The 243,997-nt window shown below is 39.9% G+C and overlaps 8 protein-coding genes, 2 long non-coding RNA genes and 4 other non-coding genes across 20 annotated transcripts in view; 7 read left to right on the plus strand and 7 right to left on the minus strand.

Moving 5' to 3' along the window:
- The window catches only part of hoxd4a (homeobox D4a), an 11,405-nt gene extending 8,985 nt beyond the window's left edge, over positions 1–2,420 (plus strand). The window contains exons 3-4 of the transcript XR_007885227.1: positions 636–695; positions 2,392–2,420. The gene's annotated coding sequence lies outside the window, so the exon portion shown is untranslated. The remainder of the gene's footprint in view (positions 1–635; positions 696–2,391) is intronic.
- A 73-nt stretch (positions 2,421–2,493) lies between these two features.
- On the plus strand, positions 2,494–4,787 carry hoxd3a (homeobox D3a). 2 transcript variants are annotated; one of them, XM_051403712.1, is made up of 2 exons: positions 2,494–2,956; positions 3,104–4,787. In XM_051403712.1, exons 1-2 carry the CDS (start codon positions 2,494–2,496, stop codon positions 3,847–3,849), a joined length of 1,209 nt encoding a protein of 402 aa, XP_051259672.1. In that variant the 3' UTR covers positions 3,850–4,787. The 2 variants fall into 2 exon arrangements, with proteins under 2 accessions (XP_051259672.1, XP_051259673.1); XM_051403713.1 differs by having other exon boundaries at positions 2,494–2,938.
- Positions 4,788–49,121: 44,334 nt separating this feature from the next.
- On the plus strand, positions 49,122–54,131 carry LOC127365688 (uncharacterized). 2 transcript variants are annotated; one of them, XR_007885245.1, is made up of 4 exons: positions 49,122–49,357; positions 49,961–50,033; positions 50,626–50,720; positions 53,523–54,131. It is a non-coding gene; the product is annotated as an uncharacterized LOC127365688 (long non-coding RNA). The 2 variants fall into 2 exon arrangements; XR_007885246.1 differs by lacking the exon at positions 50,626–50,720.
- A 53,601-nt stretch (positions 54,132–107,732) lies between these two features.
- Positions 107,733–114,760, plus strand: hnrnpa3 (heterogeneous nuclear ribonucleoprotein A3). Of its 3 annotated transcripts, none has more exons than XM_051403131.1 (11): positions 107,733–107,898; positions 108,837–108,959; positions 109,090–109,236; positions 109,320–109,530; positions 109,623–109,712; positions 109,827–109,898; positions 110,737–110,784; positions 110,969–111,106; positions 111,231–111,347; positions 111,446–111,513; positions 112,960–114,760. In XM_051403131.1, exons 1-10 carry the CDS (start codon positions 107,839–107,841, stop codon positions 111,496–111,498), a joined length of 1,059 nt encoding a protein of 352 aa, XP_051259091.1. In that variant the 5' UTR covers positions 107,733–107,838; the 3' UTR covers positions 111,499–111,513; positions 112,960–114,760. The 3 variants fall into 3 exon arrangements, with proteins under 3 accessions (XP_051259091.1, XP_051259090.1, XP_051259092.1); XM_051403130.1 differs by lacking the exon at positions 112,960–114,760 and adding an exon at positions 111,615–112,277; XM_051403132.1 differs by lacking the exons at positions 107,733–107,898; positions 112,960–114,760 and adding exons at positions 107,969–108,357; positions 111,615–112,277.
- A 699-nt stretch (positions 114,761–115,459) lies between these two features.
- On the minus strand, positions 115,460–122,235 carry nfe2l2a (nfe2 like bZIP transcription factor 2a). Its single transcript, XM_051403129.1, has 5 exons — positions 122,044–122,235; positions 118,889–119,155; positions 118,515–118,607; positions 118,237–118,416; positions 115,460–117,103 (listed from the first exon to the last, which is right to left on the minus strand). The coding sequence occupies exons 1-5, from the start codon at positions 122,080–122,082 to the stop codon at positions 115,853–115,855; spliced, it is 1,830 nt and encodes a 609-aa protein (XP_051259089.1). The 5' UTR covers positions 122,083–122,235; the 3' UTR covers positions 115,460–115,852.
- A 2,645-nt stretch (positions 122,236–124,880) lies between these two features.
- Positions 124,881–126,212, plus strand: LOC127365694 (uncharacterized). Its single transcript, XR_007885248.1, has 2 exons — positions 124,881–125,122; positions 125,937–126,212. It is a non-coding gene; the product is annotated as an uncharacterized LOC127365694 (long non-coding RNA).
- A 1,540-nt stretch (positions 126,213–127,752) lies between these two features.
- agps (alkylglycerone phosphate synthase) lies at positions 127,753–155,496 on the plus strand. Its single transcript, XM_051404061.1, has 20 exons — positions 127,753–127,998; positions 130,957–131,046; positions 132,298–132,388; positions 132,481–132,601; positions 132,728–132,802; positions 133,848–133,919; positions 134,891–134,970; positions 136,551–136,631; positions 137,733–137,858; positions 138,155–138,263; positions 142,461–142,588; positions 143,140–143,191; positions 144,676–144,752; positions 144,841–144,953; positions 146,221–146,290; positions 147,455–147,516; positions 148,407–148,496; positions 149,839–149,938; positions 150,078–150,135; positions 153,649–155,496. Exons 1-20 carry the CDS (start codon positions 127,811–127,813, stop codon positions 153,768–153,770), a joined length of 1,905 nt encoding a protein of 634 aa, XP_051260021.1. The 5' UTR covers positions 127,753–127,810; the 3' UTR covers positions 153,771–155,496.
- A 1,028-nt stretch (positions 155,497–156,524) lies between these two features.
- Positions 156,525–196,161, minus strand: pde11a (phosphodiesterase 11a). Its single transcript, XM_051404749.1, has 20 exons — positions 195,010–196,161; positions 194,204–194,362; positions 184,908–184,997; positions 184,123–184,263; positions 183,903–183,967; positions 182,118–182,250; positions 180,425–180,500; positions 176,177–176,241; positions 175,992–176,084; positions 174,918–174,968; positions 171,625–171,771; positions 171,427–171,534; positions 169,716–169,825; positions 168,242–168,332; positions 165,270–165,370; positions 164,977–165,054; positions 164,783–164,846; positions 164,418–164,492; positions 163,362–163,445; positions 156,525–158,712 (listed from the first exon to the last, which is right to left on the minus strand). The coding sequence occupies exons 1-20, from the start codon at positions 195,796–195,798 to the stop codon at positions 158,479–158,481; spliced, it is 2,754 nt and encodes a 917-aa protein (XP_051260709.1). The 5' UTR covers positions 195,799–196,161; the 3' UTR covers positions 156,525–158,478.
- Positions 196,162–197,717: 1,556 nt separating this feature from the next.
- On the minus strand, positions 197,718–199,305 carry LOC127365196 (cytochrome c-b). The gene is made up of 3 exons (XM_051403056.1): positions 199,164–199,305; positions 198,396–198,574; positions 197,718–198,291 (listed from the first exon to the last, which is right to left on the minus strand). Exons 2-3 carry the CDS (start codon positions 198,565–198,567, stop codon positions 198,146–198,148), a joined length of 318 nt encoding a protein of 105 aa, XP_051259016.1. The 5' UTR covers positions 198,568–198,574; positions 199,164–199,305; the 3' UTR covers positions 197,718–198,145.
- Positions 199,306–201,316: 2,011 nt separating this feature from the next.
- Positions 201,317–243,529, plus strand: osbpl6 (oxysterol binding protein-like 6). 3 transcript variants are annotated; one of them, XM_051403050.1, is made up of 23 exons: positions 201,317–201,612; positions 210,130–210,375; positions 219,558–219,680; positions 220,125–220,178; positions 223,478–223,591; positions 223,691–223,861; positions 225,886–226,030; positions 226,212–226,315; positions 226,812–226,904; positions 227,997–228,165; positions 228,565–228,695; positions 230,715–230,822; positions 231,212–231,343; positions 232,224–232,311; positions 233,977–234,230; positions 234,651–234,788; positions 236,744–236,807; positions 236,989–237,067; positions 238,182–238,326; positions 238,426–238,570; positions 238,782–238,908; positions 239,114–239,236; positions 240,468–243,529. In XM_051403050.1, the coding sequence occupies exons 2-23, from the start codon at positions 210,229–210,231 to the stop codon at positions 240,577–240,579; spliced, it is 2,766 nt and encodes a 921-aa protein (XP_051259010.1). In that variant the 5' UTR covers positions 201,317–201,612; positions 210,130–210,228; the 3' UTR covers positions 240,580–243,529. The 3 variants fall into 3 exon arrangements, with proteins under 3 accessions (XP_051259010.1, XP_051259012.1, XP_051259011.1); XM_051403052.1 differs by lacking the exon at positions 230,715–230,822; XM_051403051.1 differs by lacking the exon at positions 226,812–226,904.
- trnak-cuu (transfer RNA lysine (anticodon CUU)) lies at positions 221,457–221,529 on the minus strand. The gene has a single exon. It is a non-coding gene; the product is annotated as a tRNA-Lys (tRNA).
- trnak-cuu (transfer RNA lysine (anticodon CUU)) lies at positions 221,824–221,896 on the minus strand. Its single transcript has one exon. It is a non-coding gene; the product is annotated as a tRNA-Lys (tRNA).
- Positions 222,095–222,205, minus strand: trnal-caa (transfer RNA leucine (anticodon CAA)). The gene is made up of 2 exons: positions 222,168–222,205; positions 222,095–222,140 (listed from the first exon to the last, which is right to left on the minus strand). It is a non-coding gene; the product is annotated as a tRNA-Leu (tRNA).
- Positions 223,165–223,275, minus strand: trnal-caa (transfer RNA leucine (anticodon CAA)). Its single transcript has 2 exons — positions 223,238–223,275; positions 223,165–223,210 (listed from the first exon to the last, which is right to left on the minus strand). It is a non-coding gene; the product is annotated as a tRNA-Leu (tRNA).
- Positions 243,530–243,997: the final 468 nt, after the last annotated feature.

Genomic DNA, 243,997 nt, shown 5'->3' on the forward strand with positions numbered 1-243,997 from the left:
TGAAAATAAAACAATTCACTGAAATGTTCTGAGGGGTTTTAATTTCCACTTTTCTTTCCGTCGGTCGAGCATCTTCTCCTGTGTTTCAGTCCCCGCTGAAAAAGCTGCTCTGAGTTTATCTGAGAACTTGTGTCTACTTGAAGCCAAACTGCTCGTTGTTCATTAAACTTTGACTTAACGCTGAATGACCCAAAGGTCACCTAAAAAAAGCTTATGACTGCTAAATTATTTGGGCTGGCTCTTTGTGTAAAAGTGCACATGTAAGACATTTTCTCTCTCGAGCTGTGCAAGCAGAGACTTTTTTTTTTTTTTTTTTTTTAAGTGTCATATGTGGTCAGTGACAAGTTCTTTTTAATTTATATATATTTATATGGAGGATATGAGGGGGGTAATTGCTCAGGAATCATTTGAATTCAAATAAATTTTTTAACTTGAGCTTTTATATTAAATTATTATGATTTTAAATTATATTATTTTAAATGATGGAGAAGACTGGGCCTGATTTTTTATATATTTTCCCTATAAAATATGTGTGTGCATCGAATTTCAGGCCCCATATTGGACTGTGATTTAAAAGGAACAAAAAAAATAACCCAAAACTAATGTGTAAAAACATTTATTTTATTTTTCTGCAGGTCGAGGTGGGAGCAGTGATGAATGCGTGAGGAATATAAAACGGATTTGTGCAGATTTCGGTGAGTAACATTTCTTTAATGAAGGGAGTGGACAGCACAGCCAACTGCTAACAAGGTGAAAGGGTGATTTGTTATTAGGCTACATATTAACGCTCTCAGTGTTTCACAGGAGGCTTAAATCACTAAAACAGACGTGAGGGATGACTTCAACTTAGCCTGTACGTGTAATTATTTGCGCAGGCCGGAGTCCCACTCCTATATGTCCAGTTTTCAACAGCGCCGCACGGGTGAAGCCAAATGAACAAGAGCACAATTAATACTCCTTTTCCACAAGAAAAGCAAACAGAAAAATGCATTAATCATCTTCACATTCTTCTTAGACATTAATGAAAAACATACAAACTATAACACCAGGAAGAATTTCCCCCACTTCATCCCACGAGTTCCACATTTTTAAGCGGGTTACAAGATGCGCCATCGCCAGTATGCCCTGTCTCTTCCTAACCAGCAACATATCTCCAGTCTTTCACCCTCGCTGTTTGGCTGCAGACTTGCGCGCAGCCAGAATGGAGGCATCATTTATAAACCGAGCCTCTGTATGGGAGAAGTCGCCGAGTATGAAATTCTTTCCCTTGCCTTCCTCCTACGCTTAGTTTTACACTTCTGAGGGCTGCGAGTCTTGAGGAGTGTTTTGCTTTTCATTCCACTCTGAGGCCGTTTACAACCATAACATTTGCGGTCATAAATTTTGCCGCGGTCCACACTGACAGGTGCAATTGTTATGCACGGCGCAGACTGCACCTCCTCAAGCCACCAACATACAGTGCAGGGCCCTTTGATATTTCTGTTTCAACTTAGTAAAAATGCTGGTTGCGTCTCTCTCTTATATTCTTAAAAACAAATGTAGCTGCTTATATAAGAAAATATCCACCAGATTATTTGAGCAATGTTGTATTTATTTATTTTATTGTTTAGAATTAAAGGTACATTTTGCATGAATGGGTCTGAGGCAGAAAAACAACCAATCAGCCACAAATATATGGGTTGGGGCATGTGTAAAGGCTAATGAAATATCATATTTAACTCCCACCCCCACCCAACAAAACTCTCTCTCTCTCTCTCTCTCTCTCTCTCTCTCTCTCTCTCTCTCTCTCTCTCTCTCTCTCTCTCCCACACACACTCACACACACTCTCACACCGCTTTCCTTCACATTTTTGATATTAACAATGATAACAAACAGTGGAGGAGATTAATATGTAGCCTATTGTGTGCGTAAACATGTGATCCAAACGCATGTGTGCGCGGCCTTGGTGGGCTATATTTCTGCTGCAGGGAACAAAGCATGACGGGCTTTGTCAGGCCTTGTGATTAGTGAAAAGGGTATTGTGTGTATGTGTGTGTCAAATGCTGATTCAGCTTATTTCTGAGGGACTCCTAAAGCCTCCCCGAGGGTCCTTTTAGCGCAAGTTAAACTTTAACTGTTTTGTGCCAGAAATGAGTCGGATGGCTCGGGACTGGGAGATGTGTCACTGTTACAGACACTGTAGTGTAGAGATAGTTGGCAATGTCTAATCCAATAGCTGCTGTAACATATAGCAGCATGAGTCTTGAGACCAAGCACAGTGATTCCACTGGTTTATCTGAAACCTTGAATCTCAACCAGTCATTGGACTAATGTTAGGGAAGTTGCAGCTATAATGAGTATAGGCCTTATTCGTGTGGGCCCACATGAGTCTGATATATTTCTGTTTATAGGTTACAGACTGGAGCAACGGTGGGAAACACCAATCACGTGAATAAACAACATCCATGCCATTGGATAGAGTTTCACTGGCTTATTGGCGTTGAATCCACAAAATGCAGAAAGCAACATATTACGATAACGCTGGACTTTTTGGAGGCTACACCTACCCAAAACCAGACTCTTACAACTACGGCCTGGCTCATCAGTCCTACCCTACTTCTAACATCGACAGTGACTACCAGGGGTCAGTCTGTCCCATCCAGACCTCCGCTGTCCGGCCACCGACCCTCAAAGACAGTGACCTGAACGGAGACTGCATGCGGCAAAGCAGCAGTCAAAGCAACAGCAGCAGCCAAGCCACGAGTATTGGGGAGCAGCAGGCACCTCCACTGTCCGCATCCTCTCCAAGCTCCAACAGCTCTGCATCCCAGAAGAAGAAATCTCCATCCACCAGCGCTTCCAACAGTGCCACACCAGCCCTCACCAAGCAGATATTCCCCTGGATGAAAGAGACCCGGCAGAACGCAAAGCAGAAGGGCAACAACTGCACCACTGCAGGTAGAGATCAGGATGGAGGTGTGTGTGCATGACTGTGTGTGTGGGGGGGGAGTAGGGGTGGGGGGTGGGGTGTGAACTGGGCCTTGTTGTGCTTACAGTTTATGATTGCATTTGTAATAAAAATGACTCAAAAGACGCTAAGATGATGCTGTGGTTCCTTTACAGGAGGCGAGGTGAGTGATGAGAAGAGCCCACCGGGACCGGCCTCCAAACGGGTCAGAACTGCTTACACCAGCGCACAACTTGTGGAGCTGGAGAAGGAGTTTCACTTTAACCGCTACCTTTGTCGCCCTCGGAGAGTGGAAATGGCAAATCTGTTGAATCTCACCGAGCGCCAAATAAAGATCTGGTTTCAAAACAGGAGGATGAAATACAAAAAGGACCAGAAGTCTAAAGGGCTCGCACACTCTCCCCTGGGACACTCCCCGGACAGAAGCCCGCCGCTGAGTGGCCCAAATCACATTGGATACTCTGGCCAGCTCCAGAACGGCCTCAGCTATGATGCGCCCTCGCCCCCGTCATTCGCCAAACCCCAGCAAAACATGTACGGTTTGGCCGCGTACACGGCGCCCTTGGGTGGCTGCATCCCACAACAGAAGAGGTACCCGGGCTCCGAGTACGAACACCACGGCATGCAGAGCAACGGCAGCTTTGCCAACGCCAATTTGCAAGGCAGCCCCGTTTATGTGGGTGGGAATTTTGTTGATTCCATGCCAGCCTCGGGCCCCATGTTCAACCTCGGCCATCTTCCCCACCCCTCATCCACCAGTGTGGACTACAGCTGTGCCGCTCAGATCCCAGGAAACCACCATCATGGACCCTGTGATCCCCATCCCACATACACAGACCTCACCTCTCACCAAGCGTCTCAGGGAAGGATTCAGGAAGCGCCTAAACTCACGCATTTGTAATATGTGGTTCCTGTGTGTGTGCGTGTGTGCGCGTGCGTGTGTGTATGTGTGCCAAAATTATGTTGCGCTCTTTTTATTACCTCACTAGTCTAATAACTACACTCCAAGTGAGTCGTGTGTATTATTACAGTATTATTGATATTACTATTAATGCTATTGTGTAATTATTTTCTAAATAATACAGCTTTGTCCATTTCTCTTGAATATTTGGGGATGCGCAGAGGCAGACTAGCCTGGTTGTCAGTTGTTCCTTTTTCTTTATTTGGTTTTGTTTTTTCTTAAGTGCAATGCGCAATTTTTGACTGAATATTTCATGCCGTTACTTGAAGGTAAGTCTTGTAGATCACGAAAGTAGAAGCTCATCTTTAGAGAGAAGGACTTTTAGGGAAATTTGCGTCTGTTTGTCAGGATCTCATTCTCCTCACGGGCATCCTATTTATTTATTTTGTATTATTTTGCATAATCTTTCGTACTAGCATATAGCATATTTATTATTTAATAACTTTTGTATTGCACATTATTTATCGTTTATATGCGAGTATTTATAAGTGTGGCGTTTTTTGTAAGATTGGACAGATCAGTGCACTTGGAAGTGTTGGTAAAACAGGGTTTGGAAAATGCTATGACTCGCAGTGTATTGTTGGAAAAAAAGCATTTCTAATTGTAAATCTGGGATAAATGGGGCATTTTATAGTGTATAAACACCACTATATGTCCATGGTTAATCTTGTGTCAAACCTTAAGCAAAACGTAGACTATCGAAGTATGAAATATTATACACACCAGCATGTCATTTCGTGTAGTCCATTGCTATTTTTTATTTGTCTTCCATTGTTATTCCGTTCAGTTGGATATCCATAAATTTACGAAACCCTAATGATATTGAAATGTTATATTTTATTGTGTTTAACATTTTGTAAATAAAGTGCTCAAACTTGTATATATATTTTTTTTTATTTCAGTTTGTTGATTTTGTAAAAAGAAGAAAAGAAGAAACAACCCCTGCAGCACTGCTCATCCACTGTTTATGATTATTTTACTTCTTTATTCAGTGGCTGCTGCCGGTGAAACTGTCAGGTAACAGAACTGAGGAGGCTTATTGACTTCACAGCTCTACTGTACAGTCCAAACAGGGAGAGCCAATCAATAATTAGACACCAGGATATCTAAAACTCATCAGACGGCTCTATGCTTCCAATGCAAAGTGCATTTCAGCGGTATAAAAGGCTCTGGAGAATATTGATGTTTTATTGGTATGAGGGAAGTGAGTCTATGGGCCTATTGCATCTTCCACATGTCACTTTTTTAGACTCGGCCACATGATTACCTTCTCATCTGCTGGGACAAGAGAATAAGCTCCATTTTCCTATAGACCAAAGCCTAATCACTGGCTGTCTAATTGATTGGTACACACTGAGACTCATCTTCAAAATCATTTTTCATAAATTGGCGGAGTGGAAGTATAGAAATGTGTCCATTCACTTGTGCGTAAAACTGAGCAGAGTGGTGGCACTAAAACCAAAAAGTATTGAAACAAAAAACATGCTTTGACATTGGAAATGATGCAACGATGGATGTGCGTGTATATATGTGAGTGAGTGAGTGAGTGTGTGTGTGTGTGTGTGTGAGAGAGAGAGAGAGAGAGAGAGAGAGAGAGAGAGAGGGAGGGAGAGAGAGAGAGAGAGCAGTTCATCCTTTATTGCTCCTGGAGAGCCATTTCAAAGCTCATTAATCAAAAACTCGTCGCTTTCAGACTCCTCGCTGATCCCTCCTCCTCATGAACAAAGCATTTGCATTCCAAATCCAAGTAACACATTTCAAACTGAGCAGCCCAATCTTTGATGGTGGGGGAGAGTTAAAAAAAAAAAAATCATACTGTGTTCACATTTTCTAAGATTATGCATCCTCGGATTTAAGAGCGCATCAGGGCAAAATGAAGCTCTTGTCGCAGAAATCATCAGTGACTTTAAATCCGTGCAGGTTCCACAGACACAGAGGTCCCAAAAAGTTTCAGCCAATTAAGGGAATGTGACTCAGCACGCAAGTATTATCCTAAATCCTTGAATATCGTAGCTTTTAAGTTGATTTCATTCTATTTCATTCATAGATTTTGGCTGTGAGCTACTACAATAGGCTACAAATCACCTCAGTATTCAGTGGATGGCGGCCATTTTAACCCTGGGTGAGCTCCTTCTTTCATCTCCCACACTGCAGCTTTCTGCACGCACAAGTCATTTATTGAGATCTAAAATAGTTTTCATAAAATGACATTTGGAACATTTTAACGTAAAAGGCCTTTTCCCCTAAAACAAGCTGAAAATTAATAAAATAATTTTATGTAATCAAACATTCTTTTCTGTGATGTGCTTCATTTTGCATAAAAATGAACTGATTCAGTGAAAGTGCATTGGAAACAAGTTGAATTATTTCATTTAGAATTAAACATCTTTCTGGTATGAGAAGATAGGTTAAAATTTGAAGGATTAAAACAAAGCATTTGTGAAATTGGATACATTTTTTTCAATTGTAGACTCTTAAACCTGAAAGAAAAGCTATCGTGGACAAATGCACCAAACTATGACATGAAAAAAAGGTGAATCAAAGTTAAAATGCAGCACCAAATGGGGCAAATGGAGTTTCAGATTTTATCCTTGCCATCAAGCCCCTGGCTCTGTAATTGGACGTGGGTGTAACTCAGATCAAATTCAACAATCTGGCATGCAAACAGGAAGTTTCACCCCAATTGGAAATAGCAGCAGCATAGTTCCTTTGGTTCGAGCTGCTCTGCAAAAAATATACTTTATAAAATGGGATCAGGTTAGAAAACTATAAAAACATGTTAGTTTACTTTTAGCATTTTGTTGCTTTTAATGAGTTTCAACCTTTTTTGTATGTAAACAGAATAAGACATTATGCTTTAGGTTGGGCTTAAATTTAGATTTGCATTAATAACAAGTAAATCATAGCCATGAATAAGTAACTCAACCAAGAGGAGCTTTGTTGGAGCAGACAGGGCAGCTGGAAGCTCATTTTGTTTCCCTGATTGGATAAAAGAAGAGAAGACCACGCCTGCTCAGTGGAGGGTAATATTTACATATGGGGAAGTAGCCCTACTGTAGGCTAACTGTTAATGACAACAAGAGAATGCTAACAGCCATCTCTACTCAGGACATCCTACCTAGAGAAAACCGGCTTTTGAATTAAAACACCTTGATGCATTTTTTAAAATATATTTTTTAAATCTATATTATTGTCTAAGATGATGGACAGAGAGCTTGTAGCAGTGGAGATTTGTATGGACCACCGGGAGAGAGCCAGCCTTCCATTCAAAGTGTTTGAAGTAGAATAAAAGAGTCACAGAGCTGCTTCATGTATTCATTAATAGGGCGCAGGCAGTAAAACATCCATCTCCACTGCACCAACACAATTCTGCCATCAGCCTCCAGAAGAAAGAAAGAAAGTTGGCGTGCACGTCGGCGTTGGCAGAACGTATCGCGATGATTCCTGCGCGCAAGTGAGCGGCGATCATCTCCATCCCAAGAGGGCTTTTATTTTCTTACGCGCGCTGGCTCGAGAGACAAGAGGTTGGGAGTTGTAAAAAAAAAAAAAAACGCTGCAGAAGAAATTAAGATGAGTTAGAAAATGTGTGTTTGTTTTTTTTAACCTGCTTTGACTTTTATTAAACGCGTCTCGTCCTGCTTTACTGGCACCGAACCAAGTGGAATATCTTCGGATCAAAACTGAATTTCACAACAAAGCAGCAAACGGAAGTGAACAGAAAAGAGAGAAGGGATTTTAATCTCAACCACAACCTGAACAGAAACTAGAGGAGGAATTGTCCCGCAGTTTGAACTGGTTTCAGAGCTGAAGACTGGCGTGGAGCAGAAGATGTGAAAGAAAAAAGGGGGGGCCTGGAGGTCTGCTTTGTTTTTTTTTTTATCACAGCAACCCCTTAAATTTATTTATTACCTGTGATGGAGCAATAGTTTGTGTCTGTGACTTTTACACTGCTATCTCTCTGATGAAACGCTCTGTAATGAGGAGACTTCCTCCAAAGTGCAGGGTTTATTGTTGTTTTTGACTAACTAGCTGTTCCTCAACAAATAGCCTCATATTGCTTTAAATTGCAGGGTTTCAGTTTAAGGGAAATTTGCTTTAAATTTAATTTGTTTACTGAGTGTCCTGTGAGTCAGTGGGAAAGTTACTAGATTGCATTGTTGTGGATCTGTGTAAGTTTATTTACTTGTTTATTTACATAAATTGATGTCTCTTTCAGTCTGAACAACAAAACAATTTAATTATGAACTCAGTGACTGATTTTATGCTTTCCCTTTGTAAATGTATAACATAACAGAATAATATGGATAAAAGTGACTATCTACTGTTATTATGCCATTATGTGATGTAAAAGTTGCTACATCAAATGTCCTTATTGACTTATTGATATTGAAAAAGAGTGTATTAATGTATGAAGGATTTTTAAAATAAATGACTTCATTGGACCTGAAATAGTGTGTTTTTTTCATCTCATCCACATTCACTCACCAGTTTTTCTTATCTATCAATACAACTATTAATACAAAATACAGGCGAGCAAATTTGTAAAGTAGGAGCCATCTTTTTCCTCACAGTAGTCCACACACCAACACAGTGCACATTTTATAGAAAAGTTTAACGGTTTCATATTCTAATTTTACTTTCAGTTCATCAAACTGACCAACAGAATCTCATTTCTCTCCTCATTTGTGTTGATATTCAGTAATTCTTTGGTAATAGAGAGGAGGATGGAGGAAAACTGATCTATCACACACTCTGACCATCTGTAAATACTGACAGAGGATGTGAATGTTAGAGGACACCATTGTCAGAAATCCTTCCTGCTCTCTGGCCTCTGCTGTCATTAAGGATTCCCCACACAGTGTGTGTGTGAATGAGCAGAGGAGGCAGACACTCTGTTCATGCGTGGGGGTATCTGTGTGTTGTTTGCCAACTCATAAAGTCTACACTGCATTTTTCTTTCTGAAAGGAAACAGACTAAACAACCACTGCAGGGTTACATCACATCCATGTGAATTCTCATTATTTGTTTATAAGTTGCAGAGGTCTACATCTGTCCCTCCGCTGGTATTTAATTAAAGAGGGCATATTGCATGGGAAAAATGTCCACACACAAACACAAGAATTATCATGAAATGGACAAATAAATAGTTTGTTAAAGGGCCTGAAATATGATTTCAGCACTGGAAACCATCCACTGAGGAACAACTGGCTGATGCAGGGTTGCAAGCACCTTCTTTACCCTGTCAGCTCCTGCTCTCCTGCTACTGACCCCTGCAGCAAATGGATTTCCAGTGAAGTGTAGGTGGTCCTTTGTTTTGCACACACTGTGAAATAACAGCAGGGTTATGGGTTAGGGTTTTCATTAATAACATGCACAATTTTAAGAGGAACCATGAATAAAGATGATAATTGATTAGGTACTGAAAATCTATACATTTAATACACTGAGTTTCTTTTTTGAGTGTGTGTTTCTTGCTGATTCATTAAACACTTTCACTGTGAGAAACCTGGAAAGAAACTGCTAAGAGAATAGCCGAGGAACCACCCTACATTGATCATGCATGTTGTCGCAGAAACTGATGTGCGTGGATTTATGGCAGCTCTTATGTGTTAGTGATATTGATATAATTGTAACTATAATAAATGACTCACTCCTCTGGGTATGATTTAGAGGGCTTGGCCAAAAGGCTCTTCTCCTCCTTCCTCATGTGAAAGATATAGCTCACTGATGTGAGGAAACCTGAAGTAACTCATACATTACCCAAGCCTTGACTACAATGCTCTGGTAGTCTATATCAAAAAGTATTAGAGCCTCTACCCTTTTCTGATGCTCATATGGATTTCTTTCACAGCATTTTCTGTATGAAATTATGAGTGAATAAATTGCATCTTCATTTATCTTCGAAAAACCCTTCTGTGCTGACTGCGATACTCAGCTCTCAGCGCTTTACATAATTATATTAGTCTTCTGCTACACCACAAAATTGATTGCCCAGGAAAATGAACCTGGCTTTGCTATAAATTACACCTATGGATCATAAGAAATGTGTTATTTTGTTTAAAATAGTACCTAATATAATTAGAGTTCTAATTCATGGCAAGCTACAAGTGTGCCTATTACAGTAACAGGGTTTGGAATTTAATCTGTCTGCTGGATAAAGAATGATCCTGTGTGGTTTTCATTTGTAATCCCAGACACATTATTTCAGTAAAATAGTCTGTGACTTTTAGATATGAGAGATGGATTGCTGAATGAATAACTATATTCATAAGTTTCAGTATTAAAGTTAACAATTCATCCATGGAATGAAGTTTCAACATCATCCTACAGTCTGTCCTATATAACTTTTCCTTCACAGCCGACAGCAGAGCAGAAAAAAACTTGATCCTGCTTCGTTGGAGGTCTTGGCTGTGCAGAGGATGTAAGGTAGATCTCTATCAGTCTGACACACGGGGTCTTTACAGGATGGTTTACTGTGGATGGAGAGAACATCTTACTAATGGAAAATTCACCGTAGAGAAATGGTATCTGTGAAATTAAGACTGACTTGGAGTGTGTGGCATTAAAATCAATAGAAATACACATTTAAAGGATAAGGCTGGAGAATCTATTTTTCTTCTTGTTAACAAATCTCATGTTAGTCCCTCTCTCCCCATCACAAATATGCTATTTCATTTTTAGGCCAAATAATTTCCTAAAACAGCAGGGCACTGTGGTTCTTCACAAATGTGATTGAAACAGGAGCACATTTGGTGCACTGGTGAGTCTTTACAGCAGCAGGATGGTGTGTGTGTGATTGACAAAAAAAAAAAAAAAAACATATACAAAGGTTTATGACATGAGCTATACCCGGCACAGACAGTACTTGTTCATACATTGAATAAGTTGTGGTTTTAGTGTTTTCATGGAATTTGATAACACTGTTTTGGGTTACTTAAACATGACAAATATTCTGTCTAATACAGTGCACTGTTGAGTGTGATACAGTATGTAGGCCTATCTCAGTCTTCAAAGTTAATTTTGTACCACAATTCATGTTTGACTTGAACTTTTTCAGCTGGCTGATGTAACATCTACATTACAACTTGATACTAATGTGAGGGCAGTATCCATATTTCCTCCTCAAACCATTCAGTCTTCTTAAGACAGCTCTTCTGAACATTTCAAGCAGTTAACAGTTGAGTAAGGTATAAAGAACATAGAGGTTATTTCTTTATATCTTGGTCGGAAATGACTATTTAGCCACAAAAACTATATATTTCAGATCAAAGGCGCCTTTGATCTGAAATCCCTTAATATATAGTTTTTGTCAGTCAACACTCCAGTTCACCCAGGCTGATGTGACTTAAAAGAGGACACTTTTCTGATCTAAAATGAGATGAATGCTTCCATTACGTAAGAATAACATACAGGAACAGTTTACTCTTGGTGCTGTACCCTAACCAAAGGAGGTTGGTGTTAAATCTCAGCGTGCTAAGCCACAATGTGAATCTTATATTTTAAAATTACCCAAATGCAAAGACACATTTCCTACATCTATTGTTCTCCTTACCTACAGGCCCCTGCATTACAATCTAAAATCCAAGAGCACAGTGGCAGCGTGCAGGGTTAAGTAATTCTGCACCACTGAGAAAGACATTTGATTTCATTTGTAGTGTGTCTTGCAGCGGGCGGAGGTGAGCCCACCTTTGGCTGCGGGAGGAGTGAAGCGGCACACATATCTACTGTTGGGAGACACAAAATTGACAATGCATTTATCTTTGAATAATGTAAATGTCCTGAGAATACGGTGGCAGTGGTCCTGGTGTGTCCGCTGAGGGCGCAGGGCTGTCAGACACTGAGTTCTCTGGCCCTGCTGCAGCATAATGTGGCCTCCGTCTCCCCTGGAGCATCCCGCTGCTCTGCTCTGCCTCAGGCCCTCATTCCTGCTTCGGCACACTGCACTAGCTCCCCTCTTAATTCACACTCTGGTAGGAGAGGGAGTTAATGCAGAGAAGCCTGCCAAGAAGAATCTTATCTGCTCTAGCTCCTTAAAGGTGAGGTAGTTTAAAGCACAATCGAATAGAGGTGTGGAAGGTGATGCTATTTTTCCAGCACATCCTGTCTGCCCATTTGATCTATGTAATATTTGTTTATCTAACTTCATTAGGCATAAAATGGAATCTGTGTAATGAGAGTACACACTTCCAGTGTTTGAATCGCTTCTATTATTTTAAGTAGTTGGCTTAACTTGAATGGTTTTCTACGGATACTGTGAGTTATTGTGTCCAAGAAATGTGCAGCATGGTGACTAAAACATGTATTGTTTAAAATGGATGGTTCCTGGCAGGCTGACAGTGCTGTTCAGTGAGGCAAAGTGCCAGTAAATTGTTTGTCTTCTGCAGTGCTGCCCTATAATTCTTCTGGGAATAAATGGCATTGTGTTTGCCAAAGAGAATAATGATAGATGGGATAAAATCAAACTAGAGGATTTTGGGATGCACTCTGACCACTAGGCATAATCTGAATACATTTGTGTCCCCAGGAACGACGCTGGCAATTGTTTGTGCTTGTGTCTCCCCTGTCTGTCTGTCCCAGATAGAATAACTGATTCTATAAAGATAAACTTGAGATGATTAATATCATCACATTTCTTACACAACCATTTCAATTTTGATTTGTTTAATGTCTCGATTGAATTAGCCAATCTGTACATTCATGCACTGGCAGCTCTGTGTATCTGCTGTGACTGCCCTAGACTATATGCTCGATGTAACGATGCATGTATAAAGCAATGGCTCGTAATGTCTCCAGTTCTGAGGCGTAAATGTAAATGTGCAATCTGCCTGTTCGAGTGTCCTGTTGGCCCAACAACAGGAGCACGTCCCCATCTGTTCTCTCTCTGGAGTGCCCAGACAATACATTTCCCCCGCCAGACCTTCCCATTTGCTGGAGCAGAGGTTTCCCGGCCATTTCTAAGGTTACAGGCAGGGTAAATGCCTCCTCCATGTGCTCACAGTTCTATGATCGGAACTAGTTGGTCCTTATTTGCAGATAGACTTGGGCTAGATTTTTGATGCTGAGTAATATTTAAAGTCGCTGTCCTTGGCTTCCAGTCCCTTTTGTTGCTGTTGCTGCAGTTCCACAGGATGCGAGCAGCGAAAGACGAGCGTGGCTGTCAGTGGAGTGTGATTTGTTGCAAGCCCAGCCTTGCCAACTGTGAGGCGCTGAGGTGTGACCATAGAGATGCCTAACATCTCCAGTTGCCTCAGGGCCAGCCAGTCAATTACACAATACTGTCTACCCTGAACAATGACATGTGCTCAATAATGGACCAAAGGCAAAGAGGAAACACCAATGGTTACACCATTATTAGAATATTCTTGGTCAGATATTATTATTATGTCATATAGTGCTGTGATCAGTTATGAAAATGAATGAATGTGTCTGTGTTTGCAGGAGTAATCCTGTTCTAGAAATTACATTTATGTACAACCAAATGCTGACTGGATTAAGTAATAATAATATAGTGAATAATGAAGACATTTGGCAGGTCGCAAAAATGTTGATACTGAATGAATCAGTAAAATGTTCAGTGCCACCACATTTAATTTGTACCACATTCACTTTTTTATGGTCATGTTTAGGCTCTAGTAGCACTTTTAGGAAAATATCCTGATCTTGGTTTACACAGAAAAGAGACACAACATGATTATTAACATTTAAGTGCTTTTGTTGCCTATAAAGTTAGGGGACTATAATCAAGGTTCCAAGAGTCATGAAGTTACACTGGCACAATAACCTAGGTGATGGATGCTCCTAATACATTTAAACCAAGATAAAAGTAAAATATATAGGACTTAATTAAGATGAAGATGAATACCAACTAACTCCCATTTTCAAAGGAGTAATGTTTAGGAAAAGGGTCTAGGGCTTGGTTAGGATGAGGTCAGGGACTACCAATTACTTCCCAGGCTTAGGGTTTAGGGTTAGATGTAATTCTAACCCGAGAATGGTTAAAGGTCCAGTGTTTAAGGAGGATGTGTTGGCTGGAATGAAATATAATATTCATAGGTATGTTTTCATTAGTGTATAATTACTGAAAACATAATTACTTTAGAATGAGCCGTTTTCATCTACAGACGCAGACTCTATTTGAACTACCATGTTTCTACAGTAGCCCAGAAAGGACGAACCAAAAACTGATTCGAGATAGGGCTGTTTGCGTTTTTCGCACATTTCAAGGCCACCGTAGTTTCTCCCTCACGCTTAGAAAGAAAGGGTGAAGCAAGTGAATTACAATCCCTAACTAAACCACTATACCACTAATTCCTACACCTCGAAACAGGTTAGGGTTAGGCGACAGATACGAGGACAGCACTGTAGGTAGAGTAATTAATGTAATACGAGAGTGACATGAAATGAGAGGCAGACATCCACAATGGATTAGTGATTAGGATTTGGGTTAGTCTTGCAAAATTCAAAATTGATTAATCTAGGCAAGTAATCTAGTAATATATATATATATATATATATATAAGCATACTTTCTAGAGTTTGCAGAAGAGTACAATTTGATATCAGCGTTGTAATACCCAGATAACATCATTATTTTAAAGTTGTAGTTTCATGTATTTTCAACAGCCTACCTAAGTAACATTTTGGTTACTTCTGGACCTCAACTGTTTATGAGGACCATGTGTGGGAATCTACAAGAGGGTCCTCGTTCAAAGAAACCTGCCTCTCTTTTGTGAAACACTTTATCGTGTGGATGCAGATGTGCTTTTTGTTGGAACCTTGCACCTCATCCATTACCCTCAGCCTGCCAGAGAGATAGTGGAGAGTGAATCCATTCAAAAGGATCACGGCAGAGTCTGCTGCTCAACTGAACTTTCCATGAACTAGGCTCACCGGCAGGATCCATGCATCAAAAAAATAAGTAATTTCTCCTCACTGCTCTGGCCTGTGTTTCATACAGATTGCTACTATCAACACGTCCAGCATCCTCATGTATCAATCTGTCAATCTGATATTCGTTTGAGCACTGTATCTGTCTCCAAAAGATTCCATCAAGTAGACACTAAGAATGAGCTGGGAATTCTGCGGCTATCTTGTCTTCTTGAATCAAGATTTTACTGCACAGTCTGGAAAGATACATCCAAAACATGTGCATACAATGGTTCACAGTGATGTCGATAAGATTGTTAAAAAAAGAAGCTGTGCATTAGTTTTAAATTTAAAAACTGAAATTAAACTTCTTTACATACTCAAACAGGATCATGATTTTCCATTCATTCAGAGTCAATTCTTCTGAAGAAGTTTTTGCTCTTGAGAAGATTATTTGTTGTACGGGATCATACTGAAAATGAACTGAACAGTGTTATCTTGTATTACTAAAGAAATTGTTTTTCAGTGGTTAATTAGAAAACTGATTGCTGCATATAACTGTAGTTGGTAGTGCAACTACAATCGGGTTTGACAGCACATTATTTTCAGCTGTCTCACGCTTCAATTTTAAAGGAATAGTTTGACATTTTGAGAAATACATTTATTTGCTAAATAAGCAGAAACAGCTAAGTAACTAGCACATCTGAAGCCCAGTGATCATTGAATTTTGTAAGGGTAAACAAATGACATATAACTAGTTGTGGCCAAGCTAGCCATTTCTTGTCTTTCTGCTAAGCTAAGCTAACCGGCTGCTGGCTGTAAATTTAGATTTACTAGAGTGATATAATCTTCTTATGTAATTGTCAGCACGATAAAGGCAAATGAAAGAAAACTTCTTTCTTCTTTGCCTATTTCACTTACTTCTTTTAATGATTATAAACCTGGTTGATCTGGTGACACCTGTGGTAACTGCAAGTACATTTTACTATTACAGGTCCCAGAGCTCAGTTCAATAAGACACGTTACTGTTGGGGGGACAGAAGACCATCAACAATGTTGTCTAACATAGTAATACTGAGTTATCTTCCCCATTGCATGAAATGCACATGTGCATCCATTTTGTCTTCAAAAACAAGATTAGCATTTGTTTAGTTCATTTTAGGTTAGTAGCAAGTTAGCTAGCTTATATATCTAGATCTTGCTGCTACTAACATGTTATTTTATTGCTATTGACTTAAATTTACATGACGGTGACGTATGCTGATAATAACATATATAAACAAAAGAAAAAAATACAGAACACATACAGAAACAGCTTTATTATTATATACTCTATAGTGCTAATATAAAGGTTATTATGTTGATTGTTCTTAAGTGATGTTCCACAGTAGAAACTGTGATGTTTTTGCTTTATTAAAAACTGCTCATGTGAGAGAGAGATAAAAGAAACTGAAAGGTTGACATTTGGAGCACAAACAAAAACGCTTCTTGCCTGCTCAGTAATGGTACTGAAACTCTGGCACTATTGACATAGACCTTGGGTTGTTATATGAAAAGTCCGTGGACACAATTTAATTTCTGTCAGCAGTCAGGCTCCACAGCCACAATGGATTTCTTTTATGCCCTAGCCTCTGACTCTCACCGAGCATCTGTGTGAGCTGGAAACGGCGTCTGCCCAAGCCCTTCCCCTCCTCCACCCACTGCCTCTGCCCTTAAGGTGCATTTCATCCACATAGAAAATGAAGTTATATCTGAACTTCGACCAATACTCTCGCTAGCCCAAGGGAAAACACAGTAAGGAGCTCGCCTTAGTATGACCAGGCAGCACAGACTGCACAGGGCTGCACAAATCCATCAATCTCCTTCTGTTCTACAGCGCCTCTAATGACTGCATACATAACATAATCATCTCTTTCTTTAAAAAATAAAATTTGGCACGCCATGGTTGCTCCGCTGGTAGAGCTGGCGCTCCACTTACCAAGGTTAAGTCCTTGCTGCAGCATCCATGGGTTTGACTCCCTTTACTGCGTGTCATCCCATATCTCTGCCCCCTGTTCCTGCCACTCTTCAGCTGTCACTATCTAATAAAGGCAATAAAAACCCAAACCCACACTTCATTCTTTCTAATGTGATTTTGTACTATGTTGCTTTACTTATTTCTGTAAATGCTTAAAACGCTTTATTCTGCGATATCTTGTACAAAGCATAAGGATCCCACATGGCGCTACAGACCTCTTGTCCTAAAGCGGCATGTCGAGGGCTGGATTATGTCCAAAAGGCTGTGAGGAAAGCTCCCTCATGAAAAATGTTTTGCTGACAAGCTGGGTGCAGTAACTCTTGAAAATGTGACTGTTTCCGATCCTAATGGTATGTAGCGGAGGAGTGTGTTCATGGCTCTTTTGCTTATGGTGAGTGACAGCACTCTAGTCAGGTCTGACTGACAGGAAAATAAATGACGCGATTTTCTTCTTGTGAAGTGCTGACATTAGACTTCTTTAGTCAAGGGTTGGAGGAATGTGATTTTCTACTAATGTGACTCACGTTCAGAGTTGTTTCTTCATAGTGAATCTGTGCACAGAGCAATGCCACGTAATATTGTGTCTCATTGAGCATAACTATATCACGCCCCATGTATTCAGAATCTCTGACCTGCCTTAAAATCCCAGAGAGGCCAATAGAGTGTGTTTCTGATTTCTTATATATGAAATAAATGAAAAAGCCCAAACAGCAAAAACTGATTCAAAATACATTATCAACTTTATTATGGAATTTTACTTAAAGCTATAATTAATATTTTAATCCAAACAATGGATCAAATGACTACATGATGTGAAAAGGGTCGCTGTTCGTGATGAACCCACAGAGCTCTACGGAGCTTTTGAACGTCTTTCAGCTCATAGTTTTGGTTTGACTCAAGGTTTTTATCAGTCATAGCTGTGTTCAGCTCTGATAACTTTGTCCTACCCTCCCAGCACCAAACAGCAGACCGGCAAAGTTAGCAATTAGCTGCTCAACGTAGAGGAACATTTAACAGCTGAAAGAGCCAGAAATTTCTCTCAGGAGTTGGTGGAGACCAAAACAGAGTTAAAAGGAGAATGAATACATACAATAGATCAGGTGGACAGAAACTCCACGAGTCTGCTGGGTAAATTAATTAAATTAACTGTTTGCCAACAATTTCACCATATTGTTACAGCACACATACTACTGGTAAAATGTTTTGTTGTTCGGTCTAAGGGATTTAATTACTACTTTGTCTTTCACCTGTATACTAACACACACTGAGTGCCATGTTTGGCAAAAAGAGTGCAAAAGTCCCAATACCATTTTTTCCTCCCAAATACCAATCTGATATCTGAACCTTGCGTAACGGCTGATATGGAATACTGATCCCATAAGTGGCTAGCTTCACACTACAGGAAATTAACTCTTCTTTGTTGCTCTAAAACTGTATTTGTCAGTTTCCAGTGGCAACACAGTGAACACAACCCGCCCCACACTGACTCTGGTTTGGGTTGGGGGGAATATCAGGCTAAACTAATCAGAGCCAGAGTAGACCGGTGAGACCAGTCTGAGCACAGACATGGATACGATATTTTATACAGCATTTGTGGCAGTATCAGATGCTTTTCCAAGATTGGCGTCAGCTCTACAGAGAAGGATGTAGGCCTTAGTTACAGTCACTCACTCTACCCCAGCAGTGTCTCTTACTCACCATGCACTGAACTCAGCATTGGTTTCATTTCTTTTAGCTAAACAAATAGACAGAATGAGACTGAACCAAAATACTTCATGGATGAGGGTTATCACTCATATATCCATATTCAAATCTCTAAGCTCCCATTAGATAAGACTCGCCCTGTTGAAGCTTGGCAAATCACAAACGACAACCTGTAACTGTGCCAGTATAAACGTACTATGTGATAATATGTCAGTGCTTAGTTCCAGTGAATAAAAAATCTGTTTAATAATTGCACCTCCGTGTACATACATGTCATCACAACAGTCACAGGTATCATTGAAGCCGCTGGTGATCAATATAAAGATATGAGTATCCACAGAACAGAAACATAGGATGCCATTTACTGTAGCGCTGTGAAATCTCATTAATGATATGTTGCTAACCTTTTTCTCATGACAGTCATCCCATCATAAATCACCTTCCTCACACAAAACTATTACAACCACCCCTGGTTTTGCAGTTCGAGGTGTGTATATGTGTAACTCATAACAAATTTTTTATCATCCATTAGCTGTTCGGCATCATTTCCTCCTTCTCTCAGTGTCTCCTCTCTCTGTCCCCAGCCGTCATGTCCAGCTGGTTGTCACATGATGTGGGAGAGCCACCTAAGAGATGGTGTTCCCTCTCAGATCATTTGTCTTAATTAAAATTTAATGAAATGTGGCTCTCTTTACTATTCTTGCAGCTCATAAATGAAACATTGTACTATGTAGCATTACTCACAAAGTGCTCCATACATTGTTTATTTAAACCTGCTGCAACAAATAGTAATGCCAGTACAATAGTACTTCTGAAAATACTGCCTGGTGGATTTAATGAAGTTTTTGAATTTAAGGGATGTTTGTTGTTGCATTGTGGATGAAATTAATGATGTATTTAGAAAAATACTGTATGTGACCATTTGTGCTGCTTCAAATGTGCAGCTGAGGTATTGTAAAATATAATTTATGTAGAAAGTAGCCTTCATTAATTCAATAGTGAGCCTGACCTCACCTCCAGGTGAACCACTGTTCCAATGTCTGTGAAAAATCCCAGTGAGAATCTCTTTTATCTGTGTAAAAAAAAAAAAAAAAAAAAAAAACCTCTTCTCCAAAAACGGTTAGTTCGTTAGCATATAAAAGAAATAAATATTACCAGCGTGGCAGTTTGATATCCACCAACACATTAGTCTAATGTTATCTTTCCAATCTTAGCTGTCTGCAAAAGACACCTACGCCATTTGGCATCGTTGCTGTTTTTACAGACATGTCAGAACTAGTGGACTTCCTCGTGAACTCACCTCTCTCTGTGAAGTTGTTGATGTTTGATCTACAGTGGTCGAGGGCCTATAAAACAATATTCCCAAGAGATAGTAAGAAACAATGACATTAGATTGTTTTTCAGAAACTTTGCCATCCTTATCTGGACGTATGGAGAAACCCACATGACTGCTGTTAGTAGTATATGTTAACCAATTTGATGTACTACAATTAAAGTGTTTTTGAATGCAGTCACAGTTTATTTGTCCCAAAGAACCCATGTATCAACTGTACACACATTAGCGGAAGCTAGCTAGGAACGTTGTGAGTATGTAGAAAATAGTTGTGTGTGTGTGTGTGTGTGTGTGTGTGTGCCAAAGAGCCTCAGGATAAATGTAAATGTTATTCCCCTAATTATAGCAACTTCTGCAGACTCATTGTCACCTCAATTTGCACCATATAAAGTAAATTTCTACTCGTGCACCTACTTGCTTATTACTTGGTAAGCAATCGTGCCGTCTCTTAAATTCACTTCATGTTTATCTGACTGCACCTTAAACATTAGCTAAAGGCTAAGGGACCAGAATGTAGCATGTAGTGTTGCTATGGATACCAGCAGTTAGATAGATTTTAGATTATCATTATCATGAGAAGTTATTTTGGTGCTGCATTAATCACGTAAAGTAATGTGTGGAACATGTTCAATACCCTCAGAAGGAATGCTTAGCTCACTTTAGTTAGCTCAGTACTCTGCAGGTATCAGGTTTTGAAGACAAATATCTGGTATATTTGGTGATGAACAGCAGGATTCTCATGGATGCTAATGTTACTTTTAATACTAACGTTACACTTAAGTTAGCCAGAGCCAAAAGATCTTTTAAATACAAAGTCACCCCTAAAAAGTTGTCCATATATTAGCTATCATGACATTGTGGCAAGGTGTTTCTCATCCTCAATTGTTGCTTGAACCCTCTTGGCCAGTGGTAAGGCGAACTGCAGCTCCGGAGCCACATACAGCTCTTTAACACCTTTCCAGTGGCTTCATTGTTGAAGGCCTAAAGTGGTTCTTATGTTCTTACTATAAGCAAGACACCAGAGACGTTGGATGCATGTTAGCCAAACTTTACTGTGGAACTGACCACCAACCAATCAGCATGGTACATCTGGCGGAGTAATCTCATTATTCTGATTGCACAACAATTAAAAAAATGCTTTAACATTTAGTCAGCTAAAATTGGCACCTAACCTCAATACCTACTGGCTACTAGTCTGGAGTCTGGGCTAGCTTTGGATTCCAAATCCAGAAAAAGAAAAGTCTCGGATGGAAATAGAGAATTTAATAGAGTGGACCGATCTGTTTGCTTTCGGCACCAACGCTGCTGGCTTACTATGCTTGAACTGCAGAAAGAAATAATGTTCAAATACTGGATGATCAGTGGCTTTTATGGCCAAAAATGTCCCTTTCATAGTAAAGGTTGCTGACCCCTGGTCTAAGATTATATGCTTACTGATTTAGAGCAGTGGTTTTAATGTTGAGTGGACCTGTCATATACCGCCACACAATATATAACATTTAAATGTTTTCACAGAACCCATTGAGCTATTTTACATGTCTAATTACATTATTGGTCTACATGTTATAGACCAATGCTCTCTCATTCTTACTGTTTTTAAATTCATCGATGTAACCCCAGATGATGAATTCTGAGATGGAAGAACTTTTATGAGGTGCAAATTACAGGTGAGGGTCATTAGAGATGATTAAGGGTGATCTAATGACTTTAATCCCCACCTTTGTCTAATATTGGGCTATTACCTTCATCCCAACTAGCTTTTTAATGGTCTTGCCTTACAGCCTTTAACACAAATTAGCTAAACTTACCCTGACCTCAATATCTCTGTGTGCTTGCTTTAATTTGCAGGGGACAGACATTCAATGAATATCTGTTCATGTTAGCTGGTTCACAGCACCTTTCTGTGCTCGTAACATGTATGCATTATGTCTACCCTTTGTTAACTTTATAGATCATCAATAGAGCAGTTAAACTTTTAGCAAGATTTAATATTATTCAGACTTCTTTTCATTATAGCCTTTATTGTCTAAAAATCAGACCTTCTAAAGTTTTGTTTGTCGAGGTTCAAATGGTTCCCTGTGGTGTGAAAGAGGTGTTTGTGAACCCACTGTAAGTTCTGGTTTAAAGGTAAAGCAAATTATCATTACTGAAAACTATAGACCCTATTCACAGCAGCCATTTTGACATGAAATATTATCGATGATACTAATTGGTATCATTGGTAACACCTCTGTTTACCCTACAATTTCATGCTGTGAAAAAGGTTTGATAAGGTAAAGAGTCTCTGTGACTGACCTGTACTTCTGTATTATCATTTCCAACTTACATTTGTATTAATGGAATGGAAATTTTAGCATTTACAATTAAAAAATCTATATTATATATCATGTGAAAGCTGGTCTTTCTCACCTTTCTCCTTTCTCACATTTTAGCCCGGGAACTAGGCAAATATGTTTTATTTGCTCTGGCAGATGTGTCTGGCCAGCCGACCACCAGTCTTGGATCTGGTTGCGTCTGGTTTTGTAGGGAACAAGATGGCTCTGATGTGGGACTGTTTTTGTTGAATCTGGACTGCGTTCCGTGGAAATCGGAAATGAACTGAGTAGTTGCCCGGCTAAATTTTTTGGGCTAATTATAATAAATGCATACAGTATAAATTCTGTATCTTCTAAGAAAGGTGAAAGAGGTTTATATATATGAAAAGAAGAAATAAGTAAATAAAAAATCAGACCTCTACTGTGTTTTTCTGACCTCTGACAACAAACAAGCATTTTTTTTTTTACCATTAATTAAAGTTTATGAAGTGCAGTAATCTTCACATATGTAGACAAGAAGCATCACAAGAGTCACTGTGGCTGTTGAGGAGTCTGTGTTGGGAATGCAGTTAAGGTAGAATTGCGAGTGTGTTAGCTTGCAAGACTACGTGCAGCTTTCTTTAATGGGTGTGTCAGTTTATTGTATAAAGGCCTTAATAAAAGTGATGTCCATTATTTAAGTTGCTTGTGAGAACAACTGTAAGTTATAACCAATAATGTATAGCACACTAATATGTTCTGCTGTCATGCAGTTGAGGGGAGTTACCAGGGAACTTGCCCTTTGCAGAAGGTAAGTTTTCAGCTTTACCAGAGTTTTTTAGTTAGGCTAAAACCGCTGTTATTGCCACCATATCTTTTGGACAATGACACAAAGAAGGTGGAACCAAAAGCCACGTCTTTCCTGTTTCCTGGCACATGATGAGCTGGGAGGAGATTCTCCACTTTGAAGTGCATAAGTTGTGTCTGAGCACTTTGTTATGCACAGCGGCTACAGGGGGGACCTCAGGAGCAGACCCCTGGTTCCTTCATTTCATTTACTTTCAGGAAGGGTGAAGGGTAAAGCCACTGGAATGATGAAACACGGTTACCCAACTCTCATTGTTTTTAAGGGGCGCCTGTATGTGTTCACGTTTCTCTTTAACTCTGAGCGCAGGGGAAATTATAATTAATCTGTTAATGACAGTCGGGGCTGTCATAAGCTCGGGGAGTGTATAATAAATTGCTGTAATAAAAATTAAGATTGCATGCATCATTGAGGCCTTCAGAGGGTTTGTTTAATGTAGTTACAAAAATGGTAGCAGCTGATGTGGCGTCCACTGCTCTACCAGGAGAACGCTAATTTCTGAGTGACACTTAACCTGCTGTAGCTCAACCACAGCTGAGGGAGGTGAGGGGAAACCTAATGAGTTTTTCCTGCGTCCCATTTTGAGAACCACTGAACTGGATGGCCTGGTTTGTATCCGAAAGGCAAAAAAAAAAAAAAACTTGCATTGTTCATGGGAAATTAATTAGACCCTCTGAAAATCTGCTAAATTCAAAATTCAAGTAAAATAATTCATTATGGTGAGTGAATGATTGGTCATTGCTTCCGAGGGCTCAAACTTTAGACAAATCACCCCATGCTTTAAAAAGTCATGTAAGGGGTTAAAGGTTGGGTTGTTCACTTGTTCCTTTTCCCCTTAACTGGAACATGAAAGATGTTGCATCGTCTATAGCATGCACTCTTGAGGGCCACGGCGTGGTTACAGCAGCGGAGGACTTCCTCTTCTTTGATGAGAGACAAAGCTTCCTCTGTGGTGCAGGGTCCCATTAGAGGAGAACCCTCCACTTCTGCCCTGAAGGAACAAAAGAACAAATCTGAAGCAACGTCGCACATTAGACGATTATCATTTTAGATTATGTACTCCTACTGTTAGAACTGGCTAAAAAGGACACTCCTGTTCATGCATGCTCTCCAGTTCAACCGTGATCTGCTGACATACCAAACAGAGGTCGGCTGACCAGTTTCCTGTCTAGTCACCGTGGCTGTGTCACCTCTTCTGGCCCTTTCAACCAGAAATATTTGTCAAGGAGGAGGCTTGGAACCTTATCTTTGGTTGTGTTGTTTGGGACACAAGGGGCCTCGTTTGGGGTTTAGCCTGCGGGCAAGCTGGTATATTGCACTTGTAGCCTGACACCAGTTGACACAGCATAGTTGCCCAGGTCACCCTACAAAAACATGTCTCTCTCTCTGGATGAAGCCACCGAACAATGGAGATATTTTTGTTAAGAGACAGCCCATGGTGCTCTAATTGAGACTAAGCTCACTTGTCTCACAGAGTAAGATTTTGTAGTGGACTTTAAAGCAATAACATCCTTCCTGTCCTGCTGTTCAACTTGGCCAGAGACTTGTTCCTTTAGAGGATGTGTCAGGCCACATTGTCTCATGCCTGGGGCTCAATTATTCTATATTCTATTATTTAAAAAAAACAACAAAAGTAAATTCTTTTACAGGAAAGGCATCAACAGAATCTACAACTTTCAAAAGCAGGGATTTGTTTTAAAATATCTGTTTCAGTTGACGCAGGGGCTTTCAAAGCTGTAATCAGAAGTCTGTGGCTGAAACATAAAGCTTGTGAGCCGAGTCTAATAGGGCCTCGGTGGAAGGTAGACTGCAGCAGCAGATCCTCCACTGTGATTCATCTCTATTGTTTTGCTGGTTTGTTACCTTTCTCTCAAAGAGCCTATTGCTCCCGTGGCTCCCACAACAATTATCACCTGCTTGTCTCTCAGCTCGCTCTGATGAAACTGTGTTGTTGTTCTGGCTTCTTTTCTCATATTAGTTGTTAGTTAGTTAGCTGTATTAGTGACTGTATATATAAACCTGTTATGCATCACCCGCTGGCCATTAAAGATAATTATTGACCAATAGGAGCAATGGGCTTAATTTCCCAAATTAAGTGAAATTTAATAATTCTTGCCTAAATCCTGGCAGTGATTAATAGCTGTGATGGGTCTCTGCAAAAATGTTATATACATACAGGTCAACTGTTTTTATAGGTAGATAAACAAATCATGGTTTTTCTGAGCAATATTAGATATGAAAACAAACATTAACCAACATTACATGGAAGAAAACTATAATAAGGAAATTAAATGATAAAGATATACATTATTATGTGTGTGGTCACTTAAAAGTTTCCGTCAAAGAATATATTAGAAACAAATAGGCAGTGTACACTATATATAAGACAAAAACAGCCAGCACCACCCCAATGGACCATCCACTTTTTCATACATTTAGGGAAAATATAATCATTCTTTTTAATTACTGCACCTAGGCACTCTATTAAAATTCTAATTCACCTCATCCACCTCGATTGATCTGTTCACAGTGGGTGGCTGTGGTGAAATGCACTGTATAATATTCATGCTGGTACGCCTTGGTTGTGCTGTGTGTCAGAAGCCATCTTGCAGCGAATCCCTCACCCACCTTGGAGCGCAGCCTGTGGAACTGATGAGGTGAAGAGCATTGCTCTGCAGCTCCATGCTAGTAATCACGGGACTGAAGAAACACATACATCATCTGCCACACAGGTTGGCATGGCGAGTGAAAAGCCTTCACATCACGTAAGATGTTGGACAAATGATGGCCATACGTGTGTTTGTCTCCTCACAGATGGCTGTGCATCTTCAGTCAGGAAAAAGCTGAGCCTGGCACTTATTCCCCTCCCCCAATCCACTCCTCTTGCTCCCTCTTCCTCTCTCCCTCCATCAGTCTTTTGTAGCACGTCCCTTTTTTTGCCTCTCCTCTGCAGGAGGTTTGATATTGGCAACACAGTTAGTGCCCTCCACGGAAATAACAGTGGAAAAGATGACATAAATTATTTGCCAATTGTTTGACACATGCAGGGCATTGTCCTTGCTATAATCATCAGCACTCTGTCACCTGAAGGTATGAACGGTGCCACTGCTGCTTTGTGTCTCTCTGCTAAACCTCTTGGGCGGCTCAGGGCTCCTGCTCTCTTCAGTAAAAAGTATACGATGCACCTTTCCACCAAGCAGCAAAGAGGAATGAATCACAATCATGCTTTTAAATTATAGAGTTTCTGCATTAGCATTTGCAGACGTGCAAAAAAGAACAACACAAGGCCGTCCAGTAATTAGACAATAATTGTAATATTGCAGTGACACCTTATTGGCTGACTGTCACACATTTGGCTCATTAAGTTACACTGCTTTAAAGAACACTTATGAAATGCCATCATCTCACTGTTGTTGAAGCACTGGTAAATATTTAATACCATGAACTCATGAGAAGCAGCAGGGACAGATAGCCACCAGCCCTCAGGTGATATTAAAATAACCCTGTTTTAATGGCACCGTGGAGGACAAGGACTCTCCTTTTCCACCACAGTGCTTTAAGTTCAGTACAATAATAAAACACTATTTTAAACCCTCTGAAGTTCATTTTGGTTCATTTTTGCCAACTTTCATTACATTCATTTTTGTCTTTGTTTAGCACCTTTTCAATCTGTGCACAAACTCAGTTATAAGTCAAACATAATTTTATTAAGCTGCCAAGAATCCCAAATACATGGGAAATGACACGGACACCAATAAAAAGTGACAACTGTTTGGTTATAAGAAATATTGTTTCATCATTTATACATACAGCACTATAATACAGTCTATTTACATGTAAAGTGATTTATCCTATCTACTTTTCAATGTCAATGAATTCCTCTAAATTAAATTAATCATTTTTAAAGATTTTCTAAAAATTGGTCAGGTGACCAACTGGTTTTCTGTAGCTTGTCTGTATGTGATATATACATAAAGTTAAGGTACTATGAATAAAACATGCTCAGTGTATTCACACATGAATAAATGGACTCCAGAGTGTTTGAAATACATACTGTATGTTATGATCAACTAACTGTGAGAAGGAACGTAGCAGCTGGTTGTAACTGTCTCAGATTTGGTATATTTAAATTTCTGTGCAATTATCAATCCAAAAATCAGACAGATAATAAACAAAACACATTGTACACCATCAAACAAAAGCTAAGACCTCAACTGACACTGCTGAATCTGTCCAGGCCTGCTCAGCAGTTCAAACATATGAACATAGTTTTTCCAGTCTTATTTCCTCAGGCAAGGAAATTATATTCAGCAGTCAATGCAGTTCCATTAACAGCGGTGGCTGCATGCATGTGAGAAAGAGAGCGTAAGAGACTCTGCGAGGAAAACAATGTTAGTTTTCGTGCATGAGTGTTTGGTTTATTTTCAAACAGCTTGCCAACATCAGTATGAAATACATTTTAGTTAGCCCATGTAAAGACAATTGTTATTAATCTGTGGATGGTGATACATTGTTGTTCTTATGTTGCATCCACAGTAAACAAGAAAATCTCCTAGTAGCTTGATTTCAGGAAGGCTCAGGCGCATTGCATGCACAGTACACAGCACATTATAGTGCATGGATATGAGATATAGTGCTGGATCAATACATGATTTAGCTAGATGAAGAATGATGTGCAGCTCAGTACAGGAAAATACAACAAGAGACAAAACGGTCCCTCCTCATGAAAAATGCTCATTATCAATGGGGGAGGTGTTTTGTCTAGATGTAATGAGATACTGTCATGCTGTGGTACAGTGCAGAACAAGCAGAGCCACCCCTATGCAGCCTGTACCATTCTATAATGTCCTTGCCCTTGATCAGTTCCCCCTGCCTTCAATTGCACTGAAACCCATTATAAATTAATCACCTCGTCTTGCAATTTGCATAAAACACACACAGCACCATTTCCATTCACCTCTATCTATGAACTGGATTAGGAGAAACTGCATTAAATGGCACATTAAAGAAGAGAAAGCCGATCTGTAGCGAAAGGCGGTAATTCGGTGACAATGGCAGCGGAGCAATTCCTGTAAGCAGTATAATTAATGTATGCCTTGCAACCATACACGGAGAACAGCTCTATAGCATTTGGGAACAAAAAGAGAGAATTTTCTCTCATGAGTCCTCCAGTTCCCTCTTGCTCTCTATAAATTTCTTCAGCATAATATAATCTGATTTTTGCTGCCATGGTTTTTGTGTTTTGACAAATCTCTGTATACAGGAACATAATGAAATTCCAAAGAATTTACAGGTTTTATCTTTGGTGTTTATTTTGGCTGCACCAGACAGCGGGATGTGTACCTGCTTACTCAAATTATAACAGATTTGCCCCGGTGTGATGAGGTAATCAGCTATTCAAAAACTGCCTAGCTATTACTCAGACAACGAGGAGCCAGTCACGACAATAAACTTAACTGAAAGACTGAAGATTGATCACAGAGTTCTTATTTAGACAAACTCGACTTTGAGAAAAAGGCAATTCATCTGATCTGTCCTGGTGTATTTTCCCTATGAATCAGCAAAAACAGAGAGCCCATCCTTGACTTAGATTAAAAAAAAGAGCATAAATCATGTAATTATGTTGTCAAAACAACATCTGATCTTTGCGCGCTCACTTTTGTTTACCTATAAAAAAGTACTTTCATCTCTACACTCTTCTTAGATGTTCCTAATGAATAGTTTTCACACTCACACCACTCGCTCCTTGAATTATAAGCAGAATATGAACTGTTCATCCAAAACAAATAATCTGTTGCATTCACAGGTGTTACAGACAGTATTTGATGGGATGTGGAAGTACATTTTAATATCCAATATGTAATCTAACATCCAGTATCTTTTTTCTGTTTTACTGGGGTTACCAATACACATATAGTGCATTGGCTTACAGTGCTTCAATCTGTAATTCCTCTGTCATAAAAGTATTAAAACATTTGAGGGCAGTAGGCGGAAAAAAAGAGAAAAGTGCATGCAGTGTAATTATGAAATGATCCGGCTGTGTAATGGACATCAGGCTTGTAAAGCCGCCTGCCCAACAATCTAGTTTGGCAGTGAGGAGCCCATATTAACAACACAACAGTAGTTATTCTCCCAGTGCTTTCCTAAATGTCACAGTTTGCATTTGTCAGATTGCAATGTATCACTTAGAGGGGGGTGATGGGAAACCCTCCAAGAGTAACCTTGAATGGCAGCCAATCGGCACGGGACCAATGGCCTCCCATTCCTCTGCTTCACTGCACTGCACTGGTGCTGCACTCTACAGTATATTTAAACACATGCCGACACCCAAGAGGAGGAGAAATAGCACCTGACCCCTTGAAACTGATATCCTCGCAAGCAAGGGAGAGGGGAAATTGTTTAATGAAGATGGATCACGGTGATGGCTTTACATTTCATTTCTTAACAGCGGGCATACGGCTTTATTACAGCCAGTCCTCACCTTTGTCCTCTCCCTCTCAGACGAGGCACTCAGGAGGCTCTGTGTACTCACTTTAGTTTTGGTTTTAGTGGTTTTTTTGGGAGGTGTGTGTGTGGTGTCTGTTGCCTCCTGAATGTAAAAATCTGCCTGCATTGTAGAACTTGCTTAGCTGGCTAGTCAACGGGGAAATGTTGACAATTCAGCCCAGTTCCATCTGGCCACATTCCTCCTGGTCTAGCTTTTCTGTGAGGTCTCCTGTGAAATGATGTCCTCTATCAGCAGTGAATGTCACAAGCTCTACACCATTATTGCAGAATAGGATCCCCACAGACTCTACGGAAAGAAAGGGATCCCTTTTGTATTTTATTTGACTGGTTCCCTCCCCCACATACTAGAGGTAGGGAGCAGAATTTCAATACCACAAGATTCACCTACAGTTGTGTCTTGAATGAACATAAGGTGATGATGCTACTAATGAGTGAAACACTGGTTCGGAAAATGTGTCTGTTTTATTGTCTGATTGCATCTGAAGACAAAAGTGTTTGTAGTTCTTCTAAAGGACCAAACTTTAACGGGAGGTGAAAAGACTGTTGTCATAGCGATGGGAGAGGTGCGATAATCGTTAAATATGGGAATAATGGTGCACACTTTCAGGCAGTCTCTCCAGGATGGTGTTCATAGTTTTGTACTTGGTTACACATGAAAAATAACAGGAGTTGTTGTAAATTCAGAAATTCAAATGTTGCTTTCACTGTCTCACCTCCACACAACTGTGACCAATGGCCCAAGTGGGCGTCATTACATTTTGCATCCCCCATTTGGATTTCAATGTCAGAATGGTGCCGACACCTTTAGATTCCATGACATTTTAAAGAAAAACTTGCTTTTCATTATGCAAATTCAGTCAGTAGCCTATAGACCTTTTTCACAGCTGGAAGGCTAGCTTGCACTGTATTATGGTTGTTCCCGTTTTCTGCTTTAAAGATTAAATTATGATGAAATTTCCATCCAGTGAAAGCATTTGTTTACTAGAGAGATTATGAATTGGAAACTGCAAGATTAGCTACAGTTTTCACTCGAGACAAGAATGTTGTTTTGTTATGTTTTGTACTTGTGAAGTGTTGTATGTGTACACACTGTGCTTGTGCACGGTAGTATATTGTTCTTTATTGTTAAATGTATTATTTCAACCCTGCTAATAATCCATATGTTTACTAAATCTAACTGTAATCTTTTTCCAATCTAACTGTAATGCATTATAGTTACCTTTTTTTTGGTATCCTGATTACATAACTCATGTACTCCATTACTCCTCAAGCCTGATTAAATACAAACAGCATACATACAGTTTCTGTAGCATGTACAGTAACTGCTACATGCTACAACAGAGGAAACCATATTCATAACTCATGCAGATAAGGTAAAAACAATACATTTAAAAACAAACACGTTGACTAAGAGTACTATTTTCCAGCATGATTACAGACACATAGCTTCATTACAGTCAGTTTCACATTCAGTGTTTGACCTACATAGATCCTAAAACACACTGAGTGGGAGCATTACATCAGATTCTGATGTAACATTACACCTGGCTTTCAGAGGACCTTTTCTCCGATTTAACAAATTGACAGACTCAGGAATGAAGGATTTGTGTAATCTGTTCAGTCTTGCCTGTGGGACTCTAAATCTAACTGTTTATCAAGAAAAAATTATAAAATTTCAACTTGGAAGTCGTCTTGTGTGAGAGCCTGACTCGAGTTGTGTACGCAGACATAGGTTGAAGTAAGAATCATCACAGACCTTGGTAGCTTCTGTGTCATCAAGTTCAACCAGTCTAAAAAAAGGTCATGTAAAAAGAACCAGCTGTATTATGCTATAAATAACAGCAGCTTTGCAGTGCCTGCTGTGTGTTTGGGACTGGCTAAGGCTCATTCCAACCACATACTGAATGAGTTTACTCCACAGTGGGGTTACAGTGCTACAGTTGGGCCATTTTTATAATAGATTATAAGCTTGCCTATTCTAATTATTATGTTAATAAGGCTAATATGGCAGACAGTTAACTCATGTGATCAGCTCATTTGTATACAGAGCAATGCTATGGATGTCTGACATGGAGCAGAGTCTGCACCTCTGAACCCTGGACCAAAGGCCAGGGGTTCAAATGGACAAAAGGGCCTTCAGGCAGAAAATCTGAACCCTTCTCACCTTAGATGACAAGCCTAAAGTGCATCAGCAGTGCCGCATTTCCCTGAAACTGAGCAACCCACTAGTTGTATTGAATATTTTTACATCATGGAGAGATTTTAATCCACTTATGGCACCAAACATTCCGAGGATTTGAGGCTGTGCTGCAACAAATTCAATTTAGCACCACGGGTAATTCATTTTCGTCTGGTATATCGAGATATAGATGGACATGGAGGTATGGTAGTTCCTCATACAGTAGCAAGTGAATTTTAAATGAAAGTTATTGGAAGTTTCAGTCATCAAAAACTCTGATCTTGCTCTGGTCGTGAACCAAAGGGAGCATTTGTCTGGTATAACAAAGATATATGAGTCTTGCAGTACACAGCTCGCTAGTCTTAATTAGGTAGCCACCATCAAATGGGAATTGTATCATCACATTGGTAAGTGTACCACAACATGCTCGCCCCTAACCTTATACATTTATGAATTTCAATATTAACGGGGGCATAGAATACTTAGAGGAATAATTAATGCTGGACTAAATTGAGTTTGAAAAGCCTGTGGTTTACCGTGTCATTGGTGAACACTGTCAGCCAATTGCAGAGGCTGAGGGATTGGGAGGGTCAATGTGTAATGTCCATGCGATGAGTAGTGCTGCTTTACGACTTCCATTTGCTCTACTGCGGGCAGCCTTCCCACTGGTCCTCACTAATGACGCCTCTCTAATGCTGCATGGAAGAGCAGAGGAGGGTAATGTAAGTGGAGATAGGGGAGCCACTTGGGTAAAAATTAAAACACGATAATTGATAATATTTCAATGTAGCTTAACGGAATTGCTCCATATCATGTTCAAGAGGATTATCAATGAATAATTAATAAAACATACACATATTTCATAATTGAAAGATATGAGCATTGGCTGTTGGTCTACAGAGTGTGGAAGTGATGGATAAAGTACTGGATAAAAGAAATGCTGACCATGAAAGTAATACTGAAATTATGAGCAGTTTAAGTGCATGCTGTACTCACATTTTATTCTCCTGCAATGGCAGATTGTGTTTGTTTAATTTGCTGCTTTTATGAATCAAATGTACCGGTGTTGAGAATTAGTTCTGATGTAGAAAGCTGCCCACAAACCTCTTTTCTTTGTCTCTTTGTCTACATTTTCCTCATTATTACCATAATGGCTTGTGATTCGAAGACTCTTGTTAACATGTTCAGCCACAGTTAAGTGCTCACAGTAGCACAAATCATAAATACATAATGTCCTACTATATGTCTTTTATGGTGTCTAAAACTCTGATATGCTCTATTTAACCTCTATACTATTAGTAGCATAGTTGGTTTTGCATAGGTATGTTGTTTAGCAGGAAATGTATTCATATCCTTTACTTAAATAAAGTCCACCGTGTTGAACCACCATGTTTCTACAGTAGCCCAGAACAGATAAAACAAACACTCGATCTAGATATGGCTTTTTGCAAGTTTTGTAAGAGCATCACAAGTTTTGCGGCCACCGTAGTTTCTCCTACATGCATTGAAAAGGAGGGTGAGGCGAGGGGGTTGTTCACTGTTAGATGCCACTAAATCCTACACACTGGACCAGAAAGATCCTGTGACTGTTATACTATTATATATTATATAATTAGTTTATTATTACTCGTGCGTGAATGTTAATTGGGATTTTACTTTTGTAGTTTGTTGAGGTGGAGCTCATTTTCAACTTTTTATTGGACTGCAACTAATGATTATTTTCATTATGGATTAATCTGCTGATTATGTTCCTCAATTAATAAATTAGTACAAATAAATAATAAATACAAAATACATTTAAATAATTAAAAGAAAAAGCAGCAAATCCTCACATTTGAGAAGGTGGAACCATTAAATATTTTAGCATTAAAAATGACAGTTATCAATATACTCAAATTCAATAATCTAATTTTTTGTGCTGCACTTGTACTGTTGGGTATTTAAATTTCTAACAAAATGTCTCTTCATATGTTTTGTGTGCAAAGATCTTAATTTGCAATGTATCTAGTAACTAAAGCAGCTAAATGTGATATAAAAAGTCTTCTTCTGAAGAGAAGCAGAAAGTACATTATGAAAAGAGAAAACTTAAAGTACAGGAGCAGTACTTGAATAAATGTACTTAGTTACATTCCACCACTGCACTAGAGTGAAGGTAATGGGTTAATAGTCGTCCAGGCTCAGTTGTAGGTGAACTGGAGGAGTCATTAGAGTGAACCCCACAGTGTCATGGTGCTTTCGGCTCCGGCGGTGTTGTGCTTCGGAAGTAAAATAATTGCAGGAAGCGAGTGACCCGGCTAAATCATGCCAGTCTGGGGGAGAGAGGGCAGCAGACAGGAGCTGGACTGTGATGCCTATAAGTGCATTTCCTCCGCCGTGCCCCTGCTGATCCAGCTGTCCCTTATACCAAGGATGCTCTGTTTATGTTTGGAAATCAATTGATATTGTGCATGATGGATGAGCTGTTGGCAGACCTGCCCTCTCTTTGGAGTGGAGTCAGAGGTGGCCCGATTTAATGGATAGCTTGTCGGCTTCAAAACTAAATGTGCAACTACACTGAAGCATAAAGTATACAGCTGGTTGAAGGTGGTGTTAGCTCCCTGATGCGTCATGATATCTACAGCGAACGTGAATATGACGAGTGGTGTGACATCGCCCCTTCTTCTATTGAAATTACCCCCAGATGGGATATATTTCATCTCACGTCCTGGAACGCGTTAAAATCGGCAGATATTGAATTTAAATATGATAACAGAGCGGCACATATTTTTCTGAAGACACAATGTGACTTGTAGCACCGAGAAGCATCATTTTCCACACATTATATCCCAAACATGATGCTTCACAAACATTGCCTATTCAGACAGTTCAGTTAAAGGTACGTAATAGGTTGATTATTAGGTGCTGGAGTGTTTTTTAATGGACCCGCAAGTGCTTCTGCTTTCACATGGTCTGGGAAGTATATGACAGATAGGTGGTATAGATTAGATAAAGCTGTGTGTGTGTCTTCCCAGTCTTATACAAATAGGGGGAGCCCAGCAATAGCCATCGTCTGAACGTGCACTTTCATCCTGGTGCTTTTTCTTGCCTCCAGCGATGGGAGTGGATGACCTTTTACTGTCAACTTCTAACATGACAAATTACAGAGGCTGGATGACCGTGTTTTTTAGGAATGCAAGAGTTCACTGCCTGGTCAGGCCGCTAGCAGGGCAGCGGACCCCTACAATGGAGACAGATGTATTAATTGATAGATAATAGTCATAGATATATTGACTGCGGGCTCCGTATTTTGAGGCCAGAAATGTGATAGCCAAGGAAGCCTTTAAAGGGTTTTCGCTATTCCCTCCCCACAGGGGCTGCCTGAGCAGTGCAGACCTGCACAGAAACTAGATCATGTACCCAACATCAGAGCAGAGGACCCCTGGGATGAACCTCCACCCTGCTTCCAGTGGCTTTGTCTGAATATAAAGACAAAATTAGGTGCAACCACTTCGTCTGTACTGCTTGTGTGTGTTTTTTTTCCTTCATGGACTTGTGGTGAAAGCTAAGAGGGTGTGTGTGACATGTCTTGGCTGGTGATCCAGAGGTGGCTCACATGGTCTGCTCTGTTGTGTTATGTCAATGCCCTGTTTAATTGGAGATCAGCTGGGCCAAATGCAGCGAGAGCGTTGCTTTCTGACCTCATCGGGCTGATCTGTGCCATCCATTCAGCCCACTCTTTTGCAACCACATCAGTCACCAGCCTGTCAGTTTGCACAAACTAGCTAGTAAGTATTTATTGTACTGATTACGTGTGCTGCACGAACTTGCCAAGCTCCAGCTTTTTAAGATGCACAACCTGATGCTTACCTTATATACAGCACTTCCTGCCAATAGATGAAGTGAGGTCATCGATACATATAGGGCTGACCAGACTGACAACTGTATGGTCAGGGTCATTCACGAGGCACAGTGAGGGCTTTTGTGCCTCTCGTCAGATGTGCAGCCATGTGGAAATCATTACATATTTACTTGCAGTGTTCATTTTGTCCCACACAGATTGGATCATTACATATTCCTCATTTGTTCAACGACAACACTGTATTATGCAAATGCTTATTGTAATGGATTTAGTCCCATAGACCAAATATTACTGGTGTAGTTATCACGTATTGCAGTGTAGCCAACAGTTAGTGAGCTGAGAAAATGAAACAGAAATTGCCCATCCACGTTTATGGAAGTGAGCATTCTGCATTGTGGTGAAAATGATTATTTTATCCCCAGGGTTTTGAAACACTCATAAACAATCACACAGCTTTCCATGCAAGCAGAAATTCATGTTGGCTATGATATTAACTCAGGTTCTGTTGGGCTTCAGTACAGTTATTCCATAAGAATTAATTACGCCCAGTTCATACAGCGAGTGTTTGCTGTGTTAACCATAACTGCACATTTTATTTTACTCATTTCTTCATCATAAACAGCTCTGCAGCTAAAGTAGAGGTCTATATTTTGTTGTCATAGCGGTAAAATGTTGCATTTTTCTGTAAATAAAACATCATAAAGAACAGGATTCCGGCAAACACACTGATATGTAGAAAAGGGTAATGACTGAACACACATCTGTTTGCTATTTTCACCATTGAACTGGAAAGACATAGTCCTCGGTGCGTGGAGTATGGAGAAACAAATGTTTGGCTAATAAAATCTCTCATGCAGACTGAGGGGCTCAACCACACTGTGGCAATATCACTGAAGGCTACCTAGATTCATGACTAGTCCTCCAATAAAATAAACAGCCAATAAAACATCATGCCGGGACTCCCCTGACAGCACTTTAACATCATTACACTTTCAACAGGCTTTCATTGAAAACTTGAATATATATTTGACTGTTCCCTATTACTTGTAGTCGACCACATGGGCCCAGACAAGGTTTTATGGCGGTCTACTTAATATCACATATCTCAATGCTCTTTGTAAAGTGCTGCGAGCTCAGTGAGTGTGAGCATCTTGTGGGGAGATCTGGGGCCGATTTGCGCTCACCATTGCTTACATAAACTCCACTTCCACCTAATCACTCTGCCTTGACATCAGTAGCCAGAAAGCATATGGAGCATATACATTTTCCATCCACAGAGGAATTCACAGGGACTTTAAGCATCGCACAGGGAGTTATATTTCTGGGATTTAAAAATAATACTCGTAATAATATGATTACTCAATGATAGCAGATTATAGGAGAAAAACGAGCCCATTAAACAAAAAAAGAAACATTAAAATGTAATTATGCAAATTATGGCTAAATAAACTGTATCACTGTTTGCATTGTGTTTTGTTTTCATGTTTATTCACTTCTTTTTCCATTAAAAGTAAAAACAAACGTTGGAATATTACCATTTTATATAAAAGAAATTCATCTTTGCATGATATGTATATGCAAAACATGGAGCAACAACATTGTATAATAACATTGATTGTTATGAATCTATACTTTTTTTTTTAATACAATCAATTTAAGAATCGTGGTTGAACTAGCTGTATTTCTTTTCTTTTTGGAAACACAATCAGATCACTTTCTGCAAGGTTAATCTGTTTGACCCTTGCTGTTGCTACAGTATTTAACCTGGTGTATATACAAAGGATTTCCAAGAGGATTACGGGGTCCTTAATGGGGGATTAGCCAAATCCTCATGTTGTCTGTCCCAAATTCTATTACACCCAGGGATTATCAACAATGGCTGAAGGCAGCTGGCTCAAGAGGTTGGTGTTAAAGACACATTGCTCTCCTTGTTCTAATTGGACTTAAATGACTTGTAAACTACACAATAGAGTGTAAAATTGAAGGGTAGTGTGCCACTTTCCACTGAAAGCAGTGAGCACTGGGGAGGTGTGAAAGACGTCACACCAGCAGAAACTGAAGAACTGTTACTTGCTTCTTTTTTTTAACTGTGAAGGTTGGATTTTACTGGTTAAAGTCTGTAATTACAAGATGATGACAGGATTGCACATTCCACCAGTGTGTGGTCCATTATGTGTGTGTGTGTGTGTGTCCTCCTGACACACAGAGGTGATGCCAGACTCCCCCTATAGGTCTCCACCGGTACTTCAACACTTCAGTGAGGGGTGGAAACTACCCTCCTTATTGATGAAGCGTATATCAACTGGGAGAAATTCCTGAATATGCTGTTTTTTATTTATTTATTGGTTATTACATTTTGTCTTATTCAGTTATAGCTTTTTTTTGGCATATTAAAGAAATATTACACGTTGGTTTGGTGCAGTATAGTTTACATTATCCAGCAGTTAGTTCTGCCTCTACTCTCCCTTCTTCAGATTAGTTAGTTTTTGCAACATATACTGTATCATGGGACACTCTGGGGCCAGTTTATTAGAAACACAACTGTATGACCATTTAGGAGGCTGCACTATAGTTTGTGATCCTGTCGAATTGTATCCCATTATATTGAGAGGATTTTCTAATATTTTGTCCACCTCATTCATATTGATGAAAGTATAGATATAAGAGAGGTATTTATAATATTCTGACTACCTACTGATACAAATGTGTTATATTAACAGCATCATAAACCACAGCATCTAAAATGAGTTAATTTAACACCTTTCTCAAATAGCTGAATGTACAATACGTCATTTCTGGCGCAGGGGGTCTCTCACATCAAAACAATAACAAAAGACGGAGTTTGATGATGTTGTGAAGTATCGTGGGATCATAGTTGCTGTCTTCACCTTCATTGCCGTCATTGCAACCAGCCTCTCCCAGTTAGGATTTCTTCGTTCTGGAGGTTTCTACTGGGGGCCAGATTATCCTCAGAGGGCTCATACATTCCAAAACAAAGGACCCAGTGATTTAAATAAAGCAGTTTCACCTTAAAGAAGTGTTCAGAAGACAAAGGAAGACCCAGAGGGGCTGACATTACCTCAGCTTGTTTCACTGATAACATCTGATGACTAAAATCTAAAAAGTTCTGATCTTTATGACAACAACAACACTGACACATTCACAAAGGGGATATGACACCACTGACATCAGTGAATAAAATTATTTCTGTGGGTTTGAACATTGTTGAAAACATTTGTGATGATGTAAGTACACAATTATATTACATAGGGTATAGGGTTATAGACATTTTAAATGTTACATATTGTATCTTTTAAACAAAAACTGAAAATTGTAAGTTTCAAGGGGGTAGAATTTGCTGCAGGATTGTATAAGACTGTATTAGGTAGGTGTACTAAATAAATTGTATACCCCATGTAAACAATATTAAACTAAAGCAACATGATATAGCTATTGTAACTGAAAAATAAATAAATAAATGAATAGAAATTAGCACATTAGTGTAAGTAATGTATAAGTTTTCTTGATCTCAGAGGATGTTATTAGATTGCATTCATTTTAGATCAGTGTTCCTAAAAACTGGTAACTCCATGTCCATGGTTGGATGACATTGACATCTATGCAGAGTCAGTTATCATCACACTGACGAACTGTCCCAGCACCATCACCTCGTACTTGTCCTCAATAAGACACTGAGAGGCCACTTTACTTTACACTGTCAGGCTGTACTGTTTGTTGTGTTGTGTGTTTGCTACTAGGCCAAAGGTGCAACCAAAGGCCAGCACACTCCGCTCTCCAGATCGTGTTCTTCATTGTTTCCTCCTCAAGAAACACAAATAACTCAATTTGTTTGCAGCTTACATTTTAAGGCATCCCGCTTGTCAACTGATATTCATGGAATTTCGTCGAGGGCTTCACAGTGAGCCTGAGCAGAGACGCAGGGAGGCTGACAGCGCTAATGGCTATAAAGATAAGTGGAAGAATGTTGACGCTTGAGAAAGCCACAGGCAATGGAAGAGGATGAAAGAGAGAGTTCACCACTTAGACTGCTCCCTCACAATGGGGGGACACAACCAGTATTTATCAGCGCTCACACTTGAAATTACTCCCTTTAAATGCCGCTCACAACAGTGAATAAATAAAGCTGACTCATACAATCCCACAAACCAACACTGTGTTGGATGCCATTATATCTATCATATTATGTCTGTGAATGTTTTTGGCCACTTGCCTGTAGTTTGAATGTGGTTTTTTCAGCAACATTAAGGCATAAATAAGCACAGAGAAGACAGCGATTGTTGCCTGTTGAGAAATGAGATGTTGCGATTATTGCTGTCTGCCTCTTCCACTGTCTTTTATCCGTCTTTTTCTGCCCTCATCTCTCTCTCGCGCGCGCGCGCGCTTCTCTCTGAGGTGCGGCCAAAGTAAACACCATGTTCAGCGCTCTCAATCACAGGATCTCTCAGAGGAAGAGGGGGGCAGTGCCCTGGCACAGTGCTGGTGGCCAGGCCTGGGGAGACCGGGAGAGGAAGTAGGCCACTGCCTCAGAAACGTTCTATCATTCCAGCGCCAACAGGGAATTCACATCTATCAGAGCATGTGCTCGCATACTCAAGTGCTCCTACTTGACATAAATATTTGCATGACATGGGCTGACATGGGAGATCCTATCATAAGTCATACAAACTCATCATAGCCCATTACAAGCAGCACTCATGGTGACCACCAAGACAGACAGTGGCTAAGTAGAGAATAATAGCTGACTCCTGGCCAGGCAGCAGCTACAGTTACAGAGACATGGGATCATTCTGTCATCACGTTTTTAAACAAAATGTCATCCCTGCTATTAGATTGTCATTTTTAGCTGCTCCGTCACAGCCCTGCAAAAAGTCCAGTGACTGATAGTTCTCCTGCTGAATGCCTCTCGGCGGTTATGTGCCTGTGCTTTTTCCCACGTACTTCAACCTTTGCCTGACTGCAGCACACATCACTCTCAATTGTGCTTTGTGTAGCAGCACGAGGAAGAGCCTCTCTGTTATTTTTGGTGTATGAATGTGTCCGTGAGGTGTTGTCTGTTTGAGACAGAGCCTATTCATTTTACTTTTGTCCATCATCACCTACTGTATTTGAGAGGAAGCCAGGGCTCTCATGCCACACAGGGGCGCAGTTTGTGTTCATGTGAGCATTTCCTTCATTTAGTACAAAAAAATATACGCTTTGTGACACTATCACTGGCTTGTTTTCCCGCTCGGCCTGCTGCTCTGATTCAAAGTGCGTGTTACAGATAGCTTTGGCTGGGAACCAGCACAGTTTGCCAAGCAGGTTATCCCGCTGTGCTCTTAAACATAAATCTACTGTTAAATAGTAACTCCTCGACATGCAGACGAGTTGGTCTAAGTAGCTTGAATAAAAAAAACACTTATGCGATGTTGGATTGGTGTTAGGTTAACCACAAGGGACTAAATAGATGAGCAGAACAGGGCAAAAATGTTTCTAACATGCATGTAAATCTGAAATGTGTCTTAAACTCAGTGTGAGCCTCTTTATTGTTCCTGTCACATGTAGTGAAGGATTATTTTACCGTCTAGATTCACATGTAAAGCCTGCAGGTTCTTAAATCTTAGATACGGATTTACAGGACTATTAGACCTCATAAAATAATAGATGTCAGTGTGGTCAGTTCACATGACTGTGATCAAGATTATTTGCATGAATTCATGCTGTGCCTACGTAGAGAATGATCACTGTCATCCCGAAACAATGGAGCTGATTTATGAAATATGACAATACTGAGACATTCATGATTATTGATTGGTATTGTTAGCAGCTTTAAAAGAGCCATATGTCTTCATCTTCAGCAATGACACACGTATAACAAATAAGTTTACCACACTGTGTGAGCCGAAAACCCAAAGGGGACATTTTAGGGTTCTGATACACATCACAGGGTTACTTCATTACATCTCGTGTCATTATAGTGAGATTCTCGCATGAATTAGCAAAATAAATGAATATAAACCTTTGTCTTGACAAGCACATCCATAAAAAAACAGGAGGGAAAAGTTTGTTATTGAAATACAAATGAGTGTCTTATTAGACAGGTGTGCGCTTATTGTACTGTGATAAATACAGTATCATAATATACTTATAACTTTTACAGCGCAGCTTGGTAAGAGAAACACAGTATGTGGTTCCGGGGCCCATGCATCTTAGTCAAGTGTGATTTCTCTTGGAAATGTGTTTATGAAAATAATCTATTCTCTATTTGTTTTGGATTGTCACAGACAGGAGAATGTTGCTTCCTCTCAAGGTTAGCGAAGTTGCTCAGATGAATGGTTGTTTGGGACTGCGCTCGTATGTCAATGTTTACCCCATTAGTGACAGCTCCGAGGCAGTAGGCCACTTAATATTGTCTGTGTGGCCCCGACTGTCCCCATACAGCGGTTCAAAAGTTCAGCCACTTCCTCCAGGGTCTCATCACATTCTCGCCACATCTTGATTTTCAAAGCTACACGGAGAGACTTGGCCTGTCAGGAAAGATATCACAAAAAAAAACCATGATGGAACACAGGTTTGGAGCCAGGGCCCGTCAGGCCAACAAAGCTGCCTCCTGGCTCTCTGGTTAGGAGGCCTGGACGATGGAGCTCATATTAAAGCCTGTGTAGTGGTCCAGGGCACGGCTGCCTGCATCCAGCTAGAGGAGGAATTGATTGTTCTGGAAACTGATGAAGCTCGGGCACAATTAGATTGCAAGGCAGTGCTGTGAGGTGAGAGAGCAGCCTGCCTGCCTCGCTGTTGATTGATGGTAAAATAATAACCGCTGCGTATTAACTATAGAGTTCACCACCAGGTTAAGGTGGGCCAAAAATTGCTGCTCCTATTAGATTCCGATACGACTTGCGATGTAAAAAGATTATTTTCATTGTGGCAGTGGACAGTCATTTTGCATTCAGCGAGGTGGTTTCCTACAGTATGTTGCTGTCAAACGTCTACATGAGAGTTTTGAGTCAGGAGGCCACTGGGTCAGGAGTCACACCAGGACATCAGCGAATGTTATTCTGACATTCCAGCCCACAAAAGCCGATGTGAAGCTTATTCAAATACAATCACTCACACTGAAGGTCACATAGGGTCCCTGTATGTTCCGCTGTTTCCTCATATCTCCTCCACTGCATCAATGTCCGCTCAAAAATTTAGCTCCTAAAAAGCTTGGGGAGCATCGGTTCATCATAGTACTGGACTTCAAGATGAATATCCTCCTTCATATACACATGTCATGGAGCCAGACCAGTGAGTGCACAACCTTATTATAATGTATGAGTAAAGAAATGTGCTGCTCATGGACAGGGGGTAGTTTCACTGAGCAATCTATCCACAGTTTAGATAAGGATTAGGGAGGCCAAACAGTCAAACAGCAGATGTATTTTTCTTGAAAAGTGTTTCCTCAATGTGTGGTTACAAAACAATTTTCCCTCCTGCTCAAAGTGTGTAATCCTGCTGGTCATTTGTTAGCTGGTGCATCTCCCATGTGGAGGCAAGGCCGCTGGCAGAGTGTTGGGGTATACAGGAGGTGAAAGCTTATAGTAGCATATCAGAGCTCTGAGATTCACGCTCATTTATCTCCATTTCTCGCTCACGGTGTCTAGTAATAAAGGCTCAAGTGAAAATGGTGTTTATCATTGGAATGACAACATCTCCCAGATGCTGCAGAAGAAATCTAGAGAATAGATAACGCATTACAATAACAAGTCCTTACTCTGCGGAGAATCCAATTAGGAGAGCCTTACATCATGATAATCTAGTGGAGGTGGACTGGTTCATTTAGACCGGTGGATAACAGAGCTGAGGGAGGTCTGGTCCGGGGGATCAGGGTTAGTTGCAGTTAGACCTGCTGCATACATCAGCAGCCATCTAGTGTGGGGAGCTTTACCCCCTAGTGGTTTAGGAAAGGAATACACGCCTGAGCCGCTTTTAATACACATTATGGAAAATTAGTTTAAATGCTGATTACTGCAATTGAGTGAAAAAAACTCTGGATGTCTGAATAACTGGAAGCATCTTGGTGGGTTTCAGTTTCTTTTTGAGAGTTAATTTTTAAACAATATAAATTGTGAGATTTGTACTGCAGCAACCAACCGGGAAGTTCTCCAATGTGCTTGTATGTGCAGATGTTCATATGTGCATATGTCAGGGACGGCGATGGTGGGATATGTTGTTGTGTTGTTGTGGAGTGGGTGCACCGCTGGGCCTGTCTGTTCTGGTGTGCTGGTTTCCTGCTGCTCAGCATTTCGCAGGGCCTCGGGGGGACACAGGGGGGACATATGACTGGGCCATGCAAAGCTGAGCTAGTCACTCCTATCGTTCCGCAACAGACATATCCCTTTGGCGTCCTTCTGTCTATTCATTGTCAGCCCACTCCTCAGCACGGCAGCAGACATGGCAACGAGCCGGATGTTCCTCTCTCTATTAGTTAGAGGCTTCAGATCCCTCACATTTCAGAGCTGGTGACTGCAGAGCAGGTGCACATGTTGCTACAAGGGCAAAATGGACATTTCTGCACTCCTTTCTCAGCAAAGCTCTGTGCTGACATAACAATTTACCACCCACCAGCACATACTATGTTTGGATCTTTAACATTTACATGACCATGCCGTGATTTATTGGCGCTATGATAATTCTTTAGGGATGCAAGGTATGCTCTAACATGTAAAAGATGGAGACACTTATGCTGACATCTTAGCTTTTCTGATTGTTTGGAGAATTAGAAATAAATGCATATTTTACAATCATGTATGTGCACACAAACAACAAACATCATCATCATAACATTTTTTACATATAAATAGATGCATCAATAGATAAAATGTGAGCTGGTTTAACTGAATAATGCAAAGGCTTCTTAGTAGTTGTAGTAGTACATGTTAAAATGCAATAAACAGGTAAGATTTTAGTGATACAGAATTCAAAATGGTATAAATACAGTAAAATAAACATTCAAATGACATTCAAAAGCTAAAGATATTACATACAGCACAATATCTTAGATCATATACAAATAATAGCTGAATTAATTTGTACTGTATGCTTTTGTATTACTTTGTTTATTTTGCACATATCACATTTACATATATATTTAAAGAAAATGTAATCAAATATATATGACTTGTACATTGTGCAAACAGCTGTCCCAACTTCTTCATGAAGCATACTGAATAAACTGTAAATGAGCTCCTTTTTTGCAAAAATTGAGGGAGAAATCTGGGAACGCTCAAAGATAAAAAAAAAAAAGAGAGAAATATAAGCGCGTTTTGCGTAATTACATTCTGGCTCATATGACCAGCCTGTGGTGACTGTCTTCCCTCTGTGCTGTGGGCAAAGCAGTGCATTGTTTGTGACGAGCATGAATGCTGACCTTTGGCCTCTCCGGTGGCCTCTGCAACTCCCCTGAAAGTTCACAGGAGGGTCAGTGAGTCCTTGTGCCTCCATAGACACTGTGTTGATGGAAACTCCAACCCCCCTCTCATCCAACCCCCTCGGTAAGTCTGTCTGTCTGTCTCAGTCAGACTCAGAAACACACGCAAACCAAACAAACAAAACCTGGTCACGATGTGAGCATGAGGTTCAGAAAATATTTCAGGTCTGACAGTGTTTGAGAGCACAAAATATTGGGTTAACATATGAAAAACACACACTGAGCATGAACTCCAACAGCTAATATTAATTAAAAGATATTATCAGATTAAATGATTTATATTACATATTGTCGAATGAATAAAATCTGAATTAATCTACATACATTTTTAAAAATGAGGGCCATTGTGTTTTTATACAGTGATCAATGATGTCTGCTTATAGTGAGTGTCATGGTGTGGCTTTCAAGACCTCAGCTGCTGGGGCCGATTCATGCATTTTCCTATGCTCTGTGGCTTCAGGCACAACCACTGGCAAATGGGGTTGATGCTCATCACATGAGATATCACATGCTGCTAGGCAGAACATCTACCATGTCCTGTACATGAGATATGCGGCTGTAACATGGAGATCATTTTCGTTCAGGGGAAGCCATTAATACTGAAGATCTCACAGTCCCACTGATTTCACTATGTAAATTATTTTGTGTGAGCCCAGAGCATGGCAGAGTGCTCTGGGTTTTGCTGTGATAGGTTGTTTAGGGATCAGATTAGGCTCCATGTCATTTCATGCTAGAGATGATAATAATGGCCGCCACTGCCGAGATGACTGTTGACATCATTACTCATGTGTTCTGCCACACGCATCAATCTTCACATGCTGTACAGACGCTCCTGAGGTGAATGAATTTTTCACTTTGGAGTTCAGAGCGGGGTCACACAGGCACATACCCTCACATATGAGAGGAGCACAGCAGGTAAAACCAAAAGACTTACACAACTCATTTTTCTTTCCTTCTATTTTTTCTCTCTCCATGGTATCAGATTACTTTGTTTAACTCTTCTTCTCAGCAGACTTATATCTTACTGTACATGATCTGGAGGGATGCTTTGTGATCCAGATACAGATGTATGTTGCTATCATGTTGCAATGGCATGCTGGGCAGCAGATGTAGCATGTTTTAATGTAATATGCATAAAAATTGTCAGCTGGTTTGAAATTTTGGTACCGTTCAACACAACATTTTATACAAAGCCCTTCATGATTGCACGAGTGCATCCTTTATAAGATCATAGATACATTTCTTTAGCCATGGGTGGTACAGTGGTAATACAATCTGTAGCCCTGCAGTGTTAATGCCATGCTCTACCCACTGGGCTTTACAGGATAAGCAGAGCTAATCCCCACTGAAAGATCAGGCCTCCATATAGCTGCAGATCAGTTTGTAAGATCTTTATTTTTGCCTCTGTGGGATCTCTGAAATCTAGGAGGACAATTACAGATGTAGATGTGATGGTGTATCATGTTTTAACCGAGGTGTTCTCCGCTGACAGGTGGAGTGAAGGTGTAAGAAAGGCAGGATTTACCCTCCTAAACTGTGTGCTGTCATCTTTACAAAGTATGTTCAGGCGGTGTGAAAGGGATCATTAGTTGTGTGGCAGCGGAAGCAGCCGTGTTGTCAGCTACCTGCTATTTACTTCCCCTCATTACTGTACGCTGGCTGGCGCTGGTGGGAGTGTCAACATCATTAACATGACTGTCATTAGTCCTGTCCCACACTGCATGGAGAAGTTAGTCCTGGGGAGAAAAATGAAGCATCTTTCACCACCAACCTCTCTGCTGCTGCAGCTACTGCGCCTCTGTTCAGTTGGACTTGATGGCAAATAGGCTGCCTGAGAAGAAGAAACAGGAGCTCTGCGTGGTGAATTGAAATAACTCCTTGTGAGATGCATCTGACATATTTACAATTTAGAATGACATAAAAACGTAGAATATTACAGTACAATAGAGCTTAACTGGAGAGAAGCATCAGCTGAAATCACAGCACCAATAATTTCTGCATATTCCCAGTTGCTGCATATGTGTAACAGTGCAAAACAAAAAAAACAAGTCCTCCAGAATAAAAGTAAATGTTCCTGGTCTAGATGAAACCGTTTATGAGACCATTAACTCATTCCCAAACTATTGATACACAAACTAATATGATAAAACCACTGTTATGTTGCATCACTAACTTTATCAAAATACACTCTGGATTGCACCTCTATTGTTGTATTTACCCCCAGCGTCTCACTTTTGAATTGGCACCTACAGCAGGATTAAAACAAACAAGCTCCCTCACACCTTGTCATCTGCCTGACTTGGCTGGATGTTATTGTAGCCAACTTCAAGGCCTCAGCAGCAGCTGCAATCACTTATGGCAGTCTGCCTCAGTGCGCAGCCCCTCCGTGCCCCCAACTAGTTTCCCATCAGCCTTGAGGGGGTAGATCTCCTCGCACTCAGTTTCAACCCTCCTGCTCTCTGTCTTGCCTCGCTGAGACCTCCTCGACCTCTGCAGAGGTGACTGGAGAAGTAGAGCAACCGAGAGCATAGCAGTGCAGAACATGTCCCTGTGCAAACTGATTGTGAGTGGATCCACATACTATGTTTCCACATGCCTTTTGTATTGGGCTCGAGTTCACAGTGGGCTGGACTTTCAGAGGCACAGTGTCGTCCAATGGCAGTGCCGGGATTGCTGTGTGGCTTGTCTGATTTACGGTACATCATTAAGTCAGCGCATTCCTTCTCCCTGTGGCCCAGGTGGCTGTGGGGCCTGAGGCCCAGACTCACAGGAGCAGAGCGGGGCTCTCTGTGAAGCACAGCACAGCCAAGGGGAGCAGCTGCAGACCAGTGGATCCAGCTCCATACCATAGCCATGGAACATCCCTCCATGACAGGAAGCACTTAATACAATACATCTCAGCACCTTCTGTGTCTATGAAGGATATATGTTGTCTTATTTATAGGTCCACAATCCTGTTTTCATTCAACTTCAATTTTTCTAAGACTGCAACAAAGATTAAGAACTAAAAAGCAAGAGGGTGCACTGACCTTTGACCTATGCAACAGCAGGATGGGTCACAAACAGGCAGTCATATATCATTTTAGATGAAAAGAGATTATTCCTCCCCAAAAATGAACCATCAGGCTATGTAAAGGTCTCATTGAGGAAAATGCATTGGCTTGTTGCTGTAACAAACATTCATTTTCTTGAGGATTAATGTGTTATATATTACATGTTGTAATTAGTAATTTACACCCCAGTGAATGAACGATCTGCCAAACATAGTCCTTTTTTTCATTGCCAATATCTGAGCATTCAAAAACAACTGAGGGAGGCTTGAGTCTTGAGAGATTTTTGGAGCTGCTTTGCCCTCTAGTGGTAACTGACTGTGTCAGAGTCCACACAGACATGAACCCCCACCTCCCCTAACACTCCGCTAGGCAGCCAGTGCATGAACCACAGATTACAGTTTACCATGTAATAAGAGGACTTGTCAATCTGCACAGGATTTCACATCAACAGCTTTGTAATTTTTTGCAGACTGACAGTAAAAGAAATTAGCTGTTAGAGATTTCAGCACTTTATGAAACTTTACAAGCAGACTTTAATATTTACAAGGCTACTAAAAACCCTGGCAGGCCTTTCAGCTTTGACCTGCACATTAGTGACATACTGTGGTTTATGTTGGGGAAAGAGGCAGCTTACAGAAACTGGCCGTACAGCTCTTTGATTTATCAGTTTTATGGTTTGTTATATAACTTGAATATACATGTGTAAGTGAAGAAGAAACTTCACAGCAGACTTGACTCCATGGTGTCTGACATCAGCTAAATCAAAATCAAACAACCCCTATTTTGTGGTGTAATGTTTTTATACGGCGATCATTTTGTTTCTGTGTGTGTGACAAAGAGAGACAGGGAGAGAGATATTTTATTTACTATCAAAGATGAGTTCATTCAAGAAGGTAAAACCTTGTGGTCGTTCCAGCTCTTGGCAGCACCACTGGGAAATAGAAACAGTGTGGTGATGAGGTACTTCCTGCATGCTGTTCCTTCTTGTGTGTATGTATGTGTGTGTGTGTGTGTGTGTGTGTGTGTGTGTGTGTGTGTGTGTGTGTGTGTGTGTGTGTGTGTGTGTGTGTGTGTGTGTCGTGGCACCCTGCAGAAATTGGCGTTGGTGTTGGTGAAAAGCTCCTCAGCCCCCTCACTGACAGTGGTAACGCGAGACAGACAGTGTGCCATTTGCTGTGTGTCTGACTCAGATGTCTTGACCTGGCCAACTGGACCGGCCTGGCTTCCAGCTCTGGCTTATCTCTCTGGCACAGCATTGGTCACTTCACACCCAGCCGCTTGATCAGCCACATTTGTATGGGATCGCTGAGACAGAAGCAGGTCAGTGTGCAGCATTTTGTGATGATATGGGTGTTAAAGTGGAACATAAATTTTAAGTGGCTTCTGATCTTCATTTCCTATCAGTAGCTTTAAAGCCAATTTCTGCAAAAAGCTAACTCATGTATACAAATATCCTTGCTTTTCATTTGTGTATGTTTATATTCATATATTTTAACACACATACACTTGTTGCTGACTTGTTATGTGTATGTGATGTACAACTGTGAGTCCTGTATGTCTAGTTTGTTTAGTGCTGTTCTGTCACTGTGTGTATGTTTTTATTGTGACCTGCCAAGAGCCTTGCTTTAAGCTAACTCTGGTTCAATATATCCAATAGTAATATTTATGTTTAATACTGTACACAGTCCCTTACAAATCTTTACAACAAATACATATGGTAATATATACACATTCATTTGTTTTTGCAGCACTACACTGAATAGTTCATGAATAAACTCAAAATGGTTGATTACCAACATATATAATATAACATTAATCCTTAAATGCATACAGACTTCTTACTTATTTAATAAAGATTAAACTATACATTAATAAACCCCTCCAAAATAATGTTTATGCCATTTACTTAATTTTCTTTTATAGATGCCAAAATGACTGAAATGATGGCTGTCATATACCAAACAAAAGATGAAGACCTTTGTTTAAGTTTTTCACAGTAAGTTATTAAGAAAATTGAGATTTGATGCAAGCAACTGATCATGAGGATTATATTACCAGTGATCAGTTAGATATTTCAGAAGTAATATAGGAGAGTATTAGTGTGACAATGCTTGCTCAGAGGTCATAGTTCAGAGGCTCATCAGTGACTCAAAATGAGGTTAAACAAGAAAATCTGCTAAATACATACATTGAAAAAATACGATTCAATTCATTCAATTGAACTGAATAAAATGAATGAATTATGAATTATACAGGGCGTAATAAGAGCCCACATCTCTGATAACCCAAGATATGTGTGTCTTTTATATATGGACACATGATAACGCTCAAACCACTTCACAAGTCTGCGCAAAACAGCCATTAAAACTTCCAGCAAGACAAATACCTTGAAATACAGGTAACACCTACACACAAAGCCCAATCCTGTTTGCTGACACAGTAAGCCTACACCCGTCACACAAAATAAATGTTCTGCCCAATAGGAAAGCAATTTTGCAATGCATCACTTTAAGTGAGTGGACCTCTGTGCCACAACCAGTGTCTCTTAACCTTTCCTTAATTTGTCTTGTCTTGTTATGAGCTCTCAGGAACAACTATGTCCTTTCACTACCAACTTGTGAGTGCTTCGCCTGCACAGAACTGGACCACATCAGGGCTCTGTTCAATGTGAGAGTGAAAATGAGTGAGTCGAAGGCATTGGTGAAGTATATGGCTCCCTGCTAGAGTTGATGCAGCTGTTTCCTCTTTCATTTGGTCTTTGAAGACACTCAGAAATACTGCATCACAACATGAATCCGACTTTCTGGCCTGTGTGCTGCTTCCTGTTGTCAGAGCTCCATCATTAGTGTGTTCAAATGAGAGGTTAATACAGACTAAGTTACTGCAACTTTCCCTGCACCGCTTGATTTACTGCCACCACCTTTCTACAGCACACAAACATCAAACACTTCATTTCAACAGAGAGCTGATAAGGAAATGTTATCTCAGTGTGAAGGAGGCAGTGACCTCCCCCCGGGCTTATAAGAGGTTGAGTGAAAATATTTGCAGCATTATCCAGTATTACAATCCTCTGGGAGCCAAGCATAACAATTAATAGCCCGTTTACTACAGCTACAGTGTGTGGGATGAAAATACGCACGTGGAGAGCACTGTGTGGTTTTAGTGTAACCAGTGGTGAGAGCAGAATGATTTGGTTTCATCTCGGTATTATAAAAAGAGGTGTTCTCTCTCCGGAGTGCAGCTTTTCCACTTGTCCAGGACATCATCACTCTTGTTCAACAACCTGACACATATTTTGGGAGGATTGTCGCCACAAGAAGGAAGTTGTAAACCAGAGAGGCTCCCAGTGCAGGAAGCCTCCTTTCATTGTGGATAAAGTCACCTTGAAAACATGGTGGTCCTCAGTAGACCCTACACAGAGCTCACACTAAGACTGGAAACAATACCTAGCAGGATACTCTGTAGGCAAGAAAATAACATGTAATTGATTGTTAATAATGGTATAAAGTGATCTCAAAATATCCCAATATATCTAGTCTGGAACGGTTTCAAGCAACATGTTTTAGATTGGCATGTTTAATTTTTAGGACTTGTTTATGTCGTGTTTATTCCCTCTCATTCCCTGGACACTTTGGTAACTCCAACCCTTCATTAAGCCTTATTACACACACCACTCAGTCCACATCTGGCTTGGGGCTCCCAGAATGGCTCATTTGCCGTGCTTTTTATTGCAGTCATATAGTTGGAGTTGTAAATGACTGTGTGGCTGTGTATTGTTTTCTGTTGTGGGGAGCACACAGTATTCTCACCAGCGAGGTGGAGTGTTAATGTGCACGAGTCACGGTTGCACGTGCAATCCTCTCAACAAGGTTTTTGGGTAGCAATGCTTTTTAAACCAACCAGCAGTGTCATTTTTGAATTATAGCTTTATTAGAAAAAAAATGCCATTTGCAGCCACAGTATTTAGACTTTAGTGGAAGTGGGTTGTTCAATTTAGCCCCTGGCCTGTGATTGGACGAGTGTCAGTTGAGTAAGTGGCACGTAGTGGAGGGATTGGCAGCTCTATAACTCCCTCAGACAGGTTTGTCATCTGTGTCAATGACCCACCAGGGAGCCGGCCCTAATATCAAACCCAATGCTGATGGATGACCACAGTTCCAGCTGTTAAGGCACTGTCACAAACAGGTTCTTCCATAGCCTGTCACTGTGTGTGTGTGTGTGTGTGTGTGTGTGTGTGTGTGTGTGTGTGTGTGTGTGTGTGTGTGTGTGTGTAAAGCTTTGGTCAACCTTGATTTTCTCAGTCTGTGACCACAAAAGCTGTTGATGTCATCATTAACTTACAGGACCAAATCTGTAACAATGATGTTTTTGTCGGGCAGTTTTCTGTGGCTATGAAAAGAACATTCACATCAAATGTGTGTTTTTATAAACATTAATGCTGCATTTTTCAATATTTTTTCATTCTGTCAACAACTTTTTAAGAATTATTCACACAATAACACTTTCATAACAACCAAGGTGGAGAGGATTACTTTAAAATGTGATCTGATACAATTACTGATTACCTGTTAAAAGAAAGTTGTCAGTGATCTAATCAGAGTATTGCAATATTAATGTAAGGCAACTTAATTACTTTCTGTTACTTTTGGATTAACTCAACCCCAAATATCTAAATAAAAGAGAAAAGAAATATCAGTGAGATGACTTTTACTTGAGTGTATTCTATAAGACAACAAAACAATGAAAATGGGGAAACCAACATTTAGTATTAAAAATGTGTCCAGTAACCTATGGATCATTTTCACAGCTGGAAGGCAGAACTTGCATTGCATTATGATGTTGTTCCCCTTTTCTGCTTTAAAGACAAAGTAATGGTGACATTTATTTACTTTAAAATTGTAATCCTGCTAATAATCCCACTTTTTTTGTATCCTGATTACATAACCCCATTACATGTAATCTGTTACTCCCTAAACCTGATAACAACCTCCCATTATTTTCAGGCCTGTTTTCATGCTTTTTTGACAAAACTACAAATCCTAGCATGAGATGTCGTATCAAATCAAATCTGTATTGCTCATTTGCTTTATTTAGCCCATTCTAGATATATCTATGTTTACATTTAGGACTGAACCAGAGCATGTGGCATAAGACTTTTTTATTGTTTTATTCTCAGTCTGGTTTAGTTATGTTCTGTTAGTTAGTGACAAATTTAACCACTATTTAAATCACATTTTATAGTTGGAGTAAGTCATTTTTATTTAATTCCAAAGTCCAAAATCAGTGTATCTGTCTAAATAAATGTCATTGCATGAATACCTCACACAGAGGGATATACGGTTTGAATTAAGGCTGAAGGTGAGAGAGATTAATACTGAAAAACATCATGAAGGTGTTACAAACCACATCTCAAGTGCTTTACGCTGGCACCTCTCCCTACAGTACGCAGTCTCATTGTTTCATTGTTCTGCTTCGCTTCTTTCAGCAAATGTGGTTCATAGTGGCTCAAGTGTAAACTACAGTACATCGCAGGAAGGAAGAGGGACCTGGTGGTGGGGGTTGGGAGCAGGATCCCAGACCATAAAACCTGGCAGCCGCCCTCCTGCATTGTTCACCACCACCATTCCAGCCCAGTTTCACTGTTTTCTCCTTGTGCTCTGTGTATCCTGTCCTTTTAGAGGCAATAAATGTTGTTGTTGTTCATCAGACACACATGAATCCCGACCAGGCTGCTCATGTGCCTTTGTTCTTACCATGAAGACTCTTGTAGGCAGGAAGAAGGTTGTGTGCTAAAGAGCAAATAAATAGCCTTGTTATAAAGTTTCACAAAGGCATCATATGGGTCCAATCAGACACATATCAGGTTGCATGCAGCATGTATTACACTGTATATAGAGCACAATAAATACATAAAGACAATTCTAGCCTTTCAACTGGACGTTAACACAGCCAAATCTCCTCTTATAGCACCACCTTGTGGCTGGACTGAGCTGGTTTCTCTACATCTTAGAAATCACTGACTGCTGCAGTGTCATATATGACCAGAAAAAAACATGTATTTCTCTTTATTGTGCTAATATTAATAATACTAGTAATAGGGTACATTTTAATTGACATAATACTGATGCAAATGTAACTTAATAAAAATAATGGAAAGTGTAATCACATAATGAACTTCCTGCATTTTCTTCTGCAAATTCACAATCACAACCTATTTTTTAAATAATACTGCCACAAACTGTGTCCGTTAAACTGCGTAAAAGCTGTTCACTTCACTTTCACACAAGTGATTTCCCTTCTTGCATGCGTGCCGTGAAACATTCAACATGACCGCAGCAGGAGTGTACAACTTTTGTGGAATGCAGATGCTTCTTTCTCAGTCTATTTATTTGATTTAAGGCTGTCAAAGAAGCCAAGCAGCAGGGCCCAGACAAGAGGCTGGACATGACAATGAAGCTGAAGTCATGCAGAAACTGCTCCCCCTGCTGGCTGGGCACAGAGGCCTCTGAGAACCCTGCAAGACAACTAGAACAGGGAATGTAATCACTGAAAAACTCCATTTAGTTTGTGTGTTTCTATCCTGTAACCATGTTAATATGGTATCACCTAAATGTTATAAGTCAAGTCTGATTTGGGGATAAAAAGGAAGACAGGAAATGAATGTAAAATACTGGACATAAAGCGTTGTCTGTGAAGTGTTTTACTTCAACGTTTCTTCTTTTTTTTTTTGCAATTCTGGGTCAGATGTCAAATTTTTTCTCGAACAAATCAATTATGAGCACAAAAGTGACACATTAACCTTGGTGTGTTCGCATATGAAGTCCTCAGCTTTCCCACAAACACACATGTTTATTCCCAGTTCATCTGATAACCACTACCACCAATCAATCCTTCTGCTCGTCTGTCTCTCTGGTGAGACCAGAACTGTAAACTCTGGGCAGAAAACGCCTCTGTGATCCCAGCTGCAAATAGAAAGCTGGAGACACAGGAACATTTTTTTTAAACCACTGTACAGCCCACACTAAATGCAGCCTTTCTCTGAGATCAGAAGGACTGATGAAGCCTGTCATAATCATTTCTATGCTACATTAACAGAGGCGACACTGTAGTTTGCCTTGGCGCTGGCAAGTGTTGCTGCAAGGCCTCAAGCATTTATAAACTCCAACCTCCACTCCCGCTGAAATGAAGGGTCGATGTCTGACTGAGTTTAAGAAGTTTCACATCAGGAGCACTTGGAGGCACTTTTTAACTCCCTCTGTGTTTTTGTTCTGTAGAAAAAGCAAACATTCATACAGTGCTGTAATGTGAGTCCATTTATATTTTTCCTGTCAAATTCAGTGTTTATGCAAAAATTATAAATGCTTGCAAGCCTATCAAACTCTGCGGATATCTATGTTTCGTATCCAAGATGTTTTGTTATTTGGGATAACTACATTTTGTAGATCAAATCAGAGAGCTCCTGGGAAACACCCCACAGTTTCCAGGCACAGGTCTGTATTTTCAAAATCAATTTCTGTCTCACAGTTGGTTGCAGTGCGACTGAAGTCATCAGGGTCATACACCTCCCTCCATAGTCGTTTGCCAGCCGCTTGCAGCTGAAAAATTGAGCTTTCTGGACTAGAGGGGTATATGAACAGAGATAGCTTGACACAACCATTTGTTTGGCTCAGGTGAATACAGCCAGACAGCAACACAGTCCCTGCTCTGCAGCAGGGCTTGCACTATGGCCAGATCCTACTGGACACTCATTCCTCAAAGATGCTCCGGAAGCTCAGCTCAGATACACTGTTACTGTACTGTACTATGTGTAATAAGACACAGCTGGTATTTTCCATTCACTGTATAGATTTTTACATTAATTGTTTGTTGAGTGTTTGGTAAGGAGGGAGGGTAAATTTAAAGAGCTTTTCATGCACTGGAATCAAAAGTATACTGTACATACAGCAACTGACTGTTTCAGTGACACAGGAGATTAAGGTATTATATTATATTTCCCACATCCACTAATACAAATATGTAAATTAATATTGACTCAATAAATAAGGTTTGTTGGGTCTTTATGTGGTACTGAGAAAGTAAGAAGTCTTCAGATTCATAACACGACGTAAAAATACTCACAAGTGGAGTGCAGCTCATTATGAAGCCGGATGGTCCCTATCATTGTTATATTATCACTTATAGTATTAATGAATTATTTGCATGAACATGTAAGAAACATTTTAATGTTGCAGTTGGGTGAGGTGGAGCTATATTTATATATTATTGGGCAGTTTAATCTCTAACAATGCTTCATAAATTGGTCATTTTGTTTTGTTTCTTAATCTTAATCTGCAAATTAAATACTGTGGTGGAGTAAAAAATACAATATTTATCTCTGAAATGTGAAAAAGTAGCTTCAGATGGAAAGTACCTCACAATTCTCTTTAAGTACAGTACTCGAGTAAATGCACTTAAATCTGTCAATCTGCAACCCATAGAACGCGGTGCTGCACGTAAACACACAGAGTGAGTCTTCAGTGACACTTGCCTCAATAGCATCTCTTACTGCACTCTTACTCACACAGGCTTCTTTGTGTTTTTTTAAAAGCCTTGTCCATCTTTATTATTCAACTGACCTCAGTATAAAAGGTTCTCCTGTTACAGTAAAAAATAATTTCAGGGACAAAAACATCATGGTAATAATTATAATCAGTTGTAAATAATAACACTAAAGTCGGACTCTGTTGACAGTAATGTTTATCGACTGTGCCCTGCGCCTTCATATGAAGAGTTTTGCTGTAACTCTTGTGTCCACTGTCACACCTTCACAGGCTGCTGTAATATTCATGGATGCATACGGATACGAACAGAAACAGCCCGGCACCTTGAGTGTAATGAATTTGAATCTGTGGCTGATTCAGTATTAGTCTGGGTTACTGCTCAGCCCTGCAGGAAATGAATTGCCCTTTATTTAACATTACAAATTACAGGTGACCCACAGTGAGGAGAGCTGTGAGTTTGAAAGGTGCGACAAATAGATTTAGAGGGGCAATGATTCCCTCCTAGATTCCTGTTGTGCAAATGCAAGAGATTAAATGACAGAGGATATTAGGAAATAATTTGTGAATCCCACTGTGATAAACGTAATGTGGTTAGCAGGCAATGAATATGTCTGTTTTCGTCACAATTAAATCAAATTACGTATTAGATTACATTACATTGATTTGTTGTATTGCAAATTGTCATGTTGACGGTGCTAGCAGAAGGCAAATGAGGATATAAGGTTAGCATTGCTGCGGGGGTGGATTTGTTGGTAGGTTACAATGTGCTGGTGTAAGTGCTTCAGGTCTGAACTCCTTCATTAGACATCCTGGACCCCGTGGTAAGGATTAAATCCTCACTTTTCAGTCAGTATAGTTATAGTTAGCTAAAATACTCTACAGTGAAATCCTGCATTCAACATGGTGGCTGAGTCATGCAGTGTCCACTTTTAACTTTGTTCTCTGAGAGATCATTCAGCCAGAGTTAACCACATCAGTCGCATGTTAAGATCATATTACCTCAGAGATAAATCCATCAGTCCCCTGGCGGACATATCGAGGCGAATGTGTTCAAACCACGCTTTACACCATTTTGGGCTCCCTCTCCAGCCAGTGACTTGGCCTGTTGAGTAATGAAGTGTTGGAGTTCAGTAATGAGACTGTTTACAGGGCGTGCTTGTTTCACATGAATCAAGCCCAGTGTGTGGTTAGATAAATACCAGCTTGGCCCTGCACGAAGCCAGTCAAACCTTCTCCTCTGCTCAGGAAATGGCAGCCAAATTCCTGTGGAATGAATGAAGAGGAAATCTGCGAGTGGCAGCCCTACCATGAGATCGCTCTGAAAGGGAGAGGGTGGAAAAGCCGTGGCCCTTCCTCTGGTGTGGACTTGGGCCAGGGCTCACTAGGTGAGACTGATGGAATAATAATACACATCCTGAGTGTTCTTTTCATTAGCAGCACGGTTTCATGTTTTTCATCATCCTGCTGAGAGAAATGGAGAGACCCTTATTTCTGAGCTGGACAAATTACCCTTTCCCCTCTGGGAGATGCAGCTGCATTCAATATTGTGTATGTGTGTGTGTGTGTGTGTGTTTCTGTGTCAGTGTGTTTTAGGTGGGGGTCGCGGCTGGATGCAGGGATTTCCTGTGGAAATAATAATTAACCACAACATGCACACAGGGCCGGCGATAAACGCTTGGCCCTCTCACTAAATATTGTCTTTTACAAGCAACCAGGTAACTGGATTCATCTAATTTCCTACATGAGATTTAGATGTGAAGCAAACTTCCATTAGGATATAAGGAGTATTAGTTTTAAAGCCATGACCTCAATCTGTGAGTTGTGTAAACCTATCAGTCCAGGCCGTTTGAACTGAAGTGACAGCATGGCTGTCCGTATTTAGAACACATTATTGGTGATTCATATTAGCCCTTAACCAAAGCAATCCCTCCATTAACTCCACCTGCAAACACCTCATATCCCAGGTGACCTATTTTCCCAATTACCAATGCCATTACTCTGCACTTCCCTTCCACATCAGCCATCACCAGACATCCAGATTTCATAGAAACTCCTCTGACTGCTGCATTAGTGTACATTTTTCTGCACTCTTATTACAGAGCACAGAGACGAAGAGTTACAGCGCCTCTCAAATGAAACAGGCTTGAGTGATAAATCTCTTGCACTAATGCACACACGTAAGAGTTTTTGACTGTAAATAAAGTCATGAGAGACATGCTGTACTTACATGGGGAAAGCCTTGAGGAAATGGCTTCCCCCTTAAAAGAACATATGGGTGTGTATGTCAGCAGCCAATCAGGGTGCAAGTAAAACATTTTTTTCCCTTGGATCCCCTCACTAAAGGCCTTTTTTAAAACTATTGTGTGTGGGGTAATGTAACCCAATATTTCGCAAATGATGATCTAACCATACTTATTACTCGTATTGATAGAAATAAACACCTGCTTCACTTGTTGTTTACTTCAACTTCACCCTTAAAAGCCTTTCAACAATGAAAGAGGCAGAGCAAGCAGCTGTGTGAATATTTGTCAGATAACTGGGATGACAGTTCATTCTGGGTCAATATATTGCTTTTCATCGTGATCATCAAAGCGTCATCCATCTCTCTGTGCAAACACTGGTGACACCTTAATTGCCTTTGATAATACATTCATCCTGTCAAAACGAAGTGATAATCAAGTCGTTTCCACAGCAGCCATCGATGTCTGCGCTAAATCAGTGTTCATCCACGGTTAAAAAAAGATGTTACAGTAAGACCTGTGGGGATAATAAGGGCACAGTTTACCTCTTTTCTTATTTGGACAATATGTTCACTGATTCACAAGATCTTACACAAGTCATAAGCAGCACATTTGATCACAGAAAAGGAGCCAGAGAAATATTACCTGCCCCTTCTAAAAATAAGCACAGTGCAGTAAATGGTCTACATCTGTTCTACCGATACTTTTGATGAGAAATGTGCACTGTAGGCTGAGGATATAGCATGTAGTGGTAAGATAGTATTTTTCACCATGAACACACAACATAAACAATCTGGATTTTTAAAAATTGTAACCGGGATATGTACTGAGTAGGGCAACTTATCAGTGCTTTCTGTTAGACAAAATAGTGTTAATATATCTGTACTATATCTGTAAGTTGATATCGGCCAATATATCCGTCTAGCCCTGTGCACACATCAAAACACACACACATATAAAACCAAGTAGACTAAACACAATCACAATCCAGAAATATATTGAGACATATGTACAAATAGTCTGCTGAGAGCAATAATGTGTGTCTGATGTGGGTTTTGTGGGCAAAAAAAGCACACCTTCATGTCCACTGGTAGCTTCAAGTTTCTACACACTTGTAGAAGTTGCATACTGGACCAAGATTGACTTCCAAACTACTTGTGCACTTTCCACTTTCAGCAAATTAATGTGAAAACATCCTGCTAGTGTCAAACTAGGTTTGCGTGCTGTAATAATTCCTCCTGTTCATACTGGTCATTAAAGATTCCCTCCTGAGATGTTTCCTCTGTCAGAGATGTGGAACAAAATCTACGATCTGCATTCTGTGCAAAACTATATTCTTAGTTTATGAAGTTAAGCTTCAGCGCTTATTTGACAAATCAGAGTGACAGTTTTTTTCGTACAAAATTCCCTCTTTGTGTTATTATCCCTGTACTGCAGAAAATGCTGTCGAACTAAAAGAAGGGGCTGTTACTTTGTAATATATAAACTTGATTTGAATGACTGCTGAAGCTTAATATTAGCTTCAGATACATTTTTGATTTTGCACAAAACAAGGACTAAGGATTTTGTCTCTTATCACTTAAGGGCCCTTTTCAAACTTGGGACTTGAGATCCTTGTGCCATATTGCATCTTATCAATACAATATAATAGGTGTAATTTGCTTTTGTTAATTATTTATCTATAAAGTTTACAGGATAAACAACTCAAATACAACATGTTTAACACATGCTGCTGCTGTTGGAAGAGTTTCACATTGAATTTCCTGGCACTTAAACTCAAAGATCTGCAGACTAGCGATCTATTGACTATTTAGATTAGCTTTCACTGGAGTGGAAACCACCGTCACGCAGACCATCAAGTGCTAATTGGTTTGGAATTAAGCAAAGGTATCAAGAAACAGATTCCAGATGACACACCAGTGATGGAAACATCTTTTAAGTAAATGTAGCAGTCGGCTCCAAGCGTACTGCACCATGCTTCATCTGCTCGGGACATCTGATTACGCAAGCAGTGACTGCCAGCTGAAGCACACAGGGTTCCTCTGTAGTGTACTCTTTGCTTTAATGAAGTGCACTGCTGCAGTTGCAGTTCTGCTCTTGGTCTGTGTGAAAGTTATCTGCCCGGCTTGTATGTGGGAAAGTATCTGAGGCGGCGACGTCCCGATGGGATACAGTACAGATGGAGCAATTAAAGGCGAGCCACAACAATTGTCTTTTTTGAGCCAGACATATTGGAGAGTGAGTAGGAACAATGCATCCCGTTTAGAATATTTTACTGAAGTTCACAGAAAACAATATAACTAGCCACAGGAGGATGGAAAATGTGAGGCTGCAACTAAAATAGCCAGCAAGTCTGTTTTGTTCAGGGATTTCTGTATTTTGCTGCTAAGTGCATCATGAAAGTGAAACTGTGTTTATATGCAGTGTGTCTACCCACTGTTAGTTTTATTTCAGACCTGTTCTCCATGTAAGAACAAGTCATAACAACATTCATACTTATACACGGGCAGGAATTTAACTTTTTACACCTCAGTGGTTCCTACTTCTACAAAAGCCAAAATGTGTTTGTGCCCTAATGAGAGGATGTATGAACTGCATGATGCAAAATAAGACATCCGTGCTCCCTATCTGTCTATCAGAGATCATTTTGAAGAGCAGACCGGCCTGTGGTGGCACGTTGCCCTCTAATAGGTCTCCTCGGCTCAGTGGGAGGTGGACAACAGCAGGAGGGAGTTGTTGGGGATTGTATTTTCTCTCTCATCATGGGGTCTTCTCCCAGCTCGCTGAGCTCTGGAGGTGTCAGGACACTGTGCTGAGGTTGATGATATCAGGTTATAATTAATATAGAAATCAAATTCCACCCACTCTCTGATTTGATAAGTTGTGTGTTGATTAACATCATATAGCACCATCTTCTCCATATGAAATACTTTAAACTGTTTACTGTCTATACTTCAACCACTAAAAATAAATAATTTGATGGTTTTGGTTGTTTGTTTGCTTAAGGATACAATCCTTTCAAAATCAGCTTAATCTAATATTCGCAAAGCCCATTTTTCTCAAATGTTACTTTCAAATACTTATTTATAACTCTGTTTTTGTTCTCTCAGTCTGTACAACAGTGTCAGTTACCTTCCTGAAGTTTTGTACTGGAGGCGTGTTGTTGCAGCAGGAACACAGATGGCTCACACACCAGACACTCAGCACATCATTCCATTATGGCAATTAAAAGAAGAAGACCTGGTGTGCAGAAATGGGAAGTAACCTGCTTGATTGTATAGTATGGCTCAGGGCCATTTGGTCAGCAAGTCCTAGTCAAGGACTCCAAGTTGTAACTGAACCAGCCCTGTGATGGGACTATTATTTTAAAAAGCAGCCAAACTCCTTCAGCCTCATTTGTGACTTCAGTACTACATATGTGATTCTGTCACAGTCTGTCAAGTGTTTTCTAATTAAACCTTAAGGGGAAACTGAAAATGTTTGTTGTGGTTTTTTACCTTTTAATAATGAGTCTCTTCGAAGGTATTTTCATGATCCCACAGATATATTCTGTCTGTTTGGAAATATAGAATATTTCCACAGACCAGACTGGGGATATTTTTTAGTTTTAACTTAATATAAATAAATATAAATACAACATGCATAACTATGTTTTCATTAGTGTATAATCACCTGAAAATAAGAATCATTGTGTTTTTATTACCTTAAAATGAAACATGGTAGCCTCAATATGAAGCTTCAATTAGCAGCCAGTTAGCTTAGCTTAGCTTAAAGACTGGAAAGAGGGGGAAACAGTTAGCCCAACTCTGTCTAAAGATGGACAAACTCTACCAACCAGCAGAGCTAATGCTCACTAATTACCACATTATATATAACATAAAACAAAGTACTAACACGTGGTTTAACAAGGGGAGGGTGTGTGCTAAGCTAACTGCTGGCATGGAAGGGAATAGGCATGTTTTCAAACTCTTCCTTTAACCTCCCAGCAAAGAAGAAGTGCAGAACAGAGCCGTGCAGTCTGTGGAATTATTGGAGTTTAATGCTGGTTTCACTCCAGACAGACATATCAGCATTCTGGGCCCAAAGTAAAAACTGACCTGTGAGATCACAAAAAAGTAAAACTTTTGACTTTTCCCCTTAGGTTTGCATATGGAAAGCTATGACCCAATCCTGTATAACTTATAAAATGTTGAGGTTACAGATGAGGTTACTAAACTTTTCACACATATATAGTGAAGTAATCTGTATGCTCATAACGAATGCTTTATACCGGCCAATGCTGCATACAGTTCCTGATTAAGAATATTGACAGTTTCGTCCTATGCAAACCATGAGAGTATTATATTAAACACTTGTTTGTGTACATGACCAAGCTCTTTCATTAAAACACACCATCCATATCTCTTTTTACCGGTGTTAATTAATAACCTAATAAGTATTGATTGGTGCACTGTAATAATCAATCAGCATAATAATAATATGAGAAAAGAGAAGTAACTTGTTGATTTTCAGCTCTGGTTCAAACTGTAATGAGTGCAGCAGCAGATAAAGACTTCAGTTAATGAACAGAATTGTGTTTTTGGAAAGATGCAGACAAAGAGCGTAATCTAAAAAGTTCTGAGACAACGAGTCCGAGTCCTGTGTTGAAGATATAGATCACAGTGTGACAAATGATTATGATGATTTTGATATTTCCCACAGACAATTCTACTTTTTCATTTCCTGGTAAATTGTCTCAGCTCCAGTCCTGTCCTGGTGGGCTTCCCTCCCGGTCCCGTCTTCGCTCTGTGGTTTTATTAAAGCTAACATTTGTCAGCAGGAAGATGGTTGATATGCAAAATGTGGAGCAGCTCACACCTCACGCTTTAGTTATTCTGGCTGTTTGAGAAATGAGATATGAGGAATGCCCTGCTACGACACAACAGATAAGAGACATGAGTAATGTTCAGAAGATTTTGGTGTTATTACTCTTTATTATATATTTTTTATTTGTACCTGAGTGCATTTTGAAGAATGATGTCACTTGAGAGAAAACATTGCACTCTGATGTTGAAAGCATTTCATTAACAATTTAAGAGCGATTCTTACGCTTAAACAAGGATCTTATGAGAACAATATTAGATCAAACCTTTTTTCTTATGGAATATGCATTGAGAAGTCCTTAATGTACTTGACAACATATTTACTGTCACAGAAATCTAATAATGTAAAAGGAAAAAAGATTTGAAAAAGATAATGTTTACTACATTGCTCAGTGGAGTGTGAATTCATTTGCAGCATTCAGCCACACTGTTAATTAACAATTATTTATCACAAATCTGCACCATTCATACTTTTGCTGTCTGCCACACAATGTAATCGCAGCCCAAATGTCAATATATTCTAGGTGTCACGTGATCCCACGGAAATTAAATTAATCTAACGCCTTCATGCACAGGATGAGATGAATTCCACAGGACTCATTGTTTCTGGATTTCAAAAGCTATTACTTTCCAATTTTATGTTAACTTGTTTAATAGAATAATTAAAACATTCAGGCTATTGCAAATGTGATGTTGATGAGATTGGAGCGTATTTTAGGCCAATGAATTCAAACAAAACTTCCTGGATACATGAAGTCTCAGACATACAGCCCATAATGTTAGTCTACAGTACCAGTTTGCCCAGTCAATTATTATTTATCATAGAATTGATCAACTCAAAGGGACAGATCTTTTTGTCTCCCCTGATTTTGTTGTCAAACTAGATCTGTGATACAATAAGGTACAAAACCGAATAGTTTGAAAGCGAGGCAATTTCTCTGAATATAATTTCTGCTGGCAAGATGAAGCGAAAGGACCATGCTGTGTGAGGAAATTGTTCTGCTAAGTGACTCTTCCCCTCACATTGCCAAGCAGCATCTCTCTATATAAATGGCCGTCCAGGCTATTTGTCAGGAACACACATCAATCTTGGTGCGTATCGCCACAGAGCCAGAAGGCGAGTCGGTGTAGGCTGCTGTTACCAGTCAGAAATGTGTTGAGCTTGTCTCCTCAGGCCATTCTCGCTCTGTACAGTATAGAGGAACAAAACTGCAGCCACTGTTCTGAAGACTGGTCACTTTCATTATAGAGAAGTCATTAAAGGAATTACAGGAGCCGAGCCATAGATTTTTCTTGGATTATTGTACTTGGATTTGGCTCAATTCATCAGGCATATAACCCGAAATGCTGCAGTGATCATTGCAAAAATGTTTGACTGTGTGTGAAAAAAGAGAAAGAGAAAAATCTATTCTTCTAATATGTGTGTATGTTGTACCACTCCTCTTTGCATCTGTGGCTTGCTGATTTCCTTGAGGCCGCCCTAATTACACCAAAAAACAAATCTGAGTCCAGAATACAAATTCAGCAGGAGAAGAATAACTAAACAGAATTTTCTGTTTAGCACTCGGATGCTTTTTTGCCTTCAAAAAAGACTAAATTCTTAAAAGAAAACATTTAACAAAGTCCTGAATACCTTTTTCAGGGATCTTAGTTTGTACTGACTCATTCAACATCATCTCGAAAGTGCAGTCTAGGGTTAAGATATCACAGATTTACAGAAAATTGGGGTTTACTAAAGTCGTGACATGTTCCCGATCAAATCTACATCTGGCAATATTCTATATTATTCTTTTTGTCAACAAATCATGAAAACATCAAAACAATGACTTAATCCTACTAACAATTATTGTCTGTGTAGTCAAAGCCCGATATTCCTCTGTGCCACAGACCTCTATTGTTTTCCAAAAACTATTAAAAACACATCAGTGAGCCACAACGTTTATTTGAGTCAGTCTCATGCCATTTTGCTGCTGTAAATAATCAGCAGCACACCACATTTGTATTAATCCACGTCTGAAACTAGTCCCCAACAAATGCAGCCCCGCAGTTTTCAATTCTTCCGAGCACTTTACAGAGTTGGACGGATTCAGGCAACATAATTATTTCACAATCCATTTTGGAAGAGATTGTTCTTTACTCTTTGTTTTGTTCATTTAAAAGAAAACATAAGAGAATGAGCTCACTGTGATGAGAATGAGCCATCAGTAACGTAATTTATAGGCAAATCTTTATCTTCATGAGATGAAAAATGTAAAATGAGAGTGAAATGTCTCTGTAAGGCCAAACATGTTCTTACTGGGGGGAATGAAACTGAGACATCTCATCATATCTAGTCTATGAAGTACAATATTCCTAAAAACAATCACATATCTTTGAGAAATAATTCTTAATCATTGGACTGATAATTAGAAAAACACCAAAAAGCTTTTGAATTGAAAGCCTACACATTACTCAAACCCCCCCATTTTGACTCAATACTTGAAATCAAGAAACATCTTTCTTTAGCTTAGTTGTTTTCTCAGTTTTAGTTGTCGGATAATAATCATTATCATAAAAGTGGCATATCTATATGTGGATTTTCACCAATTTCCCCCTCCACTCATTTTTCATGCTTATATTGTCATGACCTAGAAGGGTGTGTATTCAGGGGGATGTTTCTGATCTTGTGTCCTGAGCTGTGGAATAATGTAAGAGCACTGGTGTGTTGCTGCTGCAGCTGGGGGAGCGTGTTGCCATAAAATATTAACGACTTGGAAGCCCAGCCACATGACAAGATGAATGTAATTGGCCCTCGCAGCTCTATCTGTGCATGTTAATGAGATGGGATGGTATTTAAATCAGTCGCGCCCCAGACACTGTGGCTGCAGTCTAGAAAACCACAAACAAAGACGCAGTGAGAGAGCACGGATGCAGTGAGATAGATACAGAAAATGTCACTTATTATTCAGCTTTGGGGACCTACTGCTAGCATCTCTTTGTATTATTATTGTTTTTTGTTTGTTTAAGCAGAACAATATTTGTAGCTCAGCCTTTGAATGACTTTTGATCAAAAACAGTGAAAACTAATGCAGAGATAACTTTACTTTTCAGAAAATTTGGAGTTCCAAGCTAACAGCAAGGAGATGCTGGGGGTTTCAGAGAAGCAGTGGACAAAAGCCAGATGTAAAGCTGAGGTAAAGGTGTGCACCTGCACAGCACCTGTCCTGCCAAGACGCCGGGGTCAAGCCCCGCCTGTCAGCGGTAGTCTGGAACAAGGCTGTTGTCTCTAAAACAAAATGTGACCACCTCAGGAGAAAACACAGGGCTGTGGTAACAGCAAACAACAGCTTGAGTCAGCTCTCCCAGGGGGCAGGACTTGGGAAATTGTAGCAGGTAGCAATAATATAACCTAAATCTTAAAGGGAAAGAAGGCCAGCTTGTGTTCAGCAGAGAAGACCAGTCTAAGCGCGCGTGTGTGGGTGAAGCCTCTCAGATTTCTGGAAAATGAATGAATGAATGAAAGAAAATCAGCAGATGGGACACTGGGTCACTTTACTTTCATTATTCCGACAACTTTTACCTTTCATGTGACAGCGCTGTGGTCATCCTCACTAGCACCTCATAAAACCCCACTCATGTCCTCTGCTGCAGTCATGTGATGCTGGCTGGACGAAGGTGTGATGTATCAAAGCCCTGGTGTCTCAGACAAAAATCTTGGCATGCTGTGTTTGTATCTGTGTGTGTGTGTGTGTGTGTGTGTGTGTGTGTGTGTGTGTGTGTGTGTGTGTGTGTGTGTGTGTGTGTGTGTGTGTGTGTGCCTGGGAGAGACCTGACGCCAAAGGGTGGGGGAAGTGCAGGCAGGAGGACAGATGGTCTCCCTCATGGTGGCTGAAATAAAAGAGGGAATTAGAGGACTCCAAGGTGTACACTCTGACGGCAATTACAGCAAATAGATTGGAAGTGGACCTCCAGGCACCCAGGGAGGCAGCTCCGTGGGGGAGAGCTCCACCTCACCGCATCTGGTTCGTACACCCCCCAAACAAGTCAAGATAAAAACCACACACCCTGTCGCTCCTTTAGCTGAGGCAGACCCTGCTGACCATTAGCATACTACTGTATATCAGAATAAGTGTCTGAACATAAAAAACTGAAAATAAACTTCATCTGCACTATAGAGTTTGAAATGGATTTCTATATTACCATTTTTCTTGGTTTGGATATGTGGCTGAAGGATTTGCAAAACCAATTTCAGACATCCCTGGGAGCTGTTTTGGTTAGTTATTCTGCTGCCTGCAGGAGTTTGAAAACAGTCAATTATTTTTGTCTTGCTTGCTTCCGCCCATTGATTCTCAAACGATTTTCACTGCCCCTCCAAGTAAGGATATGCAGCAATTGAATTAAATAAGACCGCCCAATCAATATAAAATACGTAACACATCCACGCTTCTCTTTCATAGCCCGTGGAAACTAAGAATTCATTGCAGATGAAAACACAAACAAACTAAAAGATACTTTTATAGATCTATGAAAGCTGTTATGAAGTTTATGGATAACCATCAAATATTTTGAATATAAAATATTTAATGTATTACTTCTGGCAATATTTGTGCGCAGAATTTTCAAAAGAATTTGGGCTGCTGTCTTTCTTTTCTGAAGCCATTTAGAGCAGTAGGGATCAGTAGATTCCATTAGCCCTGCCCTGTGGCTGAATGACTGAAATGCCATTTAGAGAATGTGTCTCTAACCCCAAAACCTTGTGTTCCCATCAATGCATAAATGATAAAGACACAGTCTAATGAAACAAAAGGCTCCCTGCCAAAGTCGGCCATAAAAATAACATTTGGGTGAGAGAGATCTTAAGCTTATCCATTAACCTCCGCAAAGTCTCTTTACTGTTACTCCCACACTGCCAACGCCACTGAGAGACAACAGTAATAAAAAACTTAAGTGATTCAACTGCATCACTTTATACTTCAGTGAGTAATTTTGCAATTCATGTTGAAGATCCAGTGGTCAAACTGGAACCATGATAATTATGAATTTAATTGGCATTTGATCCTCACTATAATAAATATGCATATGATCACAAATGCATTATAGATCACAGAAAAATAGATAATAATAAATGTAGAGGTTTCTTGTTTGCTGGTACAGGGTGAAGTTGTGCACTATTATCATGTATTTCCAAGAAGATTTACACACCAGGCTTAAAGCAAAATGAGAAATCAGGTTTGCATTGTATACAATGTAAATAAGGCCGACTTTTGGCCTATGAGTTATGGCCTCCAGAACTGGCTGCTTTCCCTTGTTGCATAAATTCATGAACAGTAAATCACTGGCTTCTGAAAAAACAAAGACAAAAAAGGAAAAAGAAACCAATGCATAAAAGATAATTAGGCAGTGAACATATGTAACCAATCAAAAAGTTTGCATGAGTTTAGTTATTTTTACCCACATTATAAGAAGATGCAGAGGGGAAAACTCACAACAACAAATGAAAACATGTTTCAAATCTTAAAAAGTCCTTTCTTGTTTTATTGATGCTTAAGTGAACAGAACCACCACCAGAACAGTTGAAAGATGCAAGAACTGCTCTAATCATGCAGATGTGGAAAATGTTCAGTGTTCTCCTGAATGGAGGAGGACCCTTGAAATTAGAGTAGCAGAAGAAAAGGCGAGAGATTATGTGAGCTCCCTGGAAATGGGCAGAGTAACATCTTACAGACTCAAGACTAAAAGAAAGCTTATCATTAAATATGTACGGTTCATTTATTGTAGAATAAGGGATCATAATATGGAAGAAAGCAGAGCAAGAATAACAAAAACTCACATAAATAAAAGATGAAATATCAGGTTTGTCTTGTAGTCATTTAGTGACACAGGTCCTCTAGTCTAGGATTGACTTTTAACTCTGTGCCTAAGAGTCATGAGTCAGTGCTCTAGGAAATGTTTAGCAAGTTAAAATCCCTCCTGTTGATGGTGCTCTTGTGTTCAGTGACGCTGGTCCTCATATGATTTAGGACAGGGACACTGAATCACAAATGTTGAGGGATTTTAATGTTTACCATTGTACTTGATTGAAGGTTGGTGGAAGCTTGAGAGTGAAAAGGCAGAATCATTGTCCACAAGGCTGGAGTATCAGGTCAAGAGCGCTTTGCATGTAAATGTGGCATGTGGCTGGTAGTCTTCACTTTATATTGTCTCTGTTTTTTTCCTACCACGAAGGCCCCCCTCTCACCCCCGGTGCAACCTGAGGAAGAGACTGAGCTTAATGTACTGCAGATCTACATGTTGAGCGCGTATACGCAATTTTAGCCCTTTGTATGTTTTCTAATGCTCTTCATGTGCTTCCTAAGCAAGGAACCAGTCTATTTCTACTTTGTATAACTCTTCCACTCAGTATACGCAATGTGTTTTTGAAATTTGAGTATTTGCAGCAGCTTACCATGCAGAGAATGAAAACATCTGACCTTGACTGTGCATGACTGATGTGTTTGTGTTGGATTGGAAAGTCTGAGAATTGAGTCTGTTGAACTCATATGTGGTCATAAATAATGGATGTTAAAAAATAGTAAAAGTAAATAATAGTTCTCCAAATGAGCAAATATGTAGATATGAAATGTTTTAAAATAAGAACATACAAAACATTGCAAAACCTTTGACTTATTTCAATACTACATGGTAATTTGTTTTTCTTCTTTTTTTTGTCCACAGTGTTGAAATATGCTGATAAATTAATCAATATGTCTGCATTTTTTAATAAGAGTAGTGCTGTTGATGCCATGATGACATGCTGAATATAACCCTAAATTAAAAACACCAGTTGAAACAAAAACAATAGTGTAAAACTGCAGAAACAATGATTTATTACAATTAAAGGAAGAATATTACACATACGCTCATCAGTCAATGCAATGATTTCAGTGAGTTTTATCTGCACACTTCACCTTTTCCTCTCGGAGAGATTTGTTTGTCTGGAGTCTCTGCGGGTCAACTTGGATCCCACTGCTGCTGTGGACAAACAGCAGCTGCAGGAAACTCACCGCCTGACAGAGCAAACATGTTCTGGTAGTTAGGATACTGAAACAAAAACATATTTTAGAAATGACCCAACAAACCTCATCTATTTCATTTTCATTGTATTTCATGAATGAAATCATGAACTTTTCCCAGCTAGCATCAACTCAAACAGGTTGAGCTGAATGTTACAGTTTTAATTTGAGTTGCATTAAGCTCAGGCAGCAAAGCGAATTATTTTTTGTCCAATTAAATCATATCTGATCTCACACAGTTTTCATCCAAACATCTGTAAATGAGTACAACACACAGTGACGACAGAATATCTCAGTGAACTGATGTTCTTTTCTGTATGAATACCATGTGCACCCAGAGAGAGATTTATGTTTTCCTACAAAAAAACACACAACACTAATAACTAAACGCAGCTGCAATAAGCATAAGTTTGTGCTTTTGTCTTGGACGTAATCATCATAACATTTAATCAAATGAAAATGAATCTTATCAGATATTTGAAGTCTTTAAAGAACTATTCAATATCCTCCGTGAGTGATATTAATAGAGTGAGTCATATTTCAGGTGGCCTGCTTTTCAGATTGTATCACTGCTCAACATTTGTCACCTGTCAAATTATTTTCCCCCCGCATGTCATGTTCATTTGTCAAAACAGCGTTGTTCAAAGTTGCCTACTGCTTCACGTCCAACTAAATCAGATTTGGGGGGTGGAGGATTTTTATTTGGATGTCATATTTATGGTAATGTTAGAATAATAAAATTGTGCAGAATTCTAAATGTCATTTATCTAAGTCTTAGTGCATTTAAGCAAATATCAGGACTAATGAGTGGACCATAAAGTGAGAATGAGCAGTTGAATTTTTCAGGGAGAACATATTTAATCAGCCCTCAGAATACGTACAGTAATTCAGCAGAAACAGCTGCTGCAGATATCGGCTAAATCTGAGTCGCTTGCCAAAAAAAGAAACAATTGCAGTCCTGTTCGATGTGAAGGCAAAAAAAATAAAACCATTAATTATATTTAAAACTATGTTACCTGAATTTGAAGAGAATTTAACCTCTTCACATTAATATGAACTGGACTTGGACTGAGTCCAGACCACCAGAGGCCATGACTGTTCCCAGGGTGGAGACTTACTGCTGCCTCTTACCAGAGTTTTAACACGTTAATATTTCTGCAGTGTCTGATCAATGCCAGAGAAAACCATTTCTTATCATTCTTCCAGCTACTTAGAGCCACATCTGAATTACGGTTGGTGTATCCGATGCACATTTATTCTTCCCTCCTGACAGTTTTATGGAACTCATTATCCGCTTTGTGGCCATGGCTGTGAATGGAGAACCTATGGGGGTTTTATGTGTAGCCAGTAGCTCCTCCACTGACCACATTTAATGTCCTCTCAGAAACAAAAAAACAGGCGGGTCGAGGGGGGTCCACCCAAGCCCCTTTTGACAACAGCAGCAAGCTCTGCTCACACACAGAGTGCCAGTGTTGGATCTGTTGATGTGAGGGTGAGGGAGCAGACCAAGAGCCAGACCAGAGTTTTATTTACCTCAGGTGCAACGGCTCATTATAATGGTGTTAATGAGGAGCAGATGTAGTTGGGTGAAGGAGGAGGAGGAGCAGGGCGGCTGGAGGAGCGAGGTGTGGCCTGTCCAGGGCGAGTCTACGTGGAGGTCCTGTCCAGGGATTCCCAAAATCCCCCCTCTCACTACAACCAATACACCCGCTCCTCACGTGTTAATATCTACTCAGCAAGTGCTATTAGCAAACACTGAAAACTGCCTACCGCAGTGATTTAGTGAGCCCCTCTGAGCGTTGGCTATGTCAAAAGGTTACTGGGATATTACTGTAGTCATGAATGATTTAGACCTGTGAGGAACCTTCTTGTTTAAGTTATTTGAATGAATTAAGCACTAAAACCGACAATTAATTTATCATAATAACATCTTGTTTTCAAAGCCTGATACAGCTTGTTCCTCTGTGTCATAGACCTCAGTTGTTGTCCAAAAACTATTGAAACACATCAGTGAGCCACAGCGTTGTACTGTTACAGTATACTGAGTCAATCTAACATATACTGTCCTTCTGCCATTAATACTCACTGGAACACCGAATGTGTATTAATGCGCAGCTGAAAATAGTCCCAAATAAATGCACTATTTACCTTTATTTGAGTAGTGTAAAATTACCCAGCTGTTTTTTATTGTTTTGTAAAAATAAAATTATATATTTGTGACCTGTTTTAGATCTTCAATAGGAACCAGTGGGCTTGGGACTGAGAGCCAAAGACAAGATGGGGAAACCAAAAAGTATTGTGAGAAGGAGTAACACCTTGTTGGTTTTGATCTCTTAACTGTATTCGTACATCAAAAATATAGAATAATGCCCGCCTTATCCTTAAAAAAGTCTTAACATTATTTATGTTTTAATTAAAAGCCTATATGGCAAAGACATTAATCAGGACAATGTTAATGTAGTGAAAAATCACAAACTCAAAGTAAATTTTCAGGACTAATATTCACTTTTGAAATGTAATTCATATAACTATTTAGCAGTCCCTTAAGGCAGGGGTTCTGAAACGTTGTCGTGTCAACGACCCCGATAATAGAAGACTACGGACCCCCAGTTGGAGAGTATTTTTGTCCCCAGTGATCAAACTGTGATCACAATAAATTACAATCAATGGCCAACCATTTCTTAAAAAAGTATGTGATAAAAGTTAAAATATTCTATTCCTCCTTTTGTTGGTGACCCCCAACAAGTCAAGGACTGGCTTGAGAGATAAAGCTGGAAATATTCTATATTTTTGTTTCTTATTGTTGACAAATACCAAAATCAACAATGATTTTTTCCTCCTAACAAGTGTTGTCTGTGTATTCAAAGCCTGATGTATCTTAGAATGTGATAATCTGTATGGATAACTTAGGGGTCAATCACACAGAGATGCACCTCTATTAGTGCAGCCATTTCAAAATGCCTTGGCAAAGAGAGTTGGGGAAAAAACAGCTGGTGCACCTGGGGAGCGGAGCTGTATGCGCAACCGGGCAATCGTATATTATAACGTAAAAAAAGTGGATTCAAGCAGATCTATTTACCAGCATAGTAAACGGCATCAAAACAGGAAGAAAGTGGTAAAGTACTAAAGCCTGCCTCTTGCTTGAACTGATTGGCCGTCTGGGCCAACAGTGACATTGCATAGCAGTGTGACTACACGCCTTGCACTGAAAAGTTTAATGTATTTTAACTTTTATGTGGGTCTAAAAACCACTAGAAAACAGTGACGAATCGCACAAGAGAGGAGCGCATGCCAGACGTGCCATACCATAGGAAAACAAGGTTTTGCGTTACTAGTGGTGTGTGTGACTGACCCCTTAAAGGTGTCGAATCACTTCACCATTTTTGTGTTCAAGTGTGAGTGTGGAAAAAAGAGATGCAAAGTCCAGGTCTGAGTTTTAGGCTGTTTATCTGTCTCAAAGGGAGGTACACAAAAAAGGTGAAGCTGATGACAAAATGAAGGTGTAAAAATGCAAAAGTTCATTAAAGAGGAGTTGTTTGTATGTGGTTCTTTAACAGTAGAACGGTACAGGATGATTAGTAATGGAGAATCTAGACAGGCCTAAGTTAGACATAGGCATCTACACAGATAACAGCTAGCATGCAGAGCTAAAGGCTAGTAATGGTGGTGCAATAAGCTAGCAATTAGCAATTAGCAAACACAGAATAAGCATTGAAACTGCACAATGAAATCTGCTGTATAGAGCATGAGCAGGCACAGGAGATCTGAGGGGAAACATGCACAAAGGCATTGGCCATTTTACACCATTGCATTGAGTCACATGTTCCTCAGAACAATAAACATGGGTACTGTAGTTTATTTTCAATCTCAAATACACATAGGCCTACTTTCCTGCTGATAAAAGCATCAAATGCATATTAATCCACAGCTGAAAACAGTCCCCTATATATTTAAAACTGTTTGAGTAACTTCTGTTAGAAACTACAATGACCAGCAGTTTTGGGAAATTACAATAATTTTTTTTTATTTTTTTTTAAGATTTACATAGATAACTTCAGTACAAATAAAAGGGCTTTGTGCAGAGTGCAGTGTTTTTGTCTTTTAATGAGATGTGCTGATAATAGCAAAAATATAGCTTGAACCTAATCTTTTACACAAATCTTTTACATATTTCTTGGCCTTTGCTTTACATAATAATTATATAGTCATAGTCACGTAGTAATAATAATAATGGATATAAGACTAGGACTTCAATCTACCTTCCTCAGAGAATTAGGAGTCAAACCTTTTCTGCAACAGATGACAGAACAATGTTAATAAAGTAAAAATTCCTAAACTCAAGTCATTTTTCTGCACCAGGAAAGCATATTTTTTATAAATCTGTGATATTGCTGTTTATCTGTCCCTTAATGCCTCCCCTGAATCTGTCAGCAAAGAGAAATGCAACCCTCTGTTAGTGACGAGCAGCTTTTTGCTGCTGACAATTGAATGGCTTCAGCTTTGAGTTTGCCATTGTGACTTCTTCACTGACTGAGCCCTGGCAGTAATGATCTCTGTGAGCCCTCTGTGCATGCCAATGGTGGGCCATAACCATCTTTATTCACCATGAAACCTCCACTGGGAGCATCTCATGGTCCCCAGGACAACAATGCTGGCAGCCAAGCCCACAGTCGGCCGGCTCGTCTTTTACGTTTTTATGGGCTTGGCCTTCCCCCTGCTATTGAGGCAAATGTAGGCCATCAAACAAAACAATTTATGACCCAGTCTAAATTTGACCTTGGGCCTCCTGAAATGCCATTGCCCTCAGAAAATGTAGAAACCCTATGAATGAAAAGATGTGTATATATGAAGACATAAACTGGTTTCTTTATTTTTCACTATGATTGGCCTTACATGAGAACATTTCACTCAGAAAATGCAGCATGGGAGTTTTTTTCCAAGTTGCTGCACATGACTGATCCTGCTCAGCATGTTCATATGTAATGGGGAATTTTAGGTTCAAAGCCTCCATTTTAGAGATAATAGTGTTGTCCTTCATGCCTGGAGCAGAGAGTAGAGGCTGTATTTTTACTGCCTGACCTGAAATATTTTTCTACTATTAGTTTTTTCTTTTTGTTACTAACACAAGACATTGACCTGGTCGGTTTTTGCCTTCTGGTTTGTGAGCCGAGCCGCAGGGAATTCCTTATTTACTGCAGGGGTGTGCCTTGCCTTGTCTTCATTCACCAGCACATGTTAGATTTTTGTCTCTCGCCCCGCTGCAAAGCTTCAGTTGTTTATAGCTTCAGTTGTTTATGGCTCATCCTTTCTAGGAAGTGGAAAACCTCAAGCTGCTGATGGTGCCGCTCCAGGTTTTTCAGATTTGCCTATTCCATGACCAGCTCCCAATGGTTTGGTTTGGTTTTATTTGTCATAAAACAGCATACACAGAAAACTATTATCCAATATTCAAAAAAAAAATCTAAATTCAATCCAACATGAAAAATTAACATGCAGAAACACAAAATACAAAATGAAATAAAACTATAAACACAAAAATATCAGTTTTGTGCCACAAAATTAAAGCAAGATGCATACAAACACTAAAAATACCCTACTTCCCCAAATCATGATAACAACAAAGACTGCTGTGCCTCTATTGCATTATAGACTTGTATAAACACTGTGACATGCAGATTTAATAGTATTATTAAATATATTAAGTATTACTCTATAGACCACATTATTTGGATAGACAACTTTTTAAAGGAACATACATGATTGTAAATGCATGTTTTAAATGCAAGAAAACATCCTGCTTCCTCTGAATATGTGTACACATGTTTGCTGGGTTCTTTGCATTTGCTGTAGAGAGTGACCAAGAAGCATGAATGATACAAGATGAAAGAAGGGCTCTCCATCTCTGTATGTTATATGGATTCTTCTCACGCATTTCCCTCTGAGACAAGGGGTTCAGTAATCTGTATCCTTTAGTGAGAGAACCCCATGGAGATGCATTAAAGAGATAAATTGGTATCATCCCCAGTGTGACAGACTCCTCATCTGTCTCTGCTCGCCTCCATTGATCACAATTTATTTTATTTGTGTTGTTTCATTATTAGGCGGAAGAAAAGCATTACATTAATAAAGCCCTGATTATAAAGTTAAACAGAAATGCTATACTGTTACACAGGAAGCTGGGGTTAAAGCACGAGGCTCCAGCATGCCTGCCCTTGTATCTTCTTACACAATAAACTGAGATCACAGGCGGCACTGATCAGTCACTGTAGATCTAATTCATTTCTTAACGATTATCAGGCTCTCCTGAACTGGACACAATTCTCTAAATAGATCACTAAAATCTTGCATTTCCCAGTAGTCTCGCCGTATCTGGGACAAAGCTCTGAGAAGAACTCCACACTTACCGGTAATTTCACTGATGCACCTTCACAAGAAGGACTTGGTCAGATTATTTGTTGTTTGTCTGGTTGTATTAATCACTGCAAGGTGATGTTTGTTACATCATTTCACATTTTACATAGTGATGGTAGCTCAGCTAAGCCTACTCGGTAACAATAATTCCTGTATATGAATTACTGTGGTTATAGGTTAGATGTATTTTTTCATCAAATGAGATACTGATGAGCCCCAAAAAGCTCTTTTAAATAAACAAGATGTCAATAATTATAATTCTTAGAAACTTTGTAATCTTGTGACCAGTCTCGCAATAACAGATCACAGTGCCTGCCAATCATCTGGGGATTTCTAAATGCAAAGTAGTTCTTGAACTGCACGAGAACGGCCGCTAATAGACACATCACATCAAACAATGTTCTCCCTCCATTCTCCTCTGTAGTGAAACAAACTGGATATATCTTTTTTAAACACTGAAAATGGATATCCCAAGCAAATTATATGGTACAACAGTGTTTACAGACACTTCTGCATGTCACCACCCCACAGACTTTGGATTGGTTCTGCAATGCAATAAACTCTCTTACTGTTTCCACCCAGTTTTACCAACAAAAGCTGGGAGAAAGTCGTCATTCTCTATTGAGCGAGGCATTTACATACTGGCATGTGAGTCTTTCTTGTGACTGACTGATACAGATCTGCCCCAGATGATTTTTAGCAGAAAGATATGCTAAAAAAGTGGATGTATTTGATTAAATAGTATATAAATTATCTTTAAAATCTATTTGTAACTAATAACTATTTGTTAAATCTATGATTATAGAACTAGACAGACTACTTGATTGTAATGAAACATTAACACAAATATGTTTCATTTCATAAGTGGGAGAAGTATTAAGATCCTACACTTAAGTAAAAGGAGCAACACCACAGTGATGGTAAAATACTTATTACAAGTAAAAAAGAACTGTATTCAAAACTGTAGCTAAGAAAAAGCACAAAAATATTCAAATGTAAGTATCAAAAGTAAAAGTAGCCTTGTTAGTAAGAAAGACAACTTTCAGACTATTACATTTTTTAAATTATAATTACTGATGAAGCAGCATGTTACTTTTTAACATCTTAAAAACCAATCTCCATCTGCAAAGTAAGTAACTGTCAGATAAATGTAGTTGAGTGAAAAGTTCAATATTTCCCTCTGAAATGTAGCAGATTCTAAGTTTGAAGAAATACTCAACTCAGAATTGTTCTCAAGTCAGTGCACTTTCTTTCCACCCCTAGGTTCATTTAATCTAAAAACACAAGATGTGAAGATCACAGTTTAAAGATCATGTCAGTATAACTTGTGCGATTCCAGATAGTGATATTCAGAGAAAATCATACTCCCATGGAAGAGATTGTTCTAAAAAAACTAAAAAAGCAATAACAAAAACAATAGAAAAGGTTCCATATTTTACTTACCAATCCACAGTAATCCAACTGTTGTTAAAGTAAGTGCAGCTATGTTTGAATCACTGCTGTTACTGGAGAACTGTAAAGCAAAGGAAATCAAACACAATATGTAATGACATATTTCTCTCCTGACTCATAAAAACAGAGGCTGCAGCTTTTGAGCAAGCTCAAGTTGCACCAAGAAAATCAAGTGAAATCTAAGAGTTCCTACAAACAATTGCCTGAGGTGGTGGCTGCACTCTTTTTGCCGCTTTGATAAATAGATTGATGTTATATATTAACAATAACAAGGAATTTATTTATTAGCAATCTTGCAAAATGACCGCAGTGAAAATAATTGCAAGGTTGGACCCTTGGATGTCTTCTGTTAATTCCTGGCTCGGGTCGCTGTGAGGAGGCAGCCAGCAGCAACACTGTGGTAAAGGGCTGGGCCTTGTGCTGTGTGCCTCAACTGTATGTCATGAGGTGATGTGGTAATGTGCTGACAGCACAATATTTCAACACCATTTTAGAGTGACCTGACTTAATATTTTTCCTTATGAGCCCATGCGATTCACCATAAACACACTCAAACACACAGCGACCTGGATTTGCACTTCTTTCTGCTCGGTTTAAGTGCTGATCGGGGACCAGTGACCAGGTAAGTCAAGTCAAACGAGCAAGTGCTTTATTTGAAATAGCAGTAACGGTTCTGAGGATTAAATGACTATAAAAAACTAAATTAAAGAGATTAAAGATCCAATCCCAAACCCGCATTGAGATAAGATTGCTCAGACCATATTCAGAGGTGGTTGAGAACTGCCGTACTTAGAGCTGTCCACTTGTGATTGGATCAACCAAGACGCATTAATGCCAAGTTTAAACAAGGTCTACAGGCCAGGACACACAAACCCGACAGCCGACCGTTGGCAGAAAAGCAGTCGGACTGATCAGTCGGCTCCCGTCTCCCCAAGTCGGTCAAAAAAGTGCCTCCGAACACACCAAACTGACACCGACTGGAGCGTACGTTCTGCACGTGCGCAAGGCGTAATACTTCCCCATAACAGCAGGCGGCATTAATCTGTGTTGTCGCCCAAAAAACATGAAAACCGGAAATGACGGATCACTCTAGACCTAGTAAACACAGAGCACGCTGTCGTCAGTCATTGTTTTCATCAGAGTGTTGATAGTAGTCAAGAAGGATCGTTATTGTCATTACTCAGTGAACGGAAAATACGATGGCTAATAATAACAAGATACTGGCGTTGGCGTAGTATGTTTACCATCGTCACTTCCGGTTTTCTCGTGCACTCACTGATTCGCTAGTCAAGGGCTAGCACTCCACCAATCAGATTGGTCATTGAGGCCGACGGCCACTGGCCGATTCCACATATCGAATTGGCAAAAATGAACGCCGACGCCAACTCTGACGACAGCACGGGACACACCGAACTGACTCGAGTCACCGACCTCGCCCGATAATCAGGTTGTTGTGTCCGGGCCTTTAGATGGGGAAGACCTGACAGTAAGTAGTGAGGAGTAAATAGTTTACTCCTAAATGTTATACATTGGACCTTTAAGAATAAATAAAAGAATCACAAAAATCTGAGAGTCAAGATGTAAAGACAGAAAAGCATATACAATGGTTTCTAGATCTCCAAGAAAGAGAAAAGGCTTTTATATTTGCTGTTGACATAATGTGGAAAAAGCTACTATTGGCATTTAAAGCAAAGAATGAAAAATGACATCCAGGTTTCTGTATAACATTTAAAGGTCCAGAGTGTTACATTTAGGAGCAATGTTATATAATGTTCATAGGTGTGTTTTCATTAGTGAATAATTATCTGAAAATAAGAATCATTGTGTTTTTGTTACCTTAGAATGAGCTGTTTTTAGAGGGAGCGAGTCCTCTTCTACAGAGTCCGTCATGTCGAACTCCGGTGTTTCTACAGCAGCCCAAAACAAACAAACCAAACGCTGGCTGTAAATTGGAACTAGTTTCTCCTGCATGCTTGGAACAGGAGTGTGAGGTGAGGCTTTGTAATCTGCAACTACACCACTAGATGCCACATTGGTCCTTTAAATCAGAACCAGACTTTATTCACAGAGCACTGGATACAAGGAATTTGTTTTGGTGCATGTGTCAGAACAGCAAAATGTTGTAATGTAACAACATTTTGTTATTTTAATGTAAATGTAAATAAGATTACATAATGAAACTAAACAAATGTGAATACATCATACGATAATACACAATAACTATACACAACTGAGTTTACATGTGCAGTTTAAGTTTGGTTTGATGGGACACAAAGACATGTACATATAGTGTGCAAAGATACTACTGATGTTGCCAGATAAGTCCAGTGCAGTCAGAAAAATACAAATTGCAGAAACATTGTGTTTTTAAAGACGATTTCTTTGGCACTGTTGCCTGTATTGGATAGTGAAGAAAGTGGAGAAGGCATATGACATTTATAAAAGGTCCCCAGGATTGTGGGTCTTAACCATGAGACTAGTACCGACACACCCATTACAAAACACTATTTTGTAATGTAGAAATTATTTTAAATATAACCACAATCATGTTAGCAACAGAAATATTATTAGATGTCCTAGAATCCATATGCTCTCTTTATTTATATAACAAATTATATGGAAAATGTTCAGGGTGAAAGGACATTTATGCCGTGCTGCACAGGTATTGGCTCTCACTATGAAAATAACTCACAGGTTGCTAAAAGCCCCTTTTCACATTCTCAAATCTCAAGAAACAAGCCAATAGGAGTCATTTGAACCAAATAAAATAAGTTGTGAGATGTGAAATAATGGTAACATGCCCTGTGAGATTTAGTTGTGAATGTGTGGCAGCCTCAGTGTGACAGAACTAGAATGGGGCGCTCTGGATGCCCACGTGTCATGTGCTACACACCCTCATACAGCAGGAGCTCCTGTTAAGGTTATTTTTACTCCGGCACCTGGAGGTGTTACAGACTTGCTCTGGCCTGCACATTCTTTTCCCTCAGCACAATCAGGTGTGAGAGCAAGTGATCTTCATTCCCTGCAATTAAGATTCTGCCTTCATCTTCTCCTGGTACACAATTACTGCTCTGCTGCTGTTTGCTCTAATTGCTCTTTCTGCAGGGATTGGTGGGAAGCCAGTGATTGTGATGGGTAGGGGATTATCTCCTTTCCTTTACTCTGGCCCCTTAAAAAAATCATTTGTAAACTCCCCGGTGTAATTACTGAGCCTCATGATTAATTGTCTATTGAAATTAGCGCGGGCCTAGCTTTCATTTTTACTGCAACGAATATTAATTAATGTTAACTCTCCCCTTTTCTTTTTTTACCCTTTTCTAAAGCACATCTTTTGAATATTCATTGTGGTCTTGAAAAATGGGCACAAGCCAGTACCTCGAGTCAGAGAACTGACACTTGGCTATCACAAAAAATACATATCTGGAATTAAAAGATGTGTTTTAGGCCATAAATAATATTTACAGGAGGTCGACAGGTGAAGAAAGCAAGCTCTTATTTAAATCACGTCTCATCTGTTAGTCGAGAGGTGTCAGGGAATATGCAAAGCAGCGTCTCAGCTTTTGTTTTCCTTTGGAGAGGGAAGAATAGTCACATTTAATTCAGTTTGTATTTATTTAACCCTTGTGGACAATGACAAGTTGAATAAGTGCCATATAATCACATTCAGCATATTGTCATACAATAATGTATAGAACGCAATGTCACCTTGAATAAAGCATCCACCAGAAGAATACATTTGGGTAATAATATGGAAATGTACACTAAGGTCTGAATCAGATTAACATTAGAATATCTCCATATTCTATCAAAAGGAAAACGCTCTCATTGGCCTCAACCCCAAACTGGAGCTCAACATCCACAACTCCCAGTTCTTCAATTGGAATAAACACACTACGGTCAAATTCAGAGTAGAATTATGGGATGTTTGATCACATATTTGTGGAGGTGATTTCAATGTCTCACAACTGAAAGAACAAATGAACTCTCCCAAATAAAAAACATACATAATAGTCACATGGCAGGTGGCCATCAATAAAAAGTATGCTGTCATATGTTCAATGTATTGTTAATATTCTCAAGTTTAACAGTTGATACGTGTTAATATCTTACCTGTACCTGTAAATTATTTATTCTTATTGTTGAAATTCAATTTAAAGCATATAGATATCATCACATCTACGCGTATACTGTATATATTGTCATATCCACCTATCTCATGTATATAAAAATAACCTGCTACACTACACAAAAATATTTATTTATTTCCAGTTTTCATTCCAGCTTTACACTCTGCACCATTGCACTATTGTCTTGTCTTGTCTTCTGTGTATGCTCATTGAGAGCCACGTAAAACCAGGGTCAGATTCCTTGTATGTGTACACATAGCCGGCCAATAAAAGTGATTCTTATATTGATTCTGATTAATCCATGGTTGATAATAGTCCAAAACAAATGCACTATTTACTTATTTTGGAGTGACATTTGCTTAAGTCCAGCTATTTAAGGAGTTTAGTTTGCCTTTTTTTAATAAAACAATATATTTGTTACTTGCTTTTAAAGATTTACATCTACAGTATGGAGGTATAGGCATGGATGATAATGGGGCTGAGTACAGAAAGGATATGGTAGGGTAGGATCTGTTCATGATTTAATAAAAACATGTGGGCTGATTGGGCTAAATAAAGGTCTAAGAGAACTTCATTATGTAAAACATAACATTAAACATTGTGTCTTTGTCTCCATTCACTCACTCTGTCCAATTACAGTCTCTATGCCCTCTTTTTCTCTGTGTGTGGACAAAGAAATCCAGTCGACCTTCATCCTGCCTTACTCAATCCAAATTCAGATAAAGGGATCATACCCGGCAGATCAAACTAATGTCTTCACCCCTCAGCATCTCTGAACGGCCACTGAATAAAATAGCAGATGCTGTGAAATGGCTGTGACATAACTTGATCCACGCAGTGACGGCGCACACCACCGCTTGCACCCTGTAATATATCAGTGCCAGGAAACAGTGGACGTGGAGACACACTGATTGAATCAGGGGCCATGGAGCCTCTGGGGAGAGTTCATCTATACCAAACCAGCAGCAAACACACAAGAATCTCTTTCTCTGCTGTAACACTGTTTCAGGACTTAGCGGTCATTCGTTCAACTTCTTCCTGACTAAGCACACAAAACACAAAATGTTTTAAAGTCATCAAATGTTGCAAACTTGTGGTGACTTTATAGCGACTTGTCTTTTGTGTAAATCATTGTGAAACTACAAAACTACCAATTAAGTTTACAGCATTTACCTTGTACCGTAAATTTGTGTGCATAATTTTAATTGATGTGCATAACTTTAAGTGAAGCACATAAAAGTTGTTTTGTTAATCATGGCCTTGGCTTGACGCAGTACAAACATTACTGCTCACCTTATTGTTTTAAAATGCACATTTGATTTACAGCTGAGGAGCCTACAATTTATTTTCTGTGAGCATAAACAATTAAGTATTTATGGCCATCACTCTGTGCTTTCTTCTTTATGTCTTTATGAGTCGCCAACTGTTATACATTGCACTGTACTAAGATATATAATTGTTCCTCCAGGATGAATGACCAATAACTTTGACAAATGACAGTAGAATTACATTTAAGAGAGATAATAGAAATCAGATTTTGAGATTTGACGGGTTATGTTATGAGGTTTGGCATTCCTAATATGAAGATTACATTAATATCCAATAAAAATGTGTTGTTGTAAGTTTGACCAAGGTATTAAGCTTCAGATTTAGCTGCCTTGGGAGTAATAAAACTATTTTAAGGCTTGGCTTTGTCATTAAAATACAATAATTATTGGGGCGTCCTGGTTGCTCACCTGGTAGAGCTGCTGGAGTCCTCATTGCAGCGGCCATAGGCTTGAATCCGACTAGTAGCCCCTTGCTGCTCGTCATCCCCTCTCTCTCTGCCCCTTTCCTGTCCATCTCTCAAGCTGTCCTTTCTAATAAAGGGATATATATATATATATGTAGTTAATAGTGCTCATGACAGGACAGAGGATGTGTGATCAACGTATGTCCTTTTTGCTAGTAAACACAATAAATGCCAATGAATGATTCATCTTTTTATATGTTTTTTTTATGGTTCAGTTAATGTGGCTGCAGAGACCTGAATGGACGTTGAGGTTTCGAATAGGTAATTCAAACCTCTTGTCATTCTAGACTGAACACTGTTTGCATGTTTGTGCAGTGAGACAAATGACTAGAAATGTAATTGTAGTTCTAGTTGAGGATACATAAGTGAGTGAAATATGTTTGTGATAATAATAATGGTATAATAATATGTAATAATAATCATCTTTTCTAAGATTGTTAATTGATGTTTTTACTCAGCATGGACTCCTAGGCTTAGACAAATTGAATGTTTGGGATGAGCTGAAGTGATGTGGTTCAACAATAGTTTTACTGGATTGATCACTTCTTGTATCTTTGAAGAGTGATTAATGAACAGACAGAAGAGAGTGAGTTAGGAAGGTGTTTGTATGGAGAATTATCCTGACAGCTACTTAAAGAAATGAAAGATGCCATCCTATTGGATGGCGCATACCACTTCTGATATCATTTGCAGCCAATCAAAAACATGCAGTAATTACAGCTGTGCTTCATTCATTTGACTTTGAACCATTATTATTTTAATTAAGATTTCCCACTCAGTCTAAAAACACTGTGATTTGTAGAGCTGCTCTCTGAGAGACAGCATATTGATGTAATATCAGACATTGTCATTTTCTTAGTTTGATTTTGAGTGATGCAAACCACTTAAATTAGCTGTAGAATTTGTTTTATTGTCTAACTGGACACTACATGCTATGTGCACTAATGCATCTCTCTGAAAATATGATTAGTAATTAAACTGTTCCCTAATATGCTAATTTGTTAAATTAAACTGTCTCTGGCTCAGCAGGAATAATAAAGCAAACTGATTTAAAAGAAGTCCTCTCATTTGCGATATTACAGCTGATAGTGACTGTACATCAGTCATGTTTCTTCCGGTGTCTTCTGGCTGGGAACAAGGACAGGTGACTAATTTTCTTTACTGGTGTTTCGAGCTAACTCCTCCTAAAAAGAAAGAGGACTCCATACCATCTCCTGCACCGCTGTGACCCTGATCCTCTCCGGAGGTGCACTGCTCCAAAGTAGCCTCTGTTGCCATAGTTACCTCCTCCTGGCTACTTTGTAAGGTCACCTGCTCTGGTGAGCTCTTCCCTCAGAGAACAGGCATAACTAATGTCCTGCAGGTTCAGGCTTGATGTAAATAGTCTCAGTTGACAGCCTACTGTACAAATACTCAATTACGTTTGCTTAAAGGAAATGATTTGTTGCAACAGCGAGCACTCAACTTGTGTGACATCAGCGTTGCCTGGGCAACGGTGGCTGATTGCACAGGCTGGAATTAGGTATTGATCAGAGGAGGGGGCCTGGCGCCAGTGAGGGACTGGAAGCGATCCGCCACTACGATTTACAGAGCATGGGGGTGGGGGTGAACCTGCACACTTCGCCCCAGCTCAGAGAGCTGAAAACCCCTCAGGAACCAATTTACACACCGCTACAGTGCAATATCTGCAGTAGTCAATAATGGAAATCTGATGCCCCCTCTGCCATCAATGTGACCGCTCCTCTCCCTCTCGTTAGAGCACCTTGAAAGTTCTAGGCCAATCCATAGACACAATAGATTTCCAATGGTGTAGGGATATTTTGACTTTGGTATTCTCCGTGTAATTACACTTCTAAGTGAGGCTGCAGCCCTAAACAGGATCTGTCCTTTGTAGTCCTTTTATAATGAATCCATCTTTAATTTAATCATCATTGCATCACATTCATACTCCGCTTACATTATTTCAAACTGTTTACCCTTTTCGACTGTTTACTAGTCAGTAGGCAGTGCTTATCGCTCAGCTCCTGCTGACACATGCGTGATTTAAAATGCTACTCAAATAGTGTCTTCACTAAGTGAATTAAGAGCCTCTAGTGTGTGTCAGTATGGGTCTTACATCACTGCATACTTTGTACACTGTGCGTTTATGTCCATGCTTGCATTGGGTGGGTTTTGCAACAAACGTTGATAGGCTTTGCTTCAACTTGCAGGAACTGCTTTGAATTAATGACAAAGCGTAGTTGTTAAGTAATGCAGCATTTTAAACTAGTGGGAATGTTATAGTCAAGATTTGAATTGAGATGTACATTTTAAATGATTGTTTTTGGAAGTACTGGCTTCAAGGTAAGTCAGATTAAATTTAAAATATTTGATGTGACAGTGAAATTACAATAGTCCTTGTTATGAAATGTTAGATTATATTACTATGTTAGATGTTCTGCAGTCGGTGGTACCCAGTGCCATCTTCTTTGTTGTTGTGTGTTGGGGCAGCAGGCTGAGGGCAGCAGACGCCAAGAAGATCAGCAGGATCGCCAGGAAGGCTGGCTCCGTCCTGGGGGTCCAATTGGACTCATGGTGGTGGTGTCTGAGAGGAGGATGCTGTGTAAACTACACAGTATCCCGGACAACAACGCTCACCCTCTCCACCAGGTGCTAACCTCGAGCAGAAGCACCTTCAGCAACAGACTCATTCCCCCCCGGTGTAACACAGAACGCCAGAGGAAGTCTTTTCTTCCTGTGGCCATCAGACTATATAACTCATCTACCTCCGGTTTTACCCAATTTTCACTTCATCACTTTATTTAGTTGTACTGTGCCATAGTTCATTTATGCTGATAACAAATGCTGCTACATTTTTTATCACTTTTACCACTGATACCACATTATCCAATCGCTCCTTATCACTTATTTAGTTTGTACTTATTTTATTTCAATTTATGCTGCTAAACTGCACGGTGCGTATTGTTGTATATCGTATATACTGTACTTACGTTGAACTGCAATTTTTGTTGCACTTTGTCACATTTAGTTACTTGTTTTCTTCTTTTCTACTTATGTCACCTGTAAGTGCTTGCATTTTGTTGCATTTAGTTAATTGTTTTGATTTATTTTATGTTTATTTTAATCTTATTTAATTTTATTTAATTTTATTTAATTTTATTTAATTTTATTTAATTTTGTTTTATTTTATTTTATGTTAGCTTATTTTTACTCTAACCCTGTAGTACTTTACTTCACCACCTTTGGATTGAAACTGTTGCACAGTAATTTCCCTTGGGATAAATAAAGCTTGAATCTTGAATCTTGAATCTTGAATTAGAGGGATAAGAGGTGGCTCTGTGGTTAGCACTGGCTTTGAATGTTGACCACAGTCCCTTCTACTGTATGGGTTGAGTTTGCATGTTCCTCTCATGTTCATGTGGGTTTTCTCTGAGGTTTCCACTCACAGAAAAAGACATGCATGTTAGGTATCAGGAGATCAGGCACTGACCTCAAAACAGACAAGCACTGCACGGAGGTACCTTTGTTACTATTTAACAGATGATCTGTGAAACTAACTTTTGTATAAGACATCAAACATGAAACTTCCCATAGGAGAGAAATTTGTAACAACAAAAATCTGTCACACCCACAGTACTGAGTACCTGAGTGTGGTTTAACAAAATGTTTCTTTTGGCTGAAGTTGAGACCAGCTGTTGAACCTTGGACGTTGAAGCCTGTTTCTGCTGCAGATGCAAACAGTGTCTGAATCTTTTGCTGGAAAGAAATGAAGTCACTGAAAGGTAATACTCTGCTGCCTTAATGGAGCCAATCACATGCTTGACAAGAAGAAAACTCCCTCTCCTGGCAGTGCTCTGTAGTGCAATCCACAGTCAGAAGTAACGCCTTGTGACATCTGAGGATGTTTAACCCTGCAGGGCTCATTCTAGCCACATTTCTTCCATCTTCATAGAGACGTCTGTGCTACAAAAGATAGAGCTGTCTCTTTTACATTACACAGACCTGGGAGATGTCAGCCACGTCTCATCGCAGGAATCGATTATAGAATACATTTGCCTTAATGTGTGATATATGCATATTAAAGTAAAGCCTCAAAGGCAACAGAGGCTGCCTCTTTAATAGAATCCAGCTATCATCAAGAGTAAATTCCAAGACCTCGATGTAATGGAAAAACTGACTGTCTGATCTTCCCAAAGCTCTTGTGTGGAATCTGAAAGGCTGCTTGCTGCTGTTGCCAGGCTGTGAACTGGGCTGCGGTCACAGGGGTGTTATGGGTAGTCAGCCACAACATCCTCCCTCTCTGTGGGAGGAGAGGCAGGTTGATGTCACCAAGTACACACATTGCTGCAAAGTTATGGCACCATCATCAGCAAAGCAATGACAGCTTCATAAAGTTTGATTTAATCAGACAGGAGAAATTGAACCATTATATGACATAATCTACAACTCTGTGATGATATATCTCGAATGTGATGTGCAACGGCGCTGATTAGAATTCATCCCTTTGCGTGCAATCCCTGAGAATCTAATCTAGAAAGCAGCTTGAAACAAAAAATCTTTATAACATAACCACCTGCGTATGTATGTGTGTGTTCATGTGAGTCTGCCTGCCTGCCGAGGTATCTATTAATTTTCTTCTGTTTTGTGTAGTATTATTACACATTGGCTGGCGCTGCAGGTTTAATATGTTGTACATCTTTTTTGTCTCATTCCTTATAGTAGGTTCAATGTCATCTCTTTGTTGTCTCAAAATGCAATCAATGGAGGTCTTCCTACCCCATCCACTGAAAGTCAAACCCAACCTATCTAGGGCCACTCTGAGCTGTTCTGTCAAATCTAAGAATCAAGCCCATATTTCTTGGAGTCATGTTGTGCTAGTCCTCACTCCGGTTTGTGTGTGCCCTCGCACCTAATATACAAAAGATCTATTGAAATATGCATGAGACCCATGATGCCTGCACTAAAAATACACTCAAATAGGGAATACATTGACAGCTCTGTTATTGAGCTCTCCTTGAGCTTCCTCTGTCACAACAGCCACGGATCGCTCTCAAGACTCATGTATTATCAAAAGCACGCAACTCCGCTCCCTCACACACACACAATCTGTCTCCTCTCACACCCACTACCTCTCTGTCTCTCTCTCTCATTTTTTGCTCTATCACTCTCTTTCTCTCTTTGTATGGCAGCCACATGCAAATCCACACTAAAAAAAATTATATTGTGTAAATGTATATTTAAATTCCCCTCAAAGACACTTTTGTCCTCAAAATAGTCGAAATTTTGCACGAGCTGTTCTTAAGCTAAAGCTTAAGCCTAGTTATAACATAAGGTTTACACATCGTGAAATCAAAACAGTTTGCATGCACACTGTCAATGGTTGCACCACACAAACTAGTTAATACGTAGCGATTAGTTGTTACTAAATATTTAACTGCCCCTGTTGAATAGCTAACTGGACCAACTGGCAAAGCTAATGTTGTCTTATTTATACAACATCAGTTTAGACTGAAGAGTAAAGTGTGGAATATGATGTTAAATAATGACGTACACTATTGTGAAATTACATTTGACATAAATAACACAATTAGCCTAAATGACCAAATAACATTGATTACGTTAGCTTAATCAGATTTCCCCCTTAATACATGAATGCCACAAACACAAATTTTTCAGCCTATATAAACAAAACTGATTCATACCTGAATTCACAAAAGATTGTCTGGTTTAATATGTACAGCTCTTGGCCCCGCTAGAGCTTTATTTTGTACAGCTTGCGATGCTACAGAATCTCCCTCTTTACACTGTCAATTGATATTGAATGGATTACAATTAAGATGTCTTCTAGCAGCTGATTTAGACTTTACATACATACTCTATAACTATATATATTTTATTACTAATAAGTAATTTTCATTTCACAAATCTTGAGAAATAAGGTAAATGTATACAGGACTAATATATGTTTATATGCCACTAATGACAAGTTATATTTATTAAATAAAGTATTCTGTAAGTTGTACACAAGAATACAATAGTACAAAAAAATAAATACTGAATGAATATATATGGAGCAGATGATTGCGTACAGTAGATGCATGTAGGCTATAAGTCTATACAGCATGCAGGATTTATATTAACAGTGACAGTGTATGCACGCATTATAAGGTCTTTACTAGCTAGGCATTTTTAAGTGTTAATGGTTCCTATTTCACTAGTTTGAAACTAGTGTAGTCACTAAGAATTTATGAAAGGATTACACACACAAACTAAGCGATGGATTTAGTTATAGTGCAACCCAATCCTGGGGCTTACACACTCTTTGAAACCCACCCCAAGGCACATGTGCATAAATGTAAAGAGCAGTTAAACCAACCACCTTCAAAGTAATTTTAACAATTATTCCTATAATACAGCCAAGGCCTCTTTTTATTACCATAGATGATCTAGAGGGCAGAGTTTTATGCCACATTAGCCGCTGCTCTACCATAAAGAACGACGAAGGGATAGAAATTGGCCACCAACATACATGTGTAGACCCTTTTTATTTGACATAATATGACATAAAAGCAGGGCTCATATCCTGCAAACCCCTTTATGTTATTGGTTCTGTTAAAACACTTTTTTCCAATATATTCGCAGTAAACTGCGCTGTTGTCCTGTCTGTTTTGACAAAAGTGGTGGTGCTTTACAGTTAGGACTTAGGGGCCAAATTGGTAGGCATCAGTACCAGCTACACCTCTGTAATTGGGCAGATTTTAGAGAGGTGCTATGAAATACACCCCTGCAACTTTAATAAGTTCCAGAGTTCTGGGCTCCAGGTTGCTGCTCCCAAGGTGCTGGTCTGAGTTAGCTAACATTTATCACATAAACATCTAACACCACTCCTGCTAAAGCAGACAAATGCCTTCCTGCTCTGCAATCCCTTCCGTAGCCATCAGAATCAGGGCAACAAATCCAGCTTTAATAGTTATCTATGGAGTCTCTCGCATGCAATGAACACCCACATTTATTTCGCTGCTTTCTCCCGATGAGGGTAAGTGGATCAATTAGTGAAGACTACAAGTTCAGCATCTTTACACATAGTATCAATTGTTAAGTTGAGCAACAGCAGGTCCCCAGATTATCTCAGATCTGTACCTCCCCTCGCTCCCATCCCTCCTTCTCTCCCTCCACCAGATCCAAAGCTAGCCTCATTACAAATGATCCTCTGATACACACAACCTTGGCACACACCTTCGCGCTAATGGCCCACAGATTGATTTTTAATTAGTAACACTTTTGGATGGTGGCCAACTCAAATGGACTTTTATGAAAAACTAATCACCTTTTAGCTTTACGTGTTAAAAGGTGTAAGTGGATGGTTTTAAGCTTTAACAGTGTTTGGATAGTCACAATAAATGGAAACTACTGAAACCTAATTATTCACAAACTTGCATTTGTATGACTTATACGTGGTAGCGCAACATCTTCAAGGAAAAACTACATTTATCACCACACAGAACACAAAGATGACCTTAGAGTTCTTAAAGTTCTGTGCTGAGAGGACGTTGGTGGAGTAGATGAAAAGTGGGTCAGGTCAGATATCGTCTCTGGGTTGCAGAAAATTTTGGGCCAGTGAAATGTCAGTCCACATTAAACAAGCAGGTCAGATGAGACCAAAACTGTGTACCCAGTGAGTTCATCTGGCATGAGTTCATTACCAACGTGCACCCAGCTTTGATAAACTGGGCCAGTATTTATGACGGGAAAAACAGAGACATCTGCAACATTTTAGGCCCAGATGTGCACACTGTGATTTGCTGCAGAGGAATACGTATGCCATGCTTTTTACATAATATTTTTCTTTATCACTATCATTAGTTTATTGTAATTATTACTTCTGTAAATCCCACTGCATCTTTTGTTGTAAATTCTCTTTTTTACAAGGACTTTTGGCATCCTGAGTGCCCTATTTTTAGAAATTAGATTATTAATAGACAGTTTGGTCAAAGTCTTCTCTGATCCATTTTCTTTATGGATGATAGTACTTATTTTTACTAATATTGTAATTCTGTTTTTCCTTTTTGTAATTTTACTGTTGTTATTTCTGTCTATACATTTGTTCATCGCCCTGGAAGAAGGATCCCTCCTCTGTTTCTCTTCCAGAGGTTTCTCTCTTTTTTATCTATGAAAGAGTGTTTTTGTTGAGTTTTTCCATATCTGAACTGAGGGTGTTCTATAATGTACAGGCAAAGTTATAATTTTGTGGCAAAGATAAATAAAAATGACTTGTCAGTATATAACATTTTACAATTTGTCAGCATAAATACTGTGAAAGAGTATGCCGTTATTAAATAAAAGGCACCATAGATATATTTAATATTTAAGTTTTTGAACCTTTTGCTGTTTTTGGCAAGAAATGGCAAATATTATGGGGAAAGTTTAAAAGAAAATGTGGAGAAAATGTGGAGATGGAAAGTATCGCCCTGGCATAAAAGCACAAATGTCTGAAGCATGTACTTCATGTTCTTTACTTAAATAATAAGCACCTTGGGGACATGCATGGGCACTCACCGTGCAACATATTAAAAACCTACAAATAAAATTCATGGTGACTTTAGGATGGGGTTTTTTACTGTCAGCAGAAAAGAGGAATGACTGCTGTGTAAAATCCACAGTCTACACTGCATATTGCATGGCATGCATACACATATGTTTGCATTTGTGCTCTTTATTTGCCTGTTTACCTTGCTCGGGGGGGTGTTCATACTTTCCTGGGTGTTCAGGGCTATCACACATTCGCCGCAGCTCACACACACACTAACGCATCTGACCTAACAATCCACTCAACAGTAATTTATCGGTGTGATCCATCATTATCATGTTTTATTATGGCCACCGTTGGAGATATAATTCACAAATAGGCACATGCTGTAGAGATGACAGTGAGGGAGAGGGATGTCCTTTACCTTCGTCCTCTGCCAGGAGCCTTCAGGAGTCTCTGCGGCCCCGTATGCAAGAGACCAGACCCTGAATGGGCAGGGAAGCTTGGGATCTGGGGAGCAAGAGCCTGCCCTGTTAGCCCGCTGCATTGTGGGCCAGCAGGACTCCCATTAAGTGCCAGAGAGAGAGAGAAAGAGAGAGAGAGAACACAGCAACAGCAGAGCGGTGTCGGTGCCATGTCACATGACCACGTTTGTATTCGGTAGCCATAACTCACTGCCTGTGCGTGGGGATTGATCCCAGGCTGGACACTCCCTGGAGGAGCCCTGGCACTCAGCGGAGTTTGATCCCTCAGATTAATGCAATAGGGATTCCTGGTCCAGGCCTTTGTCTCTAGCCAAACACTTAATGTCCCACGAATTTGTATCCAGCAAAGGTTGAGTCCCATGTTTATTTGGGTAATGAATTGCTGTAATTAATGCACCTATTGATTCCCCCTCAGTGTCTCCTACAAAGGCCAGTCCGATTTCTAATTTAAAGGGAGTGGGAGTGTTAGCAAGAGGATGAGGAAAGGGGAGGAGAACCCAGTATAGGCAAAACAATTGCACTATGTGCTCGCAGAATGAGAGCGTAATTGTTCAATGAATCACATTTGAATACATTCAATTAAATCTTTCAAGTTGAGGGCGTTTGCTCTGTGCGTGTGATGTTATATCACTTTGGTTTCCCTCTCGCATTGTAATAAAAATGTAAATCCTTGGAGGGCATCTGAGAGCCGATGAGGACGTTTGCCAAGTGGCATCTCAGGGCTCTGGTGTCACACTAATAACCACAATGCAATTTTCTCACACAAACAGGCAAGAGTACATTAGCATATAATCCTCTGGAATTATGACTATTCTGATCTTCATCACTGTGCCCTCCCAGAGGAATTCTGCATGTGCACTTGCAAACACTGTTACTGCATGTAGAGGAATCTTCAGAGCACTTCAAGGACAGGAGGTTCCCAGTTACCACACTGTGATGAAAATGTAATATTCGTTTCAGTCCGAATCATGTGTGTGTGGCTTTTGTGTCTTCTCTTTGATCTGAGACCTTTTCAGGGCTCCTTTAAATGCTGTTTATGTCCTTCCCCTTGCCGTGAGGCTGTGTGGCTGTGCCCTGTGTAAACACCTGGTCACCGCTGCTGTGGAACGTCTGACCACAGAACAATGAACAGCCAGCTGGTCCATCTATTATTGTTTACTGAGGTTCACCTTAAGAATTACATTTGCCCCCTTGTGAGTAATTACAAGAAAATGAGCCTTTGACCTTTGATGTATATTGGAAAAAAAACTTTAAGAGTAATATTGTCAATATGTGTGTATTGATCCCAACTGTAATTACCACTAAATACCTCGACGGTCCGTAGGTGGGTGGTTTTACAGTTTGAAAGATGTCCGCTGCAATGTAATAAATTACAAGCAGAAAACAGATAACATTACTCTAATCATGAAGAAGTCCATTAAATTTGTTCTTCCTTACCATTAAGTGTGATATTTAAATTGGCTTGATATTCAAGGAGTGCACTGATTGTGTGAGTAGCAACAATATAACAGGGCTAGTTATTCAACTCATTAATAATACACTTTAACTAAATCATAGCCAGCAGTTCAGTCTATTGCTCAGTTTTCACCATTCTAACAACAATGATGATGAATAATGATTCGTTCTAACCTCCTAGATTTTCTAAGAACCTATGGCATGCCTTATTAAAGACAAAATAGGTAGAAGACTAATTAAGCAGACCAAATAGGAATGACGGCATGCCCAACTGCCAGAGCCAAGTAAGGGCTTGAAAAATGGCTCCTCTGCTATTTCAATTAATCAGTTGTATTTTGCTTAATTTTGTTTGACGTTGGCAGAGGAAACGTCCTCTGGGAGTATCTGTCCTTTGACCACTAATGCTTTAGTAATTCTTCCATCAGTAGGACCCATGATTGAAATAATCAAGTGTGTGTGTGAGAGAGAGAAAGAGAGAGAGAGAGTGTGTGGTGTGTGTGTGTGTGTGTGTGTGTGTGTGTGTGTGTGTGTGTGTGTGTGTGTGTGCACATTCAATTGGGCCAGTGTTTGTGAGCAGGTCCCTACACGTATGATTGTATTTTAGTCTACATACAGTGAATATATGCACCTGTACATACTTGAACAGCAGCGCAATGTGCGTCAGTCCCTCATTCATTCATTTCTTGTGCTTTCTTCATTTTTTTCCCCCTTCTGTAGACGAGTATGGAGGTTGATTGCAAAGCCCACACAACTGAGAGAGGAACCTGATTAACCTTACAGTGACTCCCAAAGCATGTGACCACTGCTGCTTCCCCTCCTCTGCAACCCATAGCCCAGAAAGGAGATGCTGAACTTAACCTCTGCTACCGTGATGAATTAACAATAGAACAATTCAATGCCCCAGTAATTACCAAACACTTTGGACACGGCAACATTTTTCAGCTCTGCCACACAGGTTTGTCGGTATTGGTGGCTTTCACCTGGAATCTTGGGGCTCTTTGCTCTTCCTAACTTTGTTTTCTCTGACACAGATTAGATCTGCCACCCCATTACAGATTCATTTTCCTAATTTTTCATGTCTGCGCCGCGCCCCATCTGCACAGGGCTGATAATTGTGGGGACCAGCCCTGGTGATTAACATCAGCAGAATTAATTACGCCCGCCATTAAGGCTCCAGGTTGCACACAATGATCAAGAGAAATTAACTTTCTCCCAGGCCCCTAAATCATCTCACCTTCAAGTGGAGTGATGGCAAAGAGACAGGCCCGGAGTCCTGGACCCCGCTCTGCACCTTCTTAACCAAACATGAGGTGCGCATCCCGCACCCGGCACTGCTTCCCACCAAGGAGATTATAGCTGTGGCTGATGGGTATCAATTACGCTACCTTATGTGGTGGGATGAGCGAGGGGTGTCCAGGGTCTGGTGACTAATGGACCTGGGTTAAAGCCACCCTGCAGCTGGAGACCAGGGAGCTGACTGTTTCTATGGCCAGGGAGCACCAGCCAGATGCTGAGGGGCTCAGTTCACCGGCCTGACACACACCGGTATATATCTGCACACCACATTTGACTGTGCACTCTGGAGTAGCGTGGCCATGTGATTGTAGGTTAGCCAGAAACTGATGAGGAAAAAGACTTTGTCGCCTTAGTCATGCAGTTAGTTTGTTTTCCTGTCAGGTATAAAACTTTATCTTAAAAAGAAGCCTGATTAGATGACATTGATTTAAAAGAATGCCTTGTTTCATACATTTTAAGATGTTATATTGTGGTTGTCTTGTAGCATGTACAGTAGGTGAGCATCTATAGATGAGTGTGGCTCCTCAGAGAGACAGAGTGATGTGTTTGTAAGCTATGCTAATGGAGCAGGCCCCATGCCCCCGCAGCAGGGAGAACAGTGGTAATGTCAGGAGGAGATAAGCAAATTGCGTCTGTATCATATTGACTTGTCAAGGTTAAGCAGTGTGAGCAGGGGGAGGAGTAAGAGGCAAAAACTCTCCATCCTTCTCACTCCCTCTTTCATTGACTACTGAAAAAGATGCATGAGAGGCAGGAAGAGAGGGCAAAGAAGTGAACAAGAAGAAGGTAGAGAGGTGGCTTTGCTTTGAAGCTCCAACCTCCAAGTCCTGTTGAGATAGCAATCACACAGAGCAGACAACAGACACGCGTTTGTATGGGGAGGGTTTGGCTCTCTGCTCTCGTTTAGACTGATTTGATTTAGCTCCACAGGATCTAATTAAGCTCAGACCCAAACCTCTTTGGAGTTTCAGCATCCATATTGTGAATGTCAGGCTTTTGAGAAATGGCCATGAGCGATCAAACCTGTGTATGTGTGTGTTTTTATGAACACACATCAAAGTGATAGAATAATGGCTGTCAATGGATATATGGTAATAAAATCTGACGATTGCTATGCATAAGGGGACATATAAATTTTAATGACAGCAAATGCAACGTGTAGTAAACATAATAACCAAAACAGTAACAATAATGGCTCTGCCAAGTTAACTTGCAGAAAAAAAAGTGAGAAATGCCGTGAAAAAAAAAGATCTACCAGCACTGCCCGAGGTTCATCCCATGGTGATTGTCACAGTGCTTCCCTTTCCTTCTAATTAGCTGTAGCAGTTTTGCTTGAATTCAGTGTATAATCCCCTGGATGAAGTGCAGTCAGCATCTTTCCTTTTCCTAAAAGCACGAGAGGTGCAGTATCATCAACTCCATCTTCGCTCCAACACTGCCTCTGGATGATTTAATAAGGTTAAAAGACTAGTCAGCAATTACCCCCCGCTCAGTGGAGGAAAACTCTGAAACACAATTGCATTACAGCTGTAGACAATTGCCAAACACTACATCCACAAAGAAAAACGGCTATCTCTGCCATTTATAAATCAAGCATTAAAGAGCTTTTTTAGTCACAAATATACCGATGGGTTTTGTTAACAGCTTCTTTTACTTATTTTTCTTTTCAGGGTGTGTTTGTGTATCTATCCCAGAGGCTTCTAATGGTCAGTGTGAGATAGTCCAGAAGGTGTCATTGAGTGACATTTACTGCCTCGGCTGTGGGGAAACAGGTAAGCAGAGCACACCATCTACAAAGTAGTCCCCTTTGACACCAGCACTCTACAAATCAGGGCTGAAGGGCACGCCAGAACAGGGGCACTGACACAGAGGTCCTTTAGAGTTCCAGCGTGGCCGAGGAATGTGGCAGTGTGAAGGCAGCTGGGGCAGAACAACCAGACGTCTGGGATTTGTCTAGCACCATGTTTGATTTTACTAACCTCAACATGAGACAACTCATAGGGGGATAGAAGTGTCTGGTCACTGCCTGTCCCACTAAACTAACTCCATACTTGCTTTCCAGTGATAAAAGTTTCCAACTGGGTTATCTTCTCCACCGCAAGACGCTTGAAAACAGCTCGTGGGGGGTATCGGGTCTATTGAAATTAGTCCTCCTAGTTGCACTTATTAGATAATACTTCCTGTATTAGTGGGGCAGCAGTGATAGCAGGCAGATTTACAGCTCTCTGCGGCAGGCAGCTCACTTTAACATGGGCCGTGTTAACTCTGCTCATTAAACAGAGGATGTCATCACTCCACGCCACCGCTGCATGTTACATGTCACAAATATCCTCCATAGGCCAGCCTCTGTCCACCTTCGTCCACAACATCCTCTAAATCTGTCATTGCCACCTGGACCAGGGTCCCACGTTTGACCACATTGCCCCGCTGCAGCTTTGTGCGTGCACATGTGGAGGGAGACACACAGGTGTTTGTGTGTGTGTGTGTGTGTGTGTGTGTGTGTGTGTGTGTGTGTGTGTGTGCGTGCATGTGTGTGTGGGTGTGTGTGAGCATTACACAACCCTTCCTCCACTCACTGTATGTGTGGACGGATGTGTGGGACAGCAGTCGGTCCATCCACATGGGGAGAGGTGTAGGCGTGACGCTCATTACAGACCCAACTCTGTACACAGGCCAGATAAGCAGAACAGGACAAGATAAGGAAGCACGGCTGGCTACAGCAAAGTGCAGCCAGATATTCTGATGCCACCACCAGATGAAACGGCATCCAGTCTCTGTTGTTCACCCATGAAAGCACTACTTTAATAAACTATTTGCTGCTGCATTTTAAACAAAGCAAGGAAACGCAACTTGAATGTTTGGTGAATAATGATGCTTTGCTCAATATATTTTTTTTTATACTGGAAGAAAAACCAATTCAAAAAAGATACAGGAAAATCCACACCAAATCAACACTTAAAACACAGAATTAGAAAAATACAGGTAATTCAATCAAAGTAATATTGAGATGGAGCACTAGAAGTTGTTGGGTCTTTGTAGTATAAATATTTGCTTAAGAAGAGAGAAAGGTGCTCATACCAATGGGCTTTCAGATTTGATTCAACCTCATGCTTAAGGCTCCCTCCAAAGTTCTGTCTAAGCATTGCATGTATTTTATTTTTCAAAGCTTCCTCGTACTTTTACATGAATCACAATTAGCATCAAAACCAGAACATATTATGCAATTAAATCTGTAAAAAACAAAGTAAGCCATCATCTATTTAAATGTATACTTGATTTTAAAAAGCAAATAAAAGTTTTATTATATTATTTGCTGAAAGTGAATACAAAGGTAGCACTTCACCAAGAGAACATTTGGGAATGTTTTATTTGTTTGTTTTTATCAGACTGTTCATTTTAATATTTTGCATCCACTCAGCAGCTGTTTGAGAGGTTTCCTGGAACACTTAGAGCCCTTTTTTCCCCCCATCTGTATACAATGATAGAAATGTTTTGTCCGAGACATGTTTATTGTGTATGCATTGTATGATGAAAATAGATCTCTATAAATTCTGAAAATGTGTTGAAATGCGCTGATAGTAATCATTTCTCTAACTGGATAAAAGGCCATTGAGGATTTGCCTGGGTCGACTTGCAAAATGACCCATGCCAGCACTGGCTATTATACTACATTAGTCATCGACTCCTGGGACCACGCAGGCCTTATGGTTATTTTTCTTTAAATGGAGCGTCATCCAATTCTAAACATTACACAAATGTGTTTATACGGCTGCCTGTGCACATAGCAATGTTTCTGTATGTGTGTGTGTATAAATATTTTCAGCTTTTGTGTGAGTGTGTACATGTATGCGTTCATGTAGGTGTGTTTATAAGTTGCATGTGCATGTCTGTGTCTGTAAACCAATATTGGATCACCAGGTGCGAAGGTCATAATTCAGCTGCTTCCTAGTGATGCAGATCGTGTTTACTGTAACCAAGTGGTGCCATTAGACATCATGTCTGCAGAAATTTAGCCGTTGCCTCTCATCCAATAGATTGCTCCTCTCATCATCAGCAGTGCAATCATTCTCAGTGAGAGTAAAGCACAGGGGAGGGAAGAGGAGCTGGCCCTCCAAGATGGATGTGTGTTATTGTTTGTGGGATGACAGTGTGTTTCAATCAGGTCCTCTGTGCTCTAATCCCAGGTAGAGCTCTTGAAGTGCTGAGTCAGTTACTGCCTCATCGATCCATCACAGTGGGTTAGTAGTGGGCAGGTGTACTCCCCGGCTCCCAGGAGACAGAGGAAACACCTGCCCTGCACTGCTCGGGACTTCATCATCCCGCCATTCCTTTGTCTGGTTCTGCCGGGAGCTCAACGTCGGGCCACAGAAAACTGTGAAAGCAGCACTTTTGTGGTCGTTTGTTGCCGGTACACAAAAATTAGAGGAAGGGAGAGATGGTTTTCCCTTGCCTCCCACACCTGCCCCCTCCCTTATTTCTCACCCAGGAAGAAGGGACATGCACTGAATGGACCGCACACAACTGCCTTGGAGCTGCACAGATCACAGCAGGCTCACGCCATTTAAACAGAGAGCAGGCATGCAAGGGAAAATGCAGTCCCCAAATCTTCATTTTATTAGACAATCCCTGAGTTATCAAAATGAATACTCTTTTACAATAGCTGTAGAGAAGGATGACTTTGGAAGTAGATTGAGAGAAAGCATAGTGGTTATTATTACATCTGAGAGCAGTGCACCAGCGAGGGGTGAGAGTCTATGTTTCTCCTGCTGCAGGCAGTCAATTAGTGCCAGAGGGAAACACAGCACTCCTCTGTTACTCTCCGCTGAGGAGCTGTAAATAAAGGTTTTTATTACACCACACTATCTGCGTCTCTTCTCTGGACATCAATAGGCCAATGCATTGGACTGTTTCCTAGCATAATCACTCCTCCTCTTTCTCACTAAAAGCAAGAGGGAAGGTCACAATTACTGGCTTAAAAGATACAGAAATGCTCACATTCTTGGACTGATTGCTATTTTTATACTGACTTTAGCAACCAAGTTTGACACAAACACCTTGGATCTTATCAATGCATTATTCATTTGGAAAAGGATTGACAAACCAAACAACCTAACACACTTTATTGCTCCCACAGAGCATTTGGAGGAAACCTGCAATTATCTGTCCGTATACAGGAGAAGGAGAAAACCACTCCAAGCCCATCCTGACCTGTAGCTCGTTTAAAAAGGATTTGTCCTGGCCTGTCTGACAGTATCAATACACAGTGTGATGGCCACCATGTATCAGACTAAAAGAATCAGTCAATACTAAAAAGCAGACGAAGTGCAAAGATGCTCAAAGATATATGAAAACAGTGCATCCGACTCCCTAAGCGGCTCAAGCAAAACACATAAGACTGAATATGGATAGAAAAAGTTATTTTTGCTACCTTATACGAATTATAGAGACACTACATTGAAAGACATGCAATGATCTTTATAATACTAAACATTATAAAACACTAGATATACTTACAGCTCATTGGGTATTTTTTTTTAATTTTAAAGATGCAGTTCAATGTTAATACACATAATACATTCTTTGACACTAGACAGACAGTAAAGAAACACACACACACACACACACACACACACACACACACACACACACACACACACACACACACACACACATTCACACACATTTTACTGAATGCTTTACTCACTAAATATAATGTGCTTATATGTTAATACCTACAAGAATTTAATTATTTATTTAGTCCAAGACCATGCTTAGACATTTTTGTCAATTTTCATCACTCATCATGCCAAAATTTAGAAGCATTATTACCACAAATTTGGTTTAACTGTATTTAAAATATGTTTGTATTCACTGGGCTCATCAATCTGTAAACAGCAGACATGTATTTAGGATACCACTGATTGAGATTTATTTTTTTTAATTTACCTGATAGATGCCACATATACTATGATCTTGGACAATAATTATGCTGTAGTCAGATAAGAATACGTGTATACTTCTATAGAAAATACAGAATTATCCCAATAAAAATAGGGGTTTTGTAATATCTATATACATCATATTTTATATATATATATTGTGCTGCAAAACTCCTGGTTCCTGGGTAAGGTAGAAAACATATAATTATTGTTTTGGTATGTTTTTGTTTAAAAAGCACATGAAAGCCAACGCTTACTGTACATACACATTTCAGTGACAGGGAGAAGCAAGGCCACTGTAACCAACTCTAGCTCCTGTAAATTGAATGCAGTTTCTATTTATATTTGGTGTGATTTACACCCAATTTCCTCCATGCAAGTGAACAGGAAACAGATGCTAGGAATTGTTCTTTCCCTAAATTCCTCTGAGAGAGATTCTAGTCAACACCGACGTGTGAGATTGGCTTTGTACTTGCATGCGAAAAGGTAGTAGACAGTGACTAAATTGACTCCCTGGTTTCCCTGTTCTGAATCTCCATTTCCTCAGAGTTTCCACTTGCGTATGTCCGTCTGCAAAAATCCAAGTTATGGCAGGCAGGCAGGTTTCCCTAATGGAGTCATGGAGCCATGTCTACGCTTTCTCAGGACAAGGTCAACCTTAACACCCCAGGCACAACAGGCAGTGAGGGTTGGGGTTTGTGAGGGACATTAAGATCATAAAAATATTTCAGTGACAAATGATGAAGACAAGGTAAACACAAATGACTTGTGATGCTAAAAAAGGAAATCAAACTAGTTGCAATAAATATTATTATCTCCTGCAAATAATCTAAAAATTACAAATGAAGGCTTTAAATAAATCAATAATTTTTCAGCAGCCTCCCTAACAAAGTATATTTTAACAGCTAATAGGCCAGTAATAAAAATGTGTTCCCCATAATTACATTAATTAAGGAAACAAATAGAAACAAATATAATTAAGGTATTGAGATGATTGCAGATAATCAAGCAGCCAGACATGTGACACAAGGGGAAAATAATAATTTAATATCGAGGAATATTGTTTGACATTTACAAGGTGATGTGATTTGAAAATAAAAGGCCCATCTTTTCATGGACCATAGTGCCATCTAGAGGATGCAGAAAATGGAAGGCGAATCAGCCACAATATGGCCATTATTTGAGGGCATACCTTGTTAGTGTAGTTATTTGCTTTGTGCAAATTGCAAGGCTTGTGTTTGGTTATATGTTAGTTCAGTGAACCCAGGAAAAGATAATTTTTGTGTTAGTCAGGGTGGATTAGATGGATTTAGTGGAGAGGAAACCCTGCAGGCTTAGCAGTTATTTTATGTCTGATCCTTTCACTATTGCAGCATTATGATATGGTGCCACCTACTGTTGGATCACCTCCTCTTTGTGCTGAAGAACACCCATCAGAGCAGCAATTCTATTTATACAATTAAATTAAAGAGATACAAAGGTCAAAAGACTATGCAATGTGATAAGTGTGTGTGTTTATATGTGCTTGTGTGTGTTTCTGTACTCTGTATTTTCACCCTTGCCACCTGATAAGAATAAAAGGGGGAAAGGTTATATTCATGTCATCCCTCACCTCACAGATGATTTGCAGCCACTGGCTCTTCCCTCACAAAGATTTACTGTACATGAAATTTTTGCTGACATGGTACTCTTCGGCCGCTGCGTCTCAGATATATGGCAAACCATAATTTGGAGGTGTAAAATGGGTATAAAACCTGTATTAATTATTTAATCGTGGTTCTAAGTGCTGCCTTTTAGTCCACACCAGGATGTCATCCCCCTCTATTTCAGGGGGTCGTTATATCACTCATTTGTCACCGAAAAAATTACAATCAAGACTGAGATTGTATGAATAGTTGTATGGTAAATCAGAGCAAACCAAGACTTTTTTATGGGTGTCATTAACTGTTACTTTTATTAATTTTTTACCCCATTTCATGTAAATGAACTGCTAATTTCATTTAAATATGAGTTCTATAGCGCTGGACCTAATTGAAGGCCTACTGGCATACGTAGCAGTGATAAATACCCCAAACCACAGTGATAAAACAGAAGCTGATACATCAGAAATAAAAACGTGTTTCACTGGTTTCCAGAAATGCCATATGGAAGGACAAAGCAGCCAGTGCACAGAATAGAAACGTCCGTGGCAGGTAGCAGTGTGTGGGACCTGTGATATATCTTTGTGTCAGGGGGCAGTTAGCTACAAAGACTGAGGGGTGTGATCAACAACCAAACAAACATGTTGTCCTGAGGTTGGGGCGAGGAGGTGTACACAGAGCATCCATCAAACCACATCTGTGAGGGGCTGATACTGTACTGCTTGCTCTCACTACACTCAGCTCAGCTCCTCCTGGCAAATCTCAGATGTAGACTTTCGGTTATGAGATTTTTTATCAGGCCTGTAGCGATGGTGATTTCTGGACATTTGTTTACTGTGGTCTGTTTGGAATATGATGATGAGCTGACATGTAACACAAAATAAGGTACAACTTCCCCTGCTGGTAAGTTACATATAGGTTACATACTTCATTGTAGTGTTTATTGACATTAATGAATACCATGAGCCAAATACACGTGTTAATGATAAGTTATTCTCAATGTTACAAGTGTATGCAGTTTGTTGTTTTTTGTTATGGTTCTTAAACATAAACAGTGGTGGACATATTCAGTAAAGGTGGAATCAGAAAATTAGACACATACACTACGCTCTTCCTAAAGATGGACAGGACTTACAACTCACAGTGGTAGAAGAAGTATTCTGGACCAGTAGCCATATCACAATTTGGAAATACTTAGTGAAAGTCCTTCATTCAAAATGTTATAAATACATCAGCAAAATATACTTAAAGTATCAGAAGTAAAAGTATTCATAATGCAGACAGAATGGCTCCTGCAGTGTGATTTATTACACTATTATTGCGATTTATGACATTATCTGATTATTATTACTGAATGCATTAATGTCTATTCAGCATTTTTATGCTGCATTTTGTCAAGATAGAGTTAATTCTAGGTAGTTTGTTACGTAGCAAGACATTCTATAAGCATATGAAATGCAAAGCATCCTATGGTTTGCATGTAATATATTAATGTATTTATTATTCAGTATACAGCAGCTATACATAGCTTTATAGCTGTTACATAACTATTGTGTAGTAAAATATATTGTTAAAATTAGTGTTTTCAGTCCAGGGGAACAGCAGGAAGTTGTCGAAGGTGCAACATTATGATAATACAGGAGGGAAATATCAGCTACCAAAGCTGCAGTATCATGCCCATTAGAGAAAAGAGTGTTCTTTGCATGACTACACTATGCACTCTAATGCTTGAAAAAAAGCATCAAACTACCATGAAATTTGGACAATACCTCAACCATCTGCTCTACTTCACCCACAGTGGCTTACACAGGCTTTAGAAGTGTAACATTGCTGAACAGGCATCCACTGCAGATATACAGATAATATACAGCCCTTCATTGTCAGCAATGCCATCACTGTCCTCAAAAATGGGATCAGTTTTTTAGAGAGGAAGGTTATTCACACATGGCAGGACATTAGAAAGATCAATTAAATAATACAAAATAGGATATTACTGCTTACAATAATGTCCCCTAACTAAGTCTACTGCGTATGCACTGAAGTATAAATAATGTTACCAATTCCTCACTCTCATTAGAGGTTTAATTAAGGAAGAAACGTCCTGTAAAAAGTGTAAATTGGGTGTCGGGGAAATTTAGGAAATAAGAGGAACAGATCAAATACAGTAACTGCAGTAGAATGAAAGGATCCAAACATAGACTGTCTCTTGAATTTGAACTATGGTCTGATCATAAATACTCATCATTAATAGTGTCAGAAAAAGATTACCCTTTTTATTGGGGCTGTATTTTCTTCACACACTACAATAAAGTTAATGACAGACATTGTCTAAACCATAAAACAGTCATATATTTGGAGATGCTGGTCAGCTTCAACAAGGCTCAGTAGCATCTGGCTCATAGATCATACTTGCCCAATCAAGTATTCTTTGTCAGAGAGATCTAACTTGAACTGAAAACACAGATGTACTGTGTGTCATGTATCCACAATTACAGCTGAATACAATTTGAATATCAGCCTTAAATTATGTCAATATACTGTACAGAATGAACTTGTTAATGAATGTTAACAATGAATGCTATGGTCGTTTTATGCAGTTTTCCTGTCTGAGGTACATTTTATTATGATTTTGAGTCTTCTGTGTCTATCTACCCTCTTATTTCTGTAAGCTGCATTACCTTGAACACTCCCAAATACTAATAATGATTGCTTTATTAAAACCTCCTGTCAGCCGTGTCAGTTACATTGAGTGATTATGTTATGTGGCAAGGAGTTTAATTACAAAAATCACACTGGCATATGTCAAACTCTTGAAGAATTGCATTAAGAAACAGAACCATTATGGCTCAATTTATGCTTGATGTGGTTACTGCAGCACCCATAGTAACATGGTAACACAGTGCATGATGATGGTGTGCAGCTGCTACAGTATACACATTGTGGTCCCTTTGCACTGCAGGTCAGCTGGGTTTGGAAATTAGATTAATTGCAGATTTGTGAGAGAATTTACAACAATAAAATGCAAAAGGACCATGTCTTAAGAGCTTTAGTGTTTACATGTCAATACATACGTGCATATTTCTACAGGCTGGATTATTGAATCACATCACCACAAATTAGGTGTTGCGCAGGAATGCTGGTTGCACTAAACTTTATGGGGACTTTGAGGCCCCACTGTACATACACACAGCAAATGTTTTGCTCTAATGCTCCTAAACAGGTTAACTAAGCCATATAGCAAGATCACTTGTTTTAGTCAGGCTAGCAAGACATGCTGTTTTTTAGTAACACACGACAGCTGTACATGTCCCATACTAACTGATACATCCAAATAAATCTGTTTAAATGCTAAATAAGACCTTACTTTTAGGCTTTAGCCAATTTTTGCTCTCCTGCTATGGCACATTTGATATCCTATACTTTATCAATATTCACGTTTATATTTTTATTTTAGCTTGACAATAAACCTCACAAAGATCATTCAGATTGAATTTTTATTGTATTTATGCACCTTAATTAGAAAACATCCAGTTACAGCTGCTGTTCTTCAATTACAATTACCTAAAATGTATACTAACACAGGAAAAAATCACAGGGCCATGTATTTGAATCCTCACCCAACAGTCTCAACTATTAAACATTGAGCTTCACCAAATTGTAGGTTAGGCTACTTCAGATCTATAGTAGGGCTATTACTACACTATTGGTATGGCTACTGATTGTATTCACGTCTACCCAAACAATTCAGGGAGTTGAATGAGGATTGTTCTACTATGTCGTGTTCCCTCTTTAACCAGTAGATGGCGCAAATTATCTTTATCTTTTTCTTTGCATTAAACCAGACGGCAAAAAAAAAAAAAAAAAAAGGGACACCGTGTACTAAAATAACTTATACTCTCAGAAGACACATAGACATAGACATATAAGTATGTATGATCATTAATAAACGTGTGTTACAATCTAATATATGCTGTCAATGGTTGTAATGGACTGACAACCAGACCATGTCCTCGTCACGTGATCCACTCAGCTCTGCTGCTCCCGCGGACATCTGCAAAATGGAGGTGAGGTGCCCGCAAATGTTGCAATTTAAACACGGCGATTTGTAAACATGCATCAAATGTGCGGTTCCTCTTTAACGCCGGTGTAACAGTGGCGTTGTGTTGTAGCTGTGTGGCTCCTCTGTAGCTTTCACTTGGCTCCTGACTCCGCTGTTCACGGCGTCGTTAGCCAGCGACGCTTCTCTGCTAATGGTGGTCAACATCACCACAAGCTGGATGGTGTTAGCGCCGTAGAGCTCGGCGTTTTTTTGGGTCGACGTTTCATTTGAGTGTTACTGTAACATTGTTTGACTTCATTAACTAACTTCAGTCGTTGTAGCGGATGAGTTAATTGAGGCTTTTGGGAGTAACGCAATGCTCAGCCTGCGGCATTCCTGAAGTGAGCTAACGCTAGCTGTCAAAAGCTAGCAGGCTAACACCGCTTGTTGAATCCTGTATTAAGGAATGTGGGCCTCATTTGAGGTAATAGATATTGTTATATATATATATATATGTGTGTGTGTGTGTGTGTGTGTGTGTGTGTGTGTGTGTGTGTGTGTGTGTATATATATATATGATTGAACGAAGATACTGTTTGTGTGTGCGTTGGGTTTATTTGACACACTTCTTGTACATGATCATGTAGTCTGTTGACACAACAGGGGTAACAAACACTGTCAGTGTGGGGTAGTTGTCACATATTATACTAATGAATACATTCAAATAAATTAGTTTAAATGCATGAACAGTTTTTATTGTCAAAAGTTACATCTTACTTTTTGCTGTACAGTTATAGCATAACACACATGATTTATATCCTATACTTTCTTATTATTTACCTTTTTATGTTTTTTTTTTGTAAAGGCTTATTCAACCATGCTGTAAGTTTCCACAATTAACAGTTCAGTTTAACTTTATCCACGGCTGCGATGGTATTTATTTTGTTCTAATGTCTTTTACAGGACCACGACGCTAAAGAACCAGAGCAGCTCAGAAAGCTGTTTATTGGAGGTCTGAGCTTTGAAACTACGGAGGAGAGTTTACGGGCTCATTTTGAACAATGGGGAACTCTCACGGACTGTGTGGTACGTAGTTTTATTGTAACCTGTGGCAAGATGGCTTCATGTAATAATAATGAACATTAACTTGTAAACACGGGCTAGCAGGCCAGTTGAACCGTTCTCTCTGCCATTGATATCGTTTTGTTGTTTCTAGGTGATGAGGGACCCCAACAGCAAGCGATCAAGGGGGTTCGGATTTGTAACGTACTCCTGTGTAAGCGAAGTCGACGAAGCTATGAAAGCAAGGCCTCATAAAGTAGATGGCCGAGTTGTTGAACCCAAGAGGGCTGTGTCCAGAGAGGTAAACAAATCCCAGACCAGCAGGCGGAGTCTACAGCGGTGTTATTGTTTGGTCTGTGCTTATTGAGATACACTATGTTTCAGGACTCCAATAAACCTGGTGCCCATCTGACAGTGAAGAAGATCTTTGTTGGCGGTATCAAGGAGGACACTGAGGAGTACCATATCCGCGAGTATTTTGAGAAGTATGGAAAAATTGAATGCATCGACATCATGGAGGAACGCTCCACTGGGAAAAAGAGAGGATTCTGCTTTGTGTCCTTTGATGACCATGACACTGTTGACAAAATTGTTGGTATGTGGTCGTTTAAGACGTGAGAGTTAACCAGGCTGTTAGTAAACATCAGGCGGTGGTATGAAAGTGTGGTGTTCTTGTTTTACTTACAGCCCAGAAATTCCACACAATCAACTTCCACAATTGTGAGGTCAGGAAAGCGCTGTCAAAACAGGAAATGAGTGCTATGTCCACCAACAGGGGTAAGCTGGAGAATAAAGTTATTATTAACTCAGTGACCAATATTGTTTATACGTAGGTGACAGATCACTGACATTACAAACATCTCTAAAATCACACTTTTTCTTTCACATCAGGCAGGAGTGGAGGATCGGGAAATTTCATGGGGAGAGGTGGTAATTATGGAGGTGGTGGCAACTTTGGCCGAGGTGAGTAGTATTTGCATACCAGTTGAAACTTTCTCTGGCGTTAACCACTCTAATGCAAGTGCATTTGATAGTGATGTTTACTGGTCTCCTTTCTTTCCAAGGTTTATTTATTAAATGTCAGGTGTGGAACAGTATACAATACACACCTGGCATAGGTTACATATATCCTGTTAACTTAATCCGAAGGCATCCATTTGTGTGATATTTACATGTCATAAGAAGTTTCCGGATCAAAGTTTTGCATCACAACTAAATGGAGCATGGCCAAGAGCATTTGGTAAAACCGGCTACTCAGCTTTGTGTCTGCTCTGTTGCCTCCAACTCTCTGTGAGCACTTACTCTGTGTTTGAGCTCTTCTAAACTTACTATTCAGGCAATCTGTTGTCAGATAATGGGAGTGTAAAACTGTATTGATTAAGGTTCATCTTGTTAGTTGATAACGAAGCCTAGCAGCGGTAACTCCTGGGTTTATATTTTTATTTTCATGTTTTTCTCAGACAAGAGACAAATTAATGTCTCTGTGATAAGGTGGGGTGATAAGAAAGTCAGAGATGATGCAATGCAGAATTATGTTGTCATGTGGGGAGACGTTAATAGTCGCATGTCAGCATCCTCAAGGTTCTCTGTCGTCCCATCGAACCTTCTGGGCAAGACTGTAATTTTTCAAATTCATCGTCTTTGCAGTGCATTTTGAAAGTGCTGCCATAGTTTGGACAGCAGGCCAGAGCAGAGAGAGAGTGGCATTAGTGTGGACATGGTCTCCTCTGTGATAAAGCTACAGGAATAAATAAATTGTTCACAGTTTTAATGTATAATGTATTTTACCCTTGTTTTACAGGTGGCTATGGTGGAGGACGAGGTGGTTATGGTGATGATTTTGATAATGGTGAGTTGTTGTAAAATGGAATTAAAAGTGTGAAATGTAAACCTTAACTATTTTAAGTCATATGGATTACTACTATGTAGTGTACTCCTATGACACAATAATTGTGTTGTGTCTTTAGTCACTTTACCAACAGGGTTATGTTAATAATAAGGTTATGTTGCAATTTTGTTTTTCTCTATTATAGGTCCAGGAGGAAATTATGGTGGAGGACCGGGTTATGGAGGAGGCCGGGGGGGCTATGGAGGTGGGGGTCCGGGATATGGTAACCAGGGTGGTGGATTTGGGGGCAGCTGTGACGGAGGTTACGGAGGTAATGACGGAGGTAAGGTTATTGACTCCAGAAGTTTGACTGTTAAATTAAATCGCTAGATGTAATCCATAGAAAAGTTGCAGTACTAGACAGCTAAAATCTAGATTTAGCTTAAAATTGACACTTACTTCTTCAGGATATGGAGGGGGTGGAAATTACAACGACTTTGGAAATTATGGTGGACAGCAGTCCAACTACGGGCCCATGAAGGGAAACAACTTTGGTGGCAGAAACTCGGGTGGACCGTACGGCGGTGAGTTTTCCCCTCCACTCCATATTCAGTGACATACAATCATAATTTCTCCTGAAGAGTATTTAATATATTTTGCGGTGGCCAATCCCTAACTGCAGGTGGCTATGGCTCTGGCGGCGGCGGAGGAGGCTATGGCTCACGGCGATATTAATTATTTCATGTTTTGGTAAGTTGCATTCAGTTTCGCACCACCCTCGTAGCACAGTACAGAGTGAGCCCATGAAAGTGCAGAATAACTATTTGTTCTATCCTGTATCCATTCAACAGGCTTCAGTTCTTAGCAGGAGAGGCGAGGAGGTGAGCAAAGGAATTGTCAGGAAAGCTGCAGGTTACTTTGAGGCAGTCATCTGAAAGCATTAGAGGAACACACAAGTCAGACAGTACTGCAGCTAAATCGGAGAAGTTTATGGAAGAAGGACTGTATACACAAGACATGAGTGCAGACGATACCCTTCCCTAATTGTGATAGATGTTTCCCTACTCAGCAATTTTTCCTTTTGTGCGTCTGAAGTGTGTGTATTGTGCCTATGGTATCAGGGGTAAAGAGTAAATTGTTCTTTTTTATCTGAAGTGAGTTATAATATCTTTATTTTCCTTTTTTTATATGGGTTAGTTTTCTGCTGGCCAATTAATCTTTTGTCTTTTAACTTGGTTTTTGTCAAATAGCATAGTTATATCAGGCCCACAGCTGAGCTAGAATCACTCAATTTTTTCTTTCTGAAGTTATTATGAAGTGTCAAGTGTAATTTTATTTTGTATGTGAAGCACAGTATGTAAATCCTTCGTAGTACCAGTGTCAACAAATATAAGCAGTCTGGATTAGAATTAAGGGAATCCCTCACTCTTCTTGTTCCCAGAAAACCGGATTCTAGATTGTTGGAATATTTTGATTAGTAGAAAAAGACCGAATAAAATTGTGTAGTAAAGTAACATGAAGTTCAGTGCGTCATTGGTTCAGAAAAAGATTGAATGAGTTATTGATTTATCTGTTGCCTGCTTATTGTGACTGTGAAGTTTAGCAAATCAGCCTGTCCAGAACTTTTTCCTCCTTTTTTGTGAGTATTATTTAAGATATCTGGGGGTGAAAATAGTGTATATATACTGTATTTACTTGTACCAGAGTCGATGACAAGGGAGTTTTGGGTAGTCCTAGGGCAAGGGCCCATACACCACCTATGCCAGTGTTGAGTGTGTAGGATTATAACAGCCACAAGCACCTGCAGTTGGGCCCTCAGCATCGCTAGTGTGGAAGATTGCAGATGACTGTCAGACAGGACGTCTTCAGCCCCAGCACAGTGGACCAGTCAGCATTTTGAGAGAGAAGGGAGAAGGCAGCATCGAGCACAACGCCCATGGAGGAAGCTTGCAGTGTCGTTCCTGGTAGTGAGCATCTATCTCTCTTTCAAGGCTAGCTAAACCCTCCAGCAGCTGGTGCTAGCGAAGAAAGACTAGTTCCTGGACACATTGGAGATCCCGTTGAGTCAGAGATACTGCAGTTTTACCCACAAATTCTAGATTTCAGACATTTAACAAGAAAAGGGAGTGAGTATTTCACAAAATCTGACTTAAGAAGATGGAGCAGGTAAGAGTAACCACTTTGCTTGATTTGCAGATGTGGAAAGAGGCATTCTCTTCTTGCTGAAAATCTGTAAAGACCTGATAACATGGAAGGTTCTGGATGGGTAAGACTTTTTCAAAATATTATCAAAGGCTGCTCATATTGTAATCTAACTGCACATGGTGATTATACAAGGTGCAAGGGTTCTCTTAAGGTAAACCGAGGAGACATTCAGTATTGCTCCACCAGAATCAGCCTGTGACCTTCACCACACTGCTCGAACTGCAAAATACGTTGTTTACATCTATTACCTTTTACTATCAGTCAGATGGAGTCTGATAAAGTTCATAGTGATGAAAATGGGGGCAGCAACTCACCACACTCTTCCTAAGAAAAAACAGTATTTACATGTATCTATTACAATTCATTACACCAGTTCTGTCATAAATTCTACCTTTTTATGAAGTTTATAATCTTCAGTTTCTGTTGACATTGTCAGAAATGGGTAAATTCAATTATACGTTTATTACTGAGTGCATAGTTAAAGATGGTGGTGTACTGGATCATAGTATACTATATAGGTGTTTTTGTGTCCTCCCTATTTGTAAGTGGGCAAAATATTAGAAGCACCTCTGAATATAAAGCAGCCCACCACCTCTAACTGTGACCTCAGTGCTGAAATATATAATTAACTTCTCTATGACTGTCATAAAACTTAATATTATACATCATAAAAGTAGAACAGTTGTATTAGATTGTGCTGGTGTGTATATACTAATCTATATACCAAGCTATCACTTACATCATGCAGGGTTTAAGTATATAGAAATGCATGGAAATCAGAGGATCCTTGCCCTCACCAGTCTAAATAAACAGAACAGTGTAAACATAATAGAAAAGGACTGCTAACTCTCAAGGAACTTGATTGCCAAAGGAGGTCATGGTAGTAGAAATAGAAATAGTAATAGTGAAATAGTATTTAATTTATTTAAAGGGATAGAAATCAGCACTTTGTTGAGCCAGTTTTGAAGCAAGGAGGTAAATACAAAAAAAAAATGTATTTGACAGGCAGTCACATGAAATGGGCGAAATGTGTCAACAGAAAGGAACTGTGGTCACAAGTTGAAACTAACACACAGCGGTAAAACAAACTATACAGAGTATAGTCTCAAATTCTAGTAATTGGCATACTTTACAGGAAGTGTAAACGGTTCATATTTACTTCAAAGGCCAAAAGCTTTTCATAAAGTGTTTTTTTTTGTTTACCTCGTGAGTTAAAAATAAGTTAAGATGTCTGGTGGGAATTTTGTAAGGTTTCCCAGAAAACGGGAACTACAGAGATTCAGCTTCTGCACTTAAAGCTTGTAATTACTGCACTTGATGATGCTGCAGTTAAATCACTTACTATATATATAACATGGGGAGTTTAAACATCTGCTTTCATTTACTGATATTAATTTTGAAAAATTACATTTTGGATAATTTAATTTCTTAAGCTTTATACATATCAAATATTTTTTAAATGTATTGATGTGGGAATGTCAAACATGTCAGACTATGAATATGACCCACATGATTACCTACAACACATTTAGGTTTTATGCATTTTAACTGTTTGAAAGAATTACACATGCATTTTTAGGATTCCATGCGGGTCAGGTCTGCCCGCTAATATGTCTCTCAGTTGAAGGATAGTGTTTCTACAGAGGAATGCAGAATGACCAACTCCATGACACAGAATAAAGCTGTGCTTGGCAAAAGCACGCCGTTGTCAATGAACTGTGTTGGCTTAAACAGTAAGATTTTTAGATGTAAAAGTGTGACTTGTGCTCTTAAATAAAAATGTTTTCCATGACTTGAGTGCTTTATTTCAGAAAAGAGCATAAAAGCAATATGTCAAGCCACAAATGTTTGTCTTTATTGTACAATGCAACTTTTCTCAATGTCTTGATTCACAGACGTCCTTGAGTGTGTTACCCTGCTCACCAGTTTAGTTTGCCACACACCCTCGGAAGTTTGCCATGAGAGCAGAAAATGGGCTTGGTGATCAAAGGTAGTGTTTGTGTGTGAAAGTGCATGTGGCGCACATAACTGATTGCGTAGGGCTTTACCTTTGAATATGCTCGCCCAGTGGACCATTGTGAAGTTGTCATGCATGATTTACACTGAGCATACACTACTGTAGCTAGTACTATTGTACTCTTTGTTGTGTAACGTAATGAATGCAGTGGGTGTGATTTCTTTTCGACATGAGTTTCACAGCTTTAAAAGATTTAGGTTACCGTACAAACAAGTTTGGTGTAAAATGAAAAAAAGGCAAGCAGATTGGAAAAGGGGTTTAAGCTAATAACTCTTTTGTTTCAGTACAATATTACTCGGTTTTTTGCTGCTTTGTAAGCCCTTTGGTTGAGCCTTCCAAGTCAAGAACTGACTTGAACATGTGGTAAGTTATGTAATCATTCCTTAGACTATATATCCATCTGGCATCAATCTGTTGCAGGCTGTGGTCATAGAACACCACACAATGTTCTGTTTTCAGAAAATAGGAGACGTATAGCTATATGAATAGTTTATTGAAAAGCACAGAAGATTTTATAAAAGAACCTGGGCAGCAAATCATAAAGGGACAGTTATAAAATATGAGTAACAATGATTGAAACAACCATTAGCATACAGAAATATATTTACAATATATATATATACATACAGTAACGTTTTTATCAATCTCAAAAGCAAGTAATGTTTATATTTACAATGTTGGTTAAAGAATCTGTGAAGGGTATCAGAGTACAAAAGAAGTAAAATATCAAAAATATTACAACATTCAAGAGAAGTGAGCATAAACTATACAATAGTTCTGCTGAGCTACTAATGCTTTAAAGCTGAGCGACTACAAAGTTATTGCATAGTATTACTATGATAATGCAGTACCGTATTACACAGGAGACTAGTGGTTGTCTTCGCTCTTGATGAAAGTCTTTTTAACGCGAGGGACGAGGAAGATGCTGCCGTTAGTTGACTGCTGGAGGGAGTAATCAGATGGGGAGTAGGAATTCCCCTTCTCATCTCTCAACATGCTGAAGACCTCCAGGTACAAGCTGTTGAGTTGCTGCTTCATTTCTTTCAGGTTTGCTGTGTTCTGGCTCTTTTCACTCAGCAGACGCTCCTTCTCCTCCTTCAGTGAGTCCAGCTCGCCCTCCAGACCCATTATGTTCTCCATCTTGCGTTTGCGGCAGTTCTGGGCAGCTACCTTGTTCTTGCCGCGGCGGCGTATGTCTCGGACCAGGGCCAGCTGGGCCTCATTCAGTTGGTGCTTTGACATCAGCTCGTTGAAGTCGTCAACAGGCAGATTGGTAATCATGGCTACAGTGAAAGGGATTTTGAGGGCCTTAGCCCTCTGCTCGTCTCTGGAGAGACGCACGTCAGAGCGTTTCTTCTGCTTGTCTTTGGTGAAGGGGGCATTGTTGTGGCCACTCTCCTCTGCTGGATCCGTCTTATGTTGTTTGGGTTTCTTTTCCTGCTGCTCTTGTAGCTGGCCTGTAAGCGAAGTTAAAGAAAGTGCTCCCTGAAAATCATCAGGTTGGAAATTTATTGAGAACATCTCCGAGTAGTCAGATTCTGCACTTCCAGGGTTGTGGTCCATCTCCTCCATATCTGAATCGCTGTAAAGAAAGGACCCATCTCCATATACGGACTTCCCAGGTGAACTAGCATTCGGACTTGTGTTTGAAGAGATTCCTGAATCTGAGTCTGGTAATTCTGCAGTCAGACTTTGTTTGCCTCGGTCAAACGCATCTCCAGGTGAGAGGCTGTACGGGTCCACTGGTGTGAGGGGAGGCTTAGTTGGAATATCCGACATGCTGTCATTTTCATGTCCTTCAAGGCCTTGTTGACCACCACTCTCTTCCAGAATGGCATTGGGGTAAAATATGTCACAGAAACTTTCTGCAGTGAAGTCAGTATTTAACTGTGGAGCTTTCGCCTTCATCTGGCTAAGATTGTCTGGTGGGGCCATGCTGGGAACAGAGCCATCAAATGTATTCATAAACTCTGCAGGACAAACATTTACATTGTTTGTTTCCCCTTCTGTGAGATTGGTCATGGGGTAAAAGCTGTAGTTTGGATTCTGCACTTCTGGGCTGTTTGGAAGAGGATATGTTGTGGACTGTGTGTCCTCCATTTGCATGCTCAGGCATTGCTAGAAGAAAAAGACAAAGAAACATTAAAATATATACAACCAACACATAACAGGATCCTAACTCTGCTCTGTCTTATCTGACATGCAAGGGGTTTTACAAGTTTAAAGGTGAGCAAGAAAATTACAACTTTTATTGTATGTGTTGTTGTGGAAGCATGCACAGTATGTCCTCAACCTACATTATCCTTCAAAACATGATCTGCAGCACATTGTGATGAAGTTTTCCAATAATCTCTTTAACGTGGAATCCACTTGGCACACTTTCAAAGTGACATTATCCTCCTACAAAACCTAAACATTAAAATCTGGGATAAGTATGGCAAAATGAGTTTGCAGCAATCTATTTCAAACACAAGAAGATGCATGACTAATCTGTTGAATTCCCTCCGTTGGGGCATTTGCCCATGCAGTTAGTCCAACTGACTGACTGGTATTTCAATGCTGGTAGAGGTTGGTGTAACACAAGGTAGCCTTCTGTAATTTCCTAACTAGATATCCAGTTGGTAAAATACCTCAGAAATCCCCAATACCAGTCTCCCAGCTTGCTCTTGCCAAGAACTTTGCCGATAACGTTATCTTCACAAAGCAGAGCTGAAACAAAATTACTTAGTCTTATCAGCGGCTTGCCAGAGCAACTAATGCACTGCTGCTCAATGGTAAGCTGTATGGTAAGCATTGTAGTCCAGTCCACTCTAGTAAGAGGTCAAGTTAACAAATGGCACATCGCTCCACCCATCTGCTAATGCAAATATGAGCTGCCTTAAAACAAAAATGATAAGGCAGCAACTGAAAAACTACTGCGCACACATGTTCATGTTGCTGCCATTAAATGGAGTTTTTAAGACCAAGCCCTCTCCAAACAAGATGTCTTCTTGTCCTGCAAACTGCATAACATCTTGAACACCCACCTCCCTAATTCCCTACAAAGCCTCAACAATGAAACCTAATCACAGTGGAATGAGCTGGGTGCACCTGTCTCACACATATGAGACCCCATTCTCATACAGCAAACAAAAAAGTATTTGTCCTCTACTGCCGGGCTCCTGCCGTTGATGCATTCTTTGGGTGTTTGTTCCAACAAATACCAATGCAAACCACCGTGCCATTGAGGCGGTAGAATCCATGTATTATACCTGCAGCTCAGGGAGGGACAAAAGCTCCATCCAGGCCTGCTCCAAATCTGGGGACATCCTCTGTGGTGGTGGTGGTGTCGGCAGTGGACCTGGGGAGAGGGTGGCCGGCGGCAGAGCTGGTTGCTCCGGTGACATCATGGGTGGTGATACAGTGGTTGTGTCCAGGCAAACGGAGGTGTCCTGTCAGACAAACACAAGAATATGACACGTTAGAGGCTACAGGTTATGATGCTGCAGGTTATGATGCCACATGTGTGGTAAGAATGTAATGTTCTTACCTCAGTTTCCTCTACAGGAAATGTCTCTGCCAGTAGCTGCAAACATTCATCAAATGACATGGCATCCCCATTCTCCTCTGTGAAGCTGACATTCTGTAAGAAAGGTTAAAATACATACTTTTAAATATACCACCTAGCTTCCTTTGTGGCACACTATCTTTTAAAAACAGCACACGTTTTTATATTAATAGAGCATAGGTCTCTGCAGAGAGGTTTCTAGAACAGAGTACACCAATGCAAAGCTGCAGACCCACCTGTGTTTTTGTAATTACACAGAATGAGGTGGTTACCTAGCTACGACATAGCCACAGCCTATCAAATGAGGTGGGAGTGGTCCACCTCTGACATGAGTGATGACAGCCATGTCCATGTACCTGTGTAACCTCAAGAGGTGTGACAGCCGACTGCAGTGGGGCACTGGGCAACGGGCGGGGTATGTACTCTCCCGTTTCCTCATCGAGCTGTAGCTGCGCCAGCAGGGCCTTCTCCTGCTCCCGGAGCAGATGCAGCCTCTTCTCTTCTTCCAGCTCCAGCTGCCTCTGCAGCTCATGTTCTTTCTGACGGTGGTTGTAGTCAAACACCTCGCGCCTCGCACCGAGATCAATATCCTGCTTCCACAGTATGTCAATCAGGTTCATGTCCTGGAAAAGAAAATGGCATGTCAGTTTAGAGGGTTGCGAGCTGTAGCCATGCTGCCCTGCAGTGAGAATGTGAGCAGCATCGGAGCAAGGAAGAGCGTCCCTGCTGTGAAGCGTGGCTGCTGCACCCGCCACACCCTGTCCCTCAGTATCTGCTCACTGACAAAAGCACTGGCACTAATGTCAAGGGGGAGAAGCCACATGAATAATACATGCACTTCTCTCTTTCCCCTGACGCTACCACACACCAGCAGAAGACATGTATCCTCACCTGATACATAGGATCATTACCCATCCAATTACATTGGAGGTGTGAATTCATTTGTCACATTCAAACCCAACAAATAGGAAGTCATGTCATGTTACAGTTTAGGTCTCTAAATGAAGTGAGGTGAAATCCCAAACACCCGTATCATATTTTACAGCATTTATAAAATCAGGAAGATAAAAGTATGTTGAGGTACCACGGTGCTTAGACAAGTTATTCTTTCTTTATTAAACTTCATAACAGTAATGTTCCAAAAAGGGTGGTAATATAACCAAATAACATTAGGAATATAAGGCTGTAGATTTGTTGCTGGGTGGAATTACACATTTTGTTTCCTTGCTATGGAAGTAAATAACTACAACTAACCATGGCCTAGTCTGTCTCAACGCTGCACAAATAATTTACATTTAGTATTTACACATCCAGTTGAGTGCTGCTGACAATATAGCATGTTAGACACAGCTTACTAACAACTGTAAGGTTAATTTAATACCACTTCCTGTATATTTGCCCTCACGGGCAGCATGTTATTTGCCTTTTTAAACAAGAATGCCTGAAGATAAACTGCTGCTCTCTTCCTCTGGTCTTTCACCAGAACTTATTTACAGAAGGAAACAATTTCACAAGGCTCAGGGTTGTTGCATAAGCCGAAGATACTGTCTGAGCATGTGACTTGTTTGTTCCTCAGATTTGGGTATAAACACAACTTATGGGCTAGGCTTCATAATGCTTGCAGACGGTCATATGGCCAGAACAGACGTAGCCAGGAGGAAACCAAGAGGGAGCTAAAGGGAAATAAAGCACAAAGCAGAACAATACACAATAAAGAGGATGTGAACCAAAGAAAATAATGTTTTCTCCTTTGATTTTTTGTGTGTGCTTTATTATTCAGAGAAAATGAGTGTGGTAGACCTTCATAAACTGATAATAATAGCAAACAAGCACTTATCCATATTTTAAGATATTGTTGACAGTTTTTCTGACTACAACTCTGGCCCCAGCAAAATAAGAACCCACTAACCCTCTTTGCCTCAGTGTTGCATCATAAGCATGACCACTGAAGGATTACACATTACTGAGGCTGCCTACTATAAGTCACGCTCACAGACTGAGAGGTGAGCACACAACCAGGCATTATCCTGTGCAGGAACGAGGAAGTGCCCCAAAATATGTCTGAACGCACTTCTTGAGGTCATCCGTGTTTTCCAAACTGAAAAACCACTTTTCTTTTCTGTTGGTCACACCTTATAAGCTAATCAGACTGGTCATACTGGTCCCTGAAAAAACAAACCAATCCTCGGACTTAAAAAAGACCAGTCGCCTATAAAGACAAAGTTCAATCAGACATTTCACTGTCACTGATTAATTGTGCTGTTATATATTCTATCACAGAACCAAAGTACCTTTACTAATCATAGTTCATGTTCTGAATTAATGCCAAATAGATTGTGTTCATGTGGGCGCGGGTAAGATCAGGTTATCTGTATGGTGTCAGTAACATGGCTGTCACAAGACCTGGATTGGCACCAGAACAAGGAAACTAGCTCATAAAATTACTCAGATTTCCCAGACGTCTCTGCCATGCAATACAAAGCTGCCTTCAGTTTAAAATAGGGACAAAATATGCTCACACAACTCCCAATTACCAGAAAACCAACCCATAGAGACATGTTTTGAAAACAAGCCAAACTAATAGCTATCAAACTGGGTGATAGAGGAGTGATACACGGTGTGTGTGCTTTTAGTATGGGTTGTTAATTTACCTGTCTTCGGCTACAACCGAGGGCCTCAAAGGGGAGCTCACTCCAGTGGTTTATTATGCCTTCTTCTTTCACCGTATTTCAGTGGACACCCACCCACCCTTGACCAGACCAAAGATGATGAAACACAGCCGCACATGTTCCAACACATCCCTTTAGGCCCTCATCAGTCAACTGTGTACTTCACTGACCCTGACTTATGACAGGTTTAATTTAATTCATTCAATGTACATGTCAAAACACACTGACACACACACAGCAAACACAAGGGCAACGGTATAGGCTTTAAGGAAATCATTCCCAGTGGTTGCAAGCTTGTCTATATCAGATATGGTATCACATGCTCGGAGGAGGAGGAGGAGGAGGAGGGGGGAGGAAGGAGGGAGGACAGTTACGAGAAAGCACTCATGAGAGTTTTTTAGTTTTCTGTTTACCAGACATGTCAGGGCGAGAAAAATAATGACATTTACTTCGGAGGAAAAGCACAAACACTAAGATATCAGCCTGGAAATAAAATAAGACTCATTGTATGGCCTCGTCGAGGAAAAACGTCACAAGTGAATGACTTGCAGAACTGAAAGCGGTTCAGAGGTCAGCCTTCTTATCTCTAACTAAAGAAAGCCAGGCTGTATTTTTGTATGGTCTTCCTCACCTTGGACTTCTATATTATAACATTTTATAACAACGCCACAACCACGTCTGCTACCGCGTATTTACCTATTGTTTAATTTGCTATGGCAAACGTTCAAAAAAAAAAAAAAAAAGTTTACCTGAACTATAATAACTATAAAAGGAAGTTAGCAGTCAATGTCAGCCGGTTTATCTCGTCTGGTGATCACTTTTAAGAAAATACTCTTATTTACCTGTTGACTGGAATGCATCACCTCCATTTCCATCATCATGGAGCTCTGTGTCGCGGTAAAGAAACGCCTTATAATGGATAAATGTGTTTGTTATTCCTCAGAATGGCAGATTAAAATGGCGAGCGGTCCGGTGCCGATAGACTCCGTCAGAGCAGCTGAGCTGCGGGAAACATTGCTTCCTTTTAATCTATGAACATTACGGAAATGATGGCCCTGCCTACCGAGCTGCTGCGCCGGGATCGTCCCCCTCGCGCCGGCCTATGAGGCGATAAGGGCTGTGTGTGCATGCGTGAGGAGCACACACACTGCTTATCAAATAATAATAATAATAATAAAAAAACGTTACATAACGTTACACAACATATTTATGTGTGTTTGAAAGTTGTAATGACCCTTAAAGACGATCGCACATTTGATAATAAATAAATCAAATTGTTAAAACAAACAATAACTGGTATGAGGACAGTCTGAAAAAACGTAAAAACCACTGAAATGGTAGAAATAAATCTTATCTGAGGATGAATTTGACATGTCCAGCTGCTTATGGGCTAAGTGATATGTAATTATAAAACTAAAATACATGGTACCGTTTCTATTTTAACTCCGTCATCAGCAGAGTTTTGATTGGTGCATAGCGCCCCCTGCCGGTTACCGTGCCAGGTGTGGAGCTGGAGGCCCTGGGGCCCTAATGTCCCGTGGAAACACTGAAGACACCCACTGAACATACTGGGGAGATCGTCAGATAGCTTTGTGGTCACAAATGGGCTGTAGTCAGTGGACGAAGAAACATTTTAGATCATAGGAGCAATATTACATGTTAAAGCATCCTGCATTCAAAATGTCACTTTAGCAAAAGCAGGGAGGTATTGGCAACAACATCAAGCCTTTTAAGGTATTTATAGTAAAAAAAAAAAAAATCATTGTGCAGAGTGGTTCTTGTCAGTGTACTGTATATAGGTATATTGTGTATATTGTGGATCATTATTATTGATGCACTGACATGTAAGCAATAGCACTTTGGAGCTCATTTGAATGGTTTTTGGTTGTTTTCATCTATAACAATACATCATGTTTCATTTGTTGGTCACATGTTTTAGATGTAAAATCTTAATCTGAAAGGTAACTAATAACCTTTCAACTCCTGTTACAATAAAAAAAAACATACAATGTTTGCTTTGGAAATGAAGTTTAGGCGTATAAAGTAGAACAAAAGGGAAGTACTCAAGACTATATGACTATACTGCACAACTGCACTATAATACAGTATTTGAGTAAATGTAATATCTTTCCACCGCTGGCTTTGGTACATGCTTTAATTGACTTATATTGATATAAAGAACTGTTATAATGCTATTTTTAAAGAACAAGCCTAGAGATGTTACCAAATAAACTACAATATTGCACAGATTACATAATAAAGTGATTATAAACTTACTGCAGAGTGTCACCTACAACATGACGGAAAGAAGCTTTTTGCAATTACATTTTGTTATTTACGCAAGTACAATTATTAACATATGTACTTTACTTGAGTATTTCCATTTGATGTTATATTATACTTCTATTTCATTTCAGATGGAAATATTCTACCTTTCCCCCACTAGCCTACATATGTTTCTGTTGATGTGACACTTTTCACAGTGGCAAAACATGTGACCAGTGTGTAAAATATGATGCAATGCGACACAGTAGTAGAATGTAACATTTACTGTAAGCACAATTTTGAGGTCCTTGTCCTTTACTTAAGTATTTTCATTTTCTGCTACTTTATGCATATACCTCACTACATTTCAGAGGGCAATGTTGTACCTTTTACTCTACTACATTACAACAGCTGTAGTTACTGTACATGTGATTCATTTATATAAAACTACTCAATATATAAAGTGGTCAAAATTAACTCCACCATGACCATATAAAAAGATGCTTATACATTAATGCATCAGTAATAATACTCCAATAACATTTTCTATAATAAAACAATTCTTAAAGGGACCATTCTGGTGTATAATAAACACTAATACTTTTCATACTTTAAGTTGATGATACAACTTTTGTATAGATTTACATAAGTAAACAAGACTTTTACTTGTAATGGAGTATTATGAAACATGTAGTATTACTTCTCCTACTCAAGTACTGGGTCTGAATACTTTGTCCACCATTGGTGCTGTAGATTAAACAACAGTTTGGCTCCACACTGAGGAGATACAGCATCACATTCTACTTAAACATTAATGGATCAATAATGATACTATACAGGCTACTATAACAATAATAGCCTGTAGTCTGAAAGCAGTACTTTCACTTTTTAGGATTTCAGTATATTGAATATACTCTTGTACTTTTACTGAAGCAAAATTTAATGCAGGACTTGTAATCGAGTATTTTTACATTGTTGCATTGCTACCTTTACTTAAGTAAAAGATCTAAATACTTCATCACTGGTGGACAGACATGCATGTATTTCATCTTAACTGCTCATTTTGTAACTTAAAACGACCTCGCTAGACTCAATCCGAGATGGGTGCTATTAAAGAAAGTTAAGGCTTATAAAATCCTCAAAGTTAATTAAATTTGAACCATTCTGACACCTCAGCGTAAGAAAGAAGTCCGATCGGGATGTAATTTAAGTGGCTTTTGAAATATGTCAAGGTAATAAGACAGACTAAGTCCTGCCTCTAGCACCTATCTGTGAAGAACCTCACACTAAAGTGCAGCTCACTGTGCCACTGCGTGAAATTACACTAAAAAAGCCTATTTTTTTTTTTCCCCTCATGCGCGCTCATGAGAACGCGTTCACGTTTGGCAGCTCCACGTCGACATTCTTCCAGCTGCATATAGTGAACTGCACAGGACTGGGGGAAGAAAAGGTAAAAGCGGCGGCAGCCACCTTTCCGATTAGAGCGCTGCAAATCCGCAGACGGACACCAACCGCAGTGAAAACAGGCGTTTGCACTGTGAATCCATCCGTGGCCTGCGATGTCCTCAGATCGCTTTCTGCTTTTTGCATTTTATGATCAAGACTACTTGCCCTCGTGTTGAATTGCAGCTGGTCCCTTGCGTCTACCTATATCAGGTACAGTATGACTTGCAGAACTTAAATTTGCCTTCATCAGATTACTTGTTGTGTAATTAACTGTCAGCACAATGATTGTGACATGGCTCTGTTTGTTTTGTTGCATTATTTTGCACTTCTAAAGTTGATGTCACTTGATGTGGCAAGTGCCCCAACTACCTTCAAACTGACAGAGCTCAATACCCCTGGAGCTTTCTGCATTTTCCTCATTGCTATCATGTCTATCTACATTGTTTAGTGAATAGGTCACCCTCCAGGGCCTGTTCAGTTGAGAAAGTTGTTGAAGCTCAACAGGTAGATTCAAAGACTCACCGGCACAGGGTTGAAATAATGCCAGTGAAGTTAAAGATACCACCAAAATTGGAAACGTCAAACATGTCAGCTCATATAGAGACCGGTTCATATGTTAACTTTGCAGCCAGATGGTCAAGCTTAAAAAAGGTAAGTAAATGAATTTTAGGATAATTTTTGGTGGGATGTACTACAGGATCCACTACTGCACATGCCCAAATGATATTTAGCCATTTAATCTTTTCTGTACAGAGCTGACAAGGTGTAAAAAGACTCCATCTGGTCTGCTTTACCTGTGTGACTCTAGGGAGGACCCACCACACAGCAAACAGCAAGCCTTTCTGTAGGCCCAGTCCTTAAAGCATTCAAGTCTTCTACTACTTCTACTACTTCTATAGCCACAAATGACACCAGCAATTTTCTCTCTTGTAGTTATATGTTTTGCATTGAAGTCAACATAATGAAAAAAGACATAATCAGAGTGGATGTCCTGTTTTTCCTTGCTTTGTGTGCCTTACTACAGGTTAAAGGAGCACCCAGTCATGAGGAGGATAAGGTCCTGCACAAGGACAAACCTATGAGGTGGCACTATGGCTTTCCAAATAAAGTTCTGTGATACACTCAGACTCTAATTGCTCGCAGTCAGTGCATTACAGAACTTTGTTTTGGGAGCTAATACTTTAACCTGTGGGAAATAAATTCTCAAACATCTGGACATTTAAGTTTACAGCATGATGTAATGGTCCTGTTGACAAATGAACTGTTTTCTCTCAAATAAAGTTTCCCTTTGTTTTAAGCATTTTTCACAGCCTCTGTCTTTTTTTGAGAATTTAACCACAGTTAATTTGTATTCTGAAATACTGTGTCTTGTCGTTTATGTACTGTAACGTTGTGTTCAATCATTACTTAAAGAGCACTGCTGTGTGCCATATGGAAACAGTAGTCACGCTGGTCAGATGACTGAGTGGAGGTGAGGCAGAGAGGTAAACAGTGAAGTCACACTTCAGGTTACCCTTAGTTTTTAAAACCATACTGGAATACTGACACTATACTACAATAATAAGTGCAAATAGTCAAAGCCAGATAAATTACGTGTTGTTTTTTTAAATGTGGCAGACAAACAATTAAAAATGATTGGTCTCAAACAACAGATCAGGTTTAAGTTGCCAGTTTAACTTAAATATACAATAGTATAGGGATAGATCTATTGAAAAAATTAAACTTAGCTCACAGGTTTGATAACTGTAGCTTATTTCTCCACTTTTGGTCCATTGTGTCACTTTCTTGCATTATTCTGAGCTAAGTCAAGCTAGTGTTAAATTCCCACTGTCTAATTTTGCTCTCTCATTATTTTTGACTTTATAAACTGTTGATAAAGGCATTATTTGTAACCTCCAGTTCACTTGTTCACTGTAGGTTTAGTAACTATCAAAATATATATTTTAAAACTTCCTCTTGAATATTTCAAGCATGGCAATTATTTTGTAATTATAGAAAAGCTATGACAACTATGCAAATTGACTGCAAATTCCAGTCTGAACAGTCAATGGAGCATACGCAACCAATTGTATATCACAAGGCATGCTGGGAAATACGTATAATGGTGCATTCAGGTGCTCCCCTTTAGCTCCTATTTCTCAATGAAGACAACATGTCAGTTGTGTAACTTTTTTGTGTAAGTTTTCCGGTTTAAAGGTTGAATAAAGAGATAATAATAAGAATAAAAACAATACAATACAAACATTTTTGTATGATGAACCTACCATAATTAAAGACATAAGTGAAATTGTGTATAAGCGATTTGCCTTGACCTAAATACATGCACACTAAATTTATAGCTAAATTTAACCATATCTAAACCAGAGCTGCAAGGATACTCTCTTTTATTATTAATTATTGATTATTTTCTTTGGTGTTAAGGTTTCGATGTTCTCATTGTTTTGTCCAACCTACTGTTCAAAAACCAAACACATGCCGTTTATTAAAATGTAAGACAAAGAAAAGCAACAGATTCTCACATTCAAGAAGCTGGAACCAAAAAAATAAATAAAAAAAATCTGCAGATTCATTTCCTGATCATTTGATCCCTAATTTGAACCAATGCCTAATAACCATTCAACCTACTTTGTATCACATGGTGTTATCATATAATCGTTGTTTTAGTGTCGCATATGCCCTCTTTCTTTTTCTCTGCCTCTCTCTCTCCGACTCCTAAACGTGGCAGGAAAAGAAAAACCCCAAATTCCCAATTGCCAGGCATTTAGTTACCACTCTTCGGGTCACTCGTGTGGACAACGGTATTTTCCGACGGGCCGTGAACGCAGCGCACTTTCCCTGCGCTGACCTCTGACAGCCGCTCATGGATCCGCTCCCTCCCTTCACAAACACGGAAGCAGCATGGCGTCCAACAGCAGCGGCGGCGGCAGCTCCGACAGGCAAGGGATTGCACAGCAGAGACTGAGGATAATTGCCGGGCATTTACGGGGACCGGTGGACGGTGACTCGACCATCCTAGCCGCGGAGTGCAAAGCCCAGGGCAGCAACACAGATGTCTCCAGTGAGGGGAAAACGGTGCCGAGGAGGAGGTACAAGGCTGTGATGGAGCGGTGGACTTAGAGTCCAGCCTCTGTGGCTTTTAGCTAGTTATTAAGTCAGAAAACAGTGGACTAACATCTAAACAAGAAGCAGTGGGGTGACATGCGCCGACAGACTGGGTTCCCCTCTTTTCTTCCATGTATTATAACGCAGGGGGACCCGGCTAAAGCGGTGTTTTAATTAGCCTGCTAGCTAACGTCACTTGGCTACAGAGTAGACATTCATTCGCTCCGGAGTGGGTGCGGCTGGGTTTACTTACAGGACTTAAACGTCCGTACGGTCGACTTTCTCAAAGTTAGTCCAGCGTAGCTTTTGCTGTGGGTTATAATGTATCGTCTTGATTTGTTATGTGGATATATTTGAGTGTCAGTGGTTGTAAAAGAAGAGAAAGTGTTATGGCTAACAAAATCTTCTGGCATTTTCTGCCGCTTCACAAAACAAACTCGTTCAATAGAATTAGCCGTTACTGTAGCCGTTACTGTAGCCGTTACTGTGGCCGTTACTGTTACGTACGGACGTTACGTACAGTTTGATTTATCCTTTTTGTCATTCAATGAACTGTTTATTAAGTTGAGGGTTAAGTGGTTTATTTAACATATACAGTTACTCTTTATTTGATTTATCATGCTATCATGTTGGTAAGGGAATCATTGAGATCAGTTCCTTGATGTTGTTTGGTTTTTTTTATCTTTCTTAACTGGATTTGTAGATATGGAGCACCATAATGTAATTTGTAATAACATGCAGAGGAGACAGTAGAAACTTCTCTGTTTCTTCTGTTGATCTGATTGGCCAGGACAAGTAGTGGTCTGACTTTCAACCTATTGGCAGCTCTGTTCCTTTTCTGAGGAAACACCACCACACTGTGCTGACATCTAGTGTCAAGTCTGGGATAACAGCTGAAGACACAATCAGCACTCAGAGGTATCAGCGTTTTGGCCTTGAGAAATCCATCATGTCCTGTTCTGGTCAATGTGACACAGGGGCGATCAAATATTATGTCTTGCAAGGTGCAACAGAAATGCAAATAGATAAAACAGAGTGTGTCTTTGGCCCCGCCTTTTGTTTAAATGAGCACAACTGCATACCATCCTGTGATGATAACAATTAGTCATTGTTTGGAGAAATACCATGGGACTTCCTCAGTTCAGCCCGTCTACAAATTACACTGAATGCAGTCTTTCCTGTATGGTTAGCTAAGTGGTCCACAGCTCAAGTGTTTCAGTTGAAAGCATTTGCCTTGAAGGGATATCCATTCCTTTCAGATTAATATAAACTCACATAGTTTATTAGATAGACCTAACTAAAATTAATGCAGTTAAAAAAAAACAGCCCTGCAATAAATCCTATCTTCATGAAGGTTAAAATGTTTAAAATGAAGGTTTCTAGATGTTCATTTTGGTCATTTTTAAGGCTGTAGTTTTAGTATTGCACTGCACTGAGAGGTATTTCTAATGTTTGTCCCGTACAGTTGTAACATATGCATATTTAATGATGATGAAGAAGCATCATTATACCGTAGAAACATTTATTTTATGCACAATGTCACGTAATTTTAGCACACTATACACTAAATTATACATTTTAATTAATACATTATTTTGATATTGATAGAAGGAACTTCAGTTGAGCTTGTCAAGCATCATGCACATACATTTCTTTATTTGGAAAGTTTCTGCAATCTATGTTGTTCCCTTTCCTTTTTGTTATATCCAATATACTGTAGGTCTAGTTAAGTCATATCAGAGCAGTTTTATTTATGGCAAATTCATCAAGACCTACCGTTGTGCCCTTAAATGACCTGAAGTTATCTGTTTGTACCAGTAGTGTGTACTCACTGACCTAGTTACTGACTGCTTACCCCATTTATTGATACATTTTTGTTCAGTATGTTCAGCAGCTATGATAGCATATCAATGGTGGCAAGGATTCATTAAAGGATGTGTCACTCTCATTTCTACTCTTACTCTTAATTTATAGGGAACTCCATTCTGGCAGGTATTAATCTTAATTATGGCTTTTACTCCACTGTGGTAGCATCCCTTCCCAAGTGACCAATGAGTTATGGTGAGCTGTCTCTCTGTAGAGTGTACGTACAGCACACAAGCTCTGCACAGTATATAGCATCATCTTTGGTTGTGAAGCTGGTGATCATAATAGAATATCCCTCAACAATTTAGCATTGTAGTATTTGTTTCTTCATGGCTGTGCTCCAGTATGGTTGGTAATTCCACAACAAAGACAAGAGAGAAAGTATGGCTGGGGCTTGTGGGCTATTTAAGTGGATATGTGTGCTAAGTAGTTTGCTGAAGCTTAGATTAGATCAGTGTACATGTTCACACCTAATCATAAAAACTGAGCAGTATCAAAACTAGCTGTGGACAAGAGTGCTTACCAGTTGCCATAAATGCCAAATATTTTAATGTGTTGGATGGGAAATGGCTGACAGGACAGGGAGTGTGTCCTAGCTTCCTGTGTTGATGAATGTGTTGTCTACATGTGCCGCTTCTGCTTGTCAACAAGCTGTATGCAGAGCGTTGTGCAGCGTAGTCACCAAGGGAAATATTGTAGGTGTGCCTGTCGGCACCCACCCATATCATAAATTTGCCAAATGATAGCCGGTCCCACCTTGGATGAATGCAAAGACTGTGAATAAAATAAGGATACTGAAACTTCCCTCGGTGAAATGCTATATGTCTGTGTGTTAAACTGTCAGCATGAGGTATCATATTACCAGACTTTCCTTTATCCTCTTGTCTTGCTGAAATTATCCATGCCAAAACTAGTGTCAGCCCAGAGGAACTGTGGTGGCAAATTAAGAATATACCAGGTCACTAACTCCAGGAATCACCTTCACACTTGCTGTGATGGTATTTAATGTCAGGTCTTAACTTCAGTGTAAGGTGTATGAGTTGACTTAACCTCTGCCAATATTTGTTTTTCCACAGGCAGGAGATTATGAAATGGAACGGCTGGGGATACAGCGATTCAAGATTCCTCTTCAATAAGAAAGGCCAAGCAGAATTTACTGGCAAAAGGTACTGTATGATATCACCTCACTGCTCTTAGATATACTGTTTATGCTTATCTGTTGACGATTTAGGTAAATCAGCGAGGACTACGCCTCATTCACAGCTTCTGATCTTGTTTTAGGACAGATGTTGTGTCTAGCTTCAACATTCAGACGTTTTGGTGGCTTGTGGCTGGAGTTGTGCATTGATCATTTTCACAGCCCATACTGTGAACCCAGCTTTTGAAATCTGTTGTTGTCTCCTTCCTACGCTCACAGCAATGTGGTGCTACTGCCACCCAGTGGCTGGCATTTGAACTGTTCATTGTCATTCGAGAAGGTCACTGGTTGTGATTTTCAGCTTTCCCAAACTCTTTGCTCGTAAACAGGAACCACTTTCCCATCTGTTAAAAAAAAAGTTATGTTATGTAATTGTTGATGTGTCTCTGGGGAGTTGTGGGTAAACACAGTTATTCACTGATTGTTGGAGAAAAAAGATTTAGTTTGAATATCAGAGAGTGTTCAGAAACAAAGCCAAGTTGTCCTCCGTCTTACTGACTATGGCTACAGGTTACAATAGAAAGAATGGTTCTCCCATGACAAGAGCAGAGGCATAGATGAGCCTTGTTTTTCATGACATATGACTTAGAAACAACCCTGCTTGTCCAATTTTAGAGAGAACGAGCAGGTTATGTATGAGGATGTGTTTTGAGTAATGAGTGGAGCTGAACAGGATGTTGCACAGCAAATGGTTTCCTCCTGTGTAAGCAGTTGCCTCAAACCAGTCTGTACCCTCCCGACTGAAAAGCTACCTGGGCGGCGTACAGTAACAGTAGGGCTTGAGTGCAGTTGAATGAATGTCAAAGACAGTGTTCTCCTCCTCTGTGCCCACTGTGACAGAGGCTTTTTCATTATAGAGTGTGTTTCATGGTCTCTTGGACAAAGGCACACCACAGTCCTCCTGATGGGCCGGCCCAGGCTGTGCCAGCAGCTCAATTATGCAAGGGATGGCGAGGGCGATCACACGGACAGCACTGTCACTGCTGCTCTGCTTGCCTAATAACCTCATTGGACTCAAACCTCACACTCTATTCTTATTATACACAGGCCTGGTTTTCCAAATGAATAAACCCAGTCAAGCATTTACATGTTTTGAATTGAGGGCTTTGACTTCTACTACTGGAAATCACTAATTCATGAGGCTCAGTTGATTTTTTATTTTATTTCATTTTATTTTAATTGGTTGTTCACACAATCTGTCTTTATATACACAATGCAGATATAGACTAAGTGGTATGATCATCCCCGGTCTGAAAGATTGGTTTGAAGGCACATTTGGAGCCAATCTGCAGCATAAAACGCCACCAACAGTGAGTACAATTCATTTTTATTTGTTGTGTCTTCAATGAATGACAAAGAATAGTCACAGTTACCAAAACCACAATGGCTTGTTTTGTTTCAGCCCTTACTGACCAACACTGCTGTACCGCCTGCCACACTTAACGAGGCCTTCGTGGAGGAAGTGAAATCCACAGGTATTCCCTTCTCTCATGACGCGGAGGATCGGGTGTTTCGCGCCCATGGTAAGGCATGCTGAGAGGAGACTTTGGACATTGTGCTCACCCACTTTGTCTAATTGTTTAGCATTGTTTTAAATCCAGCCACATTATTTTTATTTTGTGTCATCTCCTTCCTGTATTTTCTTCCAGGCCATTGCTTACACGAGATCTTTGCTCTGCGGGAAGGGAAAATCGGTCGTGTTCCAGACATGGTGGTTTGGCCAAGTGAGTTCAGAAGCTGTGTCATCCCTGCGTTTTTATCGGCCTGTTTTTCTCTACCCACGTAGCATCACTGATCCCCCTACTGGCTTACGTGATTTAAAGGGTTAATCTCTGCAGAGGCAGAGATATTAATATGTATGAGTGGAGGCTTAATAAGAAGCGTCAGGGGGAGGACGGTTGACACCCAATACTCCACGGTCTGGGCCTGCACAGTACACCCATGAATTATGATTCCGAGATTGGTTTTCTGTTGTTATGGCTGGCATCATTTTATCATGCAAATGAGTGTTGACTGATGGTTGAAACTTGATTAGCAGCTTCCCAAATGGGCAGCAAATCACCAAGCAACTGTAGGTATCGTTTCATCCACACCAGAACCAAATTTTAATTTTACCGACCCTGCAAATGCACTCTCATTTACTGTGTATCTAATAGATATTTTGACGTGTAATTTGCATTCCTCAGTAGTCCCTCCAAGTCAAGCTGTGTTTTTTAAGTGGAGGTTTAGTTTGTTGAACTGTAATCCGCAGGCACAAGCTGTGTGTTTAATTGGATGGCAAAATTTACTAGAATGCAGGCATTTCTCACCGCCTCTAAAAGCACTTGAGGCCAGTCAAGCACATCCATGTAGGAAGGTATTGCTACTCTTCCCACTCGCTTACCACTCCAGTGTGAATGGATGTGGGCTCTGGGATTGGCTAAAGCAAGTTTGTATTGATCCAGCACATCCCACCCCAGAGAGTGTAGCTTCATGCAGTCTGACTCTGCCTGAGGAAAGCCCCAGGCAAATCACAACTATCAGGCAAATCAAAAACGCACCCTGCCTCTCTGTTGCTCCCGCAGCTCTAATGGCTCAGGCCATATACATTTATTTATTGTCTTCGCTATACACATAGTGTTATGTGCCATGTTTTATTTCCTCTGCAATGTGTCTGCTACTGGTTATTATGTTAACACTTAATTTATGAATGCAATAGATGGCAGTAAATGAAAACATTTCCTTTATGATGGCCACTAATTTCTAAAACAATATTCTGTGTCTTTGCAGGCTGCCACAATGATGTTGTGAAAATTGTGCAACTGGCGTGCAAACATAATGTTTGTTTGATGCCATATGGAGGTGAGTAATGAAATCAGTGGCTGTAATCAGCATAATTAGCCGTCACATACTGTATAAATAGGCCACTAGATGTGTATTTACATTTAATGTACTTTAATATATTATCTATTCCCATTGCATTTGTTTTTTATTAATGAAGCCACATATTCTATCAATGAACCTGGTAAGTAAAGTAACTGCTGACAGTGCAGTAGATAGATACTATGCAGAATTTTATGTCTTGCTGGGTGTGTTTTGTACTGGAGCAACAGAAACAAATATTAGCAGGCATCATGCAGGGGCACTTCTCTAAGCATATGATGTCTGCAGTACCCTTCCAGTCTGGGGATTTCTATCATATGTAATACCTTTCTCCCTGTCACTCACTACTGTTTACTATATCATGATGACAAAATGCCTGAAATTAAACGTAGAAAGTAACAGCAGTTTGTCAACAGGTTAATGATGTAGTTGTCAGTCACACTTTTTATAATTAAATCCTGTAGTCTCCAGTCATTTTAGAAGAACAAGGATGTTTGCACTGTGTAAACGTTTCCTTTTAAACTGTATCTTGTATAACTGTCACTGAAATGAAGTCAGTCTCATGAAGAGCTGAGTGTCATTTGAAATGTCTCCATACTAGTGTCAATATGATACTTGAGTTTGCTACAAATACCAAAACAATTTTTTTTGATACCTTTCTGAAAAATCCCACTTTGAGAAATATAAAAACATTTTAACATTTTTTTTATTGAAACCAAACTTCTCAAACACAGATTGTGCTGCAATGAAATAGACTAAGTTGTGACAAGTTAAAGTGGAAAATATCTGATCACAGTAAAATGTAAACAACAACTAACGACTAACTTTCACTACCAGTTTTCACTACCTAATGCTAAAGACACATTTTAGACAATAAGTACTACAGTTTGATACCAAGCCCTATACTTCTCTACTGTAACTCACTGTAACTGTTGCTTTTCCTCTGTCAGGAGGGACTAGTGTCTCTAGTGCCCTAGAGTGCCCCCCGGAGGAAACTCGCTCCATCGTTTCTCTGGATACCTCACAGATGGTACGTAAACAACTGTCTGTATGTGACAAAAGAATTAATCTGGACTAATGACAAGAAAAACTTAAACCAACTCAAATGCAGAAAGTGCAAAAGTTTCTGAGACACAGTCTCAGAAACTTTTGTACTGGCTTTGATTTTTAAGAGTTCTTTATTTATGTATGTTTGTAAATGGTGATTGACAAAATATGAAAGATATGTTCTGATATTTTCTAAAAAACGTAAGAGATTGAGTGGAAATATGGTTAATTGTTTTTGGGTAGCTTTTGGTATCCTTTCTTAATGTTTCTTCTTAACTGATTAAAGAAAAAAATATGCCAAGTCAGATTTAACTGTTAACATAACAAAATGACAGTATTTAGTTACATTATTGGCATTCAGTAATAAACTTCCTTTTTTGACAGGCAGAGCACAGAACTAGGGAACTAACCCTAACTTAATTGACAGTGGTGGTCACTCAGCAATCTCAACCTTTATTTATCAACACCACACTGAAAAATGTAGTGTCCATGTTTTCATTTTTTCCCCCTGTGTATTTTAAAATGATTTATGAGGCAAAAACATTTCTGGCTCTCCCTTTTCAAATGTGAGGATTTGCCAAATTTGGGGATTTTTATCTGGATTATATAAAGATATAGTAATAGATGTTTGATAAAATATATATTTTTTTCATCTTGGGCTCAGGGAAACTGTGATGGGCATTCTTCTGTATTTTTTACTTATGTGAACCAATGAAAATAAGTATTAATTGCAGCCATAGTTAGAATTAGGATATTTGTTTTGTGTAAATAGGACACAACTCAATTCTTGTTGTTGAGATGAGAAATGTGTTACTTGGGCATCAGCGATTTATTGTAATTATCTCACCGTGAACATGGTGATGTCCCATCGGATATGATATAAAATGGTGAATATCGTCAACAGTACAGTACAACCCTTTGATCCAGGCTCACATAGACGTGATATATAAGCTGTCTGGATCCTGCTAGCCTACCAGTCATTGAGTTTGGTGCCACAGACACCAGTGACCAGTGTTCTGTGTCAGGGGTCAGGGGTGAGGTGGCTCCAATGGAAGCACATGAAAGGAGCAGTGTGGTTGGAACATAAAGTTTATTACCTCTGGAGGATAATTGATGGCAGGTGTGAAATGACCTCCTGCAGGTAGGGGTGGGCCACGTGCCCAGCGGCCCAAATAAAAGGCATATATTTGGAATTAGATGTTAAATTGAGTTTAACCTTGAGGACACTGTCTCCGTCCCGAAGCCCCTCTGCACACATTTATCCTCAGACATGTCAGCATCAGTTTAGAAGGACAAAACTTCCAGTATTGTAAGCAAACTGTCAAGGGACTGTTTCCATAGACTGCTGTTGAGTGCATTGTTAATGTCAGATGACAGACATGGTGATGCATAACATTTCTTATTGAGATTTTGTAACCGGCATCAAATAAATTTTGTGTTTTCATGTTAGACAAATGAAACAAACTGCATTATAGAGTATTTCTTTTATTTTGTATGGCATAACGCATGTATACATAATGTTTTATGACCTCCTCCCTCATGTTGTTTGTTTTTCCTTCACAGAACCGCATTCTGTGGATTGATGAGAAAAATTTAACTGCCCATGTGGAAGCTGGCATTGTCGGTCAGGATTTGGAGAGATTGGTAAGTACTACTCACCCATCCATCTTCATCCTCGGAAAGAGCTTACATTAAAATGTTGGGCTGACAATCAAGCTGTGTGACCATTCACATGCAGGTTGCCCGATGCTCAGTCACCTTGGTACTCTTTGCTCAGTAGATCTAACAGGGTTTAAGAAGGAGTTTGAGACAGGAGCAGAGTGCTGAAGGGGAGAGATTAGAGAGTGAGGCGGCGGTCATGAGCAGATGGCACCATCAAGCTAATTCAGAAAAATGGAGAAGGAGCGGGCATTTGATGTAGAGGAATGCGTGAGCTGCATCTAAAGCAGACTCCACCTCTGCATTTAGACTGGGCCATTTTGATGGAGCAGATGGGTCTGCATTATAAACTGCCTTCCAGGGGAGTGCTGTGATAAAACCAGGCCCGACTTAACCCCCGTCTTGTGCTTCTGGTGGGGGTTGTTGTTGTACTTTAAGGTCCTTATTATTATTGCTATTAAATGTTCTGCCCAAAGATGCAATCTTTTAGGTGTTGGGCTGCCTTAAGGAGAATGTGGGGGTTCCTTATGACCTACACATTCTCCTCCAAGCTGTAGGGATGGTGCATCTAATGAAAATTGCTGGGTTCCTCAAATGCTTTTATTTATTTTGTCACACTTTAAAATGACCCCAAAGTGCATTGTCACATTGTTCTGGCCATGTGGCAAGTAGGCAATAGGTCACTTGCAGTATTTTGTGGATTGGGTGGGGCTATGGAAACTGAATGTGTAGCAGTCTGCCATCCAGACTGTCTGTATAACACAAGTTTACCTAAACATGTATAAATGACAGTAATTGTAATTTTACTAGTATTGATGGAAAAAAAGCCTAAACATCTCATCTGGCACTGCCCAAATAATGCACTAATCTCTTTTTAGTCTTTTTGTTGGTTTGTTCCACTTGGTTTTTTTTAGGGCGTTGTAAAAATGTATGATTCCATAAAAACTGAGTTTTAGCATTGCAGCAAATTCAGCAGCAGAGCTGCAATTATTTTTTTTCCCCTTCGCATGCTCATTCTTTTTGCTTGTTATTAAAACATTCTTGTGGGTTTACAACGTCATTGTTTTCTCTTTCATTTTTTCACAGCTTAATGAGAGTGGCTACTGTACGGGGCATGAGCCTGACTCCATGGAGTTCAGCTCCCTGGGGGGCTGGGTGGCAACCAGAGCATCAGGCATGAAGAAGAACATCTATGGGAACATTGAGGACCTGGTGAGTTTCACGCCCTCCCCTTTACCTTCCTGCTCTTGTTTGTTCCAAATACAGGATGGCAGTCAGGACATTGCAGTTACTGCACAGTAATTAGAAAGGAAATTATTAGCAAGTTTTGTGGACTTTACCCTCCCTACAAAATGCAGTGGTCAGTGTGTCAGTTATGAAATGTGTTCATGCATGTGGCACACGTGATATCCACATTTTAATATTTTCCCAATATTTGTAAATCTGTGAAAGATAAGTCTACTATTGTTTTTGTCTCTAAAAAGTGTTGCTGTTTTCTGCCCTAATAGGTCGTCCACATAAAGATGGTGACCCCACAAGGGGTGATTGAAAAGAGCTGTCAGGGGCCACGCATGTCCACGGGGCCTGACATTCACCACTTCATCATGGGATCAGAAGGTTTGCTCCCTTTCTCATGTGATCGCTGTACACCAGAGCATGTGGGCACGTGTGTGAGTTTGTGTGTTGCTGTGGGTTTGTGTGCATGTCTGCAAGTCTTTGTGATAAAACAGTAACATCAGGACGTTTCTCATGCTTTGGGCTTTTTACACATTAACCAGCTTTGGTGGAAAAGTGATCTGGAGGGGTGTTAGTTAGGAACCAGCAAGTGTCCTCCCCACCCCATCTGCAGTGCCCTGTCCTTGTGAATGCCCACAGAGAATACTGCCATATGCCAGGTTCCCCCTACATAATGAGGAGGTTCAGAGACTCTTGGCATCGCTATGTTAAACAGCTGTGGATGCAAACTTTATATTCGCCCTACAAAGCTCAGCAATCTGCTCCATGACTGGGCCGGGATCACTGCAGAAATCTCCATTTGTACTCATTAGAAGTGATTTCAATACCAAGACAACCACCAGTATATAAAATCAACATCAAATGTGTTCCAAAATACAGTCACTAGTGCATAATGTAGACTAAAATTTAAAATGTTTTAACATGAAAGTATTGAAAGTATTATTAGTAATTAACAATTCCCGACAGCTTTTTAAAAAGAGTTTTTATTTTTAAATTACACGTAATGCATTATTGCAGGTTAACTTGCAGTATAAGCCTCAATGTGATAGTTAAGCCAAACTTTTATGAACTCACAATTAGTCTTCATGTTTTGGCAAAACTTAGTCATGTTTGTAATATTTTATCTTGTATGACTCAGTCAGTAAACATTTAATGATCTTAAGACAGAATATCATTATGCCCAAAATAGTTTTCCCGTAAGCTTGTGAGTTCATGGGGTTATATTGACTTGAGTATTTTCCCTTAACCTTACTTCAAAACTGAAAAGCAGTGATGGAAATAAAAATTACTTACATCAGGGCTCCTGAATTTAATAAATATCTATCTTTCCTGTGCATACTCGCTTTATTTTGAAACAAATTTATTTTGTGATTCCTTAATATTTGTACAGATCTGCTGTTCTCCTGACAAAAGGATATATATAAAAATATTAACAGCATCTCTCATAAAAACCTGATTAAACCTAAAAATCTGAAAATATATAAACAGTAGATTTTTGTAGCATGTACCATATCTCCAAAAACTGAGCTTTGAGGACAAAATACGACAACTATTAGTGAAACTGTAGTCCATGACAGCAGGTTGAATGTTTGAAAAGGCCCACTTTATATATTATGGCTAATAATAATAGTCCTAATGCTTTGTAATGCACACATAAGAGTAGGTTGTGTAAAGAATGCAAGCTTGCTACTGAGGCTTGGTGCTGTAACAGAGATGGGACAGGACCACACATCACTGGGAGTACATGTACTTCTGGGAGGCCTAACGCTGGACCTAAGAGGTCACACCACCGCACGGTCTCATTAAAATTATCTACATCCTCACCCCAGAAACAGCATCCTGCAGCCTGACAGCAAGCCACAACAACAACAACAACAACAACAAAGCACCACACTAAAACCCTTAACTCTGCTCTGCATGTTAAGTGGAACGCATCCATTTTATCAGAAATTACTGTGAAACCTCAAGCTTCTCATTCACTGCACAACAACCGGGTCTCTCTATCTCTCTGACCTTGAAGTATCCTGAATGCAAAGTATTTTCTTCTCTCTTGCTTCAGCCAGTGTAAAGAATGATTGGAATAATCAATGATAATCCCTTTTCTCTTTTGAAACTCCTCAACCGTGAAGGTTTGTAATGTAGGTGCGTGAAGCCAACCAGTGAGTCAATTCTAAAGTGGTGGCTTCACTGTTCAGAAATATTTGATGCTAGAAGCAGAGGGACATTGCAAATAGTCCCTCTCCCCAAACACTGTGAGTGGAGGTTGGTTTAATAGAGACAGTCACAGTAGAAACGGCTTAAGCTTCACTCCAGCATTTCATTATATTGCGTTCATCCCCAAGAGAGTGTTTGTCTGACCTTTCTGTCCTTATTGCCTCACTTTATTCCCCGCTCGCTCACCCACCCTTACTCCCTTCCACTTTAGCTCCTCCCTATCTCTCTCTCTCTTTCTCTCCTTCTCTGACTCCTCCTCACTCGCAGCCTCAGTGGCTCCTCCCGTCTGCTGTCAGGAAGGAGGGGGTCTTTTTTTTTTTTTTCCATCTGAGGCCTAATGGAGTCACATGTTTTCCACTGAGCCACTAGGGAGCAGCGTGTGGCATGTAGTGTCACTGTTAGAGGGCTCATTAACAGCCATAACAGGCCAAGGAAGCCTCCTAATGGAACAGACTATATTCAGGAGAGATTCGTCTCTAAATGGACATCGTCTATACCGTACTGTCAATGATTCTAACACAGAACATGCAGGCTGTGGGAGGCAGTAATAGGTTTGGTCTGCGCTGCTAAAATTCACTAGCATGGCATTAGGTGTGCAACTAACAATTATTTTCATTGTTGGTGATTTCTTTGATAAATTATGAAACCAATTAAAGGTCAGAAAATCATTATTAATGCCCATTACAAGTTAGGGATAGACATCGTGATTTGTTCGACCAACAGTCTAACAACCAAACATATTTCATTTATAACAATGGACACATTATAAGATGTAATCTCGGATCAGTTTTTACCTTCAAAATCACTGTAGATACACTGCTGTGCAAAAAGCTAAACACACTTCGAGTAACGGATGAAGACAGGAGTTGGCCATCAGAAGTTTTTACTGAATTGTGAGAATGTAAAAATATTTTTGATTTGATTAAAAATCAATACACTTATTGGTAGTGAAAAGAAAAATATGAGATACCATTATCTAGAATAAGACAAGAGATATTATAAAATCACTTGTTTCAGTGTCTTCAGCTGCAGCAGGCAGCTATTTTCAGTGAAAAAGCTCTAACAACCCAGTGTACACTACCTGCTCAGCAGACACAGTTAGAGACTAGCTGTGAACACAGTGGAGCATTTAGCAGCTAACGATCCAGACATTTCCCACAGGAGTTGAAAGAGGACAAAAATGAAGCTAAAAGAGAATATTGGACTTACACTTACCATGTGGACTCCAAATGAATTATATTGTTGCTCTGTAACTGCTGGTTGTGTAAATAAGCAAATGTTTGCCACATCAACTGCAAACTTGATGATATGTCAACGTTACATTCACAACTTGTTTCTACTGCCATTAAGTGGCCAAAAAACAATGCATATGATAATATACATTTAGTTTACAAGAGTAGAGGTAAAATGAGTAAAATACATACCAAACGTTAGCCCGTTTTGAAATAGATACAGGATGTTCTGTTAGAAATAAGCCTCAAACACATAGAAGTGGTGGTTATAGTTTGGTGGATGTTAAGATACATTTTCTTTATTTAGTGTTGTCTCATTTAGATGAAAGCGGGACTAGAATTCCTTCTGCTGGGATTTATTGTGGCACAAACTATGGTTGTTGTTTTTTTACCATGTACTTTGTGTGTCCGTCAAACTTTTCCCAAATGAAAGAAAGAAAAAGAATGAAAAGAAAGTCAAAGCCTGCATCTTCTCCAGTACATTACTAACATTATTACAAACTAATTTGTGGTGGTGTTTTGTTGGACTTCATGTTTTGTTCACTTCATGCACAAAACAAAAAACATCTTAAAACATATTCTAAAAATAAAAATAAATATGTTTATGTATAAATTTTTTTATAATAAATAATACTAATGTTACATATTTCATGGATATCAAACAGCACTCTCAGTTTACCATATTTGGATGAAAGCGGTTATTTTGTATTTTATTGTTCCCAGGCATATTTGCTTTGTAAGAGAAAGTAGACGCTGGTTTTTAAACCTGCAATGTGACTCCTTCAGCAGCAGCTATAATGGTTGACAGTTTTCAGGGTCATAAGGTCAGCCAGAGGTTTTGATGTACCTGTATATGTGTTGCCGCGGTTTTGCCTTTGATAGAGCCCTGCTTTATTTCCTCATGCTCTAATGATAAATCTTAGTCGTCCCCCAGTGTGTGGTAGAAAACCAGATATACTAGGTGAAATGTGAGACAAAGGTCACCCAAAGGCCCCTTGGGACATGTACCAGAGCCCTGTAAAATGGTCTTAAGTTCCGCTCTAAGACAGGGTTAGGTCATATAAATTGTGGGAACTGATGTGCTTTTTGTTTTTTTGTTCTACTCAAAATCTGTCACTGTGATTTTCCACAGGAACCCTGGGTGTGGTTACTGAGGTAACGATGAAGATTCGTCCCATGCCGGAGTATCAGAAATACGGCTCGGTGGTATTCCCTAATTTTGAGCAGGGAGTTGCCTGTCTTCGAGAAGTTGCTAAACAGGTAACACGTTGATCTATCCTTAAACATACGTGGCTTTGTCACTGCCTTTTCTCCCTGTCTCAACATGAGGCTAAGGCCAGAAACTTTCTGAGTGTGTTGGAGGTTTGCCCAAACTGCACTAAGCACTTTCAGGTCTTCATTTCAACCTCTTCACTTGTTTAAAATTGACCTGCCAACAAAAAGCAGCGAAAGGATCTAAATGTATTTTTAGACCTACTTGTACACTCTGTTGAAACCTTACCAGTCTAAGCTAAGCTATCCCCTGTAATGTAATGACAATGCCAGTACAAAGCAAATCAAACTTCACAGTGCCAACTGGAACTTTTTGTCAGATGCATCAAGCTAAAGGGAATAAAGTATATGTCTATAAACATCAAACAAGAGGCCTAAAGCTTTAAAGCCAAAGCTCCAGCAGTTGCATTGAATGTTGAAAATAATACATATTGGTTGAATTTGGTCTGATATCATTTGCAAGCTTTATTTTTGGCATTTTGTTTTTGTAGGAATTTGTTATTCAAACAAACTAATATAGACCAACTTTTATTTTTCAGAGGTGTGCCCCGGCATCTATACGACTCATGGATAATGAACAGTTTAAATTTGGTAAGCTTTGTTTGATCGTTTACAGTACAGGCCAGCCTAGACTTAAAGCATTGTCCTCTTAGTGCTTTATGGTAACCCTTCGCTGTACAAGTAGGACTTGATTTGACCTGGTTCTCATTTTCCTTTTAGACCCCAGTTTAACCTCTGGTCTCTCGCATCATAGAGCTTTACAACACGAGGCAGACTTTTAACCAGCAGTATGATGATAATCATATTTATTTTGAGTTGAAATGTGTTTCTCTTACTGTATTTTCTTCGTCAATATGTGGGTTGGTGTTTCATTGATGTACTGTATACCTCTGAGAGAAGAACAATGAATGGCAATGGCACAACATGCAACGATTTTTACCTTCTACAGCACAGAATTATTAAATTGATTATCATTTCTGCAGCAGAATAGCTGCACACACGCAGACAAAGAATTGAAGCAAGATGAAAAATGACCCTGGCCAAAATTAAGTAGTTGTTACATTGAAATTTTATGATGTTGTTTCTTAAGGTCTAGTGGAATGCATCTGGCATTGCCAGAGATCTCTGTAAAGTTCCCCAGTCTCCAGGGATCTCATTATCTCCCCTATATTTCCACTTTTCACAGAGTAGGCAGTTCTTAGCATTAAGTAGGGAAGATGAAGCGACCAGGTTTTTCACTAATAACTAAAGCTCATGGCTCTATGATACCTTCTTGGGCTTATTAGTGGCTTGTCCTCACTTTTAATCATGTTGGCTGTTGAGTAAGGAGAGTTGATGTATTCACAGGTCTTTTTCAGATTGGGACTACAAGTACAATTTAGCACTGCCTGTCTTGATGCACAAGATGAAAAATGAGAATGTTGTAGTAAGTAGTGTTGCAAAAAAACCCAACCAAACCACGGAGGGGAGAGTTAAAAGTAAAATTATAATCAGTGTAGGTGTAATTTTCTCTCTCTGGATGTTGAGTATTTAATTAACGAATATGATGGCTGTGAGAGACCTAAAGACCTGCAATCAAATTTTGGAATGGAAACAATTAGGACACTAAGTGATGAAGAGACTTGAGCATGGGGGGAAATAAATGAACTGTTAAGTCTCGGCGACATCACCCGTGACTTCCCCGCTGTGATTGATAACCATCCCATTGGCCCCAGCCCCTCATTTTCGCTTGTCCACAGGCGCTTTTGTGCGTCCGATCAGGAATAAATCAAAAAGTGTGGGTGAGGAAGACGGATATCGCTGTGTCAACCCCACTTCCCTTCGGAAACCATCTGATTTATAGTCGCTGTCGCTGGCAGCCACTGGCCAGTTGTAAAGTTATTCAAATGTTACCATTTATATTTCCTCCTTTTGTTTGAAACCCCAAATAAATCTGACTCGCTTGCCCTCTCAGAACGCTGGCGGATGCAAGCAGAAGCAGGCTAAGACTAATGTGTGTGAAAAATAATAATCAGTTTTTCAGGCGCACTTCTTTGTGAATAGATGGAGCTGACTCTTATCTGATATCTTCACAGGTCATGCCCTGAAGCCTCAAGTATCTTCAATTTTCACATCCTTTTTGGACGGGTTGAAGAAATTCTACATCACCAAGGTAAAAAAAATTGTTAGACCTGAGCGTCACGAGTTGCTTGCCCCAAGTGTTTTTCATGAAAAATGAATCCTCCTCTTTTAATCACCAGTTCAAAGGGTTCGACCCCAACCACTTGTGTGTGGCCACCCTACTGTTTGAGGGAAACCGTGAGAAGGTCCTGCAGCACGAGAAGCAAGTTTATGACATCGCTGCAAAATTTGGGTGAGCAGTTATTTTTTTCTCTCCTCCTCCTGCCTACAACGATGCACGTCCCAAAGATCAGTTTTTCCCGGCCGTGTAAAGTGCGGAAATGACAAAGCACCATTTGGTGTGACTTTGAACATGATGAGCTGCCTGAGGCGCTGATGTCACTTTATTTAACCAGCCATTATGTAGTAGCAGCAAAAAGGATGGAAAAGCACAGTTACACACTTCAGACTCTGCCTTCCACTCAGTAGTTTGTCTCTGTGTGGATTGATGGATCACCTGTGGATGTCCTCCTGTCAGGCCAGCTTTTATGTTAAAGTAGGTGTGGTGTGGGCAGTGATAGTAGGCCGCAGCTCCCCTCAGGACAGCACCGGGCAAGAGGACACAATCTGGGAGTGTTTCGTTGTTGTGATTGATCATTTAACGGATCAATGAGGCCTTTTGGTGGAAATCAGTTTCCTGTCAACCTGAGAGGGATGCTCTCTCTATCCTGCCTGTTTTAAACCCCCAACAATAGTTCTGTAGATGAGTTTATCCTAACATTAATTAACCTTTGTGCCTTCCGTTTGGTTGTTGTGATCAAGAATTATTGTTTATTGGTGATGTTTCAACACATTCTCTTACTGAAACATACCCAAAAAAATGCTCTATTCTTCCATCTCTCTATTACTGATATATTTCAACCATCATTTGAAAGTAATACCAACTAATCAGAAACAAACAGCTCATTACAACACAAGTTTAAATATGGGACAATATGGGATCCTCAGTGCTCCTCACTGGGCTGCTTATTGATCATATATTACTGTTAGTGTTACACACAGTTTGGCCCAGATTCGCAGGTAGCTAGAGCTCTGCTCTAGTAAGAGCCAGCAATTAAATAATAAGAAACTTGTCAGTTACATGCAGCAGCCTCTGCTTTATTGCATTATTTCACATAATCAAGATCACCCATCAGATCAAGTGCCAGTGATGGATTGGTGCGGCTCTGTGAGGAATATTCTTCTTGTGGTGTTGGCCAAACAGGAAGAAGGGTGATGATCAATATAGTGATTTTGTAATGAGCTTGGCCTGATTAGTTTGGGTGGTAGATGAAAATTTGATTACCCACTGCAGGTGATGGATGTGTGGCTGACCTGTGGTGATGCACGGAGCATAGCTTCATTGATCTGTACATTGTTGGATTGACAGGCTCCCAGGCAGCTGTTGTGAGGGGAGCGGACTGAGCAACAAAGCTAAAAGAAAAGAGCTGTTAAATATTAACCCTGTTATCTGCTTCCAGGGGCCTGGCAGCTGGAGAGGACAATGGGCAGAGGGGCTACATGTTGACCTTCGTCATCGCTTACCTTCGGGTGGGTCACTACTCTGGCTTTTTTTTTTTTTTTGCCTGAGCTGATGGGCAAGTGGGGCGGGCGAGGAGGACGCAGTCTGACAGCAGATAGGATAGTGAACAACACAGAAAGGTTGCAGAATGTGACCTCGGGAGGTCTTTGATTTGATCTGGTCACAGTTGTTGTCAGGGGGTCTAACACTGAGGTATCTACATTATGAGGAGAGCACAGTGGTTGCAGTCAAAATGACAATAGAGAGCTGTCTTAGGTCAGTCCTGTTAGAGGACCTTTTGGAGAAACAGAACAGAAACATATAAATAAGCAAGGAGGGTTTACATTCATTTAAATAACTATGTAGTAATAAGCTTACTTAAACATTGTGTGTGAAAAACGTATTTCCCCAGCTAGATTTCTCCTGGAGAAAGCTTATTTCTAGACATGTATATGGGTAATTGGGTTTATAATTTTTTTACATGTGGATGACAAAGACTTCAGACATGGAAAATGTGATATCAGAGCAGCAGACTGAAAGGAAAAATCATTACACGTAGTAATGCGTCATCCAGCGAAAACTGAAACAGACACAAAGTGGCCTCTAGAAATCTAAATAAGCCAGTTTCCACAGGCACTCAATCAGCTTCAGCTCCCTTCAACCTTTTTTCTTCTACAACTGTCACTTTCCACACAGACTTGTAAAATGTAACCATCTATGCAACCAAACTTACTCATTTGAGGTATAAATCTAGCTAAATAAACTTAGAATTGTCTGAAATTGCTTTATTTAACACATTTTTGACATTGCACACATATTTCACTGCATTGAATTCAGACTATTTTAGAATTTCAACTCACTCTAAGGGAAACCTATGCTCTCACTATGGAGCCTGTCCACCCGTTGTGTTGTCGATACAAATGTGCCAATAAAACAAAAACAAATGATGCACCGTCTTCTATCACAGCTGAAATCAGCCATAGTTCCAACTCAAGGCTGGTTGTAGTGGAGAAATCTGACTGCTGATCAGTTCATGTGGAGTTTACAGGATTTTCAACAGCCAGTTTTGTACAGTTCATGTGAACCTGTGTAACCGGATTCCCTCCACTATCTTGGTTTCTTTTGTGCATGTGAATTTACTGAATGATCATTAATCTATCAACCTGCTAATGCTAATATTGTTTTCTGAGCAGGACTTAGGAATGGACTACTATGTGATCGGGGAGTCCTTTGAAACATCTGTGCCTTGGGACAGGTAAATACACTGATATGAGCTGTAGGATTCTTTCCATTTGATTTAAATAGTTGTTAACATTCTTCTTTACTCATCTTCCACACAGTCAGTCCTAAGAGAGTCCTCTGTCTTCCTGCTGCTCCTGTTTCCCCTCCTTTCTTTTATTTCTGTTTGCCTCTGTCTTTGACATTCACCTTCATGCCTGCCCCGCCGCCGCCACACACACATTAACTGGCTCTGCGTTGGCGGAAGCTTTGCCTCCTCAACCTACGAACCTGCCATTATTGACACACACACACACACACACTCGCTATAGGAGAGACCTATCTGTGTGATAAAATGCAATGTGAGACACACATTCATCTCACATCCACATCTCGTGTGTTGTGCATTTTCTACATGGTTTCATCATCATTCTCTTACACACACACACACACACACACACACACACACACACATTCACAAACACAAACAACAACAACTAGGAGCGCACACAGCTTCGTGTTGTGTAACATGCCTGACGGGAGAGACCAAGAGATCAGGCACTGAGGCGAGCATATGTGCCTGGCTCATTACCCATCCTCCTCCCCATCCTCCACACTACACACACGGCTGCACATGCTTAGGACTGGCGGCCATTTCCACACCAGTGGGAACCTCTCCCACAATGGTCGTAATGTTTTTAGTCTCTCCTCCTCCTTCTCTTTTCTGGCCTTGTGTCTTTTTCTGGATTTAATAATTCTGCATTGCTAATTAACTCAGTTTAATGAAAGTTCCCTATGCAGTATTACGTTTTAAATACACAAATGTCACAGTTTAGACCACTGTTGTGAAACTCATTTTATTATTCTGCTTTATCTCTTTTTTAATAAAAATATTCCAATAAAATCCTGCCATTTACTTTGTTTCAGGGTGTTGGACATTTGCCGGAATGTAAAGGCACGCATCATTCGAGAGTGTAAAGATAAAGGAGTGCAGTTTCCACCGTTATCCACATGCAGGTAATGTTTGAAAATAACAGTTTTAATGCAAATTGAGGCTGATTGTAGAGAACTCTCCCACAATCTATTTAGAGAGAAGTGCAAGTACATTACATAATTTATGCACCAATATCATAACAACACTTTTGCCCATCAATCCTTGTCATCCAACAAAAAAAGCCAAAGTTCTCAAATGTTAAAGGAGAAGTCTGCTGTTATTCTATATTTTGCTTATTGTCTAAAAATCCCATGAAAAGACCAAAACCAACAATGTGTTGCAAAGTTTTTAATCGTCTGTGGATAATAATGGAGCTCTGTGGCACAGAGGAATAACATACATCAGGCTTTGGATCCACAGGCAAAATATGTTAGAAGGAGAAAGAAAAATATAGACATCCTTTAAATATTGTTCAAACACGAAGAGCCGAGAAGAACTTTGCTGAAATGAAATGAGTAAAATTGTCTGAATTTTGATATAACTCAGGAACTTTGTGATAAAAAATTAAGCACAGAAAATTATGACTCTGATCAGATATTCACTGTCAACTCTTGGTACTTGATAATCTACATTTTGATCAATACCAAAAAAGTAAGTTCCCACTCCTAACCCCCGAACCCTGGTGAGTTAGCAAGAGCCACACACACCCAAACAGACGGACGGACAATCGGACAAACAGAAGGCGAGCTGGTTGAGGAGCACCCAGCTTCTGCTGGCCGATTGCGAACAGATTAGGCCTCAGCCTGATTATGCTACAGCCATTCATTTCCCGGCTGCGGTCTGTCACATGATTGATTTGTCCATTTAACCTCTAGAACAGTCAGCGTGCCAGGTGATGGGCCATGTCAAATGAACAAGGGCTCTGCACCCTGCTCCTGCGCAGGGAACGAGGCCAAACAGAGAGAACCTGCAAACCGGAGACTCATTTTATTCTTAGCAAAACAGTTTTTACACATGTTGATTTTATTTGAAATGAACAATAAGGATATTTTGTTCTGTGTAAAACCACAAACCGATCTATTTTCTGAGTCATCCCATTAGCTGCTCAGATGATTCCGTAAAAAGCCTTTGATGGCCATTTAATGTCTGATAATGTTATGTTATTAAAGGTGACAGTGCTTCCACGCTGCGTCTGCTTTCTGGAAACCATGAATGGAATTGAGGTCAGGGGTTCACCGGGGAAAGTCAGACCTCCCACTTTACTTTGTCTTCCGATTATGAAGAAAAAATGCATTTATTGTACGAAGCGCCTTTACCAAACACTGCACATTGGATTTATGTAAATTATATTTTCAGCACTGAAGGGGAAACATTAAGGAGTCTTTTCTGCTTGTTTAAACATGACTCTTACGTGTTTTCTCACAGGGTGACTCAGACGTACGATGCTGGTGCCTGTGTCTACTTTTACTTTGCCTTCAACTACAGGGGACTCAGTGATCCTGTACATGTGTATGAACAAGTGGAGGTATGACCAGTTTCATTTTTACCAACATTATGACGCAGTTCAGTCCTTTCATAGATCACAATTACATCTGATGTGATGATATGTTGAATTTTATATAATATGGCTTTCTAAGTATGGTTTTATTTGTTGTATTTCCCAGCATGCAGCTAGAGAAGAGATCCTTGCCAACGGAGGGAGCTTGTCACATCACCACGGAGGTACTAAAACCTACACAGATTCACTCACAAGTATAGCATTGAATTGGATGGCATATTTGCACCTTCTCTCAGATTGTAATTTATTAAAAGAGCTTGCACAGAGTGGAAAAGACAGCATGGCGAGCTTTCCCAGCGTGCTCTTCCATGCTAGCGAGCAGGCGGCCAGTCGCGTTGTAAATGTGCATTTGGTCAGAGATCTTTCATTGCTTCCTTCACGTGTCCAAAATATGTTCCTGCAGCTCAGATGAATTGCTCTGACTTGGCTATTTGTTCATTTCAGCGGTGACCAAATGAAACGTGAGCAGGGGAGGGCAGCGTAGCAACTCTCCGGGCCCCATCAGGGCTAACCGAAATGGCTGCCTTATCTATATTGCCATCCGCCTCGCTGTTTTCATACATCACTTCAGGCTATTCATCACACCTGTCAAAAACAGTATGCAGTGAATCAGCTGCGATATTAAATCACAATTTTTCCTGAAGGCGGGGACGGGTTCAAAATTAAAAGATTGCTAATAAAAAGGAGGCGGTGGGCCGGGGTAAATGATGCCGCCGTTATCGCCGGCTGTATACTGACCTCCAAACGGTGGCCCAGCCACCCCGAGCAGCACGGGGAGGTGACAAAGGGGGGGAGAGAGAGGAGGGGATATTGATGCAGCTCCCGCGTGCGAGGCCCACTCTGTAATTGTGATTAATAACAGTGGGGCTCGCTATCTGGGCGAAGACAGGCCGGTTTGTCTGCCCACAATCAGCGCTTGACAAATGGAGCTAGTTTCACTGGGTTTTGTGTATCAAACAAAACAGATGTAGTCAAGGATGGTGAGGTGGGAGGGCACCGGAGGAAATATACATTTTTGTGGCCCCTGTATTTACAGCAGGTCAGTGTTGTTCTGCGTGGGCGTAGGTAAGGGAATCTGGGCGTGTAGAGCGCCGCAGGACATAATACTCAGTATTTGTGTGATGGACAGCAGCCAACACACGGCTGTTTTAGCTTGACAATTTTAGCTTTTTTAGAAGGAGTCAGTTTATCTCTTACTAAAAGGCGAAAGCTCAGTTATATGTTTGATTATTCGGCGGTTCTGAGAGCCAGAACACTGGGAGAAGTGTCCTCTTAAACTAGGTCACCAGTGTCGCAGCGGTGAAGAGTTGTTGAACATCCATCACCAGGAGAGTCGTCCATCTATCAACCTGCGCCGCGGCTTCTCAGCCAATACCCCGGCTCGGCCATATCACAGGAACGCAGGGGCCGCTACCTTACCCTGTCTTTCATGTCCTGACCCCCATTTGTCAGAGAAGCCCGGGGAGAGTGAGAGCAGCGTGTCGAGGGGTTGAGGCTCAGGCTGGCCTCCTCTGTATGAGGGCCCACCCCAGGGTGCGCAGTATCTTCACCTCACCTTGTGGCTCTGCAAAGCTCCAATCTCGCTAACTCTGCCAAGCGCCACCTCCACACAGCGCACAGAGGAGATATAAAAATGACCTGATTAAGTGAAGTTCCCACCTTGCCTCTTCGCCCCGCGCTTCCCCAGGCTTTTCCACACGAGAGAAATATGACACTTAAAAGAAAACAAAAAAAAAACCTGTCATTTCTGAAATAACTACCTGCACTTCTTTGCATGTCTCAGCTGCACAGACCAAGCTCGGTGAGATTGATTGCAATAGCAAGCAAAAAAGAGAGAATATGACAAGATAGATGTGTAAATTATCACAGTGATGGAGGCAATGATGCAGTCCCAGCACCTTCTGTTTTCTCTCCTTTTCCTGAGAGGAGGGGAGGGATGGAGGTGGAACAAGGAGGAAGGACCGAAGAGGAGGAGGTTGTAGGGAGCAGGGTACTTTCTTAGTTATTGGGTAGCAGCTGATTGGTGCCTCTGTCACCATCTGGAGGTGCGTGTGGTATCAGAGTCCCCGGTGACCCCGCTGTCTGCCCTGTTTTGTCAGGAGACGGGCCTCACTAGCCTCATGGCTGATCCCCATCTGGGTTTCCTGGCTGGACTCTGATAACACGGCGCACTAATGCCCCCCCCTCAACATGCCCTATTAACACTGGCGCTCCCCTGCTAGAGGTGCAAACAGAGGCGGCGCAGAGAAGGAAGGGAAGGCGTGCAAACACTCACATCATACACCTTCCTATTTTCAGGCCCCCATTATCTAATCTCAGGCGATTACTCTGCGAGTTTTAGGTGTTTACTCAGCGAGCAGCACCTGTTCTAAGCTGCTCTGTTCTCAAATTTATCTTTTTTGAGTTTTGAAATATAAATATCATGTGTTTCTTTTGAGTTGACATGACCTCCAAAAGTTTACATTTACCCAGCTTTGATCTGACAGAGTGAAGGTTTCTTTAGACTGACTTTTCAGGCATTATGTTTTCTTGATTCGTTGTTGTTTATTTCTTAATGTAGCCAAGCCATAAAATAAGCTGATCCTGCAGGGTCCACCTTAGATAATATTGTACCTTAGCGGTTCAAATACTTCAACAAACGTACACTTCCCAAAAAACCCCACGACACCCAGTGAGTCTGGGGCGTTTGGGGCCCCTGGCAGTTGCCTGCTTAGCTCAGTAAAGATCTTTGTTGCCCATGTTTTTGTCTGTCTTCTACTGTCTCAACCATCGAATCAAAAGCAAAAGGCCCCCACTGTGAAAGCTCAAAGTAGATCCTCAGTGGCCAGATTGTGGGTTGATTTCACCCCAAAACAAAACTGCAGCTTTCCTGGCTTGTAGAAAATGTAAAGTTTCTATTTTATGTGAAGTTCTGTAACAAGAGTTTGGCTCTGCAGTGAGGTTTTCCCAGTCCTCCGCAGTCACCAGACCTCTCGCTGGCTCCAGACTCTCCGCTAAGAACCTGTCGGGTACAGACGCTGTGGAGTATGTCGGACTGGACAGCTGGTGAAGCAATGGGCACCCTCACTAGGCTTCGTGCCACAGCCGCTCTCGCTCCTCAGGTTGGGGGGTTTGGAGGAGGAGGGAGGGCGAAGAGCGGCTGAAAGCCAAAGTCCTGCTGACAGAGGACCATTGTGCGGTGCTCCACGGTTGGCTTTGGCACCCTGTTGGTGATCAGGCCAGTGTCAGAGGGCGCAGAGCGGCGTTCGGGACAAGCAAGCACAACAGCCTCGCGGGTCAGCTGCAGGAGCGAGCTCGTGTGCACAATGAGACAGAAACACACACAGAAAAAACGCTCCAGTGACTCTGGAGGGAGGGAAATGGAGGGGAGTGGTGGCTCAAAGAGTGAGGGAGCCGGGGACGGCCCGCTACAGCCGCCAGCCGGCCCCTCCTCTGGGAACACACAGAGCCTAATGAGTTTGATAGTCTGCTGAGCTCCATAAATCATGCCATGCAAAACATTTCTCCTCTCTGAATAAAAGCATTTATCACCCTCTGTTTATTCACTCACTCTCACAAGATTGATTGGCTCCCAGCAGCCTGCTGAGCAATCAGCCGTGCCGATTCCTCTATTTCTCCCCCTCAGTCCTCTTCCTTGAGTTTATTTATTTATTTATTTTCTCTCCTCTGTCATTCAGTGGGGAAACTTCGGAAGGAGTGGATGAGAGACACCATCTCCAATGTCGGCATGGGGATGCTCAAGTCTGTCAAGGACTACGTGGACCCCAATAACATCTTCGGCAACAGGAACCTCCTCTAATCTCCCCCCCCGTCCATCTTTAATCTCACCTTTTTCTAAAAGCATCTTGTGCATTTTGGATTAGTAGATACTAAATGAGAATTTAAAACGGAGAGAGATCCGTCTTTTTCATCAAAAAGAGTCATTCGGTGCCATTTATTGATTCACCTAAACCTTTTTTTCTTTTACATTATATTGCACTTAATATGCTGTAACAATCATTGTCATTCACCTTGAAGCTCATTCTTGCCGTTGAGTCGTGGCCTCAGCTTGTCGTCAGAGCTACAGCCACAATGCAACCCGACATGATGCAACAAAACCTTGATTTTGTGTCACATTTGCTAATGTCTAACAATCTCCTCAATATCCTTGCCAACGTGGTTTATTCATCTGTTTGTTTTTTCTTTCCTCTTTTGTGTGTGTGTGTGGGGCACTTCTTTAGTGGTAAGTTCTAGATGAATGCACTTTCTAAAGCTCTGTGCCTTTCTAAAGCTTTTGTCTGCCTTCCCCTTCTCCTACTTCACCCTCTGCTGGTGTATAAGTGAGTCCCTTTGTGAAGCAAAAGTAACTTGAACATGATGTTTTCTGTGTCTCCAGTTCATGTTTTTCTTGCCCTCATGCCTTTTGTTGTACTGACCTATTGCCATAAGAGACTTTTTGTGGACTGTGTGTGTGTGTGTGTGTGTGTGTGTGTGTGTGTGTGTGTGTGTGTGTGTGTGTGTGTGTGTGTGTGTGTGTGTGTGTGTGTGTGTGTGTGTGTGTGTGTGTGTGTGTGTGTGTGTGTGTGCGCCTCTGCTGACAAACCTGTTTGACTAAAGCCTTCCCCTCTGCCCCACCAAATTTTAACCCCTTCCCCCCCTCCTAGAAGTACAGTATGGTTACAAAGAGAGATATTCCTTGTGTGTTTTAGTTTTTTTGTACTGAAAGCGTTTACCTTGCATGGTTTGTTAACTGAGAAAGTGAAGTGGAAAAAAGCCATCGTGTTTTTTCAATCACGCCAGCTTCAATGTGACCGCGTTTGCAATTTAAGGCCTCTGGATCCCGGTGCTCACGTTGTACCAAAGACTCAACACATCAGATCATGCAAACATACTGTAAACACGTGTTTAACCGTGTAACCACCACCCTCGCGCACATTTAGTGACTTCATGCACAGCTAAACTGTATTTTTTTTTAATCAGCATATGCAAAGAATAACCCTTCTGAGAGTGTAAAATGTAGATATTTGTGACTGTTACATGTGCTAAACTTTGTTAAATGTACATGTGTCTCATGCTTACTGTTTTGAATTATTTCTGATCCATATAATTGGTGTTGCCCAGATGATCTCCTGAAATAGTTTGCCTTGTTGGTGTATCTGTGTGAAGGTTTTTGGAGTGGGTACTGTAACGTACCTTTTGATACCAGACTTGTACCATTTGTCACTGTTAACCATTGATTTTTGAAGCAAAGTAAAGCTTTCATTGAGCTCCGTTTGCTGAAGAATCCTGCCTTCCTTCTGGTCTGTGCTTCATGTTTTCCTGGACCACCATCTCCTTCTAATCCATATTTCCCCCCCGAATAAAAGGACTCATTAGGGACTCGTCATCTGACATTTTACCCCCCTTGTGTCAAAACCGTGCGAGAGCTTTTTGAATGTTATGGATGTACCTTTTTTTTTTTGTTATTTTCCACTTCTCTTAACAACGTAGTAACATCCAAGTACATTTTGTCACTGCTGTTTGTGCAATAAATTGAACTAAAACATCCCAGTCGTTGGTTTCTCTTTCAGCTAAAAACCACAACACCATTCAGAGAGCCGACATTTCCCACTCTCTCTCTCTCACACATCGTTTCCAGTTCAGCTCTTCAACAGTAGCCTTTATTTATGTTGTCAGACAGTGCTGGGAGGGTCAACAGGAGCCTGAGAGCAGGGTTCTTTTTGTTTGCTCTTCCTCTACCTGCGTCACACTGAGCTCAAGGTAATCCAGCACAGAGGAGTTTAACTGAGCCTGTCTTTTGCTTCCTGACAGGAAGGATTTTTTATTTATTTTTTCTCTACACACAGGCTCATTTGGGAGTCATCTTCACCCACACAGCCGCCCACACACTGCTTGCCGACATCACTGCCACCCATCAACAGCAATAGAGCTCAGCCTTGGTCGATGAAATACACTGCAGCTATCAAGCTCCTCGCACTGTTTAATACCAAGGACTGCATGAATGAATGCGTCCGATATATTAAGACACAAAAATTGAAAGGATTTAACATTATCTGATCAATCACTGTAATTGTTAGTTATGTATTATTGATTACAGATTCACGTAGGCCTAGTTGAAGCTAATTCCTGTTTTCTTGTTAATGTGTTTTCTTTCTAATCTGACTGCATCCTGCAATTTCTTTCCACGTACTTCAGATAATGTCTCAATGAAATGTGTGTGTGTCTGCAGTATTTCATTGAGATATATTTAACGTGTAAAGACACATTTGTCCACATGAGGTCAGCACTGCACTGGGAGAAATACTGTATAACTTGCACTGTGGAGTAAATGGAGGAAGTATCCAGGTCCTTTACTTGTGTAAAAGTAGCAATACTGGAATATTAAAATACTCCATTACAAGTTAGTGTATATAAAAGTATGTATTATTAGCTAAATGTACTTGTAATGCAGGAGAATGGCCCCTGAGTGTTTTACTATTAAATTATGAATGGGAATACTCAAGTAAAAATATCTTGTATCTTGTGTAGAATACAGTGTTTGAGTATAAATGTACTTTGTGTCAGAACAAAGCAGTAGACGTATAGCAGCATATTTTATTTAAACTCTGAACAGAAACATTGCACATTTGCCTTTTCATGCCTTAGGTTTCTTTCAGTTTAGCCCGCCGAAAATAAATCCAAACAGTCCAAACTGGGAGAGTAAAGAAGAAATACAAGAAGCACGTTACATTGCAAAAAAGACAGGTAGAAGTTGGCCACATTTGGAGACCTAATAGAAAAATAGAACAGCAATATTCATAATTCACGTAACATGATGCAATAGAATTTAAATCATGCATTTCAGATGAGATAATGTGTTTACTGATGAAGTTCAAAATACGAGGTATTTGTTGGCTCACGTTTGCTACATCCTTAGCAAGTGGTTCAATTTAATACTGCATAAAACATGCACTTCAAAATGTTTCTGGTCGACTTCAATTCAGCTCTTCAACTAAAATACAGTAGAGCACACAGATCCATGCCACACAATGTGCACAGTCACGTTTTAAACTCCAATTAACGAAGCTACAACACAATTCATAAGGTATACCCCCACCCCAAAAATAAATAATACTTAATATAATAATAATAATAATAATAATAATATCTAAATAATAGCTTGTGACTACATGGACACTTCAGTACTACAAGTTCCAGTGTCTCAGTCTTCATTTGGAGATTATAACTGTTTAAGTAGCATTTGTGAGCCTCGAGAAAAGGCCAGAAAGTAGATTAAAGCAAAAGTCTGACATTTTAGGAAAAGCAATTCCTGGTTGAAAGTTAGATGGGAGGAAACCATTCTCAGACTTCTCCTTTAAAGCTCGAGTGCAGGAACCAAACAAGTTCCAGTGTCAGGAAGTAACTCATTACTAGGGATAATATTACAGTTACTAAGCTAAACTAACCGTTAGCTGGCTGTAGCTTTATTTAACAAAACAGCTTTGTGGTATTCTCTCATCTAAGTGTGTTTCATAAAATGTCAACTAATCTTTTAAATGTAGCTTAGTGGGGAGCTTATGGTAAACGTAGCTTTGCTTTATGTTTCAGTTGTCGGTGTTTAATCAGTAGATGAGAGGCCTTTTTCTGCGGAAATTAATGTGATATTAGAACAACTTCATCAAGGCACATTGTGTGTGTTTGTGTGTGTGACGAGTGAGACCCTGCATTTTATAAAACTGGGCAAAATAGATATCTGTATGTTTATAATGTTAATGCTTTGTGGCTAACATGGGGTCAAGACATAACTGCAGTCATTGGTTTTTACAAATTATGGCAAAAATATGGAAACGTGGATTTCCGTACTATCTGAGAATCTTGGTGAGGAGGCCATGCATTTTTCATTAGGATCTTAAAACAAGGCACAGGAAGGGAGGGAGCGGAGCACTCAATTTGCATTGCAAGCGCTGTCACAGGTCCTGCTGTTCCTGAACCCCTTTTTTTTTACCTTCAGAAACTCGACAGCCACATTACAATCCAGAGCTTACAGGTTCTTAAACAGCACTTGTAAATAACCCAATAGCGTATGTACAGATTTACAAAAATATCTCTGTTGCCCCGGACAAAATGCGAGCAACGAGGAGGTACCGAGAGCAAACCGAACCACAGCAGAGACTAACATTCCTCTCCACTACTCTTCATGCCGTGTTGTGCCAAAAAAATCTGTGCAATGCCCAGAATAGTTAGTGTTAGCTCACTGGTTGACATGTTGACACAGTGGTTTGAGTTTCCCTTCTGACATGGTGTCATCAGCTGATTTGTAGCTGCTCCGACAAGCTTGCCAAACACAGCTCTGTCAGCCTTCAGCACGGGAAGACTGAAGGGAGCAGAAAAACCTCTATGATAGCGCCGCACTCAAGTCTAAAGCTCATCTCTAGTAGCAAAAGCGAAGAGGAGCAGAGCCCAAGAACCTCTGCATGCACTGCACTGCCTCTGTTGCAGGCTGCATTTAAGAGGAAATAAGCCAATCAGCTCGGATGTGGCTTCTGAAGCTAACTAACAGGTTTGGATGTTGTGCCATCAGCGTCGCCACTGCAGCAGGGTGTGCTGCCGGTTTTGGCCACAGTGCAGCCACTTGTTTCTGTGCTGTCGCCACTGCAGGGGCTCGCCGGCGCAGAGACGCTCTGGCCACGTTGTCTCTTCTTGTTCAGTTCCTCCCATTTGGCCCTGTTAGCTTTGATCATGTCAAGCATCGGCTGCAGTTTGGGATTCAACTTGACCAGAGTCTAGAGAGAGAGAGAGAGAGAGGGTGGGGGAGGGGGAGAGGGGTGAGGAGGGAATAAATGTGTGTTAATATAAAAACCAAGAAAAATACATCATTAGCATGAAAGAGCCCCAGTTTGTGCCGCTCATGTATTAAAATTACAATCAGTTACAGTTATAAACAGCGTTACAGGACTTCACCCCAATCCTGACCTCTCTCTGTTGGCTCCCTGTTTGTTGTAGAATAGATTTTAAGAATTTACTGATCACTTTTAAGCACATCTGGGTCTCTCCCCAAGCTACATAGCAGAAATGTGTGAGCCAGTTCGCTGCCTTAGGGCCACAGGTGGGGCAGGTAGGGCCCTTCTGTCTGTTTCAATCTAAAGGTGACCGTACTTTCAGGGCCCCTCGGCTTCGAAACTACCTGCCTGAGGAAATAATGTTTGTAGAGTCAGTGACTTCTTTCAAATCACTTCTTTAAACACATTTTTATAGAACTGCATTTATGTGATAATCATCTCTTTATTTACTTTATTCTACTTATTTTATTTCATTATTTTGTTCTATTCTGCTATTATTTTTGTATTTATATAACTAGTTTATTTTTATGTCTTTTTTAAATGGCTATCGCTTTCACTGTCCTTATCTGTCGTCATCGTCTTCCCTCTACCATATTTTTTCATCTTTCATCTATTTCTGTCTTGCCTTTGTTTGGCCTTAGTGCCTGGCTTCTTAGCATCCTGTTCTTTCTTTGTCTGTCAAAGCACTTTGTAAACTTTATTTTTTAAAGTATAAAGGTCCTATATAAAATATGAAGTCATTATTATCATTATGTGTTCACCATCTTAGTTTTATGCTAATTAGCACTAGAAAAACAACGTACAGCTGAGGCCGATGGGAATGTCATTATTTTTGTAGGCCGGTCATGAACCAAAGCATTTGGCAAATTAAAATTTGGGCCTAGATGAAAAGTCAGAGGATCACTAAAGCCAGTTTGATTAATCTTCTGAGCAGCACAAATTTCATGGCATTCCATCTAATAGTTGAGATATTTTGGTCTGGATTAAAGTGGCAGATTTACTGACTGTCAGACCATCCATCCAAACAGCCGGGCTCACATTGCCAACACGCCGCTCTGAAGGTATGAAAATAAGTTTCTCAAGTTTCACTTCTTTTTCCTTTTCTAAGCAAATACGGTAATCATAAAGGACATTGCTCCGTACAACGCCAACCAAAATGAAACATTTTATGATCAGTTATTTTGGTATGTTGATGTTTCTTTCCAATGTTTTATATCTGAATACCATATTAATATATTGCCTGTCATGTCTAGCTACCTGGATATGGGAATATAGTCACAACTTGATAAATGGGTTAAAGTCACCGTTATTGTGCAGTAAAGAGAATATTTTTTCATCCAGAAGGTTAAAAGAGCCTTTGAGGAGTCTGGAAACACCTTCAGAACAATGAACTTTTGTTAAACGACCTTCTGCTTTTCTCAAAGACTGACGGGTTTTTATTTCTGTGAAAAGCAGATGCTTTGCACTCTCTGATTAGCATGTACTGATAATACATGAGAGGCACAGGCTGGGTCTCGAAATGCAGCACATTATTCATCAAATGCGCTATAAGTGCAAAACAAATGAAACAATACAGCGAACACACTGCTACATACAGTCGCCTGATAGTTTGAGGCAATGAAATGGCTGTTCTTTACAGATTAGAAGCACATGTATGACTGAGATAAGTTGCCTTTGTCATTTTTCCACACTGTACTGTAAGTGGCAGCGTAGTCTCAGCTGTTATCCACCATTTTAATAAATTACCTGAGAGACGGGGGGATTTTGTTCCCTCTGTTCTCCTAACATTGTCTACTGCGTCTACTTGGACTTCCAGGGAAGTCTGTAATTAGTTATTGTTTCATTAACCCCGTTTCATATGGAAATATAACATGTGGGCATGGGTCCCACATACGGAACAATGAAAACGCTCATTTATTCACACATATATAGGAGTCGAATGGGTAGCCATTGTAAAAATGAATGAAATAAAGAGGTAAGTACACCTACACTGGGGAGTGTGTATTGTATGTATGAAAGGGAAATCAAATCTGTTGTTACACTTGGGGAAAACACAACTAATCACAGCTGCCAATTAACTAAACTTTAAATGCAGACGGCCGATTTGAGACGCTTTTATATTCAGAGGGTGCGTTCACTTATTCATGTGAACAGTTACAACAGTTGTGTGGGTGGTCGACTAGAACAAAGCTCTATAATGTGGCCAAGTTCAGACATCCAGATTATTTTATCTTTTTTATTTTATGAAGCTATTCACCTGTGAGGCCGAATAAAACATTAAAGCACAATATGGATTCATATTTCTGTGATTTGAGACAAAGTTGATGTCTGTTTGTGGAGTCAGACTGCTTCACGCTCGTATGTTTATGTTTTTATATACCTGTGTACTGTAAGGAAATGAAGAACTGAAATTATTAGTTGATTAACTGAACAGAAAATAAAATAAACTATTTTAATGATCAAATAATCATTTAAGTAATTCTTGAAGCAAAAAGGTCAAACATTCACTGGTTCCAGCTTCTCCAGAGGAAGATCGGGCACTTTTTTGTCCTTTGCAAATATAAATAGATAATTTGGAAGTTTTAAATTAGCAAATTAGCAATTTGGAAATTATTCTCTGACATTTGTATATTGAGGTTATTATTTGTTTGGACACTTTTTCTATTTATTTTAATCTTAGAGAATACAATCACACAAAAATTATGGTATTTATTTATATCAAGAGTGATATTTTATTTAATTCATTGTAAGTCTGTATTTGTTAACCTCTATATTTTATGTTTTATGTGGCCAGAACGTTCCTGTAAAACACATTTTTAATTTCAGTAAGGCCATTTTCTGGTTAAATAAAGTTCTCTGTATATTATACAACAATTAATGTGGAAAATGATCTGCAGATTAAATTATAATGAAAATAATGGTTTGTTGCAGAGTGTGATCATTATGTCGAATCTTTGAAACCATCATCACATTGTGAGGGCATGTGGCCCACATACAGCTCTAACTTTCAAAAACTCCAACTGAAAAGACCAATTGCATTGATCGTCTAAATCTTTGTGGATTTGTCTCATCTGTGGGTTAAAAGAACAATTTCCCTCCGTCTCTGCTGCATATCAACAGTGGGACATTGTCATTGGTTTGTGCAGCATCATTATTCCACTGAGTTAGACTCAGAAGAAGAAGAAGAAGAAGAAGCGAGTCTGTCATATGGTGGGGTATAAAGATGGAAGGTTATATAATGGGGGATTAATATTCCACAAAGTAGCGAGCCACCACCAGGAGAAGGAGATCAGCGAGATCAAGAACGAGATCTCTTCCGCCCACGGACAAAAACCCTGCCGCCTCTGAACTTTCTCTGTTCTCCCCCTTGCAAATTTAATTGGCAGCAGCATGATCGTGAGCTCCATATCTGCATTCTCCAAACATCAGCTTTTACATGAGGCAGTGTGTGTGGAGACAAACCCCCCACGCAGACAACACACACACACACACACACACACACACACACACACACACACACACACACACACCTCACTGGCTTTGATGCTTTTTATCTACACTACACAGACAGTAACAATGGTGAAACCAGAGCCAGGCAAAGATTAGTCTGCTCTAACTTTTGACACTGATCCTGGGATAATTCAATAGATGTGAAGATGATCTATTGTTTGTTTTCTCCTCATGATGACTAAGAGTAATGTGTTTAATATGACAGTAAAAGAGGAAGGGGGTCTTGCTTCGTGGTTTAACAGTACAAAAGCAGAGAAAATCACCCAGTGCTGTATGAAGGAATTAACTATTTCATCCTTGACTCCTTTCACAGCTCTCATCTGATTTGTTCGCTTTCATGAAGTTACCTTCAACACGCCTCATCTCTTAACAGACCTGATCTCCTCACTAAGTCAGCCTGCGTCTTTCTCCCACACAGCCTCTGCTGCCGGCAGTGGGAGGGGCTGGTGAGCCTCTCTTGACGTCATTCAGAAACACACGCACACACGCACGCACGCACGCACACACGCACACACACACACACACACACACACACACACACACACACACACACATACTATACTGGAGAGGACACAGTATAGATTTCCATTAATTCCCTGAAAGATAACCACTCTCTCTAACCCCAACATTTGCTCAGCCGGGATTCCTACAACAAAATCAGCCTCTCCATCTGTGTTTCAGCCAAAATGTGAAGTCAAAGAGTCAGTCCTCGCTTATTTCATTACTGTGCAGCAAAGCTCAAAGTACACTGTCTTAGTGATGGGATTTAACCCGACTAACATCACAGCTCTTTACTCACACACTCCACTACCTCTGAGCCTCCTCGCAGTCAGAAAGTGCACACTCATTCTCAAAAGAACAGGATGCAACCTTGAAGTTGTTTCAGAGCTTTCAATAATAAAAAAGGCATTTCTTTTTCAGTGAGAAATCTGTGGCTGCCAAGAAAGTTGAATAGTTGTCGGTGACAGTTTCATTGCTGGCGTCAGTGAGGGACAAAAGCAGAGGAAGGACAGTGACTACTGATGGAAAAAGGCGGATGTGTGACAATGAAGGCCGGAGAGCGGTGAAGCTTCAAGCGTTACCTCATACAGCGGCGCACAAATTCCATCAATCCACTCCAGCTGAAGCCCTGGCAACTCATCCTTCCTGTTTCGATCAAAGATGGCCTGAAAACACAAAAGTTAGAATTAATTTACACCTACATTTGTGCTCACGCCACAGAAACAAATTGTGATTCTGCTTACCATAAGGCTACAAGTCAGGCTTACAGTCCCTAAAGTGCTGCTTTGGTTAAAAGAAATTTCTCCCTCAGCTCTCAAGACAACTGAGTTCATTTCACGTACATTTTCTTTTCCACCTCATTCTTCTGCAGCCTGAACTTAAGAGGCTCCACTGAGGCTGTGCTTCAGAGATAGTTACTGGGCTACGACTTAGAAGTTAATATTTAATTTCCAACACCCACACACAGAGCGGTAAAGGTTTGACACAAGCGGCAGACCTGAGGCTACTGCATTAGTTATTTCAGAGGGGAGGCAATGTGGCCAGGCTCGATTAGTCAACAGCCATTAATTGCACACAGAAAGCTGCTGTTTTTTCCCCTTTAAGAACTTGCAACACAGTTCAGCCTTCAAAGCTCTTCAATCAGACACACGGTACTCCTCGGTTGCGGTGCTGTGGCTTTGAGGACGGTCTGAACACGTTGTGAATTAAGACAACATCTTTATTAAGACAAAGGTCTTTCCCTGTTATGATTATTATGCTATTTTTACATCTTTTATCTATATGAGGTAAAATAAAGATATTCCAATACACCCAAATGCCTCTTGTGCGTTTACAGCTGAATGAATAGAAAGGTCAGTGTTTGCTTTGAATCCTGTGAAGGAGGAGGTTTTTTTTTTAGAATGATTGTTACGCGGTCCACAGTTTGCTCTGGGCACAGCAGCGAGGCAGTGGAGCGGTCAAGCTGACGATTCACTTTTCTCACACTACGAGACACGAGCTCTCATGTTTCCTACACAGTCAGTGTGTTTTGGAACTGCAGAGAAAATATATCTTCAGCATCACCCGCTCACGGAGGTCACAGAGGTGAAACAAACTGCAAAAAAAGCACAAAACCAGAGATGGGAGGATGTACTCACGGAGGGTGTGAGCTTCAGCTCCGATCTCTCTCTGTCGCCCTGCTCGAAGAACTCGCTGGTCACCAATTCTGCCACCTGGAATGAGAGAAAAGATGAATGTGGGGCTGCAGCTCGTGAGCACTTTTATTATCAATCAATTAATTAATCGTTTGGTCTATTAAATGTAAGAAAAGTTTGGAAAATACTCAGCAGGAACCTTCGCATTTTTTGCTTTTAAAAGGACTTAAAATTAATAGCTTATCAAAATAGAGGCTTATTATCTTTCTGTTGACCAGCTATTGATTAATCAACCAGCTGTTAGAGCTCCATATGAAACTAGGAAACTAGAAATAGATTATTTCATATATAAAGAGAATGTTTCTCACCTTGCGTGATATTTCCCACGGTTTAGTAACAGCACCAAGATCACACGCTGTCATCATCATGGATCTGAGGGGAATCAGATCATTTATTGCATGTAGCATTTATGACATTTGTGCACTTTGACTTTAAAAAAAATCTGTCATCGATCCAGTTTGAAGGAGACAAAGACACCATGTTTCCGTGTGAAGGGGATTACCTGCACATGTCTCTATGAGCCTTCACATTCCAGTTGTACTCTCCGTTGCTGACCAGCTCAAAGAACATGTTTCTGTTCCTAAAGGGAAACAAGACATCTGTATATGCAACTGTAACTGATACACAATCCACAAGGGGGCGGTATTACCTAAAAGAAACCCACACATCTACAGTTAACAGTGTGTGCTTCATGGTAAATTAGTCAGTACAACGGAGTCAGCAAAGCCCTGTGGACATCTCACTATCAGGAGAATTAACAGTTTAATAAGCAGTGTGGTGTTTAGCAGAACATACTCAAAGTAAAGTGTGAGGTCTGTGGCCAGAATCGACTGTTTCAGCAGCTGCATGAGGTCACTGTACTCTGTGGACGAGAGGTTGGAGAAGATATTGTGACCCTGTGGAGACACACACAGAGATAACATGATAAAGAATCATTAAACATACAGTTTGTCACACAAAGAGTCTAAAATAAAGGACTATAGTCCCCATGTTTAGCATTTACTTAACAGAAGGCCCAGATTACTTGTTGCGTAGGTTTATTTTACATTCATTCAAGTGTTTGACCATTATATTAGTCTGCAGACAATATCCTAGCTGATATTGGTTAATCACAGATAATTAGATTTGATAAATATGTTTACAAACACATAAAATAGAGCTGACCAATGTTGGAATCTCTTAAGAATTTTACTATTTCACTTTAAGTATTTTGGCTCTGTTACATATTACATATGCCTCCTCATAGATTTCAGGGATCTTTGCTAAAAGTATGCACATTTCCATTTTATGATTAATTGGTGATTTTGGTTATTATTTGATTTGGTCTTTACTCCAAAATATCAGTTTGAGCCTCAAATAATGCAGTTGCACTCTGACTCCGCTCATTATTAGCTTCCCACAGAAATTTGGGACTGACAGATAATTATTCCGAAAGTTTAGATATTTCTTGGGCTTTTTATACCTTTATTTGACAGGATAGATGAAGACAGGGAGGCGACATGCAGCAAAGGGCCAAAGGTTGGAATGAAACCCAGGCCGCTGCGGTGAGGACTCAGCCTACATGGGGCTCGTGCTCTAGCAGGTGATCTACAGTGCGCCCCAGAAAGTGCTCCACTATCACTTGGGAGAAGTCACAAGCACAACCAATCAGGGCTGTGTCTGAATTCACTTGCAATGAATTATACATGACATGGTGCACGATATTTACAGTCTGCCATTTTATCTGAATGTCCAAATTCTATGTATGTGCACCCCTGAAGATCTCCACAATGGAAAAAGTTTGTGGCAGGTACGCTGCTTTCTGTTACCAATCCCACAACTAAACATAACGGTACAAAAACATGCAATAATAAAACTGAAGGGATCTGTGCAGGGGCTCACTTGAGGCTCCATCATTAAAACAAGCCTCTCCCCATCATGTATTATACATTCATTCACCACTTAGGCACCCTCCTCTAGAGGATGGTTTGAACGGATGCAGAGGTCTGTCTGAGGAGAAAATAGAAGATGTAGAGGTGATAACAGAAAAGCACCAGAATGGGAGGATTATAAGGACATGCAGAAATTAGCCGAGATCTTTAAAACTGGATGACCTCCTTTTTAAAGACTTTAAAGTCTAAAGATCGTCACAGTGCGCTTTTGGTCCCCTTCATGAGCTCATGTGTTCCCATGAAATATTGAACTACGTGCGAGAAGGAACACAAAGGTCTTCTCTCATTCTGTCACAACTGGAGCGGATGAAGGAGGGAGGCGAGTAAAATAGGAAGTGAGAATGACAAGGGGAAATTAAGAGACACAAAGGGAGTGGGTGACGTTTAAAAGTTTACATTTTAAATGAATGGTTCGTGCACGCTGGCGGACTGAATCGTGAGCTTTCTCTTCTACTTGAATTAACCACACTATTCATTTATATGCTAATAGGACAGCGGTAGTTCAGACCCAGTATCAACAGAAACCATTATGATATTCCGAGCAAACATTTGTCACCTTACTGTGTTGTCAGCACCATGATAATGAAGCCACTGGAACATACCCTACTAAGCCTCGTCACAGCTGCTCCCTCAAAACGTCTTTAATTACAACTTCATGCAAACCCAGTCACCTGGTAAAACGTCTCTCTCAACCAATTACCACCAAATCTATCGCCTCTGTAATTACATCGATCTGAGGGCAGCGTGATTTGTTTACTTGCTCACATACAGCCGACACTGAGGCACCACATGTTTGCGTTCAGGCGCAGTGGCCACAAACGACCTTAATTTAAAGGTGAAGTGGGTTTTGGCATTTTTTATTCATTTAGATGGCTAGAAATTAAAGCGAGAGGTATGTAGTAGGTTGTGTAACTTTACCAGTCGCCCGCATGACTTCACAGGCGACTAACTATACCGATGTTACCCAGTCAAGTGTATGTTAGATACACAGTGCAGGTTAGATATACTTTAAAGTGCTGCAGTCAAGACCACCTTTGTTGAGGGTTTAGAATTTAAATCGTTTTCTGAACACGCCTTTTCATCAGTGGTTTTGAAAGATGAATTTACTTCAGAAAATATTGCTGGAGACCAACTAGAATAGGACAAGCACAGGTGTTACTAATGACATTAAAATGACTACATTCCCTTTAGGTGAGTTGGCTCCAAGGTCCCGGTATTGTGCATGCTGGCTCTCTGGCTTACTGGGACACTTGATGGAACAAAGCCATCGTCTCACCTGTAGCTCGTTCACAGATTGCTGGTGCTATGAAAAGTTACGCAAATAGGAGCATATAATTAACTATATCATTAGGTACACGTAGCTTTAAGCTCACAGTCTAGTACAACAGTCCTGCAATAAATCCTACCTTCGTGAAAGTTATAATGTTTAGTTTTTGTTGACTGAGAGGTGTTGCTTCACTTTGGAGGCTACAGTTTGTTGTTGCTACTATCAGGCCTCATTTTGTCAACCCCATTTTTATCAATGATGGTAATCTAAATAACAAAAACACCTCTCTGTATAGTGTCGTTGAGGTATTACACTACATTGGTTTTAGCTAGGCTAAGAAGCCTGTCTATTCTAAGTATCAGACCCGGCAGATTTAACAACTTAAACTTTTAGAATATGATGTCTCAAAGGGAGGAAACATGTTAAAGAGTTAAGAACTTAGTTGTAGATGGTGTTTGATATGGCCTGATATGCATTTGAATGTGTTGCACAAACAAAACATGCAGTGGTAGGCATTAGCAGAACCTTCATGGTAACTGCATTGCAGTAGATATTGGAAGATAGTGCACCTCGCTCTGCAGGATCATAACAGCATGGTTGAAGTGGTGGTGCTCCAGTGTAGCAGAGGTCCCATAAAGCAGAGCGAGGGCTGAGCCCGTCCTGACACACACACACACACACACACACACACACACACACACACACACACACACACACACACACACACACACACACACACAGGGATCAAGAAGAAGGATAACATAATCAGCTCACATAGTGAGACAAAGTCTGCTGTTATAATTCCATCATTTTTATTTTTATGTTTTTAACTTGAGTTTTGGGGGTTTTAGGTCGTAAAAGTTCAAATGAAGGTAAGTGCTAATTTCAGTGTGCTCATTTGTCTGTGCTAGTATTAGGACAGTAATGTGTTGTGTTTAAAATCCAATGTACAGAGTGTACATTGGATTTTAAATGAAACAATGACTATGAGGTGACTTTTAGCTGTAGAGACTGCTCTGAGGTTGTGCTGTAGGACTTGTTGCCCTCTTCATAGGCAAACACACTGAAACACACCAAGACTGCCTGCTCATGTCTGTGGGTTCACTGATTACAAAGGATTTGACCCTGGTTAATACATATGATGACTCGATTTAAGCTCATGTTAACTTGTTAAATTCTTTTTTTTTCTGCCTTAAATTGAAGTACAAAAATCTTTTTGTATTTGACGATCTGGGTATGATACTCAAAAATCAATGAGCTTTCTTGGCTCTGATTCTTGCAAATACTATTAGGAGCACTAGGACGAGCCAGATGTTTCTCACACATTATCTGTATCATGTACTACTGTCAGGATACAGGGACAGTTTCAACAAATATGACAGAATTATATTCTGTAGCTTTAACCTCATAGTCATTGAAATTCTTATTTAAAATCAAATGAGCTAGACCCTGTTTGTGGTAAAGGTGGTGATTTTAACATCCTACGGCTATAGTGCACCCTCTGACAAAGGACAAAACACATATAATAATTAACTAAAAGCTCTCTAAATTGGATGTGTTCAGGTGTCTTTGGAAAATCTGCTTCAAGAACTTCATCACCTCTTTTGACGTTTGTTACCCCAAACTTATTTAGCAAGTAATTCATACAATTTAGCTGAAAATAATGATTCGCTTAATTTTTTGTACCTTTTTTTTTGTAGTTAAGATGTTTAACTCAGCTCAAATTGTAAGTCTTTCTTTCACCTGGTTTCCATCTTGGTTTCAGATTTCATTTACTAGAATAGCCTTTGTGACGGCACAGAACAACAAGTTTAAGCAATTTAATGTAGCCACTGATATAAATGTTCTCAGAGTCAGCAGTGTTTACAGTCTCTTCGTTAAGCAGACCCTTATATAAGCCTTATACAACTTGCCACTTGACTCTTGCTGATCTGGGCTGGACTACTGCAGACTGCTGCAGGTGGGAAAACACACTATAAACAGTGTGTAGGAGGGAGCGTGTTTATGTGTGTGTATGGCAGAGACAGAGAGATAAACACTTACTTTGCTTGGAAAGCGTTGTTGGTGCCCCTGTGGTCCAAGTCATGGCACACACAACCTACAATAAGCGCTAAGATCTCCACCTCTGTCAGAGTCTCCTGGAAGCCTGCCGTCTGATTGGCACAGAAGAGAGGAGGTCAATAAGAAAACAAACACAAACACAGTCGATTAGATGAAAATAAAAAACACTTGAACAGCAGCAGCATCCTAAAAAACAGTGTGTCCCCAGATAGCCAGTGGGACTGCAGTAACGGAGTCACACAGGGAGCTTTATGGCTTGGATGAATGGGTTCTGGAGGCCATGTGCTGAGTGAGTCACTATAGGTCATTGTGGGGATAGCTGCAAAGATAGCACGGCCCTCAGCCCACTCATTAAAACGCATGGCAGCAGGGTGGAGGTGCCCAGAACAGCTTACACACTACTATTTCATTTCCCTCTGCCAATGATCAATTCAGATGGGACACCACGCATTAATGCTGTGTTTGATTAAATGAACTACACTGTGGTGTTTGTATAAGAGTGTGTGTGTGTGTGTGTGTGTGTGTGTGTGTGTGTGTGTGTGTGTGTGTGTGTGTGTGTGTGTGTGTGTTGCCCCTAGGACCCGATAAAGTAAAGGCCTGCTGGAACCGCATCAAGTAATTCTCTCGGGGTCTCTGTTCAAACAAACATCCCTGGTTTGGCTGTTTGTATAGTGAATAAAACAACATGTTGTAATTTGAATCTCAACACAGGTCAAACAGAATGCATCGTGTGTACTATCTACCTTTAGTAATAGCAAGATTGCACTCAGGATATCAGCTGCTTCATTCATGCTTCACAATCAATAGTTCATTCATCAGGTACTTGGCAACCAGCTGACTAGTAATATCCAATAATATTCGTACAGGTGTACAATGCTGTCATTATTACCTGACACTTCTTACTTTTACTTTAATGGCAAGGCTGCAACGCTGCTGCAGTTCCCTCCACCACCCCGACTTCCAGGGGTAGAAGAAGTATTAAGATCCTTTAGATAAAGTGCCAGTACAATAACATCAAAGTGCTCTATTATTAGTAAAAGTCCTTAAATCGAAATCCTACTTATTGTCAGCAAAATGTATTAAATGTATTATAATAATAATATAATGTAAAGTTCCTGTTCTGCAAAAAAGTTTTGCCACACAAATTTGTATTTGATATTTTTGAATTGTCTTAAATCTTTCCATCTATAGCTACATTTCCACCACAGGAACTTTCTAGGAACTTTTGGGGGACATCAGTACATATCCACAGCAGGGACGAGGGTCTAAAGTTTGAGGGACATTTTTTTACCACCCAAATAGTCCCTGCTCAGGTGGTAATACTTTTCAAAATTACAAGAACTTTGAAGATGGAGCTTGCAGTGCTGATCGCTTGAGTACTTGCAGCATTTTATTTCAGCCAACAATTTGAAAAAATCAGCTGCCATAAACCAGTTTTTTCAATATAAATTTACAAAAGATAGGACACAATAAGTATACAAAATATCACTGTTGTACAGTCGCACACAAACATTATGTGCAAACCTTTTCATACATCAGCAGTCTAATCTCTGGCAACAAAAACCACAACTGTTTTACATGTTGGTTTTTGTACAGATTAAACACACAAGATATAACTAATATACTAACTCTAATACTCTACAAATAATTAAATTGATCTCATGATCTACAGTTATAAGAGCAGGATTTTTACCGTTAGCATGGCAAACATGCACTGGCAGACATTGAAGGCATGTCTCCAGTTGTGATAGAGAACCATTCTGTAGTTTTTTCTGACTGTCAGCAGCCATCTGCACAGTGTCTGGAGGGGAAGACAGAGATAGATGAGCATATGGGTCATCAGTTGTCATGAGGACACATTCAGTAAAGAAATACATAAAGAAAGTCTCACCTCATAGTCAATCTTAAATTTCTGCACCATTCCCAACTCCATAAACATCCTCAGAGCGGCCGTTATCATGGCGTCCACATCCAGAGAGAAATCGTCAAAGGAGAGCTTATCGATGCCCAGCTCGCAGACCAGGGGAATGTTAGCAGCCTGTTTCATCGAGGTGGAAAAAAAAAAACATGAAGGAGGAAAGAGAATATGAGTTCAGAGAACAGAAGAGGATGGAGAGGTCAGAGGATGCTGTGCCATTTTTAGATGATACATGGAAATATGGAGACATGCTAATTAAGACTCTGAGGACACATTCAGAGAGGGTTAAGATTAATGAGGGAGCTTTACCGAAGGATTTCACTGTTGTTTACCTTCAGAGCTCATTGACAAACGTTGCTGTGCAGTAGCAATCATCAACATCTTTTTTTCATTATTATTCAAACAAAAACAAAAACGTACGTGATTCCAATTAACCATATTTATACCGGAGCAGCCATGTCTCCTATCTTCAATGTGTGCTAATGAGCACAAGGAGCAGATATGTCTCATCTGCCTCTAGTCAGCATTTATAATACGACCATTTCATGGTTTCTAACTTGCATCTCATTCCAGTAAGTCAAAGTTCTCTTAGAAATCCGTGTTATAGTGACAGCACAGCCATGTTTCTCTTTTTTTCCTCCTCTCTCTTCATCTCTAACAGTCAGCAGAGCAGCATGTTTGCTCACATGTTTCCCTGTCAGGTCAGCAGGTACTCTCCTCTCTCTTAATTCACAGCCCCAGCCTACACAATGTCAGCCTGGTTTGTTTGCTGCTGCCATTTACTCTCCAGTGGAATCCCAGTCAAGTGTGCTCCATAAGGCTCCTTATGTAGAGCAGTTACGAAAGAAAGTGGGGGGGGGAGGCAGGAAGCAGAGCGCGGTGCTGGATGCGGGGGTTGGAGGGCTGAAAGATCACACAAGCGCACTGGAAAACGGGGTTCCTACTTTGCGGCCACAGGGGAAAATCCTATACATGAAAGTCCCGGAAAATAGGTCATATCTATATTTCAGAAATGTCAATGCCAATTAAAAATGTAGATATTTTCATTTTTTCATCTTTATAAATAATGCATTGAAAATGATTGCCTATTGATTGAAGTAATCCATTTCAAATACCACAATTAGTTTTTTTTCATTGGGGAATTCTCGCCCTATATTTATGCTTGTGTGCTACCGCAGTTCTTTAGAGGGATTCGAATATGAAGTCTAGAAGACAGAATGGCAGTAATTCCTCTCCCTCCATAGATTTGTGTTCTTCCCTATTAAAGTTATTATAGTCATTGTTTGATTAAAAAATTATATCTTAATTAAAGCAACCCTGAGCAAAACAAATGCATTAGGAGCAAAATTCCAAAGATTTTACCTTATATTATACATATTATATATATTTTAGGAATTAGAGAGAGCTAAGTTATGCATTATACTTTTGTTGGTTTAGCAGAATCCCAATGAACATTAAGGAACACATCTACAAAAGTAGGAAAATAATGAAATTATATTATGGCAATTACCTGCACCATCAGAGCAAATCTGATAATCACAAATCGTAATCCACCACGAGAATGTGTATACACCGGAAACATATAAAGGGCAGACTGTCCAGTAAACTTCAGATGAGAAAATATATATAGGCAATGACAAATGACCTATTTAGTCATTGAGGTATAAGGGCTTGTTGGAGTATTACAGGTAACTTGGGGGCAAGATATTACTCATCCTTCAGAAATGATTCTCATTTAAAGGGAAAGGCTGCCGTTTCTTACCGTCAACAAATCCCACTACTTTCCAACTTCCCTACTTTGTCTGTGACACCAAGCCTAGAAATTTTTACTTAAAATGTACAAAAGTCTTTAAAAACTGGTCACAAATATCAGCTTAATCTTTATAAAAAGTGTAGGTATTTTTCCTAGAACAGCTGTGAAACCTAACCTTAAACAAATTTTACCCATGCAGAAGCAAACATACATTTGTTGGGGACTATTTTCAGTTTCAGATTAAAGGTGGTTAAAGTTTTCTTTTAAACCTAACAAAACAAAAAAGTGATGTTTACATTTTTTTTTTTTTACCAGAATGCGTTGTGTGTATCATTGAGGTCTAACAAATGTGTTGAATACATTTTTCTTTCCTTACAGAATCTAAAATATTTAATATTTTGTTTCTTGTCAGCTTTCTAGCAGCCTTCTTCTTCCCTGCCTTTGTTGGGGCATTGTTACATTTATTGGCACGTTACTGCTACCAACTTTCAACTAGCAAAAACTGTGAAACCAATGGTTTGATGTGCTTGTGTACAGTATACACATGCTCTATAGCACTACTAGGGGTCCAAAACCCCCAAAAGAAGGATACTGTATATACACAGGAAATAAAACCCCTATAAATAAAATAATATGCGGCTGTAGATGTGACATTTGGAGTGGTGAGTTTGCTGAGAGGTCAGGGGGTGGCGGGAAAATAGAGTTGAGCTGAGAGTAGCTAAAATTTAAGAATAATCTTATGCTATTTAACAATAAAGCAATCTGTCGGTTTAATGTTGTCTGATAGACTTATAGAAATGTATATTTTGTGTAATTGTCGGGTTTAGGATTGCTGATTGTGGAACAAAAACATCCCACACGTGTCACCGGAGCTCATTATCTTTGAGTTAGGGAGGAATTTAGGTGATTGATGATGAGTTCTGATTTGCTGCTTTGTATTTTTATTCGTCTAATGTATTTAGCCATATGGACACATTGTGTTTCCTTGAAAATGAAGTAGCTTCTAAGTTTGATCCGTTGGCACAAGTACTGTATAGTGATTTCATAGGGCAGTGTTATGAAAGTTCTTCTGTTTTCTCCTCCCTATAGAGGTGCCACAGCCGTATTTGTGCTGGGATAGTACAATACCTGTTTCTTTTTGTAAATCAAAACAATTTCCTGGAGCTTTATTTTTTATTCCATAGATAAGAAACATAAAACTGGGGGGACAACAGAGACCCTACGAACAACAGAAAAGAAAAGAAAGACCCCACAAAATAGCATTTGAAGCTGTGTGTATGATTTATGCCAACTTCATTTAGAACATCACCAGCCTTATCCTTTAATAGCAATGGTACTACTGTTAAAGGATTTAAGCTTTACAAACAAGCAATGTCTCAAGTGAGTTGTGACTTTAATATCTGCGTTGAGCTCAGAGTTTAGAAAAACTAAATTCTCCCTATGACTGTAAGCATCGTGAGAAAGAAATTAGTTTGCTGAGACAAATGTAGTAATGACGGTGAATATCTGTTACCTTGAATTTGTCAACTTCGGTCTTGGAGCAAGTGGCATGGTAAGACAGAACCTGCAAAATAATGACACAGTGTCACTCAACGTATTTTTCAAATCATTAAAATAACCAGTAGGGCTCTAAGAGAAGCACCACTGTGGCTATGTCTTGAAAAAAACAAATAGCACCCTGGTATTACAGTGGATCTTCTAGACAAGGAAGTTTACACTTGCCTCTAGAACAGTCTACAAGAGCAGCGATGTCAGCCCTGATTCCATCGCCTTCATTTCCTGAGAGAAATACCTCGCTCAGACCTGCAGTTGCTTATTTGATCATAAACGCTCATGTTTATTCAGTGCTGCCAGAAGCAATGCATCTACATATTAGTTCATTCTGTGCCTCTCCTTTAAATGCTCTATCTCTCTGTTCTCTGCTTCTCCTACCTTGAAACAGAGTGGTGCTAACTACTATAATGCACCTGAACGCTCCCCATTGTAATCTAAGGACATACTGTAAAGGCTGAGTAATGCTGAATGGCTACATACTGCAGGGCAGATGAGGGATTGCTTTTCACTGCCTCTCATTAATTTTCAATAAAACCTTTGTGAGAATGTTATCTACAAAGAGAGATCAGCACTTTTTCCATGCGTACATTCCCGTGGAAATATGAGACTGAAAACGGAGCCAAGCACAAAGACCCCTGAGAGAGAATAAGTAAGGGTTTACAGTATATTAGCCATGCAGCAGCCATTGTTTCCACTGACTTCTGGGTAAATCTTTCAGCACCGAGCATCTGTTGACTGGAAAGGAAAATAAAGATACCATAATAGGTAATGGAATAGAAGAACAGATAGGACGCAGGGGGAAAAATCATCTGAGGGAGGGCATGAAGCTAACACAATAAGCATACAGACATTACAAAAGGAAACTTAAGTATAAAGCAGGATTAGTGCACAATCAACTTAGGTCAATAGTCTGAAGCAGCATTACAATTTGCATTGTAATGTTTTTGCAAATGTAAGCAGATAAAAAGATGTATTGTTGAAAAACAATTATGAAATTGCATATTTTCATTTTCCAGAGATGTTGTGTTCTTACATCCAAAGCCACGGATTGCTTGGCCCAGGACTTCTTCACCTGGTCGTACATGATGGTGTTGTTGATGCCCAGTCCACAGAAGATCACAAACGCCTATGAAAAGAACAAAAAGGCAAACATGCTCAACTACAGTTGTTTCTAACACACCAACATTTTGAAAATGACACTGAAGTTAAGTGTAATACCTCAAAGAGACGCTGGTCGTCATCAAATGGTTTCCCATCGAGCCTGTTCATTACTTGGGCGACACCTATTACACAAAACCAGTTTAAGAACTTAACGTTTTGAGCTTGATATTGGCACGGCTCCAGTGCATATAACCTGCCTCCAATTAAAAGAAGATCAAACCCACACACTGCTTCTCATTGACTAACATGCATTATTAATGGAAATTAAGCAGAGACACAACATCCTATCACACAAATTGCAGTATACTCAGATATTCCACAACAGCAATATATGTGTCAAACTATATTAAAAACCTTAGTAAACTTGATGAAATTTATTTCTTACATTTATTATAATGACACACAGCTACAAAAACACAAAATGGCAAAAATGTACAACAGGTGAAATTGGCATATAATTTTCATTATCTTTGCCAGGGCATCCAGATATTGCCTACAATGCTGGAAGCCTGTTTATTTGACAGCGGTGTTCCCTGTTTAGATGGCTTCTCTCATCATCTAATTAAAAACAGAGAACGTCTTTGTTGATAAAGCATAAACATTTAATTGACAGAGACTGACTTTTATTGTCACTTAGAAATTATGCTAAAAAGTAATTACACAATGCATTACCATTTTTATTTATCTCTAGAAGGTCAAACAAACCTGCCACCAAAGTGACATTTTAATTTCAATGTATAGCTGGAGATCCACAGAGGTGAAACAGGATTAGTACTGCAGCTAAGAACAATTTTCATTATGGTGTCATTAAATTTAAAATACAGGCCTGATGTCTTCTCAGATCTATTATTGGTCCCTCTGTAATGAGCATGTAATTTGTGATGAGTTGCAGCATAGGTGGCCCCAAACATAAGCAAACTAAATGACTGCTTAGAGCCCTGTGGCCACCATATAATCTTTAACTACACCACATTCCTAAAGTCACAAGTGTAAATGATCAGAAACTGCGTCAGAATAATAAGACAATAATTTACAGCCTCCTTTGTAAGTTTATACACAGATGACCCATAGTGTTGTGTGACTGTACGAGGTACAGTTGATTCACTAGGGGTGTTGAGCGGAGAATAACAAAGAGCTGCAACCAGGTCAGCAATACGTTAACGCTGGGACGTGCAGTATAAATAGAGTGGTTTGTCAGGTCCTGTCTTTAAAGGACATTCTTACTGATTTCACACATAAAGTCAAAGCCACCGGATGCCTTAAAAGCAATATTATTGTCCATAATGTTGCCGAAAATTAGAAATGATCCGCTACATATCAGCAAGACAGCAGCAGATTGTATACAAGCAACACACCCTCTGCGCAATAGCCTTAGTCACGTGGGCATTCACATGGACACGCAGTGCTGAGACTGGGCGCAGTTAAGACTAGGCTTAAGTTTGGTTGGTGCAGCCGACGTAAAGTCCATTCTAAAGACTGGTCTAAACAAAGACAGACTTAGGAGTTAGGAGCAGGCGTAGTAAAGCCCACTAAGTGCAACCCTTTCCGGCAAGAGTCCAGATCTCAATCCAATCAAACATTTGTGGCTGGACTTAAAAAAGGCTCTTTAATCAAAATCCCAATGCACCCTGACAGAACTTGAGGAGTTTTGTAAAGAAGATAAGGGGACAATTGCAGAGTTTAGACATGTAAAGTTGATAAGTAACATCTTCACACAGACACAAGACTAATAGATCTTTTACGCAGCAAGTATTTGGGCATTTCATGTCGGGGAACACACAGGTGCAACATTAAAAACAAACTTGGTGAACACTTATTGGTACTGTAAGATAAAAACACTACAGGCGGTTTAAAATCTTAACCAACTCATTTAATGTCTGATATTTACAGATTATGATCACAATCAACCATTCATCCATTAATCATCATCTATACCTGTATACCCCCGGTACACTCCGGACAGGTTGCTGTTGTCTATCACAGAGCTGAAGCGTAATATAAGACTATAACACTGGTCTGATGTTCATTCAGCAGGTGACAAATCTGAATCCTGACCCCATACACTACTAGGTAACCTATGACGAATGTCCATGTTAATCTGTCCTATTTTGAGTGACCAGTGCAGGCTGAACATTAGCTTGAAAGTGAGCCATCACAAACAAACTGTGGTATAATTGTGCTTGGGGAGGTCAGTTAAATTTATTTGGATGTTACTTAGTTGTGATGGATTTTTGGGACTAGGCTGGCTCTGTCTGAAGCACAACTCACATCTCCAATTTCTGCAGCAATTAAAGTAGAATCAAAAACAAAATGGCAGCTAAATGGTGCACTGAGCTCCTCTCTTCTTCTCCCTCTCTTTCTGCACTCATTCATGTCCCATTAATGCATGTTACTAACTTCACTTCTTCGTCTCGCAGGTTCTTATCGATCCTGGTGGAGCCTCCTGCCATGGTCCTGCTAGATTGCCATTGCCAATACTGTTGTTGCTGTGCACCTGTCTGTCTGTCTGTTTCTCTGTCTCTCTCTCTCTCTCTCTCTCTCCCTTTCTCTCTCTCACCCTAACTGGTCGAGACAGACGACCACCCACCTAGAGCCGAAGGATCTGTCCTAGGTTTCTGCCTTTTAACGGGCAGTTTTTCCTTGCCCTTGTCGCCAAGTGCTTGCTCATGGTGGTACTGTTGGGTCTCTGTAAATAATGTTATAAGGAGTTCGGTCTAGACCTGCTCTATTTGAAAAGTGTCCTGAGATAACTTCTGTTATGAATTGGCGCTATACAAATAAAATTGAATTGAATTGAATTGAATTAAACATTTTGTATAATCGTAGGTAACTGAATTTGAAAAATTAATCATCCAAGAAACACCTTATATGACCAGTAAACTAATGTTCAGGTCACAGTGATAAAAGAAGTGCTAATGTGATTTTACTCACATTTGTTATTCCACATTAGACCCACCTCATTATTGTTATAGTCACAACAGTATGTCTTGTGGTTACCTTAAAGGAGCTGGCTAAAACCTTGACTCATGACACAAGGACATTCGTTTTCTAACTTAATGTATCCTTGACTTGAGAATTTCATCTCCTGCTGCTTTGTTTGTATAATGGTTTTTCACTCTGGAAAAACCTCAGGTGCCACCCACACACACTGCATTTCTTTCTCCCCTCACTCTTTATGTTCTTCTTCCTCTTTCCTTTCCCCTCCCCGACAAATGCACTTACACCTACGCAAAAAAAAAAGAAACGTGAATACACACAGACATCACACACAAACACACACACACACAGGTCTTAACCAACCATCTGCAGCAGATATGCTGATCACTTTGCACTCGAATAAAACTAATGACTTCCTGCGTCAGATCTCAGTGGACTCAGTGGAGCTGCTATCATTGCCCCTCCCTGCAAAATCCAGCACCAAAACCAGACGAGAGATCAATGATTTATCAGTGTGTCAGTGTGGTGTTGGCCTGGGGCTGCTTCACAAACACAAAGCACACAGCCAGAAGAAGGGAACTCCACCTCCAAGTGTGGAGTGATGGTGCAGCGTGGATCTAATGACATGCATGCAGCCTCAGCTGAACACATGCTCAAGCCCCCCTCTCTGCTGTTGTCTACTATGCAGCAAAAATGAAAAAAAAAGAAGACATTTGAAACCTACATTATGTGTGCATGTGAATGCTGATGTTAGTGTTGAATATATATCTGCATCATACATCATACACTATATTGACAATACAACATGTGCCACCTCTGTCTTTTGGTTTTGGTTCATCATGCTTTGAGCTAGTCCAATTAGTTCCAATTAAGGTAAAAAAAACAAAACATTATACAATATATTCTAGATCATTGTGTGCTTCCAACTGTTTTAAAACAACGATGATCCCGTTTCACAAAGCGAGGTCCATAAAGAAAGTGTTTACTGAATTTGGTGTGGAAGACCTTGACTGGCCTGCACAGAGACTGACCTCGACATCCAACACCTTTGGGATGAACTGGAGGCGAGCAACTGCAAGCCAGGCATTTATCGCCAAACCTCCGTATCAGACCTCACTAATGCTCTTGTGGCAGAAAGGGATCAAATCCCTGCAGTCACGTTACCAAGGAAAGCCTTCCCAGACGGAAGGAAGCATATTAATATACATGGTTTTTAAATAAGATAATCACATTTGTGTAATTGTCAGGTGTACACATATTTTTGGCTATATAGTGAATTAGACTATTCTAACTTTAATAATTTTTTTATAAACAAACACAAAATGAAAAATGAAATAATCATTAATTTAGAAGATTCTGTTAACTTACCAATGATTTGGTGACTGCTGTTCCATATGGGAACACAAAGCACGGAGCGGATGTGGAAGTCCGAGAACTGGTCTGCCTAAAAGGAGTGGGAGTGTAAATACAGTACACAGTGAGGATTACCGTGCATCATAAAAAATGTCCTTGCTCTGTTCTCAGAATTGTACTCTGGTTTTAGCTTTAGTATAAACAGGTGTATTGAACCTCATAACTTTATCAAAAGTTATCACAAACATTAGCTTGGGCTTCAGTAAACTGTGATGAGCGTTTTCTGACATTCAATGGATTAATCAAGAAATTAATCAGTTACAAAAATAATATGAAATTGCAGCCCTGCTTGTTTACTTGTTCTTTAATTGGTTATATTTAAATCATAGTTAGATATTTTATTTAAAGAAAACTCCTTCCAGCTACTGTGTTAGTGCAGCACCAATGCATTTGAGACACATTTGAAAAAATATGTTTATATTCTTAAAAATAGGGTATTGAAAGAATGTACCTGTTCTCAGAAAACTCAAGTATAGTATTAGCACTATTAAAGATTTAAACCAGCTCTCTAATATTAAATTATATTTTCACCAGAGGAGTATTCACTATGCTGACATGCCTCACCTCTAATGGAAGAGTGAGGCTACATGGACATATAGGAACTGCAGAATGCAGTGTACAGTAAGAATCCGTAAGGCCCTTTTAAAGTGAGAAGCAGCAAGTTGCCGCCTCTATTCATTTCAGTGAGAGTCTGCTGGTAGCTTTTCCGCCCAGTACACATTTTCCATTTTACTGTCACTGCTGCTTAAGGTTGACCATGTCAACTTTTGCTGCTTGCAGTTGGATGCAGAGTGGACTGCTGTGCTAGCCGTGGTGGGACTCTTTTTAGGTCTATGCAGCATCAGCACCGGTTACTGCGACTGCTGCTTTCTGGTTTGAAAAGGCTTTTATCATACAGAGGTCAATTAACAGCTGATAAAATGGAAAAATTGGTAGTTTGTCATTTCTCACTATGTGGTGCCAATAAGAAAATGAACGCTGGTTATAAAAAATTGTAAGTCAAAGGCAACTGGACTTGGATGTTTGGTCTTGAAGTCGTCCAAGAGGCCTCATCAGTTCTACTGACTGGCAGTCATTTAAATCTTCACACCTGGATGAGTCCATAAGGTCACATGAGAGTCTTTAAGGTCACATGACAATCATGTGAGAGATCAGTGCCCAATTAATTAAGGTGCTAATTGTTATGAAACCTCTTGAACTGAATGTAAAGACAGGAGTGTAAATTGATACAGCTCAGGGACGGATGTTACAGTTTGACGTCGGTGGTCATACCTGTTTCAAACCATATGCCTACTCATCAGAATGCGTACTTTTAATGCCATCCTTACATGGCTCCACACACAGTTTCACAGTCATTAATGAATGCCATGTGACCTCTTGTGACATCAACGTGTGAACATCCCACAGAGGGTTAAAATGCCTGGGACTCCATAATAGCCAGTGGAACTGAAAAAGCCTCTGAGATCAGTGGTGAAACATCTTCAATACCAAGCAGTAAGCATAGTTCTGAGTTCTTTTAGAAATACTAAGATGAAGTATATGAAATTTTAATCTGGACAGGAATATTTCATACTGCTTCCTTTGTAATGCTAGTTGAAATCATTTCACTTGGCTATAAGCCCAGTGATGTCAGGTATTGTGTGTTTACCTCAGCATCAAAGCGGGGATCCTGATAGGCATCACTAATGTTCACAGGTAGTCCTGTGGATGCTACCAGCTCTGCAACACTGTTGTTGATGAGCCAGTCTGAGTAAGATGATTTCTCCATACTGTCTTTGAAACTAGGGTCAGAAAATAAGAAGGAAACATGACAAAGGGAACAGACTCAAGAAACAGCACTGGGCCAAATTTGTCCACTTGTCTCTTCTCAGTAGGGTTTGACTCTAAATTTAAAAAAAATCTCAAACACACTCCTTTAGCTGATAACTCTGCTATCAAGGAAATAAAAGAAAAACTTTTTTTTATCGTATTCAAGTAAAAAAGGTTTCATTCTCTTTCACACCTGAAGTGCAAGCTTGCATAAGGCCATTCTTATTTCTCCTCGTGGACTCCTCTTTTACGTTGACTTGCATTTAATGAACTTCTCATACAGTAGATATCAGTAAACTTCTCCTGCAGCGTATGAAGTAATGAAAAGTTAATTGTGTGATTGTCTTCCTTATTGCCAAACGCCCCCACACTCTGCCATAGAAACACGGGCATCCCTGCACAAACTTCCCATTCACATTAATTGCAGTGGGCTGTCACTGACTTTTTACCTTCAAACGCAACAAGGTAAATGTTCAGTGTGGCTCACTTTGTCTTTCAAGATTAGAATAAAGATGGAGAGTCACTGATGTTAGATCCTTTGAATCCCTTTGATCTAGTGACACAGTTGTGTGTGAATGTGAAATGCACACTGTGAGGCAGGGAATAAACCTCATGGGTGTGATGGCAAAGATGCCTTACCTCCTTTTGTCTTTCTTGCTCTCTTCATTCTCCCTGTCTCTTCCCTGTCTCATGTCTGTCATTTAGCTGCCACAGACACACTTGCAGCACTGCACACTCGCTCAACATTATCCTCCCCAAGGGGGGGCTGGGGATTGTAAAGCACATTAGAAATCCTACAGTACGCTCGCCTTTTGACACCAAATTTATTCACTTAATTACACACATAAATCTTGCACGGCAGCCCTTGTTATTCAGATGTGAACCTTTAGGAAGACTAGTGTCATCACAGAGATACTGTACTTCTGCCACTTCAACTTGGTTCGAAATATTGCGTACTTTTTTGTACTTGAAATCACAAACTGGCTATTTATTTAATATGTGACACCAGAAACATGGATCAGTGGGGAGTGTGATTAGCCAGAAAGACAAAATTTGCCAGTCAAACAGACTGACATTTGTTTGATTACTACTAATTTCTTACTATTGGTATTTCTTGTGTTATGACTTTTTTTTAATTACTGCCGCGGTTATCACTACTGCCTTGAAGTGACCATATCAGTTATGGCGAGTGCAGGACTCGGGGGATAGTTTGTCTTCCTTCCAGCGTTGGTTTTCATCCATAAACATCCCACACAATATTAAGCCTCTCTTTCACCACTCAGCCATGCCTAGCAGTTGAGAGAAGCAGCAAAACCCAATTAAGTAGGGCTCCTACAGTATGCCTCCTATTCAGAATCAGCATATTACTCCCACAGCAATACAGAATATTCAATTTTTATACTTTTTTTTCTTTTTACCCTTACTTTTTGTCCTTGATGGAAGCTTTACAGATTCAAACACAGCTCTGTGCAGAATTTACAGATGCTGTGGTGCAGAAGGCAAACAAAAGTGGACATGTCACTATTTAGTGTAAAGGTTACTGGTGTGAGAAGTAGGAAAATGGAGGGCAAAGCTATGTTTTTCATCAGGCCTGTAGATTTTAACACTGAAACCCTATACATACCTGCTTTCAGTGTCTGCACTACACTTAGGAGACAGTAGCTCGAAAGACTTGGTGAACTTCACCACCTGAAAGATTTGAAAGGGAAGAAATCACTAAATTGTGTTGGTATTATTGCACAGTATTATTCACTGATAAAAACTGAAGAAGACAGAAAGAAAAGACATGCATAGGCCCAAATGTACAGACAGATAGACACATAAACAGCAGGACAGTAAAGTACCGGTGATTCAATGTCCTCTAGCAACTGAACAGAGCAGCGCTCACACTTCAGCAATGTCTGGGCACGGTGCATGATCTTCCTGACAATCTTCTCCAGGTCAGTCTGCTCTTCAAACAGGTCATTGACTACCTCCAAGAGTGCCTGAACACAAGCAACAGAAAAAGATACCACTGGCATTATTCCCAACAATCTTCTGCTGTAAAACTCACTAAATAAAAAATCTGTCAGCAGGTTATAGTGAAGACCCTTTAAACAAATATGTTTTGCCTCACTCAGCTGTTAGAGCACAATTATTATTATTATTATCCTTAAACCATAACAGGATGATATAACATGATTAGTTTCCCCAATAAAAGTAAATTAGGCCCTTTATCTAAGGCAGTGCCAATCCAATTTAATACACAAGCACATAAAAATCATATGGTGTAAAGGGAGCTCTCCTCATTTCTCTCCTCTGTTCGCTAAGCTACGTTCTCATTATGTTCTCTTCCATCACAGATCAATGTGTGACATGAATTAGTGCATCTCCTAACATTCCCTAGGAGATTTAGATCATGGACCAGGCCCTAGTCTGGATGCAGGCCCATCCCCCACTACAGATCCAGAGAAAATGTCCATGCAGGGCTGCATGCTGCTCTGTGATCCCTATTGCAGTGGCAGCAAGTGGGCTGCTGCTGATCAATACTCAGCCTCAATGTCAGCATTGGGGGGAGGAAGTAATGCTGATCCTTGGGATGGGTGGGGGGTGAGGGGGGTATTATACTTGTTGGCCCCGTGGCCCTTACCCGGCTTCTGTCATACTCCTTCCTTGAGGCGGCGAAGAGTTGGGCATTGGAGATCGCAATACCACAGAAAGGCAGGTACATCTGCAGCACCTGTGGACATATTGAACACATAATTTGCAGAGAAAATATGGTTATTTATCAAAGATGGTCCCTGATCTTTATTGAAAATGATTGCTATTATATACATACATTTTTCTGGAGCTCCCCAAAAACCTACAACTTAAACTCTTACTCACTGAAATGTGACATGTACTGTACCTTTTTTTAAAAAAAGTCAAATATCTTTAAAGGTATCCCGGGGTGTTTTTTCCCACCGGTAGCACTAGCAGTAGTGTTTTTATGAGTGGGTCTCCCTGTTTTGTCCGTATCATGCATTAGTATGTGGGGAAACACAATACACAGTCCTGTCAATGGTTTCACACCATTCCACTCATCTACAGATAGCTGTAATGTACAAGATTCATGGAAATGAGCCAACAACGGCAGTGAAGAAGATGTTGGCTTATTAACATGACTGAAAAATGTCTAGGATAAAAAATAAGCGACTTTGCAAATGTTTTATGAGGATGAAAATGCATTGCACAATACTTTCATTAGAGCTCAAGGATAAACACAATGGGTTTTGGTGAGAAGCAGCGAATGTAAACAACTTTTGTTTTCTTAGAAACCTCTGCAGGGCACCTTTAATGTGTAGCTAATTTTAGAACTGGCTATAAAAAGTTATTTGGAAAATAAAGCAAACAAAAAACTAAAAGTGACTGAGTAATATTTTCATCCAAGAAAAACTTAGCTTTTGAATTGGAACAAATAAGAAATGGTCTTTCATTGGCATCATTACTTGCTAGGACAAATAAATCAATTCAACTGACATTTTACCATTTGACTGAATAGTCTGACTTGCCGTGCGCCTTGGGCTGATAACATCAATTCCTTATTTCACTCATATTTTCTTCACATAAATAATGTAATCACTTGATGTGGCCAAATGACTTTAGTTAATGTGTATCCTGAAATCGAATCAACGTCTTACTAGTTTGTAATCGAACTACATTCTTTCTTCCTCACCACTGTTGATTCATAATGAACATCAATACAGTATGCAAGCACACTCTACAGATGATGCAGAGAGGTGGCCGCAACTGCATGCTAGTAAGTCAGCTGTATTCTGAGTACACAGGTTCAATTCTATATGACTACAATCACCCCACAATGAAGCCTTATCTGAGAGACACTCAGCCCCCATAACAGGGAATCAATAGAATTTAGGTTGCATGCTTCCTTACGCTGCCCCTTTGTTTAGTTATCTATCTTTAGCATCTGGCTGCTGTGTAAACAATACAATCAGTACGACAAAACCACTAATATTTACCAGCCTTCAGCGCGACCTGAGTGTAGGGACACTACAACAATACATGAATGGGAAGTTACTCAGCTGTGGCCACTGATACAGGGATATCTCTTTCACCTTTTGGAAAAGATAATGTATCAGTTTCTCATCAGCCACAAATCAACATGTAAAGAGCAGAATCCTATAGCATTGTGTTGATAACTGGGAAGCTTATACCTACTCAAAAAATATTTTTTTAGGTAGACCGCAGGATCACAACCTTGAGTTAACGACATCATGTGCAGTTAGATATGCAGAAAATTAATAGACCTATATTGGCTATTTACATTTGTTTAAAATGCTTTAGTAAGCGATATAAAACATGAATTTAAAATATATTAATGTTATAGCATAATACATTTGGAGCACCTGCTGTGCTCTTAACAACTGATTCATAAATTCACATGACAATTTGGAAACTCTAATTGCTGGGGACGTGATAATTGTAGACCTAAAAATGGCATCACACACTGGAAAAGGTTGAGAAGCTCTGCTCTAATTGCTGCAATTTCTCTTGACAATCAAACAGGTCTCTTGGGTTAGCTACATATCTTTAATTTTCCCAGTCTATATCTCAATGGTAGTGTGGCTGATATCTGAATTTAAAGAGACTCCAATGACAAACGAGCAAAAGAGTGAGGAAACGTGGAGTAGTGGAGTGGGAAAAAGCCATTAGGCTTTATTGTCTTTTTATACACTATAATTGTAACTACTCGTGTACAGAGTTACAGTTTTTGTCACACTGATGTGCTCATTGTGATACTGTTTAGAATTATGCTAAGTACAAATTAAATCACTAAATTAAAAACATTTCTAATCATTATATCATATGAACTATCACTCTGTCATGCTAATGAGTAAATTCACTTAATGAACCTCGTTCAGTCATTATATGTAATCAAGCACCTTCTGCAACTGTTTTCAGACATGGAAAACAGATGATGCTGAACAATAAGCTCATACATATTGCTATTTCAGCTGTTCTATGGAATTCTCTAATAATGATCTTCCAGAAAGACAGTGGCCATCAATAGCCCCAGCAGGAGAAGATTCATTAGCGAGCAGGACTTTGGGGATCTGGCTATGCATCTGCCTGTGGAACAGGCAAACCCAAGAAAAGCACTCTAATTACATTCTGTCAGGCAGGCCATTATACAAGGTTGCATTACAAACAAGACGTTCTTGCCTAGAGACCTGTGCACTGACCAGTAAAGAGTGGTTTAATAACGAAACTTACTGGCCAAGGCCTGAGGGACAGTCAGTTCCTCTAACCTCAATGACTTCCTTTCCTACAACTGGAATTTCATATAAAGCAAGCCATGGGGAAATTACATAGCCAACATTTTCTTTCTCTATTGACGGCGTGAATAACAACTAGTTGATTTAAAAAGCTGTTCTCACTTTGCATGTGTGGTAAGGTGAGGCCATTGTTGTTTTGCCAAGAACTGTTCTCAAATTAAGCTCTCCGTTTCCTCTGATATCATATGGGACTCCCGTAGCTTGTGTCAGCAAAGCGCATAGCAGTTTTGTAAATACACTTAGCAAAGATTGCTTCTTTTGAAGGTGACATCAAATATTAATGCAATGGGAACCTAGACCTCAACAAATCTTACAAAGGAAGTCACTGTTATATATCATTATTATCAACATAAATAGTCAGATTAATACCATGTTAAAAAAAAGCCACTTTACAGATGCAGTGAGAATAAATTATGCTTTGTTTTTTCCCTTTAAAATTTCTCCCAACTAAATTTAACATTTAAAATATATTGAATTGTCTGGCTGTAATTTATGAGCACTAATACAACACAGCTAATAAACATTGTACCACACCAGCTGCTCAATAGCTATTATCCATAAATAATTAAATAGTTCTACACATCACAGGTATGTGGAATAAAGCCAGGAGCAAAGAGAGGTCACAACAACTAAGCAGGGGATGTTGCATCAGTGCAGTAACATCAAGATAGATCAAGTGTTTGTAAACACTTATTCCTCCTTGGATAAATATTCCCATATGCCAGTGCCAAAGACAAGTTTCCATGACTTAATTTCCGTTGTATCTAGTTTGAATGGACAATAAAGTAATCTGAATTCTTGTGACCGTTATAAATTCTTTAAACAGATCTTTGCTGAAAAAATAAAACCTTTCAAACAACTCTTGTATACACAATTCACACAAAACCTAAAAAGAAATATATCCTTTCTTTCAAAAGATTAACTAACTAAGTGTGACAACTGGAATTGTTGAATTTAAGATAACAGTACAATGTCACAGAACAACACAGATGAGCACTAAGAGCTAAAAAAAAATAAAAAAATAAAAGTTTAATAACAGTTATTTAAATGATATACTAAACATGAAATGTTAAAGACTACACATGATATGTTTGTGTATATGAATTACCTAACTTAAGAATCAAGGATATTGTGCATTTTAGTGTGAAAACTGTCTTTATCTTGTGTTAAGAACAGTTTCCAAATAGTTAGGTTGATTTGGTTAATTTATTCACAAGAGCATCAACGGTACCCCATTAACATCAATGTACTGCCACCTCATTTGGACGTGATACGAGGTTATTGTATTGTATTGTTATTGTAATCAATTAGCATCAATAATTCAGAATTACGTAATTAATGAGTTTACTAATCAACAGCAGAGTGTAGTGTCACTGGGCTTATTGTGATAGTTCTGGACATATGTGCATGTTAAGGACCTGGAAATGTATGCTCACAGAGTATTTAAAAAGCATTTCAGTAGGTAATTTAGATTTCATTCACATAGAGACAAAATTCAGTCCATACTGGATTTTTTTTAAACTGCTACCAACAGTTTAAAGTAAAATAAAATAAATCATACTCAGACAGAGGTGATGACTTTGTGCTCTCACACCCAGTTCTTGGTTTTTGGTTGAAGTCAAAGTTGAACTCAGATTATAATTTAGATTTTTCCATTACACAGTTGGGATCAAATCTACGTGGGTCAAAGTTTGGCATTTTCAGTTAAGGAGTTTATTTTAAATTGTTCCTTTGTTTTAAAATCTAAATTTGTAGATGAAGTCAGCGGTGGTGAACTACATTGGTATGAACGGAAACACACACTTCCTTAAGTCAAATTACCCCTATGCTATCCTAATTGGCTCTACTGTAGTCAAGGTAATCAGTAATCATTATCTGCCAGATATCTTGTTGTATCTGTTCTTGTTCTGTAACACGTTTTCTTGTTGTTTTTTTCTGCAGTAGGCATGGATTTTCACATTTTGGCATCCCCCAAGGTACAGTTTTAGGTTCACTTTGAAACAAAACATCTATTTACAGATTTAAAACGACTGTGTATTGCACAGGGTTCTACAGTAAAATTATGCAGTTAAAATTCTTACTGGTTATGTATTTGCTCCAAATCAAAGAATCCAAGTCATATTAGAAGCATCCCTCTAATTTCTTAAAATAAAGCAATATCAAAAATTGCACAACGGACGAGAAGTCAATATTGAGGTTCAGACTCAATACCCACTTAGCCAGCAAAGAGTTCAAACCCTTAATCACCCCATCATCCCCTCTATCTGTTCTTCTTTGAAAGGTGGGTCAGCAAGGTCTGCTTTGTATGGGGTCCCCACTATACAGTATGTCATCCAAATGTATTCTTTACGCCCACATATTGTATATGTTGTTATAATTAATTTTTGAAGGAACCAGTTTAGTATGATGTACTGTATACATTTCAATTTGATCTGATATCCTGCAGGAATGTACTAAAAACATGTGACTCCAAGCAGAAATTATGTTCTGTCTTTATTGGCTGTGGATTTACATTGGAAACTTGTGTGAAAGTCGTTATTACCGTACTGCTTCGAGCCAATTTGACAAGGAGTTTGGCAGCCAGAGGGAGCACAGCGGTGAGGGGAGAATGCTATTTGACAATTGACTCACAGAGATGTTAAACTATATTGGCAAATGGAGCCTACATGGGGGAACTTGTATCTTATTAAGAGCAAATCTGTGAAAATGTCCTGAATAATACATTTCATGTAAAATGTGAAGATGAAGACATCCAATACATGACATGAAAAAAGCTAAATCAAGATAATAACACAAGATGTAGACATAGCACAATGAGGTCAGCTTATACACTCAAGTCAATAGCTATATTGCTCAATAGACGATAATGAGACAATGCAATTATACATAGGTTGAACCATTATCCATGCTCCCCAAAGGAATCCAATCCTGCAGTGTAGCAACACAACACAATTAAAGCAGCGCCGGATTTAAGCCACATAATGTGTTCAAATATCTTATAAGGCTCACTGCATAGAGAACGACATTTGTTTTAATAAAGGTACACTGAAGTCTCTAATGACATCTGCTATTGCAGTATTTTTAATGCTTTGAAAAGTGTGATACATTTTCTTATTACAAGGTCTAACATATGAGCAGAGCTGCAGCTGTGCTGTGCAGGGAGCTTACTGTGTTCTCTGATGTTAGCATTGCATTTCATTACTAATTCAGCTGTAGCCATCCCAAGCATTAGTGTGATGTTAATGCAATGTGAAATGGACTCAAAACATGGGAAAGAAAAAAAATAATTCCTATTCTCCATCTATTATGAACAATGGATAGAGTCTAAAGATGTAATTTTGACTGTAAATCTCCAATGAAGAAAAACATACACATTTTTTTTTAAAAACCACAGTCATTTGCTACATTGAAACAACTCCAAAATAAAATCACAACTAGCTTTGTGCTTTCATGTTTCATCTTTTTTCCCCTTTAGGGGCTCAGAGCTGCAATAAGTGAGGAAGTCAGTGTATCGCTTGTCACAGCCTTTTTGCCACATCTAGTCAAGTGTGCTGATGGCCTAAACACGTGCTCCTCGTGCCTCTCTGATGATGGCTTAAAGTCAAATAAACAACCTTTCACATACAGAAGACTATCTGGATCACTGCGAGATGTAACACCCCCACCTACTGCTTTGACATATTATTTGTATAGCATCTTTGTGTTTGTTGCAACTGCCAACTTGACTGATCTCTTTACTGACTGACCTGATTCACAAAGGGGTAAAACACTAAACAGGAGTCATCCAAGCGCATGCCCAGTCCTCTTGGATCATATGTCCTGTAGACACAGGTACACACATTCACACCTGGAAGCCCACTATTACAAAACTGATGTGTTGGCCATAGAGCAACCTCAAACCCTTTTTTTGTGTAAAGTTTTTGACAACCATTCAAAATCACATAAAGGGTAAAATTTAAATGGTGATGCTAAATTAAAAACTTTCCCACTAAGCACACACGTAAAGCGCAAAACAATTTTTATTAGTGTAAGTTATTCTTGGTCGTAAAACAACAAGGTCCTTTGGAAGATACTGCCTTGTACAAATGTGATGATGCTGAGAGACAAGCTATGACCTACAGTAGCTAGAACTAGACACAGACTCAGGGCAAATGTGCTACACGTCAGACTGAGCAGGAGGAATTCCTTAAATAATTAATATTATTTATCATTTTGGACACAGGAACAAACAGAAAGAGCAAACATCACCTGCTGTTATGTATCAGACAACAGATATGCAGTTACTGTTACTTGTGAAATATTCTGTTTGAACAAAAAAGATGCAAGAGGAAAAGACAGATGTAAAAGTAGAGCATGAGCTACACTCAAACTCTGAAGATAATATGTGATGTGGATAGCACCCATCCATTCTGATGATGGCAGTGCTTTTTCAGTGTTGTCACTGGAAAATATTGTTACTGTCACAACACAAAAAAATATTTTTCTAACTACATATATTTTGCAACATAAAATTACAATTATGTAACATAATATTAATTACAAGATGGGAGGGGAAATTTTCACTTGTCAAAAAGAAAGTGTGCTCAGTTATTGTATACTCAACAGCTAGTAGTATATATGTAATTTAAATATATATAATTAAAAGTAAAACAGCAAATCTACTAATGATACTTATCAGCCTCATAAATCTAAAAAAAAATCTAAAAAGTTTCTGTATATCAAAATAATACTCTACTCTAACAATAAACAAAGAGCACTGTTCTGTCAATTCCCATTTTATGGCACCTACAAGTGTCACTGTATTGCACCGTTAGATGTGAAGCTGCTTATATAATATAGTAATAATAAGATTTCAAACTGAGGACAAGAATTAATCAGTGAAATTCTGACATGTGTAAGAAAAATGTCATACAGAAGTCATTACAATAAAAAAAACAAGGTTTAGAGCTAGTGTGACAATTAAACAACAATAAATTGCATAACAATTACAACAATCTCTGGAACATTTTAAATCTCAAAGAAGAGAAGTGTTTGCTTGGTTCCATGAAATCTGAATCACCAGCACATCTCGGATTTGTTCAGCAATTCAAGTAATGAAGTAAAAACAAGACAACTCAGTCTGAGTATCAAGTCACATCAGACTGAGCAGGATCCATTCTTTAAGTAATAAATATGATTTATTATATTACTGAAGAATCACCAAACAAGCAATGAAATGTTTCATAGCATGTCCCATGCTAGTAGGTCACAATGCAAATCATAGGGGACAAAATATGAGAAAAATCCCCTTTTTACCTCAGAAAAATCCATCTTCTTTTTAATATATCTGCTATTGCAACCTCGTGAGTATAACAACATTGACAGCAATGAACAATGACCTCACTAAAGCCCTGCTATCCTCATGTGCCACTAACACCACATAACAGTATTTGCCTACAAAAGCAGAGTAACATCCCTGAAATGCCACACATGAATCATAGAGCCTATGATTATTTTACTTCAGGCCTGTTCTTTCCTTTGCACTATGCTTCACTGTGCTGCAACAATATCAAGACTAAAGCCACATTAGCAGTTCTGTAAAGCTTTACTACAACAGTGTCTAAGTCTTTAAGTGCTAACGTCAGCATGACAACATGCTTACAATGACAATGTTAACATGCTAATGGTTAACAGGTAATGTTCATCATGTTCTCTGTCTTAGTTTAGTGTGTTAGCATGCCAACTTTTGCTAATTCGTGTGATGGGAATGCCATTAGTTTTGAAGGTACTTGTTCATGAACTTAAAATATTGGACAACTTAAAGTGGTGACCTGATGGTGGCGCTAAAGGAAGTCATGATATCACCAAAGCTATTATATGTCATCCAGTGGGGAGCTTTAATGTCTGTACCAAATGTCATTGCAATACAACAGTTGTCAAAACATTTCACTATAAAAAGAAAAAGGCCAAGCCAGGCAGAGGATTGCCAAAGCGATTGGGATACATTGTCTGGGAACCATGAATAACTGATCCAAATTTTATGGCTGTCAGTGAGGTAGATGTAGAGACATTTCACTGGATTACTGAAAACGGACATTTCAAATAAACCCAATGTCAACCTTGTCTTGCCACTGGAGTAAAAGTCCCAGGATCAACCAACCAACCAACCAACCAACCAACCGACATCCTGCTGCGAGTGTTGCTAAAAATTGTGACCATACTACCATACTGCCATAGGACCATGTGGGACTTATAATGGACTGACTGTCCCTTTAGTCATAAGCAGAAATTCTATTTGCACACAAATGAGAAACAGCCTGAACTAAGAATACCCCAAATACTATTCTTTTTATCTGTTTTGTACTTGATAAAGTTGTTTGATTCAGACATACAATGGGTGGAAGTCTACCTTTTATATCCACAGATAACAAAAATGTCACACAGAAGGGCTGAGGCGATAATAAGTGGTTATAAGTCAAGATAACAAATCACTCACACAAAGGAAAAAACACAATTATCTTGATCTACCCTGCACATACCAAGCAGTCAACAGGGCACCGATTCTGTTTTTATGGCAGCATGTGTGATCTTCACCCAGCATTTATACTCACAGCGATAATAATCAAATTACCTTCTCATCATCTTCAGTGAAGAGTGCCCCACTTGAAGACTTGTTGATGGCCTGAGCAACTCCAATGATCTCTCCATCACTGTTGCGAATGGGCATGCACAAGAGCGACTTGGTTTTGTACCCTGTCAGCTTGTCAATTTCATCACTGAACCGACGATCCTGCAATCCATAGGGACAGTACAAGATAAAGACACAATGTAAGCACTTATTGCAACAATGCCGTTTTCCCTTTTACTTTCAGATGACAGTGCAGTAAAATGTACAACTCATCAGGACATTTCTTACAAACAAGAAAGTATTCAATAAAGGCAATATGATGGACAACAGCATAATTACAGAACTGCTCTGTAAAAGCCAGGAAAAATGTTTGACTTGAAGAAGCAGTGGTCAGATGGTTGCTGTGTTTGAACATTAAAGTAATTTAACTCTTTATTACTTTTATCTATATAAGCAAGAAGAGTTCTGCTCAGACATTTCTTCCACATTGAAAAGGGCCACTATTAGCATTAAGCCATTTGGTGTCCTTGCAGCTTTAGTGTAGTCTAGTATTCTCTTATTTTTTTAAAATGAAGGCAAACACAGTGGAACTGATGTGTAGTGTGAATCTGTGGTGTGACACAAGCTTTGTCCAGCTGACTGTTGGTGTTGGTTTCCGTGCTCTCTCAGCTCTGTTACACAGTCTGATTGATGATCAATTAACTGTGACGGATAAAATGACAGACTGAAAGAAAATGATCTGTCTCCCTGTCTGACTCTCTCTCTCTCTCATTTCTGTGACGCATGCATGCACAAAGAGGAGCAGGCACCTGATAAGCGTCAGGAATGTTCACTGTCTCTCCGTGTTCAGCCACATATCCAATGATTCCTTTCCCCCATGGCACTTGAACTTCATCTGAATTCATTGAGGGTAAAACTGTGGTACCTGCGTGCACATCAAAGAATTTGGACACTAGTGTCTTCTTGTTGCCCGTCCCCTCCACCAAAAACAAGGAGCACCGGTCTGCATCGACCATAATACAAACAAACACAAGGATTTTGTAGCTGAGACTCGTTAGATCCAAGTCGTTAGATATGTCTTTTACAAGCTCCAGGAAAAACTCTCTTTCGTTGTGTTCTTTGAGGTAATATTTAAAATCCACGGCTGTGGACGGGTACTGGGGGATGTTGACTCTGGACTCCAGCAGTGCGCTCAGTATGTGCGCAGTGGTCGGGGGTAGAGAGCTCGCTTTCCTCAGCAGAGCTCTCCTTCTCATGCTCGTTAGGGGCTCCTGGGCCCTGGAATTAACATGTTCGTCGTATGTCCTGTTGACATTGATGGCCTTTGATCTGGCGAAAGTTTTGCGCAGCTCCTTCTGCGAGGCTCTCCTTTGCAGACCATCACATTTGCTTGCCCAGCTGTCCTTGCACGCGTTGCTCTTCTCCTCTCTCGGCTCGGCGGGAGCTGCAGCCGCCGGACTTTTGCTCGCCTGGTGATTCTTTAGCCATTTCTCCACCATGCTAAAATTCCCCTTTCTGTTCAGGTAGTCCTCGAATAACTCGGGATGCGAGTCCAGAAAACTTTCCACGTCAGAGAACACCATATTTGGCACTGCCATGTCTGTTCTTCATATGGTCCTCAGTGAACCAAATCCATGAAGTCGCGCAGAGAAATATCATCTATGTTGCTTTACTGAGGGTTAAAGTGGAGAATCATTAGAATACCATAACTTCCAAGGTGCATGATACAGGAAACACCCCTGGAGCTCTGGCTACATATCCAGTTTCCACTCTGTGGGGAGAAGGATGGAGACTCCCTTTGCGCACCAGCGTATTCCTCCACAGCATCTCCACTCCGTTCACTTAATTTGAAACCATTAAAAGCAGATCTAAGCAAAACTGCGTGGAAGCAAAGTGGGGCTCGCGTAGACCATCACTGGCATTGGAAATCTCACCGAGAGCCACTACCGAGGCATCACCGTCGTGTGGGTCTTCTTGTGTGCAAATGACGCTGGCTGTGGTTGGCTCGGTCCCGCTGACGCTCACCTCGTCACACAGGCAGGAGCTCCGGGTTGCTTCAGCAGTCAGTCCTCTGGCCATTTGAACCGCTTGCCCCCCTTACGAGAGGCGCTCTCAGTATGATGATAATGAGGATGGTGATAATTTGGATAAATTAATCTATCATCTCAGCATGCATAATATATGATGCATATAGTAAACTATACGGTATAGTAAGATGTAGAAAATAAAATGGTGGATGTTTGCCCATTGATTACCATTACTTTTACAATAATTCACTGCTATATTCTATATTTTTAAGGCCACTGTAGAGCAAAGGATCCCCATGTGGGTGGATTATGCTATAATGTAATTATGCTTCAGTATAGAGTCTGACATAAAGGATTCCTATGCATTCCCAGACATGGCTTTGGTGGTGGTACAGCTGGGTGACATGTGTAATCAAAGTGAATGACTGTCGCCTGAAGAAAAATGTTTCTTAGCATATATAACGGATAATGCAACTCGACAATATATCTGTTTCACAACCCCCAAACTTTGGCAAATGTGGATCCTGCAGTGGTTGGTCTATACAATGTAGGCTAATTATGTAACAGCGACTTTTATTGGCATAAGGATGTCATAAAATCAAATTCCTTTATACAATGTTATTAGTGAATATGTGTGTAGATGTGGTATTTGAACACTAGAGGGAGTTATACTCCACAACTTAGACTGGGAACATGAGCTATACAGGAGAACTGGATCGGAAGGTCTTAGCTCTTGTCTGCTTTCATGGACACTCCTTGGTCTCTTTAAACTGAAACTTAAACTAGTATCTTCACCAGAACATTAAAAAAAAAAGAGTAAATAATCATAACAAGGACTTTGATTAAGGGAAGCTTTGATATTTACTACTAGCTCATAAAACCAGGCTTTTGTCAACATGCAGTGACCCAACAAATGCACAAACGTTAACTATCAGCCAGTCAGCATGTGTATACCAGCAGAGTCTAGAACAACCTAGAAGATGTACCAGCATTACTCGTTAAAGCTACACATTTCAAGTCACATAATGTAAACTAGCTCTTCTGAAAAGAACCAAGTGTATGTATGCATGTATGTCACATGGCACACATAAAACCAGCATTTTGCCACACATAAGCTACTCCTAATGAAGAGGCACTGATCGTATAGCCTGTGAACCAGAGGAATCTGCTGAACTTCTGTTTCATATGCAAATTAGTCTGGCGATACTTACATGGATGTACTACAAGAGGCACAAAACTGACCAAAAACATATTCATCCACTGCCACTTGGTGGGAAAAATTCAAGACCTGCACACATGCTGTGGCATATATCAAAAAGTAGATTACGTCACTTTTATTTTTTAGTTTATATATGCACAAGCCAAAGCTGTTGAAACAAGATTATAATCATAGCCTGACATGATCACCCACACGCAGTATTTAGTCATAAGAAACTCAATAGTAGCCACATATCGACTTCCAGGTAAATAGTCAAACAAATTACAAAAAATTACATTTAGTGTCAGTTTTATTTAACTTCAGTTTGAAAAAATTACATAATAAAAGACTGTCGAGGTATCATCAAATCGGAAGCAGAAAAGGCATTTTCATTCTTGGAACAATTATTAAGACAACCAAGACACTTTGGAGAAACACAAATCTGGATGATACTAAGGCAACATAATCACAGCTTTCAGTCCTGACATGCTAAATACACAGTATATGGGGTTTATAATTTATTTTAGAAAAGTAACCTGTTAAAACCAGGGTATATCACTTATGCTACCACAAAAGGAGCATCATATCAGAAACAGATTTACAGCTGTGACATTTTAACACCACTCAGATTGCTTCTCCTCCTGCACTATTTTGAAAGAAAGTCCTGGTCTCTTGTTTGACATGAAAATTGGAAGAAGATATGCTGAATGAAGATTTTCTTTATGAAGTTGCAGACTTAAGATATGCTATAAGGTCAGCTCGTTCATTCTTCTTTTTGATGCCAGCGAAGATCATCTTTGTTCCCGGAATGTATTTCTTGGGGTTCTCCAAATAAACCATCAGTGTGTCTTCATTCCAAATGATGCCTGGAGTTAAAGTGAGCAAGAAACAGTGGAGAATGATGTTTAAGCAATACATCATGACTGAGAGGACTGTTCAGATACTGTAAATACACATGTACAATATTTACCTTTGCTTTTGTTGGCATCAGTGTAGGAGAAGCCCTCTGCCTGGCCTGTTTTGCGTCCAAACAGACCCCACAAGTTGGGCCCGACCTTATGTTTTCCACCCTGCTCCACAGTATGGCACTGGGCACACTTCTGGACGAATGCCTTCTTGCCTTTGTTAATGTCAACTGGCATGGTGTCTCTGAAGAAAAAAAAACAACTTTATTAGCTCTTACTTGCTGTCTATAATTACTGACTTACTCCCATTGTACAACTATATTTGGTCTTTTTCCCACAGGCCGCTTACAAAAGACATTCAACCACAAGGGGGCGTTATAAGTTGCACAACTGCCATTGTTACAAAACGAAGTTAAGTAACATAAATTATATGAAAACACATAACTTTACTCAAAGATCCTGTGGCTAAACACAAACAGCACCTATATAAGTTTTTCCGTCATATGATGGATTACGGTCTGTTATACGGTATGTTAGACCGGCCTAATGTAAAAAAGAATTATGTTAAATCAATATTAGGTAAAAGTCTATGTGCGATATATATAGAAAAGGCATCGACTGTAAGTTAATGGAGACATTTTTACAGTGAACAAGTGACTATGCTCATTAGATAATAAGTAACTGAGTATTCTTCGGAAAGAGGAACACCGGGCGGCAGCAGACCACGTTACTCGTGAAAGAAACCGGTACATACAGATTTAAGTCTTATGAAGAGATATTACACCAGAAACAACCATCAGAAAAGCTTCATATTAAGATAATGAACGTCTTACCTTTTCTTGATATGTATTCAACCAACTTTTCTTTTTCAATTCCTGAACTTTTGTCCTCCAGCTGTCTCAGCCAAAAGCGACTCACAAATGTGCTTCCTCCTCGTGAGGTACTCCCGTTTGAAACGTCATCAGTCAGCTGACCTGTTTCATCACCCTCGGTTACAACTGAGTTGATCAATGACTTCTGTTATCATATTTGCGCAATGTACACGCTTCACACACGCACGGAGTCACTGCTTCTTTACCATTACCTACTATTTAAAAAAAAATTTAAGAAAAAGGTTGCTTTCACCTAAAGCATATTTAATAATATCAAGGTCTTTTTGGACATGAAGGGTTGTAAGACAGAGGAAAAGCTAAAATTGGAGCATGTCAGAGTTCAAGTTAGGCAAGACAGGCGTGAAATCTAATATCCAGACGTTTCTGAGACAGACAGAGACAGATGAGAAGAGTTTTATGGTACACTTTCCTAACTGCCTGTCAAGTTTTTGTACATCAAATATTCTCCATAAACCCTGTGTGTGAAAATACTTCTGTATTTAAGATATTCTCCATAAACTCCACTGTGTATGAAAATACTTCTGTATATAAGATATTCTCCATAAACTCCACTGTGTGTGAAAATACTTCTGTATATAAGATATTCTCCATAAACTTCACTGTGTGTGAAAATACTTCTGTATATAAGATATTCTCCATAAACTCCACTGTGTGTGAAAATACTTCTGTATATAAGATATTCTCCATAAACTCCACTGTGTATGAAAATACTTCTGTATATAAGATATTCTCCATAAACTCCACTGTGTGTGAAAATACTGCTGTATGTAAGATATTCTCCATAAACTCCACTGTGTGTGAAAATACTGCTGTATATAAGATATTCTCCATAAACTCCACTGTGTGTGAAAATACTGCTGTATGTAAGATATTCTCCATAAACTCCACTGTGTGTGAAAGTATATAAGATATTCTCCATAAACCCACTGTGTGTAAAAACGTATGTAAGATATTCTCCATAAACTCCACTGTGTGTGATAAGCCCACTGCACTAACCAAGCCCTTCAAACATTTAATCAGCAGGCCAGACAAGTAGCCATTTTTAGTTTTCACAATGGAAATGTTAATACATTTGTAACAATTTTGACATGTTATAATAGCCTACATATTACACATTACATGTGGCCCTTAAACATTTTGTTCAAGTAACGTTAGGTTTACTGCTGTAAGTTAACGTTAGTAAAGTATAAATTGGTATGCCACTAGGCCTATTTACGTCGACCTTGCAGCCTAATGAAACGTTAACGGTTGTTGACATAAAAACACCGGTTACACACTTATTTACTAACTTGTTTGACTTACTCCCCCTTTTATTTATTTGTTTAACTCTCTCTCTCGTTTGATTTGTTTTGGGGGGACGCACTGGGTAACGTTAACGAACACGTCTCCCGACTCATCGCGAGATTTGGATGCAGCGAAGTCTCCCGTTTGTACCGTTAACTAAACTAATGGGTTTTCTTGAGGTTTCTTTCATCGGTCTTCCTGAAAAGCCGAAACATTTCCCCAAAGGGTTTCATCACAATTGTGGTGGAGTAGAAAGTATTAGGTGTCGCAAATTGTAAATTCTCAAGTAAAGTAGCTTCAAAATGGTACTTTACCACGTAACTGTACAGTATCCAGTAAGTGAAAACTGCCCGTTAACTACAAGGATGGGTTGGTGAGAGCCGTTGCCAAGCAACCAGTCTAGGTAACGTTCGACTAAGTAAAATAAAACTGTAACGTAAAAGTTGCTAAAATGTCCAGAACTGGGTGGTGGTTTCTTTTATTCAAAGTACAGGAAACATTTATGTTCACTTAAATAAATATTAAAATAGAAAATAATATGCCTACAGTGGCACTCTTGCCCTATGTTTGACCTCAGAGTTACTCCGTTACGCATGGAGTGCTCAGTTCCCGCTGGGTACTCCATGATTTCATTTATTTTTCTACCAAGCGGCGGTCTAATAAGCACAATACCTTAAAGGGCTGTGTCTGGTGCTCTTATAATTGGCTAGTCCGAGTCCAACTCCATTGCCGCGTTTTGTGACCACCCACCGTCTGTCCGCCAAGCGTTTGATCCACTCCTGCGATTTCTTCCCGCTCAAAGCCGATCTTGCTGCAGGGAGGAGCGACCGGAGTGCAGTTGAGCTGAGCCGAGCAGAGCATCACAGACCCGCATTCAAGGAAACGGACAAACACTTTTCATCTTGCATTTTTTTCGGGGGGCGACTTTTCCACAATTTCCACACAGCACACGGCTTTAATACGAAGAAATAGATACATATATTCGATGTGGACTCTTACGGAAGAGCTTTGAGAAGCTGGGAATCTCTGCCCTGTCAAGGGAGACCCCCCCAATTGTTTCCTGCGCCAAGAACTGTAAAGACATGGTCATTACACCGCATATGTGGTAAGGCAATACGCTTTCTCTCTCTCTCTCTCTCTCTCTCTCTCTCTCTCTCTCTCTGTCAGGGCAAAACCTCAGTGCCAGTCTTGCGTATAGAGGGACATATTGACATGTTGAATTAAGGTGTACAGCGCTGGCGTCTCATCAGCATCTCATCCTTTTTTTTTTTTTTTTGTATTTGCATCCCGAGTGAATCGCCGAGGACCAGTCAGACATTACCACCTAGCCACCGCTGATTTAGCTTAGCTGCTGCTACTCTGACACACGGATGGAGATGACACCTCCGACCACGTCTTAAAAACATGCATGTCCCACACAACATCACGGGGGGGCATTATCGTGCAGCTAGGAACCCCCCCCCACTAAAACATGGATGCTGGTAGTGGAGTAATAAGACAGCCAGGCAGCCAACTCTGTAACAGACTTTGATGATGTAAACGTAATGCGTCACTGACATTTTCACCTTTTTTTTTCTTTAACTGAGCTTCATGGCTTCTCCCCCCCCCCCATTAGACAACACTCCCCCCCCCACACACACACACACACACACACACACACACACACATTAAAGTGTTATCGATGAACGTGATGTCCCCAAGTATAATCGTTTATATTCCACTCACGGTGTCCAAATGGGAACTAATTGAAAGTTAGCCAACTTCTGTCACTTACAGGATTGCTCCACAATATCACCCTGCCTCCTTTTTGTTCAACTGAAGGTCAGCCAGTGACTTTGCAGTTGTTTAAAATAACCCCCCCTCCCCAGAAATCACATAAATTAAAGAACAGCAGAAGGGACTGGGAAAGCTCGATGCATATGTAGTTTGTCACTGGTGCGCTTTTCTTGCAATAGATGCTTTGATCAGCAGTGATGATTGATTTTCTGATATATTTCTTGGCTGAAGAGAGCTGAAGAGCCCTCTAGCTGAAGGTGTCCCTGTCCCATTTAGATGAAATCTTTGCACAGAGCTTTTGTGCTTTATCCTTTTATAGAGGGAGAAGGGGGATAAAGCAGAGGCCAACCTCTCTTTGATGCTCAAAATATTGGATTCAGATAGTCTTTTTTTTTTTTTGGCCACATGACATTGTCAGTAAGGACTAAAGCTGATAATCACTCCTTCTGACTCATTCAATTAGCCGACACATTCGAGTACCAAAGTCCATTACAAATTAAAGCAGTTGCCAGACTAATATATGGTTTTCAGGCCCATGACTCATGTAGCTGTCCTTTTTGTTTGCCTTTATGATTTGCTCTCACCAGTACGCCACTTATTTATTCTCTGTTATTAGCCTAATTAGTTTTTTGGTTCTTTTATTTTATTTTCTGGAAATATAGGGCTTGGTATCATTCAACATTTACAGACACCTACGTGATACCTGATTTTTGGTTCCAGTGCCAACGTGATACTTTCTGTTACACCCTAAAGGAGCTGTGTGTAGGATTCAGTGGCGTCTATGTTTTTTAGTAGAAACTATGGCAGAAAAACACAAACTCCCCTCTCTAGAGCCAGCGTTTGGTTTGCCCCTACTGTGCTACTGTAGGAACATGGTGGTTCAACATAGCGGACTCCATCTACATATAAAAGGCTCATTCTTATATAACAAAAACACAACAATTCCTATTTTTAGGTGACAAAAACACAGTTATGCATATTTTTTTATTCAATTTTTGGCCCATATATCCTCGTAAATGTTACGTACTGGACCTTTAATTCTGTATAAACAGGTTTTTACCACTTAACAAAGTAAACCAAACATCTACAATGCACTGATGTTGTCCTGACAACAAAAAAACTGTAGAGGGACTAAAAAAGATACAGTATAAAGTCAACAAATTATGGTTTGCACCAGGCAACAACTGACTGAACAAGGATTCGGTGCCAACTTTCAGCTCTTCAACAGTTCCCAATATGGGCACAAGTCAGTACTTCAAAAGTATTGCAGTGGGATTCCCAGCTCTACCTAGATGATGTAATTTGTGCAGCGTAGGATAAACTGGCTCTTTCCAGTTAGTGTTGTTAAAAAAAAAAGGGGGAGGCCTACTTTAAAGAGATGTGCTGCTCAGTGCTTCCAAATGGCACGCAAGATCTACACCTGTTTAGCCTGCTATTGTACTCCCAGGTAAATGGTCAAAACACTGCTGTGTTGATCAATATGCATTATTAGCCAGTTGTAAATTCAGACAATAGTTGTCCTTGAAGACCCTGTAATATAATCTTAGGACTTGAGTCTGCTTTTGTTGGTCCGCTTTAATTATGCAACAGAGAGGGGAGATCAGCAAACTTGGTTCGCTGTAGAGTGCTGGTCGATAATGTGATATTGTGGGTGGCTTGGATGTGGTGACAACACAAACATGAATGTCTTTCCACCCCCATTAAGGCCCAGTTACCACCCTGCTTCATCATATTACATGTTTGTGATGAGTGAGGCCATTAACATTTGTGTGGCTTAACGTTAATGTGCACTAAGAGCGGCAAAACATCCAAATACGCAGTGGAAAGTGATCTACTATTGTTATTATTGTTCATTGGTTTGTTTTGGCTTTGGGTCTTGCAGCACTGCTTGACATATTGGGTGTCTAAGTCTTAAGTTTATTTTCTTCATCCCTCTCAGATCTCTCAGAGCAGGGCACACAGATAGTGGGATTACTGCGCTCCTCTAAACCTCTCCAGACAGCTCTGCATTGCTCTTCCTGGCTTGACCCACGTCATGACAGATGATAGTCACTGCTTCATTCGTGATACTCTATTGATCCCTGCAGGAGAAATTTGACTTTTCACTCGCCACCGCCCCTTAAGGTCACAGCACATATTCGGCTACAAAAAGCCCTGGAGCCTGTCAGAATGTAGCATCTTGTTCAAAGGCGTTTCACTGGAGCAGATTGTTGTCATTAAAGGTGACTGAACCTGAAGGTTGTGGTTGAAGGGCCTCACAATTTTATTCTTTTTATGTAAGAGGGAATCGTCAGTCCAAAACCTAAATATTTTCAGTTTACTATCATATATGACACAGAAAATAGTACAGGCAAGTAGAATTTCTGTCAAACGCTTTAGTAACTAGTCGTTGCATCTCTAATTCACATCAGGTCTCAGTGACTGCAACCACATGATCATCAGTGATATAAACAAATAATACAAATGTTTTTTAATGCCATTAATTTAGCCCTACAAAATGGTACATTTCTCTTACTGTCTTTGTAATGATGACGTCTCTAAACTGCGTACTGGTTGCAAGTGTGCTGCTACTTCAACAGAATTGTCAGAAGTGAAGCCTTGGTTTCCTGTTTGTGCCCAATCATTAGAGTTGTTTACTCAGCTTGTTTTTAATGTGTCTCCAGAGTTTAGTTTAATGAACCATCCATGAACATGTGGCAGTGCATCTATACATTTAGCAAAAAAATTCATTCCACAGTATATAATCAGTTGATGGCACTGTTTGAGGTTAAATTATTTTCTCTCTGACAGTTTTCATCATTACTTTTGATTTGGGAAAACCCTTTCCCCAAATATTGTTGCTTTTCTGGAGCATGAAATGAGATAGAGCCTTTTTCATGTGTGTTATTTAGCTGAGAGTGCATTTTGAGAGATGGGAAAGGGAAGTGAAAGCGTTTCCTTGCTTATCTAGACACTCAATGGACGTCAAGCCACACAACTGTAAACTTAAAACGGTTATGTGGAAATTACACAGTGGATAATTTAATTTCCATAAAGAATTATTTGTTGTGTGTAATGCATCTGCACAAACAAAGGACCTAGATGTTGCAGAAATGCTGCTTTTTAAATTAATTTACAGTATGTTGTCAAGAGCTTTTTACACACCAGCTCTTCATCTATCATACCACACACCAATACATACGTAGGCGTGTATTGTGTAATGATGTGTCATTACGTATTTTGTTGTTTGTTAACTTTTGTATAGATTTATAAAAAGTAATAATAATAATTTTCCATTCAGATGATCAGCATTTAGGGGGGTACATATCCTGTATGTGCCTAAACAGTGGTTTTCAAACTGGGGTCTGGGGACCAGCAGAGGTCTGAGTGGGTTGTAGGGGGTCCCTAGGAAAAGGAGGACGAGAATATTTGAACTTTTATCACATATTACTATATATGATAACATTAATATATATACATTTTATTTTCAATTAACTTTTAAAGGTGGGCTGCAGCACCTTATAAAACCAGATATTATAAAAACCCTCAATTGATTCAAAAGTTTAAACTCTTAGGGCGTTTTCACACCTAAAAGTCTGGACCAAGGTCCGGTCCAACGTTGGTGTTTGATTACATTGTATACATTTGATCCTGTTATTTTCAGTTTCACATAGTAATTTTGCTAGCGCACTAAAGAACTTTCCATGACATACCTACGGCGTGTTGTCACCACGTACGTGTGTTGCGTCTCCCTTTGATTGGTGAGTAGACGGGCGTGCGTCTGACGTTGGCGTGTTGTCATTTTGGCGGGTAGTCTTTTCCGTATGAATGAAAATGAATGAGCAAATCCCGATTGCGTTATTATGGTATTACTATCAACATAAACATATAATCTCCTCCTCTCCCCACGTACTTCCACGACTAATTTTTGCTTGTTCTGGTGGGGGTTTTCTTCCGTTTTTTTTCTTCTTCTTCTATGGTACGTATGCCTAACTTCCTGTAATTGGTCCGAATGTCCGAACCATCCAAAAAGTGTTTTTATACTGTAAACGAACCGAACCATGGTTCAGTTTGATCCAGACCGAGACCACCTCTTTAGTTCGGACCAAATTATGGTCTTTTGATCCAGACCGTGGTCCGTGGCACCTTTCTCACCTACAATTTTGGTCAGGACCAAAGTGAAAAGTCCGAAGGTCCAGACCAAATGAGGTATGTGTGAAAACGCCCTTACTCTTACTGAGATACAGGCTACATGTGTTGTTGCAAAACTACTCATTGGTTTAAAAATGCCACACTTCCCCGTACTTTCTCAGTAGTTGTTGCAACTCTAACCTTAATGGCAATAGGATGGTAAGACAAGACAGCTAAGCCTCACTGTAGCAGGGAATGTGGCCAAGTTGTTAAAGTTCAGTGACATTTTACTTCAACTTGAGGCATTACAAGAATGTCGACAGAAGGGTCCTTTACCCAGACTATTACATACTAGTGCCATTGTTGTGCTATGAAACTGAAAGCTTCTCTTTGTCTAGTAGGATTTCATCCCAAGCACCTTCGATTGTGACATAGGACTAGTAGACACGTAAAAACAGACCCATGAATCAGCAAACAGAATAAAAACCATCATTTAGAAAAGGAAAAAAGGAAACTGGCAAAACCAATAAATAAAAAGTCTTTAAAAACATCTGCAGCCCTCCCAGTAAGTGTTAAACTGGCCTCTGCTCTCTGGAACATGTTTTTACAATACTCACTGTAACATAATGGATTCAAAGACTTTGTTACAGGCTGTTATCCACATTATAGCACACACATATCATTTAATCATCACGAATTTGTGAGGTCAGCAGTGTTTGGTTTGACATTGTTCTTGAAGTCTTGACCAGGTGTTTAAGAAGTGTTGTTGTAACATCCACATGGCACGGCCTGCCTTGTCCTCTTGCTTAAAGGACCATAATCATGGTGACTGGATTTAGAAGATTAAGCTCATGACTAATTAGGTCCTGATAGGGTGTTCCCCTAACATGGCAACTGGCCTTTGTATGGAGCAATACTGATGTCCATTTAAACAGGAGTCAAAAAAAAATTTCGGGCACTTATTTTCTTAAGCGTTCAAAGTTTACTATGGCTGTCTGTGCTTGGCACCACTGGTTTATAAAACCTCTTCATTGCTCACATCAGTTATCCTTTACTTGAAAAGTTTGAGGCAAACAACATTTAGTAAGTAAATTTGAAGGGCAAATAAGTATAGTATAGTTGACTGACAGAAAATGAATTGGCAAATTTACTACTGAGTTTTGGACTTTTGGTCTTTGATATATGTACAGTGAAATTGGGTTGCAGAGATACTGATACCATGGTATATGTGTATGTTCACTTAACTACGGTATATAAAAAAACTCTTCCTTCCTGTCATTCCTTTAAGGGTCATTAACTGATGCTAATAATAATAATAATACTGTTGGTTTTTTTATAACACAGTTATTATACTAATCTCTTATTGTATGTCATGTTGACAGCGGTGAAGTTATATTATGAATGTAATTGTCTTGGTTACACATTTTTACTTTTACTTAAAGCAGCTTTATGTGTGTTTTGACATCTTTGTATGCTTTTCGTGTGCTCATAGATGGCTGCTTATGTCTTTATTTACAGTGAATGCCACTCAAAGTACAAGCTAGACTGAGCTGTGTATTAAAACAGCAAAGTTTACACTTAAAGTGTAAACTGCTTCCTTATTAGGTCAAGGAGAGTGGATCTATTAAATAGGCTAAGTGGAATACACTATCTGAATGGACTTAGTGCCTCTTCTTACAGTAGCTTAGATCCTAGTTGGCTTAAGACAGGGCAGGGATGATGACGTTAAAGGATCTGAATTATAGATTATAGTGTGTGAGTGCACTGCAGAGTTGCATGTGAGAGTGCATACTGCTGAAGTGTGCAGAGCTGCTCAATGGACTTGGGGAGTTTCCCTGATGCATGGGAGAGCACATCCTGCAGTTTAAACCACAGGGTGCTCCAGAGTTGTATACTGTACAATGCCTGTGGCCACAGTAAACAGTCTCTGACACAACATATGTTGATAATCTTGCACTGCTGCAGCCTTGTAGATTTTGTTTGGCTTCATCTAATTACCAAAATAATAATAATAAATGTCTGAACATTATAGAACTCATAGTAGATGTTTACAATTTAGCAATATATTGTGTCATTATGATATATGAGATTTGGTTGCCATAACAACATTTTCTTGCTTGATTGTGGTGATTTGTTGATGGTAAAAATGTCCTCACAATTGAGAGGCTGTAACGAGGGTGTGTTTAGCATTTTTGCCTAAAAAATGATTTGTCAGTTATTAGATTAGTTTATTTATTAATTCATGTCGATCATCTAATCGATTAATCAACAAATTGTTTCAGATTTATCCTTAATTGTCCTACAATCATGTGTAGCATGATTTATTGTTATTGCAATCTGGTATTTTCCTGGTATTTAAAGGCACAAGTTTTCTGAGTTTATTAGTTTTGTGTTTTACTTTTAGTTAATTGTATCCACATTGCTGATATCTGTTTTTCTGTGTTGATACTGCACCTTCTCAATGTTATTCCCAAAAGTCACATTATCACCGTTGAGCTTATCGATCAAAAATATTGTGGTTTGCCCTTGTAAAGCTCCAATAAAATCCTCAGTATCTCACTAAGTGGCTCGGTTTCCAAATTGAACAGGGTTTGTTTATCTGTTTGTTTTCCACTATCTTGCAGTCGATGTATGTTTTATCACTGTTGAGACCTCCTGAGAGCTCAGACAATTACACAGCACCACTGCAGGCAGTATTATGGGTGTCAGCATGGAGCAACACAGTGCCATGACTAATGATGAAAACGAGCACTCCCTGCTGCTATCTGTGCAGAAGGTTAACAAGACATTTTGGATCTAGTATATTTATTCATGATATGGCCCTGCCAATAGTTAATAGTTTAAACCAGTGGATGTTGTTACAGCTGGTATAAACTGGTTATCACTGGTTTGTGATCATACAGTTGAGCTGTGCTTAGATGCCTTCCTATATTGATTTGGTATCTTCATCTAATTACCATAATTATCTTGCTGGTAATTAGATGTTTAAGAATTTATGATATAGAAACAGTCCTGTGGGATGATGATCTTCCTCAGTGGAGGCAGTGACTGCAGTCAGACTGACAGGGGAACTTGTCACATTTCCTTTTCAGTTCAGTTCAGTACCTGTACAAAGATGTAGGGTTGCAAGCATGGTTGCAAGCAATGACTATAGGTTATCGATTAATCTGCTGATTAATTGTTTGGTCTGTGAAACATCAGAAAATAGTGGATTTTAAATTTTCTAGAGCCAAAGGTGACAAATAGGTAAATAGGTGCCGATTAATTTACTATTGATCAACTAGTTGACAAATCATTGCAGCTCTGCTGTTTAACTGAAGTAAATGGACGGCACATAGTTACAGCTAAATCAGTTAGTCGCTTACTCGATTTGTTAATCAAAAATGCTACAATTTCTCAGGTTCTTTGCTTCTCAAATGAGACGATTTCCTGCACCAATCTCATGGCAAACAGAATGAAAGTCTTATTCAGTAATGCACATGTAATGAGAAGAATCTTAAAAACCCATGATTCAAAGAATAGCTCAGGGTGTCTCAACTGAGCATCTATGAGTTAGATTAACATACTGAAATTGATAGAGTTCTGAATAGTTCTTGTGCTAATTTCTTCAAGGAATAAACTAGACTAAGCAATCTTTGATCAGTGACGGTGTGGAATAAACAAAAACACTGCGAACAGAATGAGGAAGGCAAAGAAGACGCAATAGTGTAACTTCCTGCTTTCTTTTGCTTTTCAGATGAACAGCAAGCAGTGAGAGTGAGACAGTGTCAGAGGATGCTCCTGGTCTGCAGGGCCCAGTGCTGAGGGAGGTCCACAGAGCCAACTGGTGCCCACCATGTCTCACCACCAACACTACCAGCGAGGCCCCCATGGCCGCACCATGAGCTCTGAGGAGAGGAGCTCCACGCCAGTCAACAAGACCTCCACACCGGTTCACAAGAGCGCCTCTTCATCTTCCTCTTCCCAGCGCGACAGCCGACAGGTAATTGCCAGGCCATGGGAGGAATCTATCTAGGAATAGTTTTTAGGGATAGCAGCTTTGAATGAAACTGACTTGAGCAGAGGTGATACAGAGAGGAGCGAATATTATTTTGAGTTGCTGCAGTGTTCTGTCAGTGCCATCCTCTAGTGAGACAGTTATTGCAACAGAAAAACAAGCAGATAGAAGGGAACTGGATATCAGGAAATATAAAATCCTGAAATATGAATTCAGCAGTTTCAGTGTGTGAAAACAGTCAAAACTATAATATGATGACCTAGTCAGTTTTTATAAAAATCAACTGCCATCACCCAGCGGACCTCAGATTTTCACACATAAAACATGTGCAGGGTTTGTGGAGTCTTTGTCAACCAAAGCTGGGCAGACACTACGTCTTTATTAATCTTGTACAATGTGTTCAAGTTTTAATTTCCGCCAAAAGGCATGACCTCTGTGCTCACACTGTACAGATCAGTTTACCGGCTTTTCTCCATTGATTCCAAGTCCATTAAAGTTTATTCAAAGAAGATCCTCAGAAATGTTGACAAAAAAACACAAAGCGCGCATTACTTCAGGTAATTCTAGACTTAACTCAAAGCAGGAAGAAAAAAGACAAATATTGACAGATGGCTATGAAGACGTAGACTTTTGATCTTTTGCCAGTTCAGTGTTATTTCTCTCACAGCACCGCATCTCATTTAAGACTACAGTTGGCTAACCAACCAGCCAGATTTTTAATCGCCACGACCCCCTGAAAATCTGGCAGGAATTCGACTATATTCTGATTTTGGGACGACAAATTCAGGGTTAAAATCCGGTTTAATTTACACGCTGTCGAGTTTAATAGTCAAAATATTATTTTGACTGATTTGTTTGAAGTTAAATATGTCAGATTATTACTATATTTTCCCTCTGCAGATTAATTCAGTCATACTGACTAACCATTAATAGTTTATTCTGCGTGGAAAGTCCATTAGAAAAAAGACTAATTGACTATCAACCCTACAAGACCTTATCAACTGATTAGATGACTAATCAGCCAAGATAGAGCAGCCTTAATTCCCTGGTTAGTAAGTAAAAACCTTGCAGAGACATGGTGAACAATGAGATACGCTCTTATTTCACAGTTCACGGGACAAGTGCTTAAACTTAACCCCTTAGAGTAAACCATCTGAAGCCCCCAGCCCGTCTTTAGCTCACTGAGCTGCTGTGTCACTGTGGCCACGCAGTAACAGGACACCGAAACTGGAATCTCTGACATCATAGCTTTTCCGTCGGCACTGGATGATAAATATTTCATGAGGGACAGGCGGAGGCTTGGTGCTCCACTGAACATGTGGCATTCTCTGGTATTCTGTGTGGGAGCCCAGCGTGTGTCCGCAGGAGATGGCTCTCTGAGGAGAAAAGGGAGTTGGTTTGAGAAATGAGGCCTGTTTTGAAGCACACAGTCAATGGCTTCTGCGTGATGAGGCGGACAGCTAACCCTTCCAACCCTTCTGTTCATTGTTCCTTTCCTTAATGTCACCTACTTGCTTTTGATAACAAGGCCTTCATCTGTGAAAAGGTCCACCAGTTCATTTCCCAGACGCTCCATAATCTTAAAGGCAGCTTAATCTGAGAGCAAGGTTATCTACTAGCCTTTATTTTCTTATTCATCTCTTTTAATGTGTTTAATGAAGTCAGGTACTAGCCAAAGAGGCAGCTACTACGACAGAAAATGGAGTCTTTGTCCGGTAGATTCCCTTCATTTTGTACACCTGCTTGATCAAGACCTCAAGATAGTCAGCGGCATGTTGAAAGAATCAGCAGCACATAAAGAATTTAACTGGGAATTAGTTCTTGATTGGTTGCAGCTGTTATTCATTACGATTTAGGAGTGTTCGCTAAATGATGCAGTGATGTACCTGTGGGTACACGCCAGACACTTGATGTATCAACTACAGAGGCAGGTGTATCATTCAAAAACAGTTAGAGTTACAAATCCTATTCAGTTCGATTCAGCTGTCTCAGGGGTTTGGCTCACTACTGTTATAAAAATGTACAAGGAGAGAAAGGACATAAGTCTCCTGCAAGTACATTTTAAGAGACACTGAAACACAAATGAGTTTAGTTCTGCTTCTTCAGGTTTGACTGGATCACCTGAAAGTTAGAGTTATGTCTCTGCTAGCTACTACTACCCACAAGCTAATGGTCAAATGTGTTTTTTATAAGATCGGCAGGGTCAACCTAGTCACCCTAAATTACATTTGATCGGATAAATGAAGGTATCAAAGGAATTTTAGAGACTTTTTTGACATAGATGGATTGTACCAAGATACAACTGAACAATCTACACGGGGACACAGGATTATAATCGGTGAAAGATGGAGACTCTGCCTTAGCAACCACAGTGGAAAGATAATGATACATTATTATGATTATTGTTGACAAAACAGTCTCAACACAAGTTCTTGTTAGTAGCTGTTCTGGAGCTTTCGATTGTATCACACTATCTTCCTCAGCATACAGAGTTTGTCCAGTCGTCATAAAATCTTTACAGCACAAATTTCCATTTTTCACATCCATGTTGGCTTAAAATTTGAGATTAAAAGTTTCTATTATTTTTATATATATATATAGATAAACATATACATTAAAACACACACACACACACATAAAAAAGTGTATAACAAAGTACATTTAGTGGCTGTTCTGGAGCTGTTACATTATCCTAATGAGAACTGACCGAATCTTGTGATGTGCTCATCATGTGTGAACAGCTACTTAATGGATCTTGCGGTGAGATCAAACTAATGTAGAATGGACGTGATGAATCATTATTATAAAAGATTCTTTTAAACATGATTGTGAAACATTGTTGACTAATTTGCCCGGTCATCTCCAGCGTAAAAAACAGAGTTTCTCTGAACTTTGTTGACATTATGTAAAGCTATACCTGCTCTTTAATTGTGTAATAACCGTGTTTTCCTACTTAGAGGCTGCTTAGTGTTTTCTGTGCAGGGAGTTTTGAGTGATATGTGGAGCACTGTAGAGAATATGCAGTACAGTACATCTTCCCCAGGGACATCCTGAGGAAGCACAGTAGACTTTGAGAAAAGACCTTAGCTAGCTTGCCTGGGCCTCAGTTTTTGAGGAAAAATGAGAGCGGGGCATTTTGTTGGGAAAGCCTTAATGAGATCCAGCCCCCATTTTCAAATCAATACATGTCACTTTCCCCTCTGCTGACGACTACTGTTCACTCTGGAGACCCTCATGAGAGCAATTAGAGGCACCACCTGCAGTAAGCACAAACACACACACTTAGACGTTGATCCAGGATGTCGCTGCAACTATCAATTTTTTCTCATGCTGCTTGTCATTTCCTGGTTAGATAAGATGTTTTTGTCTCAGAGATAGGAGGGGGAATATATTTAACTAATTTCTTCACACAGTCTGTGCAAGAGGTGCCAGTCTTTTTATATTTCTGGTTTCAAATGAAGTTTTGCCTTAGTCTTCTCCATGGCATAAACCACCATAACCACTTTTAATATGAGGAGATTGTGTCTTATTGTCTTATATATTGTCAGAACTGATGCCATGGATAAAAGTCCTGTATTCAGTGTCAGATTTATACCCAAGTGACTGAATTTTATACAGGGGTCATTTTAATTGTACTTTGAGTGTGTTTTAAAGAAAACACATAAAAATACAGATGAGTCATTTGTTGTTTTATAGATATTGTTGGTCTGTCAACAGTCTCTTTTTGTACTACCTCAGTGAAGAATTAACGTTTGTGTTTCAGGTAGTCACTCAACACAGTTCCCTTACTCTTTCTCAGTTATCCCGTATCTCTGCTACAAGTCAGCAGGTCACACATGTGGTCTGTAACCGAATCTGTGGTGTTTACCCAGAGCATGAGACTGTGCTCATACGCAGTCTCTCAGGGTGTTAACTTCTCATCCATGTGGCCGCCCGCCGTCCTACTCTAAGCTTTACTGCTGAGCCAGCCAGACACTGCAGTGATATCCATCCTCACAACAATTCCTCTGTGGTTATTAGCTGCTGAAATATCATTGTTCAGTGGTGATTTTGGAGCATGTATAGTATAGTTTCATCTTACACAGTATATTCTTATGCAAGTACAATAGGAGAGCACATACTGTAAGTTTCAGTTTTATTGCTTTATTATCTGGTATTTTATAGTGGACACACAACTAAGTAGTGATAAGGCTAGTTGTAAAGTAAGCGTTTAATAGTTAGATGCCACTAAATCCTACACACTAGTCCTTTAGCTTAAAAAATACACACATATAGCAATAAAGGTCTTTTAATATATATGATACCTGACCTCAAGAGAGAAACATGCTTTATTCTGATATAAGAAACCCATTTGTATCCTCATATAGCCTTGGATGACCCCACCTGTAACCTCTTGAATAAGTCTATGCTAACCGTATCACACTCACACACAGTCGAGACATCTAAATTGAACAAAAAAAGGTTAAATTTGTAATGCTTGCCCTTGGATTCTGATTAAAGAGCTACTGAAAAGTCATCAAGGGCTGTTAAAAGGTTGTATGCTTTATGTTTGTGTCATGGTTAGTTTGGGTTTCTCATGATAACAAAGTAGTTTTCTTGCAACGAGGGCTACAACTAACAATTATTTTCACCATCAGTTAATTTTGTGATTATTTTCGTCATTAATCGATACATCTTTTAATCTATAAAATGTCAGAAAATAGTAAAAAAAAAAAAAGAAAGATAACGTCTGATGTCTTGTTTTGTCCGACAAACAGTCCAAAACCTAAAGATATTAAATTTGCCATAACATAAAACAGAAAAGCAACAAATCACATTTGAGAGGCTTTACTAAACAAATGTTCTGCATTTTTTCCTCAAAAAACAAATTGTTGTTTTCTCTAGATTATGTGATCATTAAATAAAATTTAAAAAAATAAAGATAATTAACTTGTTATCACAAAATAACATGATATAATAAAACAATTGCCGTTCTTGGCTTCCATAGATGTTCTCTCCAAACTGTGAATGAATGTTGCTCCGTAGAACAATATTCTGGCCTTTTATCTTGTTTATTTTGGGTAATCAATAATTATGTAAACCCCTTAGATTTAGACCTCCTGTGAAAGATTAAAGGATTAGAGTTAAAGGATGAAGTCTGTTTCATTATTTTTAGCACTCTTTTTATTACAGCATTTTGTTTTATTGCACTGTGAATACACTAAGCGTAGAGTAGGAAATAATCTGAATTGGTTTTGTTGCGTCTATGCAGTGCAGCACTTTAGAAAAGTCCAACAGTGTTTCAACAGTCAGCAGCAGTAGACCGTTACTCCACATGTAGATCAGTGTCTGCGGGAGAAGCAGATGTTTAAGAAAAACTTGTCAGCAGAAGTGGGCTGTCATACTGATATTTATAGTGCTGATTTAGCCTAAGGTGTCCCCAAGGAGTGTTTGTCCTTTCTGCTGCTCAGGGAGACCTTAACTGTAATTGTTTGATTCATTGCAGCATTAAAAGATCTACTGTGCGACAGTACTGAGTGTCACTGCAGGTAGAGAGATGCAGCCTTTGAAACTGACACAGAGGAGACTGTTAGACTGACTGATTGGGATTATACAAGTCATTTTACTGTTCATCTTTCTTTAAAATATACTTACGTAATCACGTCATTCCACTGATATGATATGATTTTTTCAAGGGAGACATGGAAAAGAAAAGTAGTACAAAGGCAAAAAACCCTAAAACAAGTCAAAGTTATCCAGTATCAAACGAACAAGCTCATGGAACAAACCTTTTTAAATCTTGACATAGAAAGGCAGACACCCTCTTACTGAGTCTGCCACAAGATCCTTCATTAAAGGGGTAAACTCACCAAGAGGGACCGGCTCATTCAACTTTAAATTATTCTGCAGTGAGATCAATGAATGTGAGCAGAGTGCAGGAAATCACTTTGGCTTAATTCAGCTCTGTTTTCAGGCTCCAGTAACTAAAGCAATTTCTCTGACTGTAGCAGTAATTTCCATATAAACCGGTAGTTGGCAAATACTTTGGTATACTTGTGTGGAATTGATTAATTGTTGATTTATATCGTTGATGGTTCAGGTCTTAAAACGATGCCCAGGAAAGTGCATTGAATTGCAATATTTGCAGCACAAGCCATTCTTTATTTAGTGTAGTATTGATTTATCAATTTGAAGCCAGTAGAACGTCTGTTTGTAATGCTGCAGATAACACACAGGAAGTTTGTCTGAAGTGTTTCTATCAGGCTGCTGCTTGTTATTGCCTGTCGGGGAGGCTGCTCGTCACATGTAAGGCTGTTATGTTCTAAATACAGAAGCTGTTGAAGATATTTTGATCATTTTACTGTCCACGTTATACCGTTGAGTTGTTCAACGGATAGTGACCTTTGTGCTCTGAGCGTAATGAGTGAACCGATATGATTGCTTTAAATGGTGTGGTGCATTTTGCTAATGAAGTTGAGCTTCTCCACTTCCCCTGCTGCACAGGGCCACTGAAAGGAGGGGCTATCGTCGGTGGGGAAACATGACCTCATTACCAGACAGATCTGTTTTCCTGGTCATTATATTAAACAAGCTGTTGTCTCCTTTTGTTAAGTGTCCTGCAAACCAAGGTCAGGTATCCTAACGTTCACCCTACGAGCTGTCTTGAAGGTTGCAGCATCACACTGTGCAGTGAAGAGCCACAGGCTGTTATTTGGCTTTCCAGAGAAGCTTGTGCATGCTAAGTTGTGGGTTTTGCCGTAAGGGCTCTGCCACTACTGATTCAAGTATGAAATTAATAAGCTGACCTGCTTTACCAATATTACTTTGAGTTGCATTAATATTTCACTTAATCTGAACTGCCAAAAAATAGATGACTACATGTCATGTTGAGGTATTGCTACCGATAGTATGTACAATGATAACACTTTCAAACAACAGAGACCATAATGCAATACAAAGTCCGAAGACTAGTTGTGTTGTCAGTAAAATATTTTCCATTGATATTACTGTTGTTTTCTCCAGCTATACGCATTCCTTAGGGCTTGTGTTGGCGCCAAATTGCTAATGTTAATCCTAGGGGACAAATGCGCCCCACAAAGTACATCCACTGAAAGTGCTTGTTTTTGCCACAGGCTATTCACTGGCCTGTCAGTTATTCTAAGTGTCTGACAACATTAGGGAAGAACCCGTACAGAGATAGACCCGAAACAGCTACAATATCCATATTGCTCGCCACCAGACTCCATAGGCTAAAGTAGTAATTGCTTCATTTAAAATTCACAAAACAAAAATAAAACTCACCAAAATGCTCTGTAAAAAGTCTTTCCACTGTTCCAACAATCCCAAACTCTGCTTTAGTCAAACAAAATCTTTAATTCACTGAGGTAGGTGAGAAAAACTGACGTTTCAGTCGCTCTGCTGAGCTGCACAATGAGCAGACAGACTATGTAAACAAACCACAGAGAGGCTGCAATAGAGGCTGCAAAAGCAACACAGGCAAAGACTTTTAGAGTGTGCAGAGATAAACAGCAGCATTGTTGGAAGAAATGTTTCATTAGCTTTATTATGTACCGAACACATTTCTCTATTCTATAATATATATATATATATATATATATATATATATATATATATATATATAAATATTATGGGGAAAAACATCCAACATTGTGTATTTTAAGAGTTAAACACTCCTCATTTCACTTGCTTCATCAGGACAATGTGGATGTGGTCTGATCACGTGTTATTGACGGTGGTCTGGTAACAATAGCAAACAACCTAACTCAGATTTTGTTTAAACTTGTTGCTAAATCCCAATTGGTGCGCAGAAGTATATCAGCTTTTTCTGATTTTTCTAATTGAGCTGCCCACTTCAAACCTGTAAGTAGAGCACAAAGACATTGATTGAGAATTGAGACTGAATAAATTTTCAGGACCTTTATTCTATCCATTCAATATTACTAGAATCATCTTTAGCACCTAATAAAGACAACAGTGTTGTGTCATCTAAAAACCTCATCATGTATTTGGAATATCAGTCTTACTGTTTTTTACTGTATAAATTATGAAGAGTAGCTGTGATACCACATACCGTCCCCAGTTCAATTCCACCTCTCGCCTTGTTTCCTGTTTCCTTCTCTACTGTCAACTGTCCAAAAAAGGGAAAATGGCCAAAATAATGTTCCAAAAAGGTACATCCTGGGAAATGTAGGGGATTACTAACTGAGATACAGGCCTGTTCTTTACTTGACAAATTATAGTCATATGATTTCTTCAAGTAATCCATTTATTTACATTAATTGAACAACCTGTCTAAGTGTATCTCCAGTGTTTATATATTTATCTTTTTATTTTTTGTGTGATTGTATATTTCAAGCACCATTGCACCAAGACAAATTCCTCGTATGTGTAAAAACCTACCTGACAATAAATCTCATTCTGATTCTGATTCTGATTCTGATTATTATTCTTCTGCAGATAATCTTCAAATGGAAGCCTTAGCAGGAATGTAGAGCTTATTAAATAAAGATCAAAGCAAATGTGTGAATATTATTGTGAAGCCAGAGATTTTATATAAAAGAAAACAAATGTTTAGTCAACCAAGAACCCTAACAACCAATTAGCCCTGCTAACATAGAAGTAGATAAGACAGGTAAAGAGAAAGTAAATATTCAAACTTGTGCACAAAATAACTTCTGAAAGTGCCTGAATGGGTCATCTCAGGCCAGTACAGCAGGATGGTGATGATCTTTATCTGTTCCCAGACATTTTGGTGTGATCCCATGATTCCTAGTGTGTGTGTGTGTGTGTTCCCCCCCCATATCCCCCCCCCCAGAGGGACAACGGTGTGATGTCCTACCTGTCCCTGCCTGACCCTGCCATCCCTGTACTCCAGAGGCGTCACTTTGATTTACAGACCCACTAGCAGCAGGAAGAGCACAGTCAGGAAAAAGCTAATGGAGTGGAAATGCTGAGAGAGCAGGGGGAATTTGAATGGGGTAGTTTTTCTTTAAATGTTTAGTACAAGGGAAAAGAATAAAGAAGTGTTGAATGTATTCCTGTTGTTTTCTTCTGTCAATCATGACAGGCGCATGTTTTCTCTTTATTACAGCAAGCGTTTTTCTTCTCATTCTGCTGGAGTAAGTGGATTAGTTCTGACACCACGCTGTATTTTTATTCCTCTCTAGGAGGCAGACAGCTGGGAAATCATTGAGGGGCTGAAAATTGGTCAGAGCAACGTCCAGAGGCCTGATAAACACGAGGGGTTTATGTTGAAGAAGCGGAAATGGCCCCTGAAAGGCTGGCACAAGGTAAGATCCACATGCAGAGCGAGACACGAAGAGCTTTTGTCGGTGGAAAAACACTTTGAAGCACAGCCGCCCCTTGAATGTTAAACAGTTTTCTGTCTAGTAAGGTGCTATTGCTTGAAAAAACTTCCCCTTTTCATGCATCTTTACCCTCCTTGGGCCTCTTCCGCAGGCATACTGGATATTTCCTTTGAAGTCACCACCTTCAGCATCAGCTTAACTGTTGTTTTCTCAAAACACTTGAATACCAGTGGAAACCAGTACTTGTTGTTAGCTTATTTGAACTCACAACACCACAGAACATGCATAGCCTTTGTCCTACTGCTAATTAAAAGATACTAAATAATAATAATAATGATATTAAAAGGTCCAATGTGATCTATATTCAATGTCCGCCCTTCCTGTTATTTAACCAACACATTATTTTTGTGCTTATTTTCTCTGCAGCGTTTTTTTGTTCTGGACAATGGTATCCTGAAGTACTCCAAGTCCCCCATTGATGTAAGTAACCCTGACTATAACCCACAGGCAGAAACAGGGCAGCCTGGCCTGACATCAGCTTGGCTTGGTAATGAGTCAGCAGAAAAATATGCAACACGGGTCATGATGTTCAGTGTGTTTTAGCACGCCATGTCACTTTGCAGGAGAGCTAGAATTTTACAGATGAAATGGAAGTGTAACCCACAACTGTGAAGAAAACCAAAGGTCACTTTGGTAACAAAGGTGGCTAACAAAGGTTACTTTGCTGTATGTATGGGTGCAGCAAGCCAAATAGTTGAGGAAGTACATTTTCAGAATATTTTTATGAAATGTGTGTTGCATCCCAAGACGTACACTATTTCACATAAATAACCAAACAACAAAACAAATACTGCATATTACATCAGACATCACAAATAAGTGGCTACAGTGCAGTCAATGTAATCGTTCCCTTTTACATTCAGTGCTTACTCCACACAGGAACACTGAGGCCTACGTAGGACCTAAACTCTGATTTTAAAATCTGCTTTTTTAACCTATTCAGTTTAGCCTGTGGGACAATAAATCTCCTGTTTGATGGCAAAAGCAGACATTTTTCACATAAATTATTAGAGTGGTCTGATGTAATTTTACCAGCCAGAAGCAACTGCATCCTATTAGTATACACATTTTGAAAATTTGAGTCAAGCGTTTCACAATCTCAGATACATAGTAGTCGAGCATTACGCTGAACAGCGACAGAAGTGTACCATGCTGCTTCCACAATGCACAACACTCTGTATTAAAACAATAACAGGATCAATTTGTTTGCTCCAAATTACTTTAGTCTCCTAAGAAAGTGTGTTTTTGTATCTTGCTACTGATATAATCAATATGTGCACTCCAAAATAAAGCTGCATTCACATAGATGCCTAAATATTCATTGAAGGAATCTGTGTTTAATGGACACTAACAGGTGGAGGATAAGAAAAAAATAATTTTGGATTAATAATGAGCTAATTCTTTTCCTACCGCTCAATTAATCTCTCCCTGCAATAGTGATGAATACTAGGATCGTCTTCAGTGCCTAACAAAGACAGCAATGTACTTTCATCTGAAACTTCAACATAAATGTATTTGACATGTTGAGTCTGTCTGTGTACATCCAAGTCCATCTCAACCTGATTTGATGAGTGGACAGAGTGGTCAGAATCACACAACCCTGAGATTAAGGGTCTCCTGCTCTACCAACTGAGCTAGGTTGCACTTGAGCCTTTTGAATCAACATCTTTTGTTGTCATACTGTTTGCCAAAGAACATCGCCCAACGTGGGGCTCGAACCCACGACCCTGAGATTAAGAGTCTCATGCTCTACCGACTGAGCTAGCCGGGCTGTATGAATTGAGCATAATGCATCTGATTTCCTGGCTGCATTAACTCTTATAAGACTCAGACAGGTGGAGGGTTTGGAGGTTTGGATTACTGGCTCGACTCTATTCACACCCCACACCAAAATATAAATAAAGAAGACCATAGTAGGTTGTCACGCTACAGGGATAGAACCTGTAGGTAAAGCAATTGCTAGAAGTGGGATGTGAACCCATGCCTCCACCAGAATTCCCTTTGCTAAGGAAGGGTAGATTGTTTTGTAATGTGAATGTCATTTATACTGTTGACCAAAGAACATCGCCCAACGTGGGGCTCGAACCCACGACCCTGAGATTAAGAGTCTCATGCTCTACCGACTGAGCTAGCCGGGCCATATTACTCAAATATAATGGATCCGTTTTCTCCGCTGCATTAACACTCAGACAGGTGGAAGGTTGGAGGGTTAGAGGTTTGGAGGGTTGGAGGTTTGGATTACTGGCTAGACTCTACTCACACCCCACACCAACATTTATAAAAATAAGACAAGTAGGTTGTTGTGCTACAGGGATAGAACCTGTAGGTAAAATCACTGTCAGGAGTGGGATTTGAACCCACGCCTCCACTTGGAGACCAGAAGTCCCTTTGCTAAGGAAGGAGTCTACTCTTGAGTCTGGCGCCTTAGACCGCTCGGCCATCCTGACACAAGACAGTATTTCTCTTGGACAGCTTTCAAAGCAACATTGCATTGCAGTTACCGCTGATGGCCTCTGTGAAACACAGGAGCAGCATTAGGATGGTGGAAGATGAGTGACAAGGACATTCATAACCATTGACTAACCATGTCGTGCACAAGTGGAGCTTTTTGAAGGAGCATCATCTGGAAGTAGCAAATCAAATGAGTCCCGGCCACAAATGGTAGATTGTTTTGTCGTGCAAACATTTATACTGTTGACCAAAGAACATCGCCCAACGACCCTGAGATTAAGAGTCTCATGCTCTACCGACTGAGCTAGCAGGGCTGTATCGAGCGGATATAATGGGGCCGATTTCGGGGCTACATAAACTTATGATAAAAAAATGATAGGTTTGCAGATTTATATGAGACTTGAAAGGTGTATAACAAAATACATTAAGCTATTTATCATTGAGAGCTTTCAAAGCAGCATCACATTGCAAAAGAAATTTGTTTTTTTGAGGGCCCCTCTGAAACACAAGTGAAGCTCTAAATTAGGGACGGTGGAAGATGAGTGAGTTACTATGTCGTCCACAAGCTCCTTTGCCTCAATGGGGTTTGAACCTTTTGAAGCAACATCATCTGGAAAGGCGTTGCAGTAGCCAATCAAATGAGTTGAGTTCCAGCACAAATGCTAAATTTTTTTTTTTAATGTGAACGTCATTTTTAGTGTTTACCAAAGAACATCAGCCAACATGGGGCTCGAACCCATGACCCTGAGCTAGTCTACCGACTGAGCTAGCCGGGCATAAATCAAGCATAATGAATGCGAATTTGGGCTGCATTAGCTCTCATGGACACAGACGGTGGAGGTTTGGAGGTTTGGATTACAGGCTAGACTCTACTCACACCCCACACCAAAATATATATAAATAAGACCATAGTAGGTTGTTACGCTACAAGGATAGAACCTGTAGGTAAAACCACTGTCAGGAGTGGGATTTGAACCCACGCCTCCACTTGGAGACCAGAAGTCCCTTTGCTAAGGAAGGAGTCTACTCTTGGGTCTGGCGCCTTAGACCGCTCGGCCATCCTGACACAAGATAGAAATGTCAGGCAAAATCATCTGTGTCTAAAATCTTCATTGCCCAAAGTGAGTGTCATGATCAGATGGCTGCGCTCTCTAATGCCATTCTAGTTGTAAATGTAATTATGCATGTGTGCACAAAACTTACAAACTGAATTGACCAACTGTAAGTTTGAGTAAACTAAGAAAATATATTTGTCTCACTTGCCTTAGATCCAAAAAGGCAAACTTCATGGCAGTATCGACGTCGGCCTCTCAGTCATGTCCATCAAGAAGAGGGCCCGTCGCATCGACCTGGACACTGAGGAGCATATCTATCACCTGAAGGTAACACTGATGGGAAGAGTCAGTATTGTGATTTCAACTTTGATAACAGAAGGTCAGCAGATGAAAGAGTTTAAAGCTATCTGCCCTCTACCTCTTTAGGTCAAATCTCAAGACATCTTTGATGCATGGGTGTCCAAGTTGCGTCATCACCGGCTTTACCGCCAGAACGAAATTGTGCGATCTCCGAGGGAGGCCACCATGCGAACATTTCCTCCCCCAGCTGCCATTGAGTCCCCCCAACCTGCCTCGAGTGTGGTTCGTGAAGCCAAGGTGAGCCCTCCTACCCCCTCATAATACTACAAATTGTGTTCATAAGTGGGCTCGGAAAACAGAAAAATCGTCAAATTTGAGAAGCTTGAATCAGACTCTATTTGACATTTTTGCTTAAGACTTTTTTAAAAAATGACTAATTATCTGAGTTATTGCAGATACATTTTCTGTTCAGACATTAGCTGAAAAACTAAAACATAACATTACAGATTTTATGTTTTGTACGTTTTTCATACTTCTACTGTGTATCAAGCCTAAAAGAAGTCTCTCTGTTTCTCTGTGCTCTGGGCAGAGTGCAGTTACTTATTCAAGAAGGGTATGTCATTGGGAATGAGACATCACCTGTTATGTTTTTATGGGAAATAGTGGGTGAAATAAAATTCACATTCACAGTAAAAACAAGACTCTGTGTCTGCCTCTGTCACCTGATAACTTTACGCCTTTCACTTTGTGTAATGTTTTTCTTTCAATTTCCATGTTGTACTAAATGTGCTCCAAGCTCCCCATTGATGTTGTAACCATGGCCCTGATGTGTCCCTGTATTATGTCTAATTGCTAGACTAATGGCTGTAAATGTTCAGACAGATATCTGTTCAATGCAGAAATGCTGATTGGGCCAGTAATTGCATACAGATCATTAGGATAACGACCGTTTTTAGTTTAGTGTGAACCCCTGGTTTTCGTTGACGTGTCTGAACTGTTTGTGAATGTCAGGATGCAGCGAGTGCGGGTTCTCCTGGGAGTTCGGCTCAGTGCCTCATGCAGGCCATTAGAGGTGATCAGTAGGATCTGGATTCAGAGTAGCTGGCTGGAGCCTGATGAGCTCTCCCAAAGAACAGCTTTAAAATGAGATACTCTAGTCCTATAGTCAGAATTAACTGCTACATCTTAGCTTTAAGACTTAGCTTTGGAAGGAGCACCATCAAGGTCTCCTCCAAATACTAAGCAAGCTTCGGCATGGCTGCAGTTTGTACTGTACATGCTCCTAAAAGCAGATAATGCAACGTCTCTCATGATTTTATTCAACCTGCTTTAATTCAGATTCACTGCAGCTGCTGCATGTGGGTCAAGTACCTTCCTCAAGGGCACAGACGATCCATACAGTATGCGTATGGTATAAGTGATCCATTTAAATACTAGTGAAGTCTTTGTATCCACAGTAGTCCTGATTAGTTATTTCATAGAAAAATAAATTGCAACAATTTTAATTAAAATGAAAAATAAACAATACCAAATATCTGCTTCCAGCTCCTCAAAGGGATGACTCGTTCTTTTTCTCTTTTATGCAACATTAATCTGACACAACAAGAAATCCAAAGACATCGACTTGGGTGGCATTGTGATGGATATTTTTCATTAGTTTCTGAGGTTTTCAAACTTTTCTAACCTCCACACCCCCTTTTTAAGGGAAATGACAGTAGCTATCATGTTTTACACTACTGAGTACTAAAGTTCGTCCAAACTGCCAGTTTCTAGACACAAAAGACACAAGACTCACCTGATATACTGACAGTAAAACAGACAAGACTGACTTCATCATATTTTTTATGTATATATTTTTTATGTATTTGTGTGACTGATGTATTTCCTGAATGAGCATCACTTGTTTTTCCTTTCTTCCCTGTCAATAATCATATATAATAATCATCATTTTGTAATTTCAAAAAGCCAAGTTACTGTCTGAACAATCTTGCTAACCTGACATCTCATAGCCTTGCTAGCATCATACCAATCTTGTTTGGTCATTGTTTCCACATGAAGCAGATTCATGTACTTTATATTTGCTCTCCTTTTTTCCTCTGACCCTTTTCTGTCTGCAACCAGTTTTGTAGACAAAACAATTTCTCAATTAATCAAAAACCATGTATAGATGAATTAATAATGGACATAATTCATTGTTGCAGCCCTAATCCAGAACATTAATTTCTTCGCAATGTCAGTGCCACTTGAATAACTACAGTATGATCAAAACTAGTTGAACAGTAAACTCTGATATGACAAAGCAACCAAATCTCACCCTACAGCAGGCCAAGCCCAGCAGCTTGCCATGGCAGCCAGTGGCCCCCAGCAGCGGCAGCAACAGCAGCCTGCCTGCCTCCTACAGTAACGGCCAGAGCAAGGTGGTTGCTTGGCTGCAGGAATCAGAGGAGATGGACAAGTGCGCCGAGGGTAAGTGCAATTTTCGTCATCATGCTGGGATTAAATCTGATTTCACGAAGAAGTAGATTAAATCATATCTCTGGCTTTACGATAAGTCTTCTGAACCCTGAGAGGAGGATTGATGACCATGTCATGACACACAACACTGAATGTGTTTGTGCACACGTGTGGGTGTGAATTTCATTTTCAGAGCTCGCACGATGCCAGTCCAACCTGACTGAGCTGAGCCGGTTATTGCAGAGTCTGGAGATTCTGCAAAGGACACAGTCAGCGCCCAACTTCACAGATATGCAGGTGAAAAGGATACACACACACACACACACACACACACACACACACACAAGAGACATGCACGCACATACAGAAACACACACACATGCAAGCATGGGAAGCAATTTAGTTGGTTTCGTGTGTGTGGAAGTGTTCAGGAGCCTGTATTACTAATGATGGAGGTGTGTCAATCTTAGAAAAGTACAGTCTTTTAAGACCCCAGCAGTCACCTTCATTACCTGTCTAGACCGACAGAATTCAGCTGCATTTACAGAACACCTGCCAACTTCTCTAACTGATTTAAATTTTTTGGATTATAATTTTTGGCTGAAATGCTTCTTTTTTTTTTTAACACCACACCTCTCATTTGTCTCAATATTTTGTTTGCAACTCATTTGTGGGAATGATGTTTTGTTGCCATTTCACTGCAGTCAGTGTGTGTGTTAACTTTTGCTTTATTTGTGATGTGTTTGTCCTATTAACCACATTTTACATATTTTGATCCATGTGTGCCACAAAGACCAATTGTGTTGAATTGTCAAAGAAAGAAAAGCGCTTGAACAGAAGATGGAGAACAAAAAGTGTCGGCAAAGATGCAAAATTCCAGCTTCAGGTATTTCTTTTCTGACTTTTGCTCTGCTACATAAAGACACACAAACTTGCAGTCACTCTTACACACACTCAGATATGCAGTCTCTAATTAAGAAATTACTGGGGCTTCCATAATGCTGTAGTTCAGGTCACAGTTAAAGAAACTGTTAATTTAGTTAATTAAGACAACAAGCTAAATAAGTTTTTTACCATGTGTTTAATGTAGTATTTAATGACACAGGTGCAAATATTAAAAGGAAAGATATATAACAATGTGTATTATATTTCACTTGATGTCTTTGTTGGATTTAGATTATTTGTTTTCCATATAAAGTACAGTAACCTTTCAGTGTAAGAGCTTGTTAGTGATAAGAGAGACCTGAGAAGTCACATGTTTGATCCCTGTGTTGACCCTGTACGTCTAGTTAAAGAGTTATTGAGCAAGAGTGGCATGTAAAATGACCTACCGCTCTCTTTTTAGGGGAGGTTGTTACAGCACATACACACAACAGAGACAACATTGTTTGTGCTTTTTCTGTCTTCTTTTTCGTTCTTTAATCAGTCAGCACTGCAACGTATTAGTGTGGTGTGTCATGGCCTGAGTAATTATTTCTCCATCCTTGCTCATTTTTCCTTATTTTGCCTAAAATATTAATCCATGCTACCCGGAAAGACTACATGTGCTGTTGCCTTTTTTAACCAAGCCCCATGGTAAAAGAACAGAATCTAAAGGCTCCTCAATAATTGTACCTCAGATATTTCTACATGTAGCAAGTCAAAGACAGCTGGACAGAGTAATGCAGCATGTCCAGGTCCCTTTGATTTACTCTTTCTTGATATCTAATGACCTTGATGACTGCAAATCTTCATACATTTTACCTTATGACAATGCATTTATTTTGGTTTGGTTACTGCTCCTCAGTGTGACATGTTGGTGTGACACGTCAGATACTTAAACTGAATAATTGGTACCATTATACCGTACATTCAGAGTTAACCATGCTTTATCGTACCAAGGTTCTTGCTCCCCACGGTTGGTTTTGGCTTTCAGACACACAACACATCATTGTGCCTCTCAGCTGATTGACAGTGCCCCTCTGTGGTGTCTCTCCAGGTCCCTCTGTCTGCCAGCATGTCCCCCATCCGCCTCCACTCATCCAACCCCAACCTGTGTGCCGAGCTGGTGGACTTTCAGCCCCCTGTCTCCCGGCTGACAGAAAGTGTAGAGTGTGCCAGTGACTACATTAAACTTCAGGAGGAATTCTGCACCATCGCCCAGAAAGGTGGGCAGGCAGCATGCATGGCTGCAACACCAGGGATTATTAGGCAAAATGTGTACCAGTGTCCAGTAAATCTTAAAGGATTATTCTGGTTTGTTAAAACCTGGATCGTTTTTGTATACAGTAGTTTTACCCACTGTTTCTATTGGTTATGATCATTGTACTTATAGAGAGCTTTTCAAGATACTGCTTTACATGACAAATGAAAATAATTTAGAAAACTAAAACAAAATACAGACATAAGGAAGCACAGAATTTATGAATCGATAATAGATGTGCGTCCCACACAGTGTTTTGAGGATAATGTTTTTCCTTCGAGGATTGTGACAAAGCAACAGAGAGGAAAACATAACTTGTACAGTGTAATCGATACTCATTTTCTTTTGTCCTTTCTCGGTGCAGTCCACTCTCTGCTGAAATCTGCCTTCAACACAGTGGCCATAGAAAAAGAAAAGATCAAACAGATTCTATCTGACCAGGAGCAGTCAGACCAGTCCGCCCAGATCAACTCTCTCAGGAAGTCTCTGTCGCAGGTAATGAGCCGCCTTCAACCATTACCCATGATGCCTTTTTCTTTCTACGATTTGTTAGGATTAGTCAATCTGAGCCGTTTGTCAGACATATTTGGCTACTTCAGATTCGTAATGCTAAGGTGGGTGGGGGGGTATGGTGGTGTTTTAGCATGTAATTACCAGGAGCGATCTGCACATTACTGAGGACATTACTGATGTAATTTGAGCTATGTGTCTTTGGCGTCTTTAAACTCGAACCCATTTTGTAGTTGTCATGTTAGAAGATATTCTCATGATGACGGGCTGTCAGATGAAACACACAAGCTACGGCTTATTCCAAGCAGTCACGGTAATCACTATTAAAAAAGATGATGTGTGGAGATGAGAGCATAGGCAAGTGAGTAGTGAAAGTTCAATCATCTTTTCCCATATTAATTGGTGAGAGAGAGAGAAATGCCTTGTGCAGTTCATTAACTCTGCTCCTTAGGGCTGTCGCTCTACTCCAGTGATTTAATTGGACTGTTCCTCTGCTAACAGTTGACATCATTTTGGTGAAATGTTTCTGCTGCTTTATCTCCGCTTTGTTCCTAATTGGATGCTCGTGTGACAATGTTGTTGCAGGCCTGAGGTCACGTTTTTAAGGCAAAGCTCTGTGGAAAGTTGAAAGTCAGGAGTCCTGGTTGTTATAGCTACAGCTGCTGATTTATACTATTTTAACGTCTGCAGGGAGTGTTTTCCTTTCATTTTGATATTTTATAACCATGTACACATTTACTTAAAGTGGATATAATCAATGTTTTTATATTAAAATTGGAAGACGACTTGCATGTATAAAGGTTCGTTCACAGTGATGAACCCACAGATAATTATTGCCTGACTCTGCTGTTCCCCTCAGCTTTACTGAGAGTTTTAACGTTGTTCAGCTCATTGTTTTGGTGGTTTTTGTCGGCAGCTGTTTCCAGATGAAGCCACAGATTCCTGATGAACAGAGTGAAGCTTTTAGCAACTTAAGAGCCAGATATTTCCTTCAGGAGTGTGGAGACAAAAAAATTGATTAAAGTAGACTGAATATTGGCCTTACATTCATCAGGTGACTAGAAACACAACTCCAAATAAATAACACCTGGATATGTAAATAGGCAATTACTTTGCTAACCAGTTCGCCATATCACAGCTTCTTTCTGCTATTCCCCAACTGGCCAAACAATCAGTTGACTTTTTGATCTTAATGCAGTTTTCACATTCCCATGTTGAGAAAGCTATTGGTTGTTGCAATCATTCCTCCTGTCCAAGTGGCCGTCAAGAGATGAAGATAGAAAAGATGGCAGACAAAATCTCCAGCCCTCCATGGAATCACAAAGAGGGAAATTCATACTAAAATTAATACATATGGTAGAATTAATACATATGGTAGTACTCATTTGGCTGACCCAGACTTCTCATATTAGCTGCAGCTAACCTTTATGCATTCTTGCACAGAATGAGGACTTTTAACCCCCATCTTTTACAGTATAGTTGCTTTGGGAAAATATCTGGCAGTTGGTTTGGAGAGGAGAATTGACAGCAGCTAATAATGTGAGCGTATTAAGATAGCCTTGAAAAAGATCCAAACCAAAACTTTCTTCATTTACAGTTTAATTTAAAGTCTTTCAAACTACCTATATTTAGTGCATCAAACACTCCTATCCACCCCTGACCAACAAAAACCGAACAGCAAATTATTAACATGTTACATATTACAAATTATTAACAAACAATCCTTGCATAAAAAATAGATAAGCTACATTAATGTACTTCCACAGTCCTTATTGAGTCTTTTTCACAGTTTTATTATAGCGAATTACCTCCAGGTGTAGTGAAAAAGCCAATTCGTCCACTGGTTAAAACCAGACAGACAGACAGTTCTACAAGAGTTTTTTTGTATATTCAAAGATAGCACGAACCTATCCTTTAAATGAGGAAGTCAACAGTTGAACCTACTATTGTTTAGATATGAACATCAAACTTAATGTGGAAAATACCAAATTTTTCATTATTTAGGCCCTGTCCCAAAACGCAGAACTTCGAACCCGACTCAACCGCATCCACTCTGAATCTGTCCTGACTGAACAAGTTGTCAGTGTGAACATCATCTCCACGCCTGATGAGGTAGGTCACTGTGGTCAGTCTGTCACTGACGGAGCTAATTTCTGACTCTTACATTGATAAAACACCAAGGCTTTCAAGGCTGCCCCGGTAGTTGTAGTGTTTGCCTCCTGCGTTTGTCAATTGCATTATTGATCCCTGTCCTTGTATTGATGGTCTTTCCAGTCTGTCCTGGCAGGTAAGCTTAAATGATGATTTTTCTATGCAGAACCTGACATCAAGGTTAATGGAAAAAATGACTAATTAGAAACGGATGGGAGCTTGCCCTCTGGCAAGGATACACATGCTGCAAATGAACTTTGCTTTGTCTTGTGATCGTGTTTGTGTTTGTTCAGGTCTGTTTTGGTTCTTCAACCTGTCATCGTAGCATCATCTCGTGTGTTTGCCCGCAGGCTGGGGAACAGATGGGGATCCCTCTGACTCAGCAGGCCTCTAATGAGAGCCGACTCTCCATGTCGGAGTCTGTCTCTGAGTTCTTTGATGCCCAGGAAGTGCTTCTGTCAGCCAGCTCGTCGGAGAATGAGGTATAAAAGAGGGCAGCTGAGAAACAGCTTAAAGAAAGGACGGCGGTTTGGACCATGAGGAGCGAGAGTTGTAGAGGAAGTGGATCAAGGAGGGGGTTAAACTAGCCCTGCTGCTGGGAAGCCAGATAAAACGTCACTGTGATGGCTATGTGTGGAGCTGGAGTTAGTCAGCAATTAATGAGGGCAGCATGAAAGACAGAGATAGCATATAACGGAAACTCAAACAAAGTCTGGCACACGGGAGGGCTACTTTTCAATCTGCCCCGAGGCTTAATCCCTCAGTTGTGTCTCAGAATCATAACACTCTTCTTTGTCTTGATTTGTAGCTTCCCGCTTTGTTAAAAAGGCAGTTTGCGCCATGCCTTCTCCCCTTTTAACTCCTGTGAACACCCTGCTCCAAATATATGTGGTCTCTGAAGAGCCATAGAGCATTGTAGCTCCCCAGGCATGCATTGAACCATGTTGATGGATTACTCACCAAGGAAATGCATCAACCCCTCCATCCTCTAGCTCCATTGGCAGGCCCATTCAGACCTGTGTTACACTGTTGGCCAAATCTTCACCAGCAGCAGGCGACTGTTATAGAGGCTATTACAGCAAGTTGCTACAGTATGCTCCTCTTTGGCGCCGTCAATGGCCTCATTGTGTTTGCTATATATAAAGTATGAAAATGCTGCAGTGTCTCATCTTATGATTACTGCAGTGGGACAGATAGCCGACGACTGCTGCAGTTTGTTAGCCACTGGCAAACTGCAGCAACTGTGTGTGTGTGTGTGTGTGTGTGTGTGTGTGAGACTAAGGCCGTCTGCTGTTCTGATCATAGTTTGCGTTGTACTGTACTGCACTGACTCACTCCACTTTGTACCTGTTCCCCTTGCAGGGCTCAGACGATGAGTCATATGTCAGCGATGTGAGTGATAACATTTCTGAGGACAACGCCAGTGTGACTGATAACGTCTCCAGACAAAGTAGGTCCAGTCCTGCGCTATCATGAGCCTACGCCATGCATCCACAGTTCCTTGTTAGAAAAGAGGAAAAATGTAATAAGAGGGGATCCCACTTAGTGGATCAACCGTGCTTCCTCTACAACATCCACACACACATACACACACACATTGGTACAGTTCTTGCAAGCTCATTTATAAGTGTGGCTGAGGCACTTGACTTTGCAGGGTTGCTCTGTGCCAAGGGGCTTCTCTTAGACTTTATGAAAGCTATCTATGTGAGGAGGGATTGGATCTCCCTCCTCCATCTTTGTCACATACCACACAGCAATAGTTAGTATCATGATGATGAAAACATTCATGTTCATGTAGTTTGAAAGGCTGGAAAACTGCTAGGACTAGTATTATTGTTTCAAGGTGACTGAAATATATAAGGATGTCATAAAAAGCAATAACAGTATGTACAAAGAGAGAGATGTCATTTTAGCGTATTTGATGTTGTGAAGTCTTACCCTGCAGCTATAGAGTGACGTGTCCCAGTTAGTTGACCAAGCCAACATCAGCATACATTATACAAACTAATAAAAAAACATCAAATCCAATCAAGAAGTGCCAGTCTTGCAACAAAATAATCCAGGTCAAGCTCCTAACCCGAACTAAGACGAATGACCACATCGCACATTGAGGCTGTTTTATTGATGGCTTTTAATGCTCTTTTAAGCTCCTGGTTCTTCGCTATATTCCCGATGTTTTCTTCCTATAAGAGCCTGTATGAGGTTTTAGATTTTATTTATTCCAGAGAGTTGCACCAGGCTGATAACCGGAAGGTACCGAGTGTTCGCAGTAATTGTCCTGAGGCTCTGAAACGAGGCTGACTGAATCAAAATTAACTTTTAAATCTCTTCTTATAACAGTTTTATCGGAGAACCTATCCTGATTTTACTTGAATTCTTTCTATTTCTTTAATCTAAGTAATAAAAGTATTGGTCACTTATGTCATTCTGGTCCAGTTAATGCCTGTTTTTTAAATCTGCTGATGATTATTTTCTTGATTAACTGATTAATGGTTAATGATTAATTGGTCTATAAAATGTCAGAACTGAAAAATATCCATCAAGTTAAAGGTGACATTTTTATGTCTTCTTTAATCCAGTCAACAGTTAGAGATCTTCAGTTTACTGTCACATAAGACAAATAAAATCCTCACAGTTTAGAAGTTGGAATCAGACCATCTCTGAAAAGTGCAGATTAATCTTTAAATAAAATAGTCGCAAATTAATATTTTGTCAGTGAACTTAGCCATCAGTTGACTCATTGTTGCAGCTTCCTTGCTGTTTCATAAGCGTTTGTTGATTTTAATATGCTGCCATGTGTGAAGTCCGTTTATCCTGGTTTATTAAAACTGCTCTATAGGGTGCCCGGTTAGCTGGTAGAACTGGCAACCCATATAGGGAGTTGCTGCAGCGACCCGGGTTCGAATCTGACCTGCGTCCCCTTGCTGCGCGTCATCCTCTCTCTCTACCCACCTTTCCTATCTCTCTACAGCTGTCTATCAATAAAAGGCTGAAAAGATAACTTTAAAAAAAACTGCTCTATAAACAAAGATTATTATATAACTAAGAGCAGTGAGTGCTAGAGATAATGTTGTACAATAATATTATACTAATGAGTTGGTATTTCTCTTCCCAGTGGCCAACGGAGACTTTGCTGGCAGTGCCTTCCGTAACGGGCGGCGCACCTGCCTGTCGGCGCCGTGTCCTGACACCAGCAACATTAACCTCTGGAACATCTTGAGAAACAACATTGGCAAGGACTTGTCCAAAGTGTCCATGCCTGTGGAGCTCAATGAGCCCCTCAACACCCTGCAGCGTATGTGTGAAGAGCTGGAGTACAGCGAGCTGCTGGACAAGGCTGCTGAGACCGAGGATCCCTTTGAACGCATGGTAAAGCACCCTGTCAAATCAAATGTTCATCAGGTTACATCTAAAGAACATGCCGACTGCTGGTGCAGGAGACGATTCTGGAGTGAAACTGCGACTGACGATTCTCAAGTTGACTTTCAGACACACATTTCAAATATCTGCTGTATTTCTGTGTCTATCATACCTGTGTTTGTTTGTATAAGAGATGACATTGCCAGTCACAAAACAACATTAATTGCCTCACTCAGTCATGTCTGCGAGGCGGTAGTACGCTTCAATGCAGCTGCTGACCTTGGATCCTACTATTTTTATCTGTCTTCTGTCCTTTTGATAGCGCCCAGTGAATGCTAATGTTCTGCTTATTCATGAGAAAGCCTGCTAATGTGAAGCAGTTAATCCCCTTCTGCTTATGTTTGCTGTGTTATTTCGACTCTCGGACAGGTTCTCGTTGCTGCTTTTGCCGTCTCAGGCTACTCATCCACTTACTACAGAGCAGGAAGTAAGCCATTCAACCCGCTACTCGGAGAGACTTATGAATGTATTCGGGAAGACAAGGGCTTCTGTTTTTTCTCGGAGCAGGTAGGTCTGTGCACAGAAATGTTTTATGATATTAAAGGTCCAGCGTGTGAGATTCAGTGGCATCTAGCGGTGTAGTCGCACATTCATCCGCCCTTTAAAAGTGCAAAGGAGAATTTATGGTGGCTGCAGAATGTGAGAAAAATGCTAACGCCCCTATCTAGAGCCAGTGTTTGGTTTGTCCCCTCTGGGCTACTGTAAAAACATGCTGGACTCCATGGAAGACAACCCGCAGCGTCTGTAAATATAAAAGGCTCATTGTAAGGTAACAAAAACATAACAGTTTCTTTATTCAGAGGATTATACACTAATGAAAACATACCTATGAATATTATATTTCATTTCTTCCAACAGATCCTCCTAAATGTTACACACTGGACATTTACGTTCATTTTAAACAGAAGCATTATCTTATCTTATCTTATCTGGATATATAGACATTTTCTTCTTCTTCTTCTTCTTCTTCTTCTTCTTCTTCTTCTTCTTCTTCCTTCTATCTGAGTTAATAATAAGAAGCTCTTCTGCAGCTTATTTGTACACAGAGAGAGTAAAGTAAAACTTGTTTTGTGAACAGTAAAACAGAAAATATAAACAAACTGAGGAAACGCTATCTCATCAAGTTGCAGTGAGGAAACACAAGGCAGAATTAGAAAAAGATGAAAACTTAGGATAAGAAAAGAATATACCAAATAAAACTGGGCTTGATATACAAATACCTAAATGTAAGTAACAGATTATGATAAATATCCCAAATAAACAGTTAAAAAAAGGAAAGGTTGAAATGTATTGTCATGGAAATTCTTCTCAAAATTCAGAGCGCTAGTTCTCTGAAGAACTTCGAGCTGGTGCGATAATCAACGCACTTTATTACACGCAGCATGGAGAGAAACCACGTCATGAGTATTCTCTCTCGACTTCTAGAACGCTCCGCTTTATATACCCCTCAGTACATCATTTTCACAGTGAGCACCCCTGTTGTACTATTACTACTGTAAAATCCACATATATGGGTTTGAGGTCCCTCACAGAAAAAGTCCTGTGAGCTGACCCCATGGCTGTGACCATCTGTTGACCGGTCATCTCCTACCATAAAACTACACCCCCCTTACCCTTTATAGGCATTTTACTACCCATCCAACATTTTCATCCCCCACATGTATAAATAGAAAAAGGGGATAAAACTGATAATAATACCATAAACAGATAAATAAGTAAATAAAAAAGGCGTTTCAACATTTATTCTTGACTCTGCAGCCAACCAAATCTTCTCTTGTCGCCCATTTAGTAGCTGTTCTGGAGCTTTCCATCATATCACACTCAGCAGCTGGAGATTGCCCAGTTGTAGATGTTTAAATTTCGAATTTTTTCTAACCACGTTAAGGATTTATTGTCAATGTCAGCTTAAAAATGAATCCTCAAAGTCTTGACTTTGTAAACAGCAGTTATTTATTTTTATAATTCACTACTACTTGTCTTGTTCATGAAGGAATAACTGCAGTACTGTATTTGGTTGTCTTTGAGGGACTGTTAGAAGACAAACCAGTGCATTATGCACCACACAAATCAGGACACAAACTGGCACTGCATTTGTACCTTTTCCTCACATTCCACTGTTCAAGGGTGCACCCACTATTGTTCAGTCTGCTAATTACTTTCTTAACTAATAATTACTTGGTGGATAAAATGTCAGAAAATAGTGAAAATGTCTTTCGTTGTTTTTTCTGTTGGTCAGACAAATATTCTGTTTACTATCATATATCAAAATAGATTTATCTTATGTCGATCATCTAATAAATTTATAAGCTAAGTTTCCACAATAAAGCCACAATGTGTCCATCATGTGTCCTCTGACACTGACAGATAGATATATATGACGATGTATATATAGATATATATGATGATGTATAATTCAAACAACAGCAGCTGTCAGACTGTTTTTATTTGATCTTCTCTCAAAGGTGAGCCACCACCCTCCCATCTCCGCCTGCCACTGTGAGTCTAAGAACTTCACCTTCTGGCAAGGTAGGCTACATACCTAATTAGCGAGGAGTTCTCCTCGTGGGAACTCTGGCTTAGCAGATGAGCCTGCCAGTCTCGTTTAGTCTCTTTAATCTCCAGCTGAAATTTTACTGTTTGAAAAAAGCTTTTTTTTTTTCTTGAATTTCTTTCATTTCTGGTGCTTTTTTACTGATTTGCTTTTCAGATGTGAGATGGAAAAACAAGTTCTGGGGGAAATCGATGGAGATTTTACCAATCGGGACCGTGAATCTTATGATTCCCAGGTAATCACTACAATCAAGGTATTAAATCATCTGGTACCGATGCTGCATTCATGTCATATCAGACTTATTAGTTCTGACTAAAAGTCTGCAATGTTTATATCCCAAACAGGTATCCTTCGTATCAACCAAAGTCCGTCCATGCATGTAGTGTTATCCTGCACAGTATTTTCAACCCTCACACACACATACAACCATCTTGAGTTGTCTGCTCACGAACATGGGAATCTTTCTGATCTCTACTATTCATTCCTTATTAGATTCTCAGTAACCTACACACACTAGATCTAATATTAACTTAATATTTCAGTGACATTTTGATGTTTTTGAGTCAGCGTTTGATTAATAATTAAATTTGAAATATTACATCTAGAATTTGAGATCAGAAATGACTCATTGACCTTGACTACACATTATTTATACCCAGGGTCTCAAACTGAAATTGGCTTGGGGCCACTGCTGGTATTATTATGGTATGGTTATTTAATAGCAGGGCAACGTCACCAGTACTATAAGAAAGTGTAATATTATGTTTGCATTAATAGCACCATACAGCAGTTGCTATGCATTTTTATATCATCATTTTATATTAGCTTTGGCTAAAGGCCTGAAATCTACTGTCTTCCTATCAACTGTACGCATTTGCGGGCACCTTTGACCTTTGCACCAAACCAAATAATAGTATTAAAAATAAAATTGTGTTTTTATTTTAATTGTATATATAGGGGTAGTTATGCCAGTGTCTTACAATAAATTTGTATCTTGTCATTATGTCCTGTATAAAGACACCAAAATGTGTAACCCGTTCATGTGCTCATGTGGGCCAGATGACTCTACAAGGAGTTCCAAACCACGAATAATACCCTTGATGGGGAGGTTTGGGGGGGCGGGGGGAGTGCAACGCTATTTTTACCACACAAAATGATTTAGACAGGAATGGTGAAAATCTGGGGCTGTTGAATAAGCTGCTGGATCAAACTAGATCAAGATTTTTTCCAATTAACTTATAATAAACAAAAGACGTCATCATAGTTTACAAAAAGAATATCGTTGTACTTTTATCACTTTTTTTTCATCAGATCAAGGCAATCAGCACGCTGTTTTTGTGTATTTCTAGGTTTGGAGATCACTATGAATGGAACAAAGTCACCACCTGTGTACACAACATCCTCAGTGGACGGCGGTGGATCGAACACTACGGGGAGATCACCATCAGAAACACAAAGAGCAGCGCCTGCCTCTGCAAACTTACCTTCGTCAAGGTAAAACATCTTCAGTCATCAGTGAGAGCAGCCTCTTCACTATAACTGCATCTTAAATGTGGTAAAAGGGAAGCTAACAGTGTGGTGTTTGTGTTTCAGGGAAACTACTGGAGTTCTAATGTCAATGAGGTTCAAGGATTTGTGATGGATCAGGAGGGGAAAGTGATCCACAGGCTCTTTGGAAAATGGCACGAGGGCCTTTACTGTGGTGTCCCACCTTCTGCCAAATGCATCTGGAGGCCAGGTAGGCACTGGTTTCTTCATCAATACTCACTGCTGGACTTAAGACTGCGGTTACTCATCATTAAAGGTCCAGTAGAAGTTTTCAAGGGACTTTGGGGATAGTTCTCGGTGTAAAATTCCTGAAAACAGACAATATATTTGGATGGGGTAGGCCAACAATGTTAAAAAACAGATTTTAAGGTTTTTGTTGTGTTGTTTCCTTTCCTTGTCAGGCTCCATGCCCACAGACTATGAGCTGTACTATGGCTTCACCAGGTTCGCCATTGAACTAAATGAGCTCTGCCCCGAGTTGAAAGATGTTCTGCCCCGAACAGACGCAAGATTCAGGCCAGATCAAAGGTACAGCATCAGTTCATCAGCTGCCACCAAAAGCAAAAACATGCCACTGATTTCCCACAAATACCATCGCGACATCAGTTAATGTGCCGGTTATGTTCTAGTTGTGTGATGAATGCAGCTGGGTAAATATTTTAGTTTTATATTGCACATTGCTGTCCAGACAAACTGTATGTATTTACTGAAAAGTGACGTTTGGGTCACACAGGCATCTGGAGGAGGGGAACTTGGAGATGGCATCCTCAGAGAAGCAGCGTATTGAGGACCTGCAGAGAACCAGGAGGAAGTGGAAAGAGGAGAACGACATCAAACAGGAGCCACGCTTCTTCAAGTAAGCACAGACACCAGTAACCAGAAAACTCAGACAGAAATATGTATACACATTGTTTTCATCCAGAAGCTGTGCGTTACACATGGTTCTGTTTTTTTAGTGAAACTGGGCGCACATGTATGAGCCTGCTTTCTACTCCCACTGTCAGCCATAGATGGATGTAGACCATGTCCTGATTCATTCGTTTCCATATCAGCAGTTTCCAACAGTCTGTTATAAAACAGAATCTTCTGTTCCGTGGACACAAGTTCACAATAACAGATCACATGGTTACTTAAGTTCATATTGGCACTCATGTTAGCGAGTGTTCACCTCATATTTATTGTAACGACACAGTTCGATTGTTGCAGCAGTCAAAAAAATCACAATAAAGGATAAAATGAAAAAATCATAACCATGAAAATAAACCTACCCTCCATTGAAAATTTTACAAAAAGTGACATCAAATGAGATCATTAATCAGAATTAAGTTTATCAATATGGTTTTACATATTGGTGTTCAGGGTGCTGAGAAATCGCCCAATCAGTGAAACGTAAACTATGTTTTATTACTAGATTGCACCTTTTTTTTTATCTCCACTTCATCATATCACCCCAATTGCTCTAAAAAAATTAATACACAATTATGCATGTGGGGACCAAATTCTCGGTTAGTTTGTTATAAATAGTAGTTTATATTTAGAAAACAGTTTCTTATTTTTGCACATGCATCATTTGTAAATCTGACTCCAGGCATGTTTACCAGCCTTGATAAAAACCCACCCACTCATGCTTTTGTAGTAGAAGTAGAAGAACCGATACTTGTGTAACAAAAAGAACTGACTCAACTTTACTCAAGTGCAGGCTCTGACGTGTACACAAAGTATGAAAGTAAGATGTACCCTTCCTAAACTTCAAATAGGGTCGAGTATCCCTCTGGTCTGTTTCGATTTGTTAGGTCCTTACATCTGCCGTGTGTGATATGCACCAGCCTTGATGTTGGGAAGGCATGCAAGGATAGAAAAAGAATAATAATAATCAATATTTCCCCTCAAATGCATTAAAACTAAAATAACAAGCCTTTTTTGTAAGCAGTAGAAAGTACAGATATTTGTGTAAAAATATAGCGGCTAAAAGTAAAAAAAAAAAAAAAAAAGTAAAGTTACCTGAAAAAACAACTTAAATAAATTAACAAAGTATCTGTACTTCCCACCTCTGATCACAACTGTTACTTCTCTATCTTTTCTTCCAGGAAAGTGGTTGATGGCAATCACAGGGAGAGGTGGGTCTCAAACAACACGTACTGGGACCTCCGCAAAAATCCCGGCTTCATCAATATGGAACATACAGTGAACCTGTGGTAGCACACGGATCGACAAGTCCATCATGTGGTCATCGCAGATAAGAAGGCTGTTACCTATGCACAATGAGGTGTTAAAGAGAAACACGTTAATGATGAAACATCTGTGTGCATGGACTGCAGACTGAGGAATGGCCTGATGCCCAGCAACCCTGTCGAGGTTCTGTGGCGCTGCCACACGGTCATCCATCCATGGAAACATCCTGTAGGATCACCTTCATTGTGCTTGTCGAAGCTGGGTTGTCAGGGCAACAATCGTACCACTCCTATGTAGATCTTTCCTCGGCTCCTTTGACTTCTGAGTATGTCCTTGCCTTAAAAAGACACCCATACAAACGTTACACGATTTAGCGCTTTTTTTGTTGAGGCCATTTGATTTCTGACAGCCGTTTGGGTTAGACTAGTCTATGAAGTAGACCTTTTGATTACCTACAATACCGTGCATGTTTAGAGAGCAGCTTTCACTGGCATAAAGCCGTATTTACTATATCATCAATTATTGTAGAAAAAAAAGAGGTATTTTTATAAAATATCTTGGACTCAGAATTTAGTGAAATAGCATTATGTGAATTGGCAGATTTTATTTATTTATTTGCCTTTTAATACTGTTGAATCTGTGTGATAGCAGTACTCTCTCTCGGGAAACAGCTCATTTAAAATTAATCTCGACCGCAGCAGAGGAAGTACAGTGTCCATAGATGGAGTTTTTAAAACGAATATTTTCAAAGAGCAGCTCTCAAAGCTTGTGGTGTAGTGGAAGGAGAAGCAGGATTCAGATGAACATCCTATTCTGGTGTTTTGAACACATGATGCAAGCGCACACCTTCAACCTTTACAGATGTTTTTCTTTTTTTGAACCGTCAACAGAGATCTGTCGTGGTGTTCGTTGTGTAAATAGAGGGACAACCTCATCAACCCTCCCCTTGCCCCACTGTCTAATTTTAAACATAGTTACATGAAACCAACTCCTCTGAATCACATGGTTACATAAATACACACATAACTCCCTCCATATATAGTGGGCACACATTCACTCTTACTCTCTGAATGTGGTGCAGATAGATGTGACGTAATGGGCACGCTCAAACTCCAGACACTTATCTTAATCAAAGGTCGAAGACAAGATGGTGAAGACGGATGTAAAGATTGTAAAGCCTTCTGAGACACTTGATTTAGGTTTTATAAATAAGACTTGAGAGTGAAACAGGAGAAAAGCAGTCACACATTTCCAGTACGAGGCTAAATACTCATCTACACCCAGCCAATGTGCAATTATTTTTAGATTATCAACGATGTAATTAACAAATTATTCATTTTCTGTGATAAATAGTTCCATTTGTCCCATTACAGTTTACCAAAGGCCAACATCCTTGTTCTGACCAACAACCAAAACCTTTTAGGATATGAAACAAAGAAAATTACTCATTCGTAGACTATTACCAGCAACTGTTTGGTATTTTTCTTGCTAAATTACCTACATTAATTAATCAATAATCAATAGGAATACATTTTCTGAATCAGCATTTAGCATACAGTGAGTGCATTTTGAAAACACCAGAGCCACCTACAGGTCGTCCCATGAAAATGCAGTTTCAGGATACTGAAGGTCAACAACATGAAGAACAGAATCTGCTCTTTTTGTTCCTGAGACGTTAAAGCCAAACAAGTTTGTCCAGCAACAAATTATACAAGAATAAAAATGTCTGATTCCCCAGAGACTTTACTACTATGATCTTCTGCAAAGCACCAGTTACTCATTTGCAGTTTGTGTGTTTAAAGCAAAGCAGATTAGCTTTAATGTTTCAACTAGTTGTCCCCCTTTTGTGTTACAGAGTAAGAAAATATAACACGGGGCGTGTGATCAACCCCAACACACACAAAGTAGTCACACATTGTCCTCGTTGATGCCCCTCGTTCGGGACTGCAGGGCGAGGACACTGGAGGAGAAAAAGAGTGAATATAAATATGTAGAGTGAAGACTATGAGAAGCAAATCCATTGTGTGCACTGTTCATATGGTACTGTAGATGACAAACCAAAAAGGTAGTACTGCTTTGCATCCATTTCTTTTTTTTTTTCTCTTTTAATTTTAACCCCAGATTACAAACTAAAATGCTACAACTCGTCAGCGTCAGTTTCACTTGCTGTGCCTTAATGCATTTATTAATGCCTCACAAACACTACTGATAAGAATCCCCATGCCAAGAAGGTATGCCATTAACAAGTCCGCACATTATCCAGTCTCCACCTGCCTACAGATGATAAATTATATTGATAGTTAGCGTTTAGGATTTAGCTGTGGACAAAATGTCTTGGCTTAAGTTTTAAAAAGGGACATGTCTTTGACATTAGGAGAGAGAGAAAAAAAGGTTTATTTGACTGTAAAATGCTTGCAGTGTTAAAGTATGTTCTGCACTGCTCTGCTACTCCGACATGTAACCAATACATTTTTGGTGATCACTGTAAATACAGCACATTTAGAAGATGGGTCACTACTGCAAAAGCTGACCCCTCCCCCCCCCCGCCTACATCAGTGATTTCTTGTAACAAGCCCGAATGACAGCAGCTGTGTGAGGAGGTAGGGGGCGATGCTTTGCATAGGGATTGGTATCACTGAGTCAGACTGTAGTGAAGAAAATAAAAAATCATGAAAACCTCCTCATGCTTTCTTCATCCATCCATTGTTCTACCTGCATGTCTAGACAACTTAGCCTGCCAATGAATGTTGCAGATGCCTTACAAAAAAAAGGGTTTTATGTTTTCTCAATTGGACTCTCATGTGTTTTTGTTTTGGACTGACATGTATCACGAAGCACTGTGTCAGCTCAGTTTCTTTCAAATCTATTTCCCAATGGGTACCTTCTAAAGTGCAATTTAAACAAAGTACATATCTTTCCATGAACACTGTACACTGCTGCTACATAGTGCTTGTTCTAATAAAACTGTAAAACTCAACTGATCAGTGTGTGGTTTATATGTAAAAAGACCATAAAAGTCCTTCACCGTTGTCCACGTGAGGTTTCATTGCAAGGTTTCCCAGAGAGTCTTTTTTGCCATTAAGAGGCTTTAATTGGGGATTTTCAAAAATAGTTGTTTTTGATTAAGTACTATCAAAATAGTTGCTGATTATTTTTCTGTTCATCTACTAACCGATTAATCAAGTTATTGATTCAGCTCTAAACAAAAAAAAAACTTCCCATAACACAAACTAACTCCTATTGTATAAATGATTAAAGTCGGCCTCCACTCAAACATGTGTTTTGCCTATTGTTGCTTCTCGTGGATGTTTTACCTTCACTGTGGTGGTTAGACGTTTTTAAATCATCTGCTGAAGGGGGAAAGTTTCTCTATGCACACCTTAAATTCAGAGGTTATGCATATAATCAGTGTTCCCTGAGGGAGAGAAACAAGTATGGGGACTGC

Source organism: Dicentrarchus labrax, unplaced genomic scaffold (assembly GCF_905237075.1).
Source record: "Dicentrarchus labrax unplaced genomic scaffold, dlabrax2021, whole genome shotgun sequence".
Classification (NCBI taxonomy): domain Eukaryota; kingdom Metazoa; phylum Chordata; class Actinopteri; family Moronidae; genus Dicentrarchus; species Dicentrarchus labrax.

Excerpts from the sequence above, each read along its gene's own strand:
- agps (XM_051404061.1), top strand. The coding sequence starts at position 127,811 with ATGGCGTCCAACAGCAGCGGCGGCGGCAGCTCCGACAGGCAAGGGATT. Across the intron at positions 137,859-138,154 it reads ATGGGAACATTGAGGACCTG|GTCGTCCACATAAAGATGGT; the intron begins GTGAGTTTCACG and ends CTGCCCTAATAG. Across the intron at positions 147,517-148,406 it reads ACATCTGTGCCTTGGGACAG|GGTGTTGGACATTTGCCGGA; the intron begins GTAAATACACTG and ends ACTTTGTTTCAG.
- hnrnpa3 (XM_051403131.1), top strand. The coding sequence starts at position 107,839 with ATGTCCTCGTCACGTGATCCACTCAGCTCTGCTGCTCCCGCGGACATC. Across the intron at positions 109,531-109,622 it reads CACTGTTGACAAAATTGTTG|CCCAGAAATTCCACACAATC; the intron begins GTATGTGGTCGT and ends TTTTACTTACAG. Across the intron at positions 111,107-111,230 it reads TTACGGAGGTAATGACGGAG|GATATGGAGGGGGTGGAAAT; the intron begins GTAAGGTTATTG and ends TTACTTCTTCAG.
- pde11a (XM_051404749.1), bottom strand. The coding sequence starts at position 195,798 with ATGGCAGTGCCAAATATGGTGTTCTCTGACGTGGAAAGTTTTCTGGAC. Across the intron at positions 182,251-183,902 it reads AGTGCAGACACTGAAAGCAG|TTTCAAAGACAGTATGGAGA; the intron begins GTATGTATAGGG and ends TTCTGACCCTAG. Across the intron at positions 176,242-180,424 it reads CAGCAGTCACCAAATCATTG|GTGTCGCCCAAGTAATGAAC; the intron begins GTAAGTTAACAG and ends TTTGTGTAATAG.
- nfe2l2a (XM_051403129.1), bottom strand. The coding sequence starts at position 122,082 with ATGATGATGGAAATGGAGGTGATGCATTCCAGTCAACAG. Across the intron at positions 119,156-122,043 it reads TGATGCATTCCAGTCAACAG|GACATGAACCTGATTGACAT; the intron begins GTAAATAAGAGT and ends TTTCTTTTCCAG. Across the intron at positions 118,417-118,514 it reads TTCCTGTAGAGGAAACTGAG|GACACCTCCGTTTGCCTGGA; the intron begins GTAAGAACATTA and ends TTTGTCTGACAG.
- hoxd3a (XM_051403712.1), top strand. The coding sequence starts at position 2,494 with ATGCAGAAAGCAACATATTACGATAACGCTGGACTTTTTGGAGGCTAC. Across the intron at positions 2,957-3,103 it reads AGGTAGAGATCAGGATGGAG|GAGGCGAGGTGAGTGATGAG; the intron begins GTGTGTGTGCAT and ends GTTCCTTTACAG.
- LOC127365196 (XM_051403056.1), bottom strand. The coding sequence starts at position 198,567 with ATGCCAGTTGACATTAACAAAGGCAAGAAGGCATTCGTCCAGAAGTGT. Across the intron at positions 198,292-198,395 it reads TGATGCCAACAAAAGCAAAG|GCATCATTTGGAATGAAGAC; the intron begins GTAAATATTGTA and ends CTTTAACTCCAG.
- osbpl6 (XM_051403050.1), top strand. The coding sequence starts at position 210,229 with ATGTCTCACCACCAACACTACCAGCGAGGCCCCCATGGCCGCACCATG. Across the intron at positions 228,696-230,714 it reads TCAGGAAGTCTCTGTCGCAG|GCCCTGTCCCAAAACGCAGA; the intron begins GTAATGAGCCGC and ends TTCATTATTTAG. Across the intron at positions 238,327-238,425 it reads GCAAACTTACCTTCGTCAAG|GGAAACTACTGGAGTTCTAA; the intron begins GTAAAACATCTT and ends TTTGTGTTTCAG.